Below are 288,358 nucleotides of genomic sequence, written 5' to 3' on the forward strand. Positions count from 1 at the left end.
TAATAATAATAACAGGACACCACAGGCTGCTTCCCTGTATAATAATAATAATAACAGGACACCACAGGCTGCTCCCCCTGTATAACAATAATAACAGGACACCACAGGCTGCTCCCCCTGTATAACAATAATAACAGGACACCACAGGCTGCTCCCCCTGTATAATAATAATAACAGGGCACCACAGGCTGCTCCCCCTGTATAACAATAATAACAGGACACCACAGGCTGCTCCCCCTGTATAATAATAATAACAGGACACCACAGGCTGCTTCCCTGTATAATAATAATAACAGGACACCACAGGCTGCTCCCCCTGTATAATAATAATAACAAGACACCACAGGCTGCTTCCCTGTATAATAATAATAACAGGACACCACAGGCTGCTCCCCCTGTATAGTAAGACGCCATTACCTGATCTCCACGGACGGTAGATGCTAGAATCAAGTGGGCTAAGGGACCTTTTCCGTAAGGGGGAGGAGTTACGACGCAAGGGGGAGGAGCTAGGCCAGCGGGATAGTTCCTCTACTATCCACGCCACCAACTATTACCTTTAGTAATTAGGTGGTGAGCGAAGCGGAGCGGAGCGAGCCACCGTGCCCGAAGCGTGGCGAGGGTTTTTTTCGGGTACCCTGTTCGCCCGTAGCTCCTCCCCCTGGTGACGTAGCCCCTCCCCTCAATACGTCACAAGGTCCCTTCAGCCCCTTCGATATAGAACCAACCCTCCACGGACACTGTGAAGCTGCAGAAGGCGATGAAAACTCACTTCCTGTATGTGGAACGCACAGTACGGAAGTATGTTGGAACGCACAGGCCGGAAGTAGGGTATGATTGGCAACGGCTGTTACCTGGTTACTGGCCCCTCCCTCCTCCACCCCGCTCACAGCCCTGCCCTCTGTAATAATTAATACCATACATGTCCTCAGTGCAGGAGGCCGGCGGCCATTTTCTTGTAGACCAGTCCGGCATCAGCAATAGCTTCTCTGACCGTTTAGTGACGTCATGAGCGGCGGCCATTTTCCCCTGGTCTGAGCTCCGCCTTCCTTCTATCATTCCCACAAGGCAGCAGGAGCAGAGAGCAGCCATTGCTGTGTCTGGCAGCAGGTAATGATATTATTATTATTATTATTATTCTATAGGCTAAGCAGCTCTGGTGTCAGGTTCTGTACTACAGGGGGAGCAGCCTCTGGTGCCTTGTTATAGTGCAGCTGGAGCAGCCTCTGGTGCTGCATTATCCCTGTACAGGTGGCTGACACTCTAGTGTCCTATTACTGTAATACAGGTGGCGCAGACCCCGCCGTTACCGTAATACATGTGGCGCAGACCCCGCCGTTACCGTAATACAGGTAGGCAGACCCCGCCGTTACCGTAATACAGGTGGCGCAGACCCCGCCATTACCGCAATACAGGTAGCGCAGACCCCGTCGTTAACATAATACAGGAGGCGCAGAGCCCGCCGTTACCGTAATACAGGTGGCGCAGACCCCGCTGTTACCGTAATACAGGTGGCGCAGACCCCGACGTTACCGTAATACAGGTGGCACAAGACCACACTGTTACCGTAAAACAAGTGGCGCAGACCCCGTAGTTACCGTAATACAAGTGGCGCAGACCCTGTAGTTACCGTAATACAGGTGGCGCAGACCCCGCCGTTACCGTAATACAGGTGGCGCAGACCCCGCTGTTACCGTAATACAGGTGGCGCAGACCCCGCCGTTACCGTAATACAGGTGGCGCAGACCCCGCCATTACCGCAATACAGGTAGCGCAGACCCCGTCGTTAACATAATACAGGAGGCGCAGAGCCCGCCGTTACCGTAATACAGGTGGCGCAGACCCCGCTGTTACCGTAATACAAGTGGCGCAGACCCCGTAGTTACCGTAATACAAGTGGCGCAGACCCTGTAGTTACCGTAATACAGGTGGCGCAGACCCCGCCGTTACCGTAATACAGGTGACGTAGACCCCGCCGTTACCGTAATACAGGTGGCGCAGACCCCGTCGTTACCGTAATACAGGTGGCACAAGACCACACTGTTACCGTAATACAGGTGGTACAGACCCCGCCGTTACCGTAATACAGGTGGTACAGACCCCGCTGTTACCGTAATTTTATACACGGAACATTACAGGTGTTGTGTCCTGTGGCATTGTGCTGTACAGGGGGAGCGGCCTGTGTTGTCATAATATACGGGGGTAGCATCCTGTGCTGTCATAGTATACAGGGGTAGCGGCCTGTGTTGTCATAATATACAGGGGGAGCATCCTGTGTTGTCATAATATACAGGGGTAGCATCCTGTGTTGTCATAATATACAGGGATAACATCTTGTCTTGTCATAGTATACAGGAGGAGCAGCCTGTGTTGCAATAATATACAGGGGTAGCATTCTGTGTTGTCATAATGGACAGGAGGAACAGCCTGTGGCATCCTACTCTGCAGGGGGAGCAGCCTATGGTGTCCTGTTGTTGTTGTTGTTATTATTATTATTATACAGGAGGAGCAGCTTGTGGTATCCTGTTATTATTGTACAGAGGGAGCGGCCTTTGGTGTACAGGTATTATTATTATACAGGGGCAGCAGCCTGTTCTGTCCTATTATTATTATTATTATACAGGGAGAGCAGCATGTGGTGTCCTGTTATTATACAGGAGGAGCAGCCTGTGGTGTGCATTTATTGTTACTATAATTATTATACAGGAGGAGCAGCCTTTGTTGTCATATTATTAATATTATAAAGAAGGAGTAGCTAGTCGTGTCCACTTATTATTATACAGAGGCAGCAGCCTGTGGTGTTTTGTCATTATTATTATTATTATTATTATTATACAGAAGGGAGCGGCCTGTTGTGTCCTATTATTATTATTTTTTTGCAGATGGAGCAGCCTGTGGTGTCATTTTATTATTACTTTAAAGGAAGAGTAGAATGGGGGTTTTCTGTTGTTATTAGTATAATACAGGTTTTTGTGTACTGTTATTATTATACAGGGACAGCAGCTTGTGGTGTCCTGGTATTATTATTATTATTATTATTATTATTATTATAATACATTGGGAGTAGTGGTGATATCACAGTGACATCACTTATATCTCTAGTAATAATACAGGGCATGACTGGGGGGTGAGGGAGATCTGGGAGCGTCACAGGGACATTACTTATATCTCTACTAATAATACAGGGACGTGACTGGAGAGGTGAGGGGATCTGGGAGCGTCACAGTGACATCACTTATATCTATTATAATAATAATAATAATACAGGGACATGACTGGGGGGTCAAGGGATCTGGGAGCATCACAGTGACTTTACTTATATCTATAGTAATAATACAGGGACATGACTGGGGAGGTGAGGGGATCTGGGAGCATCACAGTGAGATCACTTATATCTATAGTACCGTAATAATACAGGAACATGACTGGGAAGGTGAGGGGATCTGGGAGCGTCACAGTGACATCACATATATCTATAGTAATAATACAGGTACATGACTGGGAGGTGAGGGGATCTGGGAGCGTCACAGTGACATCACTTATTTCTATAATAATAATAATAATAGTAATACAGGGACATGACTGCGGGGTCAAGGGATCTGGGAGCATCACAGTGACATTACTTATATCTATAGTAATAATACAGGGACATGACTGGGGAGGTTAGGGGATCTGGGAGCATCACAGTGACGTCACTTATATCTATAGTAATAATACAGGAACATGACTGGGGAGGTGAGGGGATCTGGGAGCGTCACAGTGACATCACATATATCTATAGTAATAATACAGGGACATGACTGGGGAGGTGAGGGTATCTGGGAGTCTCATAGCGACATCACTAATATCTATGGTAATAATACAGGGACATGACTGTGGAGGTGAGGGGATCTGGGAGTGTCACAGTGACGTCACTTATATCTGTAGTAATAATACAGAGACATGACTGGGTAGGTGAGGGGGATCTCGGAGCGTCACAGTAACATCACTTACATCTATAGTAATAATTCAGGGATGTGAGTGGGAGGTGAGAGGATCTGGGAGCGTCACAGTGACATTACTTATATCTATAGAAATACAGGGACATGACTGGGGAGGTTAGGGGATCTGGGAGTGTCACAGTGACATCACTTATTTATTTTTCATTCACTAGGGGGCACTGTAGTACTTTTGGGATATGGACGGTGTGTTAGCAGGGATAGGCACATTTAAACATCGGAGCCTCCCCATTACACTGAGGTAATGAGCGGGCGGTCAGCTTATGCCGCCGCCGCTCCATTGGGCCAGTTTGTTGCTGTGATAGTGGGGTAGTCAGCTCTTGCTGCCGCCCCTCCATGTGTGGGGAACGTGTTTTGCATGAGCTGCTTACTAAGGTATAGCTTTACTGGCTCAAACTCCCCCGCTTCCCGGCTCCCACCAGCGGTCAGACACATACTGCCACTGGGCACCTGTGTCGCTCCACACCTGCCTGCTCCCCGGCACCCGACAGCGCAGCCGCTGCCCTCTACAATCTGCCCCTCTAGACAACTGGGAAGCGGCTCCCAGCAGCGGTCAAATAATGCTGCCGCTGGGCACCTGTCAGGCTACATCTCACTGCTCCAGAGAAGCGGCTCCCGGCAGCACGGCTCCCAGCAGCAGACAGATCACACTGCCGCCGCTGGACGCCCATAACATCACACATCTACCCCACTCTCCGGTTTCCACAAGCGCACAGACCATGGTGGGTAGCTGCTGCAGGGCACCGTCACTCAGAGCCGGTGCTTGGTATACAATGCGAGGGGGTATGGGTGGAAGAAGCTAGGTGCGGCTCACTGCTTTAAGCATTGGGGGAGGTCATGGCGGTCCCTAGTTCAACGGTTCCTCTAAATATAAGGGATGGTGGCCAGGGCTATAAGGGACAGAACAGGCTATTAAGCCTAGGTTATGAGTGCTTTTTGGGGTACATAGGTTATAGTCAGATGCACATGCTGGGACGCCATTTTCACACAAAGGTTACACACCTACTTCCTGCTTCTTCCTGCAGCAATATGTCAGTCCTACAACACACGGCCACTGGAGGGGGCAGGGGTGTTTAGTAGGTGGCACAGGGACCATCATAGATTTCCTCTATAACACAGTGCGGTGCACGTGGTATTATAGACACTACAGTTATTTTCACTGAGTTGTGCGGACGTTGTCTCACTGTATTATTGTCTGTCTGCATGACAAAATGAGAAACAGCAGCTTGTCTGTGATAACTGAGAGAATGCCTGATTTGCAGTCAGAGTTGTCCACTGCACGAAAAGACCATGAGGCGGCTGAGTCTGATTCACGGATAATACCGTGTGAGCTGCCAATGTGGGCTCAGGATGTTTCTAGAACTTTGCTGGGTTACAAAGTCCATGTATAGTTCAATTTCTAAGACTGGTCATCGTTTGTCTCATAATTACATTCTGATGATTCAATGCCACATCTGATATCTCAGCATTGGGTCAGGGGTCAGATAGTGAGGTCACTAATAGCCCGAGCTATGATGATCTCATTAGAGCGGTACGCCAGCTGCTAGGTTGCACTGAAACATATGAGGTTTTATTGCTAGCAGACTATTGGCGACTGTGTGTTTTTCTTATTCATATCTCTTAATAAGCATTTAATAGAAGCATGGCTAAATCCAGTTAAACACTTTTCTGGGACAACGCGATTTCTGTCTAAATATCTTTTCCCACAGGCTATGACAACTAAATCACCATCGGTGGAGTCTTCAGTTTCTAAACTTTCACTAAAATGGACTATTCCAGTCCCAGGAGCAGCTACGCTTAAAGACCCCTCGGAGAGTAAGCTGGAGGTCATGCTAAAGTCCATGCATACAGCAACAGGGGTGATGCTTACACCTGTTTGAGTTGGAGTTTGCGTTAACAAGGCTGTAGTTGAATGGGTGAAACAGCTCAGGTTAGGCCTACAACAGGGTTTTTCCTCAGACCAGCTTATATTTCTTACCGATCACATTTGTGAATTGGTTGAGTATTTAGTTACGGCTTCGTTGGATGTCGGACAAGTTTATTCTTGGCTTGCGGCCCAACAGCCACTGTGGTTTCGTTCTTGACAGGCCGAGGTAGAGTCAAAACGAGGAATAGAGTATTTGTCACAACAAATACTTCATAAACATGTCTTTCTGTTGTACAGTGTACTAGTTCAGTACGGATGGATTGTCAACTTTAAAAAAAATAATAAATCAAGTCGTGTCACGTGTCAAAGAATTAAATTTTATGAATGATTCTGATTGCGGTGGATCAACGCATTTACCTGCCACAACAGAAAGTACATGCTATTCATCATCTAGTACTGCCAGTGCTCAAACCACGGACAGTCTCGGTGCATTTGTGCATTTCGACTGGTAAGACAGATGGGGGCATCTTTCATCACACTCCAGTTCGGAAGATTTCACTCAGGTCCCTTTCAGCTGGATCTTCTCACATAGTGATCCGGCTCTTGTCTACAAATTCATCAGATGGTGCGCTTGTCTCCAGGGCCAGAGTATCACTGCTCTTGTGGCTCCACATACACAATCTCACTGCGGGAAAAAGGTTCGGAGTCTGGAATTGGATAATTCTGATGACGGACGCAAGTCTCAAAGGTTGGGGTGCAGTGGTCCAACATTGTCATTTTCAGGGTCTATGTTCAGACCGAGAAAGATTACTGTCAATCAGTGTCCTGGAACTCAGGGCAAATTACAACGCTCTGCGTCAGGCAGTTCACTTGCTCCTGTTTCAGACTGTTCAGGTTCAGTCGGACAACGCAACAGAAGTCGCATACATCAACAAACCAGGAGGGACTCGAAGTCGCATGGCCATGCGAGAAGTTGCTCAAATCCTCAATTGGGCCGAACATCACCACGTGATATTGTTGGCTGTCTTCATTCCAGGACTGCACAACTGGATAGCAGATTATCTCAGTAGTCAGGATTTTCCTCCAGCTGATTCCGCTATGTCCAGACCTACTACAGCAGGGGTCATTCCTTTACCCCAATTTAGCGTGGCTGCGTTTTACGGGGTGGCTGTTGAGACCACTCTCAAGATGAGAGAGCATTCCACAGTTGGTTATACCAACCATATTACGTGCTAGGAAGCCAGTTTCAGCAGCTCATTATCACAGGATTTGGCTAGCTTATATAGGTTGGTGTGAAGCTAGGATGTTTCCGAATATTTTGCTCTTTTACAGACGTGGTTAGATGGAGAACTGCGTTTAGCGACACTAACGGTGCAGGTCTCTGCCTTGTCAGTTTTCTTTCAAAGGCGTTTGGCACTTTTGCCAACAGTTCACAATTTCCTGCAAGGTGTCCTTAGAGTTCAACCTCCATTCATTCCACCTACAGCTCCATGGGACTTGAATCTAGTTTTGTATGTTTTTTCAGTCAAGTTTTGAACCCTTGCAAAACGTGCATGTTAAGTTTATAACTTGGAAAACCGTGTTTCTCTTAGGTCCTAGAGGATGCTGGTGTCCACATGAGTACCATGGGGTATAGACAGGTCCACTAGGAGCCATTGGCACTTTAAGAATTTAATAGTGTGGGCTGGCTCCTCCCTCTATGCCCCTCCTACCAGACTCAGTTTAGAAAATGTGCCCGGAGGAGCCGGTCACAGCTAGGGGAGATCTGAGAGCTTCTTTAATTTTATTGTTTTCTTGAAGTAATGTAGGCACAGGGAGGCTGCTGGCAACAGCCTCCCTGCTTCGTGGGACTTAGGGGGCAAGTAGTGTCCGCCCTGCGGGGTCTGAGCCACTATCTCCGATGATAGGACACTGAGCTCCTGAGGGTGATGATCGTTAGCTGCCCCAGGCGACCGCACTCTCCCGCAGTATGCCGCCACCCCCTAACAGAGCCAGAATTCCGGTGGTGAGTCAGTCACCGCCTCCCCAGACGCAGCGCTGAACGCAGGAAGATTTGACAGTGGAGAGGCGGTCCGGGGCGGATACTCACGGTTGGATGCCATTTTCTGGGAGTGGTCATCCGAACACAGGTGTTTCCAGGCAAACGGAGGGCGGATGTCTGACGTCAAAGCCGGGAGAAACATCGCTGGATCTGTCGCACAAGCTACTTGAGAGGCTTGCCTACACTCGCCTTACACACTTTCTTAACTCGCACAACTTATTGGACCCACTTCAGTCAGGTTTTCATGCCCAACACTCCAGAGAGACGGCACTGACCAAAGTAGTGAATGATGTAGTCCATTGTTTCCCAACCACGGTCCTCAAGGCACACCAACAGTGCAGGTTTTAGCGATATCCAGGCTTTAGCACAGGTGACTTAATTAGTAGCTCAGTTATTTTGATTTAACCATCTGTGCTGAAGCCTGGATGTCACTAAAACCTACACTGTTGGTGTGCCTTGAGGACCGCGGTTGGGAATGCCTGATCTAGTCACTGCTAGATCTAAAGCCCATTACACACTACTCATTCTTCTAGATCTCTCTGCTGCTTTTGACACTGTTGACCACTCTCTGCTCAAACAAATACTACAATCTCTAGGTCTTCAGGATACAGCCCTCTCCTGGTTCTCATCCTACCTATCAAATCGCTCTTTCAGTGTTCACTTCTCTGATTCTACCTCCTCTTCTCTACCTCTATCAGTTGGAGTACCGCAAGGCTCAGTCTTAGGTCCTCTGCTTTTCTCAATCTTTACCTCTTCTCTTGGTAAACTAATCAGCTCCTTTGGATTTCAGTATCATTTGTACGCTGATGACACTCAAATCTACCTATCCTCCCCAGATTTGTCACCATCTGTATTGGGCCGTGTCACTGGATGCCTGTCTGCCATTTCATCTTGGATGTCATCTCGCCACCTCAAACTCAACATTTCCAATACCGAATTAATTATTTTCACACCAGCTAAGAGTAGTTACCAACCTGATATCTCTATAACTGTTGACAATTTAACTATCCACCCCACCACACAAGCTCGTTGCCTAGGTGTCACCCTTGACTCTGAACTGTCCTTTGTTCCACACATTCAATCTGTCTCTAAATCATGTTACATTCACCTTAAAAACATCCAAAATATGCCCTTATCTTACTCAAGATACTGCAAAAACTCTAATCCATGCACTCATCATCTCCCGCATCGATTATTGTAATAGTCTCCTTACTGGTCTTCCCATACATAGACTATCACCACTTTAATCCATTTTAAATGCAGCTGCGAGGCTAATCTTCCTCGCCAGATGTCTTCATCTGCAGATCCGCTCTGTCAGTCCCTCCATTGGTTACCTGTTTTCTACTGTATCAAATATAAAATACTTTTACTTACATACAAGGCTATTAACCAAACTGCACCATCATACATCTCCTCACTCATCTCAAAATATCTCCCTACCAGACCTCTCCGCTCTGCACAAGATCTACGTCTCTTATCCACATGTATTACCTGTTCCCACTCAAAATTACAGGACTTTACCCCGGCTTCACCCACTCTGTGGAATGCACTCCCACGCTCAATAAGACTCTCCTCTAGTCTCCAAACCTTTAAACGTTCTCTGAAAACTCATCTCTTCAGACAAGCCTACCAAATTTCAGACCCACACACATAACCTTCAATGCTTCCCTATCCAGTTACATCCCCTCTGTACAGTCCACATAAATCCCCTCTGTACAGTCCACATAACCTGACATTTTGTCTTCCAACATTGCTGGGTGATCATATCATATACAACCCATTAAGAACCTAGCAACCTGGGGAACCATTATGTAACAGGTAACATCTATCCTTGTGTATCAATGCCTATTTCCCTATAGGTTGTAAGCTTGCAAGCAGGGCCTTCCTACCTCTGTCTGTCTTTGCCCAGTTTTGTTCTATAATTGATGTTCTAATTATAAAGCGCAATGGAATATGCTGCGCTATATAAGAAACTGCTAATAAATAATAAATAAGTAGATCCAGCCTTACTCCTTGGTTGCTGGAAACTTTTTTTAGCTTAGCAGGGGGGCACAAGTGAATGCAGCCCTGCTAAGCTAAAATACACTCCCCCATAGGCGTGGATTAGTTCATCGCACCAGCAGCAAAAAATTGCTGGCTGCAATCAACTCGGAATAACCCCCATTGTCTCTACCTAGGGAAGCACTGTGTGTGTGCTGGTTCCAAGCTCTGTGCTTCTCTGAAGGATTTTGGGGGAAAACTATGTCTGACATTTTCCTGTGTCAGTGTGGGTTTATGTTTCTCACATAACCATGCTGTGTCTTATGCTACAGAGGACGCTTCTTCTCCAGAAGAGTCCATTTCCTGTACCCAGGAATGTAATGTTTTGTCTCAGATTCCTTTCGGGCCACTAAGACTAAAAAGTCCAAACCTCCTACCACCTTCTTTAGAGGAGGTCGTGCAAAATCCAAAAAACCTACACCTGCAGGTTTCCATGAGCAGAAGCCGGCTTCTGGTACATCAAAATCTTCAGCATGACGGTGGACCGCGCAGCCTGGAGGATGGACGGGTGGGAGCGAGACTCATCTGGGTGTCGTCCAGCCTGGATCCCAGGGTGCAGAATATTGTGTCCCAGGGGTACAAGCTGGAATTTCAAGATCTCCCACCTCACCGATTCTTCAAATCAGGCTTGCCAGCTTTACTGACAGACAGGGCTATTCTACAGGAAGCCGTCTAAAAATTGGAAAAGTCAGAGGTTATTGTTCCAGTTCCACCTCATCAGCAAAACAAGGGTTACTATTCGAACCTTTTCGTGGTACCGAAACCGGATGGTTCGGTCAGGCCAATTTTGAACTTGAACTTCAAAATGGAGTCTCTGAGGGCAGTGACCTCAGGTCTGGAGGAGGGGGAGTTTCTGGTGTCCATAGATATCAAGGATGCGTACCATCACATTCCCATTTGGCCGCCGCATCAGGCTTATCTCAGGTTTGCACTGTTAGACAATCACTATCAGTTCCAGGCACTGCCATTCGGTCTCTCCACTGCATGAGGGTCTTCACCAAGGTGATGGCAGAGATGATGGTTCTCCGAGAGACAGGGAGTGAACATAATTCCATATCTGGATGATCTGCTGATAAAGGCATCGTCCAGGGAGAAGTTGTTACAGTCCATTGCTCTCATGAGTCATCTGGTCAGGGAGCACGGTTGGATCCTGAACCTTCTAAAGTCCCATTTGGAGCCGACAAGGAGATTGTCTTTCCTGGGGATGATCCTCGACACGGAGGTGCAAAGGGTGTTTCTACCGGTGGAGAAGGCGTTGGTGATACAGTCCATGGTCTGGGATGTCTTGAAGCCTGCCCGGATATCGGTCCATCAGTGCATTCGCCTTCTGGGGAAAATGGTTGCCTCTTACGAGGCTCTACAGTACGGAAAATGTCATGCTCGGTCATTCCAACTGGATCTCCTAGACCAGTGATTGGGATCTCACCTACTCATGCACCAGAGGATACTTCTGTCGCCGAAAGCAAGGATTTCACTCCTCTGGTGGCTGCAACTGCCTCACCTTCTGGAGGGCCGCAAGTTTGGGGTTCAGAACTGGATCTTCTAACCACTGATGCAAGTCTCAGAGGTTGCAGAGCAGTCACCCAAGGGGAAACTGTCCAAGGAAGGTGGTCAAGTCAGGAATCCCATTGTCACAACTGAGGGCCTGAGCTGACGGGAGGCAGCCTCAGTTGTAGGGGCTGAGATGTACCGGAACCTGGGAGGTTGTATCAGACCCCTGGACATGTAAGTAACATGAATAATAACTGCCCGAAGGCGTGACCACGACAACTTAGATAAAAGTCAATGATGTTTATTATGACAACTCCGCATCACAGCAGCAATAAAAGAAAACGTAAAAGTCAGCAAAGAATAAATACAGTTCCTGAGTACTACAGCATGGCAGGAGCCACAGGGCACTGGTAGTGTGAGATAGTTCTTATGATCTTCTAGATGGAAAGTCCTTACCAGGCCCGGCTGTAGCAATGGAGATAACCCAGGATTGTACCAGCTGGTGTTCCAGGGAGAGCTGGGTTGCTGAAGGTAAAACAGCTGCTGTGGATACTGGCTGGAACCAGACTGTTGTTAGCACGGAGTGGATACTGGCTGGAACCAGTTAAATAATAAATGAACTTTGGGAGCGATGAAATGTGAACTGAAATGTAGAACTTGAGAGCGGAGAAATAATAATTCCGGTGGAGAGTGGTAAAGTGTAGAAAGGACACCGGCCCTTTAAGGGAAGCTGTACTCTGCTGGAAGCTGAGGCTGGAAGCAGGTAGTGTTGTAGCTGGAAACAGATGAATCCACAATGGATTGGAGAGTCAGGCTACACCGCAGGTGGAATGCTGGTGCGGGTCTCTATGGTGGAAGTCTTGAGACAGGAGCTGGAACCTGGAAGACAATCATAGAAGAGAGACAAACAGGAACTAGGTTTGACAACCAAAGCACTGACGTCTTCCTTGCTCAGGTACAGCTTACTTATACCTGCAGCAAGGAAGGGGTTGGCTAGGCAATTATGCAAATCAACAACACAGCAGATTGGTGGAAATGATCAGATGACAGAATCCAAGATGGCTGCGCCCATGCAGACACTTGGAGGGAAGTTTGGTTTGTAATCCATGTGGTCTGGGAAACAGTAATGGCGGCGCCGGCCACCGGAGACAGGAGACGCCAGGCTGATAGATGCACATTTAACCACGCGGGCACAGCGGAGGCCGCGGCTGATGAAAAGACCACTCTGCATGTGGAAACTCAGGAACAGCGGAATCCGGTCCTGGAACGCTGAGCCCGCCTTAGGAGGCATCTGAAGGGTAAGTAATGGCGTCCAGATACCCGGATCGTGACAGCACCCCCCCCTTTAGGAGTGGCCCCAGGACACTTCTTAGGCTTTAAAGGAAACTTTGCGTGGAAATTTCGGACCAAGGCAGGAGCATGGACGTCAGAGGCATTGGTCCAAGAGCGTTCTTCAGGACCATAGCCCTTCCAGTCAATGAGATACTGAAGTTGACCGTAACGGTGACGTGAGTCCAGGATCTTGGCCACTTCATACTCAACGCCTCGTTGAGTTTGGACTTTCGGAGTTGGTGGAAGTGAGGAATGAAACCGATTCAAGATTAGCGGTTTCAACAGGGAAACATGGAATGTCCTGGGTATTTTTAAGAAGGGAGGTAACTGGAGTCTGTAAGCAACAGGATTGATGACTTGATCAATTTTAAAAGGACCGATGTAGCGAGGTGCAAACTTCATACTGGGAACTCTTAACCTCAAATTCTTCGTGGATAACCATACCCGATCACCCACCTTGAGAGCAGGAACTGCTCGACGCTTCTTATCCGCAAACTTCTTGTACCTGAACGATGCCTTGAGCAGAGCTGATCGTACGCTCTTCCAGATATTGGCAAACTGATGCAAGGTGATATCCACTGCGGGAACAGAAGTTGCTGGAAGCGGTTGGAACTCAGGGACTTTAGGGTGGAATCCAAAGTTGGTGAAGAATGGTGTTGAAGAAGATGAAGAATGATACTGGTTGTTATGACAGAACTCGGCCCAGGGAAGTAATTGAACCCAGTCATCTTGAGAGGAGGACACATAGATGCGGAGGAAGGCCTCCAAGTCCTGATTCACCCTCTCAGTTTGACCATTGGTCTGAGGATGGTAAGCCGTGGAAAACTTTAACTTGACTTGGAGGACTTGACATAAACTTCGCCAGAATTTGGCTGTGAATTGAACTCCTCGATCTGAGATAATTTCTTCTGGAAGACCGTGGAGTCGGAAGATCTCTTGTATGAATACTTGAGCCAACTTGGAAGCTGACGGAAGACCGGTGAGAGGAATGAAGTGTGCCATCTTGGTGAACCGGTCAACTACCACCCAGATGGTATTGAACTTGTTGCACATGGGCAAATCTGTAATAAAATCCATCGACAAATGGGTCCATGGTCGACGGGGAACAGATAGTGGAACCAGTTGCCCCGCAGGCGACTGGCGGGATACTTTATGTTGAGCACACTTTGGGCAAGATGCAATAAACTCCAAAACGTCCTTTTTCAGAGTTGGCCACCAATAGGACCTAGAGATAAACTCCAGGGTTTTTTGGATACCTGTATGTCCGGCAAAACGGGAAGCATGGGCCCAATGCATGAGCTTCTTCCTTAGTGTCGGCTTCACAAAACTTTTCCCTGATGGGGGCGTAGAGTCCATCCCTACCGTGGAGAATGCCAACGGATTTATAATAGGATGCTTGTCTGAAGACTCTGACTCATTTTCTTGCTCCCATGAGCGGGAAAGGGCATCGGCCTTGCGATTCTGAGAGCCCGGACAGAACTGGAGTTTAAAGTCGAACCTGGAAAAGAAAAGTGCCCATCTGGCCTGACGAGGGTTGAGACATTGTGCGCCTTTTAGATATAGAAGGTTCTTGTGGTCTGTAAGGATGGTGATTGAATGAGAAGCTCCCTCCAACAGATATCTCCACTCCTCTAGAGCGAGCTTGATGGCTAGCAACTCCTGGTCGCCAATGGCATAGTTGCGCTCCGCTGGGGAGAACTTCCGTGAGAAGAAACTGCAAGGATGTAAATTACCATCTTTAGCCCTCTGAGATAACACCGCTCCTACTCCAACGGAGGAGGCATCCACCTCTAAGATGAAAGGAGAGTCGATGTCAGGCTGTTTCAGGACAGGTGCAGAGATGAACCTCTGTTTTAAAAGATGAAAAGCTTGCATGGCTTCTTCAGACCACTTGGACGGGTTAGCACCCTTCTTGGTGAAAGCAGTAATAGGCGCCACAATGGTGGAAAAGTCTCGTATAAACTTTCGGTAATAATTGGCGAACCCTAAGAACCTCTGGACCCCTTTAAGGGTTAAGGGTACCGGCCAATTCTGGATTGCTTGTAGTTTCTCAGGATCCATCTCTAGTCCGGAACCGGACACAATGTACCCTAGAAACGGAATGGACTTGACTTCAAAGACGCATTTCTCTAATTTGCAGTAGAGATGATTGACACGGAGACGGGACAGAACCTCCTTTACCCAGAAACGATGTTCCTCTAAATCGTTGGCAAAAATGAGGATATCATCTAGATAGACCACGACATGACGGTATAGAATGTCTCTGAAGATTTCATTGACGAAATGCTGGAAGACAGCTGGAGCATTGCTCAATCCGAAGGGCATGATGAGGTACTCATAATGTCCGTCACGGGTGTTAAATGCGGTCTTCCACTCGTCACCCTCACGGATCCGGATGAGATTGTATGCACCTCTCAGGTCCAGCTTTGTAAAGATGGTAGCTCCGCTAACTCTGTCAAAGAGCTCAGTAATCAGGGGTAAAGGATAGCGGTTCTTGATGGTAATGTCGTTCAAACCTCTGTAGTCGATGCACGGCCGCAGACCACCATCTTTCTTCTTTACAAAAAAGAAGCCTGCGCCGGCTGGAGAAGAAGAAGGTCGAATGAACCCCTTTGCTAGGTTCTCTTTAATGTATTCCTCCATAGAATGTGTCTCGGGGAGAGACAACGGATAAGTTCGGCCTCGAGGTGGAACCTTCCCTGGAACGAGATCAATCGGGCAGTCCCATTCTCTATGAGGAGGAAGGATATCAGCAGAAGCTTTACTGAACACATCCGTGAAATCTTGATATGGAGGAGGTGGAACATCAGACGACCTGGGGGAGGAAGAACAGACAGGCAACACTTTAAACAAACATGTCTTAGTACAGGAGGAACCCCATGCCAGGATTTGCGTAGTCGTCCAATCAATTGTAGGATTGTGAAGACGGAGCCATGGAAGGCCCAGGACCACAGGATGTGTGGCTCTTGGAATCACTAAAAATGAAATAAGTTCGGAATGAAGAACTCCCACTCTCAGACGAACTGGTAGAGTCCTTAGAGAAATAACTGTATCAAAAATTTTACTGCCATCCACAGCAGTTAAGGAAAAGGACGAAGGAAGTCTCTCGGTGGGTAGGGACCACCGTTTAACATAGGCTTCAGTAATAAAGTTCCCAGCTGCTCCGGAATCCAGGAGGGCAATGACGTTCTGATAACGTTGAGCAACTTGAAGCGAGACTGGGAGGTTACAATCTTGAGGAGATGGAGAGGAGATCATTACTCCTAGCCGGCCCTCTCCTTGGCGAGCTAGGATTTGGAGTTTCCCGGACGTTTGGGACAGGCATTAATGGTGTGAGACGGAGCTGCACAATACAGACAGAGAAACTCGGAGAGACGTCTTCGGCGCTCAGCAGGAGTTAAACGGGAACGGCCAATTTGCATGGGTTCATCTGTAGTTGGTGACAGTTGGCGAGGAGGAGGAGTAGAAGATTTTGGAGCAGATGATCTTCCACGCTCAGTTGCTCTCTCTCTGAAACGTAAGTCAACTTTCGTACAAAGTGAGATTAGCTCATCTAACTTGGAGGGTAAGTCTCTGGTAGCTAACTCATCTTTAATACGCTCGGATAAACCATGCCAGAATGCAGCATACAGGGCCTCGTCGTTCCATGCCAGTTCGGATGCCAGGATCTGGAACTGTATAAGATATTGTCCTACAGTACGTGATTCCTGGCGTAAACGGAGAATCTCAGACGAAGCTGAAGTTACCCGGCCTGGCTCGTCGAAGATGCGCCTGAATGTTGACACAAATGCAGTGTAAGAAGATAGCAGGGTGTCGGACCTCTCCCATAACGGTGATGCCCAATCAAGGGCTGAGCCACTGAGAAGAGAAATAATGTAGGCAATTTTTGTACGGTCACTGGGAAAATTGCCAGGTTGTAGCTCAAACTGAATCTCACACTGGTTGAGAAATCCCCTGCAGAATCTTGGAGATCCGTCAAATTTTGCTGGTGTTGGAAGATGAAGACGTGGAGCAGAAATGGGTAAGGTGGGTGGGGTTATAGCTGGAGTCACTGTGGTTGACGCACCAGACGCGCCTGATCCACGGAGAGTTGTCTGAATCCCATCCAGCCGAGTAGAGAGATCCTGGAGACAGCGGATGATGTGGCCCTGTGCAGCCTCCTGATGTTCTAGTCGGGCTGCCAGTTCTTGCATCGGCCTGGCCGCTTGATCCTGGTCTCCGGCTGGATTCATTAGGTCAGTGCTTACTGTCACAACTGAGGGCCTGAGCTGACGGGAGGCAGCCTCAGTTGTAGGGGCTGAGATGTACCGGAACCTGGGAGGTTGTATCAGACCCCTGGACATGTAAGTAACATGAATAATAACTGCCCGAAGGCGTGACCACGACAACTTAGATAAAAGTCAATGATGTTTATTATGACAACTCCGCATCACAGCAGCAATAAAAGAAAACGTAAAAGTCAGCAAAGAATAAATACAGTTCCTGAGTACTACAGCATGGCAGGAGCCACAGGGCACTGGTAGTGTGAGATAGTTCTTATGATCTTCTAGATGGAAAGTCCTTACCAGGCCCGGCTGTAGCAATGGAGATAACCCAGGATTGTACCAGCTGGTGTTCCAGGGAGAGCTGGGTTGCTGAAGGTAAAACAGCTGCTGTGGATACTGGCTGGAACCAGACTGTTGTTAGCACGGAGTGGATACTGGCTGGAACCAGTTAAATAATAAATGAACTTTGGGAGCGATGAAATGTGAACTGAAATGTAGAACTTGAGAGCGGAGAAATAATAATTCCGGTGGAGAGTGGTAAAGTGTAGAAAGGACACCGGCCCTTTAAGGGAAGCTGTACTCTGCTGGAAGCTGAGGCTGGAAGCAGGTAGTGTTGTAGCTGGAAACAGATGAATCCACAATGGATTGGAGAGTCAGGCTACACCGCAGGTGGAATGCTGGTGCGGGTCTCTATGGTGGAAGTCTTGAGACAGGAGCTGGAACCTGGAAGACAATCATAGAAGAGAGACAAACAGGAACTAGGTTTGACAACCAAAGCACTGACGTCTTCCTTGCTCAGGTACAGCTTACTTATACCTGCAGCAAGGAAGGGGTTGGCTAGGCAATTATGCAAATCAACAACACAGACAGCAGATTGGTGGAAATGATCAGATGACAGAATCCAAGATGGCTGCGCCCATGCAGACACTTGGAGGGAAGTTTGGTTTGTAATCCATGTGGTCTGGGAAACAGTAATGGCGGCGCCGGCCACCGGAGACAGGAGACGCCAGGCTGATAGATGCACATTTAACCACGCGGGCACAGCGGAGGCCGCGGCTGATGAAAAGACCACTCTGCATGTGGAAACTCAGGAACAGCGGAATCCGGTCCTGGAACGCTGAGCCCGCCTTAGGAGGCATCTGAAGGGTAAGTAATGGCGTCCAGATACCCGGATCGTGACACCCATCTTCCAATAAACATCCTGGAGCTAAGAGGCGTGTTCTACAAGCAGCACAGCTTCTGCAAGATCAGACCTTTCAAATGCAGTCGGACAATGTAACGACGATGTTCTACTTAAACCGGCAGGGCGGAACGAAGAGCAGAGCTGCAATGTCAGAAGTGACAAAAATCCTCCTCTGGGCAGAAAGGCATGCAGTAGCGCTGTCAGCAATCTTCATTCCGGGAGTGGACAACTGGGAAGCGGATTAACTCAGCAGACACGATCTCCATCCAGGAAAGTGGCGCCTCCACCCGTAGGTGTTCGAGGAGGTAAGAATTCGTTGGGGTGTACCTCAAATAGACATGATGGCCTCCTGCCTCAACAAGAAGCTTCAGAGGTACTGTTCCAGGTACAGTACTTGTACAGTACAGAGAGACCGACAAGCAGTGGCAGTGGATGCCCTGGTAACGCCGTGGGTGTTCAAGTCAGTGTATGTGTTCCCTCCACTTCCACTCATTCCAAGAATTCTAAAGCTTGTAAAAAGAACAAGGGTTCAGGCGATCCTCATTGCTCCAGACTGGCCAAGGATGGATTGGCACGCGGATCTGCTGGAAGATCCAAGGCCTCTTCCTCTTCGGGAGGATCTTCTGCAACATGTGCCGTTTGCTTATCAAGACTTACCCTGGCTACATTTGACGGCATGGAGGTTGAATGCCAGCTCTTAGCTCGGAAGGGTATTCCGAGCGTGGTTATTCCTATCCTGATAAAGGCTAGGAAGGGAGTAACGTCTAAACATTACCATCGAATTTGGAAAAAGTATGTGTCTTGGTGTAAATCCAATAAATTTCCTGTGGTGGAGTTTCAACATGGACGGTTTCTCCTTTTCCTGCAAGCAGGTGTGGATATGGTCCTGAGGTTGGGATCCCTAAAGGTTCAGAGTTCGATTTTATCCATTTTCTTCCAGAAACAATTGGCTGTCCTCCCTGAGCTTCAGACCTTTTTTTAAAGGGGTTCTGCACATCCAGCCTCCCTTTGTGGCGCTGACGGCACACTGGAATCTTGACGTGGTGTTGCATTTCCTGCAGTCGGATTGATTTGAGCCTTTACAGGAGGTTGAGGTCAAGTTTCTCACGTGGAAGGCTGTCACGTTGTTGGCCTTGGCTCCTGCACAACGTGTGTCGGAATTGGGGGCTTTGTCCTGTAAAAGCCCCTATTTGGTCTTCCATGAAGATAGGGCGGAACTCAGGACGCGTCAACAGTTCCTTCCCAAGGTTGTGTCGGCTTTTCATATCAACCAACCTATTGTGGTGCCAGTGGCTACTAACTCCTAAATTGCTTCAAAGTCCTTGTATGTTGTGAGGGCTTTGAAGATCTATGTGACGAGGACTGCTCATCACAGAAAATCGGAACTATGTGTTTGTCCTGCATGATCCCAAGAAAATTGGGTGTCCTGCTTCTAAGTAGACAATTTCTCGCTGTATCAGGTTCACTATCCAGCATGCTTATTCTATGGCAGGCTTGCCGTGCCCAAAATCTGTTAAAGCCCACTCTACTCGTAGGGTGGGTACTTTCTGACCGGCTGCCCGGGGTGTCTCGGCTTTGCAGCTTTGCTGAGCAGTTACTTGGTCTGGGTCGAACACGTTTGCCAAGTTCTACAAGTTCGATACTTTGGCCTCTGAGGACCTCAAGTTTGGTCAAGCAGTTCTGCAGGAGCCTGCACGTTCTCCCTCCCATTCTGGGAGCTTTGGTACATCCCCATGGTTCTAATGTAGACCCCAGCATCCTCTAGGATGTAAGAGAAAATAGGATTTTAATTACCTACCAGTAAATTATTTTCTCGTAGTCCGTAGAGGATGCTGGGCACCCGCCCAGCGCTTTGTTATCCTGCAGTGGTTCTTTGGTTCAGTACTGCTTTGTTCTTAGGTAAGTACTTTGTTTCTTTACTGATTTCAGTAATGTTTTAGCTGTTACTGAGTTTTCAGGCTTGTTTGCCTTGTATGTGTGAGCTGGTGTGAATCTCGCCACTATCTGTGTAACATCCTTCTCTCGAAGTTGTCTGTCTCCTCGGGCACAGTTTCTAGACTGAGTCTGGTAGAAGGGGCATAGAGGGAGGAGCCAGCCCACACTGTTAAACTCTTAAAGTGCCAATGGCTCCTAGTGGACCCGTCTATACCCCATGGTACTAATGTGGACCCCAGCATCCTCTATGGACTATGAGAAAAGGATTTACCGCTAGGTAATTAAATTCCTATTTTCTCCTAGCCTTAGCTTCGGCAAGGCGTGTTGCACAATTAGGTTCCTTGTCATGCAAGACACCATATCTGGTACTTCATACTGACAGAGCGGAACTTTGGACAAATCCCGCTTTTCTACCACAGGTAGTATCTTCTTTCACATCAAGCAACCAATCGTAGTCTCTGTTTTTCAGAAGATTCAGGTACTCCAGCTACTTTGGATGTGGTACGCGCACTCCGCGTTTATGTAGCCCGAACATCAACAGTACATAAAACGGATACTTTGTTTGTTCTCTATGATACAGTCAAGATAGGTTGTCCAGCTTCCAATCAGTTCTTGGCCAGATAGATTAATTTGACCATTCGTCAGGTGCACTTTCATGCTAGTCTAACACCACCTGCATCTGTTTCAGCACATTCCATGTGTTCTGTGGGAATGTCATGGGCAGCAGGTCGTGGAGCTTCTATGACGCAACCTTGCTGTACGGCTACATGGTCATCAGTGCACACATTTGTGCGTTTTTACAAGTTTGAGAATTCTGCGGCATCAGCTTCTAGCTTTGGCCGTCTACTGTTACAGGTACTAAACAGTTCTCCCGCCCAAGGGGGAAACTTTGGTACGTCCCAAGAGTACTCCAGTGACCCCTAGTGGATGAAAAAGAAAACAGGATTTTGGTACTTGCCAGATAAATTATTTTCTTTGCATCCACAGGGGGCACTGCACACCCACCCAGAGCAGTTTCACCTGTCTGGTAGTAAGTTCAATAGTTCACATTTTCACCGACTTGAAATGTTAAAGTGATTGTTATCTATTGTCGTATCAACTTCTAGTTGTCCGTTATGTTATAATGTTATATGTAATTCTCCGTTGTTCATCCTCTCTGTCGCTCCTATTTGGCTAGGCAAAAAACACTAAGGCATTTTGGGAATATGGAGGGGGAAGGAGGGTTAAACATTAAAAATTTTAAATGTGCCTATCCCTGCTATCGCACCGTCCATATCCCAAGAGTACTCCAGTGCCCCCTAGTGGATTCAAAGAAAGGTATTTATCTGGTAAGTACCAAAATCCTATTATCTATAGTAATAATACAGGGACTTCACTGGAGGTGAGGGGATGTGGGCGTATTTACAGTGATATTTATGTCGTCTCCATTTCAAAGAGGTGTGAAGAAGACATCTGGTGAGCGTGAGACAACCAGCAGCCATCCTTGTGTATCAGGAGGATTGAGCAGGTCCCAGAGAACCATCACGGTGCCTCCACCTCACTCACTGGTACATGAGAGACACAGTGACCAGAAGATCCTGGAACTCAGCAACAAGACCATTCAGCTGCTGACTGGATAGTTGACTTCTGGGAATGGGACATTATATAGTAACACCAGGGGACGTGTCTGGGTGATGACTGGAGAGGTGACTGCTGGGAATGGAACATTATACAGTAACACCAGGGGACGTGTCTGGGTGATGACTGGAGAGGTGACTGCTGGGAATGGGACATTATACAGTAACACCAGGGGACGTGTCTGGGTGATGACTGGAGAGGTGACTGCTGGTAATTGGACATTATACAGTAACACCAGGGGATGTGTCTGGGTGATGACTGAAGATGTGACTGCTGGGAATGGGGAATTATACAGTAACACCAGGGGATGTGTATGGGTGATGGCTGGAGAGGTGACTGCTGGGAATGGGACATTATACAGTAACACCAGGGGGTGTGTATGGGTGATGACTGGAGAGGTGACTGCCGGGAATGGGACATTATACAGTAACACCAGGGGATGTGTCTGGGTGATGACTGTATCACTGTGTGTGTCAGGTTCCTATAAGGTGTCAGGATGTCACTGTCTATGTCTCCATGCAGGAGGGGGAGTATATAGAGGAACACAGGGGTCTGTACAAGGACGTGATGATGGAGAATCACCGGCCCCTCACATCACTGGGTAAGAGGAGACTGTCATGTATTGTACAGGGGAGAGCAGGTATGGGGACCCCCTATATACACACATCATCTGATAATCACATATATACACTGTACTCAGTCACTGTGTGTCTCCTACAGATGGACCCAGTAACAGAGATACCCCAGAGAGATGTCTCCGTCCTCTGTATTCCCAGGATTGTACAGAGGAGAATCACAGGATCCCACAGGAGGATCAGGTAGGTGGGATTTAGGGTCTCGCCCATATACCAAAGTGACTGTCACTATATAATGTGTAGAGCAGCTGTGTGTGTCTTATACACTATTATACTATTAATATACTATTATTAATGTATATTGTTTTGTGGGCTATTTAGGATGAATGTCTCACTGACATTAAGATAGAAGATACAGAGGAAGAAAAAGAGACGTATGTGACGGATATAAAGGCAGAAGATTTAGAGGGAGAAGAAGAGACGTATGTGACTGATATAAAGGCAGAAGATATAGAGGGAGAAGAAGAGACGTATGTGACTGATATAAAGGCAGAAAATATAGAGGGAGAAGAAGAGACGTATGTGACTGATATAAAGGCAGAAGATATAGAGGGAGAAGGAGAGACGTATGTGACTGATATAAAGGCAGAAGATATAGAGGGAGAAGAAGAGACGTATGTGACTGATATAAAGGCAGAAGATATAGAGGGAGAAGAAGAGACGTATGTGACTGATATAAAGGCAGAAGATATAGAGGGAGAAGAAGAGACGTATGTGAGGGGTGATCAGCAGTCTAAGAAGGAGGACATCCCTACAGATATCAGCACAGGTGAGTAATAAACACTAATTACAGAAAAGAGTCACAGTTTCTCCTTGCTCAGTCACTACAGCAATCTCTTATCCTACACCCTCCTCTGTCGGTACAAACTAATGAGGAATATATATTTTCCCAGTGAGGGAGTCAAGAGCCATCACCCCTATTATACTCCTGCTCTCCCCTCACATCATGTCACTGTGTGTTACCAGCCCAGATATCTGACCAGTCTCCTACCCACACTCTCTGGTGTATCTCATACATCAGGAGCCATCACCCCTATTATACTCCTGCTCTCCCCTCACATCATGTCACTGTGTGTTACCAGCCCAGATATCTGACCAGTCTCCTCCCAACACTCTCTGGTGTATCTCATACATCAGGAGCCTTCAGCCCATATTATACTCCTACTCCTCCTCACATCATGTCACTGTGTGTCACCAGCCCAGAGCTCTGACCAGTCTCCCCACACTCTCTGGTATATCTCATACATCAGGAGCCATCAGCCCCTATTATACTCCTGGTCTCCTCACATCATGTCCCTGTGTGTTACCAGCCCAGAGATCTGACCAGTCTCCTCCCCACACTCTATGGTGTATCTCATACATCAGGAGCCATCAGCCCCTATCATACACCTGCTCTCCTCCTCACATCATGTCACTGTGTGTTACCAGCCCAGAGATCTGACCAGTCTCCTCCCCAGACTCTCTGGTGTATCTTATACATCAGGAGCCATCAACCCCTATTATACTCCTGCTCTCCCCCCTCATTCAGAATCCTGCACATTCCCTGCTGATTACCTGTCCCCTGGCACTTGGATGACGGCCTTCTCTCTCTAAGTAATCGGGGCTGTCTGGCATTAGGGGCATAGAGAGAAGTGAGGGTGACATATTTATAATTAATTTTCCCAACTAGAATCTAAAATCTACCATTGCAATCCACCCACTTGCTGCCCAGGTGAAAGGGGCAGGATCTATGGGAAAGGATGTCTACACCACAGGAGATAGAGCATGTTGGGTAGTTATTGGTAAACTGAGGGGGAAAGTGCAATGGAATATGTGATTCCTGAGTGGCTACCACCGCCGCCTTTTGGCCAGCGTCACAGGAGAAATATCTGGAAATATCTGCAGATTATCCAGGCACTCAGCTGTGGATGAGGAATACAAAGCAGCCTGTAGAATGTGTTCTTTAATATGAAAAAAAGTGGACCCTGGGCAGAGTGTCCCTCAGAGCTTGGATTGGGGCCTGTTTGGACTTTGGGAGTCTATGGAACCGATCAATAAGAAGGTCCACGGCAGAAGCCTTCGGTGGAAGTTTCTAAAAAGAGAACCGTGGCATAATCCTAAAGCTCAGCATTTATAAGAGATTCTGGAACGCCATTATTCTGATATTATTTCTCCGAGACCTGTCTTCTAAATCAGTGATTTTATCACGAATAGAGACCATGGGATAAATTTACTAAGATGGGAGTTCTATTTAAGATGGGATGTTGCCCATAGCAACCAATCAGAATCTAGTTCTCATTTATCTAGCACCTTCTAGAACATAATACTTGGAATCTGATTGGTTGCTATGGCAACATCACATCTTAAATAGAACTCCCATCTTAGTAGATTTACCCCCATGTCTTCCTGAAGGGTGTCATGTGCTGAAATCAGATCTTTGTGAGACGCAACAATCTCTTTCATCTTAGTCTGTACGAGTGCCAATCTCACTGATATCGGACCTCAAAGCTTGAATATTAGAGTTAAGTTCTGAGGTTATTTCAGTCCTTAAATGTAGATACCATAGAATGTATAGAGCGTAGAGTAACAGAACTATCTAGAGTGTCTTAAGACGTCTTCAGCCATTACAGCTGGGCTGTGCATCTGACAAGTAGAAGCAGATGATGTTGTAGCGGTCTCTGAAGGACCACCTGAATTTGAGGTACCAAAGAGATAGACAGGTGGGGCTGATGTACCTTTTAACCTTTTTTGGAGGCATGGTAAGCTGACTACAAAGAGACTGACCTCTCAGAGATAGGAAAATACAAACAATCTATAAATAAAAGGAGCAGTAGTACGCTGTCAGGAGGTTACATCAAGATGACTCGGTTCAAAATGAAGTCGGGGTGACGGGGGTATCCGAGCCAAAATTTCAAGTAAACATGATGTAATGCAACTCAAATAACACAGTAATGACCAATAAATTCCACTAGATGTCAGCGTGATCACAGATGTAAAGTACTCAGCACAGAGAGACACAAATGGCAAAATATATTCAGTGGATAAATCCACAAAATAATATACTGTGAGGTCGTAATCAGAGTGTAATGAGCTGTGCTCAGACGATACTTGATACTGGGATCTGCATGTAGACTGAGAGGAAGTAGATTATAGTGGTACCATATAAATAGAAGGTAGTTTCACCTCCAGGCAAATGCTTCAGTTTAGTGTAGTAACCCCGGTCTAGCCGTCAGGACAATTATTTAGCAGCTTATAACAATTTTACACCTTATTGAAGGCAAAGCATGCGATGGCCGGGCACCAGGATCCAAAATAGCAGCCATGTCACTTCCCAATATCACTCCCAGGCTCCGGTGACTGTGGGCAGCCCGTTCTGGCCCCAGCAGTAGTGAGCGGGAGAGCAAGCGCTCCCACCTGAGTCAAAAGCGACTCCAAGTCAGGTGGCCAGAGCATGTGGGAAAGACTGGGCGCACTTAGCTCCAAAATTTAGCATGTGGCTTCAGCGGCGGCGCTAGGCTGCAGCAGTGAACAGTGCCCGGAGTGAGCAGAGTGTGCGGCTTTAGGGCAGGAGGAGTGAAGGACTTAATAGATTGGGTCTTGGTCCCAGCAGCGGCTGAGAGCTATCAGGTAGATAAGAAGCCACTTAGTGAGGAGAACTCCAGAAAGTACGCCTGGATGGACTCAGGCCACGCCCCTTTTATTTATTTTATATACTAACAGGGGTGACAGGTGTGGTACATTCCTACAAAGGCAGATCCAATCTCTTTCTCATCAGACTCTGCTGTCTTCCCTGCACTCTCACTCAGATGTTCACTGCTGCCAGTAGCACATGTATGAGAAGCAGAAGTATGGCAGCAGCTGTATAGATCCTGATATGTAATTCTCTATATCATACTTACCGTACACACATCATCCTTATTACTATTGAGAGAATAGAGGTAAGACACTGATGATGGGTGTGTAAGAGTGGATTATAACCTAGCAGATGATGATTGCAGTGTATTATCTGGTGTATTGCATGTAAAGTACCTTGTGCCACACCTACTCTGCTGTAGCAATATACCTTATATAAGGGTGAGTAACACATGTACAGGCTTACCAGCGTATGAGCACACACATAAAGGAATACTGCCTTACCAATGCTTCCAGGAGTAACGTTAGGAGACATTTCTCTGATCCATCAGCTCATATGACTGATATTATTGTTCATCTAGAATCTCCAATTCATACGATATGTTCCCCATCCATTGTTTTACATTGGTGCTGACATAGGACTTGGCGAGTGACTACATTTCCATTTATACTTCATGGTTAGTTACCAGTACAAGATAGAGATATATCTAAGTCTTATTATAATATTACATTTGTTATTGTTAGTGTTCTCAGGAGGGTGGACACAATGATAGTCTGAGACACAATATTATAAAGCCTTCAGTAAAAGTTATGTTTTATTATACACACACATTTACAATTAAGTGCCCCAGAGAGTCGTCTTCTCCTATTGTTTACAAGATTAATATTGTTACAGAAAATGTCACATTTCCATAATGTGTTTTATTTCCAGCAGATGGACACACAAGCAGGAATATCTCAGAAGGACATCTAATGTTATCCCCGGATTGTGACATAAAAGATAATGACAGTAGACAGGATTCTCCAGGAGATAACCCCATTACCCCAATTATACATCCAGCTCTATCAGCTGGTCCCTCTGATCCTGGGAAATGTTCTCCTGATCACTCTGATATTGGTGCATCTGTTCCAGCTCTGACAGTAGATACAGTGTTTCCCTGTTCTATAGATGCCAAATGTTTTACACAGAACACAAAGCTTATTACCCATCAGACAGGTAAGGCAGGTGAGAGGCCATTTCCATGCTCTGAGTGTGGGAAATATTTTACCTGGAAATCACAACTTGTTACACATCAGCGAAGTCACACAGGTGAGAAGTCATTTCCATGTTCTGAGTGTGGTAAATGTTTTGCACACAAATCTGATCTTATTAGACATAACAGAAGTCACACAGGTGAGAAGCCATTTTCTTGCTCTGAGTGCGGGAAATGTTTTATCCGGAAATCACAACTTGTTGCACATCAGCGAAGTCACACAGGTGAGAGGCCATTTCCATGTTCTGAGTGTGGAAAATATTTTACCTGGAAATCACAACTAGTTACACATCAGCGAAGTCACACAGGTGAGAAGTCATTTCCATGTTCTAAGTGTGGGAAATGTTTTGCACACAAATCAGATCTTATTAGACATAACATAAGTCACACAGGTGAGAAGCCATTTTCTTGCTCTGAGTGCAGGAAATGTTTTATCCGGAAATCCCAACTTGTTACACATCAGAGAAGGCATACAGGTGAGAGGCCATTTCCATGTTCTGAGTGTGGGAAATGTTTTGCATGCAAATCAGACCTTGTTATACATCACAGAAGTCACACAGGTGAGAAGCCATTTTCTTGCTCTGAGTGCGGGAAATGTTTTATCCGGAAATCAAAACTTGTTACACATCAGAGAAGGCATACAGGTGAGAGGCCATTTCCATGTTCTGAGTGTGGGAAATGTTTTATATGCAAATCAGATCTTGTTATACATCAGAGAAGTCACACAGGTGAGAAGCCATTTTCTTGCACTGAATGTGGGAAATGTTTTACACAGAAATCACAACTTGTTACACATCAGCGAAGTCATACAGGTCAGAGGCCATTTCCATGTTCTGAGTGTGAGAAATGTTTTGCACACAAATCAGTTCTTGTTAAACATCAGAGAAGTCACACAGGTGAGAAAGCATTTCCATGTTCTGAGTGTGAGAAATGTTTTGCACACAATTCAGCTCTTGTTTTACACCACAGAAGTCACACAGGTGAGAAACCATTTTCTTGCTCTGAGTGTGGAAAATGTTTTACACAAAAATCACAACTTGTTACACATCAGCGAAGTCACACAGGTGAGAAGCCATTTCCATGTTCTGAGAAATAAATCCGCTCTTGTTACACGCAATAAACATCACTGAGGTGAGGAACCATTTTAGTCTTCTGCAGTATACTACTTATTGCTATGCATTGTTCTTAAAGGTTCTTATCCTATCTCCTATGCTTTTTGCAATGTACATGCTATCACTGGGTATAATAATCAGATGTCATGTCCTCATCTGCCACTGCTATACAGATGACCTGTCTTTTGCTCCGGGTACTGAGAACCCAGTACCAATCCTAAATGGTTGTCTAGCTGAGCTCCAGGTATGGGTGATGCCAGTTGGCTGTGACTCAGTCCTGGCGAAACAGATTCATATGATAGAAGCTCACCAACAAGGGACAGGACTACAGCTCAGCTTTGTTACCAACCAGACATACGCTTGTGGGTTCAGAGTTACAAAATGCTGATCATGTGCGGAATCTTGGTGTCCTGGATGGTGGAGTGACACGGAGACATCAGGTATCAGCCACAATCAGATCCTCATTTGAGGAACATAGCCAGACTCCAGCACTTATTTCCCTCAGAAGATCTACCTACAGTCTTACATGCACTTGTATCATCACGCAAAGACTACTGCAATGTCCTCTACCTGGGTCTCCCAGCAAAAGAATTGCACCGCTTGTAGCTTGTACAAAATGCAGCAGCCAGGCTGTTACCTAACCAGCCCGTTCCTGCCACATAACACCCATTCTCTGCTCCCTTCACCGGCTGCCTGTAAGATGGTGATCTGTTACATAATCTTACTGACTCTCCCAGCCCTACATGACCAGGGTCCATGTACCAGAAGCAGCTTCTGCCTCCTTACCGCCCTGGTTACTTCCACCTGTTGATGAAGGACTGTTAGTAGTACCATAAATCCCCAACTAGTGATTGGATGTCGGATGACAGGTGGGTGTCAGTGGGGAGAGTCAGGGCGGTGGCAGTAGTAGGGGAGAGATGGTGGGTTGCAGTGGAGGGGAGGCAGGGCGGGTGGCAATAATGGAGGGAGATAGAGCAAGTGGCAATAGTGGGGGGGAGACAGGGCAGTGGCAGTAATGGAGGGTGCCGGGGCGGGTGGCAGTAATGGAGGCAGATGGGGTGGATGGCAGTAGGGTGGAGACAAGGTGGGTGGCAGTAGTGGGGGAGAGACAGGGTGGGTGGCAGTAGTGAGGGGAGACAGGGCAGATGGCAGTAGTGGGGGAAGACAGGGTGAGTGGCAGTAGTGGGGGGAGACGGTGGTGGCAGTAGTGGAAGGAGACGGGGCGGGTGGCAGTAGTGGAAGGAGACGGGGCGGTGGCAGTAGTGGAAGGAGACGGGCGGTGGCAGTAGTGGGGGGAGACGGGGTGGGTGGCAGTAGAGGGAGACGGGCGGATGGCAGTAGTGGGGGGAGACGGGGCGGTGGCAGTAGAGGGAGACGGGCGGATGGCAGTAGTAGGGGGACAGGGCGGTGGCAGTAGAGGGGGAAGACAGGGTGGATGACCACAGTGCAGTATCAGGGGCTGCCTTTATGTGTGTTCTGTGTAATAATCCTGAAAGTAGTGCTGCTACCGATCTCATATCATTTGTAGTAACTTGGAAAAGATGAGATATGAGGTGCACTCTGGAAGCTTATAGGGGGTTAATCAGAGATGAACGCAGATGTGACATCACACAGCCCACCGGAGAATGGTCCCGGCCCACTCGCTTTCGCCCCTCAGGCATGTGACCGCAATGTGTGTCCACGCGGCCGCTGCGCATGTGCATTTTGCCACCACCAGCAACTGCTGAGTGAAGTATTTTTAAGTTTAAAATATAGATAGACAAAAATAAGTGAATTAAAGATATGAATTAAAGTAGTTTGAAATCAAAAGATTTCCGGTGTGATTTTGGCTGTGTTCGATTTTGACAAATAATTTGAATAGTGGGATGATATTACGGGGGGGGGGGTCTCTCTGTGTAAAGAAATAGTTTTATTTGTTGGTTTTAAATAATTTATGTCTGTTCAAATGTTTTTTACTTGTAAGTAAATTAGGGTTGTTGTATTTGAAAAAAAACAACTTACCTGACCCTTGCCTGGAAATGTCCATGTATGAAGGTATGGGAGATATCTGCTGCAGTCTCTTCTACTTACATTTGGGAGGTCCGGTTGTTTTGGGGGAATTAGTAGCAAATATCAAATGATACATTGGCTCCATAACGTCTCTCTGACCCTCTGATTCTTATAAACATTTGTCACACAAAATGACATTTGCATTAACAACTATTAATTAAACAAGAAATTTTTATTTTTCAAAAAAAACTTTATATATATAAAAAAATAGAAGAAAATCACCAATTCTGGTCTGGATTCAGTGACTCTATCATGAGAACAAGAGACTTTTTAGCAAGGACTATGCCAACAGTAACCAGTAGAGGAATCAGGCGTATCCCACAGAATATCAGTGCTGCCACCATACATTGGGGGGAGAAGATAAAGTGCAGATTTCTGAACAGTGCTTTTAGAAGGAACATAAGTGCATAGATCACAATGATCAGAAGTCCGGGACAATGAGGTCAAGAAACGAACACTGTAGTACTAATGACATATTTACATATTCATCACAGATAACGAAATACATACTAACACGTTCAACAAACCAGTGGACGTCCATAGCTTCATGCTAACCTCCAGCTGCCACCACCCAAACTGGTTGAACAGTATCCCAGTAGGACAATTCAAAATACTCAGGAGGAACTGCTCCCGAGTCAGCGATTATGAGACACAAGGACAAGAACGAAGTTTAAAATTTAGAGAGAAACAGTACGATACAGAAAAGGTACAGACAGCATATACCATGGGTAAGGGAAATGATAGACCTCCCCTCCTACAATACAAAAAGAGACCAGAACAGAAAATAGAAGAAGAGATCCTTTTCATAACACAATACATAAAACAAGCAAATCATATTAAAAAGATAAACACTTGCCGATACTTCAAGATGACACTAGCAGATATCATACCTCCAAAAGTAGTGTTCCTGAAAGCACCAGACATTAAGAAGAAGCCGGTACACAGCCGCGTACCACCAAAAACAAAACACAAACTACTATAGACGGAACACATAAAAAGGGGTCTTCTACCACTATGGGAACTGCATGGGAGCAAGACAACAAAAGCTAGAAGCACCACACCTACCCAAACAGTAATGTCTGTTTCTCTTTCATCCACTAGGGGACACTGGAACAGCATTATACAGTAGCGTGTGAAGCTTGCAACCGGAGGTGTGGCACAATCTAAAAATTAGCATTGTCTGCACATCTGGCTCCTCCCCCTTCACGCCCCACATCCCGCAGAAAAATTGTGCTAGGAGGAAAGAAGCACAGAAGGGAGCTGCTGCTCCATAAAGATTTTTATTTTTTTAAGATTGCCCCAATCCCACCTACATAAAAGGAGGGTGCAGGTTTTTCTGAGGGAAGACAGGACCAATCCCTCCTAAATCATAGGCTGGTGCAGTCTATACTGAGGGAAGACAGGACCAATCCCTCCTAAATCATAGGCTGGTGCAGGCTTTACTGAGGGAAGACAGGACCAATCCCTCCTAAATCATAGGCTGGTGCAGGCTATACTGAGGGAAGACAGGACCAATCCCTCCTAAATCATAGGCTGGTGCAGGCTTTACCGAGGGAAGACGGGACCAATCCCTCCTAAATCATAGGCTGGTGCAGGCTATACTGAGGGAAGACGGGACCAATCCCTCCTAAATCAGAGGCTGGTGCAGGCTTTACCGAGGGAAGACAGGACCAATCCCTCCTAAATCATAGGCTGGTGCAGTCTATACTGAGGGAAGACAGGACCAATCCCTCCTAAATCAGAGGCTGGTGCAGGCTTTACCGAGGGAAGACGGGACCAATCCCTCCTAAATCAGAGGCGGGTGCAGGCTTTACTGAGGGAAGACAGGACCAATCCCTCCTAAATCATAGGCTGGTGCAGGCTATACTGAGGGAAGACAGGACCAATCCCTCCTAAATCATAGGCTGGTGCAGTCTATACTGAGGGAAGACAGGACCAATCCCTCCTAAATCAGAGGCGGGTGCAGGTTTTTCTGAGGGAAGACAGGACCAATCCCTCCTAAATCATAGGCTGGTGCAGGCTTTACCGAGGGAAGACGGGACCAATCCCTCCTAAATCAGAGGCTGGTGCAGGCTATACTGAGGGAAGACAGGACCAATCCCTCCTAAATCATAGGCTGGTGCAGGCTATACTGAGGGAAGACAGGACCAATCCCTCCTAAATCATAGGCTGGTGCAGTCTATACTGAGGGAAGACAGGACCAATCCCTCCTAAATCATAGGCTGGTGCAGGCTATACTGAGGGAAGACAGGACCAATCCCTCCTAAATCATAGGCTGGTGCAGGCTATACTGAGGGAAGACAGGACCAATCCCTCCTAAATCAGAGGCGGGTGCAGGTTTTTCTGAGGGAAGACAGGACCAATCCCTCCTAAATCATAGGCTGGTGCAGGCTTTACCGAGGGAAGACGGGACCAATCCCTCCTAAATCAGAGGCTGGTGCAGGCTTTACCGAGGGAAGACAGGACCAATCCCTCCTAAATCAGAGGCTGGTGCAGGCTATACTGAGGGAAGACAGGACCAATCCCTCCTAAATCATAGGCTGGTGCAGGCTATACTGAGGGAAGACAGGACCAATCCCTCCTAAATCATAGGCTGGTGTAGTCTATACTGAGGGAAGACAGGACCAATCCCTCCTAAATCATAGGCTGGTGCAGGCTATACTGAGGGAAGACAGGACCAATCCATCCTAAATCAGAGGCTGGTGCAGGCTTTACCGAGGGAAGACAGGACCAATCCCTCCTAAATCATAGGCTGGTGCAGTCTATACTGAGGGAAGACAGGACCAATCCCTCCTAAATCAGAGGCTGGTGCAGGCTTTACTGAGGAGGGAAGACAGGACCAATCCCTCCTAAATCAGAGGCGGGTGCAGTCTATACCGAGGGAAGACGGGACCAATCCCTCCTAAATCAGAGGAGGGTGCAGGCTTTACTGAGGGAAGACAGGACCAATCCCTCCTAAATCATAGGCTGGTGCAGGCTATACTGAGGGAAGACAGGACCAATCCCTCCTAAATCATAGGCTGGTGCAGGCTATACTGAGGGAAGACAGGACCAATCCCTCCTAAATCATAGGCTGGTGCAGGCTTTACCGAGGGAAGACGGGACCAATCCCTCCTAAATCAGAGGCTGGTGCAGGCTTTACCGAGGGAAGACAGGACCAATCCCTCCTAAATCAGAGGCTGGTGCAGGCTATACTGAGGGAAGACAGGACCAATCCCTCCTAAATCATAGGCTGGTGCAGTCTATACTGAGTGAAGACAGGACCAATCCCTCCTAAATCAGAGGCGGGTGCAGGTTTTTCTGAGGGAAGACAGGACCAATCCCTCCTAAATCATAGGCTGGTGCAGGCTATACTGAGGGAAGACAGGACCAATCCCTCCTAAATCAGAGGCGGGTGCAGGTTTTACTGAGGGAAGACAGGACCAATCCCTCCTAAATCATAGGCTGGTGCAGTCTATACTGAGGGAAGACAGGACCAATCCCTCCTAAATCAGAGGCGGGTGCAGGTTTTACTGAGGGAAGACAGGACCAATCCCTCCTAAATCAGAGGCGGGTGCAGGTTTTACTGAGGGAAGACAGGACCAATCCCTCCTAAATCAGAGGCGGATGCAAGTTTTTCTGAGGGAAGACAGGACCAATCCCTCCTAAATCAGAGGCTGGTGCAGGCTATACTGAGGGAAGACAGGACCAATCCCTCCTAAATCATAGGCTGGTGCAGGCTATACTGAGGGAAGACAGGACCAATCCCTCCTAAATCATAGGCTGGTGCAGGCTATACTGAGGGAAGACAGGACCAATCCCTCCTAAATCATAGGCTGGCGCAGTCTATACTGAGGGAAGACAGGACCAATCCCTCCTAAATCAGAGGCGGGTGCAGGTTTTTCTGAGGGAAGACAGGACCAATCCCTCCTAAATCAGAGGCGGGTGCAGTCTATACTGAGGGAAGACAGGACCAATCCCTCCTAAATCATAGGCTGGTGCAGGCTATACTGAGGGAAGACAGGACCAATCCCTCCTAAATCATAGGCTGGCGCAGTCTATACTGAGGGAAGACAGGACCAATCCCTCCTAAATCAGAGGCGGGTGCAGGTTTTTCTGAGGGAAGACAGGACCAATCCCTCCTAAATCATAGGCTGGTGCAGGCTTTACTGAGGGAAGACAGGACCAATCCCTCCTAAATCATAGGCTGGTGCAGGCTATACTGAGGGAAGACAGGACCAATCCCTCCTAAATCATAGGCTGGTGCAGGCTATACTGAGGGAAGACAGGACCAATCCCTCCTAAATCAGAGGCTGGTGCAGTCTATACTGAGGGAAGACCGGACCAATCCCTCCTAAATCATAGGCTGGTGCAGGCTATACTGAGGGAAGACAGGACCAATCCCTCCTAAATCATAGGCTGGTGCAGGCTATACTGAGGGAAGACAGGACCAATCCCTCCTAAATCATAGGCTGGTGCAGGCTATACTGAGGGAAGACAGGACCAATCCCTCCTAAATCAGAGGCTGGTGCAGTCTATACTGAGGGAAGACCGGACCAATCCCTCCTAAATCATAGGCTGGTGCAGGCTTTACTGAGGGAAGACAGGACCAATCCCTCCTAAATCAGAGGCGGGTGCAGTCTATACTGAGGGAAGACAGGACCAATCCCTCATAAATCATAGGCTGGTGCAGGCTATACTGAGGGAAGACAGGACCAATCCCTCCTAAATCATAGGCTGGTGCAGTCTATACTGAGGGAAGACAGGACCAATCCCTCCTAAATCAGAGGCTGGTGCAGGCTATACTGAGGGAAGACAGGACCAATCCCTCCTAAATCATAGGCTGGTGCAGGCTATACTGAGGGAAGACCGGACCAATCCCTCCTAAATCATAGGCTGGTGCAGGCTTTACCGAGGGAAGACAGGACCAATCCCTCATAAATCATAGGCTGGTGCAGTCTATACTGAGGGAAGACAGGACCAATCCCTCCTAAATCAGAGGCGGGTGCAGTCTATACTGAGGGAAGACAGGACCAATCCCTCCTAAATCAGAGGCGGGTGCAGTCTATACTGAGGGAAGACAGGACCAATCCCTCCTAAATCATAGGCTGGTGCAGGCTATACTGAGGGAAGACAGGACCAATCTCTCCTAAATCAGAGGCTGGTGCAGTCTATACTGAGGGAAGACAGGACCAATCTCTCCTAAATCAGAGGCTGGTGCAGTCTATACTGAGGGAAGACAGGACCAATCTCTCCTAAATCATAGGCTGGTGCAGGCTATACTGAGGGAAGACAGGACCAATCTCTCCTAAATCATAGGCTGGTGCAGGCTTTACTGAGGGAAGACAGGACCAATCCCTCCTAAATCAGAGGCTGGTGCAGGCTATACTGAGGGAAGACAGGACCAATCTCTCCTAAATCATAGGCGGGTGCAGGCTATACTGAGGGAAGACCGGACCAATCCCTCCTAAATCAGAGGCGGGTGCAGGCTATACTGAGGGAAGACAGGACCAATCCCTCCTAAATCATAGGCTGGTGCAGGCTATACTGAGGGAAGACAGGACCAATCTCTCCTAAATCATAGGCGGGTGCAGGCTATACTGAGGGAAGACAGGACCAATCCCTCCTAAATCATAGGCTGGTGCAGGCTATACTGAGGGAAGACAGGACCAATCTCTCCTAAATCATAGGCGGGTGCAGGCTATACTGAGGGAAGACCGGACCAATCCCTCCTAAATCATAGGCTGGTGCAGGCTTTACTGAGGGAAGACAGGACCAATCCCTCCTAAATCAGAGGCGGGTGCAGTCTATACTGAGGGAAGACAGGACCAATCTCTCCTAAATCAGAGGCTGGTGCAGTCTATACTGAGGGAAGACCGGACCAATCCCTCCTAAATCAGAGGCTGGTGCAGGCTATACTGAGGGAAGACAGGACCAATCCCTCCTAAATCATAGGCTGGTGCAGGCTATACTGAGGGAAGACAGGACCAATCCCTCCTAAATCATAGGCTGGTGCAGGCTATACTGAGGGAAGACAGGACCAATCCCTCCTAAATCAGAGGCGGGTGCAGTCTATACTGAGGGAAGACCGGACCAATCCCTCCTAAATCATAGGCTGGTGCAGGCTTTACTGAGGGAAGACAGGACCAATCCCTCCTAAATCAGAGGCGGGTGCAGTCTATACTGAGGGAAGACAGGACCAATCCCTCATAAATCATAGGCTGGTGCAGGCTATACTGAGGGAAGACAGGACCAATCCCTCCTAAATCATAGGCTGGTGCAGTCTATACTGAGGGAAGACAGGACCAATCCCTCCTAAATCAGAGGCTGGTGCAGGCTATACTGAGGGAAGACAGGACCAATCCCTCCTAAATCATAGGCTGGTGCAGGCTATACTGAGGGAAGACCGGACCAATCCCTCCTAAATCATAGGCTGGTGCAGGCTTTACCGAGGGAAGACAGGACCAATCCCTCATAAATCATAGGCTGGTGCAGTCTATACTGAGGGAAGACAGGACCAATCCCTCCTAAATCAGAGGCGGGTGCAGTCTATACTGGGGGAAGACAGGACCAATCCCTCCTAAATCATAGGCTGGTGCAGGCTATACTGAGGGAAGACAGGACCAATCTCTCCTAAATCAGAGGCTGGTGCAGTCTATACTGAGGGAAGACAGGACCAATCTCTCCTAAATCAGAGGCTGGTGCAGTCTATACTGAGGGAAGACAGGACCAATCTCTCCTAAATCATAGGCTGGTGCAGGCTATACTGAGGGAAGACAGGACCAATCTCTCCTAAATCATAGGCTGGTGCAGGCTTTACTGAGGGAAGACAGGACCAATCCCTCCTAAATCAGAGGCTGGTGCAGGCTATACTGAGGGAAGACAGGACCAATCTCTCCTAAATCATAGGCGGGTGCAGGCTATACTGAGGGAAGACCGGACCAATCCCTCCTAAATCAGAGGCGGGTGCAGGCTATACTGAGGGAAGACAGGACCAATCCCTCCTAAATCATAGGCTGGTGCAGGCTATACTGAGGGAAGACAGGACCAATCTCTCCTAAATCATAGGCGGGTGCAGGCTATACTGAGGGAAGACAGGACCAATCCCTCCTAAATCATAGGCTGGTGCAGGCTATACTGAGGGAAGACAGGACCAATCTCTCCTAAATCATAGGCGGGTGCAGGCTATACTGAGGGAAGACCGGACCAATCCCTCCTAAATCAGAGGCGGGTGCAGGCTATACTGAGGGAAGACAGGACCAATCCCTCCTAAATCATAGGCTGGTGCAGGCTATACTGAGGGAAGACAGGACCAATCCCTCCTAAATCATAGGCTGGTGCAGGCTTTACTGAGGGAAGACCGGACCAATCCCTCCTAAATCATAGGCTGGTGCAGGCTATACTGAGGGAAGACAGGACCAATCCCTCCTAAATCATAGGCTGGTGCAGGCTATACTGAGGGAAGACAGGACCAATCCCTCCTAAATCATAGGCTGGTGCAGGCTATACTGAGGGAAGACAGGACCAATCCCTCCTAAATCATAGGCTGGTGCAGGCTATACTGAGGGAAGACCGGACCAATCCCTCCTAAATCAGAGGCGGGTGCAGTCTATACTGAGGGAAGACAGGACCAATCCCTCCTAAATCATAGGCTGGTGCAGGCTATACTGAGGGAAGACAGGACCAATCCCTCCTAAATCATAGGCTGGTGCAGGCTTTACCGAGGGAAGACAGGACCAATCTCTCCTAAATCATAGGCGGGTGCAGGCTATACTGAGGGAAGACAGGACCAATCCCTCCTAAATCATAGGCTGGTGCAGGCTATACTGAGGGAAGACAGGACCAATCCCTCCTAAATCAGAGGCTGGTGCAGGCTATACTGAGGGAAGACCGGACCAATCCCTCCTAAATCATAGGCTGGTGCAGGCTATACTGAGGGAAGACAGGACCAATCCCTCCTAAATCATAGGCTGGTGCAGGCTTTACTGAGGGAAGACAGGACCAATCCCTCCTAAATCATAGGCTGGTGCAGGCTATACTGAGGGAAGACAGGACCAATCCCTCCTAAATCATAGGCTGGTGCAGGCTATACTGAGGGAAGACAGGACCAATCCCTCCTAAATCAGAGGCTGGTGCAGGCTATACTGAGGGAAGACCGGACCAATCCCTCCTAAATCATAGGCTGGTGCAGGCTATACTGAGGGAAGACAGGACCAATCCCTCCTAAATCAGAGGCGGGTGCAGTCTATACTGAGGGAAGACAGGACCAATCCCTCCTAATTCATAGGCTGGTGCAGGCTTTACTGAGGGAAGACAGGACCAATCCCTCCTAAATCATAGGCTGGTGCAGGCTATACTGAGGGAAGACAGGACCAATCCCTCCTAAATCATAGGCTGGTGCAGGCTATACTGAGGGAAGACAGGACCAATCCCTCCTAAATCAGAGGCTGGTGCAGGCTATACTGAGGGAAGACAGGACCAATCCCTCCTAAATCATAGGCTGGTGCAGGCTTTACTGAGGGAAGACAGGACCAATCCCTCCTAAATCAGAGGCTGGTGCAGGCTTTACCGAGGGAACACGGGACCAATCCCTCCTAAATCATAGGCTGGTGCAGGCTATACTGAGGGAAGACAGGACCAATCCCTCCTAAATCATAGGCTGGTGCAGGCTATACTGAGGGAAGACAGGACCAATCCCTCCTAAATCAGAGGCTGGTGCAGGCTATACTGAGGGAAGACAGGACCAATCCCTCCTAAATCATAGGCTGGTGCAGGCTATACTGAGGGAAGACAGGACCAATCTCTCCTAAATCAGAGGCTGGTGCAGTCTATACTGAGGGAAGACAGGACCAATCTCTCCTAAATCAGAGGCTGGTGCAGTCTATACTGAGGGAAGACAGGACCAATCTCTCCTAAATCATAGGCTGGTGCAGGCTATACTGAGGGAAGACAGGACCAATCTCTCCTAAATCATAGGCTGGTGCAGGCTTTACTGAGGGAAGACAGGACCAATCCCTCCTAAATCAGAGGCTGGTGCAGGCTATACTGAGGGAAGACAGGACCAATCTCTCCTAAATCATAGGCGGGTGCAGGCTATACTGAGGGAAGACCGGACCAATCCCTCCTAAATCAGAGGCGGGTGCAGGCTATACTGAGGGAAGACAGGACCAATCCCTCCTAAATCATAGGCTGGTGCAGGCTATACTGAGGGAAGACAGGACCAATCTCTCCTAAATCATAGGCGGGTGCAGGCTATACTGAGGGAAGACAGGACCAATCCCTCCTAAATCATAGGCTGGTGCAGGCTATACTGAGGGAAGACAGGACCAATCTCTCCTAAATCATAGGCGGGTGCAGGCTATACTGAGGGAAGACCGGACCAATCCCTCCTAAATCAGAGGCGGGTGCAGGCTATACTGAGGGAAGACAGGACCAATCCCTCCTAAATCATAGGCTGGTGCAGGCTATACTGAGGGAAGACAGGACCAATCCCTCCTAAATCATAGGCTGGTGCAGGCTTTACTGAGGGAAGACCGGACCAATCCCTCCTAAATCATAGGCTGGTGCAGGCTATACTGAGGGAAGACAGGACCAATCCCTCCTAAATCATAGGCTGGTGCAGGCTATACTGAGGGAAGACAGGACCAATCCCTCCTAAATCATAGGCTGGTGCAGGCTATACTGAGGGAAGACAGGACCAATCCCTCCTAAATCATAGGCTGGTGCAGGCTATACTGAGGGAAGACCGGACCAATCCCTCCTAAATCAGAGGCGGGTGCAGTCTATACTGAGGGAAGACAGGACCAATCCCTCCTAAATCATAGGCTGGTGCAGGCTATACTGAGGGAAGACAGGACCAATCCCTCCTAAATCATAGGCTGGTGCAGGCTTTACCGAGGGAAGACAGGACCAATCTCTCCTAAATCATAGGCGGGTGCAGGCTATACTGAGGGAAGACAGGACCAATCCCTCCTAAATCATAGGCTGGTGCAGGCTATACTGAGGGAAGACAGGACCAATCCCTCCTAAATCAGAGGCTGGTGCAGGCTATACTGAGGGAAGACCGGACCAATCCCTCCTAAATCATAGGCTGGTGCAGGCTATACTGAGGGAAGACAGGACCAATCCCTCCTAAATCATAGGCTGGTGCAGGCTTTACTGAGGGAAGACAGGACCAATCCCTCCTAAATCATAGGCTGGTGCAGGCTATACTGAGGGAAGACAGGACCAATCCCTCCTAAATCATAGGCTGGTGCAGGCTATACTGAGGGTAGACAGGACCAATCCCTCCTAAATCAGAGGCTGGTGCAGGCTATACTGAGGGAAGACCGGACCAATCCCTCCTAAATCATAGGCTGGTGCAGGCTATACTGAGGGAAGACAGGACCAATCCCTCCTAAATCAGAGGCGGGTGCAGTCTATACTGAGGGAAGACAGGACCAATCCCTCCTAATTCATAGGCTGGTGCAGGCTTTACTGAGGGAAGACAGGACCAATCCCTCCTAAATCATAGGCTGGTGCAGGCTATACTGAGGGAAGACAGGACCAATCCCTCCTAAATCATAGGCTGGTGCAGGCTATACTGAGGGAAGACAGGACCAATCCCTCCTAAATCATAGGCTGGTGCAGGCTTTACTGAGGGAAGACAGGACCAATCCCTCCTAAATCATAGGCTGGTGCAGGCTATACTGAGGGAAGACAGGACCAATCCCTCCTAAATCATAGGCTGGTGCAGGCTATACTGAGGGAAGACAGGACCAATCCCTCCTAAATCAGAGGCTGGTGCAGGCTATACTGAGGGAAGACCGGACCAATCCCTCCTAAATCATAGGCTGGTGCAGGCTATACTGAGGGAAGACAGGACCAATCCCTCCTAAATCAGAGGCGGGTGCAGGTTTTTCTGAGGGAAGACAGGACCAATCCCTCCTAAATCATAGGCTGGTGCAGGCTTTACCGAGGGAAGACGGGACCAATCCCTCCTAAATCAGAGGCTGGTGCAGGCTATACTGAGGGAAGACAGGACCAATCCCTCCTAAATCATAGGCTGGTGCAGGCTATACTGAGGGAAGACAGGACCAATCCCTCCTAAATCATAGGCTGGTGCAGTCTATACTGAGGGAAGACAGGACCAATCCCTCCTAAATCATAGGCTGGTGCAGGCTATACTGAGGGAAGACAGGACCAATCCCTCCTAAATCATAGGCTGGTGCAGGCTATACTGAGGGAAGACAGGACCAATCCCTCCTAAATCAGAGGCGGGTGCAGGTTTTTCTGAGGGAAGACAGGACCAATCCCTCCTAAATCATAGGCTGGTGCAGGCTTTACCGAGGGAAGACGGGACCAATCCCTCCTAAATCAGAGGCTGGTGCAGGCTTTACCGAGGGAAGACAGGACCAATCCCTCCTAAATCAGAGGCTGGTGCAGGCTATACTGAGGGAAGACAGGACCAATCCCTCCTAAATCATAGGCTGGTGCAGGCTATACTGAGGGAAGACAGGACCAATCCCTCCTAAATCATAGGCTGGTGTAGTCTATACTGAGGGAAGACAGGACCAATCCCTCCTAAATCATAGGCTGGTGCAGGCTATACTGAGGGAAGACAGGACCAATCCATCCTAAATCAGAGGCTGGTGCAGGCTTTACCGAGGGAAGACAGGACCAATCCCTCCTAAATCATAGGCTGGTGCAGTCTATACTGAGGGAAGACAGGACCAATCCCTCCTAAATCAGAGGCTGGTGCAGGCTTTACTGAGGAGGGAAGACAGGACCAATCCCTCCTAAATCAGAGGCGGGTGCAGTCTATACCGAGGGAAGACGGGACCAATCCCTCCTAAATCAGAGGAGGGTGCAGGCTTTACTGAGGGAAGACAGGACCAATCCCTCCTAAATCATAGGCTGGTGCAGGCTATACTGAGGGAAGACAGGACCAATCCCTCCTAAATCATAGGCTGGTGCAGGCTATACTGAGGGAAGACAGGACCAATCCCTCCTAAATCATAGGCTGGTGCAGGCTTTACCGAGGGAAGACGGGACCAATCCCTCCTAAATCAGAGGCTGGTGCAGGCTTTACCGAGGGAAGACAGGACCAATCCCTCCTAAATCAGAGGCTGGTGCAGGCTATACTGAGGGAAGACAGGACCAATCCCTCCTAAATCATAGGCTGGTGCAGTCTATACTGAGTGAAGACAGGACCAATCCCTCCTAAATCAGAGGCGGGTGCAGGTTTTTCTGAGGGAAGACAGGACCAATCCCTCCTAAATCATAGGCTGGTGCAGGCTATACTGAGGGAAGACAGGACCAATCCCTCCTAAATCAGAGGCGGGTGCAGGTTTTACTGAGGGAAGACAGGACCAATCCCTCCTAAATCATAGGCTGGTGCAGTCTATACTGAGGGAAGACAGGACCAATCCCTCCTAAATCAGAGGCGGGTGCAGGTTTTACTGAGGGAAGACAGGACCAATCCCTCCTAAATCAGAGGCGGGTGCAGGTTTTACTGAGGGAAGACAGGACCAATCCCTCCTAAATCAGAGGCGGATGCAAGTTTTTCTGAGGGAAGACAGGACCAATCCCTCCTAAATCAGAGGCTGGTGCAGGCTATACTGAGGGAAGACAGGACCAATCCCTCCTAAATCATAGGCTGGTGCAGGCTATACTGAGGGAAGACAGGACCAATCCCTCCTAAATCATAGGCTGGTGCAGGCTATACTGAGGGAAGACAGGACCAATCCCTCCTAAATCATAGGCTGGCGCAGTCTATACTGAGGGAAGACAGGACCAATCCCTCCTAAATCAGAGGCGGGTGCAGGTTTTTCTGAGGGAAGACAGGACCAATCCCTCCTAAATCAGAGGCGGGTGCAGTCTATACTGAGGGAAGACAGGACCAATCCCTCCTAAATCATAGGCTGGTGCAGGCTATACTGAGGGAAGACAGGACCAATCCCTCCTAAATCATAGGCTGGCGCAGTCTATACTGAGGGAAGACAGGACCAATCCCTCCTAAATCAGAGGCGGGTGCAGGTTTTTCTGAGGGAAGACAGGACCAATCCCTCCTAAATCAGAGGCTGGTGCAGGCTATACTGAGGGAAGACAGGACCAATCCCTCCTAAATCATAGGCTGGTGCAGGCTATACTGAGGGAAGACAGGACCAATCCCTCCTAAATCATAGGCTGGTGCAGTCTATACTGAGGGAAGACAGGACCAATCCCTCCTAAATCATAGGCTGGTGCAGGCTATACTGAGGGAAGACAGGACCAATCCCTCCTAAATCAGAGGCTGGTGCAGGCTATACTGAGGGAAGACAGGACCAATCCCTCCTAAATCATAGGCTGGTGCAGGCTTTACTGAGGGAAGACAGGACCAATCCCTCCTAAATCATAGGCTGGTGCAGGCTATACTGAGGGAAGACAGGACCAATCCCTCCTAAATCATAGGCTGGTGCAGGCTATACTGAGGGAAGACAGGACCAATCCCTCCTAAATCAGAGGCTGGTGCAGTCTATACTGAGGGAAGACCGGACCAATCCCTCCTAAATCATAGGCTGGTGCAGGCTATACTGAGGGAAGACAGGACCAATCCCTCCTAAATCATAGGCTGGTGCAGGCTATACTGAGGGAAGACAGGACCAATCCCTCCTAAATCATAGGCTGGTGCAGGCTATACTGAGGGAAGACAGGACCAATCCCTCCTAAATCAGAGGCTGGTGCAGTCTATACTGAGGGAAGACCGGACCAATCCCTCCTAAATCATAGGCTGGTGCAGGCTTTACTGAGGGAAGACAGGACCAATCCCTCCTAAATCAGAGGCGGGTGCAGTCTATACTGAGGGAAGACAGGACCAATCCCTCATAAATCATAGGCTGGTGCAGGCTATACTGAGGGAAGACAGGACCAATCCCTCCTAAATCATAGGCTGGTGCAGTCTATACTGAGGGAAGACAGGACCAATCCCTCCTAAATCAGAGGCTGGTGCAGGCTATACTGAGGGAAGACAGGACCAATCCCTCCTAAATCATAGGCTGGTGCAGGCTATACTGAGGGAAGACCGGACCAATCCCTCCTAAATCATAGGCTGGTGCAGGCTTTACCGAGGGAAGACAGGACCAATCCCTCATAAATCATAGGCTGGTGCAGTCTATACTGAGGGAAGACAGGACCAATCCCTCCTAAATCAGAGGCGGGTGCAGTCTATACTGAGGGAAGACAGGACCAATCCCTCCTAAATCAGAGGCGGGTGCAGTCTATACTGAGGGAAGACAGGACCAATCCCTCCTAAATCATAGGCTGGTGCAGGCTATACTGAGGGAAGACAGGACCAATCTCTCCTAAATCAGAGGCTGGTGCAGTCTATACTGAGGGAAGACAGGACCAATCTCTCCTAAATCAGAGGCTGGTGCAGTCTATACTGAGGGAAGACAGGACCAATCTCTCCTAAATCATAGGCTGGTGCAGGCTATACTGAGGGAAGACAGGACCAATCTCTCCTAAATCATAGGCTGGTGCAGGCTTTACTGAGGGAAGACAGGACCAATCCCTCCTAAATCAGAGGCTGGTGCAGGCTATACTGAGGGAAGACAGGACCAATCTCTCCTAAATCATAGGCGGGTGCAGGCTATACTGAGGGAAGACCGGACCAATCCCTCCTAAATCAGAGGCAGGTGCAGGCTATACTGAGGGAAGACAGGACCAATCCCTCCTAAATCATAGGCTGGTGCAGGCTATACTGAGGGAAGACAGGACCAATCTCTCCTAAATCATAGGCGGGTGCAGGCTATACTGAGGGAAGACAGGACCAATCCCTCCTAAATCATAGGCTGGTGCAGGCTATACTGAGGGAAGACAGGACCAATCTCTCCTAAATCATAGGCGGGTGCAGGCTATACTGAGGGAAGACCGGACCAATCCCTCCTAAATCATAGGCTGGTGCAGGCTTTACTGAGGGAAGACAGGACCAATCCCTCCTAAATCAGAGGCGGGTGCAGTCTATACTGAGGGAAGACAGGACCAATCTCTCCTAAATCAGAGGCTGGTGCAGTCTATACTGAGGGAAGACCGGACCAATCCCTCCTAAATCAGAGGCTGGTGCAGGCTATACTGAGGGAAGACAGGACCAATCCCTCCTAAATCATAGGCTGGTGCAGGCTATACTGAGGGAAGACAGGACCAATCCCTCCTAAATCATAGGCTGGTGCAGGCTATACTGAGGGAAGACAGGACCAATCCCTCCTAAATCAGAGGCGGGTGCAGTCTATACTGAGGGAAGACCGGACCAATCCCTCCTAAATCATAGGCTGGTGCAGGCTTTACTGAGGGAAGACAGGACCAATCCCTCCTAAATCAGAGGCGGGTGCAGTCTATACTGAGGGAAGACAGGACCAATCCCTCATAAATCATAGGCTGGTGCAGGCTATACTGAGGGAAGACAGGACCAATCCCTCCTAAATCATAGGCTGGTGCAGTCTATACTGAGGGAAGACAGGACCAATCCCTCCTAAATCAGAGGCTGGTGCAGGCTATACTGAGGGAAGACAGGACCAATCCCTCCTAAATCATAGGCTGGTGCAGGCTATACTGAGGGAAGACCGGACCAATCCCTCCTAAATCATAGGCTGGTGCAGGCTTTACCGAGGGAAGACAGGACCAATCCCTCATAAATCATAGGCTGGTGCAGTCTATACTGAGGGAAGACAGGACCAATCCCTCCTAAATCAGAGGCGGGTGCAGTCTAAACTGAGGGAAGACAGGACCAATCCCTCCTAAATCAGAGGCGGGTGCAGTCTATACTGGGGGAAGACAGGACCAATCCCTCCTAAATCATAGGCTGGTGCAGGCTATACTGAGGGAAGACAGGACCAATCTCTCCTAAATCAGAGGCTGGTGCAGTCTATACTGAGGGAAGACAGGACCAATCTCTCCTAAATCAGAGGCTGGTGCAGTCTATACTGAGGGAAGACAGGACCAATCTCTCCTAAATCATAGGCTGGTGCAGGCTATACTGAGGGAAGACAGGACCAATCTCTCCTAAATCATAGGCTGGTGCAGGCTTTACTGAGGGAAGACAGGACCAATCCCTCCTAAATCAGAGGCTGGTGCAGGCTATACTGAGGGAAGACAGGACCAATCTCTCCTAAATCATAGGCGGGTGCAGGCTATACTGAGGGAAGACCGGACCAATCCCTCCTAAATCAGAGGCGGGTGCAGGCTATACTGAGGGAAGACAGGACCAATCCCTCCTAAATCATAGGCTGGTGCAGGCTATACTGAGGGAAGACAGGACCAATCTCTCCTAAATCATAGGCGGGTGCAGGCTATACTGAGGGAAGACAGGACCAATCCCTCCTAAATCATAGGCTGGTGCAGGCTATACTGAGGGAAGACAGGACCAATCTCTCCTAAATCATAGGCGGGTGCAGGCTATACTGAGGGAAGACCGGACCAATCCCTCCTAAATCAGAGGCGGGTGCAGGCTATACTGAGGGAAGACAGGACCAATCCCTCCTAAATCATAGGCTGGTGCAGGCTATACTGAGGGAAGACAGGACCAATCCCTCCTAAATCATAGGCTGGTGCAGGCTTTACTGAGGGAAGACCGGACCAATCCCTCCTAAATCATAGGCTGGTGCAGGCTATACTGAGGGAAGACAGGACCAATCCCTCCTAAATCATAGGCTGGTGCAGGCTATACTGAGGGAAGACAGGACCAATCCCTCCTAAATCATAGGCTGGTGCAGGCTATACTGAGGGAAGACAGGACCAATCCCTCCTAAATCATAGGCTGGTGCAGGCTATACTGAGGGAAGACCGGACCAATCCCTCCTAAATCAGAGGCGGGTGCAGTCTATACTGAGGGAAGACAGGACCAATCCCTCCTAAATCATAGGCTGGTGCAGGCTATACTGAGGGAAGACAGGACCAATCCCTCCTAAATCATAGGCTGGTGCAGGCTTTACCGAGGGAAGACAGGACCAATCTCTCCTAAATCATAGGCGGGTGCAGGCTATACTGAGGGAAGACAGGACCAATCCCTCCTAAATCATAGGCTGGTGCAGGCTATACTGAGGGAAGACAGGACCAATCCCTCCTAAATCAGAGGCTGGTGCAGGCTATACTGAGGGAAGACCGGACCAATCCCTCCTAAATCATAGGCTGGTGCAGGCTATACTGAGGGAAGACAGGACCAATCCCTCCTAAATCATAGGCTGGTGCAGGCTTTACTGAGGGAAGACAGGACCAATCCCTCCTAAATCATAGGCTGGTGCAGGCTATACTGAGGGAAGACAGGACCAATCCCTCCTAAATCATAGGCTGGTGCAGGCTATACTGAGGGAAGACAGGACCAATCCCTCCTAAATCAGAGGCTGGTGCAGGCTATACTGAGGGAAGACCGGACCAATCCCTCCTAAATCATAGGCTGGTGCAGGCTATACTGAGGGAAGACAGGACCAATCCCTCCTAAATCAGAGGCGGGTGCAGTCTATACTGAGGGAAGACAGGACCAATCCCTCCTAATTCATAGGCTGGTGCAGGCTTTACTGAGGGAAGACAGGACCAATCCCTCCTAAATCATAGGCTGGTGCAGGCTATACTGAGGGAAGACAGGACCAATCCCTCCTAAATCATAGGCTGGTGCAGGCTATACTGAGGGAAGACAGGACCAATCCCTCCTAAATCAGAGGCTGGTGCAGGCTATACTGAGGGAAGACAGGACCAATCCCTCCTAAATCATAGGCTGGTGCAGGCTTTACTGAGGGAAGACAGGACCAATCCCTCCTAAATCAGAGGCTGGTGCAGGCTTTACCGAGGGAACACGGGACCAATCCCTCCTAAATCATAGGCTGGTGCAGGCTATACTGAGGGAAGACAGGACCAATCCCTCCTAAATCATAGGCTGGTGCAGGCTATACTGAGGGAAGACAGGACCAATCCCTCCTAAATCAGAGGCTGGTGCAGGCTATACTGAGGGAAGACAGGACCAATCCCTCCTAAATCATAGGCTGGTGCAGGCTATACTGAGGGAAGACAGGACCAATCTCTCCTAAATCAGAGGCTGGTGCAGTCTATACTGAGGGAAGACAGGACCAATCTCTCCTAAATCAGAGGCTGGTGCAGTCTATACTGAGGGAAGACAGGACCAATCTCTCCTAAATCATAGGCTGGTGCAGGCTATACTGAGGGAAGACAGGACCAATCTCTCCTAAATCATAGGCTGGTGCAGGCTTTACTGAGGGAAGACAGGACCAATCCCTCCTAAATCAGAGGCTGGTGCAGGCTATACTGAGGGAAGACAGGACCAATCTCTCCTAAATCATAGGCGGGTGCAGGCTATACTGAGGGAAGACCGGACCAATCCCTCCTAAATCAGAGGCGGGTGCAGGCTATACTGAGGGAAGACAGGACCAATCCCTCCTAAATCATAGGCTGGTGCAGGCTATACTGAGGGAAGACAGGACCAATCTCTCCTAAATCATAGGCGGGTGCAGGCTATACTGAGGGAAGACAGGACCAATCCCTCCTAAATCATAGGCTGGTGCAGGCTATACTGAGGGAAGACAGGACCAATCTCTCCTAAATCATAGGCGGGTGCAGGCTATACTGAGGGAAGACCGGACCAATCCCTCCTAAATCAGAGGCGGGTGCAGGCTATACTGAGGGAAGACAGGACCAATCCCTCCTAAATCATAGGCTGGTGCAGGCTATACTGAGGGAAGACAGGACCAATCCCTCCTAAATCATAGGCTGGTGCAGGCTTTACTGAGGGAAGACCGGACCAATCCCTCCTAAATCATAGGCTGGTGCAGGCTATACTGAGGGAAGACAGGACCAATCCCTCCTAAATCATAGGCTGGTGCAGGCTATACTGAGGGAAGACAGGACCAATCCCTCCTAAATCATAGGCTGGTGCAGGCTATACTGAGGGAAGACAGGACCAATCCCTCCTAAATCATAGGCTGGTGCAGGCTATACTGAGGGAAGACCGGACCAATCCCTCCTAAATCAGAGGCGGGTGCAGTCTATACTGAGGGAAGACAGGACCAATCCCTCCTAAATCATAGGCTGGTGCAGGCTATACTGAGGGAAGACAGGACCAATCCCTCCTAAATCATAGGCTGGTGCAGGCTTTACCGAGGGAAGACAGGACCAATCTCTCCTAAATCATAGGCGGGTGCAGGCTATACTGAGGGAAGACAGGACCAATCCCTCCTAAATCATAGGCTGGTGCAGGCTATACTGAGGGAAGACAGGACCAATCCCTCCTAAATCAGAGGCTGGTGCAGGCTATACTGAGGGAAGACCGGACCAATCCCTCCTAAATCATAGGCTGGTGCAGGCTATACTGAGGGAAGACAGGACCAATCCCTCCTAAATCATAGGCTGGTGCAGGCTTTACTGAGGGAAGACAGGACCAATCCCTCCTAAATCATAGGCTGGTGCAGGCTATACTGAGGGAAGACAGGACCAATCCCTCCTAAATCATAGGCTGGTGCAGGCTATACTGAGGGAAGACAGGACCAATCCCTCCTAAATCAGAGGCTGGTGCAGGCTATACTGAGGGAAGACCGGACCAATCCCTCCTAAATCATAGGCTGGTGCAGGCTATACTGAGGGAAGACAGGACCAATCCCTCCTAAATCAGAGGCGGGTGCAGTCTATACTGAGGGAAGACAGGACCAATCCCTCCTAATTCATAGGCTGGTGCAGGCTTTACTGAGGGAAGACAGGACCAATCCCTCCTAAATCATAGGCTGGTGCAGGCTATACTGAGGGAAGACAGGACCAATCCCTCCTAAATCATAGGCTGGTGCAGGCTATACTGAGGGAAGACAGGACCAATCCCTCCTAAATCATAGGCTGGTGCAGGCTTTACTGAGGGAAGACAGGACCAATCCCTCCTAAATCATAGGCTGGTGCAGGCTATACTGAGGGAAGACAGGACCAATCCCTCCTAAATCATAGGCTGGTGCAGGCTATACTGAGGGAAGACAGGACCAATCCCTCCTAAATCAGAGGCTGGTGCAGGCTATACTGAGGGAAGACCGGACCAATCCCTCCTAAATCATAGGCTGGTGCAGGCTATACTGAGGGAAGACAGGACCAATCCCTCCTAAATCAGAGGCGGGTGCAGTCTATACTGAGGGAAGACGGGACCAATCCCTCCTAATTCATAGGCTGGTGCAGGCTATACTGAGGGAAGACAGGACCAATCCCTCCTAATTCATAGGCTGGTGCAGGCTATACTGAGGGAAGACAGGACCAATCCCTCCTAAATCAGAGGCTGGTGCAGGCTATACTGAGGGAAGACAGGACCAATCCCTCCTAAATCAGAGGCGGGTGCAGGCTTTACTGAGGGAAGACAGGACCAATCCCTCCTAAATCATAGGCTGGTGCAGGCTATACTGAGGGAAGACAGGACCAATCCCTCCTAAATCAGAGGCTGGTGCAGGCTATACTGAGGGAAGACAGGACCAATCCCTCCTAAATCATAGGCTGGTGCAGGCTTTACTGAGGGAAGACAGGACCAATCCCTCCTAAATCAGAGGCTGGTGCAGGATATACTGAGGGAAGACAGGACCAATCCCTCCTAAATCATAGGCTGGTGCAGGATATACTGAGGGAAGACAGGACCAATCCCTCCTAAATCAGAGGCGGGTGCAGGCTATACTGAGGGAAGACAGGACCAATCCCTCCTAAATCATAGGCTGGTGCAGGATATACTGAGGGAAGACAGGACCAATCCCTCCTAAATCAGAGGCGGGTGCAGGCTATACTGAGGGAAGACAGGACCAATCCCTCCTAAATCATAGGCTGGTGCAGGATATACTGAGGGAAGACAGGACCAATCCCTCCTAAATCAGAGGCTGGTGCAGGCTATACTGAGGGAAGACAGGACCAATCCCTCCTAAATCATAGGCTGGTGCAGGCTATACTGAGGGAAGACAGGACCAATCCCTCATAAATCATAGGCTGGTGCAGGCTATACTGAGGGAAGACAGGACCAATCCCTCCTAAATCAGAGGCTGGTGCAGGCTATACTGAGGGAAGACAGGACCAATCCCTCCTAAATCAGAGGCGGGTGCAGGCTTTACTGAGGGAAGACAGGACCAATCCCTCCTAAATCATAGGCTGGTGCAGGCTATACTGAGGGAAGACAGGACCAATCCCTCCTAAATCAGAGGCTGGTGCAGGCTATACTGAGGGAAGACAGGACCAATCCCTCCTAAATCATAGGCTGGTGCAGGCTTTACTGAGGGAAGACAGGACCAATCCCTCCTAAATCAGAGGCTGGTGCAGGCTTTACCGAGGGAACACGGGACCAATCCCTCCTAAATCATAGGCTGGTGCAGGCTATACTGAGGGAAGACAGGACCAATCCCTCCTAAATCATAGGCTGGTGCAGGCTATACTGAGGGAAGACAGGACCAATCCCTCCTAAATCAGAGGCTGGTGCAGGCTATACTGAGGGAAGACAGGACCAATCCCTCCTAAATCATAGGCTGGTGCAGGCTTTACTGAGGGAAGACAGGACCAATCCCTCCTAAATCATAGGCTGGTGCAGGCTATACTGAGGGAAGACAGGACCAATCCCTCCTAAATCAGAGGCTGGTGCAGTCTATACTGAGGGAAGACAGGACCAATCCCTCCTAAATCAGAGGCGGGTGCAGTCTATACTGAGGGAAGACAGGACCAATCCCTCCTAAATCAGAGGCTGGTGCAGGCTATACTGAGGGAAGACAGGACCAATCCCTCCTAAATCATAGGCTGGTGCAGGCTATACTGAGGGAAGACAGGACCAATCCCTCCTAAATCATAGGCTGGTGCAGGCTATACTGAGGGAAGACAGGACCAATCCCTCCTAAATCATAGGCTGGTGCAGGCTATACTGAGGGAAGACAGGACCAATCCCTCCTAAATCATAGGCTGGTGCAGGATATACTGAGGGAAGACAGGACCAATCCCTCCTAAATCATAGGCTGGTGCAGGCTATACTGAGGGAAGACAGGACCAATCCCTCATAAATCATAGGCTGGTGCAGTCTATACTGAGGGAAGACAGGACCAATCTCTCCTAAATCATAGGCTGGTGCAGGCTATACTGAGGGAAGACAGGACCAATCTCTCCTAAATCAGAGGCTGGTGCAGTCTATACTGAGGGAAGACAGGACCAATCCCTCCTAAATCATAGGCTGGTGCAGTCTATACTGAGGGAAGACAGGACCAATCTCTCCTAAATCAGAGGCTGGTGCAGGCTATACTGAGGGAAGACAGGACCAATCTCTCCTAAATCAGAGGCTGGTGCAGGCTATACTGAGGGAAGACAGGACCAATCTCTCCTAAATCATAGGCTGGTGCAGGCTATACTGAGGGAAGACAGGACCAATCCCTCCTAAATCATAGGCTGGTGCAGTCTATACCGAGGGAAGACAGGACCAATCCCTCCTAAATCATAGGCTGGTGCAGTCTATACTGAGGGAAGACAGGACCAATCCCTCCTAAATCATAGGCTGGTGCAGGCTATACTGAGGGAAGACAGGACCAATCCCTCCTAAATCAGAGGCGGGTGCAGGCTTCCCCAGAAGAAGAAAGACCGGCTGCGTCCACCTAACAAAAGAGGGACAAGAGTCTTAAGTATAGAGAGACAAGGATCCCTGCTAAAGGGATCTATCTCCACAGGAAGAATCCGACGCATTATTACTATGAGTAGATAGTTTGTATATCTGAAGGAAACGTTATATGACTCTTAACTTTTTATAGCCAGGCAGACTAGCAGCGCAGCATCCACCACTACCCCTCCCTCCTCCGGATCCGGACAGGCTAGCATGGCGGCATCCCCCACTCCTACTCTCCACCCTCCGGCTCTGTGTCAGACTGGTATAGGTATGCTGCGGCTGCCAGCTGCAGCACCTACAGTTTCTTGCTAAGCCGCTTGAACAGTGCATGGCTGGATCTCTTCACAGCGCTGCTTACTTCCACCGGCAGTCACGTGGAGGGTCCGGGAAGACGTGGTGGGGAACCCGGCTTGAGGGGCAATACGCGGTTGGGAGCGGAGAGCCTGAGTGCTGACAGGTATGCTCAGTGGCTCAAGTGTAGTTTGACTGCATATAGGGACAAGGGTGTGTGTCTCCAGTGCTCCAATTTTATTTAAGGAGTCTGGGGCCAGGACAGGAGGCGCTGGGGGTTAAATGTAATGATCTGTATGTAATATTTCAGTGGTCGCAATCTTTTAAAAAAGCTAAGAGGCGCCAAGATGCAAAACAGGGGAAGCTATGCGCCCCCCATAGTGGAGCCATATTTCTTGACCAGTTAGAGCAGGGGGAGGGGTCAGTATAGAAATACACTCCCTCTAATGGTTGCTTGTAGATAGGCGTCTGATGCAGAGGATTCCATGTCATTTTAAATCAAGCATGTTTCTGCTTTATATATTTTCAAAGGACTTCTAACACAAAGATCCTGGGAAAATACAGGGAACGGCTGGATATCAGCCCCGACCTCAGACCTGAATCACATCTGGGCGTGCGGGGGTTTCAATGAGGTTGTTGTTTAACATAACTGTTTTTGGTTTTCTCTCTTTCTTGCTATCTCTCAGGGAATCCAACCAGATGAATCCACTGGACGTTTGTTCCCGTCATCTACTACGGTATTCCGTTGCCTATTATAAAGATGACAGGCAAGGTATTTGGTGGAAGATGCATTTTCAGCATCCAATGCACAAACCAAGAACGCTAAGACTTACTACCAGCAGGGTAACTCCAGTTACCTTTGTGTCCATCTAATTATATGTTCGTGTATGTGTACATATATATATGTATTTATGTGTGTGTGGGTGTATATGTATAATACCTCCAATGGACACTGATGACAGGTCTGGAGGAGAAGGGAGCGTTTGATATTGTCACCCAGTACAACTCTATCTGTACAACAGTTGGCGGTCTTGTGGGTGACAGTTGAATGAGTATTTATATTAATGATTTATTTTATACCAGAAATAAAAGAAGATTTCTCGCTGTTTGAAAATATTGTTCAAAGCTCCAAATATTTCTACAGTCTTTCTTCGCCTTTTCTAATAGGTGAAAGTTCGGCTGAGCGATTTGTATATGTTTATTTAAGGTAAATAAGACCGCAAGGATTGCTTTGGTTGCTTAAATAAATTAGCACTAAACTTAACAGCCATGGGGTGCGTGACAGTTCACTATGGACGCACAACCGGGGGCAGTGACACGTCAGGGTTAGGAAAACAAGACCTGACATGTATTTCAACAAAGCAAGGAGGAATTCATAGTAAAAATGACTCCATCACTCGGGTATAGCAAAATGGCAGAAACCTATAATAACACCCCTTCCTACCCTAGAGTAGGAGTGGAAGAAGGGGCTGGCTCTCATACCGAAGAGGGTACCGATACTAGCGTACATAAATACAGTCAGTAAATGCTTCCAAAATACAGATTTTGCCTAGCACAGCATATCAGAGTTATCTAACAGAATTTTGGATTCCACAGAAGGGGAAAGGATCCCATAATGAGGGTGGCCTCACCCCTGCCTAGTCTGTTCACGGGACTTTCTTAAATTATTGCAGTCCCACTGAAAAAGAAGGGTCGTATGTAGGTTGGAATTGACATGAGAATCCAACTTCTGTTTGCAAGGCCTTCTCACATGGACCTAGGTAGTTTGTGTTTCGGTACAGAGGCTATAGTTACCGGGTTGGAAGGCGATTTCCCTGGGAGGAGAAGCTTTCCTTGGTCAAATGAAATTCAGAAGAATCAGATCTTCTGCCAACCAAGTATCATAGAACTATACCAACAGTGGAAGTTACTCTGGTCCATGATTCTACTAGTCTGACGCTCAGTCTTATGCTGGAGGAGTCTCGGATAACAACGACTGTTCCCAACAGCCAGTAATCTGGTCTCTACACATTTCACCTTGGACCTCCTATGGGGGGTAAGGGTTGGAACGATTTAGGGAGACCGGGTCCGAGACTTGAAAAGAGAATTTTGTATCAACAGGGTTTGTTTCCCTAGATTCAAAGTAGATCTTGACAACGCACAAGCGGTCATTCCATTCACACGAAAAGGCATTGCTGACAGTAAATTCAGTCATTGTTACACACATCCCTACTCTCAAGGGAGTAACAGACTAATACTCAATTTTACATTTTTATTTTTTAACCAGTTTCTAACAGCCTACAGATCCAAGGTGGAATCAATCCAATCGGTCATTGTAGGCCTAGACCCGGAGGAGTTCAGAGTGTCTATGGACATAAGGGATGCATTCACTTTTATCCTGATTTGGACTCCTCACCAAGCTAACTTACCATTCATACTGGTGAAAGGTCATTACCAGTTGGGGCCTCACCATTCCATGCATCATAAGTCCCGATAATTTTTTACAAAGATCAGAGTGATAACGGTTGCAAGTTTAAGACTGTTAGGAGTCACGATCATACCTTATCTAGACGATATGCTGATCTAGGCCACCTCTCAAACATCACTCCCGACCATTCCAGATGACTCTCATTGCTCAAGGAGCAGGTTTGCACTGGTTTCTATATCGCAGTTGACAAAGGATGCTGACACGACTCATACATTTTTCACTCAGCATAGGTGGATTGTAAATTTCAATAAATCCGACCTAATGCGAACTCAAAGGATTAAATTTCTAGGCCTCATCTTGAACACAGTAGCAAGATCCAGTACATACACAGATTGGTGTCTGGGTTACTACAGACACAGAAGGTTTCCTACACTGCTGTGTACAACTTCTCCGGAGAATGGTGCTGTCTTTGGAGGCTCTACAGTGCAGCAGACCCTAATAGTGGTGGTCATTGTAGATGAATTTCGCAGCGGGTAACGGATTTGGCAATTGGGAATGGAAGATCCTCACAATGGATGCCAGTCTCAGAGATGGGGGTGCTGTCCTAGAGGAACATCAGTTTCAGGACAAGATGAAAGTCACAAGAGCAATCTACCCATAGACTTTCTCAAGCTGAGTGCAGTTACAATACAAGTTCTCTTAGCCGAAGACCTAGTGATGGGCTGTCACTTGAAGATGCATTCAGACAATTTCACAATGACAGCGTACATAAGTCGTCAAGATGGAACAATGAGCAAGATGGCATTAGAAGTAACCACAACAATCTCATTATAGGTAGAAAGGCACATCATTGTTGTAAAAGTCGAAAAACATTGCGGTACACACATCACGTACAAACTACACACAGATGGCCTCCGTGCGTGTATTTGTTCTGCCGCGCATGCGCATATTCGCAATTTGCATATGGTCGCTCCCACGGTCCTGTGCATTAGCGCGTGGTATAAGTATTTATGGTAGGGTTTGTGGACGCATGGAAAAGCCATCAAAACACATTACATATTTAATCCAAATAGTGCACAATGTACACATAGTCTCCCTGCATCACACCAGCAAGTTACAACAGTTTAAATTAGCGATGAGCGGATTCGGTTTTACTCGGTTCTCAAAACGGCATCTTATTGGCTATCCAAAACACGTGACATCCGTGAGCCAATAAGATGCCGTTTTGAGAACCGAGTAAAACCAAATCCGCTCATCACTAGTTTAAATGGTATCAGAACAAAGGGATTCACCTTTACAGGATAGGAGGGGACAGAACAAGGTTATAAGGTGGTGTTTGGTATCCAGCTGTAGGGTATTTTAAGGGTAATATTCCGGTGTTGGTTTGCAGAAGATCGCACGTTCCTGGGAATAGTTATGTGCAGGAGCAGAATATAGTTATAAACTGTATTTACTGTACATTAGGTATGCGGCAGGAACCCAGAGGAGACCACCCACAAGTGCATCGTGAACAGACATCGCCCACCTATTCAAACCAACCTATGACCACTCCTGTACTGTAAATGTCAATCCCTGTGTCCAATGGACAAATATTACAGTATCCATTGTGTTAAGTTTTGGAAGATTGTATAAAAGGAGCCAGCTGCAGGCCTGGTCTCTCTCTCAAGACTCACAAATGTATCTATCTAGATGACCGAGGACCAGACTGGGTAGCGCTGCGAAATTAAAACAAGTATGTACCATTGACTGTAGCCATTATTCTTTTATATTGTATTGCTTTGTGATTGTAACCCCCTTTCAGTAATAATATGCTGTGGTGTCGGAACCCAGCTGTTTAAATACAAATCTGGTGTCGTGTTTTCCTTTCCCTGCTAAGGTTTAAAGTGTATTACTATCGCATGCATAGCTGTTAAGGGTTCACTGTGTAACTTTGGGTGTGTATACTTTGTACAGCCAGCGCGGCGTGTGTACGCAAAGTCCGTACACGGTACGGGGCTCTGTACGCTAATGGTGTAATAAGTACGTAGGTTGTGGCTTAAGTATAGCGGCCGCAGCGGCTTCATTTAAAGTGTATGAAATGTCTTTTTAAAGTGTTGCTTTTAGTCCTGTATGTAAATCAGTGTTTACATCGTCCTTTCAATCTAGTTCCTTTCAGGAATGGAGGACTGGGAAGCAGTTTATCTCAGTCGCCAGGACATGCATCCAGAAATCAAGAAGGCGGTAGGGAGATAGGGCCTGACTCAGGTAGACCTACTGGCCTCTCAAAATAATCCATCAGCTGCACAGGTATGTGGCCAGCACGAGAGATCCAGCAGCAGAAGGAGTGGATGCTTTGAGACTTCCTTGGTGTTGCAGAAGGGTTTACATTTTTCCAACTTCCCCGCTCATACCCAGAGTTCTAGTAAGGGTGAAATGGGAAAGAGAGTTGGGAAATTCTAATAGCACCAGATTGGCCCCGCAGGAGTTTGTACTCGGACTTGCGGGGGCTATGAGCGAAAGACTCCAGGAGGTTACCTCAGAGAGAAGGCTGCGTTTAACGACAGGACTCTTAAGGGGTGGCATTCTGTATGCCGGCGGTCGGGCTCCCGGCGCTCAGTATACCGGCGCCGGGAGCCCGACCGCCGGCATACCGACACTTATTTTCCCTCGTGGGGGTCCACGCCCCCCATAGAGGGAGAATAAAATAGTGTGGCGCGCGTAGCGCGCCACTGTGCCCGTAGCGTGGCGAGCGCAGCGAGCCCGCAAGGGGCTCATTTGCGCTCGCCACACTGTCGGTCAGCCAGCGGTCGGGCTCCCGGCGCCGGTATGCTGGGCGCCGGGAGCCCGACCGCCGGCCAGCCGTAGTGAACCCCTCTTAAGACCCGGATCTTAAACACAGGGATATAAAGAGCAGCCATTCCTACGATTATAGCCACTCGGTAGATAGTCACGGCCATGCACTACTGCAGAATATGGAGGAGATACATGGACTGGTGATAGGATCGTGGTGGGATTCGAAAGAATTCCACTTATCCAGACTTCTAAGTTTCCTCCAAACCGGTTTTAGATGGAGGGCTAAAATTAGGTTCTTTACAGAAGCAGTTTTCGTCTCTCTCCATCCTCTTTCAACAGCGTTTAGCATCCTTACAGGACGTTCAAACTTTCTTGCAAGGGGTTCTGAGGATACAGCCTCTTTTCCGTCCTCCCACTACACGTGGGACCTAAACTTAGTGTTGGGATATTTAAAATCAACAACCTTTGAGGCTTTGGAGAGAGCAGAGATGAAATATCTCTCTTGGAGGGTCACGTTATTACTTGCCCTAGCTTCGGCCAGTAGGGTCCCTGAGTTGGGAGCCTTATCATGTAAGAGGCCTTTTTCTCATTTTCCATGAAGATATGGGGCGGAAATCCGAACAAAGGGTTGAGTTCCTTCTTAAGGTCGTTTTGGGATTTTCATGTGAACCAGCCAATTGCGGTCCCATCTTTTCAAGGAGTTGCAGATAGGGACATGTCTTTGGCCTTTATAAGAGCTCTACGAAAGTCGGACCATTTGTTTGCTTAAAAAAGTGGGATGGTGACAGAGAATCTGGTGCGCTTAGGTTCTATCAGAAATGAGTGCGTGCATGCAACACCTTTGATGTGGGGTTGATACTTATCTTGGAAACTGGATTTATGATGAGGATAGATATTCCAAGTGGGTATACTTCTTATACGTCAAATATCATGTAAATAGATAATAACAATATATATAGTGTAATGTTGTTTCCAATATATCCCATATGAAAATAATAGAAGACTCAATATTCTATATCTGTCTCCAACATTGAATAAATTAGAGGCTTTCCAGTCATTAATTAGTGTGTAGGTCTTCACTTATTATTCCCAGCGGTATGTTCTCAATTGAATATGTGGGAACAAGAAATTAAACAAACTCCACATAGCGTGATACCGTTTTTACAATTTATTTGAACAAACATACAATACTGTTAAAAAGATAAGGATTGGAGGCATTTACCAGATTGAGAATCGAATTTGAGCGTGTAGATCTTAATTGGAAGTACCAGATTCCGGATACAGGACTCCCTCACTCAAATTAGATTCCGGCTGTAACACTCTGTCCAAACCTGAAGATGATCCTTCTGTCACAGGCCAACGCGTATCGAGCAGATGCTCTTTGTCAGGGCAATGTGACAGTAGGATAATGAAACTGCAACTAAATAGTATGGAGGTAAATTACTTCCGGGTGAATGGCACTTCCGGGTCATGAGATGTTGTAATTCCATATAAACAACAATTAAACACTATATACTTAAAATCTTCAATATAATTATAATCTGTAAAAAAGTGACAATAAAACAATGTGGTATTAAAACGATCTCTGGATTCATAATATGAACCGTGGAACGCATCCTGGAACGTATAACCGGAAGTACGCCTGCTTCTGGTCGCCGTGGCCAGAAATATTCCCTGTGTTGAGAAAACATTGTATTTTAAGCTACACCCCGAGGAGGACAGACCAGGACGGCCATCCACACCTTGAGGGTCTCAGGGTGGCCTCCAAAAACAACCAAGTCTGACCGTCTATGGTGCCGACCATTTGTTTGGTCTTTATGATGGTCCAAAGAAGGGTTGGCCAGCATTTAAGCAGACCCTGGCCAAATGGATTAGTCTTACCATTAGGCAGGCTTATGTATCCTTTGGTGAAAGAGTTCTGGTTTAGGTTGGTGCCCATACCACCAAATCTGTGGGTGTCTCATGGGCGGCTGCCAGAGGCGCCTCTACTACTAAGCTTTGCATAAAGGTAACGTGGTTATCAGCACACACATTTACATGATTCTACAAGTTCAAGATGTTTGCGTCCAGAGATTCTAAGTTGGACGCTTAGTTTTGCAGGCCACTGACAGCAATCCCACCCATGGGAGTAACTTAGGACGTCCCCTACTGTATAATGCTGTTCCAGTGTCCCCTAGTGGATGAAAGAGAAAAGAGGATTTTGGTACTTACCAATAAATCCATTTCTCTGAATCCACTCGGGGACACTGGAACAGCATTATACAGTAGGTCCTGTCAACCTGCTGTGTTCAAGGTTCTTGTTAAACAGTTTGTGCAAACAGCGTTGGTTTCTGTTAAGAGTTCTTGGATGCTGTTTTATTTGTTGTACAGTAGGCTCCTCGCCATTGGTTTGTAGTCTCATGTCCTATTCTGTCCGTCATATTTTCCAAACTGAGGGATGTGGAGCTTGAAGGGGGAGGAACCGGCTGTGCTGATTTTTAGATTGTGCCAAACCTCCGCTTGCAAGCTTCACACCCCTACTGTATAAGCTGTTCCAGTGTCCCCGAGTGGTTTCAGAGAAATGGATTTATCGGTAAGTACCAAAATCCTCTTTTCACATTCCACAACATGTAACACACAGGACAACTTACCATGCCACAGCAAGGGCATCATATATATGTTAGAATGTCCCTGCCCGCAACAATACATAGGAAGGACTATACGAGCACTCAAAATGAGAATAAATGAACACATACGGAATATAAAAAAAGGTTCGGAAGAACATCCACTTTCCTTACATTACAAAGAACATCATGAATCAGATCCCACACTACTCAAGGTCACAGGGCTGAAGGAGGTTAAGAAAACCTGGAGAGAGGGTGACTACATACACACCATCAACAGGGAGGAACTGCGTATGATAATCCACATGGTGACCCGAACACCCAAAGGCCTCAACCAGGACAATGAAGTACGATCCATAATTTGTTTTCTGAAGATAATATCTTTATATCCTGGGATCAAACACTCTCTCTAAGCCCACTAGTATCCAGGTAACTATATATATAACACCCAGGTAACACCTTTCTGATAGGAATAATACATTTATACAGAATACAAGCACAAGATGAGACTATTTTATTCAATTCACACTTATTGGAGGAACATAATATAGTCTTCTGTTACATAGTCACATGCAATGTTCAACCCAGACTGCAAGAACACCGGGGATTTATGTATAACATGTGACATCTAGTAGCAAACAGTTTAAATCACTTACTTGTATCAAGAAATCTACAACACTAAACAGTAACTGTACTGTGTGGGGTTTTTTGGAGTCTGCACTGGACCAGATTGTACATTACTTGATACAACATTATAATACCAATGAAATAACAAATAAGAATTTTGACCAACATAAAGCTGCCAATTTTGCCTATAAAAGCTTTTGAAGCAGAACAAGGTTTGCGGTGCTCTCGGACATGATTTCAGAAGAAACTGTTGAAGGTTGTTTTGCAAAGAAGCAAAAGAAAGGCTGTTTGGTATGTCTCTCTGGGGCACACTTTATTTACATTAACTGAATAATGAAGTTATGAAAAATGTATATGAAGCATTAAAACTTAACTTTTAATATGTTCTACAGACGGAAAAAAATCATAAAAGGAAAAAATTAGGAAAAAATTAATTAATTAGCCATATGAGAAAAAACATCGCTGCATAAATCCGCACAATAAAACAAGTATTAAATAGCATGTGTAGATGACGATGTATTGATATGTCACTCGCTTATTTAAAAGTGGGTGACAGAAAGTTTGTCTATGCATCCACTGGATTTTAAGCGAGTATTACTGTTAGACGTTTGTCCAATGCGAAAATAGAAATTCTTGTTATCTATATCACTCTATGATTGGATATACACATGTATATTTCATATGAGAGATACAAGAAAAGACCGGCTTTTATATTACCGGACTCCTATTAGAGTGGTCAGCTAGAATGCGGATTCTGCAACGTTAGCTTGCAAATGAATTTTGCTAATCAATGAAAGGCATGTACCTTAATGGGACTACAGTACCCAGTATTCCCAGAAGGTCACCCTTTCTGGTACTGACCGGGCCCAGCGCTGCTTGGCTTCCAAGATCAGACGAGATCGGGCAGATCCAGCATGGTATGACTGTAGAAGATATGGTAAATACCTCTCAGCATAGAAAAAGGCTGCTACTTTTAGCGAATTATGGTTCTGTAAACAGAAATGTTGAATAAACAATAGCCAATTAATGGTCTTCAGGAGAGACCCCCGTGGTTTTCAGGGGGGCCAAAATATGGAGAGATTATTCACTGATGAAATCCTCCACGGTAGAATTATGGTAAGGAACAATGCAAGAATCACCTCAAATAAATTAAGGTGAGACAAGTATAGTAATGGTATGTCAAAAATGTATTAATATGATACAATTAAAATAGACAATCTTGCGGAATACCATATGCTGAATAAAGATTGACATAAATTGTTGTATAAAGCTGTCTAAGCAGCACCCTATCTCATTGTAACGAGATGCAGCGATTGTAAGTAGTTTCCACAAAGAACGGTTGCTAAATATAATGTGAAGGGAAAAAAACTGTGTTCCCTAATGCACACCGAGTGAATAATATTACTACATAATAATAGTCAGATGATACGGAGATCTTAGTTGCGTATATCTGCAGATATAGGGTTAAGCCCCCAGGCCGATCGACAAGGCTTCTCCGTCACTGGGGGTCCATAATACTAGGTATGGGCCGGGGGTGCAGGACCCCACGATGTCGGCATAGGTCGGCCACCCCAGGTCAGCACACAGGTGAGAATTAATAGGGGTTAATAAGAAGCATAGAAGTGCTATGTAAGTGGTGTGATTAAAATAATATATACAAAGTGATAGGAAAAATAATAAGTGTTAATAAAGTGTTAGGGTGTGCCGACCTGAAACAGCCCACCCATACCGACACAGGGGCCACCGCACCCCACACCCACCCCATAAAAAATTACAAATATATCTGGGTTGAACTCCCAGTGTAAGGCCACATGGTAATGGCACCTACAGCATCTGAGAGCCAGCTTACCTGGGGATACCCCTGGCTTCCCCTATGGCACTTCTGGAGTCAGCAATCCCTCCTAATGCTGACCCATTTATGCCTCTCTATATACAATACACAAAGTGGAAAGCTGCTCAATCAGATTGTAATGTCACTCAGGTGCTAAAAGGGGAGGGGTAATTCTGTGTAGGAAAAAAAACTGTGTTCCCTAATGCACACCGAGTGAATAATATTTCTACATAATAATAGTCAGATAATACGGAGATCTTAGTTGCGTATATCTGCAGATATAGGGTTAAGCCCCCAGGCCGATCAACTTTCTTCCCTGCGGTTGACCTAAAGTGACGTCACCGCTGAGCAGAAAGTTCCCACCATTGGTTACAATGTAGCGCATAGGCGCTACATTGTAACACTGCCGTGTGCCGCCTGTCAGTCAGTACAGGAGCACACAGCCGATCAGGAGAGTGCTACAACGTGGCGCTCCCTGATTGGCTGAAGAAACCCACTTAGAAGTCAGTGGGTTTCTGGCATTCGGGGAAAGGAGTCCTATGTGAAAACATGGGGCCCCTTTCAGTTCGTGGCTCGTGTGTCCGTTTTTTTATTTTAATCAAGTACCTGGATTACAAAAGGATTCCCCGAGGAGCCTGGATCTGGTGAGTAGAATTTATTCAACAGGTACCCCTTGGATTCTACTGGAGAAGAGGACCGACCTGCGTGTGAACATAAGGTAAGTATGTATGTATATTTGTGTGCATGTTTGTAATAAATCTTTACTTTCAAGGTGTGTGTGTCTTGTCTTTTTTGGGGTATTTTTTTAGTAGTAGTACTACAGGTACCAGCGGGCCCGTTTTTCCGCCGCATGCTGGTACTTGTGGTTCTCCAAGTACCAGCATGCGGGGGAGGCTTGCTGGGCCTTGTAGTACTGCTACTAAAAACAATATCTTTTCATTATCACAAAAGGCTATCAGCCCCCCCATCCGCAGCCCATTGGATGGGGGGGGGACAGCCTCGGGCTTCACCCCTGGCCCTTGGGTGGCTGGGGGGGGACCCCTTTATTGAAGGGGTCCCCACTCCCCCAGGGTACCCCGTTCAGGGGTGACTAGTTGGATTTTTGATGCCACGGCCGCAGGGCACTATATAAAAGTGACCCCCGGCTGTGGCATTATCTGTCCAGCTAGTGGAGCCCGGTGCTGGTTTTAAAAATACGGGGGACCCCTACTCTTTTTGTCCCCCGTATTTTTGGAACCAGGACCAGGCGCAGAGCCCGATTCTGGTTGCTTAAATATGGGGGAACCCCTGTCATTTTTTTACCCATATTTTTGCAACCAGGATCGGCTCAAAGAGCCCGAGGCTGGTTATGCTTATGAGGGGGGACCCCACACATTTTTTTTTTATTTTACATTACATAGATCCGGCCGAGATTCATTTTTAAAAAGTCGGCAGTGTTTTGCTAATCACTGCCGTGAAAAAAAGAAAAAAAACACGAATGACATCGACATCGGAACAAAAGAAAAATCCGAATACGACAGCTTAGTAAATTAGTCGTAATCAATTCAAAAAGTTGCAGTTTTACACTTTCGATGTCATTCGTGATTGAACTTTGACCTTTTTCCGAAAAATACGAATCTTAGTAAATGTACCCCTTTGTGTAAATGATGCACTATATAAATAGAATATTGAATATGTCTTTGTGGCTTTTCTGTGCGAATGCGTATGCTACCGTATATACTCATGTCAATACGTGAACCAGTGTACGTAGCGTGCGTGGATGCGTACGCATGGTGACTACGCACACGCAGAGGCCACTCGGTTTGGTGTTTGCATGTTGTGTGTATGTAATATTTTTGACTTCGACAATACAACAACCCTAATTCACCTACAAGTAAAAAAACAAAAACTGAACCTTTGAACAGACATCATTTATTTTTTTTAAAAGATATCTATATACACCCCACTATTCACATGAGCTGTCACACTAAGACATAGCCACAATCACAAGTACATACAGTCACTATTGGTGGTTCTGGGCTCCGGCCAGTTCAAGGGAAATCGCACAGTCACAACGGCAGCGTGTGTACCCACCTTTATATACCAGACGGGGTATTTATACACAGCAACACTGATATTATGTGGACACAAAAGTAACAATACAAGTGACACATTAACAGGAAATTGTTTCTGTCACCATAGCGACAATTATCTGGAAATAAGATAATACACAGACACATAAAAAGACCCAACGGAAATCTTTTGTTTTTAAACAACTTTATTTCATATCTTTAATACACAGATTTTTCTCTATATTTTAAACTTTACTCTGCACAACAGCCTATGGGGGTCATTCAGACACAGCCGCAATAGCGGCCCACAGCAGTTTGCTGGTGGTGGCAATATATACATGTGCAGCGGCCGTGCGGACACACACATTGCGGTCGCATCCCTGAGTGTTGAATGCGGGTGGGCCAGGACCATTTTCCGGGGGGCTGCGTGATGTCACCTCTGCGTTCATCTCTGATTAACCCCCTATAAGCTTCCAGGGTGCACCTCATATCTCATCTTTTCCAAGTTACTACAAATGATATGAGATCGGTAGCAGCACTACTTTCAGGATTATTACACAGAACACACATAAAGGCTGACACAGCAAATAACAGTAACACATACAAGGGATTCATTAGAAATAAGGAAGCATAATCATCATTAAGTCTAATTATCAACTGGTTCTGTGCGGGACCCATACACCTCTTTACTGCCTCCAGCAGCCCCTGGTACTGCACTGTGACCATCTGCCCTGTCTCCCACTACTTTCATCCGCCACGTCTCCCCCCACTACTGCCACCCACCCTGTCTCCTTCCACTACTGCCACCCACCCTGTCTCCTCCAAGTACTGACACCACCCTGTCTCCACCGACTACTGCCACTGCCGTCTCCCCCACTACTGCCACCTGCCCTGTCTCCCCCCACTATGGCCACCCGCCCTGTCTCCCTCCCACTACTGCCACCCACCATGTCTCCCCCCACTACTGCCACCGCCATGTCTCCCCCCACTACTGCCATCCGCCAAATGTCTCCCCCCACTACTGCCACCTGCCCTGTCTCCTCCCAGTACTGACACCACCTTGTCTCCCCCCACTACTGCCACCCACCCTGGCTCCCCCCACTACTGCCATTCACCATCGACCCCCACTACTGCCACCTGCTCTGTCTCCCTCCACTACTGCCACCCACCCTGTCTCCACCCACTACTGCCACTGCCCAGTCTCCCCCCACTACTGCCACCACCGTCTCCCCCCACTGCCCCCAGCCATCTCCTTCCACTACTGCCACACACCCTGTATCCATGCACTACTGCCACACGCTGTCTCTTTACACTACTGCCACCCACCATCTCTCCCCCACTACTGCCACTGCCCTGACTCTCCCCACTGCCACCCACCTCTCTCCCCTTGACATCTATGCACTAGTTGGGGATTTATGGTACTACTAACAGCCCTTTATCAACAGATGGAAGTAACCAGGGCAGTAAGGAGGCAGAAGCTGCTTCTGGTACATGGACCCTGGTCATGTAGGGCTGGGAGAGTCAGTAAGATTCTGTAATAGAGGCCTACAGTAAGTCAGTAAGGAGGCAGAAGCTGCTTCTGGTTCATGGACCCTGGTCATGTAGGGCTGGCAGTCAGTAAGATTATGTAATAGGTGACTACAGTAAGTCAGTAAGGAGGCAGAAGCTGCTTCTGGTACATGGACCCTGGTCATGTAGGGCTGGGAGAGTCAGTAAGATTATGTAATAGGGTGCCTACAGTAAGTCAGTAAGGAGGCAGAAGCTGCTTCTGGTACATGGACCCTGGTCATGTAGGGCTGGGAGAGTCAGTAAGATTATGTAATAGGGGCCTACAGTAAGTCAGTAAGGAGGCAGAAGCTGCTTCTGGTACATGGACCCTGGTCATGTAGGGCTGGGAGAGTCAGTAAGATTATGTAATAGGGGCCTACAGTAAGTCAGTAAGGAGGCAGAAGCTGCTTCTGGTACATGGACCCTGGTCATGTAGGGCTGGGAGAGTCAGTAAGATTGTGTAATAGGGTGCATACAGTAAGTCAGTAAGGAGGCAGAAGCTTCTTCTGGTACATGGACCCTGGTCATGTAGGGCTGGGAGAGTCAGTAAGATTGTGTAATAGGGAACTACAGTAAGTCAGTAAGGAGGCAGAAGCTGCTTCTGGTACATGGACCCTGGTCATGTAGGGCTGGGAGAGTCAGTAAGATTATGTAATAGGGGCCTACAGTAAGTCAGTAAGGATAGCAGAAGCTGCTTCTGGTACATGGACCCTGGTCATGTAGGGCTGGGAGAGACAGTAAGATTGTGTAATAGGGGACTACAGTAAGTCAGTAAGGAGGCAGAAGCTGCTTCTGGTACATGGGCCCTGGTCATGTAGGGCTGGGAGAGTCAGTAAGATTATGTAATAGGGGCCTACAGTAAGTCAGTAAGGAGGCAGAAGCTGCTTCTGGTACATGGACCCTGGTCATGTAGGGCTGGGAGAGTCAGTAAGATGTAATAGTCACCATCTTACAGGCAGCCGGTGAAGGGAGTAGAGAATGGGTGTTATGTGGAAGGAACGGGCTGGTTAGGTAACAGACTGGCTGCTGCATTCTGTGCAAGCTACAAGCGGTGCAATTCTTTTGCTGGGAGACCCAGGTAGAGGACATTGCAGTAGTCTATGTGTGATGATACAAGTGCATGTATGACTGTAGGTAGATCTTCGGAGGGAAATAAGTGCTGGAGTCTGGCTATGTTCCTCAGATGAGGATCTGATTGTGGCTGATACCTGATGTCTAAGTGTCACTCCACCATCCAAGACACCAAGATTCCGCACATGATCAGGATTTTGTAACTCTGAACCCCCAAGCGTAAGTCTCGTTGGTAACAAAGCTGAGTTGTAGCCCTGCCCTTTGTTGGTGAGCTTCTACCATAAGGATCTGTTTCACCAGGACTGAGTCACAGCCAACTGGCATCACCCACACCTGGACCTCAGCTAGACATTTAGGATTGGTACTGGGATCTCAGTACCTGGAGCAAGACAGGTCATCGACATAGCAGTGGTAGCATGTATATTGCAAAAAGCATAGGAGATAGGATAAGAACCTTGAAGAACAATGCATGACACTAAGTAGTATACTCCAGAATACTGAAATGGTTCCTCACCTGAGTGGTCTATTGCATGCAACAAGAGATGATTTATTTCTCAGAACATGGAAATGGCTTCTCACCTGTGTGACTTTGCTGATGTGTAACAAGTTGTGATTTTCGGATAAAACATTTACGGCACTCAGAGCAAGAAAATGGCCTCTCACCTGTGTGACTTCGCTGATGTGTAACAAGTTGTGATTTGTGTGCAAAACATTTCTCACATTCAGTGCAAGAAAATGGTTTCTCACCCGTGTGACTTCTGTGATGTATAACAAGATCTGATTTGCATGCAAAACATTTCCCACACTCAGAACACGGAAATGGCCTTTCACCTGTGTGACTTCTCTGATGTATAACAAGATATGATTTCCGGATAAAACATTTCCTACATTCAGAGCAAGAATATGGCTTTTCACCTGTGTGAATTCTGTTATGTCTAACGAGATCTGATTTGAGTGCAAAACATTTCCCACACTCAGAACATGGAAATGGCCTCTCACCTGTGTGACTTCGCTGATGTGTAACAAGATCTGATTTGAGTGCAAAACATTTCCCACACTCAAAACATGGAAATGGCCTCTCACCTGTGTGACTTCGCTGATGTGTAACAAGTTGTGATTTCCAGGTAAAACATTTTCCACACTCAGAACATGGAAATGGCCTCTCACCTGTGTGACTTTGCTGATGTGTAATAAGTTGTGATTTCCGGATAAAACATTTCCCGCACTCAGGGCAAGAAAATGGCTTCTCACCTGTGTGACGTCTGTTATGTCTAACAAGACCTGATTTGAGTGCAAAACATTTCCCACACTCAAAACATGGAAATGGCCTCTCACCTGTGTGACTTCGCTGATGTGTAACAAGGTGTGATTTCCATGCAAAACATTTTCCACACTCAGAACATGGAAATGGCCTCTCACCTGTGTGACTTCGCTGATGTGTAATAAGATCTGATTTCTGTGAAAAACATTTCCCACACTCAGAACATGGAAATGGCCTCTCACCTGCCTTAGCTGGCTGATTGGTAATACACTTTGTGTTCTGTGTAAAACATTTGGCATATATAGAACAGGGAAACACTGTATCTACTCTCAGAGCTGTAACAGATGCACCAATATCAGAGTGATCAGGAGAACATTCCCCAGGATCAGAGGGAGCAGCTGATAGAGCTGGATGTATAATTGGGGTAATGGGGTTATCTCCTGGAGAATCCTGTCTACTGTCATTATCTTTTATGTCACAATCCGGGGATGACATTAGATGTCCTTCTGAGATATTCCTGCTTGTGTGTCCATCTGCTGGAAATAAAATACATTACGGAAATGTGACATTTTCTGTAACAATATTAATCTTGTAAACAATAGGAGAAGACGACTCTCTGGGACACTTAATTGTAAATGTGTGTGTATAATAAAATATAACATTTCATGAAGGCTTTATAATATTGTGTCAGACTATCATTGTGTCCACCCTCCTGAGAACACTCACAATAACAAATGTAATATTATAATAAGACTTAGATATATCTCTCTCTTGTACTGGTAACTAACCATGAAGTATAAATGGAGATGTAGTCACTCGCCAAGTCCTATGTCAGCACCAATGTAAAACAATGGATGGGGAACATATCGTATGAATTGGAGATTCTAGATGAACAATAATTTCTCTTATGTCCTAGAGGATGCTGGGGTCCACAGTACCATGGGGTATAGACGGGTCCACTAGGAGCCATTTTCACTTTAAGAGCTTTACAGTGTGGGCTGGCTCCTCCCTCTATACCCCTCCTACCAGACTCAGGTTAGAAAATGTGCCCGGAGGAGCCGGTCATGGCTAGGGGAGCTCCAAGAGCTTCTTTAGTTTTATTGTTTTTTAAGAGTAAGTTAGGCACAGGGAGTCTACTGGCAACAGCTTCCCTGCTTCGTGGGACTTAGGGGGCGAGTAGTGTCCGCCCTGCGGGGTCTGAGCCACTATCTCCGATGATAGGACACTGAGCTCCTGAGGGTGATGATTGTTAGCCACCCTAGGCGGCCGCTCACTCCAGCAGCATGCCGCCACCCCCTAACAGAGCCAGAAGAATTCCGGTGGCGAGTGAGTCACCGGCACCCCTGACAAGCGCAGAGCTGATGTGAAGATGGTGGAAGCAGGGTGGTAGCTCCGGAGGCTCAGCGGTACATTGTGCGGCGCTGTGAGGGGCGCCCTGAGCCAGCACCTATGCCCTACACTGGTCACTCTTGCTGTCAGGGACCTCGGTAACGCTGCCAGCACCATTCCGCAGGCCAGTATAAAGAAGGAAAGTGCGGGAAGCAGCGCCATGATCTAGGGGCGGAGCTTCTCCTCAGAGCGGACCCAGCAGCTCACCAGCGCCATTTTCCTGCCTGCAGATCCACTACAGTGACGCTGACAGGGAGAGCTGTCCCTCCACGCAACTCCAGCTATCCTGTGCGGTACCAGGGGGTTGTAGGGGGGGGGGTGAGGCAGTGAAATTACTGTGGAAATAAATAAACCAGGCGTACGCTTGACCATACACAATAAAAATATTACAAGTTTAATAAACATATAACACTACGCAGACATAAATTAAAACATACTGCACACATTAAAAATAAATCGTATTCAGCCTGAAACACCTAGTATTGTATTGGCGTGGCTGATATATTCACTATATAAATAAGAAGGCCTCTAGAGTGCATAAAAATTTCAATGACTGGGTATAATTACCGATATAACATACACCAAGCGGAGACTCTCAGTATAGTTCAGTCAGTCTCAATGCTTGGATCCGTTTGTAAGTGATAAAAAATATTAAGTCAGTCAAATTGTCACAGTTCCACAGACCGGAGCCACACTCCGCTGCTTATATCAGTGGGAATCTTACCCAATGGTGAAAGGCGCTGTAAGAGCCGCTGGCCAGCAGATGGTGAGTGCGATCTCACTACTTAATGCTGCATGTAGCTGCTGGATCCAGTCCCCTGGTCAGTCAGATGGGTGAATCTACCCGCAGATGGTAAGCGGCGGGTGACCGTGCAAGCTGCCGCTATTTCGGCTGCTGATGTCCTGGGACTGATCCGATGTTAGTGCAATTACTCGGTGCAGGATATCTGTGTTTTATGCTGCAGAGGATGCTTCTTCTCCAGAAGAGTCCATTTCCTGTACCCAGGAATGTAATGTTTTGTCTCAGATTCCTGTTACTGAGCCAGAATGGCTAGCTTCTATTAAGGTACTGCTCTCTGAGATCTCTACCAGGGTAGACCATACTGAGACTGAAACTCAGGTTTTAAAGCAGATGGCAGGGTGGTCCGGTTCCATTCCTATCCCTTAGAAAACCCCTAGCGTGTACCCTCAGAAACGTGTACTTGCCCAGATTACACAGGATAACACGGATACCAACTCTGACACGGCGGACGGTGATGGGGATGTGCTGAGGGGGGCGGCATCCCTTGCAAAGGGTGTGCAGCTGATGATTGAAGCCATTAGTGATGTGTTACACATTACTGAGACACCACCTGTGCAGGTTGAGGAGGCTTACTTCACAGACAATAAGAAAGCCTCGCTAACCTTCCCGGCGTCCAAAGAATTAAACGCTATATTTGTTAAATCCTGGGAAGACCCGGAGAAAAAATTCCAGATTCCCAAAAGTATTCTAGTTGCTTTTCCCTTCCCTGAAGAGGATAAGTTAAGTTAGGAGACCCCGCCCACAGTTGACTCGTCTGTCTCCAGGCTGTCAAAAAAGGTGATTTTACCGGTCCCGGGTTCTACTGCATTAAAAGAACCAGCTGATCATAAGATTGACACTACGCTCAAATCCATATACACTGCTTCTGTGGTGGCATTGAGGCCTACTATTGCCTGTGCATGGATATCTAAAGCTATAGTAAAGTGGTCAAACGTGGTACTAGAGGGCTTAGATACACTGGATAGAAGTGATATTTAACTGTTTTTACGCAACATACAAGATTCTGCGGGGTTCATGGATTCCATGAAGGATCTGGGTACGCTGAATGCAAGAATATCTTCCATGTCTGTCTCAGCTCGCAGGGGACTCTGGCTATGCCAATGGTCTGCCGACGCGGAATCCAGGAGGAGTGTGGAGAACCTACCCTACACAGGTCAGGCTCTGTTTGAGGAAGTGTACAAAGAGGAAAAGTAGCAGGTGCACAATCTCACACTAGCTCTACCTGTAGTAACCAGAGGCATTTAGCATATTCCTGGCCAGGGCTATGAGCTTACCCACCGCATCAAGGTAGCCTCTCATTGGGTAAGTCCCTAACACTAACTATGGGGGTTCAGGTCCGGGGAGCAGGACACCCCAGAGCCACCCAGCCAGATAACCCCAGGGCATCGCAGGAGTGATAAAATTATAGGGTTAAAGTGATAGGAGCAGCTGTTGCTGCATGTGTGAATAATGTGAGCAGTAAAAGAAAATTATGTGAAGGTGTTACATATATATAAAACAAACTAAGTGCCATGGAGTAATGAAATAATGTTAAATTGCGATGCCCCAGGGACACCCAGCTACGGCAGGCACAGGGAGCCCCGCACCCCAGAGAATCCCCCCCATTATAATCCCCCCCATTATTATGGTTAGTGTTAGGGACTTACCCAATGAGAGGCTACCTTGATGCGATGGGTAAGCTCATAGCCCTGGCCAGGAATATGCTAAATGCCTCTGGTTACTACAGGTAGAGCTAGTGTGAGATTGTGCACCTGCTACTTTTCCTCTTTGTACACTTTACTAAGTCTCAAGCAGAGTAGCACCTCACTACCTAATTAAGGTGTGCAAATTAGGGCCCTTTTCCCTCTGTTTGAGGAAGCTCTAGATGCATGGATTTCCACAGCAACCATGGGTAAGTCACATTTTATTCCCTCAGCTCAACCTTCTACGAAGAATACCCTTTTCTTCATCTGCTTCAAAGTCCTTACGGGCTGCTAAGACAAAGAAGTCCAAGCCTTCTACCACCCTCTTCAGGGGACGTCGTGCACAATCCAAAAAACCTGCACCTGCAGGTTCCCAGGACCAGAAGCCTGCTTCTGGTACCTCAAAATCCTCAGCATGACGGTGGACCGCACAGACTTGAGGACGGTCAGGTGGGAGCAAAACTCAGATGTTTCAGCCACGTCTGGGTGTTGTCCAGCCTAGATCCCTGGGTACAGGATATTGTGTCCCAGGGGTACAGACTGGAGTTTCATAATCTCCCGCCTCACCGAGTCTTCAAATCAGGCTTGCCAGCTTTACTGACAGACAAGAGCTATCCTACAGGAAGCCATCCAAAAATTGGAAACGTCAGAGGTCATTGTTCCAGTTCCACCTTTTCAACAAAACAAGGGTTACTAGTCGAACCTTTTTGTGGTACCGAAGCCGGATGGTTCGGTCAGGCCAATTTTGAACTTGAAATCGTTAAACCCTTATCTAAGGGAGTTCAAATTCAAAATGGAGTCTCTGAGGGCGGTGATCTCAGGTCTGGAGGAGAGGGAGTTTCTGGTGTCCCTGGATATCAAGGATGCGTACCTCCACATTCTTATTTGGTCGCCACATCAGGCTTATCTCTGGTTTGCACTGTTAGATAATCACTATCAGTTTCAAGCACTGCCATTCGTTCTCTCCACGGCACCGAGGGTCTTCACCAAGGTGATGGCAGACATGATGGTTCTCGTCCGCAGACAGGGGGTGAACATAATTCCATATCTGGACGATCTGCTGATAAAGGCATCATCCAGGGAGTTGTAACAGTCGATTGCTCTCACGACTCATCCGCTCAGGGAGCACGGTTGGATCCTGAACCTTCCAAAGTCACATTTGGAGCCGACAAGGAGACTGTCTTTCTTGGAGATGATCCTCGACACGGAGGTGCAGAGGGTGTTTCTGCCAGTGGAGAAAGCATTGGTGATACAGACAATTGTCTGGGATGTCTTGAAGCCTGCCCTGGTATCGGTTCATCAGTGCATTCACCTTCTGGGGAAGATGGTTGCCTCACGAGGCTCTGCAGTATGGAAGATTTCATGCTCAGTCTTTTCAGCTGGATCTACTAGACCAGTGGTCAGGATCTCACCTACACATGCACCAGAGGATACATCTGTCGCGGAAAGCAAGGATTTCACTCCTCTGGTGGCTGCAACTGCCTCACCTTATGGAGGGCTTTGGGATTCAGAACTGGATCCTTGTAACCACGGATGCAAGTCTCAGAGGTTGAAGAGCAGTCACCAAGGGGAAACTTTCCAAGGAAGGTAGTCAAGTCAGGAATCCCTTCTTCTAATAAACATCCTGGAGCTAAGAGCCATGTACAACGGTCTTCTTCAAGCAGCACACCTTCTGCAAGATCAGGCCATTTAGGTGCAGTTGGAAAATGTAACGACAGTGGCCTTACATCAACCGAGAGGGCAGAACGAAGAGCGGAGTGGCAATGTCAGAGGTGACAAAAATCCTCCTCTGGGCAGAAAGGCACGCAGTGGCAATGTCAGCAATCTTCATTCCGGGTGTGGACAACTGGGAAGCGGGCTTCCTCAACAGGCACGATCTTCATCCAGGAGAATGGGCGCTGTTAGGCGCCGGGGTCCGGCGCCTAGCAACCAGGGACGCCGTGCGCGTACAGCCGCCGGCTCCCTGGCAACGCTAGACGCCGGGCGCACGGAGCCGCACGGACCCTAGCAACGGGGACGCCACTGACGGACCGCGTTCCCCGTTGCTGGGTCCATTTAAATTAATAGGGCACCTGTTTCCTGGCCATGCAGCTTGACAGCTGTATGGCATCTAGTCCAATCAGTCTCTAATCAGCTGATTGGAGGACTCCCTGTTAAATACACTTCCTGGGCTTCTCACAGACGCCGGTAATAGCTTCCTGTTTGCTGTATCTGTTTGCAGAGAGTGTTCCAGTCCTGCTGTATCCGGTCGTTCCTGTCCTCAGTTGTCCTGTACTCGGAAGTTGTCATCTGTTCCTGGAGTCCTGACCGAGCACCTTTTAACATCCTGTGGTGTTCGTGAGTCGCGGCGTAGCCGTGTGTTGCGGCTTGACCGCTTACTATTTATTATTTGTTATTTGTGTTTCGGAGCTTTTGTGGAGGATTCCGCTCCCACAGATCCACTCTGGTATCCAGCGGTGCTGGGTAGGAGTAACGGACTAGTGGATTTTGGTTGTTCTTTTCCCTGGCGGTTTGTCCGCACATACTTCTGGTTTTGTTAGTTAGCTTGTAGCCCCTGGCCTGGTTGTTTAGTCATAGGGCCCCTTGTTATCACCCTGTCTCGGATTTCCCTTTGTCTCCCATTAAGACCTGAGGGGGCATCGGAGTTGGGCAGACATAATCCGCCCTTCAAACGCGGCTGCCATGGGCTCAAGCAACCATAGTCTCGCAGGGGATTTCTGACAACACGGGCGAGACAACGGAGTTAGGGCGCCAGGGGCTACTAGGCTTTCCTGCTCCCGTAACCAGCATTCCCCTCCAGTACTCTGACCATTGTCATGAGATCTCCTCCAGTCAGGAGTACTGGAATCATAACATTATTACCGGCCACACCAAAACCTAAAATTAAACTGGGTTTAATTTTTTCCTTATTCAGTTTTGTAAGAGTTATCGGCCTCATGAATCCCGCAGGTTTAGAGCCAAATCCTGGTCAGCTCCTAGTCAGCCAGCTTCAAGAATTTACTCAGATGTTTCAGGATCTTTCCCTTCGGGTGAAGTCGCAGGAAGATCTTTTACGAACTTCCCCGAAGGTAGTCCCTGAACCAAAAATGCACTTGCCTGACCGTTTTTCTGGTGATAGGAAGGAGTTTTTTAATTTTAAAGAATCCTGTAAACTTTATTTTCAGTTAAGACCGATCTCCTCAGGTACTGAATCTCAGCGGGTCGGAATTATTATTTCTTTGCTCCAGCGAGATCCTCAGACCTGGGCATTCGGTTTAAAAGTAGAGGATCCGGCGTTGTCATCAGTAGACGCCTTTTTTGGGTCTTTAGGGCTTTTGTATGATGACCCTGATAGAGAGGCATCCGCTGAGAGTCAGTTACGCACTCTCAGACAGGGTAGTAATCCTGCAGAAATTTTTTATACTGAGTTTCGCCGTTGGTCGAACGACTGTGGCTGGAATGACCCAGCCCTGCGCAGTCAGTTTCGCCTCGGCTTATCAGAGTCTATAAAAGACAGTCTCCTTCAGTATCCCGCTCCTGAGACGCTCAATAAACTCATGGAGCTTTCTATTAAGATTGATCGTCGTCTCAGAGAGCGGAGGGCTGAGAAAGGAGCACCTGTCAGGTCTACTCCATGTGTATTTTCCATTCCTGAGGACGTATAGAAGCCCATGCAGATGGGTCTCTCCCGGCTGTCTCCAGAAGAAAGAGCCAGAAGGCAAAACTCTGGTCTTTGTTTGTACTGAGGGGGTAAGGGACATTTTGCCCGTAATTGTCCGATCAAGTTAGGAAAACGCCTCGACCAAGTATCTCCTCGAAGAACTCCCTTTTAGTCCCAGCTAAAGTTTCCTTTGGCAGCCTCTGTTCCTAGGTGTCGGCTTTTGTTGACAGTGGAGCTGCAGGGAACTTTATGGACTTAACGTGGGCCAAGGCCTTAGGTATTCCTCAGTTAGCCTTGGGTAGGTGTATCACCATGCATGGTTTAGATGGAAGTCCCTTGTCCAATGGGGTTATTTCCCTCTGTACACCCCCTGTACTACTAACGGTAGGAGCTCTTCATTCCGAAAAGATTGAGTTTTTCCTTACCCATTGCCCAGCAGTTCCAGTGGTTCTGGGTCACCCTTGGCTGGCCTTTCATAATCCCATCATTGATTGGCAGTCGGGGGAGATCTCACAATGGGCTACCATATGTAATAAGGAATGTATTACGTTTCCCGTCAGAATAGCTGCTGCCATTCCCGAACCCATTCCCGTGGAATACCAGGACTTTGTTGATGTGTTTTCCAAGGGCAATGCAGACATTCTGCCTCCCCATCGGCCTTATGATTGTGCTATTGAGCTAATTCCTGGTGCCACATTACCAAAGGGAAGGTTATATGCATTATCCGGGCCAGAAACTGCGGCCATGAATGAGTATGTTAAGGAGAGCCTAGGGAAAGGATTTATCAGGCCATCTAAATCCCCTTTAAGTGCAGGCTTCTTCTTTGTGGAGAAAAAAGACGGATCACTCAGACCTTGCATTGACTTTAGAGCCCTGAATAAGATCTCAGTTAAAAATACTTACCCTCTGCCGCTGATTTCTGTCCTCTTTGATCAGCTGCGTTCGGCTGTGATTTTTTCTAAGATTGACCTGAGAGGAGCGTATAACCTCATCCGAATCAAGTCGGGAGATGAGTGGAAGACGGCTTTCAGTACTCAGTCGGGTCACTACGAGTATCTGGTGATGCCGTTCGGCTTGTCCAACGCTCCGGCAGTATTCCAGGATCTCATTAACGATGTGCTCCGTGATTTTCTAGGAAGATTCGTGGTCGTTTACTTAGATGACATCCTGATTTATTCTGAATCAATTGAGCAACATGTTACCCAGGTGCGTCAGGTTCTTCAAAAATTACGTGAAAATCATCTGTATGCCAAGCTGGAGAAGTGTGAGTTTCATGTCACGGAGGTATCCTTTTTAGGGTACATTATTTCCCCTCGGGGATTCTGCATGGAACCTAAGAAGCTCCAAGCCATCCTTAGTTGGGCGCAACCCACCAACTTAAAAGCAATTCAGCGCTTTTTAGGGTTTGCAAATTATTATAGAAGATTTACTCATTCTTTTTCCGACCTGGCTGCTCCCATTGTTGCACTAACTAAGAAGGGAGCGGATCCTACCAACTGGTCACATGAAGCCGAGTTATCCTTTCAGGCTTTGAAACAAGCTTTTGTCTCAGCTCCAGTCCTCAGACATCCCAACCCAGAATTGCCCTTCATTGTTGAGGTTGATGCCTCGGAGGTTGGAGTGGGGGCTATCCTATCTCAGAAGGATCCGGACTCTCTAGAACTACATCCTTGTGCCTTTATGTCCAGGAAATTCTCATCCGCTGAATCCAACTACGATGTTGGTAACCGGGAGCTGCTGGCTATTAAATGGGCTTTCGAGGAGTGGAGGCATTGGCTTGAGGGAGCAGCACATACCATTTCAGTATTGACTGACCACAAAAATCTTCAGTACATCGAATCAGCTAAGCGGCTGAATGCCCGGCAGGCTCGTTGGGCTTTATTTTTTACTCGTTTCAAGTTTATTATCACCTTTAGGCCAGGTTCCAAGAATACCAAGGCGGATGCCCTGTCACGCAGTTTTCTTCCAGTTCATAATAACAGTCCTGTTACTCCCATACTTCCGTCTTCAGTCATTTGGGCAGGCCTCACACAAGATTTATTTACCCAGTTAAAGCAGCTTCAACATCAAGCTCCTGGAAATACTCCTGCTGGTCGTCTTTACGTCCCTGAGTTTTTGAGAGCTACTGTTTTGACTGAGTTTCATGATAGCAAAGTTGCCGGGCATCCGGGGATCGCTAAGACTTTTGAATTAGTCTCCCGCTCAGTATGGTGGCCTGGTCTTTCTAAAGACATTAAAGAGTTTGTTTTTTCTTGTCAGGTCTGTGCACAGCATAAGATTCCCCGTTCCTTGCCTATCGGGCAACTTATGCCCTTAAATGTTCCTCTCAGGCCATGGTCTCATATTTCCATGGATTTTGTGGTAGACCTCCCTCTGTCAGCCGGATTCCGAGTCATATGGGTGGTAGTGGACCGTTTTAGCAAGATGGCCCATTTCATTGCCCTTCCCCGACTGCCATCTGCCCAGGGATTGGCAGTTTTGTTTCTCCGCCATGTTTTCAGACTTCATGGGTTGCCCACTGATATTGTTTCTGATCGGGGTCCACAATTCATTGCACAATTTTGGAAGTCTTTTTGTGCCTCATTAAAGATGAAGTTGTCTTTAACATCCGGCTACCATCCCCAATCCAACGGGCAGACCGAGCGAGTTAATCAATCATTAAAACAGTATTTGCATTTGTACTCAGCCAAACTCCAGAATGATTGGTCCGAGTTTCTTCCTTTGGCGGAGTTTGCTTACAACAATTCTTGTCATTCCTCCACTAATGTGTCTCCATTCTTTTCAGTTTTTGGTTTTCACCCCAGAGCTAATTCTTTTTTTCAACACGCCTCTGTTTCCTCGCTAACCTTAACCTCTCATCTCAGAGTCATTTGGAGAAAAGTGCACCTTGCTCTCAGAAAAGCGGCATTTCGAGAGAAAAAAAATTCTGACAGGCTCCGGCGTCCTTGCACTTTTAAGGTGGGAGATAGGGTATGGTTGTCGACACGTAACATTAAAACTTCGACAAACCTCGGCTAGATTGGGCCCCAAATTTATTGGACCATTTCATATTATTAAAAAAATCAATCCAGTTGCCTTCCGGTTACGTTTACCAAGAGCTCTCCGGATCGGAAATACGTTCCCTTGCTCCCTGTTGAAACCATACGTTTCTTCCAGTAGATTTCCTCGGAAGATCTCTCAAGGGAAATCACCAGTAGATGTACAGGGTCATCAGGAGTTCTTGGTGGAGAAGGTTCTCGATTCCAAATTGTCCCGGGGTCGGCTTTATTTTCTGGTGCACTGGAGAGGCTATGGTCCAGAGGAAAGGTCTTGGGTCCTGGATAAGGATCTCTATGCCCCGAGGCTCAAGAGGGCATTTTTTCGGGAATTTCCTCGAAAACCTGGCTTTAGGGGTTCCTTGACCCCTCCTCAAGGGGGGGGTACTGTTAGGCGCCGGGGTCCGGCGCCTAGCAACCAGGAACGCCGTGCGCGTACAGCCGCCGGCTCCCTGGCAACGCTAGACGCCGGGCGCACGGAGCCGCACGGACCCTAGCAACGGGGACGCCACTGACGGACCGCGTTCCCCGTTGCTGGGTCCATTTAAATTAATAGGGCACCTGTTTCCTGGCCATGCAGCTTGACAGCTGTATGGCATCTAGTCCAATCAGTCTCTAATCAGCTGATTGGAGGACTCCCTGTTAAATACACTTCCTGGGCTTCTCACAGACGCCGGTAATAGCTTCCTGTTTGCTGTATCTGTTTGCAGAGAGTGTTCCAGTCCTGCTGTATCCGGTCGTTCCTGTCCTCAGTTGTCCTGTACTTGGAAGTTGTCATCTGTTCCTGGAGTCCTGACCGAGCACCTTTTAACATCCTGTGGTGTTCGTGAGTCGCGGCGTAGCCGTGTGTTGCGGCTTGACCGCTTACTATTTATTATTTGTTATTTGTGTTTCGGAGCTTTTGCGGAGGATTCCGCTCCCACAGATCCACTCTGGTATCCAGCGGTGCTGGGTAGGAGTAACGGACTAGTGGATTTTGGTTGTTCTTTTCCCTGGCGGTTTGTCCGCACATACTTCTGGTTTTGTTAGTTAGCTTGTAGCCCCTGGCCTGGTTGTTTAGTCAGAGGGCCCCTTGTTATCACCCTGTCTCGGATTTCCCTTTGTCTCCCATTAAGACCTGAGGGGGCATCGGAGTTGGGCAGACATAATCCGCCCTTCAAACGCGGCTGCCATGGGCTCAAGCAACCATAGTCTCGCAGGGGATTTCTGACAACACGGGCGAGACAACGGAGTTAGGGCGCCAGGGGCTACTAGGCTTTCCTGCTCCCGTAACCAGCATTCCCCTCCAGTACTCTGACCATTGTCATGAGATCTCCTCCAGTCAGGAGTACTGGAATCATAACAGGCGCAACACCCAGAGGTGTTCGCAGAAGTGACAAGTCTTTGGGGTGTACCTCAAATAGACATGATGGCCTCCTGCCTCAACAAGAAGCTTCGGAGGTACTGTTCCAGGTCGAGAGACCCACAAGCAGTGGCGGTGGATGCCTTGGTAACAATGTGGGTGTTCAAGTCAGTGTATGTGTTCCCTCCACTTCCACTTATTCCAAGAATTCTAAAACTTGTAAAAAGAACCAGACTGGCCACAGAGGGCTTGGTATGCAGATCTGCTGTATCTACTACTGGAAGATCCAAGGCCTCTTCTGTTACGTTCTCTGTACTAGGAACCCAGGAGATAGGGTGGCAGCAGAAGAGTTCCAAGTACAGATGCGTGAAGCTGCAACAGAACTGGGGTACGCAGAAATACCTAACAGGAAACCCTGACTCCATTGTTCCTCCCTAGTGGTCGGTTAACGCCTGCGAGACTATGGTTTCTTGGGCCCACGGCAGCCCAAACTCCGATGCCCCCGGTCTTAGTTGGTGACAAGGCGTTAACCAAGACACAGAGAGAACAAGGGGAAAACTAACTAAGACAGACACAAAAGCGAAAGGGGAAACCACAGAAAATAATAAACTAATTTACGTGCGGCTGCCAAGAAAAAACTGTAACCAAAGTAACGATGCCCAAATGCCAAATACGAATCTGTCGTAGTTCGGCAAGGACAACAGTGGCAGAACCTCCGCAGAAAACACAATGGCAAGATGATTAGAATAATACGGTTTCAACCTTAAGGTGTGGCAGAGCCGCTACTCACGACACCACGGAAGGTGCGCGCAGAAAATGACCAGAACCCCAGAGCTTCGGAAACCAGACCCCTGCCGTGGCTCATAACAGTACCCCTCCCTTGAGGAGGGGTCAAAGGACCCGAAAATTCAGGTTTTCCAAAAAAAGGGATACATAAAAAAAAAACCTGACACACTGGTATAAACAGTCAATGGCAAGAAAACAGAAACAAGCTGTGGCAACAGCTTGTAACAGTGCCCCCCCCCCCCTTCCCGACAGTGGCCACTGGACACAAGACAATAAGTCAAGAGTCAGCAATTATTTATTTTTCTTCTTTTTTCTACATGGTTCTTGAGGTCTGACCAAGGTAACTCCCCAAACATTGTCTGACTGATGGTACCTTCCAGCAAAGCTGGGTTCAGTCCCGAGATTGGTTTTCTAACCTTGGGGGCTGAACTTTCAGAAGAAGTACTGCTAGAAGCAGAAAGAAAAGCACATTCCGCAGTCAAAACAATAGGCTGAGATTTTTGTGCCGCGTTTATAGTATTCGGTGGACTCTCAGCAGATAAGACCGGTGAGTTAGAGGAACCTGAACCAATTTCTTTGGAACCATATTTCTTAATAACTGCATCACTAAATGCCCGGGCATCCTGAATAATGGGATCTTCAGTTTTAATTAAGTTGGACGCCCATTCAAAAGGCTCCCCTCTAAAGGAATATATCAGAGCACAAAGTTCTCTGCAGTGATGCCCAAAAATGGTCTAGACAGCATAATGGTGAAGTAGTGTTTGGTGAGTGCAAGAAATTGGACTAAGTCCCCATCAAAGACTATAGATGTTGAGATATCAAAAGAGTCAGGATCCGCTTCATTTCCATCTGACTGACTGGAGTACATTGCTGGGACCAGGTTACTACCGACCTTACTCAAGGCTGTTGCCTTCGGGACCCTCTTTGGGGCAGTGGCCTTCAGGACCCCCTCTGGGGCAGTGGCCTTCGGGACCCCCCCTGGGGTCAGCACCTCGGTCTTTCTTGCTGAGACCGGACCATCGGACTCCCTCTCTGGGACCGGACCATCGGACTCCCTCTCTGGGACCGGACCATCGGACTCCCTCTCTGTGTCAATAATTATCGAGACTTCTCCGGGACTTTTGCTGAAGCAATGACCTTCAGAACCTCCACTAAAGCTATGCCTCTTGAGTCCTTTCCTGGGGAAGCGACCTCTAGAGCCCCTCCTGAAGCTGTGCCTCTGGAGACTCCACCTGGGGACATTGCTTTAAAGATCCCTTCTGGGGTTGTGCTTCTCGAGTTCCTGTTAGGCGCCGGGGTCCGCTCGTCAGAAGTAGTCATCTTGTTCCTGGAGTCCTGACTGATCACCGTTTAACATCCAGTGGTGTTCGTGAGTCGCGGCCTTGCCGTGTGTTGCGGCTTGACCACTTTACCATTTATTATTTTGTGTTTTGGAGCATTTTGCGGAGGGTTCCGCTTCCACAGGTCCACTCTGGTATCCGGCGGTGCTGGGTAGGAGTATTGGACAAGTGGATTTTGGTTGTCCTTTTCACTGGCAGTTTTTCCGCACATACTTCTGTTTTTTTAGTTAGCTTGTTGCCCCTGGCCTGTTGTCAGTCAGAGGTCCTCTTGTTATCATCCTGCCTCGGATTTCCCTTTGTCTCTCATTAAGACCGGGGGGCACCGGAGTTGGGCAGACATAATCCGCCTTTCAAACGTGGCTGCCAGGGGCTCAAGAAACCATAGTCTCGCAAGGGATTTCCGATAGCACGGGTGAGACAATAGAGTTAGGGCGCCAGGGGCAACTAGTCTTTCCTGCTCCCGTTACCTGCATTCCATTCCAGCGCTCTGATCATTGTCATAAGATCTCCCCTGGTCAGGAGTGCTAACATTATTACCGGCCCTACCAAAACTTAAAATTAAACGGAGTTTAATTTTTTCATTTAGTTTTGTAAGAATTTGTCGGCCTCATGAATCCAACAGGTTTAGGACCAAATCCTGGTCAGCTCTTAGTCAGCCAGATTCAAGAACTTACTCAGATGGTTCAGGATCTTTCCCTTCGGGTGAAGTCGCAGGAAGATCCTTTACGAACTTCCCCGAGGGTAGTCCCTGAACCAAAAATGCATTTGCCTGACCGTTTTTCTGGTGATAGGAAAGAGTTTTTTAATTTTAAAGAATCCTGTAAACTTTATTTTCGTTTAAGACCGATCTCCTCGGGTACTGAATCTCAGCTGGTCGGGATTATTATTTCTTTGCTCCAGGGGGATCCCCAGACCTGGGCATTTGGTTTAAAAGCAGAGGATCCGGTGTTATTGTCAGTAGACGCTTTTTTTTTATCTTTAGGGCTATTGTATGATGACCCTGATAGAGAGGCATCCACTGAAGGTCAATTGCGCGCTCTCAGACAGGGTAGGAATCCTGCAGAGGTCTATTGTACGGAGTTTCGCCGTTGGTCGAACGACTGTGGCTGGAATGACCCAGCCCTGCGCAGACAGTTTCGCCTCGGCTTATCTGAGTCTATTAAAGACAGTCTCCTTCAGTATCCCGCTCCTGAGACTCTCGATAAACTCATGGAGCTTTCTATTAAGATTGATCGTCGTCTCAGAGAGCAGAGGGCTGAAAAAGGAGCATGTGTCAGGTCATCTCCATGTGTATATTCCATCCCTGAGGACATAGAGGAGCCCATGCAGATGGGTCTCTCCCGGTTGTCTCCTGAAGAAAGAGCCAGAAGGCAAAACTCTGGTCTTTGTTTGTACTGTGGGGGTAAGGGACATTTTGCTCGTAATTGTCCGAATAAGTCGGGAAACGCCTCGACCAGGTGAATTGTGAGGGGGTTCACATAGGTCTGCAGCTTATCTCCTCGAATAACTCCCTTTTAGTCCCAGCTAAGGTTTCCTTTGGCAGCCTCAGTTCTTCGGTGTCGGCTTTTGTCGACAGTGGAGCTACAGGAAACTTTATGGATTTAACTTGGGCTAAGGCCTTATGCATGGCTTAGATGGGAGTCCACTGTCCAATGGGGTTATTTCCCTCTGTACACCCCCTGTACTACTTACGGTAGGAGCTCTTCATTCTGAAAAAATCGAGTTCTTCCTTACCCATTGCCCAGCAGTTCCAGTGGTTCTGGGTCACCCTTGGCTGGCCTTTCACAATCCCACCATTGATTGGCGGTCGGGGGAGATTTCACAATGGGGTACCTTCTGTGATAAGGAATGTATTACGTTTCCAGTCAGAATAGCAGCTGTCATTCCTGAACTCATTCCCGTGGAATACCAGGAGAATGCAGACATTCTGCCTCCCCATCGGCCTTATGATTGCGCCATTGAGCTAATTCCTGGTGCCGCATTGCCAAAGGGAAGGTTATATGCTTTATCCGCGCCAGAAACTGCGGCCATGAATGATTATGTTAAGGAGAGCCTAGGGAAAGGATTTATTAGGCCATCAAAATCTCCTTTAAGTGCAGGCTTCTTCTTTGTGCAGAAAAAGGATGGCTCGCTTAGACCTTGCATTGACTGTAGAGCCCTGAATAAAATCTCAGTTAAAAATACTTATCCTCTGCCGCTGATTTCTGTCCTCTTTGACCAGCTGCGTTCGGCTGTGATTTTTTCCAAAATTGACCTAAGAGGAGCGTATAATCTCATCCGAATCAGGTCTGGAGATGAGTGGAAGACGGCCTTCAGTACTCAGTCGGGTCACTACGAGTACCTAGTGATGCCGTTCGGCTTGTCTAACGCTCCAGCAGTTTTCCAGGACCTCATTAACGATGTGCTCCGTGACTTCCTAGGGAAATTCGTTGTCGTTTACTTAGACGACATCCTGATTTATTCTGACTCAATTGAACAACATGTTACCCAGGTGCGTCAGGTTCTTCAAAAGTTACGTGAGAATCAGCTATATGCCAAACTGGAGAAGTGTGAGTTTCATGTCACGGAGGTATCTTTTTTAGGGTACATTATTTCCCCTCGGGGATTTTTTATGGAACCTAAGAAGCTCCAGGCCATCCTTAGTTGGGCGCAACCCACCAATTTAAAAGCAATTCAGCGCTTTTTAGGGTTTGCGAATTATTATAGGAGGTTCATTCATTCTTTTTCCGACCTGGTTGCTCCCATTGTGGCTCTGACAAAGAAAGGAGTGGATCCTACCAACTGGTCGCGTGAAGCGAAGTTGTCCTTTCGGGCCTTGAAACAAGCTTTTGTCTCGGCTCCAGTCCTCAGACATCCCAATCCAGGATTGCCCTTCGTTGTGGAGGTTGATGCCTCGGAGGTTGGAGTGGGGGCTATACTATCTCAAAAGGATCCGGAGTCTCTGGAACTACATCCTTGTGCCTTTATGTCCAGGAAATTCTCCTCCGCTGAATCCAACTATGACGTTGGTAACCGGGAGTTACTGGCAATAAAATGGGCTTTCGAGGAGTGGAGGCATTGGCTGGAGGGAGCAACACATACTATTTCAGTATTGACTGACCATAAAAACCTGCAATACATCGAATCAGCTAAGCGGCTGAATGCCCGGCAGGCTCGTTGGGCTTTTTTCTTTACTCGCTTCAAATTTATTAGAACTTTCAGGCCAGGTTCCAAGAATACCAAGGCAGATGCTCTGTCACGCAGTTTTCTTCCGGTTCACAATAACAGTCCTGTTACTTCCATACTTCCATCTTCAGTCATTTGGGCAGGCCTCACACAAGATTTATTTACCCAGTTAAAACAGCTTCAACACTAAGCTCCTGGAAATACTCCTGCTGGTCATCTTTACGTCCCTGAGTTCTTGAGAGCTACTGTTTTGACTGAGTTCCCTGATAACAAAGTTTCCGGGCATCCGGGGATCTCTAAGACGTTGGAGTTAGTCTCCCGCTCAGTATGGTGGCCTGGTCTTTCTAAAGACGTTAAGGAGTTTGTTTTTTCATGTCAGGTTTGTGCACAGCATAAGGTTCCCCGTTCCTTGCCTATCGGGCAACTTATGCCCTTAAATGTTCCTCTCAGGCCATGGTCTCATATTTCCATGGATTTTGTGGTAGACCTTCCCCTTTCAGCCGGATGCAGAGTTATTTGGGTGGTAGTGGACCGTTTTAGCAAGATGGCTCATTTCATTGCTCTTCCCCGCTTGCCATCTGCCCAAGGATTGGCAGTTTTGTTTCTCCGCCATGTTTTCAGACTTCATGGGTTGCCCACTGATATTGTTTCTGATCGGGGTCCACAATTCATTGCACAATTCTGGAAGTGTTTTTGTGCTTCATTAAAGATGAGATTATCATTAACATCCGGTTACCACCCACAATCCAACGGGCAAACCGAGCGAGTTAACCAATCATTGAAACAGTATTTGCGTTTGTACTCAGCCAAACTCCAGAATGATTGGTCCGAGTTTCTTCCATTGGCGGAGTTTGCTTACAATAATTCTTGTCATTCCTCCACCAACGTGTCTCCATTCTTTTCAGTTTTTGGTTTTCACCCCAGAGCTAATTCTTTTTTTCAACATTCCTCAGTTTCCCCGCTAACCTTAACCTCCCATCTCAGAGCCATTTGGAAAAAAGTGCACCTTGCTCTCAGAAAAGCGGCCTTTCGAGAGAAAAAATTTTCTGACCGGCTCCGACGTCCTTGCAATTTTAAGGTGGGAGATAGGGTATAGTTGTCGACTCGTAACATTAGACTTCGACAATCCTCGGCTAGGTTGGGACCCAAATTTATTGAACCATTTCATATTATTAAAAAAGTCAACCCAGTTGCTTTCCGGTTACGTTTACCAAGATCTCTCCGGATTGGAAATACTTTTCATTGCTCCCTGTTGAAACCATACATTTCTTCCAGTAAATTTCCTCGGAAGATCTCTCAGGGAAGATCTCCAATGGACGTACAGGGACAACAGGAGTTCCTGGTGGAGAAGGTTCTCGATTCCAAATTGTCCCGGGGCCGGCTTTATTTTCTGGTTCACTGGAGAGGCTATGGTCCAGAGGAAAGGTCTTGGGTCCTGGATAAGGATCTTCATGCCCCAAGGCTCAAGAGGGCACTTTTTCGGGAATTTCCTTGGAAGCCTGGCTTTAGGGGTTCCTTGATCCCTCCTCAAGGGGGGGGTACTGTTAGGCGCCAGGGTCCGCTCGTCGGTGCGGCCCGGCGCCTAGCAACCAGGGACGCCGTACACGGACAGCCGCCGGCTCCCTGGCAACGCTGGACGCCGTGCGCACTGAGCCGCACGGACCCTAGCAACGGGGACGCCACTGGCGGACCGCGTTTCCTGTTGCTGGGTCCAGGTTTTAATGAAGGTGCACCTGTTTCCTGGCCGTGCAGCAAGGCAGCTGCACGGCATTTAGGTAATTAGCCCCGTCAGCACCTGACTGGAGGACTCCTGTTCATATGCACTCTCAGGGCTTCTCACAGACGCCGGTAATAGCTTCCTGCATGCTGTCTCTGTTTGCTGAGAGTCTATTTCCAGTCTTGCTGTATCCGGTCGTTCCAGTCTTCAGAAGTCCTGTACTCGGAAGTAGTCATCTTGTTCCTGGAGTCCTGACTGATCACCGTTTAACATCCAGTGGTGTTCGTGAGTCGCGGCCTTGCCGTGTGTTGCGGCTTGACCGCTTTACCATTTATTATTTTGTGTTTTGGAGCATTTTGCGGAGGGTTCCGCTTCCACAGGTCCACTCTGGCATCCGGCTGTGCTGGGTAGGAGTATTGGACAAGTGGATTTTGGTTGTCCTTTTCACTGGCAGTTTTTCCGCACATACTTCTGGTTTTTTAGTTAGCTTGTTGCCCCTGGCCTGTTGTCAGTCAGAGGTCCTCTTGTTATCATCCTGCCTCGGATTTCCCTTTGTCTCTCATTAAGACCGGGGGGCACCGGAGTTGGGCAGACATAATCCGCCGTTCAAACGTGGCTGCCAGGGGCTCAAGAAACCATAGTCTCGCAAGGGATTTCCGATAGCACGGGTGAGACAATAGAGTTAGGGCGCCAGGGGCAACTAGTCTTTCCTGCTCCCGTTACCTACATTCCATTCCAGCGCTCTGATCGTTGTCATAAGATCTCCCCTGGTCAGGAGTGCTGGAATCATAACAGTTCCATTCTGGAGCTATGGCTTTAGATACCCTTTCTGGGGTTGTGCCTTTCAAGTCCCTACCTGGGGTAACAGCTTCTGAGACCCCTTCTAGGATTGACACTAGAACAGTTATATCCGATGCCCCTCTTGGACCCTGAGCATCAGGCACTGCTCCAGGATCCTGAGCATCGGGCACCGCACCAGGATCCTGAGATTCCACTACTGGGGTTTGCAACTCTGATTTAACAGGAAAGTCCAGAGATGAGAGAAACGTTCTCCTTTGATTCCTGAATCTATAATGAGGCTCCCTAGCCCAAGGACCCCAATTATAGGACGGAGTGTTTTTTAGTGTGGGTTTCGTGACAAGTACCTCTGCCACAGTAGATACAGGAGTAGGTCTTGAATTGTGACTCAACTTGGCCAAAGGGCAGGACATATTGCCACATTTTGGCTTGCACAACTCGCAAGGCTGCAGATAGTGGCCTAAACCCTCACAATATAGGCATACATTCAAGTTTGTGTGACAGTGATGCTCCTCCTCCGAGAGCCTGGGCCGCCGGAAACTTTTAAACCTATTCTCTACAACCAAATCTGAGGATTCTCTTGTCACAATATTGTGAGCAAGAGTCTCTTTAGAGATAATAGGATTTTGGTACTTACCAGGTAAATCCTTTTCTTTGAATCCATAGGGGGCACTGGAGTACTCTAGGGATATGGACGATTCCACAGGAACTAGGCACAGAATAAGTTAAAATTTGAGACTACTTCTCCCCTCCATATCCCAGAGTACCTCAGTGTTTTTTTACTGAGCCGAACAGGAGCTATAGAGGTTAATGGAGAATTACATATAACAAACGGACAACAATAAAGTTGACACATAACGTAACTGACAACTATCAGTTGACACCAACCCAATAAACTTGCTAATTTGAACCAGTTGGTGAGAGTGTGTTACCATAAGATCCACTGAACTTACCACAAGCCAGGCAAACTGCTCTGGGTGGGTGTCCAGTGCCCCCTATGGATTCAAAGGAAAGGATTTACCTGGTAAGTACCAAAATCCTATTTTCTTTTTCATCCACTAGGGGTCACTGGAGTACTCTAGGGACGTACCAAAGTTTCCCCCCTGGGCGGGAGAGCTGTTTGGCACCTGTAACACTAGACGGCCAAAGCTAGATGCTGATGCCGCAAAAGTATCAAACTTGTAAAAAGCGCACAAACATGTGCACTGAAGACCATGTAGCCGCACTGCAAAAGCAACTGCAACTCCATGTGCACTGAAGACCATGTAGCCGCACTGCAAAAGCAACTGCAACTCCACGACCAGCTGCCCATGACATTCCCGGAGAACATGTGGAATGAGCTGTTACTGATGTAGGCGGCTGTAACCTAGCATGAAGGTAAGCCTGACGTATGGTCAGTATTATCCATCTGGATAAGGTCTGCTTAGAAGGTGGCCAGCCCATCTTGGCCGCATCATAGAGGATAACAACGTATCCGTCTTAGGAACTGTAGACGTTCGGAATACATAAACGCGTAATGCGCGTACCCCAACCAAAATTCCAGAATCTCCTGTTAACACAGGAACTACTATTGGATGATTGATGTGAAAAGAGGACCCTACTTTTGGTAGGAAAGCGGGATTCGTCCAAAGTTCCGCTCTGTCATTATGAAACACTAAATACAGTGGCTTGCATGACAAGGCACCCAAATCTGAAACACGCCTTGCCGAAGCCAAGGCTAGGAGAAAAATAATTTTCCAAGTGAGAAACTTAATATCCACTTGTTGTAAGGGTTCGAAATAAAAAGACTATAAGCAATCTAAAACCAGATTCAAGTCCCATGGCGCAGTAAGTGGAGTGAAATGGAGGCTCTACTTTGAGGACACCCTGCATAAAGGTGTGTACCGACAGCAATAGAGCCAATCTTCGTTGAAAATAAATTGACAACGCCGATATCTGCACCTTTAGTGTGGATAAACGCCGACCTCCATCTAACCCCATCTGTAGACATAACAAAAAAGACGGGATAACTTGAAAGATGATGTCGGAACCTTCCGAACTTCACACCAACCTATATAGGCATGCCAAATTCTGTAATAATGAGCTACCGTAACTGGCTTACTAGCATGTAACATGGTTGGTATAACCTATTTTGGAATGCCCTCTCTTTTTAAGATGGCGGTCTCAACAGCCACCCCGTCAACACCACCGCACTAAATCGGAGAAAAGAACGGACCCTGTTGTAACAGGTCCGGACGCAGTGGGAGCGGCCAAGGAACGTCCGCGAAGATCCGAAACCAAGCTCCCCGAGGCCAATGTGGCGCCACTAGTATGACTGTGGCGGACTCTCTTTTGATCCATTTTAGCAACAGAGGGAGCAGCGGAAAACGATGGAACAGATACACGAGACTGTACGGCTACGTGATTGTGAGAGCATCCACCGCCCCTGCCTTTGGATCTCTCGTTCTGGACGCGTACTGGGGCGTTTGATAATTGTGGCGAGATGCCATCCGGTCCACTTGCGGGTAACCCCACCTCTGGACCAACATGTGAAACACTTCTGGATTTAATGCACATCCTGGATAAAAAATCCCGACAGCTGAGATAATCCGCCTCCCAGTTGTCCACTCCCGGAATGAACACTGCCGACAAAATCACCTCGGCCCAATTGAGGATTCGAGCTACTTCCTGCATGGCCATGCAGCTTTTCATTCCTCCTTGTTTGTTGATGTATGCGACCGCCGTTGCGTTGTCTGACTGCACCTGAATAGCCTGAGCTTGTCGTAGTGCATTGTAAATTGCCCGGAGTTCCAGGACATTTATAGACAGCAATCTTTCGTGATCCGCCCAGAGACCCTGGAGCTGAAAATTTTGAACTACAGCTCCCCAACCTCTGAGACTCGCGTCCGCCGTAAGAATTATCCAATTCCAGGCGCCGAACCGTTTCCCTGCGGTTAGATTCTGTACTTTGGGCCACCAGAGTAGAGACACTCTTGCCTTTGGAGACAACCTCACCCTGCGGTGAATCTTCAGAAGCGAGCCCGACCATTGTGCGAGCACATCCAGTTAAAAATTACGTGAGTGAAATCTCCCGAACTGAAGCGCTTCGAAAGCCGCCACCATTGTGTCTAATAAGCGAATGCACAAATGAACCGAGACTGTGCGTGGCTTAAGCACTAATTGGACCAGATGACGAATGACCTGTACTTCTGTTCGGGTAGGTAAATTCCTTGATTTACCGTATCGAGAATCATACCTAGGAATTGAAGTCGATGAGACGGAATCATCAATCAGGAATTCGCATAGACAATGGTAGGAAAACAGATTTCTTCTCGTCTGGAACGTAGCCAAAGTGGACGTTGTGTACCACTAGCGAAGCTGAAACGCAAGAACCAACTGCCAATGTCACAAAAGCTGTAGGCAGTAAGAAGTGTAAGGTGGTCTTTATTTAGGGCAAACCTGAACTGGAGTGCCCTGCCACTACAGCCTTGTTACCTCAAACCCTTACCAAAGCAGGGCGAAGCAACAGCCGTACTGCTGTGTAGGGTACACTCCGATAGGTAGTTAAACGTCCAATTATTGCAATTGTCTCTCATTGGAAATTGTTCAGCCTTCGCTGAGAACCTAACATACTGGCCTGGTGCTATGAGGGCTGGCGGCGAATCGACCGCAACAATCTAGCTGAAACAGTAATTTTTTTTTTCCCTCAGGCAGTACATGCGCCCGCATTTCCCCTCAAAGAGGGCCAGTAAGGGTCTGTCTGTGCAGTCGTATTTGTCCGACACACTGTGTGACCGACTCTGCAGCAAAGCTGCTTGTTTGATTATGCATTAGACTTAGTGATCATTTACCCCTACCAGTAAGTACACCACGGAAGTAACGTGTGTATAAACCTGCATTACCATGCATGTGGTTACCAGCAATAGTGAATCTTCCTGTAGAGACATGGGAGTATATTTACTAAGGTCCCGATTTTGACCGAGATGCCGTTTTTTCTTCAAAGTGTCATCTCGGTAATTTACTAAGCAAACATCACGGCAGTGATGAGGGCATTCGTAATATTTTGGAAGTCCTAGGAAAAAATCACGAATCAATACACCATCGGTCAAATACGCCTGCAATTTGGTAGAAATAGGGAATTACTAAAAAGTGCAAAACACAAACACTGCCGACAATAGCCAAACACTGCCGTGATGAAATACAAATCGTGAAAAAGTGCAAAAAAAAACAGACCTGCTTTTTTATCCCGTGTTTGTATAGGCATGCACGGATCCATGAGATCCGTGCATGTTTTTCAGTGGGAAGGGGTGGGAAATGTTTGAAAGTTTAAAAAAAAAATTGCGTGGGGTCCCCCCTCCTAAGGCAAACCAGCCTCGGGCTCTTTGAGCCGATCCTGGTGGCAGAAATATGGGTAAAAAATGGACAGGGGTTCCCCCATATTTAAACAACCAGCATCGGGCTCTGCGCCTGGTCCTGGTTCCAAAAATACGGGGGACAAAAAGCGTAGGGGTCCCCCGTATTTTTGAAACCAGCACCGGGCTCCACTAGCTGGACAGATAATGCCACAGCCGGGGTCACTTTTATACAGTGCCTTGCGGCCGTGGCATCAAATATCCAACTAGTCACCCCTGGCCGGGGTACCCTGGGGGAGTGGGGACCCCTTCAATCAAGGGGTCCCCCCCCCAGCCACCCAAGGGCCAGGGGTGAAGCCCGAGGCTGTCCCCCCCATCCAATGGGCTGCGGATGGGGGGGCTGATAGCCTTTGTTCAAAGTGAATGATATTGTTTTTAGTAGCAGTACTACAAGGCCCAGCAAGCCACCCCCGCAAGCTGGTACTTGGAGAACCACAAGTACCAGCATGCGGCGGAAAAAAGGGCCCGCTGGTACCTGTAGTACTACTACTAAAAAAATACCCCAATAAAGACAACACATACACACCTTGAAAGTATAACTTTAATACATTCATCCACACCTCCATACACACATACTTACCTTATGTTCCCACGCAGGTCGGTCCTCTTCTCCAGTAGAATCCATGGTGTACCTGTAGAAAAAATTATACTCACATAATCCAGTGTTTTAGGCTCCTCGGCTTGTAATCCTTTTGTAATCCACGTACTTGTAAAAATAAAAAAACGGATACCCGACCTCGCACTGAAAGGGGCCCCATGTTTTCACATGGGACCCCTTTCCCCGAATGCCTGGAACCCCCTCTGACTTAAATCCAAGAAGGTTCCATCAGCCAATCAGGGAGCGCCACGTTGTGGCACCCTCCTGATCAGCTGTGTGCTCCTGTACTGACTGACAGGCGGCACGCGGCAGTGTTACAATGTAGCGCCTATGCGCTCCATTGTAACCAATGGTGGGAACTTTCTGGTCAGCGGTTGACCGAAAGTGACCTCACCGAATAACAGAATAATAGTCTTTGCTGGTGTCTTACTCATTATACCGATAGACAATACAAAATACAACTTGTGCGACTCAGTAAATAGCACTAAGGTGTCTTTACAAATATATATCTGGCCAAGTGCAGTACACGTCAGCAATATGCCTGGTTCCAAATTCCCCTTAACACCCCTGCGCCTTCAATGGAGGAGAGATGTAATACAGGAAATTCTGGAAAAACAGGAAAAATGGTTAAATATGCAGACTTATAATTATGTAAGCAGATTTAATAAACATACTATGTTGCATTCAAACCTGCACATATATGAGCAGCATGTATCCTGTTTAACAAAGACTTTATAGCCTATTGTAATACATATGCAGCGCTGCTGTATCCTAGTAAACATACTTTCTTTTATCAACAAGAGTTGAATCATGAGATTTTATCCAGTGACCCTGACATTTCTGTGTTCCCTCATCACTGTGGCATCAAAGTTACTCACTAGGCTATGGAGCCTGCCTTTTACAAAAACTCTCCTTTGTGTGCCCCCCCCCCCCCCCCCCGATGCTCCGTGTACCGTTCCCTATACACGGAGCCGGGCTATGGTGGAGAGGGAGCCGGAAGCGGCATTGAGGGCCGGGGATCGTGCTGCATAGAGCCGTGGAGCGGCCTATGCATAAATCAACCTGGCCGGCGGGGGACACAGCATAAACAGCGGCGCTGGAAGCGGCCGGCTGAAGGCAGCGGCCGGCGGCCACACACACACACACACACAGTATCCCACACAGTGGTGCGGCAGCGTGAGCTGACCGCCCCATTCAACATACCTGGACCCTGTGGTGAGGGCTATGACGGGGCCTCTCTGTAAGTTCCGTCCAGCCTTTACTGTAGGTTTTAGTGAGGGAGCTCTTTTTAGAGAGGTCCGACACCCACAGCTGCTTCAGCAGCTTCCACTATCCCGAACCCTCGCCTTTCTGGAAGGAAGGAAGGGATGTGGAACATTGAAAAATCAAAAATGAATCCAATAACTCTGGAGAAACTCCACAGGCCTAGTTGCTCGGTGAGCACCGAAAAAACACTGAGGTACTCTGGGATATGGAGGGGAGAAGTAGTCTCAAGTTTTAACTTATTCAGTGCCTAGTTCCTGTGGAACCGTCCATATCCCTAGAGTACTACAGTGACCCCTAGTGGATGAAAAAGAAAATATATTAATACAATACACCCATACCAGTACGGGCTAAATTACACGTCCAATCACATTGTGGCAAGTTTTCCTCCAGCTGTAATCACGATGTAACATCATACTATAAACTCTTTATGGGGGGGGGGGATTTAGCAGATCACAAAAACTCCCTATCCAATTATCTGCGAAAAGTTATTGGTGAGAACTCTCCATAAATTTGACAGCAAATTTTCGATGCAAATGTTTGCGCAGTTGTGCGGTGTTAGAAGGAACTAATTTGAAAGGGCTTTTATATTGTTTCCTCCTGTTTTACTGACCTATAGTTTCTTACTGTATTGTCTTACTGACCTATAGTTTTACTGTATTGTCTTACTGACCTATAGCTACTTCTGTATTGTCTTACTGACCTATAGTTTCCTACTGTATTGTCTTACTGACCTATAGTTTTACTGTATTGTCTTACTGACCTATAGCTACTTCTGTATTGTCTTACTGACCTATAGTTTCCTACTGTATTGTCTTACTGACCTATAGTTTCCTTCTGTATTGTCTTACTGTCCTATAGTTTCCGACTGTATTGTCTTACTGACCTATAGTTACCTACTGTATTGTCTTACTGACCTATAGTTTCCTTCTGTATCGTCTTACTGACCTATAGTTTCTTACTGTATTGTCTTACTGACCTATAGTTATCGACTGTATTGTCTTACTGACCTATAGTTTCCGACTGTATTGTCTTAATGACCTATATTTTCTTACTTACTTACTGACCTATAGTTTACGATTGTATTGTCTTACTGACCTGTAGTTTCTTACTGTATTGTCTTACTGACCTATAGTTTTACTGTATTGTCTTACTGACCTATAGTTTCTTACTGTATTGTCTTACTGACCTATAGATTCTTACTGTATTGTCTTACTGACCTATAGTTTCCGACTGTATTGTCTTACTGACCTATAGTTTCCAACTGTATTGTCTTACTGACCTATATTTTCTTACTGTATTGTCTTACTGACCTATAATTTCCGACTGTATTGTCTTACTGACCTATAGGTATTTAAGTGCACTTTGCGGTTGTATGCATTTGTATCCTGACGATGAGATTAAAATCTCTAAACCTTGATCATTCCTTTGCTGTTTTAGATTGATTTATTTGAGTGACGCCATCCTCATGCTATATATATATATATATATATAGAAAGTCCCAATGGAGGGGAAGGCACTCTCCAAACAATGAGGTAAGTCCAATTTTGGTACAATACTGTTTTAATGTTCAATATGATAGCTCCACATGTCGACGTTTCGATTCTGACACAGAATCTTTTTCAAGACGAGCAATATACAGCAGCATCCAAAGTTACATATAAACACTATGTGAAAGAAAGAAAAAGACAAAAGACAAAAAACATCTGATATTAAAAACAATGAACAATGCCTCACGGGCCCACATGTGGACCAAGATGAATCACCCCCGGGTGTACCGTGTATATGTATATCTAGATCATATATCCGTGCAACAAAAGCCACACCCCAACAGGGAATACCAAAATAAGCACACACCAGAAGAGATATTACCAAACAACCATGTGCATAAGTACATCCGACCATATAAGTGTCACCACTGTGTATACAGATGAGGCAAATAACTCACTCAATGATTAATTCATAGTCCATGTTAGGGAGATAGATCAAAGAGATACCTGAGTATAAAATCAATGTCAATTAGATATGATCTACAGTGGTAATCAAACTGTCCAGTATCACTAATAAGTCTTTCAGTAAACTCACAATGTATAAAAAGAGGAATAGACATCCATCATGAAACTGTTCATTCAAAGACAAAGCAGCATATCTGCAGCAAAGATATCCATCATAGGAGGTATAGAACTCTCCACACTAGCTGTAATGGAATAAATGTATCTGGATTACTACACCCAACAATCATAATTAAATATACCAAACCAATACAGTTAAAAGGTACTTACAGCAATCCAAACGACAGCAGAGACATACACGAGCATCAGGACATGGCTGCGTGTAGCTCCACTGCCCCATGCTCCAATTATACAGGGGAAACCGGAAGTGATGTCATCTCATGCATAAATCGAATTATCCGTAAATTAGTGCTAAAACCATACTTCTATAATACTAAATTCGAGCCACAGGCAGTGTACCAATAAGTTAAACCGCTCCCAAGTACATAGATATATAAATAACAACCGAAACGATATAATCCAATGTAAAGCCGCGGCCGGAAGTGGATTGCGTTCCACCCGCCGTGGGCGGAAGTACATGCGTTCCACATGTACATATCGGCTCACTATAATAACACGATCACCGTTGCTTAGAAACAGCTGGGGGCGGAAGCATATGTGCGTTCCAGCCTTACCAAGGCGGAAGCGCCTGCGTTCCACACACGAATACCTTCAATGTAAGCCACCGAGTAGAATGCAAGGGAGGAAAAAAGAGGATATTCAATATATGTATTCGTCCACAAGGGGCCCATGAGACTAAGCAAGATACACAATTGCTTAATGGTCATTATTCAAAAAATATATATAAAAAAAATATATATAAAAAATATTATTATATATGCATACAGAAATATATATTTACATAAAAAAGAAAAACATAAACGAAAAACATAAAAGAGAGGCAAGCATGCTCATGCAAATATTCAAAAAAGAGATAAATAGAGCTGAAATGTACTAGCAGCTCTAAATTCGTGCTACTAGAAATTAACCACTAAATAACATACATTATAGAATTTGTACACAAGGTATTGGGGATCATTTAGATACAAGTTCTTTTTAGAAAGAAATGTATATACACACATTCTTCTTAGAGAGTTTCATATCAATTGCCAAATACCGTCAAAGTCCAGGATCTTGTACATCATTAGAGAAAAATATTGAGGCTGTTATGTTCATTCAGACCTCGAGGGGCTACAGTGTCCAAAGTTGAAATCCAGTAGCTTTCACGCTGTTTCAGTAATAGAAGACGATCACCCCCTAGATCTAATGGGGGAATCCAGTCAATTAACATGCATTTTAAGTTTGCAACTTGATGCCCATTAAGCATATAGTGTCTTGCTACAGGTTTATCTGTTTTCAATGTCTGAAGCGCAGCTCGGATGGTGGTTCTGTGGTTTGCCATTCTATCTCGGAAACAACGTGAAGTTAACCCTACATAATAAAGTCCACATGGACATGTGAGCAAATATATGACATAATCCATTTTACAATGGAGATGATATTTGATCTTAATATGCTTGCCAGAATGTGGGTGGGGAAAAGATTTTCCAACCAACATTGATCTACAAGTGGTGCAGCTTCCACAAGAGTAGCTGCCCGGTTTGCTGCTCATAATCCGTGTCAGATTAGGACGTCCTTCTGGTACCATGGTGGGGCGCATCAATAGCTGCTTAAGGTTTGCCCCCCTACTATAAGCCATCATCGGTGATGGCATATATGTGAAGGGCAATGATGAATCAGAAGAGAGAATCGGCCAATGTTTCTTTAGAGCATACTGAGTAAAATGTGAATACTGATCAAATTTTGTAGAGAATATCATTCTTTGTTCACTGGGAATTTTGGTACGACTCCTCCCTTGATGAATATTACGGGCCTTTTGTAAACATTTAGACAAAATCTTAGGTTGATACCCTCGGTCACGGAATCTAGATGTCAATTCCGCAAGTTGTTGTTCTCTAACAAATAAATCTGTATTAATACGCAAGACTCTCAAGTATTGCGAGACTGGTAAGTTGTCCTTGAGGCTTGGCGGATGAAAGCTACTGGCCAGGAGCGTGGTGTTACGGTCAGTCGGTTTTCTGTATAGGGATGTAACGACCTGACCGTTAGTAATACATACTGTTACATCAAGGAAATTCACACTTTCTGATGACACCTCATACGTAAATTTAATTGGAGTATTAAGTGAGTTAATTTTCTGAACCATGTTGACGAAAGCTTCCTTGGTACCATTCCATACCAAAAAGACATCGTCAATAAAACGCTTGTAGAAGATAATTTGATCACCAAATTCCGGTAGAATATGTGAGTTTTCAAAACGAGTCATGTATAGGTTGGCATATGCCGGTGCTAAGTTGGACCCCATGGCAGTCCCGGACTGTTGTATATAATATGCCTCTTTGTATTTAAAATGATTTTGACTCAATACCAAATGCACAAGTTCTAGAGTATATTCAGTAGGCATCACTGGACTGGGATCTGCTGATAATAATTCTCTAAGGGTGGCAATGCCATCAATATGTGGAATAACCGTGTACAATGAATGTACATCCATTGTTGCTAATAACGGAAAATTCTGTAGACCTGTGCATTGGTTTAATTGATGTAAAAAATCATCTGTATCACGGATGTAGCTGGAGCTTTTCGTGACGTATGGTTGAAGAATGTAATCTACTAATTTAGCAAGAGGCTGTAACAGTGATCCTTCTGCCGCAATGATTGGTCTACCTGGAGGTTTGACCAGGGATTTGTGTACTTTCGGGAGTGTATAAATAATAGGACATTTTGGATTGTCCACCGTAAGAAATTCATAAAGTGCCTGATCTATCCACGTATGATCAAGACCCATCTTAAGGCTTGCATCAACTTTTCTTTTTATAGCTGGAATAGGGTTCATGCCTACACATTTATATGTGTCATGGTCAGCAAGTTGACGACAGATCTCAATGTCGTAGTCCGTCCAGTCTTGTATTACAACTGCCCCGCCTTTATCTGCCGGGCGTATTACCAGTGTGGTATCTCCCTTAAGTCTATTCAGAGCTGCCCGTTCGTCACTGGTCAAGTTATCAAAAAAAGGCGGTGGGGTGTACGTTCGCAGGTCCTTCTGTACCATTCGTAGGAATGTTTTGATACTAGCGTTGTGAGATGGTGGATCAAATTTAGATGATTTCTTAAATGGGACTATGCGATCAGATTGGTCCAATTTACCAGAAAAAAATTCTTTTAAACGAAGTTTACGTCCAAATTTATATTGGTCTATGTTGGATTTAAATGACTGGTGACGAAAAGTTGGAACAAAGGATAAACCCCTTTCAAGGAGTTTTAACTCCGCCTGAGGCGGAGTTAAAACTCCTTGAAAGGGGTTTATCCTTTGTTCCAACTTTTCGTCACCAGTCATTTAAATCCAACATAGACCAATATAAATTTGGACGTAAACTTCGTTTAAAAGAATTTTTTTCTGGTAAATTGGACCAATCTGATCGCATAGTCCCATTTAAGAAATCATCTAAATTTGATCCACCATCTCACAACGCTAGTATCAAAACATTCCTACGAATGGTACAGAAGGACCTGCGAACGTACACCCCACCGCCTTTTTTTGATAACTTGACCAGTGACGAACGGGCAGCTCTGAATAGACTTAAGGGAGATACCACACTGGTAATACGCCCGGCAGATAAAGGCGGGGCAGTTGTAATACAAGACTGGACGGACTACGACATTGAGATCTGTCGTCAACTTGCTGACCATGACACATATAAATGTGTAGGCATGAACCCTATTCCAGCTATAAAAAGAAAAGTTGATGCAAGCCTTAAGATGGGTCTTGATCATACGTGGATAGATCAGGCACTTTATGAATTTCTTACGGTGGACAATCCAAAATGTCCTATTATTTATACACTCCCGAAAGTACACAAATCCCTGGTCAAACCTCCAGGTAGACCAATCATTGCGGCAGAAGGATCACTGTTACAGCCTCTTGCTAAATTAGTAGATTACATTCTTCAACCATACGTCACGAAAAGCTCCAGCTACATCCGTGATACAGATGATTTTTTACATCAATTAAACCAATGCACAGGTCTACAGAATTTTCCGTTATTAGCAACAATGGATGTACATTCATTGTACACGGTTATTCCACATATTGATGGCATTGCCACCCTTAGAGAATTATTATCAGCAGATCCCAGTCCAGTGATGCCTACTGAATATACTCTAGAACTTGTGCATTTGGTATTGAGTCAAAATCATTTTAAATACAAAGAGGCATATTATATACAACAGTCCGGGACTGCCATGGGGTCCAACTTAGCACCGGCATATGCCAACCTATACATGACTCGTTTTGAAAACTCACATATTCTACCGGAATTTGGTGATCAAATTATCTTCTACAAGCGTTTTATTGACGATGTCTTTTTGGTATGGAATGGTACCAAGGAAGCTTTCGTCAACATGGTTCAGAAAATTAACTCACTTAATACTCCAATTAAATTTACGTATGAGGTGTCATCAGAAAGTGTGAATTTCCTTGATGTAACAGTATGTATTACTAACGGTCAGGTCGTTACATCCCTATACAGAAAACCGACTGACCGTAACACCACGCTCCTGGCCAGTAGCTTTCATCCGCCAAGCCTCAAGGACAACTTACCAGTCTCGCAATACTTGAGAGTCTTGCGTATTAATACAGATTTATTTGTTAGAGAACAACAACTTGCGGAATTGACATCTAGATTCCGTGACCGAGGGTATCAACCTAAGATTTTGTCTAAATGTTTACAAAAGGCCCGTAATATTCATCAAGGGAGGAGTCGTACCAAAATTCCCAGTGAACAAAGAATGATATTCTCTACAAAATTTGATCAGTATTCACATTTTACTCAGTATGCTCTAAAGAAACATTGGCCGATTCTCTCTTCTGATTCATCATTGCCCTTCACATATATGCCATCACCGATGATGGCTTATAGTAGGGGGGCAAACCTTAAGCAGCTATTGATGCGCCCCACCATGGTACCAGAAGGACGTCCTAATCTGACACGGATTATGAGCAGCAAACCGGGCAGCTACTCTTGTGGAAGCTGCACCACTTGTAGATCAATGTTGGTTGGAAAATCTTTTCCCCACCCACATTCTGGCAAGCATATTAAGATCAAATATCATCTCCATTGTAAAATGGATTATGTCATATATTTGCTCACATGTCCATGTGGACTTTATTATGTAGGGTTAACTTCACGTTGTTTCCGAGATAGAATGGCAAACCACAGAACCACCATCCGAGCTGCGCTTCAGACATTGAAAACAGATAAACCTGTAGCAAGACACTATATGCTTAATGGGCATCAAGTTGCAAACTTAAAATGCATGTTAATTGACTGGATTCCCCCATTAGATCTAGGGGGTGATCGTCTTCTATTACTGAAACAGCGTGAAAGCTACTGGATTTCAACTTTGGACACTGTAGCCCCTCGAGGTCTGAATGAACATAACAGCCTCAATATTTTTCTCTAATGATGTACAAGATCCTGGACTTTGACGGTATTTGGCAATTGATATGAAACTCTCTAAGAAGAATGTGTGTATATACATTTCTTTCTAAAAAGAACTTGTATCTAAATGATCCCCAATACCTTGTGTACAAATTCTATAATGTATGTTATTTAGTGGTTAATTTCTAGTAGCACGAATTTAGAGCTGCTAGTACATTTCAGCTCTATTTATCTCTTTTTTGAATATTTGCATGAGCATGCTTGCCTCTCTTTTATGTTTTTCGTTTATGTTTTTCTTTTTTATGTAAATATATATTTCTGTATGCATATATAATAATATTTTTTATATATATTTTTTTTATATATATTTTTTGAATAATGACCATTAAGCAATTGTGTATCTTGCTTAGTCTCATGGGCCCCTTGTGGACGAATACATATATTGAATATCCTCTTTTTTCCTCCCTTGCATTCTACTCGGTGGCTTACATTGAAGGTATTCGTGTGTGGAACGCAGGCGCTTCCGCCTTGGTAAGGCTGGAACGCACATATGCTTCCGCCCCCAGCTGTTTCTAAGCAACGGTGATCGTGTTATTATAGTGAGCCGATATGTACATGTGGAACGCATGTACTTCCGCCCACGGCGGGTGGAACGCAATCCACTTCCGGCCGCGGCTTTACATTGGATTATATCGTTTCGGTTGTTATTTATATATCTATGTACTTGGGAGCGGTTTAACTTATTGGTACACTGCCTGTGGCTCGAATTTAGTATTATAGAAGTATGGTTTTAGCACTAATTTACGGATAATTCGATTTATGCATGAGATGACATCACTTCCGGTTTCCCCTGTATAATTGGAGCATGGGGCAGTGGAGCTACACGCAGCCATGTCCTGATGCTCGTGTATGTCTCTGCTGTCGTTTGGATTGCTGTAAGTACCTTTTAACTGTATTGGTTTGGTATATTTAATTATGATTGTTGGGTGTAGTAATCCAGATACATTTATTCCATTACAGCTAGTGTGGAGAGTTCTATACCTCCTATGATGGATATCTTTGCTGCAGATATGCTGCTTTGTCTTTGAATGAACAGTTTCATGATGGATGTCTATTCCTCTTTTTATACATTGTGAGTTTACTGAAAGACTTATTAGTGATACTGGACAGTTTGATTACCACTGTAGATCATATCTAATTGACATTGATTTTATACTCAGGTATCTCTTTGATCTATCTCCCTAACATGGACTATGAATTAATCATTGAGTGAGTTATTTGCCTCATCTGTATACACAGTGGTGACACTTATATGGTCGGATGTACTTATGCACATGGTTGTTTGGTAATATCTCTTCTGGTGTGTGCTTATTTTGGTATTCCCTGTTGGGGTGTGGCTTTTGTTGCACGGATATATGATCTAGATATACATATACACGGTACACCCGGGGGTGATTCATCTTGGTCCACATGTGGGCCCGTGAGGCATTGTTCATTGTTTTTAATATCAGATGTTTTTTGTCTTTTGTCTTTTTCTTTCTTTCACATAGTGTTTATATGTAACTTTGGATGCTGCTGTATATTGCTCGTCTTGAAAAAGATTCTGTGTCAGAATCGAAACGTCGACATGTGGAGCTATCATATTGAACATTAAAACAGTATTGTACCAAAATTGGACTTACCTCATTGTTTGGAGAGTGCCTTCCCCTCCATTGGGACTTTCTATATATTTGTGGTCTCACTGTTGCAGTGTAGCCACTGAGTGCACCCCATTGATGTTATTGATGTTGATGAGAGTGCAGGCTTAAGTACATATATATATATATATATATATATATATATATATATATACAGACGAAGAAAATGGGAGCACTCACCAGTCTTCATTAAAGCAGAAGTTTTATTGTGAATTCATACCAGACAGAGCATCGACGTTTCGGTCCTCACTTGGACCTTTGTCAGGATTAATATACAATGGAACGGACAGACATATATACCCAGTGTATGCCCACCCACCAATTAATAAAAGCCAATCACAGTGAAATTCATTTTAACCATTTAAAAGTCACATTAGTGGGTGATCGATATTTAGCAGTTAGCATATAACAAACAAACATGTAAACCCACCTCTAGCTGTGGCTGTCCTCCCTGTGTCCATCTGATCCCATGCTGGGCGGCGTGCGTTCCACCGCCGCCATCAGCTCACAGTAGAGACCTGGACGACTGGAAATTCAGCCCACGGCTGCGTCTCCCCCCGCCGTCATCACTTCCTGCCCGTGGAACGCATATCCGCTCCCGGTCCCGGAAGTGTATGCGGGGGTGATTCAGAGTTGTTAGCTCGTTAGTTGTTTTAGCTACGGAGCGATTAGTCGCAAACTGCGCATGCGCAATGTTCGCAGTGCGCCTGCGCCAAGTAAATTAGCACAAAAGTTTGGTATTTTACTCACGGCGTAACAAAGATTTTTCATCCTTCTGGTGATTGTGGTGTGATTGACAGGAAGTGTGTGTTTCTGGGCGGAAACTGCCCGTTTTATGGGTGTGTGCGAAAAAACGCTGGCGTTTCTGGGAAAAACGCGGGAGTGTCTGAAGAAACGGGGGAGTGTCTGGGTGAACGCTGGGTGTGTTTGTGACGTCAAACCAGGAACGAAACTAACTGAACTGATCGCAGTGTAGGAGTAAGTCTCGAGCTACTCAGAAACTGCTAAGAAATTTCTATTCGCAATTCTGCTAATCTTTCGTTCGTAATTCTGCTATGCTAAGATACACTCCCAGAGGGCGGCGGCTTAGCATGTGCAATGCTGCTAAAAGCAGCTAACGAGCGAACAACTCGGAATGAGGGCCTTGATCCGAGGCACCAACAGGCTAAAGCTTTGACTGTTCCCAGGATGCATTGCACCGCCTCCTCTATAGCCCCGCCTACAGGCACTGGAGCTTAGGTTTGTTAACCAGTCCAATGCAGTAACAGGTTTTAGAGATGACAACAGTTAGTAGCCACAGACAACCACATTCTCACAACAGGAGAAGGTACCAGGGCTAATGCCACACAAACCCAAAGAAGCTAAGTGCGTCAGGGTGGGCGCCCTGTGGAATCCAGTGTATCTCGCAGAAAGAGATTTAACAATGGTAAGTTCTTACCATAAATCTACTTTTCTGCAGCGGTGTACACAGGTATTCCACAGGAAATAACATGAGGGATGTCCTAAAGCAGTTCCTCATGGGAGGGGATGCACTGTAGCGGGTACAAGAACCCGACGTCCAAAGGAAGCATCCTGGGAGAGGGAAGTATCTAAAGCATAGAACCTAATCCAACAGACCGAGTACAATGGGCCTTAATAGCAGTAGGAGCTGGAAGTCCAGCCTGTGTATAAACTTGTGCAGTCACCATTCTAATCTATCTGGCCAAAGTCTGCTTATTTGCAGGCCAGCCACATTTGTGAAAACCGAAAAGTACAAACAAGGTATCTGACCTCCTTATAGAGGCAGTTCTGTCTACATAGATACAGAGAGCCCGTACCACATCCAAAGACTTTTCATTGGAGGACAAACCAGAAGAGTTGAAGGCCGGAACCACAATCTCTTGGTTAAGGTGGAAAGATGGGTGGTCTTCAGTATGCCGAATGTCGGGATCCCGGCACACAGTATACCGGCGCCGGAATCCCGACACCCGGCATACCGGCAGGCATTCTCCCTCGTGGGGGTCCACGACCCCCCTGGTGGGAGAATAAATAGTGTGGCGCGCGTAGCGTGCCCATAGCGTGGCGGGTGAAGCGAGCCCGCAAGGGGCTTGTTTGCGCTCGCCACGCTGTCGGTGTGCCGGCGGTTGGGATCCCGGTGCCGGTATGCTGGTCGCCGGGAGCCCGGCCGCCGGCATACCATACTACATCCGGAAAGATGACACCTCCTTGGGTAGGTAACCCGGTCATGATGAAATATCAGAAAAGGTGAATGACAGGACAATGCTCCTAAGTTCGAAACCCTTCTAGCAGAGGCAATAGCTAATTAGAACAGGACCTTGGCTGTGAGCCATTTAAGGTCCACTGTCTCAATAGGTTCAAATGGAGACTCTTGTAGGGCATTCAGACAAATCCCATGGAGCCACAGAGGGAACATACGTAGACTGAATCCGTAACACACCCTTAGTGAATGTATGAACGTCAGGTAGAGATGCAATTTTTCTCTGAAACCACACCGACAACGCAGATATGTGAACCTTAAGGGAGGCCAGACGTAGTCCTAACTCCAGACCTTGCTGCAAAAATGCTAAAAGTCTGGGAGTACTAAACTTGCATGCATCATAATTCTTAGCAGCACACCAGGTGAAGTAAGAATTCCAGACCCTATAATAAATCAGTGCAGAAGATGGTTTGTGGGCCTTTAGCATAGCTTGGATAACCGCCTCAGAGAAACCTTTGGCCCTCAGGAGTGAAGCTTCAAGAGCCATGCCTTCAAAGCCAATCTGGCCAGGTCCAGATCGACACAAGGGCCCTGAATGAGGAGGTCTGGGCACTGAGGAAGTAGAAGACGGTGCTCTATCGATAGACCCTGCTGGTCCGAGAACCAATGCCGTCTGGGCCACACAGGAGCGACTAGGAGTATTATTTGTCTTTCTTGCTTGTATTCAGTAGTACTCTGGGCAGGAGTGACACTGGAGGGAACACGTATGGCAGCCGAAAGTTCCATGGAATTGCAAGTGCGTCCACGAACGCTGCTTGAAGATCCCTTGTCCTTGATCCGAAGACCGGAACCTTGTGATTGAGGTCCACATCTGGTAGGCCCCACTTGTGTACTAGGAGTTGAAAGACCTCCGGATGAAGACTCCACTCTCCGGCATGAACGTTCTGACTGAGGAAATCCGCTTCCCAGTTGAGGACTCCGGGAATGAACACTACCAATATTGCTGGCAGGTGGCGTTACGCCCAGTGGAGGATTTTTGATACTTCCAGCATGGCCATGTGGCTTCGAGTGCCACCTTGAGGATTTATGTACGCCACCGTGGTGGCGTTGTCCGACTGTAACTGAACAGGCCTGTTCTATATCAGAGGCAGGGCAAGTGTTAACGGATTGAACACTGCCATTATTTCCAGAATGTTTATCGGGAGGAGAGAGTGTTGCTCCAACACAGCACCCCAACCTCTCAGACTGTCAGTAGGACCCAGTTGGATATCCAGAAGGGGCGACTCCGACTCAGTTGTCGGTCCTGGAGCCACTAGCTCAGTGACAGATGGACCTCCGGAGTCAAGGAGATCATTTGAGACCTGATCCGCAGAGGCCGGCCCACCTGGAGAAGATTAACCTCTGAGGGGACGTGAGTGAAATTGAGCGTACTCCACCATGTTGAAAGCCGACACCATGAGGCCTAGTACTTGCATCGTCGAGTGTATCGACACTCTAAGGCAAAATAGGAAGTATCTGATTTTGTCCTGTAGTTTTAGGACCTTCTCCGGAGACAGGAACAATCTCTGATTGTGTGTGTCCAGGAGAGCTCCCAGGTGCACGATGCTCCGAGCAGGGACCAGGGAGGACTTTATCTAGTTGATAAGCCACCCGTGGGCTTGTAGGAATTGGACCGTCAGGTCCAGATGACTGAGTAGAACATCTTGGGAGTTCACCAGGATCAGCAGATCTTCCAGATACGGTAGAATCCTGATTCCATGACGGCGGAGATGAGCCGTCATCTCGGCCATTACCTTGGTGAAGATCCAAGGAGCTGTGGTCAGTCCAAATGGTGGAGCCTGGAATTGGTAATGTAGGTTGCCAATAGTAAACCACAGATATTGCTGATACGATATGGCAATAGGTATGTGCAGATAAGCATCGTGTATGCCCAAGGATACCATATAGTCTTCAGGTTCAATGGCCAGAACAATAGAGCGCAACGTTTCCATCCGGAATTTGGATACTCTCACAAAGTTGTTCAATGGTTTGAGGTTGAGTATAGGCCGGAAGGACCCATTTGGCTTCGGAACTAGAAACAGGGTCGGATAGTATCCCTTGCATCTCTGAGGCAGAGGTACCGGTACTACCACTCCTGTATCAAGGAGGGATTGCACAACAAAGTGTAGAGCTTGCTCTTTCAGCGGATCCGAAGGGATAACCAATGCGTACCCGTGAGAGACAACTTCCCGCACCTAGGTGTCCAAAGTGGTCTTTAACCAGACCTGGCTGAACTGCAGAAGTCGGCCTCCCACTCTGGGGTCCCCATCATGCAGCAGGCTTGTCTTGATTGGAAGCAGGCTGATGGGTGGCCCAGGATTGTTTAGGTTTGGGCTTAGTGCTCTTGGAAGCACGAGTCTGTCTCATATACGTATGACCCTTAGCTTTCCCTGTAATTCGAACTGAACGACAAATGGTTCTCTTAGCCTTCAGAGCAGAAGGATTAGTACTGGGGAGACACGCAGTCTTAGCAGATGCCAATTCAGTGACAATCTTGTTTTAGATCCTCCCCAAATAGGATGTCCCCTTTAAAATAGGATTTTAATTACCTACCAGTAATTATTTCCTCGTAGTCCGTAGAGGATTCGGGGGTTCCATTTAGTACCATGGGGTATAGGCGGGTCCCTTGGGAGCAATGGGCACTTTAAGAGTTTAATAGTGTGGGCTGGCTCCTCCCTCTATGCCCCTCCTACCAGACTCAGTCTAGAAACTGTGCCCAAAGAGACGGACTTACTTCGAGAGAAGGAAATACACAGATAGTGGTGAGATTCACACCAGCTCACACAGAACAAAAGGAAAGCCAAACTAACCAACTTGAAACAATTCAGCAACGGCTGAACCAAAGTACTTAACCAAGTAACAATGCAGTAATACGAAGCAAAGGGCGGGCGCCCAGCATCTTCTAAGTACTACGAGAAAAGGATTTACCGGTAGGTAATTAAAATCCTATTTTCTCTTACGTCCTAGAAGATGCTGGGGTCCATTTAGTACCAAGGGGATGTACCAAAGCTCCCAGTACAGGTGGGAGAGCGCAGAGGCTCCTGCAGAACAGACTGACCAAACTTGAGGTCCTCAGAGGCTAAAGTATCGAACTTGTAGAACTTAGCAAAGTGTTCGACCCTGACCAAGTAGCTGCCCGGCAAAGCTGCAAAGCCAAGACACCCCGGGCAGCTGCCCAGGAAGAACCCACTTTACGTGTAGAGTGGGCCTTAACCGAATTTGCACATGGCAGGCCTGCCGTAGAATAAGCATGCTGCATAGTAAACCTGATCCAGTGAGAAATCGTCTGCTTAGAAGCAGGACACCCAACCATGTTGGGAGCATAAAGGACAAACAGAATATGATTTCCTGTGACAAGCAGTTCTCTTCACGTAAATCTTCAAAGCCCTGACAACATCCAAGGACTTTGAGGTAATTGAGGAGTCAGTAGCCACTGGCACCACAATAGGTTGGTTGATATGAAAAGCTGACACAACCTTTGGAAGAAATTGCTGACATTTTCTGAACTCAGCTCTATCTTCATGAAAAATCAAGTAGGTGCTCTTGTAGGACAATGCACCCAATTCTGACACATACCTTGCAGATGCCAATGCCAACAGTGTGACAGCCTAAGAAACTTGAGTTCTACCTTCTGTAAAGGCTCAAACCAATCCGATTGCAGGAACTGCAGCACGACATTAAGATCCCATGGTGTCGTAGGCGGCACAAACGGTGGCTGGACGTGCAAAACCCCTTTCAAGAAAGTCCGAATCTCAGGGAGAGCAGCCAATTGTTTCTGGAAGAAAATGGACAAGGCCGAAATCTGGACTTTTATGGAGATCAAGTGTGGGCCCACATCCATACCTGCTTGCAGAAAGGGGAGAAACCGTCCAGTTGAAACTCCACCATAGGAAACTTCTTGGATTCACACAAAGACACATACTTTTTCCGAATCAGATGGTAATGTTTAGACATTACTCCCTTCCTAGCCTGTATCAGGGTAAAAAATAAGAATTTACTCACCGGTAATTCTATTTCTCGTAGTCCGTAGTGGATGCTGGGTACTCCGTAAGGACCATGGGGTATAGACGGGCTCCGCAGGAGACTGGGCACTCTTAAAAGAAAGATTAGGTACTATATCTGGTGTGCACTGGCTCCTCCCTCTATGCCCCTCCTCCAGACCTCAGTTAGGGAAACTGTGCCCGGAAGAGCTGACATTACTAGGAAAGGATTTGGAATCCAGGGTAAGACTCATACCAGCCACACCAATCACACCATTCAACTCGTGATAACTATACCCAGTTAACAGTATGAACAATAACTGAGCCTCTCTCAACAGATGGCTCATACAATAACCCTTTAGTTAAGCAATAACTATATACTATATGTATTGCAGAGAGTCCGCACTTGGGATGGGCTCCCAGCATCCACTACGGACTACGAGAAATAGAATTACCGGTGAGTAAATTCTTATTTTCTGTGACGTCCTAGTGGATGCTGGGTACTCCGTAAGGACCATGGGGATTATACCAAAGCTCCCAAACGGGCGGGAGAGTGCGGATGACTCTGCAGCACCGAATGAGCAAACTCAAGGTCCTCCTCAGCCAGGGTTTCAAACTTGTAGAATTTTGCAAAAGTGTTTGAACCCGACCAAGTAGCAGCTCTGCAAAGTTGTAAAGCCGAGACCCCTCGGGCAGACGCCCAAGAAGAGCCCACCTTCCTTGTGGAATGGGATTTTACTGATTTAGGATGCGGCAGTCCAGCCGCAGAATGTGCAAGCTGAATTGTGCTATAGATTCAGCGAGCAATAGTCTGCTTTGAAGCAGGAGCACCCAGCTTGTTGGGTACATGCAGGATAAATAGCGAGTCAGTTTTTCTGACTCTAGCCGTCCTGGAAATATAAAGTTTCAGGGCCCGGACTACGTCCAGCAACTTGGAATCCTCCAAGTCCCTAGTAGCCGCAGGCACCACCATAGGTTGGTTCAAATGAAACGATGATCCCACCTTAGGGAGAAATTGGGGACGAGTCCTCCATTCTGCCCTTTCCATATGGAAGATCAGATATGGGCTTTTACATGACAAAGCCGCCAATTCTGACACACGCCTAGTCCAAGCTAAGGCCAAAAGCATGACCACTTTCCACGCGAGATATTTTAGCTCCACGGTCTTAAGTGGCTCAAACCAGTGGGATTTTAGGAATCCAACACACGTTAAGATTCCAAGGTGCCACTGGAGGCACAAAAGGGGCTGAATATGCAGCACCCCTGTAACAACGTCCGAACTTCAGGCAGTGAAGCCAGTTCTTTTTTGAGAGAAAAAGTGATAGGGCCGAAATCTTGACCTTTATGGATCCTAATTTTAGGCCCATAGTCACTCCTGACTGTAGGAAGTGCAGGAATCGACCCCGCTGGAATTCCTCTGTAGGGCCTTCCCGGCCACACACCAAGCAACCTATTTTTGCCATATACAGTGAAAAAGTCTTGCTGTCCCGTCTTTCCTTGCCTTTATCAGCGTAGGAATAACTGCATCCGGAATGCCCTTTTCCGCTAGGTTCCGGCGTTCAACCGCCATGCCGTCCAACGCAGCCGCGGTAAGTCTTGGATCAGACAGGGTCCCTGTTGCAACATGTCCTGACTGAGAGGCAGAGGCCATGGGTCCTCTGAGAGCATTTCCTGCAGTTCCGGGTACCAAGTCCTTCTTGGCCAATCCGGAGCAAAGAATATTGTTCACACTCCTCCGTTTATTACAATTCTCAGCCCTTGGGTCTGAGAGGAAGAGGAGGGAATATATAGACCGACTGGAACACCCACGGTGTTACTAGTGCGACCATAGCTATCGCCTGAGAGTCCCTTGACCCAGCGTAAAACCTTTTTTTTATCTTTCCCAGGACTCGAGTGCAGTGATGCACTGACACCTGTTTTGGTTTTCAATAGATTTCCTGACCAGTGTCATGAGCTCCTGAGCTCTCTCTATCAGGAGATAAACCCTTTTCTGGTCTGTGTCTAGGATCATGCCTAGGCGAGGCAGATGAGCTGTAGGAACCAACTGCGACTTCGGAATATATAGAATCCAGTCGTGTTGCCGTTTCACTTCCAGAGAAGGTGATACGCTGTCCAGCAACTGCTCTCTTGATCTCGCTTTTATGAGGAGATCATCCAAGTATGTGATAATAGTGACACCTTGCTTCCGCAGGAGCACCAGCATATCCGCCATTACCTTGGTGAAATTGGTAATGACAATCCCGTACCGCAATTCTAAGATACGCCTGATAAGGTGGATAAATGGGGACACGAAGGTATGCATCCCTTATGCCCCGATTCATTTCAGGCTTGCAATGACCGCTCTTAGCGATTCCATCTTGAACCTGAACCTTTTCAGGTATATGTTCAGGGATTTTAATTCAATAGGGGTCTAACCGAACCGTCTGGTTTCGGGATTATAACATGGTCGAATAATAACACCCTCTTATTGAAGGAGGGGACCCTTGACCACCACCTGTTGAAGATACAATTTACGAATTGCAGTTAACACTGGCTCCCTCTCTTGGGGGGAAGCCCGCCGGGTCCTCGGTGAGGGGGCATCTTCTCACAGTCCAGCCTGTATCCCTGCGATACAATTTTTATTGCCCAGGGATCTAACAGGGAGTGAACCCACTTGTGGCTGAAGTTACGAAGGCGTGTCCCCACCGGGCCTAGCTCCGCCTGTGGAGCCCCAGCGACATGCGGTGGATTTTTGTAGAGGCCGGGGAGGACTTCTGTTCCTGGGGACTAGCTGTGTTGTACAGCTTCTTTCCTCTGCCCCCGGCTCTGACAAGAAAGGACGCACCTCAGACTTTCTTGTTTCTTTATTCGAAAAGCTGCATTTAATGTCGTGCTTTCCTAGGCTGTGCAGGAATATAAGGCAAAATATCAGAATTACCAGCAATAGCTGTGGAGACCAGGCCCGAGAACCTTTCTCCACACAATCCTCAGCCTTCCATATGCCTCTTAAGTCGGCATCATCTGTCCAATGTATATTCTACAGGACACGTCAAGCAGAAATCGACATAGCTTTTGTCTCTAGGACCCAGTATACTCATGTCCCTTGGGGCATGCTTTATAATTATATATCTATCACTTAAGACAGCATTTTTAAATATTTATATGCATACTAGGGTCTCAATCTCTGCTGATAAGGTACCTGTCCACGCTGCCACAGCGCTATAAACCCATGCCGACACAATCGCCGGTCTGGGTAGTATAATAGAATGTGCACACTATCTGCAGGATCCCTGAGAATAGCTAGTGCAAACAGGACACCCAAGGGGAAGATTCTCAACACATCCTGGCCCTAGTGGGGAAAGGATACACCCTGAGAATTCTCTTGTGGGAAGCTGCCGTCTCTTGTCTGGAGATTCCCACTCTTTTTCCTCATGAGAGGAGGGAAATTTACCTCAGCATTCTTCCCCTTAACATGTGTACTCTTGTGTCAGGGACAGATGAGTCATCAGTGATATGCAAATCATCTTTTATTCCAATAATCATATATTGAATATCTTTTAGCCCTCTTGGCTGTAATTTTGCATTATCGTAGTTGACAGTGGAGTTAAACTCCGTGTCGATACTTTGTTATTTTGGATAGTGAACATAGAGAGACTCTGAAGGACTCTGTGACATAGGGACAGACCAGGGTAGATTTCCTTTCTGTTCCCTAACCTTTTGTGCAATCATTTTACCTCAGCACTTACACATATCCAAACAGATGTCGGCGTTGTTGACGGAGACACCCTCCCACACACTTATCCGCTCTATCACCTCCTTAGAGGAGCCTTTTACCTCAGACATGTCGACACACGCATACCGACACACCACACACACAGGGGATGCTCTATTTGAAGACAGTTCCTCCACCAGGCCCTTTGGAGAGACAGAGAGAGAGTATGCCAGCACACACCACAGCGCTATATAATACAGAGATGTACACTATACTGAGTGATTTTTCCCCTATAGCAGCTTATATACACAGTTTTGCGCCTATAGCAGCTTATATACACAGTTTTGCGCCTAAATTTATGTGTCCCCCCTCTCTTTTTTACCCTTTGTGTACCAGGATACTGCAGGGGAGAGCCTAGGAAGCTTCCTTCCAGCTGAGCTGTGAAGAGAAAATGGCGCCGGTGTGCTGAGGAAGAAGGCCTGGCCCCCTCAGCGGAGGGCTTCTGTCCTTTTATGTACTTTAATGGTGGGGGTTAATGCACATATACAGTTTATCAGACTGTATTATGTGCTTTTCGCCAAGTAAGGTAATCTAATTGCTGCCCAGGGCGCCCCCCCCCCCCCCCAGCGCCCTGCACCCATCAGTGACCGGAGTGTGTGGTGTGCTAAGGGAGCAATGGCGCACAGCTGCAGTGCTGTGCGCTACCTTAATGAAGACCGGAGTCTTCAGCCGCCGATTTTTAACTTCTCTTCGTTCTTCTGGCTCTGCAAGGGGGACGGTGGCGCGGCTCCGGGACCGGACGACTGAGGACTGGGCCTGTGTTCGATCCCTCTGGAGCTAATGGTGTCCAGTAGCCTTAGAAGCCCAAGCTAGCTGCAAGCAGGTAGGTTCGCTTCTCTCTCCTCAGTCCCACGTAGCAGTGAGTCTGTTGCCAGCAGATCTCACTGAAAATAAAAAACCTAACAAATACTTTCTTTTCTAGGAAGCTCAGGAGAGCCCCTAGGGTGCATCCAGCTCTGGCCGGGCACAGATACTAACTGAGGTCTGGAGGAGGGGCATAGAGGGAGGAGCCAGTGCACACCAGATATAGTAACTAATCTTTCTTTTAAGAGTGCCCAGTCTCCTGCGGAGCCCGTCTATACCCCATGGTCCTTACGGAGTACCCAGCATCCACTAGGACGTCAGAGAAATTACCTTTTTCGGAATACCCTTCCGAGCTAAAATCAGGCGTTCAACCTCCATGCCATCAAACATATCCACGGCAAGTCTTGATAAGCAAACGGCCCCTGTTGCAGAAGGTCCTCGCGAAGAGGAAGAGGCCGTGGATCCCCCAGCAGAAATTCCAGAAGATCTGCGGACCAAGCCAATCTTGGCCAGTACAGAGCAATTTACCCCAAAATAGCCCCTCGGTGAATCTGGTTATTACACTATTTTTAATTCATTTTTAATTTTTTGCAATATATGTGTGTATTTTATTTTATTTACATTATTAAATAATTTTGGTACCTTCCTATTTTCAGTCCATTCATCTCCATATGTTCAAACTAATTGTTTTGATTTGTTCACATCCAAATTGTTGATTGTTTAGTGCTACTATTTTGTTCGATACATGTTGTTCCAGGTATACAGGATTGACTAGACCTGTTTGTTTTAGCAGCTGCTTAAAATTAGCACAGCAGCCCTTCATGCGCCTGATTTAACCTTGGTTAAACCCCCCTTTTTGCTGGAACACATACACTGACTGGAACACCCACGGATTTACCAGGGCATCCACCGCCACTGCCTGTGGATCTCTCGACCTGGAACAGTACCTCCGAAGCTTCTTGTTGAGGTGGGAGGCCATCATGTCTATTTGAGGTACAAAGACTTGTGACCTCCTTGAACACCTCCGGATGGAGGCTTCATTCTCCTGGATGAAGATTGTGTCTGCTGAGAAAGTCCGCTTCCCAGTTGTCCACTCCCGGAATGAAGATTGCTGACAGTGACATTGCGTGCTCTTCTGCCCAGAGGAGGATTCTTATAACCTCTGACATTGCGGCTCTGCTCTTCGTTCCGCCCTGTCGGTTTATGTACGACACCATCGTTACATTGTCCGACTGAACCTGAATGGCCTGATCTTGTAGAAGATGTGCTGCTTGTAGAAGGCCGTTGTACACGGCTCTTAGTTCCAGAATGTTTATCGGAAGGATGGATTCCAGACTTGACCACTTTCCTTGGAAAATTTTCCCTTGGGTGACTGCTCACCAACCTCTGAGACTTGCATCCGTGGTTAGAAGAATCCAATTCTGAATCCTGAACCTTCTGCCCTCGAGAAGGTGAGAAGTTTGCAGCCACCAGAGGAGTGAAATTCTGGCTTTCGGTGACAGGCGTATCCGCTGCTGCATGTGAAAATGAGATCCCAACCATTTGTCCGGGAGATCCAGTTGGAAGGACCGTGCATGAAATCTTCCATACTGTAGGAGGCAACCATCTTCTCCAGAAGGCGAATGCATTGATGAACCGATACCCGTGCAGGCTTCAGGACATCGCGGACCATCGATTGGATCACCAACACTTTTTCCACCGGTAGAAACACCCTCTGTACTTCCTTATCAAGAATCATCCCCAGGAAGGACAGTCTCCTTGTCAGTTCCAAATGTGACTTTGGAAGGTTCAGGATCCACGTGATCCTGGAGTAGTTGAGTTGAGAGAGTAATGCTCTGTAACAGCTTCTCCCTTGCAGACGCCTTTATCAGCAGATCGTCCAGATATGGAATAATGGCCCTCATTCCGAGTAGATCACTCGCTATGGATTTTCACAGCGCACCGATTATGGCTGAACGGGGCTAATCTGCGCATGCATGTGCACCGCAACGTGCAGGCGCGTTGTACGAGTACAAAGAGCTTTGTAGTTTTGCACAGGTTTTAGCGACGCTTGCATTCGCACAGCCGAACGCAAGGAGATTGACAGGAAGTGGGAGTTTCTGGCTGGCAACTGATCGTTTTCTAGGAGTGTTTGGAAAAACGCAGGCATGGCCGGGCGTTTGCAGGGTGGGTTTCTGATGTAATTACCGGAATCTTTGTCGCAGCAATCATCATACAAATAATTAACTACAGGGCTGGTATTGTTCTGCACAAAATGTGTTCGCTGCCTCGCGGCTGCACAGGCGTTCGCACTCCTGCAAAGTAACAAATACATTCCCCCGTGGGCGGCGACTATGCATTTGCACGGCTGCTAGTAGCTAGCGAGTGATCAACTCGGAATGAGGGCCAATGTTCAGGAGTAGTATCATCTCTGCCATGACCTTGATGAACACCCTCAGTGCTTTGGAGAGGCCAGAAGGCAGCACCTGGAACTGATAGTGACAGTCTAGCAGTGTAAATCTCAGATAGGCATGGTGAGGCGGCCAGATTCGAACGTGAAGGTACACATCCTTGATATCCAGGAATACCAGGAATTCCCCCTCCTCCAGACCGGAGATCACCGCTCTCAGAAACTCCATCTTGAATTTGAATTCCCTCAAGTAGGGGTTCAATGACTTTAGGTTTAATATCGGCCTTACCGAACCATCCAGTTTCGGTACCACAAACAGGTTTGAGTAATAACTCTTTTGGTGTAGGTGAGGTGGAACTGGAACAATTACATTTGTTTGTACCAATTTTTGAATGGCTTCCTGTAGGATAGCACTTTCTGTCAGAGAGAATCTATCTTTCTGATGGCACTGGTACGATCCACGTAGATCCTTAATGCCCGTACTACGTCCAGCGACGCCTCTCCTGCAAAAAGTCCCGATAACTGAAAAGCCGGGACTACAATTTCTTCATTAATGTGGAATTTAGACACCACCTCGGAAGATACCCAGACCTAGTTCTGAGAACTGCTTTATCTGGATAAAAAGTCAGAAAAGGAGAACGACTAGACAGCGCTCCTAAATCTGACACTCTTCTAGCTGATGCCATAGTCAGTAGAAAGAGAAGTTTAGCTGTCAACCATTTAAGATCCGCTTTATTAAGTGGTTCAAATGGAGCAACTTGAAGGGCTTTCAGGACTAAATTTAATTCCCAAGGCACTGTAGGAGGAACAAAGGGAGGTTGAATGTGCAGCATTCCCTTGAAGAAAGTACGCACGTCCTGTAAATTGGCAACTTTTCTTTTGGAACCCTACAGTCAACGCTGATACTTGTACTCTCAAGGAAGCCACCTTCAAACCCTTATCCATTCCCGCCTGAAGTAATGCTAAGACCCTGGAAACTTGGAAAGATTACGGGTCCATATTTCTTTTACTGCACCAATGAATATAGGCCTGCCATATTCGGTAATAAATGCGAGGTGAGGAGGATTTCCTTGCCCTGAGCAATATTTGAATTTACCTGTAGCGAGAATCCTTTTGACTTCAGGATAGAGGTTTCAAGAGCCACGCTGTCAACGATAGTCAATCCAGATGCCTGTGGTAACAAGGATCCTGCATTAGTAGATATGGACGTTGTGAGAGTAGTCGTGGAGCATCCATCAACATTCTCTGTAGATCTGTGTACCAATGTCTTCTGGGCCAAGCCGGAGCTATTAGAATCCCAGCACCCTTTGCTTCTTTTATCTTCCTCACCACCCTGGTAGCAGGATGATCGGAGGAAACAGATACGCCAGATGAAACTCCCATTTCACTGACAGGGCGTCCACAAAGATCGCTCCGGGATCCTTTGTTCTTGACCCGTACACGGGCACTTTGTTGTTCAGACGGGACGCTATGAGCTCTATCTCTGGCAAACCCCACTTGTCTGCCAGAGTCTGAAAGAGTTCCGGGTGTAGAGCCCATTCGCTTGCTTGAATGGGGTGTCGACTGAGAAAGTCTGCTTCCCAGTTTAGGACTTCCGGAACTAATACTGCGGACAATGCTGGAAGATGGAGTTCTGCCCACTTTAGTATGTGACTTACCTCCTTCATTAAAATATAAAAAGTACTAAATTGCGCTATAAACTGGATTTTTTAGCAGCTTAATTCAAGGTTCTCATATAGTGTGAAAGTAAAAAAGCGCTTGATATGTGTAAATATGTGTATGCGCAAAACCTGTGGAAAAAGAAAGATTAGTAAAAGTGTTTACAGCCCTTTTTGGACTATTTGGGATTGGATTGCAGTTCAGCTAAAAAAGATCAGGATAACTATCTACCCATATCTAAATAATTATCAGTCCGTAAGTTGTTAATAACTGATATTTGTATAAGGAGTATCTTACCCCTGTTCGTTCTTGCTTTTTAGCAGCGGTCCCGGCACCCGTAGCACACGGTGCTGTTGTCAGGTAGGAGGCTGATGTCTGGCCGCTCTTTGATCAGCGGCTGAGTGGCTGGCGGCCGGCTGGCGGCTTTGATTGGCAGCTAGCTGGCTGCTAGTTCTCCGTCCAAGTGGCTGGCGGCCGGCTGACGGCTTTAATTAGTGGCTGGCTGGCTGCTAGTTCCCCGTCCGTGTTGCACAGTCTGATTTTGCAAATTCAGTGCACAGTAGGGGTTCCTTAGTGTTAAACCCAACGTGTTTCAGGCGTAAGCCCTTCATCTAGGATGAAGGGCTTACGCCTGAAACGCGTTGGAATACACAGCCACTCAGCCGCTGATCAAAGAGCGGCCAGACATCAGCCTCCTACCTAACAACAGCACCATGTGCTACGGGTGCCGGGACCGCTGCTAAAAAGCAAGAACAAACAGGGGTAAGATACTCCTTATACAAATATCAGTTATTAACAACTTACGGACTGATAATTATTTAGATAGGGGTAGATAAATATCCTGATCTTTTTTGGCTGAACTGCAATCCAATCCCAAATAGTCCAAAAAGGGCTGTAAACACTTTTACTAATCTTTCTTTTTCCACAGGTTTTGAACATACACATATTTACACATATCAAGCGCTTTTTTACTTTCACATTACCTCCTTCATTGCTGTTTGACTGCGTGTTCTTCCCTGATGGTTGAGGTATGCTACCGCCATTACATTGTCCGAGCGGATCTGGACTGGTCTTCCTTGAAGAATGTCCTTTGCCTGAATCAGTGCCATGTATATGGCCCGAAGTTCTATCAGATTTATTGGCAGGCAACTTTCTTCTGCGGTCCATTGGTCCTGGAACCATAATCTTCCAGACACTGCTCCCCAGCTCTGAAGACTGGCATCTGTTGTCAGCATCTCCCAATCTGATATCCAAAAGGGTCTTTCCTTGTCCAGATGGGATGTCTGTAGCCACCAGGCTAAAGACCTTTTTACCTTTACTGGAAGTACCATCATTTGTTTCTTTATTGTCTGATGTATTCCATTCCATCTGGCCAGAATCAGCTGCTGCCGAGGTCTTGAGTGGAATTGTGAATACTCCACCATGTTGAATGTTGACACCATCAAACCCATCAGTTGCATCACTGTGTGGATTGATATTGTTTTACTGTGTAACAACTCCTGACTCATTAACTGCATCTTGGATATCTTGTCCCGAGGTAAAAATATTTTCTGCAGACATGAATCCAATACAGCCCCCAAGTAATTCATCCTTTGTGACGGAACTAGAGACAATTTTGCCCAATTTCTGAGCCATCCGTGCCTCTGCAGACATGTTATTGTCTGTTGGAGATGGTCCAGGAGCATTTCCTGTGATTGTGCTAGAATTAACAGGTCGTCGAGGTATGGAAAAATCCTTATCCCCTGCTTGCGAAAATAAGTTGCCATAACCACCATGCTCTTGGTAAACACTCTGGGTGCCGTGGCTAACCCAAAAGGTAAAGCTTGGAACTGAAAATGCCGCTGGAGGATAGCGAACCTGAGACAGCACTGATGAGACAGTGCTATAGGATCATGTAGGTAAGCATCCTGAATATCCAGGGATACCATATAATCCCCTGGTTCCATGGCTAAAGCTATGGAGCGTAGCGTCTCCATGTGAAACCGTGGGACCCAAATATACTTGTTCAGCATTTTGAGATTGAGAACAGGCCGGTATGACCCATTTGGCTTCTGAACCAAAAACAGGTTGGAGGAAAACCCCTGTCCCCGTTGTGCAGGGGGTACTGGAATGATTACTCCTGACTGAAGCAATTTCTGAACAGCTTCTTGCAAAGCCCTGGCCTTCGTCTCTACCCGAGATGGGCTGGTGCAGAAGAACCTTCGAGGAGGATGCTTCTTGAAGGAAAAATATAACCCAGTGATACCACTTCTTGCACACAGGCATCTGTTGTAAACTGCTGCCATATCTGTGCAAACTGAAGAACTCTGCCCCCTACCATAGGGTTCCCCAGGAGGAGGCCCGCATCATCAAACTGATGGTTAATTCTCTGGTTTTGAGGCTGGCATTCTGAGAGCCCATTGCTTTTACGCCTTACCAAATTTATTGTATTGGGACTGCTTGCGATCACTTTTTTCTCTTTCTTTTCCTTGTAACCCAAAGGGCCAAAAAGTAGGACCCCTACGTTTGGGGTTATATGTGGAAGGAAATTTTACCTTTTTGGAGTCTGCTTCTGACTCCAGAATATCTGTCAATTCTTTTACCAAACAGAATGCTTCCAGTAAAAGGCAAAGATTCCAGAACCTTCTTCTGAATCAGCTTTCCATGTACATAACCAAAGTGCTCTGCGAGCAGCTATTGTTGAAGCTGATGCCCTGGAGGTGATAGAACCCATATCTAATGCTGCTTCTTCCAGGAACATTGCAGCCTGTTTTATGTGAGCTATATAGGATTCTTGCTCCCTTGAAGGCACTGAAAGACCGTCTTCCAGCACCTCTATCCAGGCAGCAACTGCTTTTGCCATCCAAGCTGAAGCCATGGCTGGCTTTAGGACTGCCCCTGAAACCCATCCACTCTTCAATCCGTGACATCATCAAATGAAGTTGATGGCAAAGGCAATATAGAATTTCGCTGGTGAGGGAAATGATATACCGTAAGTAGGGAGCTGCATGTATGGGTTATTAGTGTACCCCATTCCTGGTAGTGAAGCTGTAGGAATTACCCATTCAGCTATACTGGACAAGGTCTGTGCAAACATCGCCCAAGGTGGATCTATCTGTACCTGACCTTGAACAGGGATTTGCCTTGTAATTTGCTGAAACGCAAAACAATTTACACATAAACCATCCTGTACCAGATCCTGAGAGGATAATACAAATTTGCAAGACAAACATGATATGAGTGTTGGTGTTGCTATGAGTTTACCCTCGTGACTTTCGCCGCTCATAGACATGATAAATAATCAGCACTTTCACAGTGTCCTACATAATTTGTGACTGTAACCAATTTAACCTTCTAAAGTGATATCAATCTGACCCTACCCATGCACCAGCATTGAGGATCAGAAGACACAACTGACAAACATATATAAAGTCAGCAATCCCACTGTCAGTCACATGTTATATATTAGTCATATGAGCACATAATCAACTACAAACACATTTTAAAGTATGTAGGAGTACATATTACTGAATTCTGTTTTATACAGATCTTAAAGTATTCAGATGCATTGCGAAGAAAACCACAGTATTGTACACAGACTCATATGCAATAGGCCAGTGGTTTCCAAACTTTTTTGAATCACGGCGCCCTAGAATATCAGAATTTTTTTCACGGCACCCCTTGGCCAAACATTTCTTATTGAGAAATTTAGAAACAAATATTATATTAAGTAGATTGCGTTTATATGTCATCCTTAGGGTCAGTTGTGTGGTGAGGGACAAGATTTGCTTCTGTTTGACCACATATTTTTTGACTGGCAGCCACCAGCACTGGTTTTGCCTATTATATTGAACATGAATAATTTGAATTAGTCCCAGACCACCAACCCAGGGCACCCCTGCAAGTGTCCCGAGGCACCCCAGGGAGCTACGGCACACAGTTTGGGAACCTCTGCAATAGGCACTTAAATGTAACTATTCATACTGACAAAAGTAATGAATTGGCCAATGCACGGAAGCCTGCAAACCGTTCGTCAAGGTACCCCACCTTCTTGCAGGTCCTACACTATCACAGAGTCTTAAAAATTAAAACCTGGCAACTGTATCACACATAATATAACTGCAAATATGCCCACTAGGTTTAATGTGTACCTGCCATATACCGTACGGCTGATAAATTACTAAAGAACAGCTGACACAGGTTTAGAACAATTGAGCTTACATAGGGGAGCATGAAATAGCTTGTGGCCACAGTTAATAAGAGTTAACCAAAGATTAACCCTGCAATATAGAAACAAATATAAAACCACAGCACTCGCCACCCCAGAAGCGGGGTGCAGTGTCTGCACTCACCACTCATAGGGTGGGGTGCATGTAGCCGAAAGCCACCAACCCAAATACATACAAACAGGAAATTCAGCACTCACCATAGCCAGCTCAGTTTTTATTGCAGGGTTAATCTTTGGTTAACTCTTATTAACTGAGGCCACAAGCTATTTCATGCTCCCCTATGTAAGCTCAATTGTTCTAAACCTGTGTCAGCTGTTCTTTAGTAATTTATCAGCCAGTGTCAGGTGACTAGTGTACCTTTAAAAGCCATAAGGTGTGTGGCAGGTGCACATTAAACCTAGTGGGCATGTTTGCAGTTATATTATGTGTGATACAGTTGCCAGGTTTTAGTTTTTTAGACTTTGTGATAGTGTAGGACCTGCAAGAAGGTGGGGTACCTTGGCGAGCGGTTGGCAGGATTCCGTGCATTGGCCAATTCACTAACTAAACCCCCATCATTTATTTATTGATGTTGTGAGGATAAGTGAGCTTGCTATGGTGAGTGCTGAATTTTCTGTTTGTAAATATATATTGTATATATTATGCAGAAAGAAATCGGCGGCACTCCAGAATTTAGTCAAACAAAACTTGTGTATTAAAGCATCACAAGATACAATATGTAACCGACGTTTCGGGGCCCGTAGCCCCTTCTTCAAGGTGTATGTGATGTGTGTCTAAAGCTTACCTTATAGCCCGTGGATTACCCGCCAAACGAACGTGAAGACGGACGCCTCCGGCCACTCTGTCCCCGCCGCGCTCCCTGGACTTCCGGGGTCCGCTACAGATGACGTCACGCGTCCATGCGTCGGGTTGCTATGGTAGCAGCCGGCGCATAGGATCGCGCTGGCCGGGGCTGTCAAAACACAAATAAGTGATAAAAAAATTTAAATGTGGAGCCCCCATGCATAACATGCCTGTATGCAGTACAAATTAAGGGATATTCCCTGGAGCATAGACATAGAGATGGAAAAATTAATGGGGTGGTGATATATGTAAAGTGGAAAACCTCCTATAATCAGGAGCCGTAGTGGCCTGAAAGGAAATGGTGCTGATGGCCGTGAAGCTAAATTGTGGTCACACTCCCCAGATATCAGCTGGTTGGAACCCCATTGTGAAGTCACCATGTGTGCAGGGTGTCTATTAGCCTTAGTTGTGACCCCAACATCTGTGACAAGTAAACGAACAATGACATTCTTTAGATTCCCCCTATTTGGTTCTGTGTGAAGAACACTCTAAAGTCCATTATGCTACATCCATCATGTATTCAGTACCACTTAGTGCAGGGAATTCCATGCTATGTTCTCATTTAAGCCCATAGGACTTATAGTGTTGAGTTTGAAAATCCATCTTGCTTCCAACATGAGGAGTTTTCCCCCTCTATCTCCTCCTCGGATGGTATCTGGTACTTGATCTATAAGTATATGCTTGAGTGAGTTCAGTGGGTGTTTCATCTCAGCAAAGTGCCTGGCTATAGGTTGATCGATTTTCTTCCCAGACAGTGCTTGGCTGATGGCAGATCTGTGTAAAGCCATACGTTCTCTTGCTGTCCTGATGGTCTTCCCCACATAGCCTTTGCCACATGGGCATGTTATAAGATAGACTATATATTTGGAAGTGCAAGTTAGGACTTGCCTTATTTGTCCCACCTTCTCAGACAGGGGAAACTTGAAGGAAGATCCTGTCAGCATATGTGTACACGTGGTACAACCTAGGCACCTATAGCATCCAGGTTTTTTGGTTAGAAAGTTGGAAGGGGAAATATCACTAAACCCTGTTATGTCTGGGTGGACTATACTGTCCTTGATATTTTTTCCCCTCAGGAAACAAGCCATGGGTCTCTTAGATCTAAAACATTTGAGATTTTCATCTGTCGCCACTATGGGCCAGAGAGCTCTCACTACTCTCTGGACCACTGGGCTGGTGGTAGTATATGTTGTTTTCCATGGAATTACCTGTTGGATTGATTCTGTGGGCTCGGCAGATGGTGTAAATTGGCTTTCCATTGATAGAATCTCCTCCTTCTGCTGTATTAATAAGGACCTGTTGTATCCTCTTTGAACAAATTTATGAATTAAGGAGTCAAGTTGAGTTGTCAACGTCGTTCTGTCACTGTTGATCCTAGCTAATCTCAACATTTGAGATTTAGGTAGACCTTTGATTAAAGGTCTCGGGTGGTGGCTGTTGGCCCTCAAGAGATTATTCTTGTCTGTTGGTTTAGTGTAAACTGACGTAGACACGACTTGATTTAGACACGTGACATGGACATCCAGATAATCTGCCTCTGTGGTACTGAATTTAAAGGTGAACTTGATGGCTGCTAAGGTTTAAAGTATAAGCATATCCTTACATGGTTTCATTAATAAGGTTTACAGTATTTCACTCTGGGTGCGTCCACGCCGCATGTACGTTGTACCCACGGCACAGCGTCTGATATGCTAAGTGCGTATCAATACGGTACTCAGTACGCAAATAGCGTACTTAGTAAGTAGCGTGAATCCATGTGCATACGTGCCGCGTGTGTTGTGCCCACGGCACAGCGTCTGATACGCTAAGTGCGTATCAATGCGGTACTCAGTACGCAAATAGCGTACTTAGTACATGGTGTGTGTAATTAGTCTAGTGGCCATAGCCGCTCCACGGTAATAGCAAACCTAGTGATATAGCTTTGTGTTTTAAGATAATAATTGACATTATCAATAGGGACCCCCATACCTGCTCTCCCCTGTACAATACATGACAGTCTACTCTTACCCAGTGATGTGAGGGGCCGGTGATTCTCCATCATCACGTCCTTGTACAGACCCCTGTGTTCCTCTATATACTCCCCCTCCTGCATGGAGACATAGACCGTGACATCCTGACACCTTATAGGAACCTGACACACACAGTGATACAGTCATCACTGAGACACATCCCCTGGTGTTACTGTATAATGTCCCATTCCCAGCAGTCACCTCTCCAGTCATCACCCAGACACATCCCCTGGTGTTACTGTATAATGTCCCATTCCCAGCAGTCACCTCTCCAGTCATCACCCAGACACATCCCCTGGTGTTACTGTATAATGTACCATTCCCAGCAGTCACCTCTCCAGTCATCACCCAGACACATCCCCTGGTGTTACTGTATAATGTCCCATTCTCCAGCAGTCACCTCTCCAGTCATCACCCAGACACATCCCCTGGTGTTACTGTATAATGTCCCATTCTCCAGCAGTCACCTCTCCAGTCATCACCCAGACACATCCCCTGGTGTTACTGTATAATGCCCCATTCCCAGCAGTCACCTCTCCAGTCATCACCCAGACACATCCCCTGGTGTTACTGTATAATGTCCCATTCTCCAGCAGTCACCTCTCCAGTCATCACCCAGACACATCCCCTGGTGTTACTGTATAATGCCCCATTCCCAGCAGTCACCTCTCCAGTCATCACCCAGACACATCCCCTGGTGTTACTGTATAATGTCCCATTCCCAGCAGTCACCTCTCCAGTCATCACCCAGACACATCCCCCGGTGTTACTGTATAATGCACCATTCCCAGCAGTCACCTTTCCAGTCATCACCCAGACACGTCCCCTGGTGTTACTGTATAATGCACCATTCCCAGCAGTCACCTCTCCAGTCATCACCCAAACACATTCCCCGGTGTTACTGTATAATGCACCATTCCCAGCAGTCACCTCTCCAGTCATCACCCAGACACGTCCCCCGGTGTTACTGTATAATCTCCCATTCCCAGTAATCACCTCTCCAGTCAGCAGCTGAATGATCTTGTTGGTGAGTTCCAGGATCTTCTGGTCACTGTGTCTCTCCTTTGTCAGTGAGTGAGGTGTAGGCACCGCGATGGGGCTTTGGATCCTGTACAGTCCTCCTAACACACGGGTACGGCTGCTGGGTGTCTCACACTCATTGGATGTCTTCTTCACTACAGTGTAATCCTGTGTATTGTGGGAGGCATCAAATATCAACGTATACACTCTCACATCCCCTCACCTCCCCAGTCATGCCCCCATATTATTACTATAGATATAAATGATGTCACTGTGACGCTCCCAGATCCCCTCACCTCCCCAGTCAGTATTATTACTATAGATATAAGTGATGTCACTGTGATACTCCCACATCCTCACCTCCCCAGTCCTGTCCCTGTATTATTATTATAGATAAAAGTGATGTCACTGTGACACTCCCAGATCCTCTTACCTCCCCTGTCATGTTCCAGTATTATTACTATAGATATAAGGTCACAGTGATGCTCTCAGATCCCCTCACCTCCCCAGTCATGTCCCTGTATTTTTATTACTATAGATATAAGGTTACAGTGATGCTCCCAGATCCCCTCACCTCCCCAGTCATGTCCCTGTATTAGTATTATTATTATAGATATAAGTGATGTCACTGTGACACTCCCAAGTCCCCCTCACCTCCCCAGTCATGTTCCTGTATTATTACTATAGATATAAGGTCACTGTGACTCTCCCAGATACTCTAACCTCCCCAGTCATGTCCCTATATTATTAATATAAATATAAGTAATTTCACTGTGACACTCCCAGACCCCCTCACCTCCCCAGTCATGTCTCTGTATTATTACTATAGATATAAGTGATGTCACTGTGATGCTCCCAGATAACCTCACCTCTCCAGTCATGTCTCTGTATTATTACTATAGATATAAGTGATATCAAAGTGACACTTCCAGACCCCCTCACCTCCCCAGTCATGTCCCTGTATTACTATAGATATAAGTGATGTCACTGTGACGCTCCCAGATCCCCTCACCTGCCCAGTCATGTCCCTGTATTATTTCTATATATATAAGTGACATCAGAGTGACTATCCCAGACCCCCTCACCTCCCCAGTCATGTCCCTGTATTATTACTATAGATATAAGTGATTTCACAGTGACAGGTGTGTGATATACAATTGCTTCATACTGAGCAATATTTTCAATCCCCACAATTACATATAATAAAATTAATAATAATAATAATAATAGCAAGATCCTCTCACCTCCCCAGTCATGTTCCTGTATTATTACTATAGATATAAGTGATGTCCCTGTAGTGCTCCCAGAATCCCTCACCTCCCCAGTCATGTCCCTGAGTTATTACTATAGATATAATGTCACAGTGATGTTCCCATATCCTATCACCTCCCCATTCATGTCCCGGTATTAATACTATAGATATTAGTGAGGTCACTGTGACACTCCCAGATCCCCTCAGCTCCCCAGTCATGTCCCTGTATTATTACTATAGTTATAAGTGATGTCACTGTGACTCGCCCAGAACCTCTCACCTCCCCAGCAGTCATGTCCCTGTATTATTACTATAGATATAAGGTCACTGTGATGCTCCCAGATCCCCTCACCTCCCCAGTCTTGTCCCTGTATTATTACTATAGATATTAGTTATGTCACTGTGACACTCCCAGGTCACCCTCACCTCCCCAGTAATGTCCCTGTATTATTACTATAGATATTAGTGATGTCACTGTGACTCTCCCAGATCCTCTCACCTCCCCAGTCATGTCCCTGTATTATTACTATAGATATATGGTCACTGTGACTCTCCCAGATCCTCTCACCTCCTCAGTCATGTCCCTGTATTATTACTATAGATATAAGGTCACTGTGACGCTCCCAGATCCCCTCACCTCCCCAGTCATGTCCCTGTATTATTAATATAGATATAAGGTCACTGTGACACTCAAAGATCCACTCACCTCCCCAGTCAGCAGGTAGATGATCTCCAGGGTGATATTTATTATCCTCTCAGTCCTGTGACTCCTGTCCTTGTCCATCCTCGGTGAATCAAAGAGAATACAGAATGTGTGATATGTAATAAAGACTCCGTTCCTCACAGCTGGAGTTCCTTGGAATAAATATAACACATAAAACATATTGCACATGTAACATAGTAAAAGTGGAATAGAGTGGTCATTAAGTCTCCTATTTCCCCACAGCCATAGAGTCCTGGTCAGTGTCTCCAAGGTTCCTGTGACCCAGCCCCATAAGGCTGTACTGCATAGTGGGCCTGATCTAGAGTGTAGCACTATTGTGGGTGGAGTCACAATGAGCTGATGTTCGGTACACCGCTCATGTGCACGACCCGTACGGAACATGTGACACTCCTAGATCCCCCTCACCTCCCCGGTCATGTCCCTGTATTATTACTATAGATATATGTGATGTCACTGTGACACTCCCAGGTCCCCCTCACCTCCCCAGTCATGTCCCTGTTTTATTACTATAGATATTAGTGATGTCACTGTGACACTCCCAGATTCCATCACCTCTCCAGTCATGTCCTTGTATTATTACTATAGATATGTGATTTCACTGTGACACTCCCAGATACCCTCACCTCCCCAGTCATGTTCCTGTATTATGTATTATTACTAGAGATATAAGTGATGTCACTGTGACATTCCCAGATACCCTCACCTCCCCAGTCATGTCCCTGTATTATTTCTATATATATGTGACATCAGAGTGACTATCCCAGACCCCCTCACCTCCCCAGTCATGCCCCTGTATTATTACTATAGATATAAGTGATGTCACAGTGACAGTCCCAGAAGTGTGATATACATTTGCTTTATACTGCTCCAATTATCATCTGTTACACATACCACTGCACCTGTGTATAATGCCCACGTGTGTATACCTCTGCACCTGTGTATAATGCCCACGTGTGTATGCCTCTGCACCTGTGTATAATGCCCACGTGTGTATACTACTGCACCTGTGTCTAATGCCCACGTGTGTATACCTCTGCACCTGTGTATAATGCCCACGTGTATATACCTCTGCACCTGTGTCTAATGCCCACGTGTGTATACCTCTGCACCTGTGTATAATGCCCACGTGTATATACCTCTGCACCTGTGTCTAATGCCCACGTGTGTATACCTCTCCACCTGTGTATAATGCCCACGTGTATATACCTCTGCACCTGTGTCTAATGCCCACGTGTGTATACCTCTGCACCTGTGTATAATGCCCACGTGTGTATACCACTGCACCTGTGTCTAATGCCCACGTGTGTATACCTCTGCACCTGCGTATAATGCCCACGTGTGTATACCTCTGCACCTGTGTATAATGCCCACGTGTATATACCACTGCACCTGTGTCTAATGCCCAAATGTGTATATACCTCTGCACCTGTGTATAGTGTCCACATGTATATACCACTGCACCTGTGTCTAATGCCCACGTGTATATACCTCTGCACCTGTGTCTAATGCCCACGTGTGTATACCACTGCACCTGTGTATCATGCCCACGTGTGTATACCTCTGCACCTGCGTATAATGCCCACGTGTGTATACCTCTGCACCTGTGTATAATGCCCACGTGTATATACCACTGCACCTGTGTCTAATGCCCACGTGTATATACCTCTGCACCTGTGTCTAATGCCCACGTGTATATACTACTGCACCTGTGTATAATGCCCACGTGTATATACTACTGCACCTGTGTATAATGCCCACGTGTATATACTACTGCACCTGTGTATAATGACCACGTGTATATACCTCTGCACCTGTGTATAATGCCCACGTGTGTATACCTCTGCACCTGTGTATAATGCCCACGTGTGTATACCTCTGCACCTGCGTATAATGCCCACGTGTATATACCTCTGCACCTGTGTATAATGCCCACGTGTATATACCTCTGCACCTGTGTATAATGCCCACGTGTATATACTACTGCACCTGTGTCTAATGCCCACGTGTATATACTACAGCACCTGTGTATAATGCCCACGTGTATATACCACTGCACCTGTGTATAATGCCCACGTGTATATACCACTGCACCTGTGTATAATGCCCACGTGTATATACTACTGCACCTGTGTATAATGCCCACGTGTATATACCTCTGCACCTGTGTATCATGCCCACGTGTGTATACTGCTGCACCTGTGTCTAATGCCCACGTGTATATACCTCTGCACCTGTGTATATAGCCCACGTGTATATACCACTGCACCTGTGTATAATGCTCACGTGTGTATACCTCTGCACCTGTGTATAATGCCCACGTGTGTATACCTCTGCACCTGTGTCTAATGCCCACGTGTGTATACCTCTGCACCTGTGTATAATGCCCACGTGTGTATACCTCTGCACCTGTGTCTAATGCCCACGTGTGTATACCTCTGCACCTGTGTATAATGCCCACGTGTATATACCTCTGCACCTGTGTCTAATGCCCACGTGTGTATACCTCTGCACCTGTGTATAATGCCCACGTGTATATACCTCTGCACCTGTGTATAATGCCCACGTGTGTATACCTCTGCACCTGTGTATAATGGCCACGTGTGTATACCTCTGCACCTGTGTATAATGCCCACGTGTGTATACCTCTGCACCTGTGTACAATGCCCACGTGTATATACCACTGCACCTGTGTATCATGCCCACGTGTGTATACCTCTGCACCTGCGTATAATGCCCACGTGTGTATACCTCTGCACCTGTGTCTAATGCCCACGTGTGTATACCTCTGCACCTGTGTCTAATGCCCACGTGTATATACTACTGCACCTGTGTCTAATGCCCACGTGTGTATACCTCTGCACCTGTGTATAGTGCCCACGTGTATATACCTCTGCACCTGTGTATAATGCCCACGTGTGTATACCTCTGCACCTGTGTATAATGCCCACGTGTGTATACCTCTGCACCTGTGTATAATGCCCACGTGTGTATACCTCTGCACCTGTGTCTAATGCCCACGTGTGTATACCTCTGCACCTGTGTATAATGCCCACGTGTGTATACCTCTGCACCTGTGTATAATGCCCACGTGTATATACCTCTGCACCTGTGTATAATGCCCACGTGTGTATACCTCTGCACCTGTGTCTAATGCCCACGTGTATATACTACTGCACCTGTGTCTAATGCCCACGTGTGTATACCTCTGCACCTGTGTATAGTGCCCACGTGTATATACCTCTGCACCTGTGTATAATGCCCACGTGTGTATACCTCTGCACCTGTGTATAATGCCCACGTGTGTATACCTCTGCACCTGTGTCTAATGCCCACGTGTGTATACCTCTGCACCTGCGTATAATGCCCACGTGTATATACTACTGCACCTGTGTCTAATGCCCACGTGTATATACCTCTGCACCTGTGTCTAATGCCCACGTGTATATACCACTGCACCTGTGTCTAATGCCCACGTGTATATACCTCTGCACCTGTGTATAATGCCCACGTGTGTATACCTCTGCACCTGTGTCTAATGCCCACGTGTGTATACCTCTGCACCTGTGTATCATGCCCACGTGTGTATACCTCTGCACCTGTGTATCATGCCCACGTGTATATACCTCTGCACCTGTGTATAATGCCCACGTGTGTATACCTCTGCACCAGTGTATAATGCCCACGTGTATATACCTCTGCACCTGTGTATAGTGCCCACGTGTGTATACCTCTGCACCTGTGTATAATGCCCATGTGTGTATACCTCTGCACCTGTGTATAATGCCCACGTGTATATACCTCTGCACCTGTGTATAATGCCCACGTGTGTATACCTCTGCACCTGTGTATAATGCCCACGTGTATATACCACTGCACCTGTGTATAATGCCCACGTGTGTATACCTCTGCACCTGTGTATAATGCCCACGTGTGTATACCTCTGCACCTGTGTATAATGCCCACGTGTGTATACCTCTGCACCTGTGTATAATGCCCACGTGTGTATACCTCTGCACCTGTGTCTAATGCCCACGTGTGTATACCTCTGCACCTGTGTATAATGCCCACGTGTGTATACCTCTGCACCTGTGTATAATGCCCACGTGTATATACCTCTGCACCTGTGTATAATGCCCACGTGTGTATACCTCTGCACCTGTGTCTAATGCCCACGTGTATATACTACTGCACCTGTGTCTAATGCCCACGTGTGTATACCTCTGCAACTGTGTATAGTGCCCACGTGTATATACCTCTGCACCTGTGTATAATGCCCACGTGTGTATACCTCTGCACCTGTGTATAATGCCCACGTGTGTATACCTCTGCACCTGTGTCTAATGCCCACGTGTGTATACCTCTGCACCTGCGTATAATGCCCACGTGTATATACTACTGCACCTGTGTCTAATGCCCACGTGTATATACCTTTGCACCTGTGTCTAATGCCCACGTGTATATACCACTGCACCTGTGTCTAATGCCCACGTGTATATACCTCTGCACCTGTGTATAATGCCCACGTGTGTATACCTCTGCACCTGTGTCTAATGCCCACGTGTGTATACCTCTGCACCTGTGTATCATGCCCACGTGTGTATACCTCTGCACCTGTGTATCATGCCCACGTGTATATACCTCTGCACCTGTGTATAATGCCCACGTGTGTATACCTCTGCACCAGTGTATAATGCCCACGTGTATATACCTCTGCACCTGTGTATAGTGCCCACGTGTGTATACCTCTGCACCTGTGTATAATGCCCATGTGTGTATACCTCTGCACCTGTGTATAATGCCCACGTGTATATACCTCTGCACCTGTGTATAATGCCCACGTGTGTATACCTCTGCACCTGTGTATAATGCCCACGTGTATATACCACTGCACCTGTGTATAATGCCCACGTGTGTATACCTCTGCACCTGTGTATAATGCCCACGTGTATATACCTCTGCACCTGCGTATAATGCTCACGTGTGTATACCTCTGCACCTGTGTATCATGCCCACGTGTGTATACCTCTGCACCAGTGTATAATGCCCACGTGTATATACCTCTGCACCTGTGTATAGTGCCCACGTGTGTATACCTCTGCACCTGTGTATAATGTCCACATGTATATACCACTGCACCTGTGTCTAATGCCCACGTGTGTATACCTCTGCACCTGTGTATAATGCCCACGTGTGTATACCTCTGCACCTGTGTCTAATGCCCACGTGTATATACCTCTGCACCTGTGTCTAATGCCCACGTGTGTATACCTCTGCACCTGTGTCTAATGCCCACGTGTGTATACCTCTGCACCTGTGTATAATGCCCACGTGTATATACCTCTGCACCTGTGTATAGTGCCCACGTGTGTATACCTCTGCACCTGTGTATAATGTCCACATGTATATACCACTGCACCTGTGTCTAATGCCCACGTGTATATACCTCTGCACCTGTGTCTAATGCCCACGTGTATATACCTCTGCACCTGTGTCTAATGCCCACGTGTGTATACCTCTGCACCTGTGTCTAATGCCCACGTGTGTATACCTCTGCACCTGTGTCTAATGCCCACGTGTATATACCTCTGAACCTGTGTCTAATGCCCACGTGTGTATACCTCTGCACCTGTGTCTAATGCCCACGTGTGTATACCTCTGCACCTGTGTATCATGCCCACGTGTGCATACCTCTGCACCTGCGTATAATGCCCACGTGTATATACTACTGCACCTGTGTCTAATGCCCACGTGTATATACTACTGCACCTGTGTATAATGCCCACGTGTATATACCTCTGCACCTGTGTATAATGCCCACGTGTATATACCACTGCACCTGTGTCTAATGCCCACGTGTATATACTACTGCACCTGTGTATAATGCCCACGTGTATATACCTCTGCACCTGTGTATAATGCCCACGTGTATATACCACTGCACCTGTGTATAATGCCCACGTGTATATACCTCTGCACCTGTGTATAATGCCCACGTGTGTATACCTCTGCACCTGTGTATAATGCCCACATGTGTATACCTCTGCACCTGTGTCTAATGCCCACGTGTGTATACCTCTGCACCTGTGTATAATGCCCACGTGTGTATACCTCTGCACCTGTGTATAATGCCCACGTGTGTATACCTCTGCACCTGTGTCTAATGCTCACGTGTGTATACCACTGCACCTGTGTATAATGCCCACGTGTGTATACCACTGCACCTGTGTATCATGCCCACGTGTGTATACCTCTGCACCTGTGTCTAATGCCCACGTGTGTATACCTCTGCACCTGTGTCTAATGCCCACGTGTATATACCTCTGCACCTGTGTCTAATGCCCACGTGTGTATACCTCTGCACCTGTGTATAATGCCCACGTGTGTATACCTCTGCACCTGTGTCTAATGCCCACGTGTGTATACCTCTGCACCTGTGTATAATGCCCACGTGTATATACCTCTGCACCTGTGTATAATGCCCACGTGTGTATACCTCTGCACCTGTGTATAATGCCCACGTGTGTATACCTCTGCACCTGTGTATAAAATGCCCACGTGTATATACCTCTGCACCTGTGTATAATGCCCACGTGTATATACCTCTGCACCTGTGTATATAGCCCACGTGTATATACCTCTGCACCTGTGTCTAATGCCCACGTGTATATACCTCTGCACCTGTGTATAATGCCCACGTGTATATACCTCTGCACCTGTGTATAATGCCCACGTGTGTATACCTCTGCACCTGTGTATCATGCCCACGTGTGTATACCTCTGCACCTGTGTATAATGCCCACGTGTATATACTACTGCACCTGTGTCTAATGCCCACGTGTATATACTACTGCACCTGTGTCTAATGCCCACGTGTATTTACTACTGCACATGTGTCTAATGCCCACGTGTATATACCTCTGCACCTGTGTATAATGCCCACGTGTATATACCTCTGCACCTGTGTATAATGCCCACGTGTGTATACCTCTGCACCTGTGTATCATGCCCACGTGTGTATACCTCTGCACCTGTGTATAATGCCCACGTGTATATACTACTGCACATGTGTCTAATGCCCACGTGTATATACTACTGCACCTGTGTCTAATGCCCACGTGTATATACTACTGCACCTGTGTATAATGCTCACGTGTATATACTACTGCACCTGTGTCTAATGCCCACGTGTATATACTACTGCACCTGTGTATAATGCTCACGTGTATATACTACTGCACCTGTGTCTAATGCCCACGTGTATATACTACTGCACCTGTGTATAATGCCCACGTGTATATACCTCTGCACCTGTGTATAATGCTCACGTGTATATACTACTGCACCTGTGTCTAATGCCCACGTGTGTATACCTCTGCACCTGCGTATAATGCCCACGTGTGTATACCTCTGCACCTGTGTATAGTGTCCACATGTATATACCACTGCACCTGTGTCTAATGCCCACGTGTATATACCTCTGCACCTGTGTATAATGCCCACGTGTATATACCTCTGCACCTGTGTATAATGCCCACGTGTATATACCTCTGCACCTGTGTCTAATGCCCACGTGTGTATACCTCTGCACCTGTGTATAATGCCCACGTGTGTATACCTCTGCACCTGCGTATAATGCCCACGTGTGTATACCACTGCACCTGTGTCTAATGACCACGTGTATATACCTCTGCACCTGTGTCTAATGCCCACGTGTGTATACCTCTGCACCTGTGTCTAATGCCCACGTGTATATACCTCTGCACCTGTGTCTAATGCCCACGTGTATATACCTCTGCACCTGTGTATAATGCCCACGTGTATATACTACTGCACCTGTGTATCATGCCCACGTGTGTATACCACTGCACCTGTGTATCATGCCCACGTGTGTATACCACTGCACCTGTGTATCATGCCCACGTGTGTATACCTCTGCACCTGCGTATAATGCCCACGTGTATATACCTCTGCACCTGTGTCTAATGCCCACGTGTATAATGCCCACGTGTGTATACCTCTGCACCTGTGTATAATGCCCACGTGTGTATACCTCTGCACCTGTGTCTAATGCCCACGTGTGTATACCTCTGCACCTGTGTATAATGCCCACGTGTGTATACCTCTGCACCTGTGTATAATGCCCACGTGTATATACCTCTGCACCTGTGTCTAATGCCCACGTGTATATACCTCTGCACCTGTGTATAATGCCCACGTGTGTATACCTCTGCACCTGTGTATAATGCCCACGTGTATATACCTCTGCACCTGTGTCTAATGCCCACGTGTATATACCTCTGCACCTGTGTATAATGCCCACGTGTGTATACCTCTGCACCTGTGTATAATGCCCACGTGTATATACCTCTGCACCTGTGTCTAATGCCCACGTGTATATACCTCTGCACCTGTGTATAATGCCCACGTGTGTATACCTCTGCACCTGTGTATAATGCCCACGTGTGTATACCTCTGCACCTGTGTATAATGCCCACGTGTATATACCTCTGCACCTGTGTCTAATGCCCACGTGTATATACCTCTGCACCTGTGTCTAATGCCCACGTGTATATACCTCTGCACCTGTGTATAATGCCCACGTGTATATACTACTGCACCTGTGTATCATGCCCACGTGTGTATACCTCTGCACCTGTGTATCATGCCCACGTGTATATACCTCTGCACCTGTGTATAATGCCCACGTGTATATACCTCTGCACCTGTGTCTAATGCCCACGTGTATATACCTCTGCACCTGTGTATAATGCCCACGTGTATATACTACTGCACCTGTGTATCATGCCCACGTGTGTATACCTCTGCACCTGTGTCTAATGCCCACGTGTATATACCTCTGCACCTGTGTATCATGCCCACGTGTATTCACCTCTGCACCTGTGTCTAATGCTCACGTGTATATACCACTGCACCTGTGTATCATGCCCACGTGTGTATACCACTGCACCTGTGTATCATGCCCACGTGTGTATACCTCTGCACCTGTGTCTAATGCCCACGTGTATATACCTCTGCACCTGTGTCTAATGCCCACGTGTATATACCTCTGCACCTGCGTATAATGCCCACGTGTGTATACCTCTGCACCTGTGTATAATGCCCACGTGTGTATACCTCTGCACCTGTGTATAATGCCCACGTGTGTATACCTCTGCACCTGTGTATAATGCCCACGTGTATATACCACTGCACCTGTGTATCATGCCCACGTGTGTATACCTCTGCACCTGTGTATAATGCCCACGTGTATATACCACTGCACCTGTGTATCATGCCCACGTGTGTATACCTCTGCACCTGCGTATAATGCCCACGTGTGTATACCTCTGCACCTGTGTCTAATGCCCACGTGTATATACCTCTGCACATGTGTCTAATGCCCACGTGTATATACCTCTGCACCTGCGTATAATGCCCACGTGTGTATACCTCTGCACCTGTGTATAATGCCCACGTGTATATACCTCTGCACCTGTGTATAATGCCCACGTGTATATACCTCTGCACCTGTGTCTAATGCCCACGTGTGTATACCTCTGCACCTGTGTCTAATGCCCACGTGTGTGTACCTCTGCACCTGTGTCTAATGCCCACGTGTGTATACCTCTGCACCTGTGTATAATGCCCACGTGTATATACCTCTGCACCTGTGTCTAATGCCCACGTGTATATACCTCTGCACCTGTGTATAATGCCCACGTGTATATACCACTGCACCTGTGTATCATGCCCACGTGTGTATACCTCTGCACCTGTGTCTAATGCCCACGTGTATATACCTCTGCACATGTGTCTAATGCCCACGTGTATATACCTCTGCACCTGCGTATAATGCCCACGTGTGTATACCTCTGCACCTGTGTATAATGCCCACGTGTATATACCTCTGCACCTGTGTCTAATGCCCACGTGTGTATACCTCTGCACCTGTGTCTAATGCCCACGTGTGTGTACCTCTGCACCTGTGTCTAATGCCCACGTGTGTATACCTCTGCACCTGTGTATAATGCCCACGTGTGTATACCTCTGCACCTGTGTATAATGCCCACGTGTGTATACCACTGCACCTGTGTCTAATGCTCACGTGTATATACCTCTGCACCTGTGTCTAATGCCCACGTGTGTATACCTCTGCACCTGTGTCTAATGCTCACGTGTGTATACCTCTGCACCTGTGTATAGTGCCCACGTGTATATACCTCTGCACCTGTGTATAATGCCCACGTGTGTATACCTCTGCACCTGTGTATAATGCCCACGTGTGTATACCTCTGCACCTGTGTATAATGCCCACGTGTGTATACCACTGCACCTGTGTCTAATGCTCACGTGTATATACCTCTGCACCTGTGTCTAATGCCCACGTGTGTATACCTCTGCACCTGTGTCTAATGCTCACGTGTGTATACCTCTGCACCTGTGTCTAATGTCCACGTGTATATACCTCTGCACCTGTGTATAATGCTCACGTGTGTATACCTCTGCACCTGTGTCTAATGCCCACGTGTATATACTACTGCACCTGTGTCTAATGCCCACGTGTATATACCTCTGCACCTGTGTCTAATGCCCACGTGTGTATACCTCTGCACCTGTGTCTAATGCCCACGTGTGTATACCTCTGCACCTGTGTATAATGCTCACGTGTGTATACCTCTGCACCTGTGTATAATGCCCACGTGTATATACCTCTGCACCAGTGTATAATGCCCACGTGTGTATACCACTGCACCTGTGTATAATGCTCACGTGTGTATACCTCTGCACCTGTGTATAATGCCCACGTGTGTATACCTCTGCACCAGTGTATAATGCCCACGTGTGTATACCACTGCACCTGTGTATAATGCCCACGTGTGTATACCTCTGCACCTGTGTATAATGCCCACGTGTGTATACCTCTGCACCTGTGTATAATGCCCACGTGTATATACCTCTGCACCTGTGTATCATGCCCACGTGTATATACCTCTGCACCTGTGTATAATGCCCACGTGTATATACCTCTGCACCTGTGTCTAATGCCCACGTGTATATACCTCTGCACCTGTGTATAATGCCCACGTGTATATACTACTGCACCTGTGTATCATGCCCACGTGTGTATACCTCTGCACCTGTGTCTAATGCCCACGTGTATATACCTCTGCACCTGTGTATCATGCCCACGTGTATATACCTCTGCACCTGTGTCTAATGCTCACGTGTATATACCACTGCACCTGTGTATCATGCCCACGTGTGTATACCACTGCACCTGTGTATCATGCCCACGTGTGTATACCTCTGCACCTGTGTCTAATGCCCACGTGTATATACCTCTGCACCTGTGTCTAATGCCCACGTGTATATACCTCTGCACCTGCGTATAATGCCCACGTGTGTATACCTCTGCACCTGTGTATAATGCCCACGTGTGTATACCTCTGCACCTGTGTATAATGCCCACGTGTGTATACCTCTGCACCTGTGTATAATGCCCACGTGTATATACCACTGCACCTGTGTATCATGCCCACGTGTGTATACCTCTGCACCTGTGTATAATGCCCACGTGTATATACCACTGCACCTGTGTATCATGCCCACGTGTGTATACCTCTGCACCTGCGTATAATGCCCACGTGTGTATACCTCTGCACCTGTGTCTAATGCCCACGTGTATATACCTCTGCACATGTGTCTAATGCCCACGTGTATATACCTCTGCACCTGCGTATAATGCCCACGTGTGTATACCTCTGCACCTGTGTATAATGCCCACGTGTATATACCTCTGCACCTGTGTATAATGCCCACGTGTATATACCTCTGCACCTGTGTCTAATGCCCACGTGTGTATACCTCTGCACCTGTGTCTAATGCCCACGTGTGTGTACCTCTGCACCTGTGTCTAATGCCCACGTGTGTATACCTCTGCACCTGTGTATAATGCCCACGTGTATATACCTCTGCACCTGTGTCTAATGCCCACGTGTATATACCTCTGCACCTGTGTATAATGCCCACGTGTATATACCACTGCACCTGTGTATCATGCCCACGTGTGTATACCTCTGCACCTGCGTATAATGCCCACGTGTGTATACCTCTGCACCTGTGTCTAATGCCCACGTGTATATACCTCTGCACATGTGTCTAATGCCCACGTGTATATACCTCTGCACCTGCGTATAATACCCACGTGTGTATACCTCTGCACCTGTGTATAATGCCCACGTGTATATACCTCTGCACCTGTGTCTAATGCCCACGTGTGTATACCTCTGCACCTGTGTCTAATGCCCACGTGTGTGTACCTCTGCACCTGTGTCTAATGCCCACGTGTGTATACCTCTGCACCTGTGTCTAATGCTCACGTGTGTATACCACTGCACCTGTGTATAGTGCCCACGTGTGTATACCGCTGCACCTGTGTATAATGCCCACGTGTGTATACCTCTGCACCTGTGTACAATGCCCACGTGTGTATACCTCTGCACCTGTGTATAATGCCCACGTGTGTATACCACTGCCCCTGTGTATAATGCCCACGTGTGTATACCTCTGCACCTGTGTATAATGCCCACGTGTGTATACCACTGCCCCTGTGTATAATGCCCACGTGTGTATACCTCTGCACCTGTGTATAGTGCCCACGTGTGTATACCTCTGCACCTGTGTCTAATGTCCACGTGTGTATACCTCTGCACCTGTGTCTAATGCCCACGTGTGTATACCTGTGCACCTGTGTCTAATGCCCACGTGTGTATACCTCTGCACCTGTGTATAATGCTCACGTGTGTATACCTCTGCACCTGTGTCTAATGCCCACGTGTGTATACCTCTGCACCTGTGTCTAATGTCCACGTGTGTATACCTCTGCACCTGTGTATAATGCCCACGTGTGTATACCTCTGCACCTGTGTATAATGCCCACGTGTGTATACCTCTGCACCTGTGTATAATGCTCACGTGTGTATACCTCTGCACCTGTGTCTAATGCCCACGTGTATATACTACTGCACCTGTGTCTAATGCCCACGTGTATATACCTCTGCACCTGTGTCTAATGCCCACGTGTATATACCTCTGCACCTGTGTATAATGCTCACGTGTGTATACCTCTGCACCTGTGTATAATGCCCACGTGTATATACCTCTGCACCAGTGTATAATGCCCACGTGTGTATACCACTGCACCTGTGTATAATGCTCACGTGTGTATACCTCTGCACCTGTGTATAATGCCCACGTGTGTATACCTCTGCACCTGTGTATAATGCCCACGTGTATATACCTCTGCACCTGTGTATAATGCCCACGTGTATATACCTCTGCACCTGTGTCTAATGCCCACGTGTATATACCTCTGCACCTGTGTATAATGCCCACGTGTGTATACCACTGCACCTGTGTATAATGCCCACGTGTGTATACCGCTGCACCTGTGTATAATGCCCACGTGTGTATACCTCTGCACCTGTGTATAATGCCCACGTGTGTATACCTCTGCACCTGTGTATAATGCCCACGTGTATATACCTCTGCACCTGTGTCTAATGCCCACGTGTATATACCTCTGCACCTGTGTCTAATGCCCACGTGTATATACCACTGCACCTGTGTATAATGCCCACGTGTGTATACCTCTGCACCTGTGTATATAGCCCACGTGTGTATACCTCTGCACCTGTGTATAATGCCCACGTGTATATACCTCTGCACCTGTGTATAATGCCCATGTGTGTATACCTCTGCACCTGTGTATAATGCCCACGTGTATATACCTCTGCACCTGTGTCTAATGCCCACGTGTATATACCTCTGCACCTGTGTCTAATGCCCACGTGTATATACTACTGCACCTGTGTCTAATGCCCACGTGTATACCTCTGCACCTGTGTATATAGCCCACGTGTGTATACCTCTGCACCTGTGTATATAGCCCACGTCTGTATACCTCTGCACCTGTGTATAATGCCCACGTGTGTATACCTCTGCACCTGTGTATAATGCCCACGTGTGTATACCTCTGCACCTGTGTATACCTCTGCACCTGTGTATAGTGCCCACGTGTGTATACCACTGCACCTGTGTATAATGCCCACGTGTGTATACCACTGCACCTGTGTATCATGCCCACCTGTGTATACCTCTGCACCTGTGTATAGTGCCCACGTGTGTATACCGCTGCACCTGTGTCTAATGCCCACGTGTGTATACCGCTGCACCTGTGTATAATGCCCACGTGTGTATACCTCTGCACCTGTGTATAATGCCCACGTGTGTATACCTCTGCACCTGTGTCTAATGCCCACGTGTGTATACCTCTGCACCTGTGTATAATGCCCACGTGTATATACCTCTGCACCTGTGTCTAATGCCCACGTGTATATACCTCTGCACCTGTGTATAATGCCCACGTGTATATACCTCTGCACCTGTGTCTAATGCCCACGTGTATATACCTCTGCACCTGTGTCTAATGCCCACGTGTATACCTCTGCACCTGTGTATATAGCCCACGTGTGTATACCTCTGCACCTGTGTATATAGCCCACGTGTGTATACCTCTGCACCTGTGTATAATGCCCACGTGTGTATACCTCTGCACCTGTGTATAATGCCCACGTGTGTATACCTCTGCACCTGTGTCTAATGCCCACGTGTGTATACCTCTGCACCTGTGTATAATGCCCACGTGTGTATACCTCTGCACCTGTGTCTAATGCCCACGTGTGTATACCTCTGCACCTGTGTATAATGCCCACGTGTATATACCACTGCACCTGTGTATCATGTCCACGTGTATATACCTCTGCACCTGTGTCTAATGCCCACGTGTATATACCTCTGCACCTGTGTATAATGCCCACGTGTATATACCTCTGCACCTGTGTATAATGCCCACGTGTATATACCTCTGCACCTGTGTATCATGCCCACGTGTATATACCTCTGCACCTGTGTCTAATGCCCACGTGTGTATACCTCTGCACCTGTGTATAATGCCCACGTGTGTATACCTCTGCACCTGTGTCTAATGCCCACGTGTATATACCTCTGCACCTGTGTATCATGCCCACGTGTATATACCTCTGCACCTGTGTCTAATGCTCACGTGTATATACCACTGCACCTGTGTATCATGCCCACGTGTGTATACCACTGCACCTGTGTATCATGCCCAAGTGTGTATACCTCTGCACCTGTGTCTAATGCCCACGTGTATATACCTCTGCACCTGTGTCTAATGCCCACGTGTATATACCTCTGCACCTGCGTATAATGCCCACGTGTGTATACCTCTGCACCTGTGTATAATGCCCACGTGTGTATACCTCTGCACCTGTGTATAATGCCCACGTGTGTATACCTCTGCACCTGTGTATAATGCCCACGTGTATATACCACTGCACCTGTGTATCATGCCCACGTGTGTATACCACTGCACCTGTGTATCATGCCCACGTGTGTATACCTCTGCACCTGTGTCTAATGCCCACGTGTATATACCTCTGCACCTGTGTCTAATGCCCACGTGTATATACCTCTGCACCTGCGTATAATGCCCACGTGTGTATACCTCTGCACCTGTGTATAATGCCCACGTGTGTATACCTCTGCACCTGTGTATAATGCCCACGTGTGTATACCTCTGCACCTGTGTATAATGCCCACGTGTATATACCACTGCACCTGTGTATCATGCCCACGTGTGTATACCTCTGCACCTGTGTATAATGCCCACGTGTATATACCTCTGCACCTGTGTATAATGCCCACATGTATATACCTCTGCACCTGTGTATAATGCCCATGTGTGTATACCTCTGCACCTGTGTATAATGCCCACGTGTATATACCTCTGCACCTGTGTATAATGCCCACGTGTATATACCTCTGCAGCTGTGTATAATGCCCACGTGTATATACCTCTGCACCTGTGTCTAATGCCCACGTGTGTATACCACTGCACCTGTGTCTAATGCTCACGTGTATATACCTCTGCACCTGTGTATAATGCCCACGTGTATATACCTCTGCACCTGTGTCTAATGCCCACGTGTGTATACCTCTGCACCTGTGTATCATGCCCACGTGTGTATACCTCTGCACCTGTGTATCATGCCCACGTGTATATACCACTGCACCTGTGTATCATGCCCACGTGTGTATACCTCTGCACCTGTGTCTAATGCCCACGTGTATATACCTCTGCACCTGTGTCTAATGCCCACGTGTATATACCTCTGCACCTGTGTATAATGCCCACGTGTGTATACCTCTGCACCTGTGTATAATGCCCACGTGTGTATACCACTGCACCTGTGTATCATGCCCACGTGTGTATACCTCTGCACCTGTGTCTAATGCCCACGTGTATATACCTCTGCACCTGTGTATCATGCCCACGTGTATATACCTCTGCACCTGTGTCTAATGCTCACGTGTATATACCACTGCACCTGTGTATCATGCCCACGTGTGTATACCACTGCACCTGTGTATCATGCCCACGTGTGTATACCTCTGCACCTGTGTCTAATGCCCACGTGTATATACCTCTGCACCTGTGTCTAATGCCCACGTGTATATACCTCTGCACCTGCGTATAATGCCCACGTGTGTATACCTCTGCACCTGTGTATAATGCCCACGTGTGTATACCTCTGCACCTGTGTATAATGCCCACGTGTGTATACCTCTGCACCTGTGTATAATGCCCACGTGTATATACCTCTGCACCTGTGTCTAATGCCCACGTGTGTATACCTCTGCACCTGTGTCTAATGCCCACGTGTGTATACCTCTGCACCTGTGTATAAAGCCCACGTGTATATACCACTGCACCTGTGTATCATGCCCACGTGTGTATACCTCTGCACCTGTGTATAATGCCCACGTGTATATACCACTGCACCTGTATATAATGCCCACATGTATATACCTCTGCACCTGTGTATAATGCCCACGTGTGTATACCTCTGCACCTGTGTATAATGCCCACGTGTGTATACCTCTGCACCTGTGTATAATGCCCACGTGTATATACCACTGCACCTGTGTATCATGCCCACGTGTGTATACCTCTGCACCTGTGTATAATGCCCACGTGTATATACCACTGCACCTGTGTATAATGCCCACATGTATATACCTCTGCACCTGTGTATAATGCCCACGTGTGTATACCTCTGCACCTGTGTATCATGCCCACGTGTGTATACCTCTGCACCTGTGTATAATGCCCACGTGTGTATACCTCTGCACCTGTGTATAATGCCCACGTGTATATACCACTGCACCTGTGTCTAATGCTCACGTGTATATACCTCTGCACCTGTGTCTAATGCCCACGTGTGTATACCTCTGCACCTGTGTATCATGCCCACGTGTGTATACCTCTGCACCTGTGTATAATGCCCACGTGTATATACCACTGCACCTGTGTATAATGCCCACGTGTATATACCTCTGCACCTGTGTATAATGCCCACGTGTATATACCTCTGCACCTGTGTCTAATGCCCACGTGTGTATACCACTGCACCTGTGTCTAATGCTCACGTGTATATACCTCTGCACCTGTGTCTAATGCCCACGTGTGTATACCTCTGCACCTGTGTATCATGCCCACGTGTGTATACCTCTGCACCTGTGTATAATGCCCACGTGTATATACCACTGCACCTGTGTATCATGCCCACGTGTGTATACCTCTGCACCTGTGTCTAATGCCCACGTGTATATACCTCTGCACCTGTGTCTAATGCCCACGTGTGTATACCTCTGCACCTGTGTATAATGCCCACGTGTATATACCTCTGCACCTGTGTATAATGCCCATGTGTGTATACCTCTGCACCTGTGTATAATGCCCACGTGTGTATACCTCTGCACCTGTGTCTAATGCCCACGTGTATATACCTCTGCACCTGTGTCTAATGCCCACGTGTGTATACCTCTGCACCTGTGTATCATGCCCACGTGTGTATACCTCTGCACCTGTGTATAATGCCCACGTGTGTATACCACTGCACCTGTGTATCATGCCCACGTGTGTATACCTCTGCACCTGTGTCTAATGCCCACGTGTATATACCACTGCACCTGTGTATCATGCCCACGTGTGTATACCACTGCACCTGTGTCTAATGCTCACGTGTATATACCTCTGCACCTGTGTCTAATGCCCACGTGTGTATACCTCTGCACCTGTGTATCATGCCCACGTGTGTATACCTCTGCACCTGTGTATAATGCCCACGTGTATATACCACTGCACCTGTGTATCATGCCCACGTGTGTATACCTCTGCACCTGTGTCTAATGGCCACGTGTATATACCTCTGCACCTGTGTATCATGCCCACGTGTATATACTACTGCACCTGTGTATAATGCCCACGTTTATATACCTCTGCACCTGTGTCTAATGCCCACGTGTATATACTACTGCACCTGTGTCTAATGCCCACGTGTATATACCACTGCACCTGTGTATAATGCCCACGTGTGTATACCTCTGCACCTGTGTCTAATGCTCACGTGTATATACCACTGCACCTGTGTATAATGCCCACGTGTGTATACCTCTGCACCTGTGTATAATGCCCACGTGTGTATACCTCTGCACCTGTGTCTAATGCCCACGTGTGTATACCTCTGCACCTGTGTCTAATGCCCACGTGTGTATACCTCTGCACCTGTGTCTAATGCCCACGTGTGTATACCACTGCACCTGTGTATCATGCCCACGTGTGTATACCTCTGCACCTGCGTATAATGCCCAAATGTGTATACCTCTGCACCTGTGTATAGTGTCCACATGTATATACCTCTGCACCTGTGTATAATGCCCACGTGTATATACCTCTGCACCTGTGTATAATGCCCACGTGTATATACTACTGCACCTGTGTCTAATGCCCACGTGTATATACCTCTGCACCTGTGTCTAATGCCCACGTGTATATACTACTGCACCTGTGTCTAATGCCCACGTGTATATACTACTGCACCTGTGTATAATGCCCACGTGTATATACCACTGCACCTGTGTATAATGCCCACGTGTATATACTACTGCACCTGTGTATAATGCCCACGTGTATATACCTCTGCACCTGTGTCTAATGCCCACGTGTATATACCACTGCACCTGTGTCTAATGCCCACGTGTATATACCTCTGCACCTGTGTCTAATGCCCACGTGTATATACCACTGCACCTGCGTATAATGCCCACGTGTGTATACCTCTGCACCTGCGTATAATGCCCACGTGTGTATACCTCTGCACCTGTGTCTAATGACCACGTGTATATACCTCTGCACCTGTGTATAATGCCCACGTGTGTATTGACAATTCTAAATTCTTTTGTCGTATAAACAACCCTTAATGAAGTCTAAGACCACTGTACGCTGTTTACTTAAGAAGTACCGTAAGGGTACGCTGGTTGCGTAACGATCGCTCAGCCGTAGGCGAGACGCTCAAGCGTCACGTTCGCTCACGGCCCAGAGGTCACAGGACAGCACGTTATTGGCTATGACTAGAGTAATGATTCGCTATGGCGTAGCGGACGCTCGAGACCACGAGGAGATCACCAGCGGCGCAGACGCTCACAACGCTATACCTTTTATCAATGAAATACACAGAATACCTTAATGTGAATACAGGGTGTAAGTGCAACCTTGTGTAACCTGATTAACTACAAAGCTGCTTGAGCGTCTCCGACGCTCAAGTGAACACTTAAAACTATAGGAAATACACAGATACTGGTTTAGGGTCCAAAGCCTATTAACTGTATTATATCTAATATACTTGTAAAAGAGAATAACAGTACAAATGATACACTACAATATAACAGATACTTCCTAACCAAAATAGAATACTATCTAATACAATATAATACTAGTCTAGTGGAGATGTGAGAGAAAAGAGAAGGGAGAGAGAGAGAGAAATGGAGAGAGATGAGAGAAATTGGCTCACAGTAAGACAATGATTACGGAGAGAAACTTACGCACAAAGGGTATGATCGCATGCGCCTCGATATCCAGCTCCCGATTATCAGCAAGAAAACCGTTGATGAGAGTGAAGTTGGATATGGTCGGCCTGCCTATTTATGCCCCACACACAATGCAATCTCATAGTCCCTACAATCCCATTGTCCATTGGACGAAGGAATTCGGCCCTGCATCATAACAAAAGGTCATAGGTTGATTCATACAGGTGGGCTGTGACGATTTCCAACAGCTCAGGTGGGTGGGAAACTGGGTTTCCCGCCGCATACCTGAGTATGAGTAAATAATAGAAATGGACATAAACTTCTTATGTCCATAACTATCCGCACGAGCGATTAATACGCTCCAAACCAACACCGGAATATTGTTAATTAAATACTCTTCCGATGGGTACCAAACACTGCTGTATGACTCCTGTTAGACCCTTTGTACAATACAAAGAGGGATTCCTCCGTTCAGGGACATTCTATATTAACCAAACTTTCAGAAACTATCAAAGGGATCATGATCTATAAACTACATTAATTATGAAAATGTGTAACGAATGAGTCGCACGCTACGACTACATAAACTCTACCGTAAATACGCATACCGTGCGCCCGCGGGTGCACGCTATTGCGGGTATGCGCCTTCACGGGAGAGCGTACGCATGCGCAGCACGGACCAGTGTGCGGTGCAAATATGGCAACGTGCATAGGGATATTTTTCCGACTTTGACAGTCCACCCTTTGGCAGTCAATAATAACTGCCACCTTCTAAAACATTTCAAAAGGAGAAAAATGTAAGTCAGGGGTTAATTGATTTCCATGGTGGGGTAAGGAAGAAGAGTGGAGTAGGTGTGAAGAGGGTATGACCTAGTGAGAAAGCAGAAGCATGTGTGTATGAGTCCATGTTTGGAGGGTCATGTATCATCGTGCCGTACGTGTGGTAAATCAAGCTTCGAGGTATTGCGAAGTATACATTTGGATTCCTTCTTATCCCGTACTAAGGGTCTGTGGATGGGCTGTCAAACTCTACCGAGCTCATTTCGGCTGTGGTTGTAACAAAACGGGGATGCACATTTTAGTTGATGATACATGAATGGGGGAGGTATGTGGTTGCTGATATCTGTGCCTGTATTCCCTATCGTCTATGTGTGTCATTACCTGAGGGTTGTAGAGATGAAGATAAAGAACACTTATGGAAAATGCAATGATATTCTATGTCAGGGAAATGTACATCTGTTGTTGAAGTTTTGTTCGGTATCTGTTGAGAGTCGTCTTCTTTGCGCTGTATTGCTCCTTGGGCATGAGCAAATAGCTTTGTCAGTGCCATCAGATTTACAAAAATGTTGGGCTAGCGTGAGTTTAAAAATACTAGGGAAACTGGGGATCCATGGCAAAGTTCATCAAGTGTCCATATCATAGGTTGTCAAAACTTCATCTTTGGTGCTTGTCTGTTGTCTGTATAGCATCCCGTCAACTTCCTCGTCCAAGGGGGTCTTTGTATCTTGGAGAAAAGCAGAAAAACAGGTGAAAGAAACGGACCTTATAATCGCATTCTCATCACATCATGGTTTCTATCATTGGGTCATAAATCAAATCCAGGTTAATTACGGTTTCCTCACTCCTCAAGCTCATCACTTTTGTACTTTGTTTGCACCTCATTAAAGCCTGCCCGCATCTAAATATCAATCCAATAGATATAACAACACCTAAGATACATAGGAGAAACTTTCCAACATCCATTATGACTCCTTGAGCCCAGTCTCCCAAACCGGAGAACCAATTTTGCGGGTTCAACCATGACACCCAACCAGTCAGCTCATTACCTACAGCAGCAAGGGTGAGATTGTGTTTTCGACGAAATTCCCATTTTAATTGGAGAATATCGTCCATCTTTTGGTCTATGACCTCTACCGGATCCTCGGTGCTATTTGTGATATACGTGCAACACTTTATGCCGTACTGTGTTGCCAATGTAACACAATATCCGCCTGTTACTGCTGTAAGATAATTAAGAACCATCCTATGCTGAACTAGTTCTGTTTTGTAGGCTTGAAGTTCTCTTCCAGTGTATCTAAACGTGTCATCATACATTTCGGTGATATTATCTAACAAATTGGCGAGTGCGGAAATGTATCTATAATTCATCATTCCTCGAGCGGTACGAGTGAAATCTAACGCTACCAGAACCTGAATCCCGGTAGATTCATGGATAAGATCAGAGGCCGGATGCTCTAACCTTTCTGACAGTTGTCTTTTAACTCGGTGCTCGTAATGAGTGTGAGTATAAGGAGCTTGGGCACCACGGTGTATGTCCTTCATTTTGTCATGTGTAACAGTCATCACTTCAGGCAATACTTTTCCAATATAACACAATCCTTCAGAGTTTGGGGCAAGCCACTTGTACGCCTTTCTCCCGCATATGAAATATGCGTCATCGGGGAGAACATATGGGACGGAGAAGGACATGACCATGTTACAAACCTTCCAGGTGAAATCTCCTGACCCTAATTCTTCCATCTGCTTAATGCACGTATCAGTTTGTACGATATGTGCACAGTATCCTGGTGATACTTCTCCAACTCTAGTAATCTTATTTCCTAAGGTATATCGATACCGGAAAGATTTTCCTCTACTGGCTATGTGGCGTACAAGCTCTGTATCTGTAGGCATTCTATCTGCTCTGTGTGAGAAGGTCATGGTAAGGTTGCTCCATGACACTTCCCAATTTCCCGGCTTACGGGGATTGGAGATATTAAAACATAAGAGGGACCTATCCACATGGTATTGGTGGAGCTTCAAACTAGGAGGGCTGGAGATGTTAAACCTCCGGTCCACCGGTCTCCCACCACTTAGCTCAAGTACCTCCCCTAACGTTAAAGGAAATGGTACTAGCCCTGATTTGCTATGACCCTGAGGTACTTGAGAGCATACCCAACAATCTGTTTGGTTTAATACGTTACCCACTAAGGAGTGATAGTCACTCAATGGATGCCGGTCCATATGGATATTAAAACTGGATTGGCATTTCTTTATGCACCCATCCTCAATCAAATTGTCACAGAGCCTACAGATACAGTTTTCTTCAGCTAACAATCCATCACAATTTCTTCTATCGGATCGTTTTCTGATACTCGCCTTTACTTGTTGGTTTGGTTGATCTTGGAAAACTATGCCTCCATCATCATAATCGGAACCCATTCCAGAACCTCTCTCGACCTCCATGGTACTCTCGCCGGAACAGACTGCTCTGGTCAACATCATAGTTAACATCAAAATCCGGATCACAGTCTCTTGGGGCAAGTCCATCTTTGAGGAGGAAATGGAGAGAAATGAGAAGGGGGAAAAAGAAATTTCAAGGAAGAGGGGATGGGAAGTGGAGAAAAACAATAAAAGGGAGAAGGGAGTCTACAGCTGCTTTCGATCTTCAAGGCTCAGGTGCCGCCTCATTCCTCCTGGAACAGACACTCCAGTGATACAACCTCTACCGTCTGTTCCTTATCACGGGACTTCTCTGGATCAGCAACCTTCTTGCAGTGGGATGAATGGACCCAAGTCTCTCTCTCAGCAACCTTCAATGCTGTGGTGCTAGTCAGTAAGACCTGGTATGGTCCTTTCCATCTATCAATAAGACAACCTGAGCGTAGAAAATTTCGTATCATTACATAATCCCCAGGTTCAATGTCATGACAATTACTATCTGGTAAATCAGGAATCACCAACTTCAGATTATCATTTTGATTCCTCAACTGCTTACTCATGTTAATCAAGTATTTTACAGTTACTTCATTGTTACATTTCAAATCATCCTGAGGGTTAATCATGACATGCGGTTGTCGACCAAACAGAATTTCAAAAGGGGACAGGTTAAGAGGGGACCTGGGAGTGGTTCTGATGCTATACAAAACAATGGGTAAAGCTTCTGGCCATGTCAATCCTGTCTCTGCCATTACTTTACTCAATTTATTTTTAATAGTGCTGTTCACTCTTTCGACCTTCGCACTCGCCTGTGGACGGTACGGAGTGTGCAGCTTGCTATCAATACCCATTAATTTACACATTCCTTGAAAGACATCACCTGTAAAATGGGTACCCCTATCACTTTCGATTATCCTAGGGATACCATATCTACATACAAATTCCTGTACAATTTTCTTAGCTGTAAACATAGCGGTATTTGTAGCTGCTGGAAATGCTTCGACCCAATTCGAGAAAACATCTATACAGACAAGTACATATTTCAAATTTCGACATGGGGGTAATTGAATAAAGTCAATTTGTATTACCTGGAAAGGGCCGCCGGCAGGTGGGATATGGGATGGTTCTGTAGGTATTGCTTTTCCAATATTCTTTCTCAGACAGGTAAGGCATGACATTGCTCTTTTACCCGCATGAGAGGAGAATCCTGGGGCGCACCAGTATGCTCTTACCAATTTGCACATTCCCTCCTTGCCTAGATGAGTCAACCCATGAGCTGCTTCAGCCAGGCATGGAAGATATGCTCTGGGGGCCACTGGTTTACCATGTCCATCCGTCCAGAGCCCTGAGGACTCCTGGCCATATCCCTTTGCCTTCCAGACTGCTCTTTCCTGTGTGGAACACAAATTCTGCATCTCACACAACTTCTGTGTGTTGATGGTATTAAATACCATCAATTGTGTGGTGTCTGTCTGTATGGGGGTAGCAGCTGCAAGCTTTGCGGCTTCGTCTGCTCGGCTGTTACCAAGTGATACTGGGTCTTGGCTATATGTATGTGCTTTACATTTGATAACAGCCACTCTGTCGGGTTCCTGTATCGCTGTTAGAAGCCTTTTTATATAAGCTGCATGCGCTATCGGTGTACCAGCTGCCGTCATGAAATTTCTGAGGCGCCATAGGGCTCCGAAATCATGTACTACCCCGAAGGCGTATCTAGAATCGGTGTAGATATTGGCTGACTTACCCTTAGCCAATTCACATGCTCTGGTTAGGGCGACCAGTTCAGCAACCTGGGCTGAGTGAGGTGGGCCTAGCGGTTCCGCTTCTATGGTGTCTTGGTCATTTACGACTGCGTATCCAGTACACAAGTCTCCCGAGTCTGACTGTCTATGACAACTACCGTCAGTGTAGAACGTGAGTTCTGCATCTTCCAGTGGATTGTCACTAATGTCAGGCCTTGCGGTAAAATTTTGGGTCAAATATTCCATACAATCATGTGTATCTTCCTTTGTATTAAATCCTCCTTCCCCATCACTCTCACCTTCCACCCTTTGTGTCTGACCAGGCACACCTGGGAGAAATGTTGCAGGATTTAATGCACTGCATCTCCTTATGGTGATGTTTACTGGGGCCATTAATGCCAATTCCCATCTTGTAAACCTTGCTGATGAGACGTGTCTGGTTTGGGCAGAATTCAATAAGGCAGATACCGCATGTGGTGTATGGATTGTGAGGTTGTGGCCTAGCACGACATCTTCGCTTTTTGTCACTAGCAATGCTATCGCCGCAACGCTACGCAAGCATGTGGGGAGGGATCGCGCTACCGTGTCTAGCTGAGCGCTGTAGTATGCAACTGGCCTGCTGGCGTCACCGTGCTTTTGGGTTAGTACACCTGCTGCGCACCCAGCACTTTCTGTTCCGTATAGTTCAAAGGGTTTCCCATAGTCTGGCATACCTAGTGCTGGTGCCTGCGTTAGGCATTGCTTAAGTCTCTCAAATGCTGTTTCGGATTCGTCTGTATGCGAAATCCGATCAGGTTTGTTTGAAGAGACCATTTCCTGCAAAGGTAACGCCAATATGGAAAACCCTGGGATCCAATTACGGCAATACCCACACATTCCTAAAAACGTCCTGATCTGTTGCTGGGTTTGTGGCAGTGTCATGTCTCTAATGGCTTGGATTCTATCAGCGGTCAGGTGTCTCAGTCCTTGTGTTAGACAGTGTCCCAAATATTTTACCTTAGTTTGGCATAATTGCAACTTGTCTTTGGAAACCTTATGTCCTGTGTCTGAAAGATGAAACAGGAGCTGTTTCGTATCCTTCAGGGAAGCTTCCAGCGAATCTGAACACAGCAGTAAATCATCCACATACTGTATCAATACTGATCCACTCTCCGGTTGGAAAGACTGTAAACAATCATGCAAAGCCTGAGAAAATATACTTGGACTATCTATGAAACCTTGGGGTAATCGAGTCCACGTGTATTGGACTCCTCTGTATGTAAATGCAAACAAATATTGGCTGTCAGGGTGCAGAGGTACCGAAAAGAATGCGGAGCAGAGGTCAATAACAGTGAAAAATTTGGCAGTGGGAGGAATTTGCATTAGGATGACAGCTGGATTAGGCACTACGGGGAACTGACTCTCAACTATTTTGTTAATCCCCCTTAGATCCTGCACTAGCCTGTAACCCCTCCCCCCACTCTTTTTAACAGGGAAGATGGGACTATTTGCTGTGCTGGACGTTCTTACTAGAATGCCCTGTTGTAGCAAGCGCTCTATTACTGGGAAAACTCCTAACTCCACCTCTGGCTTCAGAGGATACTGTGGGATTTTTGGAGCTATCCTACCATCTTTTACTTGTACAACTACTGGAGCTACGTTTGCCATTAATCCAGTGTCCTGTCCATCTTTTGTCCAAAGTGACTCTGGTATCTGAGATGTCATCTCTTCTATTTGGGATGGATTCCTATTTGTCATAATGGTGTGTGACATTAATTTTGATGGGGAGTCTAACATGTCTCGCACTTCCTGAGCGTGATTCTCGGGTATATCCAAGAATACACCTTCAGAAGTACAATAAATGACGCACCCCATTTTACATAGTAGGTCTCTACCCAGGAGATTGGTTGGTGCAGATGCAGCCAGCAAAAAGGAATGCTTGGTATGCAAAGGCCCTATTGTAATCTCGGCTGGTTTGCTAACAGGGTAGTGCTGGACTACTCCTGTTACTCCCATGGCTGGAACCGTCCTACCAGTGGTTCTCATGCCCACTGTCGAATTTATCACTGACTTGGCCGCCCCTGTGTCTACAAGAAAATTTAAAGTTTTACCAGCTACGTTGATTGCAATCTCTGGTTCACTTCCAAGACTGGCAATCAATTTAACTGGCTGCAGATTACAGGTATGGCCACACCCCTATTGGGTATGCTGACCTCCCTGAATCCCGCTGGCAGCAACTACTTGTGAGGGAGTTAGCTGGGAACTACCAGAGGCATGCCAATCTCTGTTCGGGGGGTATCTTTTTGTTTCTCCTGTATGTGGCTCAAAACTCCGCCTCTGTGGACCCTGCTCCCAATGTCGTGTGTCGTGTCGTTGTCTAGGGGGTTGAAAAGATCTTTGTACACTCTTTGTTCTACAGTCTCGTGCATAGTGTCCCTGTTTGTTACAAGAAAAACATGTTATTACACTTGACTTACCCACAGGATTCGGTGGTACATACGCAGGCTGCCTTGTGGTCAGCGCCTGTATACTTACTGACATCAACTTATCACTTTGCGACTCCCTGTGTCTAGTGATGTTTCTGTCGTGATCAATAGCAGCCTCTCTCAATGTGGACACCGACAGACCTCGCCAACATGGTTGCGTGGTCTGAACCCTAGTCTTTAATGTTTCCTTTAAACCATCCATCAGTACAGATACTGCTACGTCTTGATGGTTTGGGTTGGTCCTAATGTCTTCTATTCCAGTGTACTTTGCCATTTCTAATAGTGCCCGGTGGAAATATTCTGCTGCCGTTTCGGACTCTTTTTGTCTAATGGAGAATATCTTGTTCCATTTAACGACGGCTGGGAAATACTCCTTTAGCTGTAAATTTATCCTTTTTACATTATCCTTGTTGTACACGTCTGTAAGCGGTACATCTTTATCCAATGCACAGTCAACTAAGAATTGAGCTGAGTCGACATTGGAAGGTAAACAAGCTCTTAGCAGTATCTGCCAATCCTTGTTGTTAGGTTCTACAGTGTTACCTAGATCCCTGATGTATTTTTGGCTAGCAACTAAGTCTTTCCTGGGGTCAGGAAATTCGGACACTATTGTTCTTAATTCCATTCGGGAAAATGGAGTGTACATGGCAATGTTCCTTATGGGAGTGGCTCCAGACACATCTGTTTTTCCATTGGGAACTGCTATTACCCTTACAGGAGCAATTCTAACAGCCTCTTCCTGTGTAGATTCTACAGCTTGTTGTGGTACAATTGTTTCAGTGTAGTGCATGGTGCCGTACTTACCCGTTGACACGACCTCACCTATCCCTCCGCTAGGGGCCTTCGCTAATCTCGTGGGTGTTGCTGTGCCTACTGTGGTCTCTGCTATGGTGGCTGCGAGAGAGAGAGCTGAAATTGTTGCTGAATCGTCTTCTTGATCACACTCCTGAGGAAAGTTCAAGACAGGGTACAACTTGTACGGGTTAATACTTGCATGAGTTACTTGGTTAACATCATTAACATTTACAGGGTTACTAAGTGTTTGTGTTTTACAACCCAGTGCGTTTCTCTCCGCAATCAACTTCTCTCCTGCTATGTATGGTGGTGGCGGGGCTGTGGCAATCAATTTTCTGTTAGGGCCAGCCCCCGCCGCCAGAGCCAAACCTCTCTGTATCTCACCCTCCTGGTGCCATAACTGTAAATAATCATGATGCTGAATTCGTCTCTTTGTTGATTTTATGAGACATAACCTCCTCCTTAAATTTTGTAACACTTCTGGACTGAAGCTACCTATTCTTGGGAATTTCTCCCTGTCTTGTTCAGTCATTCTCTCCCATTCATCACATAAAACCTCTGTGTGACTTCCGTATTTTTCACACATGATGTACCTTGCCGACCCGACTGGTCGGTTCTCTGAATCAACCCGAACCGAGGTTGATCGCCCCCTACCTGAACAATTGGCCCCCATAATCTGCAGGTGTTGCTTACTACTCCTTTGATCTTTATATCACGGTCTTCAGCGAACCCTTACAGCAAACCAAATTATTCAAAATAGGCCGGCGGTGGCGGTTTACCGAGTACCCCACTCACTCGCCCACCTCGACCAATACGACCTGATCACACCGATATGGTGCTGGCGTACTCGATACAGGGCCCTACCAAAAAAAACCTTCTGTTTACTGGAACGTATGAGGGTTACCCGAAGGACACTTACTCTTTCCAGTAAAGGTGGGGTTGTTAGATAGTTCCTGAGTGACCAGCGAACTTCCCTTCAAAAAATAAAAAATTACACAAATCACGTCAGAATGTACAAATAGCGTTTGTGACCACTTTACTCTAATGGTATTAGGTCAAATTACTAACTACTGCACACAATTACGTGCGGTACAATCGCTCAGTACACAAGCACTACCTGTTATGTACTGAGAGATTAATGGAATCGACAATTGCGGCTGCGAATTCCTTCAGCCAGAGCTTCCAATGGCCTATATGGGTTTTAGCACCAACCCCCGGGGTTGTGCTTCTTGTACCTTTATAGCGGACCTTCTTGTCCCTTATGACCTCCTGGTCTTGTTTGTGACCTCCTGGTCTTGTTACCTTGTGGTCCGCTATACTCTAATGCTCAAATATTATTTAACCAAGGATGCCTCCCTAGCCACCGTATATGTCACTTACACGTATGTCCTTTACGAGTACCCGATTTCTTTTTGGTTCAACCTCTAAGTTATATAAACTTATGTGATAAAAACACACTCACTCAACACATGTACACTTTCGTTTCTATATCTATTTCTGCGCAGAAATTTTTCTTTAGCCCAGCTGTGTTACCAATTAGGAGCAGGATCTGTTAAACTAAATTTCAGATTTTCCAAAAATAGATTTGCGTTATTTACCGCGTCGCGTTATCTACCGCTGTGCGTTACTTATCGCCTTATCACAACTTGAGCTACGTGGGCGTAACCGGACGCTACGTTGCGTAATGTACGCTGCGTGCGTCTGCCTTTGGATTGCGTACGCTAGTCTTTGTTAGAGACACGTGTACGCAAAACAAAGATCCACCGTAACACAATTTCTACTTTTATCAATGTAGATGATCCCTGATCATCTACCGCACACCACACTGACTGCCTTATCTCCCAGACAAGCCGTGTGTTGGTCTATACTTTAACTATTACCTCTACTATGAAACAACAGCAAATCTCCTTTAGCACTTTCTATCAACTAAAAAACTGGCAAACAGGATAGTGATATACGAAAAATAAAATACACAGATGGAAAAGAAATGCAGATATATATGTATATGTATGCGTGCGTATATACGCAAGACAGAAGAAAAATAAACAGTTTTAAAAGACCCAAGCGTTTTGTTCTTACTTCCGGTTCCCGGATTCCTTCAGCACTCTTTATCTAAGCGAAGCAGACGCTTATCCCGTCAGCACTGCGAGACAACCTCCCACCCTTTGCTGGGGGATAATGTCTGCTGATCTACCTAGTGCAGATATGAGAAGGACAGGACGAGCCCCCAATTGACAATGCTAAATTCTTTTGTCGTATAAACAACCCTTAATGAAGTCTAAGAACACTGTACGCTGTTTACTTAAGAAGTACCGTAAGGGTACGCTAGTTGCGTAACGATCGCTCAGCTGTGGGCGAGACGCTCAAGCGTCACGTTCGCTCACGGCCCAGTGATCACAGGACAGCACGTTATTGGCTATGACTAGAGTAATGATTCGCTATGGCGTAGCGGACGCTCGAGACCACGAGGAGATCACCAGCGGCGCAGACGCTCACAACGCTATACCTTTTATCAATGAAATACACAGAATACCTTAATGTGAATACAGGGTGTAAGTGCAACCTTGTGTAACCTGATTAACTACAAAGCTGCTTGAGCGTCTCCGACGCTCATGTGAACACTTAAAACTATAGGAAATACACAGATACTGGTTTAGGGTCCAAAGCCTATTAACTGTATTATATCTAATATACTTGTAAAAGAGAATAACAGTACAAATGATACACTACAATATAACAGATACTTCCTAACCAAAATACAATACTATCTAATACAATATAATACTAGTCTAGTGGAGATGTGAGAGAAAAGAGAAGGGAGAGAGAGAGAGAAATGGAGAGAGATGAGAGAAATTGGCTCACAGTAAGACAATGATTACGGAGAGAAACTTACGCACAAAGGGTATGATCGCATGCGCCTCGATATCCAGCTCCCGATTATCAGCAAGAAAACCGTTGATGAGAGTGAAGTTGGATATGGTCGGCCTGCCTATTTATGCCCCACACACAATGCAATCTCATAGTCCCTACAATCCCATTGTCCATTGGACGAAGGAATTCGGCCCTGCATCATAACAAAAGGTCATAGGTTGATTCATACAGGTGGGCTGTGACGATTTCCAACAGCTCAGGTGGGTGGGAAACTGGGTTTCCCGCCGCATACCTGAGTATGAGTAAATAATAGAAATGGACATAAACTTCTTATGTCCATAACTATCCGCACGAGCGATTAATACGCTCCAAACCAACACCGGAATATTGTTAATTGAATACTCTTCCGATGGGTACCAAACACTGCTGTATGACTCCTGTTAGACCCTTCGTACAATACAAAGAGGGATTCCTCCGTTCAGGGACATTCTATATTAACCAAACTTTCAGAAACTATCAAAGGGATCATGATCTATAAACTACATTAATTATGAAAATGTGTAACGAATGAGTCGCACGCTATGACTACATACCCCTTACCGCAAATACGCATACCGAGTGCGAGCGAGTGCACACAGTAGCGGGTATGCGCCTTCACGGGAAAGCGCACGCATGCGCAGCGCGTACCAAGGTGAGGTGCAAATATGGCAATGTGTATAGAAACATTTTTCTGACTTTGACAATATATTTATACATTATTAATTGTTAATTATTTTTAGGCTAGTTCATGCACTGTACTTTTATGTGGTTGATATAACCATATTTTAATAAAAAATACTTATTGGATTCATCCTGCGCTCCCATTTTTTCTTTTTTCACATTCATTTTGATCCATTGTTGGGGCAGCCCGCCCACAACTGGTGAGCAGCCGTCTGAATCCAACTAGATATAGTGTGTGTACTGTAGAGCGCCAATCTTTTGTATTCAATTTTGGGCTCCGCAGGAGACTGGGCACTCTAAAGAAAGATTTAGTACTATCTGGTGTGCACTGGCTCCTTCCTCTATGCCCCTCCTCCAGACCTCAGTTAAGGAAACTGTGCCCGGAAGAGCAAACATTATAAGGAAAGGATTTTGGAATCCCGGGTAAGACTCATACCAGCCACACCAATCACACCGTATAACTTGTGATATCCAGTCAACAGTATGAACAACAACAGGGCATCAAACAATGGATGCCAACATAACATAACCCTTTATTAAGCAATAACTATATACACGTATTGCAGAAAGTTTGCACTAGGGACGGGCGCCCAGCATCCACTACGGACTACGAGAAATAGATTTACCGGTAAGTAAAATCTTATTTTCTCTGACGTCCTAGTGGATGCTGGGGACTCCGTAAGGACCATGGGGATTATACCAAAGCTCCCAAACGGGCGGGAGAGTGCGGATGACTCTGCAGGACCGAATGGGCAAACACAAGGTCCTCCTCAGCAAGGGTATCAAACTTGTAGAATTTTGCAAATGTGTTTGAACCCGACCAAGTAGCAGCTCGGCAAAGCTGTAATGCCAAGACCCCTCGGGCAGCCGCCGGAGAAGAGCCCACCTTCCTTGTGGAATGGGCTTTCACTGATTGTGGATGCGGCAATCCAGCCGCAGAATGAGCCTGCTGAATCGTGTTACAAATCCAGCGGGCAATGGTTTGCTTTGAAGCAGGAGCACCCAGCTTGTTGGGGGCATACAGGATAAACAGCGAGTCAGTTTTTCTGACACCAGCCGTCCTGGCTACATAAATCTTCAAAGCCCTGACTACGTCAAGCAACTTGGAATCCTCCAAGTCACTAGCAGTCGCAGGCACCACTATAGGTTGGTTCAAATGATAAGATGACACCACCTTTGGCAGAAATTGTGGATGAGTCCGTAATTCTGCCCTATCCATATGGAAAACCAGACTGGGGCTTTTACACGACAAAGCCGCCAATTCTGACACACGCCTAGTCGAAGCTAAGGCCAATAGCATGACCACTTTCCACGTGAGATACTTCAGCTCCACGGTCTTAAGTGGCTCAAACCAGTGGGATTTAAGGAAACCCAACACCACGTTGAGATCCCAAGGTGCCACTGGTGGCACAAAAGGGGGCTGAATATGCAGCACTCCCTTAACAAACGTCTGAACTTCAGGAAGAGAAGCCAGTTCCTTTTGAAAGAAAATAGATAGGGCCGAAATCTGGACCTTTATGGATCCCAACTTCAAGCCCATAGTCACTCCAGACTGTAGAAAGTGCAGAAACCTGCCCAGCTGGAATTACTCTGTAGGGGCCTTCCTGGCCTCACACCAAGCAACATATTTTCGCCATATGCGGTGATAATGCTTTGCTGTCACGTCCTTCCTAGCCTTTATCAGCGTAGGAATAACTTCATCCGGAATGCCTTTTTCCGCTAGGATCCGGTGTTCAACCGCCATGCTGTCAAACGCAGCCGCGGTAAGTCTTGGAACAGCCAGGGTCCCTACTGCAACAGGTCCTGTCTGAGAGGCAGAGGCCATGGATCCTCTGTGAGCATTTCTTGCAGTTCCGGGTACCAAGTCCTTCTTGGCCAATCCGGAACAATGAGTATTGTCCTCACTCCTCTTCTTCTTACGATTCTCAGCACCTTGGGTATGAGAGGAAGAGGAGGTAACACATAGACCGACTGGAACACCCATGGTGTTACCAGTGCGTCTACAGCTATCGCCTGAGGGTCTCTTGACCTGGCGCACTATCTTTGTAGTTTTTTGTTGAGGCGGGATGCCATCATGTCTACCTGTGGCAGTTCCCACCGACCTACAATCTGCGCAAAGACTTCTTGATGAAGTCCCCACTCTCCGGGTGGAGGTCGTGCCTGCTGAGGAAGTCTGCCTGCCAGTTGTCCACTCCCGGAATGAACACTGCTGACAGTGCTTGCACGTGATTCTCCGCCCACCGGAGAATCCTTGTAGCTTCCGCCATCGCGACTCTGCTTCTTGTGCCGCCCTGGCAGTTTACATGAGCCACCGCGGTGATGTTGTCTGACTGAATCAGCACCGGTTGGTTGCAAAGCAGGGGCTCCGCTTGACTCAGGGCATTGTATATGGCCCTTAGTTCCAGGATATTTATGTGCAGACAAGCCTCCTGACTTGACCACAACCCTTAGAAGTTTTTTCCTTGAGTGACTGCCCCCCAACTTCGGAGGCTCGCCTCCGTGGTCACCAGGACCCAGTCCTGTATGCCGATCCTGCGGCCCTTGAGAAGGTGAGCACTCTGTAGCCACCACAGAAGAGACACCTTGGCCCTGGGGGACAGGGTGATCAGCCGATGCATCTGAAGATGCGATCCGGACCATTTGTCCAACAGATCCCATTAAAAGATCCTCGCGTGGAACCTGCCGAAGGGAATGGCTTCGTACGATGCCACCATCTTTCCCAGGACTCGCGTGCAGTGATGCACCGACACCTGTTTCGGATTAAAGAGGCCTCTGATTAGAGTTACCAGCTCTTGAGCCTTCTCCACCGGGAGAAACACCTTCTTCTGGGCTGTGTCCAGAATCATGCCCAGAAAGGGCAGACGCGTCGTAGGAATCAGCTGCGACTTTGGGATATTCAGAATCCAGCCGTGCTGTCGCAACACTTCCTGAGTGCGCTCTACGCTGATCAGCAACTGCTCTCTGGACCTCGCCTTTATGAGATGGTCCAAGTATGGGATAACTGTGACTCCTTGCTTTCTCAGGATCACCATCATTTCTGCCATTACCTTGGTAAATATTCTCTGTGCCGTGGAGAGCCCAAGCGGCAACGTCTGGGATTGGTAATGACAGTACTGTACCACAAATCTGAGGTACTCCTGATGAAGCGGATAAATGGGGACATGCAAGTAAGCAATCCCCCTCTTCCAGGCTTGCAATGACTGCTCTGAGCGATTCCATTTTGAACTTGAATCTTTTCAGATAAATGTTCACGGACTTTAAATTTAATATGGGTCTAACCGAACCGTCCGGTTTCGGTACCACAAACATTGTGGAATAGTATCCCTTCCCCTGTTGAAGAAGGGGAACCTTTACCACCACCTGCTGGAGAAACAGCTTGTGAATTGCCGCTACCACTACTTCCCTTTCTATGGGGGAAGTTGGCAGGGCCGATTTGAGGTAACGGTGAGGAGGCAACACTTCTAATTCCAGCTTTTATCCCTGAGACACAATCTGTATAGCCCAGGGATCCACCTGTGAGCGAACTCACTGGTGGCTGAAATGTCGGAGACGCGCCCCCTCCGCTCCTGGCTCCACCTGTGGAGCCCCAGCATCATGCAGTGGATTTAGTGGAAGCCGGGTAGGACTTCTGTTCCTGGGAACTAGCTGTAAGGTGCAGATTTTTTCCTCTACCCCTGCCTCTGGCAAAAAAGGAAGCACCTTCTTGCTTCTTTGCGAGCGAAAGGACTGCATTTGGTAATACGGTGCTTTCTTAGGTTGTGAGGGAATATATGGCAAAAAGTTTGACTTCCCAGCAGTAGTTGTGGAAACCATGTCCGAGAGACCGTCCCCAAACAATTCCTCACCCTTGTAAGGTAACACCTCCATGTGTTTTTTGGAGTCGGCATCACCTGTCCATTGCAGAGTCCACAGGACCCTCCTGGCAGCAATTGACATTGCATTAATTCTAGAGCCCAGTAGGCAAATGTCCCTCTGGGCATCCCTCATATATAGGACAGTGTCTTTTATATGCCCCAGGGTCAGTAAAATGGTATCCTTGTCTAAGGTATCCAGCTCCTCAGACAGATTATCTGTCCATGCTGCAACAGCACTACACATCCAGACTTCAGGATACCTTCCTGCTTTCTATCCACAGGATCCTTTAGGGCAGCCGTATCCTGTGACGGCAGGGCCACCTTCTTAGATAAGCGTGTCAGAGTTTTATCTACCCTAGGGGAGGATTCCCAGCGCACCCTGTCCGCTGGCGGGAAAGGATACGCCATAAGTAACCTTTTGGAAATCAGGACTTTTTTAACAGGGGAATTCCACGCTCTTTCACATAATTCATTCAACTCACGTGAAGGGGGAAAAGTCACTTCTTGCTTTTTCTCCCCATACATATAAACCCTCTTGACAGGGACAGGGTTTTCCTCTGAAATGTGTAAAACATCCTTCATTCCTATAATCATGTAGCGGATGGCTTTAGTAATTTTAGGCTGCAATTTTGCATCATTGTCATCGACACTGGAGTCAGAATCCGTGTCGATATCTGTGTCAACCATTTTGGATAGTGGGCGCTTCTGAGACCCTGAGGGCCTCTGCGCTGTAGGATCAGGCATGGTCTGAGACCCTGACTGTCCCAAAGCATCAGCTTTATCCAACCTTTTATGTAAGGAGTTTACATTATCATTTAACACCTTCCACATATCCATCCAATCAGGTGTCGGCCCCGTCGGGGGCGACACCACATTTGTTTGCACTTGTTCTGCCTCCACGTATCCTTCCTCATCAAATATGTCGACACAGGCGTACCGACACACCGCACACATACAGGGAACGCTCTGACTGAGGACAGGACCCCACAAAGGCTTTTGGGGAGACAGAGAGAGAGTATGCCAGCACACACCCCAGCGCTATATAACCCAGGAACTTAGTGTTTACCCAGTAGCTGCTGTATTATGATTAATGCGCCTAAATTTATGTGGCCCCCCCCCCCCCCCCCCCCTCTCTTTTTTACCCTTCTACCGTGATTCTGCAGGGGAGAGCCTGGGGAGCTTCCTCTCAGCGGAGCTGTGGAAGGAAAATGGCGCTGGTGAGTGCTGAGGAAGAAGCCCCCCCCCCCCCTCAGCGGCGGGTTTCTGTCCCGCGATTTTGTGTAAAAATACTGGCGGGGGCTCATGCATATATACAGTGCCCAGCTGTGTATATGCAGCTTTTGCCAGGAGGTATCAATTGCTGCCCAGGGCGCCCGCCCCTGCGCCCTACAGTGACCGGAGTGTGTGGGTTAGTATGGGCGCAATGGCGCATAGCTGCAGTGCTGTGCGCTACCTCATATGAAGACAGGAGTCTTCTGCCGCCGATTTTGACGTCTTCTTGCTTCACCCGCTGGCTTCCGTCTTCTGGCTCTGCGAGGGGGACGGCGGCGCGGCTCCGGAAACGGACGACAAGGTCAGGTCCTGTGTTCGATCCCTCGGGAGCTAATGGTGTCCAGTAGCCTAAGAAGCGCAACCTAGCCGCAGTTAGTATGTTTGCTTCTCTCCCCTCAGTCCCACGTAGCAGAGAGTCTGTTGCCAGCAGAAGCTCTCTGAAAAGAAAAAATCTAACTAAAATACTTTCTTATTAGCAAGCTCAGGAGAGCTCACTAAAAGCACCCAGCTCTGTCCGGGCACATATTCTAACTGGAGGAGGGGCATAGAGGGAGGAGCCAGTGCACACCAGATAGTACTAAATCTTTCTTTAGAGTGCCCAGTCTCCTGCGGAGCCCGTCTATTCCCCATGGTCCTTACGGAGTCCCCAGCATCCACTAGGACGTCAGAGAAAATTTATATAAACTACTAAATAAGTGTCCTGACGGGGGGGGCGTGGCCTGGCTAGCAAGCCGAGAAGAGGTGAAGTGTGTGTGCTCCTGTAGGTTTGGGCCTTCTATCACCTATAAAATATACTTCACAGGTCACCACACACCTCTAAATGAGTATACCGGCTCCCTGTTCCAGCTAGTACCAGAGGGTGTCGGTTGCGGAGCCGGGGAGCCCTTGTCAGGGCTCCTGCAGGTTGCGGCCTTCCCCTCCATAAGAAGCCGGGGTCTGTGGTGCGGCCTCCCACCCCACCGGAAGTGAGGCTGATCGGGACTGCCGTCCGGGAAGACCGGGAAGACGAGCCCATACGCCGGACCGACGGAAAGCGATATCCTCAGCAGCCATCGGGACCGTGTGACCTGCATGATCCCTGCAGCAGCCATCGGGATCGTGTGCGGAGGCGGCTCAGTACGGTGGGTGAGTCCCCCCCTTACCGGTGCACACCAGCGCAGCATCGGGGCTCTTCCCTCCCTCTCCCCGCAGCCCGTGCCTATACCGCTTCACCTGCTGTAACCTGCTCCGTGCCGCGGACCCGAGAAGCGGTCCCCGGAGCTCCCGCGAGACACGGCCTAGCGGTGGGCCTCAGACCGGGACCTCGATTGCGGGGCCGGATCCGCGGATAGATTTTGCGGCCTCTGACACCGCTCCTGATTGCTCGGCTGGCGGCTACATACCTAGAAGAGGCCCTATTACCTCTACCTCTTCATCGCACCGAACACAAAATAGTGCCACACGGCAAGAGTGCGTGAAGCCCGGCGGCCATCTTGAAAACGCCGCTGGGGGATTGGGTTCCCAGCACCCCTCAGAACCCCCGCCTAGACCCCCGTGCCCAGTACCTCGGCACTGCTGCTCACTACGCCAAATTGTGAGGGGGGAAAACCTGATGTGCAGCGACCACTTCACCCTGCAATTGCCCTCTCTCCTTTAATATACCCTACCAAGGCTAAATTGTGCTCCCACGGGCTGGTGCTACCTCGGAGGGGCTATAATACCCTACAAGACGAGACCTCTCAAAGCCCACCGCGGGAGCCCTCCCTTTCCCCCTCACATATAACAGCTACGGGGCCTTGGGTGACCCTAACGGACATCTCGGCCTCCAGAGGATTCCAACTTTTCCGTGGGCCGGGAGCATACACCCACTGCGTTGGGGCCTGATTAACACCTACACATCATAGTGCACCCGACTGAACCTTCCTGATCACCATCTGTGAAACGTCTATCATGTGATCTCGATACGTTATGCACCCGATCCCGTGTGTGACTCTAATGCTATAGGAGCTACCCCGCCCAGGTGTGGACTACCATATTACCTCACGTCTTTCTGCCACTATGCCTAAAGGGGGTAAAAAATCGAACACCCACAACCTGGTGGGCTACTTCAAGAATTCTGCTCCACCGTCCACCAGGAAAACTTCCTCGACTCCTCCTGCTTCAGCGACGTCTGATCGAGACTCAGATGAAGACTCTTCCTCCACCCCCGCTACAAAAGCGGACGTCGCCCTTCTCCTGTCCGAAATGCGCAATATTAAAAAATCAATACGTGCGGAGGTACAGGAGGCTATCTCAGGTCTGAAAACAGATGTGGACAGTCTGGGCTCCAGGGTCGATGCTATCGAACGGAAACAAGAGGAGCTTATCGCTTTCCAACAAGAATCAGAACAGGAGATAACCCAAATGCGTACAGACGTTATGCTATTAGCGGATAAACAAGAAGATTTGGACAACAGAGGGCGTCGGAACAATCTTAGAATCCGTAACGTCCCCGAGACGGTGGAACAAAACCACCTCACGGACTATCTACTCCGCCTCTTCCGCTCACTTGCTCCCTCCATCCCGGATGACATGCTACTCCTTGACAGGGCTCACAGGGCCCTACGTCCTAGATCCCAAGATGCTAAAATACCGAGAGACGTAATCCTGCGTTTTCACTACTTTGTGGTCAAAGACCAAGTTTACGCGAAAGCCCGGAGGTCCTCGACTATCCATTTTGAAGGCTCTGATCTCGCGATCTTCCAGGACCTGTCGCCAGTCACGTTAAATAGAAGGAGGGAGCTAAAGGACATAACCAAAACCCTGAGAGACAACAACATCAGATATAGGTGGGGCTTCCCTTTTGCCCTCCAAGTCAAGGCAGATGGCAAATTCCTCTCCGCCAGATCCCCCGACGAGGCCCTTCAGCTTCTCCACCGACTGAACATCTCCGGCCCCCAGACCACTCCTCAAAGCTCTCTACCAGTCAACACCTCCCCTTCCCTCACAGCCCCATCCCCAAATTGGACCACCGTCGGATCTACTTCTCATGCCTCTCTAGATACATGATCCAACATTAGTGGTTCTTCCTACAAGGACTTGACGATTGTATTAGCCTTCTAAAGGTCCTTAGGGTATCTCTTTGAGCCATGTTGAGATCCCCGAAGGGCGTGGGGCCCTCGGGCTAGTTACGGTTAACCGTTTATTGCCTTACTAAGTTTACCGTGTGGGGGCCGGGTCGGGCCCTCGGGGCCGGGGCTCTATGCGGGCGGCCGCGTGGGCTCAGGTCCCGGGTGACCCGACTGATTCGGGCCCTCTCTATCTATTTCAATTAACTGGTGTATAGTACAATACAAATAAGGAAGAATTCACTGTGATTGGATATTTATGGCTTTGATACTTTCTTGCCATATAATTGTCATATCCAATCTGCACTTTTTGAGCCTGCCGTCTAAATGTGTGTCTGTCCCCCTTTTTCATTTTTCTTGTTGAAAATATGAACGATTTCATTTCTAATACAAAGTGACACATGTAAGGGCTAGCTTAAGAAATTGCGGACATACCCCACTGGAGATGCCCAATCTCTTCCGATCTTGGAAGTTAAGCAGTGGAGGGCCGGACCAGTACTCTGATGGGAGACCACCTTGGAACATCCTTGTACTGAAAATAAATTTTGCTGCCCAAGTCTAAGTCACAGATGGGTACTCGGATTCATATGACCCATGATTTAATTCCCTGCAACTACTTTTTCCATTTGGGATTTTTGCAGTATGAATGATGGTCATATATTATATTCATATATATTAATCTGACAGACACCATTGAGACTAGTAGGTGTCCCACCCTTTTTTTGTGAATTCTAAAGTTTGTCCGGCTTACATTATATTATAAGCAATTTTCGCTAATTATCCATTAAATTGACATAGATATTTTTGCACATAGTCTTGAATCACACAGAACTAGTTTTGAACTCCGATAATTCTATATTTTAATAGTAATTCAATAAAATCATGATTTTACCAGCCTAAGACATGTACACAACTTAGTTCCTCTGAGTTAGAGTGCTTCCAAACAAGAGTCTACTTCTTTTTCCATTTCTTTTTTGGTATTTTTCTCAATATATTTTTTGACTCATGGGAGCACCACTGAATGGTAACTATATTTAGTGCACCTTAGAAGATATACCATCTTATATGCACAGTTACCTTAATCTGAAGCAATTCTATAACATAAAATTCAGTTTCTCAGAGGACATTACTCAGATTACTTTTCGTACAAAAATTGTTGCTAGACCGGTGCGGCTCCCACAAACCCCCTTTTTTTGACCGTTGGAGATGTCCAAAGGGTCTGACTGCACTCCATTCACGGAAACCCTGGCGGAGGGATTCGTGTACAAGGCCTGAATCCCTGCAAGAAATTCCCCCTGAAAGCCAAAGTGAGCAAGGGTTTCGAACATGAAGGGCCACCCTATCCTGTCAAATGCTTTCTCCGCGTCCAGAGAGACCAAGAGAGCAGGAGTACGTGTTAGGTTGATGTAGTGAGCCAGACTAACAACACGTCTCGTGTTGTCTCGGGCTTGGCGGCCAGGGATAAATCCCACCTGGTCATTATGGACCAGGTGGGGTAAGACATTCAGTCGGAGGGCTAAGATTTTTGCGTAGATCTTGATATCCGTATTAAGTAGCGAGATAGGTCTGTAGTTCGCACAGTTGGATGTGTCTTTGCCATCTTTGGGAATAACTATAATCTTAGCCTCCAGAGCCGATTTGGAAAAAGAGGCTCCCTGTAAGACGGCATTGAAGAGGGTTGAGAGGTGGGGCGCCAGTTGGGGGAGAAAAGATTTGTAATAGGCGGCCGTGAAGCCGTCTGGACCAGGGGCCTTGTTAAGTTTTAGGGATTTGACAACGGTGGCAATTTCTTTGTCGGATATCTTTGAGTTCAGTTAGGCGGAGACCGATGAGCTCAGAGTAGGCAGGTGGCAGTGAGACAGGAAGGTGCGAATGGCCCCAAGAAAGTCCGGGCTTGACTGAGTGGTCCCATGGGCATTATACAACTTCTCGTAGAAGCGGGAAAAAGTGTCAGTGATATGTTTGGGGTCATTTGTTTTCTTACCAGAGGATGACTGGATAGACATTACGTTGTTCCTTGCGAGTTTAGCCCGAAGCCTAGAGGCTAAGAGCCGATCTGCCTTATCCCCTTTTTCATAAAAGAATTGATTGAGCCATTTTAAGCTGGTTTCCACCTTTGCCATCAGTAACATATTCAGTTCACCCCTGGCCGCAGACAGGGAAGAAAGGTCTGCTTCGGACCCTGTTTGTTTGTGTGTCAGTGAGAGGGAAGTTACCAGGTCCGAAAGCTCCCGAATGCGTCCGGATCTGGCCTTCTTATTATAAGATGAGGCATTGATCAGGCAACCCCGTATTACCGCCTTGTGAGCATCCCATAATAACATCGGGTTAACCGACGGAGATATGTTTGTCTCAAAATAATGGGAGATTTCGGTGGCTAAATGGGCTTTCGTTTGGGGGTTAAGAAGGAGTCTATCGTTTAACCTCCACACATGGTAGCGGCCGGGAGGATGCGGACCTGGGACATCCACAGTGACCGGTCCGTGGTCCGACCACGTGTTAGGATGAATGGAGGTGTCAAGGATACATTGAGCGGGCTCTGAGCTCAGAAAAATCATGTCCAATCTTGTGTAAACATCATATATGGGGGAATAGTATGTGTAGTCCTTAGCATTCGGTTCCTTCACTCTCCATGCGTCGAAAAGAAGGTGATGTGATAGTAGAAGGTTCAGAGCAGCTGCGTTACGCGTGTGAGAGGGGCGCATAGATCTGGGCAGGGGTTTCGATCTGTCTAGGGCACTGTCCAGAGTCACATTAAAGTCCCCCCCCAGTACCACGTTACCCCGTCTGTGCAGGGCTAAGAGGTTATTTAGGGAGTGGAAGAAAGGGGCCTGAAGTTGGTTTGGGGCATAAATATTTAAGAATGTGTAGGGGGACCCATTTAACAGCCCCACTAGAAGCAGGTATCTACCTTCAGGGTCCCTCAGTATTTCAGAGGGGATGAAATCCAAGTGTCTAGCAAAGAGTACTGAGACCCCCTTCTTCTTGCGTATGGGGTCGCAAGCATGGAAAGTGTTTGGGAAGGATTTTGACCTAAGTTCTGGATGTGACTTACCGGTAAAGTGGGTCTCCTGTAGAAATACGATGTCGCCTCTCAGTTGTTTAAGGGATTGAAATAAAAGAGAACGCTTACGTGGGCTATTCAAACCTTTCGTGTTCAGAGTAACTATTCTAAGAACCATGGTATAGGAGCGGAGCTCTCTTCACGTGGCAGCGCATCAGCGGAACCCTGAAAGAGACTGAGGAAAGAGAGGGGGAGAAGGACAGAAAAAGATGGGGAGAAAGAGTAGGAGAACAGATGAGGAACAGGCATGAATTAGTACCAATAACTAGAAGACAAATCAAATCCATTCTCGCTGGTCGGACCCAAGGAGGAAATAGACCCGCAGGTCCAGTTCGTCCGACGTCGACCCTGAGGGTCGAGCGGGGGGTGGATGGACCTAGCAGCTCAGAGAGGGGACCGGGTCCCGTGTGTGAACAAACTCGGTTAAAATTTACACATTGCCATTAGTATGCTAAGGGAGCTATAGGGGGGGGGGGGGGGAGGGGAGCAGAGGCGATGGGGTAAGGGTAAAACTTGGCATGGTAATCACATAACAACTGTAGTAACAGTAAAACTCGGTTGAAATAGATAGAGAGGGCCCGAATCAGTCGGGTCACCCGGGACCGGAGCCCACGCGGCCGCCCGCATAGAGCCCCGGCCCCGAGGGCCCGACCCGGCCCCCACACGGTAAACTTAGTAAGGCAATAAACGGTTAACCGTAACTAGCCCGAGGGCCCCACGCCCTTCGGGGATCTCAACATGGCTCAAAGAGATACCCTAAGGACCTTTAGAAGGCTAATACAATCGTCAAGTCCTTGTAGGAAGAACCACTAATGTTGGATCATGTATCTAGAGAGGCATGAGAAGTAGTTCCGACGGTGGTCCAATTTGGGGATGGGGCTGTGAGGGAAGGGGAGGTGTTGACTGGTAGAGAGCTTTGAGGAGTGGTCTGGGGGCCGGAGATGTTCAGTCGGTGGAGAAGCTGAAGGGCCTCGTCGGGGGATCTGGCGGAGAGGAATTTGCCATCTGCCTTGACTTGGAGGGCAAAAGGGAAGCCCCACCTATATCTGATGTTGTTGTCTCTCAGGGTTTTGGTTATGTCCTTTAGCTCCCTCCTTCTATTTAACGTGACTGGCGACAGGTCCTGGAAGATCGCGAGATCAGAGCCTTCAAAATGGATAGTCGAGGACCTCCGGGCTTTCGCGTAAACTTGGTCTTTGACCACAAAGTAGTGAAAACGCAGGATTACGTCTCTCGGTATTTTAGCATCTTGGGATCTAGGACGTAGGGCCCTGTGAGCCCTGTCAAGGAGTAGCATGTCATCCGGGATGGAGGGAGCAAGTGAGCGGAAGAGGCGGAGTAGATAGTCCGTGAGGTGGTTTTGTTCCACCGTCTCGGGGACGTTACGGATTCTAAGATTGTTCCGACGCCCTCTGTTGTCCAAATCTTCTTGTTTATCCGCTAATAGCATAACGTCTGTACGCATTTGGGTTATCTCCTGTTCTGATTCTTGTTGGAAAGCGATAAGCTCCTCTTGTTTCCGTTCGATAGCATCGACCCTGGAGCCCAGACTGTCCACGTCTGTTTTCAGACCTGAGATAGCCTCCTGTACCTCCGCACGTATTGATTTTTTAATATTGCGCATTTCGGACAGGAGAAGGGCGACGTCCGCTTTTGTAGCGGGGGTGGAGGAAGAGTCTTCATCTGAGTCTCGATCAGACGTCGCTGAAGCAGGAGGAGTCAAGGAAGTTTTCCTGGTGGACGGTGGAGCAGAATTCTTGAAGTAGCCCACCAGGTTGTGGGTGTTCGATTTTTTACCCCCTTTAGGCATAGTGGCAGAAAGACGTGAGGTAATATGGTAGTCAACACCTGGGCGGGGTAGCTCCTATAGCATTAGAGTCACACACGGGATCGGGTGCATAACGTATCGAGATCACATGATAGACGTTTCACAGATGGTGATCAGGAAGGTTCAGTCCGGTGCACTATGATGTGTAGGTGTTAATCAGGCCCCAACGCAGTGGGTGTATGCTCCCGGCCCACAGAAAAGTTGGAATCCTCTGGAGGCCGAGATGTCCGTTAGGGTCACCCAAGGCCCCGTAGCTGTTATATGTGAGGGGGAAAGGGAGGGCTCCCGCGGTGGGCTTTGAGAGGTCTCGTCTTGTAGGGTATTATAGCCCCTCCGAGGTAGCACCAGCCCGTGGGAGCACAATTTAGCCTTGGTAGGGTATATTAAAGGAGAGAGGGCAATTGCAGGGTGAAGTGGTCGCTGCACATCAGGTTTTCCCCCCTCACAATTTGGCGTAGTGAGCAGCAGTGCCGAGGTACTGGGCACGGGGGTCTAGGCGGGGGTTCTGAGGGGTGCTGGGAACCCAATCCCCCAGCGGCGTTTTCAAGATGGCCGCCGGGCTTCACGCACTCTTGCCGTGCGGCACTATTTTGTGTTCGGTGCGATGAAGAGGTAGAGGTAATAGGGCCTCTTCTAGGTATGTAGCCGCCAGCCGAGCAATCAGGAGCGGTGTCAGAGGCCGCAAAATCTATCCGCGGGTCCGGCCCCGCAATCGAGGTCCCGGTCTGAGGCCCGCCGCTAGGCCGTGTCTCGCGGGAGCTCCGGGGACCGCTTCTCGGGTCCGCGGCACGGAGCAGGTTACAGCAGGTGAAGCGGTATAGGCACGGGCTGCGGGGAGAGGGAGGGAAGAGCCCCGATGCTGCGCTGGTGTGCACCGGTAAGGGGGGGACTCACCCACCGTACTGAGCCGCCTCCGCACACGATCCCGATGGCTGCTGCAGGGATCATGCAGGTCACACGGTCCCGATGGCTGCTGAGGATATCGCTTTCCGTCGGTCCGGCGTATGGGCTCGTCTTCCCGGTCTTCCCGGACGGCAGTCCCGATCAGCCTCACTTCCGGTGGGGTGGGAGGCCGCACCACAGACCCCGGCTTCTTATGGAGGGGAAGGCCGCAACCTGCAGGAGCCCTGACAAGGGCTCCCCGGCTCCGCAACCGACACCCTCTGGTACTAGCTGGAACAGGGAGCCGGTATACTCGTTTAGAGGTGTGTGGTGACCTGTGAAGTATATTTTATAGGTGATAGAAGGCCCAAACCTACAGAAGCACACACACTTCACCTCTTCTCGGCTTGCTAGCCAGGCCACGCCCCCCCGTCAGGACACTTATTTAGTAGTTTATATAAATTTTCTCTGACGTCCTAGTGGATGCTGGGGACTCCGTAAGGACCATGGGGAATAGACGGGCTCCGCAGGAGACTGGGCACTCTAAAGAAAGATTTAGTACTATCTGGTGTGCACTGGCTCCTCCCTCTATGCCCCTCCTCCAGTTAGAATATGTGCCCGGACAGAGCTGGGTGCTTTTAGTGAGCTCTCCTGAGCTTGCTAATAAGAAAGTATTTTAGTTAGATTTTTTCTTTTCAGAGAGCTTCTGCTGGCAACAGACTCTCTGCTACGTGGGACTGAGGGGAGAGAAGCAAACATACTAACTGCGGCTAGGTTGCGCTTCTTAGGCTACTGGACACCATTAGCTCCCGAGGGATCGAACACAGGACCTGACCTTGTCGTCCGTTTCCGGAGCCGCGCCGCCGTCCCCCTCGCAGAGCCAGAAGACGGAAGCCAGCGGGTGAAGCAAGAAGACGTCAAAATCGGCGGCAGAAGACTCCTGTCTTCATATGAGGTAGCGCACAGCACTGCAGCTGTGCGCCATTGCGCCCACACTAACCCACACACTCCGGTCACTGTAGGGCGCAGGGGCGGGCGCCCTGGGCAGCAATTGATACCTCCTGGCAAAAGCTGCATATACACAGCTGGGCACTGTATATATGCATGAGCCCCCGCCAGTATTTTTACACAAAATCGCGGGACAGAAACCCGCCGCTGAGGGGGCAGGGCCTTCTTCCTCAGCACTCACCAGCGCCATTTTCCTTCCACAGCTCCGCTGAGAGGAAGCTCCCCAGGCTCTCCCCTGCAGAATCACGGTAGAAGGGTAAAAAAGAGAGGGGGGGGGGGCACATAAATTTAGGCGCATTAATCATAATACAGCAGCTACTGGGTAAACACTAAGTTCCTGGGTTATATAGCGCTGGGGTGTGTGCTGGCATACTCTCTCTCTGTCTCCCCAAAAGCCTTTGTGGGGTCCTGTCCTCAGTCAGAGCGTTCCCTGTATGTGTGCGGTGTGTCGGTACACCTATGTCGACATATTTGATGAGGAAGGATACGTGGAGGCAGAACAAGTGCAAACAAATGTGGTGTCGCCCCCGACGGGGCCGACACCTGATTGGATGGATATGTGGAAGGTGTTAAATGATAATGTAAACTCCTTACATAAAAGGTTGGATAAAGCTGATGCTTTGGGACAGTCAGGGTCTCAGACCATGCCTGATCCTACAGCGCAGAGGCCCTCAGGGTCTCAGAAGCGCCCACTATCCAAAATGGTTGACACAGATATCGACACGGATTCTGACTCCAGTGTCGATGACAATGATGCAAAATTGCAGCCTAAAATTACTAAAGCCATCCGCTACATGATTATAGGAATGAAGGATGTTTTACACATTTCAGAGGAAAACCCTGTCCCTGTCAAGAGGGTTTATATGTATGGGGAGAAAAAGCAAGAAGTGACTTTTCCCCCTTCACGTGAGTTGAATGAATTATGTGAAAGAGCGTGGAATTCCCCTGTTAAAAAAGTCCTGATTTCCAAAAGGTTACTTATGGCGTATCCTTTCCCGCCAGCGGACAGGGTGCGCTGGGAATCCTCCCCTAGGGTAGATAAAACTCTGACACGCTTATCTAAGAAGGTGGCCCTGCCGTCACAGGATACGGCTGCCCTAAAGGATCCTGTGGATAGAAAGCAGGAAGGTATCCTGAAGTCTGGATGTGTAGTGCTGTAGCAGCATGGACAGATAATCTGTCTGAGGAGCTGGATACCTTAGACAAGGATACCATTTTACTGACCCTGGGGCATATAAAAGACACTGTCCTATATATGAGGGATGCCCAGAGGGACATTTGCCTACTGGGCTCTAGAATTAATGCAATGTCAATTGCTGCCAGGAGGGTCCTGTGGACTCTGCAATGGACAGGTGATGCCGACTCCAAAAAACACATGGAGGTGTTACCTTACAAGGGTGAGGAATTGTTTGGGGACGGTCTCTCGGACATGGTTTCCACAACTACTGCTGGGAAGTCAAACTTTTTGCCATATATTCCCTCACAACCTAAGAAAGCACCGTATTACCAAATGCAGTCCTTTCGCTCGCAAAGAAGCAAGAAGGTGCTTCCTTTTTTGCCAGAGGCAGGGGTAGAGGAAAAAATCTGCACCTTACAGCTAGTTCCCAGGAACAGAAGTCCTACCCGGCTTCCACTAAATCCACTTCATGATGCTGGGGCTCCACGGGTGGAGCCAGGAGCGGTGGGGGCGTGTCTCCGACATTTCAGCCACCAGTGGGTTCGCTCACGGGTGGATCCCTGGGCTATACAGATTGTGTCTCAGGGATAAAAGCTGGAATTAGAAGTGATGCCTCCTCACCGTTACCTCAAATCGGCCCTGCCAACTTCCCCCATAGAAAGGGAAGTAGTGGTAGCGGCAATTCACAAGCTGTTTCTCCAGCAGGTGGTGGTAAAGGTTCCCCTTCTTCAACAGGGGAAGGGATACTATTCCACAATGTTTGTGGTACCGAAACCGGACGGTTCGGTTAGACCCATATTAAATTTAAAGTCCGTGAACATTTATCTGAAAAGATTCAAGTTCAAAATGGAATCGCTCAGAGCAGTCATTGCAAGCCTGGAAGAGGGGGATTGCTTACTTGCATGTCCCCATTTATCCGCTTCATCAGGAGTACCTCAGATTTGTGGTACAGGACTGTCATTACCAATCCCAGACGTTGCCGCTTGGGCTCTCCACGGCACAGAGAATATTTACCAAGGTAATGGCAGAAATGATGGTGATCCTGAGAAAGCAAGGAGTCACAGTTATCCCATACTTGGACCATCTCATAAAGGCGAGGTCCAGAGAGCAGTTGCTGATCAGCGTAGAGCGCACTCAGGAAGTGTTGCAACAGCATGGCTGGATTCTGAATATCCCAAAGTCGCAGCTGATTCCTACGACGCGTCTGCCCTTTCTGGGCATGATTCTGGACACAGCCCAGAAGAAGGTGTTTCTCCCGGTGGAGAAGGCTCAAGAGCTGGTAACTCTAATCAGAGACCTCTTTAATCCGAAACAGGTGTCGGTGCATCACTGCACGCGAGTCCTGGGAAAGATGGTGGCATCGTACGAAGCCATTCCCTTCGGCAGGTTCCATGCGAGGATCTTTTAATGGGATCTGTTGGACAAATGGTCCGGATCGCATCTTCAGATGCATCGGCTGATCACCCTGTCCCCCAGGGCCAAGGTGTCTCTTCTGTGGTGGCTACAGAGTGCTCACCTTCTCAAGGGCCGCAGGATCGGCATACAGGACTGGGTCCTGGTGACCACGGAGGCGAGCCTCCGAAGTTGGGGGGCAGTCACTCAAGGAAAAAACTTCCAAGGGTTGTGGTCAAGTCAGGAGGCCTGTCTGCACATAAATATCCTGGAACTAAGGGCCATATACAATGCCCTGAGTCAAGCGGAGCCCCTGCTTTGCAACCAACCGGTGCTGATTCAGTCAGACAACATCACCGCGGTGGCTCATGTAAACTGCGATGGCGGAAACTACAAGGATTCTCCGGTGGGCGGAGAATCACGTGCAAGCACTGTCAGCAGTGTTCATTCCGGGAGTGGACAACTGGCAGGCAGACTTCCTCAGCAGGCACGACCTCCACCCGGGAGAGTGGGGACTTCATCAAGAAGTCTTTGCGCAGATTGTAGGTCGGTGGGAACTGCCACAGGTAGACATGATGGCATCCCGCCTCAACAAAAAACTACAAAGATAGTGCGCCAGGTCAAGAGACCCTCAGGCGATAGCTGTAGACGCACTGGTAACACCATGGGTGTTCCAGTCGGTCTATGTGTTACCTCCTCTTCCTCTCATACCCAAGGTGCTGAGAATCGTAAGAAGAAGAGGAGTGAGGACAATACTCATTGTTCCGGATTGGCCAAGAAGGACTTGGTACCCGGAACTGCAAGAAATGCTCACAGAGGATCCATGGCCTCTGCCTCTCAGACAGGACCTGTTGCAGTAGGGACCCTGGCTGTTCCAAGACTTACCGCGGCTGCGTTTGACAGCATGGCGGTTGAACACCGGATCCTAGCGGAAAAAGGCATTCCGGATGAAGTTATTCCTACGCTGATAAAGGCTAGGAAGGACGTGACAGCAAAGCATTATCACCGCATATGGCGAAAATATGTTGCTTGGTGTGAGGCCAGGAAGGCCCCTACAGAGTAATTCCAGCTGGGCAGGTTTCTGCACTTTCTACAGTCTGGAGTGACTATGGGCTTGAAGTTGGGATCCATAAAGGTCCAGATTTCGGCCCTATCTATTTTCTTTCAAAAGGAACTGGCTTCTCTTCCTGAAGTTCAGACGTTTGTTAAGGGAGTGCTGCATATTCAGCCCCCTTTTGTGCCACCAGTGGCACCTTGGGATCTCAACGTGGTGTTGGGTTTCCTTAAATCCCACTGGTTTGAGCCACTTAAGACCGTGGAGCTGAAGTATCTCACGTGGAAAGTGGTCATGCTATTGGCCTTAGCTTCGACTAGGCGTGTGTCAGAATTGGCGGCTTTGTCGTGTAAAAGCCCCAGTCTGGTTTTCCATATGGATAGGGCAGAATTACGGACTCATCCACAATTTCTGCCAAAGGTGGTGTCATCTTATCATTTGAACCAACCTATAGTGGTGCCTGCGACTGCTAGTGACTTGGAGGATTCCAAGTTGCTTGACGTAGTCAGGGCTTTGAAGATTTATGTAGCCAGGACGGCTGGTGTCAGAAAAACTGACTCGCTGTTTATCCTGTATGCCCCCAACAAGCTGGGTGATCCTGCTTCAAAGCAAACCATTGCCCGCTGGATTTGTAACACGATTCAGCAGGCTCATTCTGCGGCTGGATTGCCGCATCCACAATCAGTGAAAGCCCATTCCACAAGGAAGGTGGGCTCTTCTCCGGCGGCTGCCCGAGGGGTCTTGGCATTACAGCTTTGCCGAGCTGCTACTTGGTCGGGTTCAAACACATTTGCAAAATTCTACAAGTTTGATACCCTTGCTGAGGAGGACCTTGTGTTTGCCCATTCGGTCCTGCCGAGTCATCCGCACTCTCCCGCCCGTTTGGGAGCTTTGGTATAATCCCCATGGTCCTTACGGAGTCCCCAGCATCCACTAGGACGTCAGAGAAAATAAGATTTTACTTACCGGTAAATCTATTTCTCGTAGTCCGTAGTGGATGCTGGGCGCCCGTCCCTAGTGCAAACTTTCTGCAATACGTGTATATAGTTATTGCTTAATAAAGGGTTATGTTATGTTGGCATCCATTGTTTGATGCCCTGTTGTTGTTCATACTGTTGACTGGATATCACAAGTTATACGGTGTGATTGGTGTGGCTGGTATGAGTCTTACCCGGGATTCCAAAATCCTTTCCTTATAATGTTTGCTCTTCCGGGCACAGTTTCCTTAACTGAGGTCTGGAGGAGGGGCATAGAGGAAGGAGCCAGTGCACACCAGATAGTACTAAATCTTTCTTTAGAGTGCCCAGTCTCCTGCGGAGCCCAAAATTGAATACAAAAGATTGGCGCTCTACAGTACACACACTATATCTAGTTGGATTCAGACGGCTGCTCACCAGTTGTGGGCGGGCTGCCCCAACAATGGATCAAAATGAATGTGAAAAAAGAAAAAATGGGAGCGCAGGATGAATCCAATAAGTATTTTTTATTAAAATATGGTTATATCAACCACATAAAAGTACAGTGCATGAACTAGCCTAAAAATAATGAACAATTAATAATGTATAAATATATACAAGACTGCCGTATCTCCTGAACCAATATGAATAAGAAAACCTTTAATAAACCCTAATTAAGGGCTGCATTGATGCTTCATGAAAATCAGCCGTGCGTCCACGGGCTGAAGTATTTGTAAGAAGGAGACTGATGAAAAGTGCCTCTGTTATAAATCACTGTTAAAGTGTACACTCTCTTCTCCTTGTACACAAAAGAACCTCATTGGCAAAGTGTATCCCAGTATTGAACTTGCGGACAACCGTGCTGTATTATTAAATGGCAAATCGACAGTGATGATAAAAGCTTTTTATTCATTTCCTTCTGATGAAACGGCCAGCGTTGTAGGCCGAGAAACGCGTTAAGGTACTCCATTGAAGGACTTAATTTGACTGCTGCATTCTCCTGATACTCTGTGAGCCGCATATATCGAGTGGACCGTAGCCGCAATTATAACGGACTTTCCACCAGCGGCTGGGGACTCTGCTGCTTCAATCTTTCTGCACTGCTGCACGTTTAAATTGGTACAGTACCCTTCAGCGGAGAAAAACAACCGTGTTCATCTGGATGGTTCACTGGTGATGTGATCAGCTGTACTTTCACTGCATAGAGCCGCTGCAAACCCGGCTCAGTACAGCGCCTTTGACGGAGAGGCTCTCACATCCAGTGACATACTACAAAGTGAATTTGACCATCACTGTCTATCTGCTACTTAATAATACAGCACGGTTGTCCGCAAGTTCAATACTGGGATACTCTTTGCTAATGAGGTTCTTTTGTGTACAAGGAGAAGAGAGTGTACACTCTAACAGTGACTTATAACAGAGGCACTTTTCATCAGTCTCCTTTTTACAAATACTTCAGCCCGTGGACGCACGGCTGATTTTCATGAAGCATCAATGCAGCCCTTAATTAGGGTTTATTAAAGGTTTTCTTATTCATATTGGTTCAGGAGATACGGCAGTCTTGTATATATTTAAATATTATTAATTGTTCATTATTTTTAGGCTAGTTCATGCACTGTACTTTTATGTGGTTAATATAACAATATTTTAATAAAAAATACTTATTGGATTCATCCTGCGCTCCCATTTTTTCTTTTTTCCTACGGAGCCCGTCTATTCCCCATGGTCCTTACGGAGTCCCCAGCATCCACTACGGACTACGAGAAATAGATTTACCGGTGAGTAAAATCTTATTTTACACCTTATTGAAAGCAGAAGCCAAAGCATGTGATGGCCGGGCGCCATGATCCAAAATGGCAGCCACCTCACTTCCCAATATCACCACCGGGCTCCAGTGACTATGGGCAGCCCGTTCTGTCCCCAGAAGTAGTGGGAGCTGTGCACCTGTGTGATTGGGAGAGCAAGTGCTCCCTCCTGAGCCAAAAGCTCCTCCAAGGTAGGTGTCCGGAGCGTGCAGGAAAGACTGGGCGCACATAGCCCCAGACTACAGCCCGTGACTTCAGCAGCGTCACTAGGCTGCGGCAGTGAACAGTGCCCGGAGTGAGCGGAGCGAGTGGCTTTTGCACAGTAGGAGTGGGGGACTTAATAAATTGGGTCTTGGTCCCAGTGGTGGCTGAGAGCTATCAGGTAGGGTAGATAAGAAGCTACTTAGTGAGGAGAACTCCAGAAAGCACGTCTGGATGGACTCAGGCCCCTCTTATTTATTATTTTATATACTAACGGGTGATAGGTGTGGTACATCCCTACAAAGGCAGATCCAATCTCTTTCTCATCAGACTTTGCAGTCTTTCCTGCAATCTCACTCAGATGTTCACTGCTGCCAGTAGCACACGTATGAAAAGCAGAAGTATGACAGCAGCTGTATAGATTCTGATATGTAATTCTCCTTATCATACTTACCGTACTCACATCATCCTTATTACTATTGAGAGAATAGAGGTAAAACACTGATGATGGGGGTGTAAAAGTGGATTATATCCTAGCAGATGATGATGATTGCAGGGTATTATATGGTGTATTGCATGTAAAATACTTTGTTCCACACCTACTCTGCTGTAGCAATATACCTTATATAAGGGTGAGTAACACATGTACAGGCTTACCAGCGTATGAGCACACACATAAAGGAATGCTACCTTACCAATGCTTCCAGGAGTAACGTTAGGAGACATTTCTCTGATCCATCATCTCATATGACTGATGTTATTGTTCATCTAGAATCTCCAATTCATACGATATGTTCCCCATCCATTGTTTTACATTGGAGCTGACATAGGACTTGGCGAGTGACTACATCTCCATATATATTTCATGGTTAGTTACCAGTACAAGAGAGAGTTATATCTAAGTCTTATTATAATATTACATTTGTTATTGTGAGTGTTCTCAGGAGGGTAGACACAATGATCGTCTGAGACACAATATTATAAAGCCTTCATTAAAAGTTATGTTTTATTATACACACACATTTACAATTAAGTGTCCCAGAGAGTCGTCTTCTCCTATTGTTTACAAGATTAATATTGTTACAGAAAATGTCTCATTTCCATAATGTGTTTTATTTCCAGCAGATGGACACACAAGCAGGAATATCTCAGAAGGACATCTAATGTTATCCCCGGATTGTGACATAAAAGATAATGACAGTAGACAGGAATCTCCCGGAGATAACCCCATTACCCCAATTATACATCCAGCTCTATCAGCTGATCCCTCTGATCCTGGGGAATGTTCTCCTGATCACTCTGATATTGGTGCATCTGTTACAGCTCTGACAGTAGATACAGTGTTTCCCTGTTCTATAGATGCCAAATGTTTTACACAGAACACAAAGCTTATCACCCATCAGGCAGCTAAGGCAGGTGATAAACCATTTCCATGTTCTGAGTGTCGGAAATGTTTTACATACAAATCATATCTTGTTAGACATCAGAAAAGTCACACAGGTGAGAATACATTTCCATGTTCTGAGTGTGGGAAATGTTTTGCACATAAATCATATCTTATTAAACATCAGAGAAGTCACACAGGTGAGAGGCCATTCCCATGTTCTGAGTGTGTAAAATGTTTTGGACACAAAGCAGATCTTATTAAACATCAAAGAAGTCACACAGGTGAGAAGCCATTTTCTTGCTCTGAGTGTGGGAAATGTGTTACACGGAAATCACAACTTGTTGCACATCAGCGAAGACACACAGGTGAGAGGCCATTTCCATGTTCTGAGTGTGGGAAATCTTTTATACAGAAATCACATCTTGTTAAACATCAGCGAAGTCACACAGGTGAGAATACATTTCCATGTTCTGAGTGTGGGAAATGTTTTACACCCAAATCGTATCTTGTTATACATCAGAGAAGTCACACAGGTGAGAGGCCATTTCCATGTTCTGAGTGTGGGAAATGTTTTACACAGAAATCACACCTTTTTAGACATCAGAAAAGTCACACAGGAGAGAATCCATTTTCTTGCTCTGAGTGTGGGAAATGTTTTACACGGAAATCATATCTTGTTATACATCAGAGAAGTCACACAGGTGAGAGGCCATTTCCATGTTCTGAGTGTGGGAAATGTTTTATAAAGAAATCAGCTCTTGTTACACATCAGAGAAGTCACACAGGTGAGAATACATTTCCATGTTCTGAGTGTGGGAAATGTTTTGCACATAAATCATATCTTATTAAACATCAGAGAAGTCACACAGGTGAGAAGCCATTTCTATGTTCTGAGTGTGGGAAATGTTTTACACAGAAATCACATCTTGTTAGACATCAGAAAAGTCACACAGGTGAGAAACCATTTTCTTGCTCGGAGTGTGGGAAATGTTTTACACGGAAATCGCATCTTGTTATACATCAGCGAATTTACACAGGTGAGAATCCATTTCCATGTTCTGAATGTGGAAAATGTTTTGGACACAAATCAGATCTTATTAAACATTATAGAAGTCACACAGGTGAGAAGCCATTTTCTTGCTCTGAGTGTTGGAAATGTTTTGCACATAAATCAGATCTTATTAAACATCAGAGAAGTCACACAGGTGAGAAGCCTTTTTCTTGCTCTGAGTGTGGGAAATGTTTTACACGGAAATCACAACTTGTTACACATCAGCGAAGTCACACAGGTGAGAAGCCATTTCCATGTTCTGAGTGTGGGAAATTTTTTGGACACAAATCAGATCTTATTAAACATTATAGAAGTCACATAGGTGAGAAGCCATTTTCTTGCTCTTAGTGGGAAATGGTGTTTAAGTAAATCACATCTAGTTATACATCAGAGAAGTCACACAAATGAGAAGCCATTTCCATACTCTGAGAAGTAAATCAGCTCTTGTTGCACACAATAGACATCACTCAGGTGAGGGACCATTTTAATATTCTGGAGTATACTCATCATTGCCATGTGGTTCTTATCCTATCTCCTATGCTATTTGCAATATACATGCTACCGCAGGGTGAAATAATCAGATGTCATGCCCTCATCTACCACTGCTATACAGATGACCTGTCTTTTGCTCCGGGTACTGAGAACCCAGTACCATTCCTAAATGGTTGTCTAGCTGAGCTCCAGGTGTGGGTGATGCCAGTTGACTGTGACTCAGTCCTGGTGAAACAGATACACATGATAGAAGCTCACCGTCATAGGGCAGGGCTACAACTCAGCTTTGCAAACCAACGCTTGGGCGTTCAGAGTTACAAAATACTGATCCTGTGTGGAATCTTGGTTTCCTGGATTGTGGAGTGACACTTAGACATCAGGTATCAGCCACAATCAGATCCTCATCTGAGGAACATAGCCAGACTCCAGCACTTATTTCCCTCAGAAGATCTACCTACAGTCATACATGCACTTGTATCATCACGCATAGACTATTTCAATGTCCTCTACCTGGGTCTCCCAGCAAAATAATTGCACCGTTTGTAGCTTGTACAGAATGCAGTAGCCAGGCTGTTACCTAACCAGCCCGTTCCTGCCACATAACACCCATTCTCTGGTCCCTTCACCGGCTGCCTGTAATATGGGGACTCTATTACATAATCTTACTGACTCTCCCAGCCCTACATGACCAGGGTCCATGGTACCAGAAGCAAATTCTGCCTCCTTACTGCCCTGCTTTCTAACTTCCACCTGCAGTGCTGAAATGTCAGGGGGGAGACAGGGTAGGTGGCAGTAGTGGGGAGGGGAGACAGGGCATGCGACAGTTCGCAGCCACCAGGAGAATTAAATTCTGGATTTCTTGACTGGGTGGGTGGCAGTAGTTGGGGGAGATAGGGTGGGTGGCAGTAGTGAGGAGAGACAGGGTGGTAGCAGTAGTGGGGGGAGACAGGGTGGGTGGCAGTAGTGGGGGAGTCAGGGCGGTGTCAAAAGGGGGAGGCAGGTGGATGGCAGTAGTGGGGAGAGACGGTGAGTGGCAGTAGTGGGGGAGAAAGGTTGGTAGTAGTTGGGGGGGAGTCAGGGCAGGTGGCAGTAGTGGGGGCGAAAGGGTGGTGGCAGTAGTGGGGTGAGACACGACGGATGGAAGTAGTAGGGAAGACAGGGCAGATGGCTGCAGTGCAGTACCAGGGGGTGCTGGAGGCAGTAAAGAGGTATATGGGTCCAGTACAGAATCCGTTGATAATAAGGACTTAATGATTATTATGCTTCCTTATGTCTAATCCCTTGTATGTTACTGTTATTTGCAGTGTCAGCCTTTATGTGTGTTCTGTGTAATAATCCTGAAAGTAGTGCTGCTACCGATCTCGTATCATTTGTGGTAACTTGGAAAAGATGAGATATGAGGTGCACTCTGGAAGCTTATAGGGGGTTAATCAGAGATGACCGCAGATGTGACATCACGCAGCCCCCCCGGGAAAATGGTCCTGGCCCGCCCGCATTTACCCCTAGGGATGCGACCACAATGTGTGTCTGAGCAGCCGCTGCGCACATGCATTTTGCCACCACCAGCAGACTGCTGCGTGGTGTTATTGCGGCTTGGTCTGAATGACCCCCATAGGCTTTTGGCTCCTGATATGTATCTGCTTTACTTATCTGCAAAACTGAAACATAACCTGAATTGTTTCTGCTTTAAAGAATATTTCTCTTATGTCATAGAGGTCCACTAGGAGCCATGGGCACTTTAAATGTTTCACAATGTGGGCTGGCTCCTCTCTCTATGCCTCTCCTACCAGACTCAGTTTAGTTAATGTGCCCGGAGGAGCCGGTCACAGCTAGGGGAGCTCCTAGGAGTTTTCTTAGTTTTATTGTTTTCTAGAGTGTTATTTTACAGGAGGCTGTTTGGCACCAGTCTGCCAGCTTTCTGGGACTTGGGGGGGAGAATGGACCAACTTAATACAGAGTTACTGGCTCCATTACTCCGCTGACAGGACACTGAGCTCCTGAGGGAAATGTCCGCAACCCCCACTATGGTGACCGCACACTCCCGCAGCACGCTGACACCCCTACAGAGCCAGAAGAGTGGTGAGTACAGCGCCGGATTCCCGGTTAGTGGGTCGCCGGTGGGTATGGTGGCACAATGGTGGGAGCGCAGCTCTGGTTTCAGGCTGCGCTCCTGGAAGGCTCAACAACATATTAACTGTATGTCAGTGCTATGAGGGGCGTTCTGAGCCAGCAAGACTACCCTACACTGGTCTGACTGGGGCTGTGTCCCGCTGTCACACATAATACCACAAGGCCAGTATAAACAAAAGGGCGGGAAGCCGCGCGCCATTAGAGGGGGGCGGGGCTCCCACTCAGGGCAGACCCAGCAGCTCACCAGCGCCATTTTCTCCCAGCAGATCTCACTACAGGATGCTGACAGAGAAGCGCTGCCCCTCCAGACAACTCCAGCATACCTCTGCGGTACCAGGGGGTTATAGAGGGGGAAGTGTAATGGTACTAGCTACCCTATTAAGGGTAATTAGTCAGCGCCGGGCTTTTATACTATTAGCCAGATAGGGCGCTGTGTGGCTGGTTCCTCATACTCTGTGACTCTTTGAAGGTACTCTGGGGGAAGCTGACATTTTCCTGTGTGTGTGTGCGCATATTTCTCACATTACCATGTCAGGGGACTGTGGGGGTCATTCTGAGCACAGCTATGATCAATCACACTGACATGCGGGGGGACGCACAGGGCTAGTCCGCCCTGCATGTCAGTGCCGGCCCCCCACAGAAGTGCAAAGGCATCGCTCACGGCCAGCACAGCTTTAGCCGAGAGCTTGTCATCGCTCCACAGCTCGCTGCAGCCCACCACCCGTTTGGTACAGCCACGCCTGCGTTGGCCGGACCGCTCCCACAAAACGGCGACCAAATGCCGCCGTTCCGCCCCCTCCCGCCTAGCGACTGCCTCTGCCTGTCAATCAGGCAGAGGCAATTGTATCCCTGATACGGCCTTCAGCTGCCTGGCCGGCGTATGCGTAGTAGGGACCCGTTCGCTCGGCTGTGACAAAAAGCAGCAAGCGAACTGGTCACAATGACCCCTTGTGTGTCTTGTACTGCAGAGTGTTATCTTCTCCAGGGAAGTCCCTGCTGTGTACTCAAAACAGTATACCTTAGGCTTCTGGGTCTGAACCCGTTTGGGTGGACTCCATAAGGGGTATGATATCAAATATCTCTACCAGATTATCCCATACTGCGAGACGCAGTTTTTGAGAAAGTCTGTGGAGGATCTGATGAATAGGGATTCAGCCCCCACAACTGCGCCTCTTACCCCACCCACGTATCCACAAAAGTGTACACTGGCCCAGATAATGCATGCTGACACTGATACCGACGCCTCAGATACAGGGGATGGTGAGGTGGATCTGGGGGGGTGATGCAGCTCCTGCCCGAGGGGTACAAGCTATGATTGCGGGCATTAGGGATATTTTGCAGATAATCGAGAAGGTTCCTGTTCAGGAAGAGGAATCTTATTTTAATACAAAAAAAGAAATCCTCGGTTACCTTCCCTGCATCAAAAGGAGTTAAACTCCCTATATGAAGGAACCTGGGAAAACCCAGAGGAAAAATTCCAAATCCCTAAAAGGCTGCTCATTTCTTTCCCTTTCCCTCAGGAGTATAGGAAGAATTGGGAAAAACCCATCTATTGTGGACGCGTCTGTGTCTAGATTGTCAAAAAAGGTTGTTTTACCTGTCCCTGGTACAGCCTCCTTATAGGATCCGGCTGACCGCAAGATTGAGACTACGCTCAAATCACTATACACTGCTACAGGAGTGGCTCACAGACCCACTATTGCTTGTGCGTGGATTTCTAGGGCCGTAGTAAAGTGGTCAGGCACCTTACTAGATGATTTAGATTCCATGAATAGGACGGACATTGACATCTTTTTACATCACATACAGGATTCTGCAGGCTTCATGGTGGAGGCCATGAAGGAAATTGGCCTGCTTAATGCAAGGGCCACAACTGTGGCAGTTTCGGCATGCAGGGGACTGTGGCTTCACCAATGGACTTGTTAACACAGAATCCAAGAAAAGTGGAGATCCTGCTCTTCACAGGTGAGTCCCTGTTACATGGATATCCAAGGCAGCTGCAGGTAAGTCGACGTATCTTTCTTTCGCAACTACACCGGCTAGGAAATCATATCCTACACCTACACTGCAATCCTTTTGGGCTGCAAAGCTTAAAAAGAAGTCCAAGGGTTCCTCCACATCCTTTAGAGGAGGTTGAGGAAAATCCAGAAAACCTGCAGTGACAGGTTCCCAGGAACAGACCAGGTTCTGCTTCCTCAAAACCTTCGGCATGACGGTGAACCTCACTGCCTGGAGACCAGGCAGGTGGGAGCAAGGTTAAAAGATTTCAGTCACATCTAGGCGACATCATGCCTAGACCCCTGGGTAAAAGCTATTGCCCAGGGATACAGACGGGAGTTTCAATAACTCCCACCTCACAGATTCATGAAATCAGGTTTACCAGCTTCTCAGGAAGACAGTACAATCCTGCAGGAGGCTATTCAAAAATTGGTGCAAACACAAGTCATTGTTCCAGTTCCACCTCAACTACAAAACAGGGGTTATTACTCCAATCTGTTTGTGGTACCGAAACAGGGCGGTTCGGTGAGACCGATATTGAACCTAAAATCCTTGAACCCTTGAGGGTATTCAAATTCAAGATTCAGTCTCTGAGAGCAGTAATCTCAGGTCTGGAGGAAGGGGAATTCCTGGTATTCCTTAATATCAAGGATGCGTACCTTCACATTCCGATCTGGCCGCCTCACCAGGCTTATCTAAGGTTTGCACTACAGGACTGTCACTATCAGTTCCAGGCAGTGCCATTTGGCCTCTACAGCACCGAGGGTGTTCACCAAGGTCATGGCAGAGATGATGCTCCTCCACAAGCAGGGATTGAACATAATTCCATATCTGGACAATTTACTGATAAAAGCATTTTCCAGGGAGAGGTTGTTGCAGAGTACTACTCTCTCAACTCATCTACTTCACGATCATGGATGGATTCTGAACCTTCCAAAATAACATTTAGAGCTGACAAGGAGACTTCCCTTCTTGGGGATGATACTCGACATGGAAGTTCATAGAGTGTTTCTTCCATTGGAAAAAGTGTTGGAGATCCAGTCAATGGTCCTGGATGTCCTGAAGCCAGCCCGGGTATCGGTTCATCAGTGCATTCGCCTTCTGGGGAAGATGGTAGCCTCCTACGAGGCACTGCAGTACGGAAGATTCCATGCAAGATTCTACCAGCTGGATCTCCTGGACAAGTGGTTCAGATCACATTTTCACATGCACCAGCGGATACGCCTGTCGCCAAAAGCCAGAGTTTCACTTCTCTGGTGGCTGCAGACTTCTCACCTGATCGTAGGCCACAGGTTCGGGATTGAAAATTGGATTCTTCTAACCACAAATGCAAACCTTAGAGGTTGTGGAGCAGTCACCCCATGGGGAAAACTTCCAAGGAAAGTGGTCAAGTCAGGAAGCCATCCTTCCAATAAACATTCTGGAACTAAGGGCCGTATACAATGCCCTTCTACAAGCGGCACAGCTTCTAAGAGATAAAGCCATTCAGGTTCAGTCGGACAATGTAACGGCGGTGTCCTACATAAACTGACAGGGCAGAACGAAGAGCAGAGCTGCACTGTCAGAGGTAACAAGAATTATTCTCTGGGCAGAAAGACATGTATTAGCACTGTTGTCAATCTTCATTCCAGAAGTGGAATACTGGGAAGCAGACTTCCTCAGCAGACACAATCTCCATCTAGGAGAGTGGGGCCTCCACATAGAGGTGTTCGAGGAGGTTACAAGCCAGTGGGGAGTACCTCAGATAGACATGATGGCCTCTCGTCTCAACAAGAAGCTTAGGCGGTACTGTTCCAGGTCGAGATACCTGCAAGCAGTGGCCGTAGATGCGCTGATAACTCTGGGTGTTCCAGTCAGTATATGTGTTCCCTCCACTTCCACTCATCCCAAGGATTCTCAGTAGAATCAAAAGAACAAGGCTTCAGGCAATCCTCATTGCTCTGGACTAGCCAAGAAGGGCTTGGTACGTGGATTTTCTAGAATTACTCATAGAAGGTCCGAGGCCTCATCTCTTTGTGAGGACCTGCTGCAACAGGGGCTATTTGTTTATCAAGACTTACCACAGCTATGTTTGATGGCATGGAAGTTGAGCGCCAGATCTTAGCTCGGAAGGGGATTCTGAACAGGGTGATTCCTACTCTGATCCAAGCTAGGAAGGGAGTAACGTCTAAGCATTACCATCGGATTTGGAAAAAAATATGTATCTTGGTGTGAATCCAAGAAGTTTCTTGCAGTAGAGTTTAAAGTGGGGCGTTTCCTCCTCTTTCTGCAAGCTAGTGTGGATGTGGGCCTACACCTAGGCTCCATAACGGTCTAGATTTCGGCCTTGTCAGACATTCTTGAAAGGGGTTCTGCACATCCAACCGCCCTATGGCACCTTGGGATCTTAATGTGTTGTTACAGTTCTTGCAATCGTATTTTCTTGAGCCTTTACAGGAGCTAGATGTAAAGTGTCTTACATGGAAGGCTGTCATACTGTTGGCCTTGGCATCAGCAAGACGTGTGTCAGAATTCGGGGCATTGTCACACAAGAGCCCCTACTTGGTTTTTCATGAGGATAGAGCTGAGATCAGAATGCGCCATCAGTTTCTTCCTAAGGTTGTGTCTACATTTTATATCGACCAACCTATTGTGGTGCCAGTGGCTACTGACACCTCGGCTTCTTCAAAGTCCTTGGACGTTGTGAGAGCTTTGAAGATATATGTGAAGCGGACAGCTAGTCACAGGAAATCGGATGCGCTGTTTGTCCTTTATGATCCCAATAAGATTGGGTGTCCTGCTTCTAAGCAGACAATTGCTCGCTGGATCAGGCTTACTATCCAGCATGCTTATTCCATGGCAGGATTGCCGGTTCCAAGATCTGTACAGGCCCACTGTACTCGTTCATTGGGTTCTTCCTTGGTGGCTGCCCGGGGTATCTCGGCTCTACAGCTTTGCCGAGCAGCTACTTGGTCAGATTCAAACACATTTGCAAAGTTCTACAAGTTCGATACTTTGGCCTCTGAGGACCTCAAGTTTGGTCACTCAGTTCTGCAGGAACCTCAGCACTCTCCAGTATCCACTAGGACATAAAAGAAAATAGGATTTTAATTACCTACCGGTAAATCCTTTTCTCGTAGTCCGTAGAGGATGCTGGGCGCCCGCCCTGTGCTTCGTATTCCTGCATAGTTAGCTGTTGCTGTTCATGTTTCATGATTTGTTGGCATGGTTTTCCTTTGATTATGTGAGTGCTGGTTCAAATCTCACTACTGTCTGTGTATTTCCTTCTCTTGGAGTATGTCCGTCTCCTTGGGCACAATTTCTAGACTGAGTCTGGTAGGAGGGGCATAGAGGGAGGAGCCAGCCCACACTATTAAACTCTTAAAGTGCCCATGGCTCCTAGTGGACCCGTCTATACACCATGGTACTAAATAGAACCCCAGTATTCTCTACGGACTACGACTATTTTTATCCATGTTGTTCATAGTAAAGTATTTAAATATAGAGAAAAATCTGTGTATTAAAGATATGAAATAAAGTTTAAAAACAAAAGATTTCCGTTGAGTCTTTTTATTTGTGTATTATCTTATTTTCAGATGTTTTTGTACTTTTGCAGTGGGGGGGGTCGGGCCTGACATGCGGGGTGGACTAGCCCTGTGTTGGGCGTCCCCTGCATGTCAGTGTGCCTGATCGTAGTCCTGTGCTGAGCATCCCCCCACATGTCAGTGTGCCTGATCGTAGCCCTGTGCTGAGCATCCCCCCACATGTCAGTGTGCCTGATCGTAGCCCTGTGCTGAGCATCCCCCCCACATGTCAGTGTGCCTGATCGTAGCCCTGTGCTGAGCATCCCCCCACATGTCAGTGTGTCTGATCGTAGCTCAGTGTAGCCCTGTGCTGAGCATCCCCCCCGCATGTCAGTGTGTATCCCCCCCACATGTCAGTGTGCCTGATCATAGCCCTGTGCTGAGCATCCCCCCCGCATGTCAGTGTGCCTGATCGTTGTCCTGTGCTGAGCATCCCCCCCACATGTCAGTGTGCCTGATCATAGCCCTGTGCTGAGCGTCCCCCACATGTCAGTGTGCCTGATCGTAGCCTTGTGCTGAGCATCCCCCCCACATGTCAGTGTGCCTGATCGTAGCCCTGTGCTGAGCATCCCCCCACATGTCAGTGTGCCTGATAGTAGCTCAGTGTAGCCCTGTGCTGAGCATCCCCCCCGCATGTCAGTGTGTATCCCCCCACATGTCAGTGTGCCTGATCATAGCCCTGTGCTGAGCATCCCCCCCCCCGCATGTCAGTGTGCCTGATCGTAGCCCTGTGCTGAGCATCCCCCCACATGTCAGTGTGCCTGATCGTAGCCCTGTGCTGAGCATCCCCCCCCACATGTCAGTGTGCCTGATCGTAGTCCTGTGCTGAGCATCCCCCCCGCATGTCAGTGTGCCTGATCGTAGCCCTGTGCTGAGCATCCCCCCCGCATGTCAGTGTGCCTGATCGTAGCCCTGTGCTGAGCATCCCCCCCACATGTCAGTGTGCCTGATCGTAGCCCTGTGCTGAGCATCCCCCCACATGCCAGTGTGCCTGATCGTAGCCCTGTGCTGAGCATCCCCCCCACATGTCAGTGTGCCTGATCGTAGCCCTGTGCTGAGCATCCCCCCACATGTCAGTGTGCCTGATCATAGCCCTGTGCTGAGCATCCCCCCCACATGTCAGTGTGCCTGATCGTAGCCCTGTGCTGAGCATCCCCCCCGCATGTCAGTGTGCCTGATCGTAGCCCTGTGCTGAGCATCCCCCCCGCATGTCAGTGTGCCTGATCGTAGCCCTGTGCTGAGCATCCCCCCCACATGTCAGTGTGCCTGATCGTAGCCCTGTGCTGAGCATCCCCCCCGCATGTCAGTGTGCCTGATCGTAGCCCTGTGCTGAGCATCCCCCCCACATGTCAGTGTGCCTGATCGTAGCCCTGTGCTGAGCATCCCCCCCACATGTCAGTGTGCCTGATCGTAGTCCTGTGCTGAGCATCCCCCCTACATGTCAGTGTGCCTGATCGTAGCCCTGTGCTGAGCGTCCCCCCCCCCCCACATGTCAGTGTGCCTGATCGTAGCCCTGTGCTGAGCATCCCCCCACATGTCAGTGTGCCTGATCGTAGCCCTGTGCTGAGCATCCCCCCCCACATGTCAGTGTGCCTGATCGTAGTCCTGTGCTGAGCATCCCCCCCACATGTCAGTGTGCCTGATCGTAGCCCTGTGCTGAGCGTCCCCCCCCCCCACATGTCAGTGTGCCTGATCGTAGTCCTGTGCTGAGCATCCCCCCCACATGTCAGTGTGCCTGATCGTAGCCCTGTGCTGAGCATCCCCCCACATGTCAGTGTGCCTGATCGTAGCCCTGTGCTGAGCATCCCCCCGCATGTCAGTGTGCCTGATCGTAGCCCTGTGCTGAGCATCCCCCCCACATGTCAGTGTGCCTGATCGTAGCCCTGTGCTGAGCATCCCCCCACATGTCAGTGTGCCTGATCATAGCCCTGTGCTGAGCATCCCCCCCACATGTCAGTGTACCTGATCGTAGCCCTGTGCTGAGCATCCCCCCCACATGTCAGTGTGCCTGATCGTAGCCCTGTGCTGAGCATCCCCCCGCATGTCAGTGTGCCTGATCGTAGCCCTGTGCTGAGCGTCCCCCCCCCCACATGTCAGTGTGCCTGATCGTAGTCCTGTGCTGAGCATCCCCCCCACATGTCAGTGTGCCTGATCGTAGCCCTGTGCTGAGCATCCCCCCACATGTCAGTGTGCCTGATCGTAGCCCTGTGCTGAGCATCCCCCCCCCACATGTCAGTGTGCCTGATCGTAGTCCTGTGCTGAGCATCCCCCCCACATGTCAGTGTGCCTGATCGTAGCCCTGTGTTGAGCGTCCCCCACATGTCAGTGTGCCTGATCGTAGCCCTGTGCTGAGCACCCCCCCCCACATGTCAGTGTGCCTGATCGTAACCCTGTGCTGAGCATCCCCCCCACATGTCAGTGTGCCTGATCGTATCCCTGTGCTGAGCATCCCCCCCACATGTCAGTGTGCCTGATCGTAGCCCTGTGCTGAGCATCCCCCCCACATGTCAGTGTGCCTGATCGTAGCCCTGTGCTGAGCATTCCCCCCGCATGTCAGTGTGCCTGATCGTAGCCCTGTGCTGAGCATCCCCCCCACATGTCAGTGTGCCTGATCGTAGCCCTGTGCTGAGCATCCCCCCACATGTCAGTGTGCCTGATCGTAGTCCTGTGCTGAGCATCCCCCCCACATGTCAGTGTGCCTGATCGTAGCCCTGTGCTGAGCATCCCCCCACATGTCAGTGTGCCTGATCGTAGCCCTGTGCTGAGCACCCCCCCCCCCCCACATGTCAGTGTGCCTGATCATAGCCCTGTGCTGAGCATCCCCCCACATGTCAGTGTGCCTGATCGTAGCCCTGTGCTGAGCATCCCCCCACATGTCAGTGTGCCTGATCGTAGCCCTGTGCTGAGCATCCCCCCCCCCCACATGTCAGTGTGCCTGATCGTAGCCCTGTGTTGAGCGTCCCCCACATGTCAGTGTGCCTGATCGTAGCCCTGTGCTGAGCATCCCCCCCACATGTCAGTGTGCCTGATCGTAGCCCTGTGCTGAGCATCCCCCCCGCATGTCAGTGTGCCTGATCGTAGCCCTGTGCTGAGCATCCCCCCCACATGTCAGTGTGCCTGATCGTAGTCCTGTGCTGAGCATCCCCCCCACATGTCAGTGTGCTTGATCGTAGCCCTGTGCTGAGCATCCCCCCACATGTCAGTGTGCCTGATCGTAGCCCTGTGCTGAGCATCCCCCCCACATGTCAGTGTGCCTGATCGTAGCCCTGTGCTGAGCATCCCCCCACATGTCAGTGTGTCTGATCGTAGCTCAGTGTAGCCCTGTGCTGAGCATCCCCCCCGCATGTCAGTGTGTATCCCCCCCACATGTCAGTGTGCCTGATCATAGCCCTGTGCTGAGCATCCCCCCCGCATGTCAGTGTGCCTGATCGTAGTCCTGTGCTGAGCATCCCCCCCACATGTCAGTGTGCCTGATCATAGCCCTGTGCTGAGCGTCCCCCACATGTCAGTGTGCCTGATCGTAGCCTTGTGCTGAGCATCCCCCCCACATGTCAGTGTGCCTGATCGTAGCCCTGTGCTGAGCATCCCCCCACATGTCAGTGTGCCTGATAGTAGCTCAGTGTAGCCCTGTGCTGAGCATCCCCCCCACATGTCAGTGTGTATCCCCCCACATGTCAGTGTGCCTGATCATAGCCCTGTGCTGAGCATCCCCCCCCCCCGCATGTCAGTGTGCCTGATCGTAGTCCTGTGCTGAGCATCCCCCCCACATGTCAGTGTGCCTGATCGTAGTCCTGTGCTGAGCATCCCCCCACATGTCAGTGTGCCTGATCGTAGCCCTGTGCTGAGCATCCCCCCACATGTCAGTGTGCCTGATCGTAGCCCTGTGCTGAGCATCCCCCCACATGTCAGTGTGCCTGATCGTAGCCCTGTGCTGAGCATCCCCCCCACATGTCAGTGTGCCTGATCGTAGCCCTGTGCTGAGCATCCCCCCACATGTCAGTGTGCCTGATCGTAGCCCTGTGCTGAGCATCCCCCCCACATGTCAGTGTGCCTGATCGTAGCCCTGTGCTGAGCATCCCCCCCCACATGTCAGTGTGCCTGATCGTAGTCCTGTGCTGAGCATCCCCCCACATGTCAGTGTGCCTGATCGTAGCCCTGTGCTGAGCATCCCCCCACATGTCAGTGTGCCTGATCGTAGCCCTGTGCTGAGCATCCCCCCACATGTCAGTGTGCCTGATCGTAGCCCTGTGCTGAGCATCCCCCCCACATGTCAGTGTGCCTGATCGTAGCCCTGTGCTGAGCATCCCCCCACATGTCAGTGTGCCTGATCGTAGCCCTGTGTTGAGCGTCCCCCACATGTCAGTGTGCCTGATCGTAGCCCTGTGCTGAGCATCCCCCCCCCACGTCAGTGTGCCTGATCGTAACCCTGTGCTGAGCATCCCCCCCACATGTCAGTGTGCCTGATCGTATCCCTGTGCTGAGCATCCCCCCCACATGTCAGTGTGCCTGATCGTAGCCCTGTGCTGAGCATCCCCCCCACATGTCAGTGTGCCTGATCGTAGCCCTGTGCTGAGCATTCCCCCCGCATGTCAGTGTGCCTGATCGTAGCCCTGTGCTGAGCATCCCCCCCACATGTCAGTGTGCCTGATCATATCCCTGTGCTGAGCATCCCCCCCACATGTCAGTGTGCCTGATCATAGCCCTGTGCTGAGCATCCCCCCCCACATGTCAGTGTGCCTGATCGTAGCCCTGTGCTGAGCATCCCCCCCGCATGTCAGTGTGCCTGATCGTAGCCCTGTGCTGAGCATCCCCCCCACATGTCAGTGTGCCTGATCGTAGCCCTGTGCTGAGCATCCCCCCACATGTCAGTGTGCCTGATCGTAGTCCTGTGCTGAGCATCCCCCCCACATGTCAGTGTGCCTGATCGTAGCCCTGTGCTGAGCATCCCCCCACATGTCAGTGTGCCTGATCGTAGCCCTGTGCTGAGCATCCCCCCCCCACATGTCAGTGTGCCTGATCATAGCCCTGTGCTGAGCATCCCCCCACATGTCAGTGTGCCTGATCGTAGCCCTGTGCTGAGCATCCCCCCACATGTCAGTGTGCCTGATCGTAGCCCTGTGCTGAGCATCCCCCCCCCCACATGTCAGTGTGCCTGATCGTAGCCCTGTGTTGAGCGTCCCCCACATGTCAGTGTGCCTGATCGTAGCCCTGTGCTGAGCATCCCCCCCACATGTCAGTGTGCCTGATCGTAGCCCTGTGCTGAGCATCCCCCCCCCGCATGTCAGTGTGCCTGATCGTAGCCCTGTGCTGAGCATCCCCCCCACATGTCAGTGTGCCTGATCGTAGTCCTGTGCTGAGCATCCCCCCCACATGTCAGTGTGCCTGATCGTAGCCCTGTGCTGAGCATCCCCCCACATGTCAGTGTGCCTGATCGTAGCCCTGTGCTGAGCATCCCCCCCACATGTCAGTGTGCCTGATCGTAGCCCTGTGCTGAGCATCCCCCCACATGTCAGTGTGTCTGATCGTAGCTCAGTGTAGCCCTGTGCTGAGCATCCCCCCCGCATGTCAGTGTGTATCCCCCCCACATGTCAGTGTGCCTGATCATAGCCCTGTGCTGAGCATCCCCCCCGCATGTCAGTGTGCCTGATCGTAGTCCTGTGCTGAGCATCCCCCCCACATGTCAGTGTGCCTGATCATAGCCCTGTGCTGAGCGTCCCCCACATGTCAGTGTGCCTGATCGTAGCCTTGTGCTGAGCATGCCCCCCACATGTCAGTGTGCCTGATCGTAGCCCTGTGCTGAGCATCCCCCCACATGTCAGTGTGCCTGATAGTAGCTCAGTGTAGCCCTGTGCTGAGCATCCCCCCCACATGTCAGTGTGTATCCCCCCACATGTCAGTGTGCCTGATCATAGCCCTGTGCTGAGCATCCCCCCCCCCGCATGTCAGTGTGCCTGATCGTAGTCCTGTGCTGAGCATCCCCCCCACATATCAGTGTGCCTGATCGTAGTCCTGTGCTGAGCATCCCCCCACATGTCAGTGTGCCTGATCGTAGCCCTGTGCTGAGCATCCCCCCACATGTCAGTGTGCCTGATCGTAGCCCTGTGCTGAGCATCCCCCCACATGTCAGTGTGCCTGATCGTAGCCCTGTGCTGAGCATCCCCCCCACATGTCAGTGTGCCTGATCGTAGCCCTGTGCTGAGCATCCCCCCACATGTCAGTGTGCCTGATCGTAGCCCTGTGCTGAGCATCCCCCCCACATGTCAGTGTGCCTGATCGTAGCCCTGTGCTGAGCATCCCCCCCCACATGTCAGTGTGCCTGATCGTAGTCCTGTGCTGAGCATCCCCCCCGCATGTCAGTGTGCCTGATCGTAGCCCTGTGCTGAGCATCCCCCCCACATGTCAGTGTGCCTGATCGTAGCCCTGTGCTAAGCATCCCCCCACATGTCAGTGTGCCTGATCGTAGCCCTGTGCTGAGCATCCCCCCCACATGTCAGTGTGCCTGATCGTAGCCCTGTGCTGAGCATCCCCCCACATGTCAGTGTGCCTGATCGTAGCCCTGTGCTGAGCATCCCCCAACATGTCAGTGTGCCTGATCGTAGCCCTGTGCTGAGCATCCCCCCACATGTCAGTGTGCCTGATCGTAGCCCTGTGCTGAGCATCCCCCCACATGTCAGTGTGCCTGATCATAGCCCTGTGCTGAGCATCCCCCCCACATGTCAGTGTGCCTGATCGTAGCCCTGTGCTGAGCATCCCCCCCGCATGTCAGTGTGCCTGATCGTAGCCCTGTGCTGAGCATCCCCCCACATGTCAGTGTGCCTGATAGTAGCTCAGTGTAGCCCTGTGCTGAGCATCCCCCCCGCATGTCAGTGTGCCTGATCGTAGCCCTGTGCTGAGCATCCCCCCACATGTCAGTGTGCCTGATCGTAGCCCTGTGCTGAGCATCCCCCCCGCATGTCAGTGTGCCTGATCGTAGAGATGAGCGCCTGAAATTTTTCGGGTTTTGTGTTTTGGTTTTGGGTTCGGTTCCGCGGCCGTGTTTTGGGTTCGAACGCGTTTTGGCAAAACCTCACCGAATTTTTTTTGTCGGATTCGGGTGTGTTTTGGATTCGGGTGTTTTTTTCAAAAAACACTAAAAAACAGCTTAAATCATAGAATTTGGGGGTCATTTTGATCCCAAAGTATTATTAACCTCAAAAACCATAATTTACACTCATTTTCAGTCTATTCTGAATACCTCACACCTCACAATATTATTTTTAGTCCTAAAATTTGCACCGAGGTCGCTGTGTGAGTAAGATAAGCGACCCTAGTGGCCGACACAAACACCGGGCCCATCTAGGAGTGGCACTGCAGTGTCACGCAGGATGTCCCTTCCAAAAAACCCTCCCCAAACAGCACATGACGCAAAGAAAAAAAGAGGCGCAATGAGGTAGCTGTGTGAGTAAGATTAGCGACCCTAGTGGCCGACACAAACACCGGGCCCATCTAGGAGTGGCACTGCAGTGTCACGCAGGATGGCCCTTCCAAAAAACCCTCCCCAAACAGCACATGACGCAAAGAAAAAAAGAGGCGCAATGAGGTAGCTGACTGTGTGAGTAAGATTAGCGACCCTAGTGGCCGACACAAACACCGGGCACATCTAGGAGTGGCACTGCAGTGTCACGCAGGATGTCCCTTCCAAAAAACCCTCCCCAAACAGCACATGACGCAAAGAAAAAAAGAGGCGCAATGAGGTAGCTGTGTGAGTAAGATTAGCGACCCTAGTGGCCGACACAAACACCGGGCCCATCTAGGAGTGGCACTGCAGTGTCACGCAGGGTGTCCCTTCCAAAAAACCCACCCCAATCAGCACATGATGCAAAGAAAAAGAAAAGAAAAAAGAGGTGCAAGATGGAATTATCCTTGGGCCCTCCCACCCACCCTTATGTTGTATAAACAAAACAGGACATGCACACTTTAACCAACCCATCATTTCAGTGACAGGGTCTGCCACACGACTGTGACTGATATGACGGGTTGGTTTGGACCCCCCCCAAAAAAGAAGCAATTAATCTCTCCTTGCACAAACTGGCTCTACAGAGGCAAGATGTCCACCTCATCTTCACCCTCCGATATATCACCGTGTACATCCCCCTCCTCACAGATTATCAATTCGTCCCCACTGGAATCCACCATCTCAGCTCCCTGTGTACTTTGTGGAGGCAATTGCTGCTGGTCAATGTCTCCGCGGAGGAATTGATTATAATTCATTTTAATGAACATCATCTTCTCCACATTTTCTGGATGTAACCTCGTACGCCGATTGCTGACAAGGTGAGCGGCGGCACTAAACACTCTTTCGGAGTACACACTTGTGGGAGGGCAACTTAGGTAGAATAAAGCCAGTTTGTGCAAGGGCCTCCAAATTGCCTCTTTTTCCTGCCAGTATAAGTACGGACTGTGTGACGTGCCTACTTGGATGCGGTCACTCATATAATCCTCCACCATTCTATCAATGTTGAGAGAATCATATGCAGTGACAGTAGACGACATGTCCGTAATCGTTGTCAGGTCCTTCAGTCCGGACCAGATGTCAGCATCAGCAGTCGCTCCAGACTGCCCTGCATCACCGCCAGCGGGTGGGCTCGGAATTCTGAGCCTTTTCCTCGCACCCCCAGTTGCGGGAGAATGTGAAGGAGGAGATGTTGACAGGTCGCGTTCCGCTTGACTTGACAATTTTGTCACCAGCAGGTCTTTCAACCCCAGCAGACCTGTGTCTGCCGGAAAGAGAGATCCAAGGTAGGCTTTAAATCTAGGATCGAGCACGGTGGCCAAAATGTAGTGCTCTGATTTCAACAGATTGACCACCCGTGAATCCTTGTTAAGCGAATTAAGGGCTGCATCCACAAGTCCCACATGCCTAGCGGAATCGCTCCGTGTTAGCTCCTCCTTCAATGCCTCCAGCTTCTTCTGCAAAAGCCTGATGAGGGGAATGACCTGACTCAGGCTGGCAGTGTCTGAACTGACTTCACGTGTGGCAAGTTCAAAGGGCATCAGAACCTTGCACAACGTTGAAATCATTCTCCACTGCACTTGAGACAGGTGCATTCCACCTACTATATCGTGCTCAATTGTATAGGCTTGAATGGCCTTTTGCTGCTCCTCCAACCTCTGAAGCATATAGAGGGTTGAATTCCACCTCGTTACCACTTCTTGCTTCAGATGATGGCAGGGCAGGTTCAGTAGTTTTTGGTGGTGCTCCAGTTTTCTGTACGTGGTGCCTGTACGCCGAAAGTGTCCCGCAATTCTTCTGGCCACCGACAGCATCTCTTGCACGGCCCTGTCGTTTTTTAAAAAATTCTGCACCACCAAATTCAAGGTATGTGCAAAACATGGGACGTGCTGGAATTGGCCCAGATTTAATGCACACACAATATTGCTGGCGTTGTCCGATGCCACAAATCCACAGGAGAGTCCAATTGGGGTAAGCCATTCCGCGATGATCTTCCTCAGTTGCCGTAAGAGGTTTTCAGCTGTGTGCGTATTCTGGAAAGCGGTGATACAAAGCGTAGCCTGCCTAGGAAAGAGTTGGCGTTTGCGAGATGCTGCTACTGGTGCCGCCGCTGCTGTTCTTGCGGCGGGAGTCCATACATCTACCCAGTGGGCTGTCACAGTCATATAGTCCTGACCCTGCCCTGCTCCACTTGTCCACATGTCCGTGGTTAAGTGGACATTGGGTACAGCTGCATTTTTTAGGACACTGGTGACTCTTTTTCTGAGGTCTGTGTACATTTTCGGTATCGCCTGCCTAGAGAAATGGAACCTAGATGGTATTTGGTACCGGGGACACAGTACCTCCAACAAGTCTCTAGTTGGCTCTGCAGTAATGATGGATACCGGAACCACGTTTCTCACCACCCAGGATGCCAAGGCCTCAGTTATCCGCTTTGCAGTAGGATGACTGCTGTGATATTTCATCTTCCTCGCAAAGGACTGTTGAACAGTCAATTGCTTACTGGAAGTAGTACAAGTGGGCTTACGACTTCCCCTCTGGGATGACCATCGACTCCCAGCGGCAACAACAGCAGCGCCAGCAGCAGTAGGCGTTACACGCAAGGATGCATCGGAGGAATCCCAGGCAGGAGAGGACTCGTCAGACTTGCCAGTGACATGGCCTGCAGGACTATTGGCATTCCTGGGGAAGGAGGAAATTGACACTGAGGGAGTTGGTGGGGTGGTTTGCGTGAGCTTGGTTACAAGAGGAAGGGATTTACTGGTCAGTGGACTGCTTCCGCTGTCACCCAAAGTTTTTGAACTTGTCACTGACTTATTATGAATGCGCTGCAGGTGACGTATAAGGGAGGATGTTCCGAGGTGGTTAACGTCCTTACCCCTACTTATTACAGCTTGACAAAGGGAACACACGGCTTGACACCTGTTGTCCGCATTTGTGGTGAAATACCTCCACACCGAAGAGCTGATTTTTTTGGTATTTTCACCTGGCATGTCAACGGCCATATTCCTCCCACGGACAACAGGTGTCTCCCCGGGTGCCTGACTTAAACAAACCACCTCACCATCAGAATCCTCCTTGTCAATTTCCTCCCCAGCGCCAGCAACACCCATATCCTCCTCATCCTGGTGGACTTCAACACTGACATCTTCAATCTGACTATCAGGAACTGGACTGCGGGTGCTCCTTCCAGCACTTGCAGGGGGCATGCAAATAGTGGAAGGCGCATGCTCTTCACGTCCAGTGTTGGGAAGGTCAGGCATCGCAAACGACACAATTGGACTCTCCTTGTGGATTTGGGATTTCAAAGAACGCACAGTTCTTTGCGGTGCTTTTGCCAGCTTGAGTCTTTTCAGTTTTCTAGCGAGAGGCTGAGTGCTTCCATCCTCATGTGAAGCTGAACCACTAGCCATGAACATAGGCCAGGGCCTCAGCCGTTCCTTGCCACTCCGTGTGGTAAATGGCATATTGGCAAGTTTACGCTTCTCCTCCGACAATTTTATTTTAGGTTTTGGAGTCCTTTTTTTTCTGATATTTGGTGTTTTGGATTTGACATGCTCTGTACTATGACATTGGGCATCGGCCTTGGCAGACGACGTTGCTGGCATTTCATCGTCTCGGCCATGACTAGTGGCAGCAGCTTCAGCACGAGGTGGAAGTGGATCTTGATCTTTCCCTAATTTTGGAACCTCAACTTTTTTGTTCTCCATATTTTATAGGCAGAACTAAAAGGCACCTCAGGTAAACAATGGAGATGGATGGATTGGATACTAGTATACAATTATGGACGGACTGCCACGGTTAGGTGGTATAAAAAAACCACGGTTAGGTGGTATATATTATAATAATAATACAATTATGGATGGACGGACTGCCTGCCGACTGCCGACACAGAGGTAGCCACAGCCGTGAACTACCGCACTGTACACTGGTTGATAAAGAGATAGTAGTATACTCGTAACAATTAGGATGACACAATGACGGTATAAAGAATGAAAAAAAAACCACGGTTAGGTGGTAGGTATATAATAATAAATAATACAATTCTGGTCGGACGGACTGCCTGCCGTGTGCCGACACAGAGGTAGCCACAGCCGTGAACTACCGCACTGTACACTGGTTGATAAAGAGATAGTAGTATACTCGTAACAATTAGGATGACACTATGACGGTATAAAGAATGAAAAAAAAACCACGGTTAGGTGGTAGGTATATAATAATAAATAATACAATTCTGGTCGGACGGACTGCCTGCCGTGTGCCGACACAGAGGTAGCCACAGCCGTGAACTACCGCACTGTACACTGGTTGATAAAGAGATAGTAGTATACTCGTAACAATTAGGATGACACTATGACGGTATAAAGAATGAAAAAAAAAACCACGGTTAGGTGGTAGGTATATAATAATAAATAATACAATTCTGGTCGGACGGACTGCCTGCCGTGTGCCGACACAGAGGTAGCCACAGCCGTGAACTACCGCACTGTACACTGGTTGATAAAGAGATAGTAGTATACTCGTAACAATTAGGATGACACTATGACGGTATAAAGAATGAAAAAAAAACCACGGTTAGGTGGTAGGTATATAATAATAAATAATACAATTCTGGTCGGACGGACTGCCTGCCGTGTGCCGACACAGAGGTAGCCACAGCCGTGAACTACCGCACTGTACACTGGTTGATAAAGAGATAGTAGTATACTCGTAACAATTAGGATGACACTATGACGGTATAAAGAATGAAAAAAAAACCACGGTTAGGTGGTAGGTATATAATAATAAATAATACAATTCTGGTCGGACGGACTGCCTGCCGTGTGCCGACACAGAGGTAGCCACAGCCGTGAACTACCGCACTGTACACTGGTTGATAAAGAGATAGTAGTATACTCGTAACAATTAGGATGACACTATGACGGTATAAAGAATGAAAAAAAAAACCACGGTTAGGTGGTAGGTATATAATAATAAATAATACAATTCTGGTCGGACGGACTGCCTGCCGTGTGCCGACACAGAGGTAGCCACAGCCGTGAACTACCGCACTGTACACTGGTTGATAAAGAGATAGTAGTATACTCGTAACAATTAGGATGACACTATGACGGTATAAAGAATGAAAAAAAAAACCACGGTTAGGTGGTAGGTATATAATAATAAATAATACAATTCTGGTCGGACGGACTGCCTGCCGTGTGCCGACACAGAGGTAGCCACAGCCGTGAACTACCGCACTGTACACTGGTTGATAAAGAGATAGTAGTATACTCGTAACAATTAGGATGACACTATGACGGTATAAAGAATGAAAAAAAAACCACGGTTAGGTGGTAGGTATATAATAATAAATAATACAATTCTGGTCGGACGGACTGCCTGCCGTGTGCCGACACAGAGGTAGCCACAGCCGTGAACTACCGCACTGTACACTGGTTGATAAAGAGATAGTAGTATACTCGTAACAACTAGTATGACACTATGACGACGGTATAAAGAATGGAAAAAAAAACACGGTTAGGTGGTATATATTATAATAATAATACAATTATGGATGGACGGACTGCCTGCCGACTGCCGACACAGAGGTAGCCACAGCCGTGAACTACCGCACTGTACACTGGTTGATAAAGAGATAGTAGTATACTCGTAACAACTAGTATGACACTATGACGACGGTATAAAGAATGGAAAAAAAAACCACGGTTAGGTGGTATATATTATAATAATAATACAATTATGGATGGACGGACTGCCTGCCGACTGCCGACACAGAGGTAGCCACAGCCGTGAACTACCGCACTGTACACTGGTTGATAAAGAGATAGTAGTATACTCGTAACAACTAGTATGACACTATGACAACGGTATAAAGAATGGAAAAAAAACCACGGTTAGGTGGTATATATTATAATAATAATACAATTATGGATGGACGGACTGCCTGCCGACTGCCGACACAGAGGTAGCCACAGCCGTGAACTACCGCACTGTACACTGGTTGATAAAGAGATAGTAGTATACTCGTAACAACTAGTATGACACTATGACGACGGTATAAAGAATGAAAAAAAAACCACGGTTAGGTGGTATATATTATAATAATAATACAATTATGGATGGACGGACTGCCTGCCGACTGCCGACACAGAGGTAGCCACAGCCGTGAACTACCGCACTGTACACTGGTTGATAAAGAGATAGTAGTATACTCGTAACAATTAGGATGACACTATGACGGTATAAAGAATGAAAAAAAAACCACGGTTAGGTGGTAGGTATATAATAATAAATAATACAATTCTGGTCGGACGGACTGCCTGCCGTGTGCCGACACAGAGGTAGCCACAGCCGTGAACTACCGCACTGTACACTGGTTGATAAAGAGATAGTAGTATACTCGTAACAATTAGGATGACACTATGACGGTATAAAGAATGAAAAAAAAAACCACGGTTAGGTGGTAGGTATATAATAATAAATAATACAATTCTGGTCGGACGGACTGCCTGCCGTGTGCCGACACAGAGGTAGCCACAGCCGTGAACTACCGCACTGTACTGTGTCTGCTGCTAATATAGACTGGTTGATATTTAAAGAGATATTAGTAGTATACAACAATACTATACTGGTGGTCAGGCACTGGTCACCACTCCTGCAGCAAAAGTGTGCACTGTTAATTAATATAATTGTACTCCTGGCTCCTGCTAACAACCTGCAGTGCTCCCCAGTCTCCCCCACAATTAATTATAAGCTTTTAATTTATACATTGATGACTGTGCAGCACACTGGGCTGAGCTGAGTGCACACAGACTGAGTCACACTGTGTGACTGACTGTGCTGTGTATCGTTTTTTTTTTCAGGCAGAGAACGGATATAGCAGAGAGAAGTGAACGGATATATTATATTAAATAAAAGTTAACTAGCAACTGCACTGGTCACTGACTGTGGTAAACTAACTCTGTCTGCGACTCTGCACAATCTCTCTCTCTCTATCTAATCTATCTCTATTCTAATGGAGAGGACGCCAGACACGTCCTCTCCTTATCAATCTCAATGCACGAGTGAAAATGGCGGCGACGCGCGGCTCCTTATATAGAATCCGAGTCTCGCGATAGAATCCGAGCCTCGCGAGAATCCGACAGCGTCATGATGACGTTCGGGCGCGCTCGGGTTAACCGAGCAAGGCGGGAAGATCCGAGTCGCTCGGACCCGTGAAAAAAAACATGAAGTTCGGGCGGGTTCGGATTCCGAGGAACCGAACCCGCTCATCTCTACCTGATCGTAGCCCTGTGCTGAGCATCCCCCCGCATGTCAGTGTGCCTGATCGTAGCCCTGTGCTGAGCATCCCCCCACATGTCAGTGTGCCTGATCGTAGCCCTGTGCTGAGCATCCCCTCCACATGTCAGTGTGCCTGATCGTAGCCCTGTGCTGAGCATCCCCCCCCACATGTCAGTGTGCCTGATCGTAGTCCTGTGCTGAGCATCCCCCCCGCATGTCAGTGTGCCTGATCGTAGCCCTGTGCTGAGCATCCCCCCCGCATGTCAGTGTGCCTGATCGTAGCCCTGTGCTGAGCATCCCCCCCACATGTCAGTGTGCCTGATCGTAGCCCTGTGCTGAGCATCCCCCCACATGTCAGTGTGCCTGATCGTAGCCCTGTGCTGAGCATCCCCCCCACATGTCAGTGTGCCTGATCGTAGCCCTGTGCTGAGCATCCCCCCACATGTCAGTGTGCCTGATCGTAGCCCTGTGCTGAGCATCCCCCCACATGTCAGTGTGCCTGATCGTAGCCCTGTGCTGAGCATCCCCCCTGCATGTCAGTGTACCTGATCGTAGCCCTGTGCTGAGCATCCCCCCCGCATGTCAGTGTGCCTGATCGTAGCCCTGTGCTGAGCATCCCCCCCGCATGTCAGTGTGCCTGATCGTAGCCCTGTGCTGAGCATCCCCCCCACATGTCAGTGTGCCTGATCGTATTCCTGTGCTGAGCATCCCCCCCACATGTCAGTGTGCCTGATCGTAGCCCTGTGCTGAGCATCCCCCCACATGTCAGTGTGCCTGATCGTAGCCCTGTGCTGAGCGTGTCCCCCCCCCACATGTCAGTGTGCCTGATCGTAGCCCTGTGCTGAGCATCCCCCCCCACATGTCAGTGTGCCTGATCGTAGCCCTGTGCTGAGCATCCCCCCCACATGTCAGTGTGCCTGATCGTAGCCCTGTGCTGAGCATCCCCCCCACATGTCAGTGTACCTGATCGTAGCCCTGTGCTGAGCATCCCCCCCACATGTCAGTGTGCCTGATCGTAGCCCTGTGCTGAGCATCCCCCCGCATGTCAGTGTGCCTGATCGTAGCCCTGTGCTGAGCGTCCCCCCCCCCCACATGTCAGTGTGCCTGATCGTAGTCCTGTGCTGAGCATCCCCCCCACATGTCAGTGTGCCTGATCGTAGCCCTGTGCTGAGCATCCCCCCACATGTCAGTGTGCCTGATCGTAGCCCTGTGCTGAGCATCCCCCCCCCACATGTCAGTGTGCCTGATCGTAGTCCTGTGCTGAGCATCCCCCCCACATGTCAGTGTGCCTGATCGTAGCCCTGTGTTGAGCGTCCCCCACATGTCAGTGTGCCTGATCGTAACCCTGTGCTGAGCATCCCCCCCACATGTCAGTGTGCCTGATCGTAGCCCTGTGCTGAGCATCCCCCCCACATGTCAGTGTGCCTGATCGTAGCCCTGTGCTGAGCATCCCCCCCACATGTCAGTGTGCCTGATCGTAGCCCTGTGCTGAGCATCCCCCCCGCATGTCAGTGTGCCTGATCGTAGCCCTGTGCTGAGCATCCCCCCCACATGTCAGTGTGCCTGATCGTAGCCCTGTGCTGAGCATCCCCCCCACATGTCAGTGTGCCTGATCATATCCCTGTGCTGAGCATCCCCCCCGCATGTCAGTGTGCCTGATCGTAGTCCTGTGCTGAGCATCCCCCCCGCATGTCAGTGTGCCTGATCGTAGCCCTGTGCTGAGCATCCCCCCCGCATGTCAGTGTGCCTGATCGTAGCCCTGTGCTGAGCATCCCCCCCACATGTCAGTGTGCCTGATCGTAGCCCTGTGCTGAGCATCCCCCCACATGTCAGTGTGCCTGATCGTAGCCCTGTGCTGAGCATCCCCCCCACATGTCAGTGTGCCTGATCGTAGCCCTGTGCTGAGCATCCCCCCACATGTCAGTGTGCCTGATCGTAGCCCTGTGCTGAGCATCCCCCCACATGTCAGTGTGCCTGATCGTAGCCCTGTGCTGAGCATCCCCCCCGCATGTCAGTGTAACTGATCGTAGCCCTGTGCTGAGCATCCCCCCCGCATGTCAGTGTGCCTGATCGTAGCCCTGTGCTGAGCATCCCCCCCGCATGTCAGTGTGCCTGATCGTAGCCCTGTGCTGAGCATCCCCCCCACATGTCAGTGTGCCTGATCGTATTCCTGTGCTGAGCATCCCCCCCACATGTCAGTGTGCCTGATCGTAGCCCTGTGCTGAGCATCCCCCCACATGTCAGTGTGCCTGATCGTAGCCCTGTGCTGAGCGTGTCCCCCCCCCACATGTCAGTGTGCCTGATCGTAGCCCTGTGCTGAGCATCCCCCCCCACATGTCAGTGTGCCTGATCGTAGCCCTGTGCTGAGCATCCCCCCCACATGTCAGTGTGCCTGATCGTAGCCCTGTGCTGAGCATCCCCCCCACATGTCAGTGTACCTGATCGTAGCCCTGTGCTGAGCATCCCCCCCACATGTCAGTGTGCCTGATCGTAGCCCTGTGCTGAGCATCCCCCCGCATGTCAGTGTGCCTGATCGTAGCCCTGTGCTGAGCGTCCCCCCCCCCCCACATGTCAGTGTGCCTGATCGTAGTCCTGTGCTGAGCATCCCCCCCACATGTCAGTGTGCCTGATCGTAGCCCTGTGCTGAGCATCCCCCCACATGTCAGTGTGCCTGATCGTAGCCCTGTGCTGAGCATCCCCCCCCCCACATGTCAGTGTGCCTGATCGTAGTCCTGTGCTGAGCATCCCCCCCACATGTCAGTGTGCCTGATCGTAGCCCTGTGTTGAGCGTCCCCCACATGTCAGTGTGCCTGATCGTAACCCTGTGCTGAGCATCCCCCCCACATGTCAGTGTGCCTGATCGTAGCCCTGTGCTGAGCATCCCCCCCACATGTCAGTGTGCCTGATCGTAGCCCTGTGCTGAGCATCCCCCCCACATGTCAGTGTGCCTGATCGTAGCCCTGTGCTGAGCATCCCCCCCGCATGTCAGTGTGCCTGATCGTAGCCCTGTGCTGAGCATCCCCCCCACATGTCAGTGTGCCTGATCGTAGCCCTGTGCTGAGCATCCCCCCCACATGTCAGTGTGCCTGATCATATCCCTGTGCTGAGCATCCCCCCCGCATGTCAGTGTGCCTGATCGTAGTCCTGTGCTGAGCATCCCCCCCGCATGTCAGTGTGCCTGATCGTAGCCCTGTGCTGAGCATCCCCCCCGCATGTCAGTGTGCCTGATCGTAGCCCTGTGCTGAGCATCCCCCCCACATGTCAGTGTGCCTGATCGTAGCCCTGTGCTGAGCATCCCCCCACATGTCAGTGTGCCTGATCGTAGCCCTGTGCTGAGCATCCCCCCCACATGTCAGTGTGCCTGATCGTAGCCCTGTGCTGAGCATCCCCCCACATGTCAGTGTGCCTGATCGTAGCCCTGTGCTGAGCATTCCCCCACATGTCAGTGTGCCTGATCGTAGCCCTGTGCTGAGCATCCCCCCACATGTCAGTGTGCCTGATCGTAGCCCTGTGCTGAGCATCCCCCCCGCATGTCAGTGTGCCTGATCGTAGCCCTGTGCTGAGCATCCCCCCCGCATGTCAGTGTGCCTGATCGTAGCCCTGTGCTGAGCATCCCCCCCGCATGTCAGTGTGCCTGATCGTAGCCCTGTGCTGAGCATCCCCCCCACATGTCAGTGTGCCTGATCATAGCCCTGTGCTGAGCATCCCCCCACATGTCAGTGTGCCTGATCGTAGCCCTGTGCTGAGCATCCCCCCCACATGTCAGTGTACCTGATCGTAGCCCTGTGCTGAGCATCCCCCCCACATGTCAGTGTGCCTGATCGTAGCCCTGTGCTGAGCATCCCCCCGCATGTCAGTGTGCCTGATCGTAGCCCTGTGCTGAGCGTCCCCCCCCCCACATGTCAGTGTGCCTGATCGTAGTCCTGTGCTGAGCATCCCCCCCACATGTCAGTGTGCCTGATCGTAGCCCTGTGCTGAGCATCCCCCCACATGTCAGTGTGCCTGATCGTAGCCCTGTGCTGAGCATCCCCCCCCCACATGTCAGTGTGCCTGATCGTAGTCCTGTGCTGAGCATCCCCCCCACATGTCAGTGTGCCTGATCGTAGCCCTGTGTTGAGCGTCCCCCACATGTCAGTGTGCCTGATCGTAACCCTGTGCTGAGCATCCCCCCCACATGTCAGTGTGCCTGATCGTAGCCCTGTGCTGAGCATCCCCCCCACATGTCAGTGTGCCTGATCGTAGCCCTGTGCTGAGCATCCCCCCCACATGTCAGTGTGCCTGATCGTAGCCCTGTGCTGAGCATTCCCCCCGCATGTCAGTGTGCCTGATCGTAGCCCTGTGCTGAGCATCCCCCCCACATGTCAGTGTGCCTGATCATATCCCTGTGCTGAGCATCCCCCCCACATGTCAGTGTGCCTGATCGTAGTCCTGTGCTGAGCATCCCCCCCGCATGTCAGTGTGCCTGATCGTAGCCCTGTGCTGAGCATCCCCCCCACATGTCAGTGTGCCTGATCGTAGCCCTGTGCTAAGCATCCCCCCACATGTCAGTGTGCCTGATCGTAGCCCTGTGCTGAGCATCCCCCCCACATGTCAGTGTGCCTGATCGTAGCCCTGTGCTGAGCATCCCCCCACATGTCAGTGTGCCTGATCGTAGCCCTGTGCTGAGCATCCCCCAACATGTCAGTGTGCCTGATCGTAGCCCTGTGCTGAGCATCCCCCCACATGTCAGTGTGCCTGATCGTAGCCCTGTGCTGAGCATCCCCCCACATGTCAGTGTGCCTGATCATAGCCCTGTGCTGAGCATCCCCCCCACATGTCAGTGTGCCTGATCGTAGCCCTGTGCTGAGCATCCCCCCCGCATGTCAGTGTGCCTGATCGTAGCCCTGTGCTGAGCATCCCCCCACATGTCAGTGTGCCTGATAGTAGCTCAGTGTAGCCCTGTGCTGAGCATCCCCCCCGCATGTCAGTGTGCCTGATCGTAGCCCTGTGCTGAGCATCCCCCCACATGTCAGTGTGCCTGATCGTAGCCCTGTGCTGAGCATCCCCCCCGCATGTCAGTGTGCCTGATCGTAGCCCTGTGCTGAGCATCCCCCCGCATGTCAGTGTGCCTGATCGTAGCCCTGTGCTGAGCATCCCCCCACATGTCAGTGTGCCTGATCGTAGCCCTGTGCTGAGCATCCCCTCCACATGTCAGTGTGCCTGATCGTAGCCCTGTGCTGAGCATCCCCCCCACATGTCAGTGTGCCTGATCGTAGTCCTGTGCTGAGCATCCCCCCCGCATGTCAGTGTGCCTGATCGTAGCCCTGTGCTGAGCATCCCCCCCGCATGTCAGTGTGCCTGATCGTAGCCCTGTGCTGAGCATCCCCCCCACATGTCAGTGTGCCTGATCGTAGCCCTGTGCTGAGCATCCCCCCACATGTCAGTGTGCCTGATCGTAGCCCTGTGCTGAGCATCCCCCCCACATGTCAGTGTGCCTGATCGTAGCCCTGTGCTGAGCATCCCCCCACATGTCAGTGTGCCTGATCGTAGCCCTGTGCTGAGCATCCCCCCACATGTCAGTGTGCCTGATCGTAGCCCTGTGCTGAGCATCCCCCCCGCATGTCAGTGTACCTGATCGTAGCCCTGTGCTGAGCATCCCCCCCGCATGTCAGTGTGCCTGATCGTAGCCCTGTGCTGAGCATCCCCCCCGCATGTCAGTGTGCCTGATCGTAGCCCTGTGCTGAGCATCCCCCCCACATGTCAGTGTGCCTGATCGTATTCCTGTGCTGAGCATCCCCCCCACATGTCAGTGTGCCTGATCGTAGCCCTGTGCTGAGCATCCCCCCACATGTCAGTGTGCCTGATCGTAGCCCTGTGCTGAGCGTGTCCCCCCCCACATGTCAGTGTGCCTGATCGTAGCCCTGTGCTGAGCATCCCCCCCCACATGTCAGTGTGCCTGATCGTAGCCCTGTGCTGAGCATCCCCCCCACATGTCAGTGTGCCTGATCGTAGCCCTGTGCTGAGCATCCCCCCCACATGTCAGTGTACCTGATCGTAGCCCTGTGCTGAGCATCCCCCCCACATGTCAGTGTGCCTGATCGTAGCCCTGTGCTGAGCATCCCCCCGCATGTCAGTGTGCCTGATCGTAGCCCTGTGCTGAGCTTCCCCCCCCCCCACATGTCAGTGTGCCTGATCGTAGTCCTGTGCTGAGCATCCCCCCCACATGTCAGTGTGCCTGATCGTAGCCCTGTGCTGAGCATCCCCCCACATGTCAGTGTGCCTGATCGTAGCCCTGTGCTGAGCATCCCCCCCCCCACATGTCAGTGTGCCTGATCGTAGTCCTGTGCTGAGCATCCCCCCCACATGTCAGTGTGCCTGATCGTAGCCCTGTGTTGAGCGTCCCCCACATGTCAGTGTGCCTGATCGTAACCCTGTGCTGAGCATCCCCCCCACATGTCAGTGTGCCTGATCGTAGCCCTGTGCTGAGCATCCCCCCCACATGTCAGTGTGCCTGATCGTAGCCCTGTGCTGAGCATCCCCCCCACATGTCAGTGTGCCTGATCGTAGCCCTGTGCTGAGCATCCCCCCCGCATGTCAGTGTGCCTGATCGTAGCCCTGTGCTGAGCATCCCCCCCACATGTCAGTGTGCCTGATCGTAGCCCTGTGCTGAGCATCCCCCCCACATGTCAGTGTGCCTGATCATATCCCTGTGCTGAGCATCCCCCCCGCATGTCAGTGTGCCTGATCGTAGTCCTGTGCTGAGCATCCCCCCCGCATGTCAGTGTGCCTGATCGTAGCCCTGTGCTGAGCATCCCCCCCGCATGTCAGTGTGCCTGATCGTAGCCCTGTGCTGAGCATCCCCCCCACATGTCAGTGTGCCTGATCGTAGCCCTGTGCTGAGCATCCCCCCACATGTCAGTGTGCCTGATCGTAGCCCTGTGCTGATCATCCCCCCCACATGTCAGTGTGCCTGATCGTAGCCCTGTGCTGAGCATCCCCCCCACATGTCAGTGTGCCTGATCGTAGCCCTGTGCTGAGCATTCCCCCACATGTCAGTGTGCCTGATCGTAGCCCTGTGCTGAGCATCCCCCCACATGTCAGTGTGCCTGATCGTAGCCCTGTGCTGAGCATCCCCCCCGCATGTCAGTGTGCCTGATCGTAGCCCTGTGCTGAGCATCCCCCCCGCATGTCAGTGTGCCTGATCGTAGCCCTGTGCTGAGCATCCCCCCCGCATGTCAGTGTGCCTGATCGTAGCCCTGTGCTGAGCATCCCCCCCACATGTCAGTGTGCCTGATCATAGCCCTGTGCTGAGCATCCCCCCACATGTCAGTGTGCCTGATCGTAGCCCTGTGCTGAGCATCCCCCCCACATGTCAGTGTACCTGATCGTAGCCCTGTGCTGAGCATCCCCCCCACATGTCAGTGTGCCTGATCGTAGCCCTGTGCTGAGCATCCCCCCGCATGTCAGTGTGCCTGATCGTAGCCCTGTGCTGAGCGTCCCCCCCCCCCACATGTCAGTGTGCCTGATCGTAGTCCTGTGCTGAGCATCCCCCCCACATGTCAGTGTGCCTGATCGTAGCCCTGTGCTGAGCATCCCCCCACATGTCAGTGTGCCTGATCGTAGCCCTGTGCTGAGCATCCCCCCCCCACACGTCAGTGTGCCTGATCGTAGTCCTGTGCTGAGCATCCCCCCCACATGTCAGTGTGCCTGATCGTAGCCCTGTGTTGAGCGTCCCCCACATGTCAGTGTGCCTGATCGTAACCCTGTGCTGAGCATCCCCCCCACATGTCAGTGTGCCTGATCGTAGCCCTGTGCTGAGCATCCCCCCCACATGTCAGTGTGCCTGATCGTAGCCCTGTGCTGAGCATCCCCCCACATGTCAGTGTGCCTGATCGTAGCCCTGTGCTGAGCATTCCCCCACATGTCAGTGTGCCTGATCGTAGCCCTGTGCTGAGCATCCCCCCACATGTCAGTGTGCCTGATCGTAGCCCTGTGCTGAGCATCCCCCCCGCATGTCAGTGTGCCTGATCGTAGCCCTGTGCTGAGCATCCCCCCCGCATGTCAGTGTGCCTGATCGTAGCCCTGTGCTGAGCATCCCCCCCGCATGTCAGTGTGCCTGATCGTAGCCCTGTGCTGAGCATCCCCCCCACATGTCAGTGTGCCTGATCATAGCCCTGTGCTGAGCATCCCCCCACATGTCAGTGTGCCTGATCGTAGCCCTGTGCTGAGCATCCCCCCCACATGTCAGTGTACCTGATCGTAGCCCTGTGCTGAGCATCCCCCCCACATGTCAGTGTGCCTGATCGTAGCCCTGTGCTGAGCATCCCCCCGCATGTCAGTGTGCCTGATCGTAGCCCTGTGCTGAGCGTCCCCCCCCCCCACATGTCAGTGTGCCTGATCGTAGTCCTGTGCTGAGCATCCCCCCACATGTCAGTGTGCCTGATCGTAGCCCTGTGCTGAGCATCCCCCCACATGTCAGTGTGCCTGATCGTAGCCCTGTGCTGAGCATCCCCCCCCCACATGTCAGTGTGCCTGATCGTAGTCCTGTGCTGAGCATCCCCCCCACATGTCAGTGTGCCTGATCGTAGCCCTGTGTTGAGCGTCCCCCACATGTCAGTGTGCCTGATCGTAACCCTGTGCTGAGCATCCCCCCCACATGTCAGTGTGCCTGATCGTAGCCCTGTGCTGAGCATCCCCCCCACATGTCAGTGTGCCTGATCGTAGCCCTGTGCTGAGCATCCCCCCCACATGTCAGTGTGCCTGATCGTAGCCCTGTGCTGAGCATTCCCCCCGCATGTCAGTGTGCCTGATCGTAGCCCTGTGCTGAGCATCCCCCCCACATGTCAGTGTGCCTGATCATATCCCTGTGCTGAGCATCCCCCCCACATGTCAGTGTGCCTGATCGTAGTCCTGTGCTGAGCATCCCCCCCACATGTCAGTGTGCCTGATCGTAGCCCTGTGCTGAGCATCCCCCCGCATGTCAGTGTGCCTGATCGTAGCCCTGTGCTGAGCATCCCCCCCACATGTCAGTGTGCCTGATCGTAGCTCTGTGCTGAGCATCCCCCCCACATGTCAGTGTGCCTGATCGTAGCCCTGTGCTGAGCATCCCCCCACATGTCAGTGTGTCTGATCGTAGCTCAGTGTAGCCCTGTGCTGAGCATCCCCCCCGCATGTCAGTGTGTATCCCCCCCACATGTCAGTGTGCCTGATCATAGCCCTGTGCTGAGCATCCCCCCCGCATGTCAGTGTGCCTGATCGTAGTCCTGAGCTGAGCATCCCCCCCACATGTCAGTGTGCCTGATCATAGCCCTGTGCTGAGCGTCCCCCACATGTCAGTGTGCCTGATCGTAGCCTTGTGCTGAGCATCCCCCCCACATGTCAGTGTGCCTGATCGTAGCCCTGTGCTGAGCATCCCCCCACATGTCAGTGTGCCTGATAGTAGCTCAGTGTAGCCCTGTGCTGAGCATCCCCCCCGCATGTCAGTGTGTATCCCCCCACATGTCAGTGTGCCTGATCATAGCCCTGTGCTGAGCATCCCCCCCCCCGCATGTCAGTGTGCCTGATCGTAGCCCTGTGCTGAGCATCCCCCCCGCATGTCAGTGTGCCTGATCGTAGCCCTGTGCTGAGCATCCCCCCCACATGTCAGTGTGCCTGATCGTAGCCCTGTGCTGAGCATCCCCCCCACATGTCAGTGTGCCTGATTGTAGCCCTGTGCTGAGCATCCCCCCCACATGTCAGTGTGCCTGATCATAGCCCTGTGCTGAGCATCCCCCCCCGCATGTCAGTGTGCCTGATCGTAGCCCTGTGCTGAGCATCCCCCCACATGTCAGTGTGCCTGATCGTAGCCCTGTGCTGAGCATCCCCCCCCACATGTCAGTGTGCCTGATCGTAGTCCTGTGCTGAGCATCCCCCCCGCATGTCAGTGTGCCTGATCGTAGCCCTGTGCTGAGCATCCCCCCCGCATGTCAGTGTGCCTGATCGTAGCCCTGTGCTGAGCATCCCCCCCACATGTCAGTGTGCCTGATCGTAGCCCTGTGCTGAGCATCCCCCCACATGTCAGTGTGCCTGATCGTAGCCCTGTGCTGAGCATCCCCCCCACATGTCAGTGTGCCTGATCGTAGCCCTGTGCTGAGCATCCCCCCACATGTCAGTGTGCCTGATCATAGCCCTGTGCTGAGCATCCCCCCCACATGTCAGTGTGCCTGATCGTAGCCCTGTGCTGAGCATCCCCCCCGCATGTCAGTGTGCCTGATCGTAGCCCTGTGCTGAGCATCCCCCCCGCATGTCAGTGTGCCTGATCGTAGCCCTGTGCTGAGCATCCCCCCCACATGTCAGTGTGCCTGATCGTAGCCCTGTGCTGAGCATCCCCCCACATGTCAGTGTGCCTGATCGTAGCCCTGTGCTGAGCATCCCCCCCACATGTCAGTGTACCTGATCGTAGCCCTGTGCTGAGCATCCCCCCCACATGTCAGTGTGCCTGATCGTAGCCCTGTGCTGAGCATCCCCCCGCATGTCAGTGTGCCTGATCGTAGCCCTGTGCTGAGCGTCCCCCCCCCCACATGTCAGTGTGCCTGATCGTAGTCCTGTGCTGAGCATCCCCCCCACATGTCAGTGTGCCTGATCGTAGCCCTGTGCTGAGCATCCCCCCACATGTCAGTGTGCCTGATCGTAGCCCTGTGCTGAGCATCCCCCCCCCACATGTCAGTGTGCCTGATCGTAGCCCTGTGCTGAGCATCCCCCCCACATGTCAGTGTGCCTGATCGTAGCCCTGTGCTGAGCATCCCCCCCACATGTCAGTGTGCCTGATCGTAGCCCTGTGCTGAGCATCCCCCCCACATGTCAGTGTGCCTGATCGTAGTCCTGTGCTGAGCATCCCCCCCACATGTCAGTGTGCCTGATCGTAGCCCTGTGTTGAGCGTCCCCCACATGTCAGTGTGCCTGATCGTAACCCTGTGCTGAGCATCCCCCCCACATGTCAGTGTGCCTGATCGTAGCCCTGTGCTGAGCATCCCCCCCACATGTCAGTGTGCCTGATCGTAGCCCTGTGCTGAGCATCCCCCCCACATGTCAGTGTGCCTGATCGTAGCCCTGTGCTGAGCATTCCCCCCGCATGTCAGTGTGCCTGATCGTAGCCCTGTGCTGAGCATCCCCCCCACATGTCAGTGTGCCTGATCATATCCCTGTGCTGAGCATCCCCCCCGCATGTCAGTGTGCCTGATCGTAGCCCTGTGCTGAGCATCCCCCCGCATGTCAGTGTGCCTGATCGTAGCCCTGTGCTGAGCATCCCCCCCACATGTCAGTGTGCCTGATCGTAGTCCTGTGCTGAGCATCCCCCCACATGTCAGTGTGCCTGATCGTAGCCCTGTGCTGAGCATCCCCCCCACATGTCAGTGTGCCTGATCGTAGTCCTGTGCTGAGCGTCCCCCCCACATGTCAGTGTGCCTGATCGTAACCCTGTGCTAAGCATCCCCCCCACATGTCAGTGTGCCTGATCGTAGCCCTGTGCTGAGCATCCCCCCCACATGTCAGTGTGCCTGATCATATCCCTGTGCTGAGCATCCCCCCCCCCACATGTCAGTGTGCCTGATCGTAGCCCTGTGCTGAGCATCCCCCCCACATGTCAGTGTGCCTGATCGTAGTCCTGTGCTGAGCATCCCCCCCACATGTCAGTGTGCCTGATCGTAGCCCTGTGCTGAGCATCCCCCCACATGTCAGTGTGCCTGATCGTAGCCCTGTGCTGAGCATCCCCCCCCACATGTCAGTGTGCCTGATCGTAGCCCTGTGCTGAGCATCCCCCCCGCATGTCAGTGTGCCTGATCGTAGCCCTGTGCTGAGCATCCCCCCCACATGTCAGTGTGCCTGATCGTAGCCCTGTGCTGAGCATCCCCCCCACATGTCAGTATGCCTGATCATAGCCCTGTGCTGAGCATCCCCCCCGCATGTCAGTGTGCCTGATCGTAGTCCTGTGCTGAGCATCCCCCCCACATGTCAGTGTGCCTGATCGTAGCCCTGTGCTGAGCATCCCCCCCGCATGTCAGTGTGCCTGATCGTAGCCCTGTGCTGAGCATCCCCCCACATGTCAGTGTGCCTGATCGTAGCCCTGTGCTGAGCATCCCCCCCACATGTCAGTGTGCCTGATCGTAGCCCTGTGCTGAGCATCCCCCCCACATGTCAGTGTGCCTGATCGTAGCCCTGTGCTGAGCATCCCCCCACATGTCAGTGTGCCTGATCGTAGCCCTGTGCTGAGCATCCCCCCCACATGTCAGTGTGCCTGATCGTAGCCCTGTGCTGAGCATCCCCCCACATGTCAGTGTGCCTGATCGTAGCCCTGTGCTGAGCATCCCCCCCCACATGTCAGTGTGCCTGATCGTAGCCCTGTGCTGAGCATCCCCCCCGCATGTCAGTGTGCCTGATCGTAGCCCTGTGCTGAGCATCCCCCCCACATGTCAGTGTGCCTGATCGTAGCCCTGTGCTGAGCATCCCCCCCACATGTCAGTATGCCTGATCATAGCCCTGTGCTGAGCATCCCCCCCGCATGTCAGTGTGCCTGATCGTAGTCCTGTGCTGAGCATCCCCCCCACATGTCAGTGTGCCTGATCGTAGCCCTGTGCTGAGCATCCCCCCCGCATGTCAGTGTGCCTGATCGTAGCCCTGTGCTGAGCATCCCCCCACATGTCAGTGTGCCTGATCGTAGCCCTGTGCTGAGCATCCCCCCCACATGTCAGTGTGCCTGATCGTAGCCCTGTGCTGAGCATCCCCCCCACATGTCAGTGTGCCTGATCGTAGCCCTGTGCTGAGCATCCCCCCACATGTCAGTGTGCCTGATCGTAGCCCTGTGCTGAGCATCCCCCCCACATGTCAGTGTGCCTGATCGTAGCCCTGTGCTGAGCATCCCCCCACATGTCAGTGTGCCTGATCGTAGCCCTGTGCTGAGCATCCCCCCCACATGTCAGTGTGCCTGGTCGTAGCCCTGTGCTGAGCATCCCCCCACATGTCAGTGTATCTGATCGTAGTCCTGTGCTGAGCATCCCCCCACATGTCAGTGTATCTGATCGTAGCCCTGTGCTGAGCATCCCCCCCGCATGTCAGTGTGCCTGATCGTAGCCCTGTGCTGAGCATCCCCCCGCATGTCAGTGTGCCTGATCGTAGCCCTGTGCTGAGCATCCCCCCCACATGTCAGTGTGCCTGATCGTAGCCCTGTGCTGAGCATCCCCCCACATGTCAGTGTGCCTGATCGTAGCCCTGTGCTGAGCATCCCCCCACATGTCAGTGTGCCTGATCGTAGCCCTGTGCTGAGCATCCCCCCACATGTCAGTGTGCCTGATCGTAGCCCTGTGCTGAGCATCCCCCCCTCATGTCAGTGTGCCTGATCGTATCCCTGTGCTGAGCATCCCCCCCACATGTCAGTGTGCCTGATCGTAGCCCTGTGCTGAGCATCCCCCCCACATGTCAGTGTGCCTGATCGTAGCCCTGTGCTGAGCATCCCCCCTACATGTCAGTGTGCCTGATCATAGCCCTGTGCTGAACATCCCCCCGCATGTCAGTGTGCCTGATCGTAGCCCTGTGCTGAGCATCCCCCCCACATGTCAGTGTGCCTGATCGTAGCCCTGTGCTGAGCATCCCCCCGCATGTCAGTGTGCCTGATCGTAGCCCTGTGCTGAGCATCCCCCCCACATGTCAGTGTACCTGATCGTAGCCCTGTGCTGAGCATCCCCCCCACATGTCAGTGTGCCTGATCGTAGCCCTGTGCTGAGCATCCCCCCACATGTCAGTGTGCCTGATCGTAGCCCTGTGCTGAGCATCCCCCCCACATGTCAGTGTGCCTGATCGTAGCCCTGTGCTGAGCATCCCCCCACATGTCAGTGTGCCTGATCGTAGCCCTGTGCTGAGCATCCCCCCCACATGTCAGTGTGCCTGGTCGTAGCCCTGTGCTGAGCATCCCCCCCACATGTCAGTGTATCTGATCGTAGTCCTGTGCTGAGCATCCCCCCACATGTCAGTGTATCTGATCGTAGCCCTGTGCTGAGCATCCCCCCCACATGTCAGTGTGCCTGATCGTAGTCCTGTGCTGAGCATCCCCCCCACATGTCAGTGTGCCTGATCGTAGCCCTGTGCTGAGCATCCCCCCCACATGTCAGTGTGCCTGATCGTAGCCCTGTGCTGAGCATCCCCCCCGCATGTCAGTGTGCCTAATCGTAGCCCTGTGCTGAGCATCCCCCCGCATGTCAGTGTGCCTGATCGTAGCCCTGTGCTGAGCATCCCCCCCACATGTCAGTGTGCCTGATCGTAGCCCTGTGCTGAGCATCCCCCCACATGTCAGTGTGCCTGATCGTAGCCCTGTGCTGAGCATCCCCCCCACATGTCAGTGTGCCTGATCGTAGCCCTGTGCTGAGCATCCCCCCACATGTCAGTGTGCCTGATCGTAGCCCTGTGCTGAGCATCCCCCCCACATGTCAGTGTGCCTGATCGTAGCCCTGTGCTGAGCATTCCCCCCCCACATGTCAGTGTGCCTGATCGTAGCCCTGTGCTGAGCATCCCCCCCACATGTCAGTGTGCCTGATCGTAGCCCTGTGCTGAGCATCCCCCCCACATGTCAGTGTGCCTGATCGTATCCCTGTGCTGAGCATCCCCCCCGCATGTCAGTGTGCCTGATCTTAGCCCTGTGCTGAGCATTCCCCCCCCACATGTCAGTGTGCCTGATCGTAGCCCTGTGCTGAGCATCCCCCCACATGTCAGTGTGCCTGATAGTAGCTCAGTGTAGCCCTGTGCTGAGCATCCCCCCCCGCATGTCAGTGTACCTGATCGTAGTCCTGTGCTGAGCATCCCCCCACATGTCAGTGTGCCTGATCGTAGCCCTGTGCTGAGTATCCCCCCCACATGTCAGTGTGCCTGATCGTAGCCCTGTGCTGAGCATCCCCCCCCACTTGTCAGTGTGCCTGATCGTAGCCCTGTGCTGAGCATCCCCCCACATGTCAGTGTGCCTGATCGTAGCCCTGTGCTGAGCATCCCCCCACATGTCAGTGTGCCTGATCGTAGCCCTGTGCTGAGCATCCCCCCCACATGTCAGTGTGCCTGATCGTAGCCCTGTGCTGAGCATCCCCCCCACATGTCAGTGTACCTGATCGTAGCCCTGTGCTGAGCATCCCCCCACATGTCAGTGTGCCTGATCGTAGTCCTGTGCTGAGCATCCCCCCGCATGTCAGTGTGCCTGATCGTAGCCCTGTGCTGAGCACCCCCCCACATGTCAGTGTGCCTGATCGTAGCCCTGTGCTGAGCATCCCCCCACATGTCAGTGTGCCTGATCGTAGCCCTGTGCTGAGCCCCCCCCACACATGTCAGTGTGCCTGATCGTAGCCCTGTGCTGAGCATCCCCCCCGCATGTCAGTGTGCCTGATCGTAGCCCTGTGCTGAGCATCCCCCCCGCATGTCAGTGTGCCTGATCGTAGCCCTGTGCTGAGCATCCCCCCCACATGTCAGTGTGCCTGATCGTAGCCCTGTGCTGTGCATCCCCCCACATGTCAGTGTGCCTGATCGTATCCCTGTGCTGAGCATCCCCCCCACATGTCAGTGTGCCTGATCGTAGCCCTGTGCTGAGCTTCCCCCCCACATGTCAGTGTGCCTGATCATATCCCTGTGCTGAGCATCCCCCCCACATGTCAGTGTGCCTGATCGTAGCCCTGTGCTGTGCATCCCCCCACATGTCAGTGTGCCTGATCGTAGTCCTGTGCTGAGCATCCCCCCCGCATGTCAGTGTGCCTGATCGTAGCCCTGTGCTGAGCATCCCCCCCACATGTCAGTGTGCCTGATCGTAGCCCTGTGCTGAGCACCCCCCACATGTCAGTGTGCCTGATCGTAGCCCTGTGCTGAGCATCCCCCCCACATGTCAGTGTGCCTGATCGTAGCCCTGTGCTGAGCATCCCCCCACATGTCAGTGTGCCTGATCGTATCCCTGTGCTGAGCATCCCCCCCACATGTCAGTGTGCCTGATCGTAGCCCTGTGCTGAGCATCCCCCCGCATGTCAGTGTGCCTGATAGTAGCCCTGTGCTGAGCATCCCCCCACATGTCAGTGTGCCTGATCGTAGCCCTGTGCTGAGCATCCCCCCCACATGTCAGTGTGCCTGATAGTAGCCCTGTGCTGAGCATCCCCCCACATGTCAGTGTGCCTGATCGTAGCCCTGTGCTGAGCATCCCCCCACATGTCAGTGTGCCTGATCGTAGTCCTGTGCTGAGCATCCCCCCCACATGTCAGTGTGCCTGATCGTAGCCCTGTGTTGAGCGTCCCCCACATGTCAGTGTGCCTGATCGTAGCCCTGTGCTGAGCATCCCCCCCCACATGTCAGTGTGCCTGATCGTAGCCCTGTGCTGAGCATCCCCCCCACATGTCAGTGTGCCTGATCGTAGCCCTGTGCTGAGCATCCCCCCACATGTCAGTGTGCCTGATCGTAGCCCTGTGCTGAGCATCCCCCCACATGTCAGTGTGCCTGATCGTAGCCCTGTGCTGAGCATCCCCCCCACATGTCAGTGTGCCTGATCGTAGCCCTGTGCTGAGCATCCCCCCCCCCCGCTTGTCAGTGTGCCTGATCGTAGCCCTGTGCTGAACATCCTCCCCACATGTCAGTGTGCCTGATCGTAGCCCTGTGCTGAGCACCCCCCCCACATGTCAGTGTGCCTGATCGTAGCCCTGTGCTGAGCATCCCCCCGCATGTCAGTGTGCCTGATCGTAGCCCTGTGCTGAGCATCCCCCCCGCATGTCAGTGTGCCTGATCCTAGCCCTGTGCTGAGCATCCCCCCCACATGTCAGTGTGCCTGATCCTAGCCCTGTGCTGAGCATCCCCCACACATGTCAGTGTGCCTGATCGTAGTCCTGTGCTGAGCATCCCCCCACATGTCAGTGTGCCTGATCGTAGCCCTGTGCTGAGCATCCCCCCACATGTCAGTGTGCCTGATCGTAGCCCTGTGCTGAGCATCCCCCCCACATGTCAGTGTGCCTGATCGTAGCCCTGTGCTGAGCATCCCCCCCACATGTCAGTGTGCCTGATCGTAACCCTGTGCTGAGCATCCCCCCCGCATGTCAGTGTGCCTGATCGTAGCCCTGTGCTGAGCATCCCCCCACATGTCAGTGTGCCTGATCGTAGCCCTGTGCTGAGCATCCCCCCCGCATGTCAGTGTGCCTGATCGTAGCCCTGTGCTGAGCATCCCCCCCACATGTCAGTGTGCCTGATCGTAGCCCTGTGCTGAGCATCCCCCCACATGTCAGTGTGCCTGATCGTAGTCCTGTGCTGAGCATCCCCCCACATGTCAGTGTGCCTGATCGTAGCCCTGTGCTGAGCGTCCCCCCCACATGTCAGTGTGCCTGATCATAGTCCTGTGCTGAGCATCCCCCCCGCATGTCAGTGTGCCTGATCATAGTCCTGTGCTGAGCATCCCCCCCGCATGTCAGTGTGCCTGATCGTAGCCCTGTGCTGAACATCCCCCCCACATGTCAGTGTGCCTGATCGTAGCCCTGTGCTGAGCATCCCCCCCACATGTCAGTGTGCCTGATCGTAGCCGTGCTGATCACCCCCCCCACATGTCAGTGTGCCTGATCGTAGCCCTGTGCTGAGCATCCCCCCGCATGTCAGTGTGCCTGATCGTAGCCCTGTGCTGAGCATCCCCCCCACATGTCAGTGTGCCTGATCGGAGCCCTGTGCTGAGCATCCCCCCCACATGACAGTGTGCCTGATCGTAGCCCTGTGCTGAGCATCCCCCCCGCATGTCAGTGTGCCTGATCGTAGCCCTGTGCTGAGCATCCCCCCACATGTCAGTGTGCCTGATCGTAGCCCTGTGCTGAGCATCCCCCCCACATGTCAGTGTGCCTGATCGTAGCCCTGTGCTGAGCATCCCCCCACATGTCAGTGTGCTTGATCATAGTCCTGTGCTGAGCGTCCCCCCACATGTCAGTGTGCCTGATCGTAGCCCTGTGCTGAGCATCCCCCCCACATGTCAGTGTGCCTGATCGTAGCCCTGTGCTGAGCATCCCCCCACATGTCAGTGTGCCTGATCGTAGCCCTGTGCTGAGCATCCCCCCCCACATGTCAGTGTGCCTGATCGTAGTCCTGTGCTGAGCATCCCCCCCGCATGTCAGTGTGCCTGATCGTAGCCCTGTGCTGAGCATCCCCCCCGCATGTCAGTGTGCCTGATCGTAGCCCTGTGCTGAGCATCCCCCCCACATGTCAGTGTGCCTGATCGTAGCCCTGTGCTGAGCATCCCCCCACATGTCAGTGTGCCTGATCGTAGCCCTGTGCTGAGCATCCCCCCCACATGTCAGTGTGCCTGATCGTAGCCCTGTGCTGAGCATCCCCCCACATGTCAGTGTGCCTGATCGTAGCCCTGTGCTGAGCATCCCCCCACATGTCAGTGTGCCTGATCGTAGCCATGTGCTGAGCATCCCCCCACATGTCAGTGTGCCTGATCATAGCCCTGTGCTGAGCATCCCCCCCACATGTCAGTGTGCCTGATCGTAGCCCTGTGCTGAGCATCCCCCCCCACATGTCAGTGTGCCTGATCGTAGTCCTGTGCTGAGCATCCCCCCCGCATGTCAGTGTGCCTGATCGTAGCCCTGTGCTGAGCATCCCCCCACATGTCAGTGTGCCTGATCGTAGCCCTGTGCTGAGCATCCCCCCCACATGTCAGTGTGCCTGATCGTAGCCCTGTGCTGAGCATCCCCCCACATGTCAGTGTGCTTGATCATAGTCCTGTGCTGAGCGTCCCCCCACATGTCAGTGTGCCTGATCGTAGCCCTGTGCTGAGCATACCCCCCACATGTCAGTGTGCCTGATCGTAGCCCTGTGCTGAGCATCCCCCCCACATGTCAGTGTGCCTGATCGTAGCCCTGTGCTGAGCATCCCCCCCCCACATGTCAGTGTGCCTGATCGTAGTCCCTGTGCTGAGCATCCCCCCCGCATGTCAGTGTGCCTGATCGTAGCCCTGTGCTGAGCATCCCCCCCGCATGTCAGTGTGCCTGATCGTAGCCCTGTGCTGAGCATCCCCCCCACATGTCAGTGTGCCTGATCGTAGCCCTGTGCTGAGCATCCCCCCACATGTCAGTGTGCCTGATCGTAGCCCTGTGCTGAGCATCCCCCCCACATGTCAGTGTGCCTGATCGTAGCCCTGTGCTGAGCATCCCCCCACATGTCAGTGTGCCTGATCGTAGCCCTGTGCTGAGCATCCCCCCACATGTCAGTGTGCCTGATCGTAGCCCTGTGCTGAGCATCCCCCCACATGTCAGTGTGCCTGATCGTAGCCCTGTGCTGAGCATCCCCCCCACATGTCAGTGTGCCTGATCGTAGCCCTGTGCTGAGCATCCCCCCCGCATGTCAGTGTGCCTGATCGTAGCCCTGTGCTGAGCATCCCCCCCGCATGTCAGTGTGCCTGATCGTAGCCCTGTGCTGAGCATCCCCCCACATGTCAGTGTGCCTGATCGTAGCCCTCTGCTGAGCATCCCCCCCACATGTCAGTGTGCCTGATCGTAGCCCTGTGCTGAGCATCCCCCCACATGTCAGTGTGCCTGATCGTAGCCCTGTGCTGAGCATCCCCCCCACATGTCAGTGTGCCTGATCGTAGCCCTGTGCTGAGCATCCCCCCACATGTCAGTGTGCCTGATCGTAGCCCTGTGCTGAGCATCCCGCCCACATGTCAGTGTACCTGATCGTAGCCCTGTGCTGAGCATCCCCCCCACATGTCAGTGTGCCTGATCGTAGCCCTGTGCTGAGCATCCCCCCGCATGTCAGTGTGCCTGATCGTAGCCCTGTGCTGAGCGTCCCCCCCCCCACATGTCAGTGTGCCTGATCGTAGTCCTGTGCTGAGCATCCCCCCCACATGTCAGTGTGCCTGATCGTAGCCCTGTGCTGAGCATCCCCCCACATGTCAGTGTGCCTGATCGTAGCCCTGTGCTGAGCATCCCCCCCACATGTCAGTGTGCCTGATCGTAGCCCTGTGCTGAGCATCCCCCCACATGTCAGTGTGCCTGATCGTAGTCCTGTGCTGAGCATCCCCCCCACATGTCAGTGTGCCTGATCGTAGCCCTGTGTTGAGCGTCCCCCACATGTCAGTGTGCCTGATCGTAACCCTGTGCTGAGCATCCCCCCCACATGTCAGTGTGCCTGATCGTAGCCCTGTGCTGAGCATCCCCCCCACATGTCAGTGTGCCTGATCGTAGCCCTGTGCTGAGCATCCCCCCCACATGTCAGTGTGCCTGATCGTAGCCCTGTGCTGAGCATTCCCCCCGCATGTCAGTGTGCCTGATCGTAGCCCTGTGCTGAGCATCCCCCCCACATGTCAGTGTGCCTGATCATATCCCTGTGCTGAGCATCCCCCCCACATGTCAGTGTGCCTGATCGTAGTCCTGTGCTGAGCATCCCCCCCACATGTCAGTGTGCCTGATCGTAGCCCTGTGCTGAGCATCCCCCCGCATGTCAGTGTGCCTGATCGTAGCCCTGTGCTGAGCATCCCCCCCACATGTCAGTGTGCCTGATCGTAGCTCTGTGCTGAGCATCCCCCCCACATGTCAGTGTGCCTGATCGTAGCCCTGTGCTGAGCATCCCCCCACATGTCAGTGTGTCTGATCGTAGCTCAGTGTAGCCCTGTGCTGAGCATCCCCCCCGCATGTCAGTGTGTATCCACCCCACATGTCAGTGTGCCTGATCATAGCCCTGTGCTGAGCGTCCCCCACATGTCAGTGTGCCTGATCATAGCCCTGTGCTGAGCATCCCCCCCCCCGCATGTCAGTGTGCCTGATCGTAGCCCTGTGCTGAGCATCCCCCCCCGCATGTCAGTGTGCCTGATCGTAGCCCTGTGCTGAGCATCCCCCCCACATGTCAGTGTGCCTGATCGTAGCCCTGTGCTGAGCATCCCCCCCACATGTCAGTGTGCCTGATCATAGCCCTGTGCTGAGCATCCCCCCCCGCATGTCAGTGTGCCTGATCGTAGCCCTGTGCTGAGCATCCCCCCCACATGTCAGTGTGCCTGATCGTAGCCCTGTGCTGAGCATCCCCCCCACATGTCAGTGTGCCTGATCGTAGTCCTGTGCTGAGCATCCCCCCCGCATGTCAGTGTGCCTGATCGTAGCCCTGTGCTGAGCATCCCCCCCGCATGTCAGTGTGCCTGATCGTAGCCCTGTGCTGAGCATCCCCCCCACATGTCAGTGTGCCTGATCGTAGCCCTGTGCTGAGCATCCCCCCACATGTCAGTGTGCCTGATCGTAGCCCTGTGCTGAGCATCCCCCCCACATGTCAGTGTGCCTGATCGTAGCCCTGTGCTGAGCATCCCCCCACATGTCAGTGTGCCTGATCATAGCCCTGTGCTGAGCATCCCCCCCACATGTCAGTGTGCCTGATCGTAGCCCTGTGCTGAGCATCCCCCCCGCATGTCAGTGTGCCTGATCGTAGCCCTGTGCTGAGCATCCCCCCCGCATGTCAGTGTGCCTGATCGTAGCCCTGTGCTGAGCATCCCCCCCACATGTCAGTGTGCCTGATCGTAGCCCTGTGCTGAGCATCCCCCCACATGTCAGTGTGCCTGATCGTAGCCCTGTGCTGAGCATCCCCCCCACATGTCAGTGTACCTGATCGTAGCCCTGTGCTGAGCATCCCCCCCACATGTCAGTGTGCCTGATCGTAGCCCTGTGCTGAGCATCCCCCCGCATGTCAGTGTGCCTGATCTTAGCCCTGTGCTGAGCGTCCCCCCCCCCCACATGTCAGTGTGCCTGATCGTAGTCCTGTGCTGAGCATCCCCCCCACATGTCAGTGTGCCTGATCGTGGCCCTGTGCTGAGCATCCCCCCACATGTCAGTGTGCCTGATCGTATCCCTGTGCTGAGCATCCCCCCCACATGTCAGTGTGCCTGATCATAGCCCTGTGCTGAGCATCCCCCCCCCCACATGTCAGTGTGCCTGATCGTAGTCCTGTGCTGAGCATCCCCCCCACATGTCAGTGTGCCTTATCGTAGCCCTGTATTGAGCGTCCCCCACATGTCAGTGTGCCTGATCGTAACCCTGTGCTGAGCATCCCCCCCACATGTCAGTGTGCCTGATCGTAGCCCTGTGCTGAGCATCCCCCCCACATGTCAGTGTGCCTGATCGTAGTCCTGTGCTGAGCATCCCCCCCACATGTCAGTGTGCCTGATCGTAGCCCTGTGCTGAGCATCCCCCCCCGCATGTCAGTGTGCCTGATCGTAGCCCTGTGCTGAGCATCCCCCCCACATGTCAGTGTGCCTGATAGTAGCCCTGTGCTGAGCATCCCCCCACATGTCAGTGTGCCTGATCGTAGCCCTGTGCTGAGCATCCCCCCCACATGTCAGTGTGCCTGATCGTAGCCCTGTGCTGAGCGTCCCCCCCACATGTCAGTGTGCCTGATCGTAGCCCTGTGCTGAGCATCCCCCCCGCATGTCAGTGTGCCTGATCGTAGCCCTGTGCTGAGCATCCCCCCCACATGTCAGTGTGCCTGATAGTAGCCCTGTGCTGAGCATCCCCCCACATGTCAGTGTGCCTGATCGTAGCCCTGTGCTGAGCATCCCCCCCACATGTCAGTGTGCCTGATCGTAGCCCTGTGCTGAGCATCCCCCCACATGTCAGTGTGCCTGATCGTAGCCCTGTGCTGAGCATCCCCCCACATGTCAGTGTGCCTGATCGTAGTCCTGTGCTGAGCATCCCCCCCACATGTCAGTGTGCCTGATCGTAGCCCTGTGCTGAGCATCCCCCCCACATGTCAGTGTGCCTGATCGTAGCCCTGTGCTGAGCACCCCCCCACATGTCAGTGTGCCTGATCGTAGCCTTGTGCTGAGCATCCCCGCACATGTCAGTGTGCCTGATCGTAGCCCTGTGCTGAGCATCCCCCCGCATGTCAGTGTGCCTGATCGTAGTCCTGTGCTGAGCATCCCCCCCACATGTCAGTGTGTCTGATCGTAGCCCTGTGCTGAGCATCCCCCCCACATGTCAGTGTGCCTGATCGTAGCCCTGTGCTGAGCATCCCCCCCACATGTCAGTGTGCCTGATCGTAGCCCTGTGCTGAGCATCCCCCCCACATGTCAGTGTGCCTGATCATATCCCTGTGCTGAGCATCCCCCCCACATGTCAGTGTACCTGATCGTAGTCCTGTGCTGAGCATCCCCCCGCATGTCAGTGTGCCTGATCGTAGCCCTGTGCTGAGCATCCCCCCCACATGTCAGTGTGCCTGATCGTAGCCCTGTGCTGAGCATCCCCCCCACATGTCAGTGTACCTGATCGTAGTCCTGTGCTGAGCATCCCCCCCACATGTCAGTGTACCTGATCGTAGTCCTGTGCTGAGCATCCCCCCGCATGTCAGTGTGCCTGATCGTAGCCCTGTGCTGAGCATCCCCCCCACATGTCAGTGTGCCTGATCGTAGCCCTGTGCTGAGCATCCCCCCCACATGTCAGTGTGCCTGATCGTAGCCCTGTGCTGAGCATCCCCCCACATGTCAGTGTGTCTGATCGTAGTCCTGTGCTGAGCATCACCCCCACATGTCAGTGTGCCTGATCGTAGTCCTGTGCTGAGCATCCCCCCCGCATGTCAGTGTGCCTGATCGTAGCCCTGTGCTGAGCATCCCCCCCACATGTCAGTGTGCCTGATCGTAGCCCTGTGCTGAGCATCCCCCCCACATGTCAGTGTGCCTGATCGTAGCCCTGTGCTGAGCATCCCCCCCACATGTCAGTGTGCCTGATCGTAGCCCTGTGCTGAGCATCCCCCCACATGTCAGTGTGCCTGATCGTAGCCATGTGCTGAGCATCCCCCCACATGTCAGTGTGCCTGATCATAGCCCTGTGCTGAGCATCCCCCCCACATGTCAGTGTGCCTGATCGTAGCCCTGTGCTGAGCATCCCCCCCCACATGTCAGTGTGCCTGATCGTAGTCCTGTGCTGAGCATCCCCCCCGCATGTCAGTGTGCCTGATCGTAGCCCTGTGCTGAGCATCCCCCCACATGTCAGTGTGCCTGATCGTAGCCCTGTGCTGAGCATCCCCCCCACATGTCAGTGTGCCTGATCGTAGCCCTGTGCTGAGCATCCCCCCACATGTCAGTGTGCTTGATCATAGTCCTGTGCTGAGCGTCCCCCCACATGTCAGTGTGCCTGATCGTAGCCCTGTGCTGAGCATCCCCCCCACATGTCAGTGTGCCTGATCGTAGCCCTGTGCTGAGCATCCCCCCACATGTCAGTGTGCCTGATCGTAGCCCTGTGCTGAGCATCCCCCCCCACATGTCAGTGTGCCTGATCGTAGTCCTGTGCTGAGCATCCCCCCCGCATGTCAGTGTGCCTGATCGTAGCCCTGTGCTGAGCATCCCCCCCGCATGTCAGTGTGCCTGATCGTAGCCCTGTGCTGAGCATCCCCCCCACATGTCAGTGTGCCTGATCGTAGCCCTGTGCTGAGCATCCCCCCACATGTCAGTGTGCCTGATCGTAGCCCTGTGCTGAGCATCCCCCCCACATGTCAGTGTGCCTGATCGTAGCCCTGTGCTGAGCATCCCCCCACATGTCAGTGTGCCTGATCGTAGCCCTGTGCTGAGCATCCCCCCACATGTCAGTGTGCCTGATCGTAGCCCTGTGCTGAGCATCCCCCCACATGTCAGTGTGCCTGATCGTAGCCCTGTGCTGAGCATCCCCCCCACATGTCAGTGTGCCTGATCGTAGCCCTGTGCTGAGCATCCCCCCCGCATGTCAGTGTGCCTGATCGTAGCCCTGTGCTGAGCATCCCCCCCGCATGTCAGTGTGCCTGATCGTAGCCCTGTGCTGAGCATCCCCCCCGCATGTCAGTGTGCCTGATCGTAGCCCTCTGCTGAGCATCCCCCCCACATGTCAGTGTGCCTGATCGTAGCCCTGTGCTGACCATCCCCCCACATGTCAGTGTGCCTGATCGTAGCCCTGTGCTGAGCATCCCCCCCACATGTCAGTGTGCCTGATCGTAGCCCTGTGCTGAGCATCCCCCCACATGTCAGTGTGCCTGATCATAGCCCTGTGCTGAGCATCCCCCCCACATGTCAGTGTACCTGATCGTAGCCCTGTGCTGAGCATCCCCCCCACATGTCAGTGTGCCTGATCGTAGCCCTGTGCTGAGCATCCCCCCGCATGTCAGTGTGCCTGATCGTAGCCCTGTGCTGAGCGTCCCCCCCCCCCACATGTCAGTGTGCCTGATCGTAGTCCTGTGCTGAGCATCCCCCCCACATGTCAGTGTGCCTGATCGTAGCCCTGTGCTGAGCATCCCCCCACATGTCAGTGTGCCTGATCGTAGCCCTGTGCTGAGCATCCCCCCCACATGTCAGTGTGCCTGATCGTAGCCCTGTGCTGAGCATCCCCCCACATGTCAGTGTGCCTGATCGTAGTCCTGTGCTGAGCATCCCCCCCACATGTCAGTGTGCCTGATCGTAGCCCTGTGTTGAGCGTCCCCCACATGTCAGTGTGCCTGATCGTAACCCTGTGCTGAGCATCCCCCCCACATGTCAGTGTGCCTGATCGTAGCCCTGTGCTGAGCATCCCCCCCACATGTCAGTGTGCCTGATCGTAGCCCTGTGCTGAGCATCCCCCCCACATGTCAGTGTGCCTGATCGTAGCCCTGTGCTGAGCATTCCCCCCGCATGTCAGTGTGCCTGATCGTAGCCCTGTGCTGAGCATCCCCCCCACATGTCAGTGTGCCTGATCATATCCCTGTGCTGAGCATCCCCCCCACATGTCAGTGTGCCTGATCGTAGTCCTGTGCTGAGCATCCCCCCCACATGTCAGTGTGCCTGATCGTAGCCCTGTGCTGAGCATCCCCCCGCATGTCAGTGTGCCTGATCGTAGCCCTGTGCTGAGCATCCCCCCCACATGTCAGTGTGCCTGATCGTAGCTCTGTGCTGAGCATCCCCCCCACATGTCAGTGTGCCTGATCGTAGCCCTGTGCTGAGCATCCCCCCACATGTCAGTGTGTCTGATCGTAGCTCAGTGTAGCCCTGTGCTGAGCATCCCCCCCGCATGTCAGTGTGTATCCACCCCACATGTCAGTGTGCCTGATCATAGCCCTGTGCTGAGCGTCCCCCACATGTCAGTGTGCCTGATCATAGCCCTGTGCTGAGCATCCCCCCCCCCGCATGTCAGTGTGCCTGATCGTAGCCCTGTGCTGAGCATCCCCCCCCGCATGTCAGTGTGCCTGATCGTAGCCCTGTGCTGAGCATCCCCCCCACATGTCAGTGTGCCTGATCGTAGCCCTGTGCTGAGCATCCCCCCCACATGTCAGTGTGCCTGATCATAGCCCTGTGCTGAGCATCCCCCCCCGCATGTCAGTGTGCCTGATCGTAGCCCTGTGCTGAGCATCCCCCCACATGTCAGTGTGCCTGATCGTAGCCCTGTGCTGAGCATCCCCCCCCACATGTCAGTGTGCCTGATCGTAGTCCTGTGCTGAGCATCCCCCCCGCATGTCAGTGTGCCTGATCGTAGCCCTGTGCTGAGCATCCCCCCCGCATGTCAGTGTGCCTGATCGTAGCCCTGTGCTGAGCATCCCCCCCACATGTCAGTGTGCCTGATCGTAGCCCTGTGCTGAGCATCCCCCCACATGTCAGTGTGCCTGATCGTAGCCCTGTGCTGAGCATCCCCCCCACATGTCAGTGTGCCTGATCGTAGCCCTGTGCTGAGCATCCCCCCACATGTCAGTGTGCCTGATCATAGCCCTGTGCTGAGCATCCCCCCCACATGTCAGTGTGCCTGATCGTAGCCCTGTGCTGAGCATCCCCCCCGCATGTCAGTGTGCCTGATCGTAGCCCTGTGCTGAGCATCCCCCCCGCATGTCAGTGTGCCTGATCGTAGCCCTGTGCTGAGCATCCCCCCCACATGTCAGTGTGCCTGATCGTAGCCCTGTGCTGAGCATCCCCCCACATGTCAGTGTGCCTGATCGTAGCCCTGTGCTGAGCATCCCCCCCACATGTCAGTGTACCTGATCGTAGCCCTGTGCTGAGCATCCCCCCCACATGTCAGTGTGCCTGATCGTAGCCCTGTGCTGAGCATCCCCCCGCATGTCAGTGTGCCTGATCGTAGCCCTGTGCTGAGCGTCCCCCCCCCCACATGTCAGTGTGCCTGATCGTAGTCCTGTGCTGAGCATCCCCCCCACATGTCAGTGTGCCTGATCGTGGCCCTGTGCTGAGCATCCCCCCACATGTCAGTGTGCCTGATCGTATCCCTGTGCTGAGCATCCCCCCCACATGTCAGTGTGCCTGATCATAGCCCTGTGCTGAGCATCCCCCCCCCACATGTCAGTGTGCCTGATCGTAGTCCTGTGCTGAGCATCCCCCCCACATGTCAGTGTGCCTGATCGTAGCCCTGTGTTGAGCGTCCCCCACATGTCAGTGTGCCTGATCGTAACCTTGTGCTGAGCATCCCCCCCACATGTCAGTGTGCCTGATCGTAGCCCTGTGCTGAGCATCCCCCCCACATGTCAGTGTGCCTGATCGTAGTCCTGTGCTGAGCATCCCCCCCACATGTCAGTGTGCCTGATCGTAGCCCTGTGCTGAGCATCCCCCCCGCATGTCAGTGTGCCTGATCGTAGCCCTGTGCTGAGCATCCCCCCCACATGTCAGTGTGCCTGATAGTAGCCCTGTGCTGAGCATCCCCCCACATGTCAGTGTGCCTGATCGTAGCCCTGTGCTGAGCATCCCCCCCACATGTCAGTGTGCCTGATCGTAGCCCTGTGCTGAGCGTCCCCCCCACATGTCAGTGTGCCTGATCGTAGCCCTGTGCTGAGCATCCCCCCCGCATGTCAGTGTGCCTGATCGTAGCCCTGTGCTGAGCATCCCCCCCACATGTCAGTGTGCCTGATCGTAGCCCTGTGCTGAGCATCCCCCCACATGTCAGTGTGCCTGATCGTAGTCCTGTGCTGAGCATCCCCCCCACATGTCAGTGTGCCTGATCGTAGCCCTGTGCTGAGCATCCCCCCCACATGTCAGTGTGCCTGATCGTAGCCCTGTGCTGAGCATCCCCCCCACATGTCAGTGTGCCTGATCGTAGCCCTGTGCTGAGCATCCCCGCACATGTCAGTGTGCCTGATCGTAGCCCTGTGCTGAGCATCCCCCCGCATGTCAGTGTGTCTGATCGTAGTCCTGTGCTGAGCATCCCCCCACATGTCAGTGTGCCTGATCGTAGCCCTGTGCTGGGCGTCCCCTGCATGTCAGTGTGTCTGATCGTAGCCCTGTGCTGAGCATCCCCCCCCACATGTCAGTGTGCCTGATCGTAGTCCTGTGCTGAGCATCCCCCCCACATGTCAGTGTGCCTGATCGTAGCCCTGTGCTGAGCATCCCCCCCACATGTCAGTGTGCCTGATCGTAGTCCTGTGCTGAGCATCCCCCCCACATGTCAGTGTGCCTGATCATATCCCTGTGCTGAGCATCCCCCCCACATGTCAGTGTGCCTGATCGTAGTCCTGTGCTGAGCATCCCCCCACATGTCAGTGTGCCTGATCGTAGCCCTGTGCTGGGCGTCCCCTGCATGTCAGTGTGTCTGATCGTAGCCCTGTGCTGAGCATCCCCCCCCACATGTCAGTGTGCCTGATCGTAGTCCTGTGCTGAGCATCCCCCCCACATGTCAGTGTGCCTGATCGTAGCCCTGTGCTGAACATCCCCCCCACATGTCAGTGTACCTGATCGTAGCCCTGTGCTGAGCATCCCCCCACATGTCAGTGTGCCTGATCGTAGCCCTGTGCTGAGCATCCCCCCGCATGTCAGTGTGCCTGATCGTAGCCCTGTGCTGAGCATCCCCCCCGCATGTCAGTGTGCCTGATCGTAGCCCTGTGCTGAGCATCCCCCCCACATGTCAGTGTGCCTGATCGTAGCCCTGTGCTGAGCGTCCCCCCCACATGTCAGCGTGCCTGATCGTAGCCCTGTGCTGAGCATCCCCCCCACATGTCAGTGTGCCTGATCGTATCCCTGTGCTGAGCATCCCCCCACATGTCAGTGTGCCTGATCGTAGCCCTGTGCTGAGCATCCCCCCACATGTCAGTGTGCCTGATCGTAGTCCTGTGCTGAGCGTCCCCCCACATGTCAGTGTGCCTGATCGTAGCCCTGTGCTGAGCATCCCCCCCGCATGTCAGTGTGCCTGATCGTAGCCCTGTGCTGAGCATCCCCTCCACATGTCAGTGTGCCTGATCGTAGCTCTGTGCTGAGCATCCCCCCCGCATGTCAGTGTGCCTGATCGTAGTCCTGTGCTGAGCATCCCCCCCACATGTCAGTGTGCCTGATCGTAGCCCTGTGCTGAGCATCCCCCCGCATGTCAGTGTGCCTGATCGTAGTCCTGTGCTGAGCATCCCCCCCACATGTCAGTGTGCCTGATCGTAGTCCTGTGCTGAGCATCCCCCCCGCATGTCAGTGTGCCTGATCGTAGCCCTGTGCTGAGCATCCCCCCACATGTCAGTGTGCCTGATCGTAGCCCTGTGCTGAGCATCCCCCCCACATGTCAGTGTGCCTGATCGTATCCCTGTGCTGAGCATCCCCCCCACATGTCAGTGTGCCTGATCGTAGTCCTGTGCTGAGCATCCCCCCACATGTCAGTGTGCCTGATCGTAGTCCTGTGCTGAGCATCCCCCCACATGTCAGTGTGCCTGATCGTAGCCCTGTGCTGAGCATCCCCCCCACATGTCAGTGTGCCTGATCGTAGCCCTGTGCTGAGCATCCCCCCGCATGTCAGTGTGCCTGATCGTAGCCCTGTGCTGAGCATCCCCCCGCATGTCAGTGTGCCTGATCGTAGCCCTGTGCTGAACATCCCCCCCACATGTCAGTGTGCCTGATCGTAGCCCTGTGCTGAGCATCCCCCCCACATGTCAGTGTGTCTGATCGTAGCCCTGTGCTGAGCATCCCCCCCACATGTCAGTGTGCCTGATCGTAGCCCTGTGCTGAGCATCCCCCCACATGTCAGTGTGCCTGATCGTAGTCCTGTGCTGAGCATCCCCCCACATGTCAGTGTGTCTGATCGTAGTCCTGTGCTGAGCATCCCCCCCCACATGTCAGTGTGTCTGATCGTAGCCCTGTGCTGAGCATCCCCCCCACATGTCAGAGTGCCTGATCGTAGTCCTGTGCTGAGCATCCCCCCCACATGTCAGTGTGCCTGATCGTAGTCCTGTGCTGAGCATCCCCCCACATGTCAGTGTGCCTGATCGTAGTCCTGTGCTGAGCATCCCCCCCACATGTCAGTGTGCCTGATCGTAGCCCTGTGCTGAGCATCCCCCCACATGTCAGTGTGCCTGATCGTAGCCCTGTGCTGAGCGTCCCCCCCACATGTCAGTGTGCCTGATCGTAGCACTGTGCTGAGCATCCTCCCCACATGTCAGTGTGCCTGATCATATCCCTGTGCTGAGCATCCCCCCCACATGTCAGTGTGCAGGGCTACGATCAGGTCCAAGGCCCTCATTCCGAGTTGATCGCTCGCAAGGCGAATGTAGCAGAGTTACACGCGCTAAGCCGCCGCCTACTGGGAGTGTATCTTAGCATCTTAAAAGTGCGACCGATGTATTCGCAATATTGCGATCACAAACCTCGTAGCAGTTTCTGAGTAGCTTCAGACTTACTCTGCCTGTGCGATCAGTTCAGTGCTTGTCGTTCCTGGTTGACGTCACAAACACACCCAGCGTTCACCCAGGCACTCCCACCGTTTCCCCGGCCACTCCTGCGTTTTTTCCGGAAACGGTAGCGTTTTCCCACACACACCCATAAAACGCTGTGTTTCCGCCTAGTAACACCCATTTCCTGTCAATCACACTACGATCGCCGGAGCGAAGAAAAAGCCGTGAGTAAAAATACTTTCTTCATAGCAAATTTACTTGGCGCAGTCGCAGTGCGAACATTGCGCATGGGTACTACGCGGATTTTCACTGCGATGCGATGAAAAAGAACGAGCGTACAACTCGGAATGAGGGCCTGAATTAGGCCCAAAGGGCAGATTTCTGAACAGTGCTCTTAGAAGGAACACAAGAAGTGCATAGATCACAATGATCAGAAGTCCGGTACAATGAGGTCAAGAAACCAACACTGTGGTACTAATGACCTCAATACAGATCACTTGGAGCAAGAGACTGGGGTAAGGCCAACAACAATTTTTGTGCTGCGGGGTACACTGGGCTCCAGAAGGAATAGACAATGGGGTGTAGAGTAGGACCTTGATCCGAGGCACCAACAGGCTCAAAGCTTTAACTGTTCCCAGAATGCATAGCGCCGCCTCCTATATCACCCCACCTCTCTGCACAAGATCTCAGTTTTGTAGTTGGTGCTGCAGGAGCAGGAACATAACAGGGGGGCTGCTCCAGGGAGCCCTAAGAAGAGATTTTTTTTCTGAGGAAAAAAGTGAAGACTTCAAGGGCAGCAGCGGTGTTACATGTCAGTGGACATTCACAGCTGCAGCTCCGGCTCTCCCCAGCAGCGCTGTACACTCCCGAGCCCTGGTTGCCGGGTAACTACAGCATGAGGCTCCGGTTTTCTTCTTGTCAGGCACACACAACGGGAGCTCTCCGGGATTGCGTGGACACGCTTTGGGAGGTGGTAAGTGGGTCCCGCTTGCGGGACCCGGTCTTTATCGCGATCCGGCGTGGTCAGTGGGAGGTGGGCTGCGCGATGGCGGTGGACACTGTGGCAGTACAGGAGATCCCACTAGTTCACCAGGGCATGGGTGCAGGTCAGATTTCCTCTATAAACCATTTTATTAGAGCCCACAGTACCCGGTGGTTTTGCCAGCAGGGGGATATAGTTTGGACCTGAAGCCCCTCCCCCAGCCCCAGTGCGCCATTTCCCGCAAATGTTCCCACCCTTGAGCTGCATCTCTGTCTTTTCCTCACTCCCTGGCAGTATCTGCGGCGCCATTACTCCTCAGCTCACTGTTCCTGGGACTGCTTGGGTAAATCCTCCTATGTAAAGCCGCCTGGTTGTCAGCGCTGTGACTTTACATGACACTTAAGTATTCTACATGTCTTTTAGACAGAGATAGTTAAGAAAAAGTGCATTTAGTCAGGGTTTTCTAGTACAATTACCCTGTGATATACATCCAGTTCTTACTGTGTAGTGTTATATCTATTGTTATATAGCTGTGTAAGCTAGTCCAGTGCAGTATTATTGCCAGTAATAACCTCTGCATTGTACAGACTGTGACTTTCTGTGTGTGCATTTGATAGCTGAGTGGTGTCCATTTCGTGTCTTTCACTCAACCTGCTATCCCTATATTCCATAACCTGAGGGGGCTTGGTGCGTCAGGTTTTATCTAATATAGGGTTTTCACAAAGATATACTGTTTTACGTATTTTTCTCTGTGATTTAGTCACCATATCTCTCCTTTATCTCTGCTGGTGCTGACTACACTGCGCAGGGGTTTGGGCTAGAGGTATAGTGCTGCTGATAATTGTACTGTGTTACCTGATACTGCAAGTTATATCATGTCTGCTTCTGAGGGTAACGGTTCTGGGGCTGAACACACTGCTGGTGTTGCTGAAGCCGCAGATACCTATGAGGAGAATATAGCAGCTGTGGGTTCTGGTTCTGGGGGATCCTTGCCCCCCAGTGGCACGGTGGCAACGGGGGCAAATAATGACCCGCCGTGGGCCGCTTTTTCCATGCTTCTGCATACGCTAGTTCATAAACTAACTCCCCCTATGGGACCCCCAATGGCGGTGCAACCGTTTGTGGTCCCTGCAGCTAACCCGCCGTGGGCGGACGATTTATCTGATCAAATAAAGAAGTTGAACCAGTCCCTGACTACTAAAAAGTCTGACCGTCACTCGCCTACGTCCAAGAGGTCCTCTAAGCGAGCGCTTGTCTCCTCACAATCCACTTGTCATGACTAAGGTTTTGTGAACCCGGTGTTAGTGAAGTCTGTGCGGGCGACTGGAGGATTATATGAATACTATCACTGACCTGGTAGTGTTGTGAACTCGGGGTTTCTTCCGGTGACTGGGAAGAGGAACCGCAGCAGAGATGGCCGAATCTACGTTCTCCTCATGCAGGATTAGGGCGGCAGACGGGAGGCATGTGTGGACGCTGAAGGTCTCCTGAAAGACAGAGCTGGAAAGGCACTGATGAATCAGTGAAGAATACCAGGTATAATTGTGCTAAAGAGCACGGGGTGCTTGGAGACACTGAGGTGCTTGGAGACACTAAGGTGCTTGGAGACACTGAGGTGCTTGGGGACACTGAGGTGCTTGGAGACACTGCGGTACTTGGAAACAATAAGGTGCGTGGAGGCACTGGGGTGCGTAGAGACACTGGGGTGCTGAGGTACGGAGGTGCTGGAAGCACGGAGGTACGGAGGTACTGAGGCACGGAGGTGCTGTGGCACGGAGGTACTGAGGCACGGATGTGCTGGAAGCACAGAGGTACTGAGGCACGGAGGTGCTGAGGCACGGAGGTGCTGAGGCACTGAGGTGCTGAGGCACGGAGATGCTGAGGCACTGAGGCACGGAGGTGCTGGAAGCACGGAGGTGCTGAGGCACTGAGGCACAGAGATGCTGAGTCACGGAGGTACTGAGGCATGGAGGTACTGAGGCACGGAGGTGCTGAGGCACAGAGGTACTGAGTCACGGAGGTGCTGAGGCACTGAGGTACTGAGGCACGGAGGTGCTGGAAGCACGGAGGTGCTGAGGCACTGAGGCACGGAGATGCTGAGTCACGGAGGTACTGAGGCACGGAGGTGCTGAGGCACATAGGTGCTGAGACACTGAGGTGCTGAGGCACGAGGTGCTGGAAGCACGGAGATGACGGAAGCACGGAGGTGCTGAGGCACGAGGTGCTGGAAGCACGGAGATGACGGAAGCACGGAGGTGCTGAGGCACTGAGGTGCTGAGGCACGGAGATGCTGAGGCACTGAGGCACGGAGGTGCTGGAAGCACGGAGGTGCTGAGGCACTGAGGCACAGAGATGCTGAGTCACGGAGGTACTGAGGCATGGAGGTACTGAGGCACGGAGGTGCTGAGGCACAGAGGTACTGAGTCACGGAGGTGCTGAGGCACTGAGGTACTGAGGCACGGAGGTGCTGGAAGCACGGAGGTGCTGAGGCACGGAGATGCTGAGTGACGGAAGCACGGAGGTGCTGAGGCACGAGGTGCTGGAAGCACGGAGATGATGGAAGCACGGAAGTACTGAGGCACGGAGGTACTGAGCTCTGGAGATCCCAACTACAACAGTAGTAAAACTGAAACACGACAGCTGTGGTTTTCAGTGGAGAACACGAAATTCAGTACTGTGCCTTTAAGACGAAACATTGCAGCTGTGCCTTTACATTGAGACTCAGGGAAATGGTGAAATCAAATGGCAACACACAAGTAAACCAAACGGTAACAAGGGAACAGAGTTTCCACAGGAACTTAGGTACAAAGGTTACCTTAAGGGAGCTCAGCATAAAGACTCACACAAAGCTGTATGTGACACGAGGAACTGGCACAGTTTCCAACTCAGTCCCCTGATTTATACTTCCTGGTCCTTGGTGATTGGTGAGCAGGATGCTGGCTTTTAGACCTAAAGTTCAGATTACTGAATTCAGCCTCACACAGGAGATCACCACAGGTGGAGCTAATTAACTATTACCTCTCAGGCAGAGAACTCAGGAAAACTCAGTGCTGACAAGCTGTTTAACTCCGTGAGTGAAAAGACACAGGATCCAGGACAGATGGCAGGGGTAAGTCACCAAATATAAACCTACAGTCAGGATTGTGACACCACTGCTGTCACTGACACCTCGTCGGATGAAGACGGCACTTACACTGACCCCACAGGTTCTGACTCAGATACGGCTGATGGGGAGGGTGGTTCACATGTGGATGTTCCTGGTCTTTTGGAGGCTATTAAGTTAATTTGACAGATTCCAGATGATCCCGAGTCATCCGTTCCTCCTAAGAAACCAGTTAGGTTCAAGCTTCAGAAGGTGATTAAACAACTTTTACCTCACTCTGACCACCTAATTGATATACGTCTGAAAACCCGGGTACGAAGTTTGTACCTCAAAAGAAGACGCTGGCTCGCTATCACCTCATGCCGAAGCTAAGAATTTGAAAACGCCTCCTCCAGTGGACTCACATGTAGCTAGGATGGTGGTTTCCTAAGCTCTACCAGTCACCACCGTCACGTCTCTAAAAGAGCCTACGGATAAATGTGTGGAGGGTTGTCTGAAAGCGATTTACACCCTCACGGGTGCTGCACAAAGGCCCACTATTGCAGCTACTTGGGCTGCTGAGGCTATAGAAGCATGGGCCTTAGAGTTAGATGCTGAAATCTCCTCTGACCATGCTAGACAATGCTTGTCTTATATTGTCACAGCTTCTTGTTATATTAAAGAGGCGGCTTCTGATGCCGGTATCCTGCCAGCCAAGGCCTCTACTACGTCAGTCCTGGCTCGCCGGATATTGTGGCCTCAGATCCTGGTCTGTGGATCTGGACTCTAGAAAAACCCTGGAGGTACTCCCTTTCAAGTGAGATATTCTGTTTGGGGAGGATTTAAATAGGATTGTGGTTGACTTGGCTACTGCCAAAACTGCCTGTATACCAAGTACTGCTCCTTCTGTGTTGAAGGCTAAAGGTACTTCCTTTCGCCCCTTTCGTCCTTCAGGTAAAGCAAAAGGTCAGGTGTACAACAAGCAGGCCCGCACTTCCAAACCTGGTAAGCCTAAGCCCAAAAGAGCCTGGGCGGCCCGTCAGCCAGCTTCCAAGACAGATAAGCCTGCCACATGACGGGTTGGGCCTCCCACTGGGGGATCCCAGGGTGGGGGGCCAGCTTCTAGGGTATACCCAGGAATGGTTGAAGACCACTTCAGATGCCTGGGTATGGGAAGTCGTCACTCGAGGTTACGCCATAGCCTTCAAAAACCGACCCCCTCATCGATTTTGCCAGACAGATGTCCCGTTGGACAAGACAAAGGCAAACACTCTACATTCGGTGGTACAAACCCTCCTGGATACAGGAGTTGTAGTACAGGTGCCACAGAGGGGCCGGGGGTACTATTCTCCGCTGTTTCTAGTCCCAAAACCAAATTGGTCCTCCCGGGCCCATTTTCAACCTCAAGGCATTGAACAGGTTTGTGAAGGTTTCCAAGTTCCGGATGGAAACCCTTCGCTCTATAGTTCTGGCCTTGGAACCTGGGGACTTCATGGTCTCCCTGGATATACAGGATGCTTACCTGCATATTCCTATAGCAGTGTCTCATCAGCAATACCTGAGATTTGTGATTGGCAACTGCCATTACCAGTTTCAGGCGTTACCTTTTGGTTTAACAACGGCTTTGCGAGTCTTTACAAAAGTCATGGCGGTGGTGACGGTGGTACTTCACCGTCAAGAGGTCAGGATACTGCCGTATTTGGACGACTTGTTAATCCTGGCAAATTCCCCAGAACTTCTACTGTGTCATCTAGATGTGACGGTCCGGTTTCTGCAAGCCCACGGGTGGCTCATCAACTGGAAGAAGTCATCCCTGATCCCTGCTCAGAGCATGCTACATCTGGGAGCACTATTGGACACTCACAACCAGCGGTTGTTCCTGTCTCAGGAGAAAGTCCTGAAACTTCAGGACAGGATTTGTTGCTTCATATCTCATCCGCAAGTGTCGATACATTCGGCGATGCAGGTGCTGGGCCTCATGGTGTCAGCATTCGACATGGTGGAGTACGCTCAATTTCACTCTTGCCCTCTCCAGAGGCTGATTCTAGCCAAATGGGGTGGCCTGCCTCACCGGATCAGGTCTCAAATGGTCTCATTGACTCCGGAGGTCCACCTGTCGCTGCTCTGGTGGCTCCGGGACCAACAACTGTGCAGAGGCCATCCGTTCTAGATATCCGACTGGGTCCTGTTGACAACAGATGCCAGTCTAAGAGGTTGGGGTGTGGTGCTGGAGCAACACTCCCTTCAGGGGCAGTGGACCAAGGAGGAGTCCCTCCTCTCGATCAATATTCTGGAGTTGCAAGCGGTCTTCAATGCCTTGAACCTAGCCCAGCATTTAATTCAGAACCGTCCTGTTCAAGTACAGTCGGACAACACCACCACAGTGGCTTACATAAATCATCAAGGAGGCACTCGAAGCCGCCTAGCAATGAAGGAAGTCTCACAGATTCTACAGTGGGCAGAACGCCATCTACCAGCCATATCGGCAATATTAATTCCGGGAGTCCTGAATTGGGAAGTGGACTTTCTCAGTCGTCAGGACGTGCATGCAGGCGAGTGGGGCCTCCATCCAGAAGTGTTTCAACTCATAGCGGAAAGGTGTGGCCTTCCAGACGTAGATCTCATGGCGTCTCGACACAATCACAAGGTTCCGGGCTTTGGAGCAAGGACAAGGGATCCTCAAGCAGCTTTCGTAGAAGCACTGGCGGTACAGTGGAGGTTTCGAATGCCATATGTGTTCTCTCTGGTGTCACTCCTGCCCAGGGTAATTTGGAAGTTCAAGCAAAAAGAGGAATTCTGCTTCTCATAGCTCCATCGTGGCCCAGACGGCACTGGTTTTCAGACCTGCAGTGCCTATCGTCGGAGCGTCTAATTCTGCTTCCACAACGCCCAGACCTACTCGTTCAGGGCCCCTGTGTCTACCAGGACCTAGCCCAGCTGTCTTTGACGGCATTGCTCTTGAAGCTTCCGTCTTAAGGGCTAAAGGGTTTTCTGAGGCAGTCATTAAAACTATGTTGTGGGCCCGGAAACCGGCTTCTGCTCGGATTTACTATAGGGTCTGGCATTCTTACTTTGTTTGATGCGTACCTGGGCCCTCATTCCGAGTCGTTCGCTCTGTAAATTTCATCGCATCGCAGCGATTTTCCGCTTAGTGCGCATGCGCAATGTCCGCACTGCGACTGCGCCAAGTAATTTTGCTATGAAGTTAGGATTTTTACTCACGGCTTTTTCATCGCTCCGGCGATCGTAATGTGATTGACAGGAAATGGGTGTTTCTGGGCGGAAACAGGCCGTTTTATGGGCGTGTGGGAAAAAACGCTACCGTTTCCGGGAAAAACGCAGGAGTTGCTGGAGAAACGGGGGAGTGTCTGGGCGAACGCTGGGTGTGTTTGTGACGTCATACCAGGAACGACAAGCACTGAACTGATCGCAGATGCCGAGTAAGTATGAAGCTACTCAGAAACTGCTAAGAAGTTTGTAATCGCAATATTGCGAATACATCAGTCGCAATTTTAAGATGCTAAGATTCACTCCCAGTAGGCGGCGGCTTAGCGTGAGCAACTCTGCTAAAATCGCCTTGCGAGCGAACAACTCGGAATGAGGGCCCTAATGATTATGATGCTTCCAAGTTTAGTATAGCCAAGTTGTTGGCTTTTCTTCAGCAGGGCCTGGACTTAGGCCTGCCTCAAGGTTTAAATATCTGCCTTGTTGGTGTGGTTTCAGTGAAAAATTGCAACCTTACCTGATGTGCATACCTTTACTCAGGGCGTGTTGCGTATCCAACCTCCCTATGTCCCGCCTGTGGCTCCTTGGGACTTGTCGGTGGTTTTGGAGACGTTACATGAGTCTCCGTTTGAACCTCTTGGTTCAGCTGACATTAAGTGGCTTTCCCTTAAGGTGGTGTTTCTGCTGGCTATTGCTTCAGCTAGAAGAGTGTCGGATTTGGGTGCCTTGTTCTGTAGTTCCCCATATCTGATATTTCACTGTGACCGGGCAGTTCTTAGGACTCGTCCCAGCTATCTACCTAAGGTGGTTTCTTCGTTCCACCTTAATCAGGAGATTGTGGTTCCGGCCTTTGTCTCTCCTGATCTGTCTCCCAAAGAGCGGTCTTTGGATGTGGTACGGGCTCTCCGTTTCTATGTGAAGAGAACTGCTCCTATTAGGAAATCTGATTCTCTTTTTGTTCTGTTTGGGTTTCACAAACGGGGCTGACCTGCTCACAAGCAAACTTTGGCCAGATGGATTAGAATGGTGATTGCACATGCTTATGTGAAGGCTGGTCTCTCTGCTCCTGATCACATTAAGGCTAATTCTACTCGGTCTGTTGGACCTTCTTGGGCGGCCCAACGTGGTGTGACCATTGAACAATTGTGCAAGGCGGCTACGTGGCCCTCTGTGAACACGTTCATAAGGTTCTATGCCTTCGATACTGCCGCTTCCCAGGATGCTTCCTTTGGACGCCGGGTTCTTGTGCCCGCGACAGTGCATCCCCTCCCATAAGGAACTGCTTTAAGACATCCCCATTGTCCATTCCTTGTGGAGCCCAGTGTACCCCGCAGCAGAAAATTAGTTTTATGGTAAGAATTTACCTTTGTTAAAACTCTTTCTGCGAGGTACACTGGGCTCCACAAGGCGCCCACCCTAACGCACTTAGCTTCTTTGGGTTGGTATGGCATTAGCCGCTGACACTTCTCCTGTCGTGAGAATGCAGTGTTGTGGCTACTAACTGTTGTCGTCTCTTTTCCTGCTACTGCATTAGACTGGTTAACTAAAAACTGAGATCCTGTGCAGGGAGGTGGGGTAATATAGGAGGCGGCGCTATGCATTCTGGGAACTGTCAAAGCTTTGAGCCTGCACTACACCCCATTGTCCATTCCTTGTGGAGCCCAGTGTTCCTCGCATAAAGAATTTTAACAAAGGTAAGTTCTTACTATAAAACTCGTTTTCAAACACAAATAAAAAACTGGTTTGAAAAAACTAATTATAAATTAAAAAAACGAGAATCGTCCAGTACAGACGACTGTGTACTGAGCATGTCTGAGTACTGACACTGGATGACGCGCTGGAATGGAAGGAGGGGCTAGGCTGTATGGGTCCCAGCAGAAAACAGCTCATGTGTTGAGGAGGATTCCCTGGCACATAATGCATGGGTCTATTTCACTTGCTTATATTAATTATTGCTCTACCCATATATAGGTAGTGCTGGTATATAAATTATTTTATATCTTTAATTTTTTGTCTTTCCAGGCTGACAATCAATTGCCTTATGTCATGCCTATTGAAAAATCTATCTTAAATAAAAATAATAAATGTTGTGTTTTAATTTATTAATGACATAAAGAAAAGAGTGCGCCACACATTAAGGCTTCTTTATATATAAGCCTACTAGTGTTTTTTCTAAACCCCCTAACCAGTCATTGCAATTTGCTTAATGGCGCACCTCCATCCAGATTAGCTAAACTTTGGTATTAACACTTTTGGATTATTCCCTCTATCGGTTGGTTCATACATAGAAGGATCATAAAACAATTATCATTTGGGCCTGTGCATAGTCCCTCAGACCTAACATCTTCCCTGGAAATACTTGTGGATGGAGCCCTTCATTCGCTTTGCCAGGATTCAAGGGTGGTCAGTCTGTTGAAATTAGAGCACTACATTTTGGCCACCGTGCTCGGTCCTAGGTTTAAAGCCTACGTTGTATCTCTCTTTCCGGACACAAGTCTGCAGAGGTGGAAAGACCTGCTGGGGAGAAAATTGTCAGCTCAAGCGGAACGTGACCCGTCACCAGCTCCTCCTTCATTTTCTCCAGCAACTGGGGCTGCGGGGAAAAGGATAACATTTCCGAGCCAACCCGCTGGACACAAAAGTAACACTACAAGTGACACATTAACAGGAAATGGTTTCTGTCACCATAGCGACAATTATCTGGAAATAAGATAATACACAGACACATAAAAAGACTCAACGGAAATCTTTTGTTTTTAAACAACTTTATTTCATATCTTTAATACACAGATTTTTCTCTATAAAAATACTTTACTCTGCACAACATGGATAAAATATCCTTTAAATCACAGAAACAATTCAAGTTACATTATAGTATTGCAGGTAAGTAAAACAGATACATATCAGGAGAGCCGAAAGCCTATGGGGGTCATTCAGACCCAGCCGCAATAGCGGCCCATAGCAGTTTGCTGGTGGTGACAAAATGCAAGTGCGCAGCGGCCGCAGACACACACATTGTGGCCGCATCCCTAAGGTGTGAACGCAGGTGGGCCAGGACCATTTTCCAGGGGCTGCGTGATGTCACATCTGCGTTCATCTCTGATTAACCCCCTATAAGCTTCCAGAGTGCACCTCATATCTCATCTTTTCCAAGTTACTACAAATGATATGAGATCGGTAGCAGCACTACTTTCAGGATTATTACACAGAACACACATAAAGGCTGACACAGCAAATAACAGTAACACATACAAGGGATTAATTAGAAATAAGGAAGCATAATCATCATTAAGTCTAATAATAAACTGATTCTGTGCGGGACCGATACACCTCTTTACTGCTTCCAGCAGCCACTGGTATTGCACTGTGGCCATACGCCCTGTCTCCTCCCCACTACTGCCACCCGCCCTGTCTCCCCCCACTACTGCCACCCGCCCTGTCTCCCCCCCTACTGCCACCCACCCTGTCTTCCCCACTACTGTCACCCACCCTGTCTCCCCCCACTACTGCCACCCCGCCTTCCCCACTACTGCCACCGCCCAGTCTCCCTCAATACTGCTAACTTCCATGTCCCTCCCCAAAACAGCATCTGCCTGTCTCCCCCCACTACTGCAACCACCCACCCTGCCTCCACCCACTACTGCCCTGTCTCCCCTCTGACACCTTAGCGCTGCTTGGGGACAATATTACCCACAGACAGTGCCTGTGCCACCACCCTGTCTGCCCCCCTGACATCTCAGTACTGCTTGGGGATTCTTGGTACTGCTTGTAACAGTCCTTCATCTGCAGGTGGAAGTAAGAAAGCAGGACAGTAAGGAGGCAGAAGCTGCTTCTGGTACCATGGACCCTGGTCATGTAGGGCTGGGAGAGTCAGTAAGATTATGTAATACAGTCACCATCTTACAGGCAGCCGGTGAAGAGATGTTATGTGGCAGGAACGGGCTGGTTAGGTAACAGCCTGGCTGCTGCATTCTGTATAAGCTACAACCGATGCAATTCTATTGCTGGGAGACCCAGGTAGAGGACATTGCAGTAGTCTATGCGTGATGATACAAGTACATGTATGACTGTAGGAAGATCTTCTGAGGGAAATAAGTGCTGGAGTCTGGCTATGTTCCTCAGATGAGGATCTGATTGTGGCTGATACCTAATGTCTAAGTGTCACTCCACCATCCAGGACACCAAGATTTCGCACAGGATCAGCATTTTGTTACTCTGAACCCCCAAGCACAAGTCTGGTTGGTTTGCAAAGCAGAGCTGTAGCCCTGCCCTTTGTTGGTGAGCTTTTACCATATAGACCTGTTTCACCAGGACTGAGTCACAGCCAACTGGCATCACCCACACCTGGAGCTCAGCTAGACAACCATTTAGGATTTGTACTAGGTTCTCAGTACCCGGAGCAAGAGACAAGTCATCTGCATAGCAGTGCTAAATAAGAGCATGACATCTGATTATTTCACTCAGTGGTAACATGTATATTGCAAAAAGCATAGGAGATAGGATAGGAACCTTGAAGAACAACGCATGGCAATGATGAGAATACTCCAGAAGATTAAAATGGTTCCTCACCTGAGTGATGTCTATTGTGTGCAACAAGAGCTGATTTATTTCTCAGAGTATAGAAATAGCCTCTTACCTGTGTGAGTTCGCTGATGTCTAACAAGATGTGAGTTTTGTGTAAAACATTTTCCACACTCAGAACATGGAAATGGTTTCTCACCTGTGTGAGTTCTATTATGTCTAACAAGATGTAATTTGTGTGCAAAACATTTCCCACACTCAGAACATGGAAATGGCTTCTCACCTGTGTGACTTCTGTGATGTTTAACAAGATCTGATTTCCGTGTAAAACATTTCCCGCACTCAGAGCAAGAAAATGGCTTATCACCTGTGTGGCTTCTGTGATGTGTAACAAGATGTGATTTGTGTGCAAAACATTTCCCACACTCAGAACATGGAAATGGCTTCTCACCTGTGTGACTTCTGTGATGTCTAACAAGATCTGATTTCCGTGTAAAACATTTCCCACACTCAGAACATGGAAATGCCTTCTCACCTGTGTGACTTCTGTGATGTCCAACAAGATCTGATTTGTATGTAAAACATTTCCCGCACTCAGAGCAAGAAAATGGCTTCTCACCTGTGTGACTTCTGTGATGTACAACAAGATCTGATTTCCTTGTAAAACATTTCCCGCACTCAGAACATGGAAATGCCTTCTTACCCGTGTGACTTCTGTGATGTCCAACAAGATGTGATTTCCGTGTAAAACATTTCCCGCACTCAGAGCAAGAAAATGGCTTCTCACCTGTGTGACTTCTGTGATGTACAACAAGATCTGATTTCCGTGTAAAACATTTCCCGCACTCAGAACATGGAAATGCCTTCTTACCCGTGTGACTTCTGTGATGTCCAACAAGATCTGATTTCCGTGTAAAACATTTCCCACACTCAGAGCAAGAAAATAGCTTCTCACCTGTGTGACTTCTGTGATGTATAACAAGATCTGATTTGTATGTAAAACATTTCCCACACTCAGAACATAGAAATGGCTTCTCACTTGTGTGACTTCTCTGATGTATAACAAATTGCGATTTGTATGTAAAACATTTCCCACACTCAGAACAGATCAGTGGCCTCTCACCTGCCTTACCTGTGTGTGGGTTAATAGGCTTTGTGTTCGGTGTAAAACATTTGGCATCTATAGAACACGGAAACACTGTATCTACTCTCAGAGCTGTAACAGATGCTCCAATATCAGAGTGATCAGGAGAACATTCCCCAGGATCAGAGGGAACAGCTGGTAGAGCTGGATGTATAATTGGGGTATTGGGATTATCTCCTGGAGAATCCTGTATACTGTCATTATCTTTTATTTCACAATCCGGGGATAACATTAGATGTCCTCCTGAGATATTCCTGCTTGTGTGTCCATCTGATGGAAGTAAAATACATTATGGAAATGTGACATTTTCTGTGACAATATTAATCTTGTAAACAATAGGAGAAGACGACTCTCTGGGACACTTAATTGTAAATGTGTGTGTATAATAAAACATAACTTTTAATGAAGGCTTTATAATATTGTGTCTCAGATGATCATTGTGTCCACCCTCCTGAGAACACTCACAATAACAAATGTAATATTATAATAAGACTTAGATATATCTTTCTCTTGTACTGGTAACTAACCATGAAGTATAAATGGAGATGTAGTCACTCGCCAAGTCCTATGTCAGCACCAATGTAAAACAATGGATGGGGAACATATCGTATGAATTGGAGATTCTAGATGAACAATAACATCAGTCATATGAGCTGATGGATCAGAGAAATGTCTCCTAATATTACTCCTGGAAGCATTGGTAAGGTAGCATTCCTTTATGAGTGTGCTCATACGCTGGTAAGCCTGTACACGTGTTACTCACCCTTATATAAGGTATATTGCTACAGCAGAGTAGGTGTGGAACAAGGTACTTTACATGCAATACACTATATGATATCCTGTAATCATCATCATCTGCTAGGTTATAATCTACTTTCTCTTACGTCCTAGAGGATGCTGGGGTCCATTTAGTACCATGGGGTAAAGACGGGTCATTTGGGAGCTACTGGCACTTTAAGAGTTTAATAGTGTGGGCTGCCCCTCCCTCTATGCCCCTCCTACACAAGCAGAACACCTTGGGAGAGAAAAGTACTCCTGCAGCATTGTTTGAAAGCCGGCCGGCCCACATTCACTTTAACACCCCAGTGCTAAGGGGGAACAGAACGGACTCCACACAGAAGCCTTGGAGCACAGGTAAGGCTTCAAGGGAGAGGAGTAGCTGCGAGAGGTAACTGGTGCTTTGCATGGTGCACCTAAAAGAACTGCTACACACCAACCACCAGTTAAATTGGTGCATGGCTTAAATGTGCTGGAAAGATCTGCTTTCTACTAACACGCTATAACATCTTGCTATTGCTTTGTCATGCTTACAGGACTGCCTAATACCATTTGAATTGATTGGTACACTTGCATATTGTACCTAAAAGTACTGTGCTGGAAATAATTACAGTGGGATTCTAACCTGCACATTATACCTGTAAATTTGTCTCCATAGAGGATAGATGAATATTAATGCAAGTTAGAACTATAGCTGTATTGTAGCCAATAGAGAATTGAGATTGGCAGTTCCGTAAAATATTAAGTGGTATTGGTTGTTTTAGATTGTGTAATATAAAAACATAATTGTTTTTTAAATAATACTGGCCGGTATTCATATGTGATATTATTGTGTTTTATATATATATATATATATATATATATATATATATATATATATATATATATATATATAAAAAAAATCTTTCAAAGTAAGAAGCGCTGTCTCATTTTTTCTTTTTTTTCCTACCAGACTCAGTTTAGAAAATGTGCCCGGAGGAGCCGGTCACAGCTAGGGGAGTTTCTAGAAGTTTTCTTAGTTTTTTATTTTCTAGAGTTAGTTAGGTTACAGGAAGGCTGCTGGCAACAGTCTCCTTGCTTCATGGGACTTAGGGGGGGTCGGGAATAGGAACCTACTTCCTGAAGAGTTAATGGTTCTCTACTCCGCTGACAGGACACTGAGCTCCTGAGGGTGCTGATCGCAAGCACATAAGGCGACTGCTCACTCCTGCAACACGGCCGCCACCCCCTTACAAAGCCAGAAGAAAGAAAAGTGGTGAGTACAGCGCCGGTGTCCCGGTTAGCGGGTCGCCGGCGGGTATGGTGGCACAAGGGTGGGAGCGCAGCTCTGACAGGCTGCGCTCCAGGAAGGCTCAGCAACACACAGTGTAGGCACTTTGAGGGGCGTCCTGAGCCAGAGCGGATAAACTCTACACTGGTCACACAGCTAACAGGGGCTAATTCCCCTGTTATCACTAAAATCTTTGTCACGGCTGGCAAGGTTTGAGGATCCAGCAGCTGAGACTTGCCCAAGGAGGTAGCTGTCTGTGGGTGAACAAAACGTGGGGGTTGGATATAGTTCCTTCTCATAGGACAAGGGGCAATGAAGAGCGTAGGCGGGGATAAGAGTCAGTGGGTTGTAGTTCTTGTGGACAGGGCTGAGGTTGAGAACTGTGGCTGGTGAACGATGACTTAAAGACGTAGTTGTAGACAAGGAACTGCGGGTTGTGGCTTGAAAGACGAGGTTGTAATTAATGAACTGCGGAACTGTGAATGGTGGTTAAAGACATGGCTGGAAACAAAGAACTGTGGACTGTGACTTGAAACACGAGGCTGTAGATAATGAACTGTGGAACTGTGAATGGTGGGTGGAGACGTGGCTGGAGACAAGGAACGGTGGACTGTGGTTTGGAAGACGAGGCTGGAGATAATGGACTGTGGACAGTGGATGGTGGTTTCGAAGACGTGGCTGGAGACAAAGATCTGCGGACTGTGGCTTGAAAGACGAGGCAGGAGACCCGAGGCCGACCGTGCCCAAAGTGTCTTACTGGACCGGGTTTTCCAGGAGCGTTTCCACAGGCAGCAGCGGGTTAGGCACGGCAGGGCTGCAGCAGCAACTGAGAACCGACTAAGCAGGATTAGGAGTAACCAGAATACGGCAATAATCCTGGGAGCACAGGGCTAAAGCACCTACAACAGGATTGTAACTTGAAGCACTGGCGTCCCTGTCCTAAACCAGCCCCCTTTTATAGGAAGTTTCCCTGGATTGGCTGGAAGGAACAGGAAGCAAGAATTATGCCTCAAACTTGGTCTCCAACATGGCGGCGCCCAGTACTGCAGACCTTTTACATAGCCACACAACTCACTGCCCCTGGTTTCCTAGCAACAGCTCAGCAAGAGAGACCCACTGCAGCGGCGTCCCACCGCCATGAGCAGACTCCCTCACCGCCGCTACTGCTGCCCTTGGATCCGGCGCAACAGCCCACCTCTGCCGCTTCCCAGCTACCACCTGTGAAGCCCGCCCCACGGCCCCAGCGTGCCGGTAAGACCACAGATGCTGACAGTATCCCCCCTTTTGCGGGTGGACTATGGACACCTATAAGGTTTAGCTGGAAACTTGGTATGAAATGTCCGAAGAAGTCTTGAAGCATGGACATCTTCTGCTTCTACCCAAGACCTTTCCTCTGGTCCATATCCCTTCCAATCAACAAGAAACTGGAAGCGACCATATCGTCTGCGGGAGTCGAGGATCTTGTGAATCTCAAATTCATCACCTTGTGCTGATCGGATCTTGGGTGATTTAGGCAGAGCAGCTCTGAATCGATTAAGTACCAATGGTTTTAAGAGAGATATATGGAAAGCATTAGGAATTCTTAAATGCGGAGGCAACTTTACCTTGTAAGCGACAGGATTTAGTACTATTTCGATTGGGTAGGGCCCAATAAATCTGGGAGCAAACTTTTTAGTAGGGACTTTCAACCTTAGATTACGTGTGGAAACCCAAACCCGATCTCCCACCTTAAGGCTTGGTACAGCTCTTCGCTTCAGATCTGCATAGGTCTTATACCTCTTAGATGTCTTAAGCAAGGTCTTGTGAACTTGTCTCCAGGTTTTGGTAAATTGTTGAAGTGCTGATTCTGCGGCAGGAACCTCGAGGGTAGGTAGAAGCTGGAAGTCAGGAACTTTTGGATGATAACCATAATTAAAGAAAAACGGAGAAGATTTTGTGGCAGAGTGATAGAGATTGTTATGGGCAAATTCTGCAAATGGGAGGAAGTCCAGCCAGTCGTCCTGAGAGGAGGACATGAATAAACGAAATGTCTCTTAGTCCTAGTTCACTCTCTCTGTTTGACCATCCATTTAGGGATAACATCCTGAGGAGAAATTCAATTTTATACCGAGAGCAGAACATAAGGACCTCCAAAACTTGGCCTCAAACTGAGGACCTCTATCAGACACGATCTCCTGTGGTAGACCATGGAGTCAGAAGCTATGAATAATTTTGCCAACTGGGATGCCGATGGAAGACTAGCCAGTGGAACGAAGTGTGCCATTTTAGAGAACCGATCAACTATGACCCACACAGTATTTTGTCCACCAGATGCAGGTAAATCGGTAATAAAGTCCATAGATATATGCGTCCATGGTCTTTGTGGCACAGGTAACGGATGAAGTATACTAGTAAATTCAGTGTGGATCCGCACTAGTCTTAGCAATCTAAACAAAATATAGAGATGGCATCAAAAATAGAAAAACCAATATGTATGCAGTTGAAAAAAAGAGATTTTAAACTGCTGGTGATTGGCGGTGCTCCCAGGAATTTTGTAGACTATACTACAATTGAAAAGGAGAGAAAAGACAAAAAACCCTTGTTTGGGAGCACTCGTTTGTAATGATTAATATAATGTAAAGTGAAATGAATAATGAGATGAGATAAAACTTAACCTTTAATTGTTTCTTGAATAAAAGAAAAATAAATGTGAAATAATTTTGAGACTCGTGTTTGATGTTGAGAGTAAGAACCTTGTTTAACCTTTTTAACAAATGAGGTACAAGGTAATGAAGGAAGGTGAAAATATCAGAAAAAATGTGTTAAATGGATACCATGGATTTCTGATGAAGTGAGGGTATCCAGAAAAGTCACTGTACATGCCTTATGATGAAGATTTTGATTATAACGTGATATGGTAGCAAAGTTGGGTTAAGATAAAGAGAGATGACAAAAAAGAATGATGGCAAAAAAGAAAAGAATATATGGGGGGGGGGGGAGCCCACTGCACCTGGTATTCTCAGGAGGTTTCCCTTCCTGATACTGACCAGGCCACACCTGCTTAGCTTCCGAGATCGGACAAGATCGGGCGTATTCAGGGTAGTATGGCCGTGGGCCTGTTGTTAGAAATGTGAGAAAAAAGATAAGGGGAAAAATCGACTCCTATTATCTGTACTGTACACAAGTCAAAACCATGGACAGTCTGGGAGGGTTTTTCCAGAAGCAGGGATGTGTAAAGTGTCGGATGGGATTTTCCTTTTTAAAAGGCCCACTGCACCTGGTATTCTCAGGAGGTTCACCTTCCTAGTACTGACCAGGCCATGCCTGCTTAGCTTCCGAAATTGGACAGGATCGGGCGTATTCAGGGTAGTATGGCCGTTGGCCAGTGTAGAGGAAATATATGAGATGGGAGAATATACACACTCTGCTTTCTGTACTTCACACTCAACCGAGGCTATAGACAGTCTCAAAATGGTATTTCCAGACAAAAGTGTGTCAGGATAATTCTGAGTGTCTAGGATTTATTGGAGTACAGGATGAATTAGCGGTGTAGTGGGTAGAATTTATTGCAGATAATGAGCTCTCATAGAGATGCTGAATAAAGATATATACTGTGTATGTGTGTATCTCAAAAAAACACAAATGTTGATAAATGGTGCTCACAACTCAAAAATGGCTTATAAATGACAAACAAATTGTTGTAATTGTTAGTCCCCTAAGGGGAAACAGGTAAGTGGTAATATGCTGGCAAAGAGCTCAAGGCTGGCTTACAAATGAAACCTATAGCCCTTGTAGTGAGAGTGAGAGTGAACGATACCAATTGTTGAAGAACAGAGTTCAGAACTGACTCAAAAATGGTTAGGTAACAAATAGCATTGTAGTTACCGATCTCCTGGAGGGAGGTCAGATGAGTGCTTATATGTTGATACAGAGGTCTAGTATCTGTTACCACTCACATTAGGTAAGCTGTCAACTCTTTACACACTGATAGTGAGTATAAGCATGAATTTGAACCCTGGTGGTCTAATGAGATTCACCTCGGTATAAGTATAAATGACAGCAAGGAAAAAACGCAACAGCACAAAACGGGTATATAGTCAGTGTTAGGCAGGGGATAAATTCCCGTAGTGTCCTGAAGATCTAATGCTTTTTGTCGTAGTACGCTTAAAACCCTGGTGATCTAGTGTTAGTTACCACAGCCGCAAGGTATGCGGCGGATGCTGTACTGGTTTCCTCTGTCCGAAGTCCCGCTGCAGTGACGAGCGCGGCCGCCTGCATCCGGACTGGGCGTAGCCGCCATGACGTCACTATGGACGTTCTCGACGTACGTTTCACCTATTCAGGCTTGGTCACGAGAGCCTCCCTCTATTGCTCTCAAGTGGCCAGTACTTAAGTGTTAGAACGACCAATAAAAATATCACTTTGATTTGACAGACTGATAGTCGGACCTATCAGATCTCAGGTGGGTTGACCAGTGAGCAAATTATTAAGAAAGGGGAGAGGGGAGGGAAAACATGGATAGATGAAAAGGAAAACAATGTATAGTGATAGAAGAGTGTGATGATAGGAAGTGAAAGAAGATGAAGATGAAAAGAAAATGGATATGATGTGGAAATAAATAAATAAAATAAAAATAATAATGATAATAGTAATGATAAAATAAAATAATGAAAATAAATAAAATATAAAAATAAATAAATAAAAAAAATATAAAAATAATAATAAATATAAATAATAATAATAAATATAAAAATAAAAAAATTAAAAAAAAATATAAAAAAAATATAAAAATAATACAAAATAAATATAAAAATAAAATAAAAATAAATATAAATTTAAAATGTAATATGAAGGGAGACTGAAGGTGTGCAAAAAAGGTGGAGGAGGATGAGACTGATAGATGGTGAAAAGAGGAAGGGGTTTTGACTGGGTGTGACAATTGTAGTGTGGAAAGAAAGGAAAAGGGGGGTGACGTGTAAGAGGAGTGAAGAGTGGAAAAAAGGAGAGGGATGCTAAGAATGTAGGTGTGTTGATGGGAAAGTGAGTGAGTGTTATGTGGTGTGCTGTGTGGAAGGTGAAGTGTGAGCAAGAGGGAATGGGAGAGGGGTTTAGGTGGGGCTGGAGAAGCATGGAAGAGATATGGAAAAAGTGGGGAGGTGGAGTGAGGAAGCAAACTGGGGAAGAGGTGAAAGTAGGAGAGTAAGTGAAAAATTGAACAAGAGTGTGAATATGAAGATGTGATTGACTCGGGTGGTGGTGAAAAGAAATGGGAGGGGGTTAGATGAGGAAAGGAAGGAAGAAAAGAGAGAGAGAGAGAGAGAGGGGGGGGAGAAAAGAGTGGGTTTGTGGTTGTGGAAAGTGATGGGGAGGTATAGAAAAAAAGGGGGGGGAAAGGGAGGGGGGAAAGAGGAGGGAGGGAAAATACGGAATGAGTAACAGAGAGAAAGAGAGAGAAAGGGGAAAAGAAAAAAGAAGAAAGAAAAGAGAAAAAAAGGGGGGGAAACGAAGAAAAATGGGAAAAGGTGATGATAGAGTATGGAAGAAAGGGCGGGGGGGCGGGGAATGAGATGGAATGGTGAGGCGGGAAAGGAGCAGGATCAATGGATATTGGGATTATGTGAGTAGAAAAATGCTGTAGTTGATGTATTCATTTAAACCCTTGGGCATAAGGGTGTCCAATTTGAAGATCCATTCAGATTCCTTTTTCTGGAGTGCCATGTTGTAATCTCCTCCTCTTAATCCCATTTTTACATGTTCTAGACCTGAAAAATGTAAATCTTCTATTGGACTGTCATGAAAACGTAAAAAATGTCTGGCGACTGTAGTGAGCTTCTTGAACTGGGCTAAGTCTGATTTGGCATTCCTCACTGTGCTGATATGTTCAAGTGCCCTGACTTTAAACATACAAGATGTCATGCCCACATACCTTAGGTTACAGGTACATGAGATGCAATAGATCACATTCTCTGTCCTACAGTTGAAGAAATCTTGTACTGTGATCTGCTGATTGAATCCGTCAGTGATTGACGTAAGGTTGGTAACGTGTGGGCACAATTTACATTTACCGCAGGGATAGCTACCTTTGAGAGGTCTTGGCTTTGAGGGCTGCGAAAAATAACTTCTTACCAGTTTATCTTTTAGGTTTGGTGCCCTCCTCCAGCTCATGTTGATGTTCTGGCCAATATGGTCCGAGATGTCCTCGTCCATTTTCAAGATGTGCCAATGGGTTTGCAGGATTTTTCTGCCATCTTTCCAATTCTTACAGAAGTCACCGATAAAACGTAAGGTGTTTTTATCTTCCTTAATTTTTGTAGTAGGGAAGACCAAAGAGTCCCGTTCTACTTTCTGTACTTCAGATTTGGCTTTTTTGATAAGTCTGTTGCTATATCCACGCTCTTTCAATCTTGCAGCCAAATCAATACTTTTAGTTTGAAAAGTGGAGTCTTCAGTGCAATTCCTTTTAAGCCTAAGGAATTCTCCCTTAGGAATGTTTTTAATAGTTGATGGAAAATGGCTGCTAGTTGAATGAAGTAAGCTGTTGGTTGATGTCTCTTTCCTGAAAATTTCGGTGGCTATTGTGTTGGTCTCATCTCGATATATCCTGAGGTCAAGGAATGGGATGGAGGATTTGCTGCTGGTGTATGTAAATTTCATATTGATCTGATTGGCATTGAGAGAAAGGATATATTAATCCAATTTGTCTTGGGTGCCATCCCAGATCATGAAAATGTCATCGATGTAGCGTATCCAAATCAGGATATGGTTGGTATATTCCTCTTGATCATCATTAAATACCATTTCCCGTTCTCACCAGCCTAAAAAGAGGTTTACATATGTGGGGGCACATGCCGCCCCCATAGCGGTGCCTCTGGTCTGTATATAGAAACGATTGTTGAAAAGAAATTAGTTGTGATTCAACACAAAGTGGAGTAGTTCCAAAGGGAAATCCTGAAAGTCACCAGTGCCACACATAGACAGAAAATATTTGACAGCGTTGATGCCCAAATCGTGTTTGATGGATGTATATAGAGATTCAACGTCTAATCCAACCATTATATGGGAATCTTCCAATCGTATACCTTGGATTTTCTTTGACATACGAGGGAAGGGTGAGGACATGTTGGCGCAAATGGACATCGAGGAAGCAGCTGGCTTTCTCCAGAAGGCCCCCATTACCTGATATAATGGGTCGTCCAGGTGGGTTGTCCACATTTTTGTGGACTTTTGGTAGCAGACAGAGTGTCGGAGTCCTTGGGTGTGGGGTATTCAAATAGTCCCATTCTGTTTTTGTGATGGTACCTTGTTGTAGGTATTTGTTGATGATCCGAGAATATAAATTTGAAAAATTCTGTGTGGGATCAAACAAGGTCGTCTTATAACAAGAGGTATCTTTTAATTGTCTATTGGCCTCTCTAAGGTATAGTGTAGTAGGCCATATCACAATGTTGCCTCCTTTGTCTGACATTTTGATCTGTACGTCGTCCCATTCTTGCATCTCTTTAATGGCTGTTTTCTGCTGTCTGGATAAGTTGCCAGTTGTCTTGAAGGATTTCTGGCACCGGTAAAGTATGTCAAAGTCACGTGACACCAGATCCAAAAACACCTTTATCTCAGGACTTTGGTTATCCTGAGGATAAAATGTTGACTTGTTTTTACAGATAGGGCGAGTGGAAATGGAGGGTTGTTCATCCGATAGTTCCTCTAGAATGGCTAGAGTATCTTGTTCCTGTTGAGACCAGACGGCTGGGTCATTGTTTGGCGAGAGAGTGGCCTTATCTTTCTTAGAAAAGTGTTTTTTGAGTAAAAGTTTGCGGCCAAAATGTCGTAGATTTATTTCCCACTTAAAACGGTTAAATGATTGGTCGGTGAGAATGAGAGACCTTTCTCAAGGACACTAGTTTGATCTTGCGTGAGAACATGTGTGGATAGATTGATTATCCTTAGTTTGGTGAGGCCCTCACTGGTTACTTCTGTTTCCTGGAGGGGTACCGTCTTTGCTGCGGTGACCGCCATCTTTGTCTTGATGTTCTTCCTTCCCCCCCGCCTGGTTTTTGTTTTGCAGGGTATCCACGGGTCTTGCCCCTGCCTACCTCTAAAAAAGAGGCAGATGTAGAAGTAGAGTGGTGACTGGAATCCCTCCTGCGATCGAAAGGATCTCTTGAATCTGAGTTGGAATCTGGGTGATCTTCTGTATCTGATAGTTCGACTTCAGAGGATGATGGTGTATAATCCCGTCTGGTTGTTTCCCTTCTGCGAGTTTGTTGTGTCCATTTAAAAATGTGTCCAGAAGTGAAGTCGCGTTTGTCCCTTGCGAACTTAGATTTCTTCCTTTCAATGATGTTATCCTCATATGACTCAAGTTCTTTTTTCATTTTGCCGAAGAAATCTTGAAAGGAAGGATTATCTTCCCATTGTTCCAATTTTAGGCCCAAGGTATCAATCTCTTTAGTACATTCTTCCATGATTAGGTGATTGTGTTTTATTAGAATGCCCATTAAGTCCTGGGAGCATTTTAAGAGACATTGTTCCCAATCTTTACATAGATTATCTGTGGAGAATGCAAATGAAGGAAAAAGTTTAGGCCGTAGACCTCTTGGAGATATTTTTTGTCTGCAATAGTGTTCCAGACTGGTTAAATCCCAATCGACTCTGATGCGTCTTTGGAGAGTTCTCTTCAAATGGGAGAGATCCTCTTCCCAATTGGTCTCTGTGATGGGATCAGGGATCTTGATAGGAAAGATAGTATCTAGGTCTTCTATAGATCTTTTGTTCTTTAATTCAGTTTTTAAACTGAAGGTGCTCATATTAGTACTGGTCGTTGGCGGTAAGAGAGAGGCATCTGAAATTCTTGAAACAGGGGATTAAAGGGAAAGGTACAAAAGTAAATCGTAAATATAGAAACAATTTCTAATTGTGGCTTGAAAATCTGCCTGGATAACTGTGCTGGGTCCGAGAGCTGAGGAAAAGACCTCAGTTCCAAGAATTGTATACAAGTAAATTCAGTGTGGAACCGCACTAGTCTTAGCAATCTAAACGAAATATAGAGATGGCATCAAAAATAGAAAAACCAATATGTATATGTAAGTCAAAACCATGGATAGTCTGGGAGAGTTTTTCCAGAAGCAGGGATGTGTAAAGTGTCGGATGGGATTTTCCTTTTTAAAAGGCCCACTACACCTGGTATTCTCAGGAGGTTCACCTTCCTAGTACTGACCAGGCCATGCCTGCTTAGCTTCCGAAATTGGACAGGATCGGGTGTATTCAGGGTAGTATAGCCGTGGGCCAGTGTAGAGGAAATATATATGAGATGGGAGAATATACACGCTCTGCTTTCTGTACTTCACACTCAACCAAGGCTACAGACAGTCTCAAAATGGTATTTCCAGACAAAAGTGTGTCAGGATAATTCTGAGTGTCTAGGATTTATTGGAGTACAGGATGAATTAGCGGTATAGTGTAGTGGGTAGAATTTATTGCAGATAATGAGCTCACATAGAGATGCTGAATGAAGATATATACTGTGTATGTGTGTATCTAAAAAAAAACACAAATGTTGATAAATGGGGCTCACAACTCAAAAACGGCTTATAAATGACAAACAAATTGTTGTAATTGTTAGTCCCCTAAGGGGAAACAGGTAAGTGGTAATATGCTGGCAAAGAGCTCAAGGCTGGCTTACAAATGAAACATATAGCCTTTGTAGTGAGAGTGAGAGTGAACGATACCAATTGAATGGTTAGGTAACAAATAGCATTGTAGTTACCGATCTCCTGGAGGGAGGTCAGATGAGTGCTTATATGTTGATACAGAGCTCAAGGCTGGCTCACAAATGGTACAATAGTATGAGTAAGATTAATTAATACTAAATAATTGAAAATAAATGCAGATAAATAAAAATTGCTACCATAAATAAAGTTATAAGAAAATCAGGGTAATGTATCAAAATAGTACAAAAACCATAGAGGCGCGGGCGGGGAATAAGTGCAAATAAACCACAATTCTGAGACAGAGGAGAGTGTGGTGGTATACAGAGGTCTAGTATCTGTTACCACTCACATTAGGTAAGCTGTCAACTCTTTACACACTGATAGTGAGTCTAAGCATGAATTTGAACCCTGGTGGTCTAATGAGATCACCTCGGTATAAGTATAAATGACAGCAAGGAAAAAACGCGACAGCACAAAACGGGTATATAGTGTTAGGGTCTCCTGGTCATGGCAACCGGAAGACAAGTGCTAGCGGAGTAACCCGAGCGCAGCTGATACTCCGGTTCGGGTCTTTTGCTGTGCAGTGGTTACAGGCAGGGGATCCGGTGCTGGTTTTTGTGCTCACAGTCTGTGAGGTCTGAGGGGGGCGTGGACAGCACCTGCTTTATAAGGCCTCTTCTCAGGTTAAGCAGATGCTGCTGAATCTTTGTTGGTTAGTCAGTTCCTGAAAGTTAGCCAGTACTGTGTAGCTTTGTATTTGTTGTTGCTTACTGCAAATAGGCCTGGGAATTTGGTACTACACTCTGCCAATCCAGACCTAGCAGTAAGACTGGAGTCAGTCGTTTAGCCTGCTGAGGTTCTTTTGCTATTCTGTGAACCCAGCAGGTTTGTGGCTGTACTTTCAGACCTGCCTGCTTAATCCTCTCTCACTGTGCAGGGCGTCCATGTGTCAGTTTAGTGGCAGTAAGCTGAACCTGGGCCCTGCAAGTGAGAATAAGGATTGTGGAGACTCTCCTTGTGTCTATTATTCCATCTCTGACCAAGGAGCTTACTGCCACACCCGTTGGTAACCCTTTAGGGTTTTGCTGTTGCCCTTAGCAACAGCATTTCGGGTTCTCTACGTATTAAAACACAACATCTTGCTTTTCCCATCTGAGCATTTCTAATACTAGGGAGACACCCAGTTTCTTAGCCTCTGGGCTTCTCTGTTCACTCTGTGTTGGTTTTGTTACCCTATCACCTTCTGTGTACGTTATGTCATATTTCCCAGTCTGTCTGTGAGTTCATTTGTTTTGCATCCCTCTCTGTTCAGACACCAGTACATTCCTGCAGGCACTGGTGTGCATAACAGTTCAAACACCAGTACATTCCTGCAGGCACTGGAGTGCATAACAGTTCTGACACCAGTACATTCCTGCAGGCACTGGTGTGCATAACATATTCAGCAGCCTAATACTCCTGTTGAAATTTTGTGGGAATATGGAGCATACCCCTCAAAATACGTTGCAACAGGTGGTCGATCAGGTGCAGGTCCTGACTCGACAATTTAATGATTTGTCCATTAAAATGCACACCTCCCAGGCCGCTGGCGGAGCTCCCGCAGCAGCAGCACCTTCAGGGGTTAAGGAGCCGAAAGTAAATCTCCCGGATCGTTTTTCTGGAGATCGCTCGCAGTTCTTTTGTTTTAAGGAGAGCTGCAAGCTATACTTTCGGCTTAGGCCTCAGTCTTCTGGGTCGGAGATTCAGCGGGTGGGCATAGTGATTTCCTTGCTACAAGGAGACCCACAGGTCTGGGCATATGGGTTGCAGCCTGACTGTCTGTCGCTTAAAAGTGTTGATGCTTTTTTTACGGCACTGGGCATGTTGTATGATGACCCTGACAAGACGGCCTCAGCCGAGGCTCAGATTTCGATCCTTAAGCAAGGGCGAAGGTCAGTTGAGGTTTACTGTACGGAGTTTCGGAGGTTGGCCCATGATACCCAGTGGAATGACCCAGCCCTGAGACACCAGTACCGAAGAGGTCTTTCTAACCAGATAAAGGACCAACTGGTACAATATCCCTTGCCTGATAGCTTGGATCAGCTCATGCAGTTATCCATCCGGGTGGATAGACGGCTGAGAGAGCGTAGGCTTGAAAGGGAGACTGAGATTTCCTTCTTTCCCAAGGGAACCTCAGACTCTGAGGAATTTTCCGAGGAGCCTATGCAGATTGGGGCTACCCGCCTCTCCTCGCGTGAGAAGACGCGGAGGAGACAGCAGGGGTTGTGTTTGTACTGTGGGAAAAAAGGTCATGTGGTAGTATTATGCCCAGAAAAGCCGGAAAACTTCAGGGCCTGAGGGTGATGGGAAATATCCTGTCAGGCCAGAAGTCAGAATTTCCCAAAAAGACTTTTATCATTCCGGTGACCTTGAAGATCCTCGGTCAAACTGTCAAGACTGAGGCCTTTGTGGACAGTGGGGCCGACTGGGTTTTTATGGACCGCCAATTCGCCCTGAAACACTCTGTTCCCTTAGTACCCTTGGCATCGGAAATTGAGATTTGTGGGTTAAACGGGGAACCATTATCCCAAGGTAAAATTACCTCTTGCACTAGCCAGATTTCTTTGTTTATTGGAGCCACACACTCTGAAAAATTGTCCTTTTATGTGACTGTCTGTACTTTTGCCCCATTGGTGTTGGGGTTACCCTGGTTAAGGGCCCACAATCCTCAATTTGACTGGGTCTCTGGGGAGATTCTTAGTTGGGGTACTGATTGTTTCAGGAGTTGCTTGAGCCTTCCAGTCAGGCTCTCGCAGCTAAGTTTGCCAGGATTGCCAGGGTGTTATGCAGATTTTGCGGACGTGTTCTTCAAAAGAGTTGCAGAGGTACTACCTCCCCATCGCCCCATTGACTGTGCCATTGATTTGTTGCCAAATGCTAAGCTTCCCAAGAGCAGGTTGTACTCCCTGTCACGTCCTGAGACTCAGGCTATGGCAGAGTACATTCAGGAGAACTTGGCTAAGGGATTTATCAGATCTTCACAGTCTCCAGTTGGGTCGGGGTTCTTCTTCGTGGGTAAAAAGGACGGTTTGTTGCGACCCTGCATCGACTTCAGGGAATTGAACCGTATCACGATTAAAAACTCATACCCACTGCCTCTCATTTCGGTCTTGTTTGACCAGCTTCGTACTGCCACTATTTTTTCTAAGATTGACCTACGCGGTGCGTACAATCTAATCCGAATAAGAGAGGGGGATGAATGGAAGACTGCCTTTAATACCCACTCAGGGCATTATGAATATTTGGTGATGCCTTTTGGGCTCTGTAATGTCCCGGCAGTCTTCCAGGATTTCATGAATGATGTGCTCAGGGAATATTTGGATAGGTTCTTAGTTGTATACTTAGATGACATCCTAATCTTCTCCCATTCCCTGGAGGAACATCGGAAGCATGTACGCTTAGTCCTCCAGAAACTCAGAGACCACCGGCTTGGGGCGAAGCTGGAGAAGTGCGAATTTGAAGTTCAGCAAATCGCATTTCTAGGATATATAATCTCCCCAGAAGGTTTCCAAATGGAGGGTTCCAAGGTACAGGCAGTCCTGGATTGGGTGCAGCCCACTAGTTTGAAGGCGTTTCAGCATTTCCTGGGCTTTGCAAATTTTTATAGACGATTTATCGCTGGATTTTCGTCTATAGTGGCGCCCTTGGTGGCACTCACTAAGAAAGGGGCGGATGTTGCTCACTGGTCTTGTGAGGCTAAAGCGGCTTTTGCCCGTCTCAAAAGGGCATTTGTATCGGCCAAGGTGCTGCGACACCCAGATCCAGAGCGTCCTTTTGTGGTGGAGGTGGATGCCTCTGAGATGGGTATTGGGGCAGTGCTTTCTCAGATGGGAGTGTCTGATAATCGCCTTCATCCCTGTGCTTACTTTTCCCGTAAATTTTCGCCTGCCGAGATGAATTATGACGTGGGTAACCGGGAATTGTTGGCTATTAAGGATGCACTCGAGGAGTGGAGACACTGGCTTGAGGGGGCTAAGTTTGTGGTCTCAATTCTCACCGACCATAAGAATCTGGCATATTTAGAGTCAGCGAAGCGTCTCAATGCCAGGCAGGCACGATGGGCTTTGTTTTTTGCTCGCTTTAATTTTTTGATAACATATCGCCCTGGGTCAAAAAACATCAAGGCTGATGCGCTCTCGCGGAGTTTTGCTCCAATCCAGGAGACCACCGAGGAGCTGTTGCCCATTGTGTCCCCATCATGTATTAAAGTGGGCATTACCCAGGACCTCTTATCATTAGTCCTTAGAGCACAGGAGCAGGCTCCTCCAGACCTTCCGGTAGGTCTTTTGTTTGTGCCTCCTAGATTAAGACAGCGAGTGTTCCTGGAATTCCATGCCAAGAAGTCGGCAGGTCACCCGGGTATTGCCAGAACTCGGGAGTTGCTATCTAGGGCGGTGTGGTGGCCCTCGGTGGCTAAGGATGTGGATCAGTGGGTTCGGGCATGTGACATCTGTGCCCGAAATAAGACTCCTAGAGGGGTTCCTGTTGGCCCATTACATCCACTCTCTATTCCATCTAAGCCATGGACCCACATTTCAATGGATTTTGTTGTGGACTTGCCCAAATCCTCGGGGATGACAGCCATCTGGGTTGTCGTTGACAGGTTTTCGAAGATGGCGCACTTCGTTCCACTGGTTGGGCTGCCATCGGCCAGATGCCTGTCTTCATTATTTATGCTACATGTTGTGCGTCTCCACGGGTTGCCACTTGATGTGGTCTCTGACCGCGGATCCCAGTTTGTGGCCAAATTCTGGAGGGCATTTTGTTCCGATCTCCAGATTTCTGTCAGCTTGTCGTCAGGCTACCATCCGCAGTCTAATGGGCAGACTGAAAGGGTGAACCAGTCCTTGGAGCAGTTCCTCAGGTGTTATGTCTCCAAGTGTCAGACTGACTGGGTTGCTCATCTGTCCATGGCGGAGTTTGCCTATAACAACGCGGCTCACTCTGCTACAGGGATCTCTCCCTTCCTTTGTGTGTATGGGCATCATCCTAAGGCAAATTCTTTTGACCCCCTGGACTCCACGCCTGGTGGTTCCTCTGTCGTTTCGGTCCTTAGAGGTATTTGGAGGAAAGTGAAGAAAGCCCTTGTGTCTGTGTCATTAGTGACCAAAAGGGTTTTTGATAAGCGGAAAAGACCCTGCAGCTTCAAATTAGGAGACTTCGTCTGGTTGTCTACCAAGAATTTGAAGTTGAGACAGCCATCTCATAAGTTAGGCCCCCGGTTCATCGGCCCTTATAAGATCACCAGGGTTATCAATCCGGTGGCATTTCAGTTAGATCTGCCCCGTTCTTTGGGTATCAATAAAACATTTCATTGTTCCATTTTAAAACGGGCGATTAGTAATCCTTCTTCCAGAGGAAGACCTTCCCCTCTTCTGATACGTGGCCAGAGGGAGTTTGTTGTTGAAAGGATTCTTGACTCCAAGATGGTTCGGGGTCGGCTGTCATTTTTGGTGCACTGGATGGGGTATGGCCCGGAGGAGCGGTCGTGCGTGCGCAGTTGTGATCTTCATGCCCCCAGACTGATACGCTCTTTCTTCTCGCAGTTCCCCGATAAACCCGGTGGTAGGGGTTCTTTGACCCCTCGTCAGAGGGGGGGTACTGTTAGGGTCTCCTGCCCTGTGCTGCCACGTCATCATGGCAACCGGGAGACAAGTGCTAGCGGAGTAACCTGAGCGCAGCTGATACTCCGGTTCGGGTCTTTTGCTGTGCAGTGGTTACAGGCAGGGGATCCGGTGCTGGTTTTTGTGCTCACAGTCTGTGAGGTCTGAGGGGGGCGTGGACAGCACCTGCTTTATAAGGCCTCTTCTCAGGTTAAGCAGATGCTGCTGAATCTTTGTTGGTTAGTCAGTTCCTGAAAGATAGCCAGTACTGTGTAGCTTTGTATTTGTTGTTGCTTACTGCAAATAGGCCTGGGAATTTGGTACTACACTCTGCCAATCCAAACCTAGCAGTAAGACTGGAGTCAGTCGTTTAGCCTGCTGAGGCTCTTTTGCTATTCTGTGAACCCAGCAGGTTTGTGGCTGTACTTTCAGACCTGCCTGCTTAATCCTCTCTCACTGTGCAAGGCGTCCATGTGTCAGTTTAGTGGCAGTAAGCTGAACCTGGGCCCTGCAAGTGAGAATAAGGATTGTGGAGACTCTCCTTGTGTCTATTATTCCATCTCTGACCAAGGAGCTTACTGCCACACCCGTTGGTAACCCTTTAGGGTTTTGCTGTTGCCCTTAGCAACAGCATTTCGGGTTCTCTACGTATTAAAACACAACATCTTGCTTTTCCCATCTGAGCATTTCTAATACTAGGGAGACACCCAGTTTCTTAGCCTCTGGGCTTCTCTGTTCACTCTGTGTTGGTTTTGTTACCCTATCACCTTCTGTGTACGTTATGTCATATTTCCCAGTCTGTCTGTGAGTTCATTTGTTTTGCATCCCTCTCTGTTCAGACACCAGTACATTCCTGCAGGCACTGGTGTGCATAACAGTTCAAACACCAGTACATTCCTGCAGGCACTGGAGTGTATAACAGTTCTGACACTAGTACATTCCTGCAGGCACTGGTGTGCATAACATATAGTCAGTGTTAGGCAGGAGATAAATTCCCGTAGTGCCCTGAAGATCTAATGCTTTTTGTCATAGTACGCTTAAAACCCTGGTGGTCTAGTGTTAGTTACCACGGCCGCAAGGTATGCGGCGGATGCTGTACTGGTTTCCTCTGTTCCTTGGTCACGAGAGCCTCCCTCTATTGCTCTCAAGTGGCCAGTACTTAAGTGTTAGGACGACCAATAAAAATATCACTTTGATTTGACAGACTGATAGTCGGACCTATCAGATCTCAGGTGGGTTGACCAGTGAGCAAATTATTAAGAAAGGGGAGAGGGGAGGGAAAACATGGATAGATGAAAAGGAAAACAATGTATAGTGATAGAAGAGTGTGATGATAGGAAGTGAAAGAAGATGAAGATGAAAAGAAAATGGATATGATGTGGAAATAAATAAATAAAATAAAAATAATAATGATAATAGTAATGATAAAATAAAATAATGAAAATAAATAAAATATAAAAATAAATAAAAATAAATATAAAAATAATAATAAATATAAATAATAATAATAATAATAATAATAAATAAAAAAATAAAAAAAATAAAAACGGATGAAGTAGCCCGGCTGGAGGGCCCTTGGGACTTTTATGCTGGGCACACTTCGGACAAGCAGCCACGAATTCCTGAACGTCAACCCTGAGGTGAGGCCACCAGTAGGAGCGCTGAATGAATTTCAACGTTTTATGACCACTCGCATGGCCCATGAAGGTGGAGTGAGCCCATGTAAGAAGTTTCTTGCATAGATTTGGTGCAACAAAAATTTTTCCTGGAGCAGGAAGTGGAGCAGTATTAGTTGCCAAGAAAGAGGTGGACTCCAAGATGAATAGTTCTTTTGAACCGTCAGAGAGTTCTTCAGTACTCAAGGAACGGGATAATGCATCTGCTTTTTTGTTGAGGGAACCTGGTCGGTAACTAAGTTTAAAGTTAAAACGAGTAAAGAAGAGTACCCATCTTGCTTGGCATGGGTTCAGACATCGGGCTGACTGTAGATATAGGAGGTTCTTGTGTTCTGTGGTTACCGAGATGGGATGCTGGGCTCCCTCCAACATATACCTCCACTCCTCAAAGGCAAATTTGATTGCCAGTAATTCTTGTTTCCCAATGGCGTAATTTTGTTCAGCAGGAGAAAATCTTCGCCAGAAGAACGCACAGGGATGGACCTTCTTGTCCTCGAAGAGCTGGGACAACACTGCTCCTACTCCGACAGTGGAGGCATCAACCTCCACCAGGAACAGACGGCTGAGATCAGGTTGTCGAAGGACAGGGGCGATCATGAAGGCCTCCTTTAAAGATGAAAAGGCTTCCAAAGCTTCCGGAGACCACTTAGCAGGATCTGCTCCTTTCCTAGTTAAAGAGGTTATGGGGGCTATGACAGAGGAATAATTCTGAATAAATCTTCGGTAGAAGTTAGCGAATCCCAGGAAACGTTGAACCCCCTTAAGGGTAGCTGGAAGCGACCAATCCTGGATCGCCTGGACTTAAGCGGGATCCATCTGCAACTTCTACCCCGAGAGGATGTAACCGAGGAATGGAATAGTGGGTACTTCGAAGGTGCACTTCTCTAACTTACAGAATAACTGATTCCTCTGTAAACGAGTAAGAACCTCTTTGACTTGATCTCGATCGGTCTTCAGATCCCTAGAAAAGATGAGGATGTCATCCAAATACACCACCAGGCAGTCATAAAGGAGGTCTCTAAAAATTTTGTTAACGAATGCTTGAAAGACAGCTGGGGCGTTACACAGGCCGAAAGGCATTACCAGGTATTCGTAATGCCCGTCGCAGGTATTAAATGCCGTCTTCCATTTGTCACCTGGGCGAATACGTATAAGATTGTAGGCCCCTCGTAAGTACAATTTGGAGAACACAGTAGCTCCTTTAACACGGTCGAACAGTTCTGGGATTAAGGGCAACAGATATCTGTTCTTAATTGTTATATTGTTGAGCCCTCTATAATCAAACAGGGCCGCAGACCCCCATCCTTCTTTTTGACAAAGAAAAACCCCGCCCCGGCCGGAGAAGTGGAAGAACCTGATGAACCCTTTATCCAAATTTTCCAGGATATACTCCGACATGGCCTGTGTCTCAGGGAGTAAGAGAGGGTAGATTCAGCCTCGGGGAGGAGTCTTGCCTGGTACCAGATCAATGGGACAGTCCCAAGTGCAATGAGGAGGCAAGGTGTCCGCCCCATGCTTACTGAAAACATCTTGAAAGGCCTGGTATTCCACAGGAAGGCTGGAAGCACAGAGGGGTCTTACTGAGGGCAAACATTTCTGAAAGCAGTTTAGTCCCCAAGAGAGAACATCCATGGTTCGACAGTCTATGTGGGGATTGTGTTTGATTAACCACGGAAATCCTAGGATCAGTTCGTGAGAGGCTTTAGGAATTACTAGAAAGGAGATGTCTTCCGAATGAAGAACTCCGACCTTCATCTTGAGAGGAACAGTACGAAAGGATATAATTCCCTCAGGAACATGACTTCCATCTACCGCAGTAATTGAAATGTTTCGATCCAAACGGACCGTTTGTATTCCAGATCGTTTAACCAGAGCTGATGTAATGAAGCTTTCGGCGGCTCCGGAGTTGAGTAGTGCAGGGATAAGAAGAGAAGAAGAAGGGAGCTCCAGGTGAGTTAACAAGACAGACTCTTTCTTGGCAAATAATTCTGAGAAATCTCCTAGCTTGACCTCTCCGGCACAAGCTAGGAGCGGGCGTTTCCCGGCCGTAGGCTGCAGGATTTAACAAAATGGTCAGATGCCCCACAATACATGCAAAGGTTCCCTTGTCGCCGTCTCTGACCCACAGCATTGCTTTGGATTCCCATCGAACTTACTGGGAGAAGGCAAATGCAACCACGGAAGTGGTACTGGTAAAGGAGGAAGCGGAACCGGGGGTGCTAATGTGGGAGCAGCCATAGATACTTGAGGAGCCGTCATGGCAACACACAGAGAATCGAGACATTCGCACATATTCTGCATGAACTGCACTATTTAGGATTGGGTGGCCTCCTGCTTACTCAAGCGAGACCAGATATCTGCAGTTGAATCACCTCCTGAAGCCTGATCACCCGTCAAATCCATTGGGCCAGTGCTTACTGTCACGGCTGGCAAGGTTTGAGGATCCGGCAGCTGAGACTTGCCCAAGGAGGTAGCTGGTTTTGGGTGAACAAGACGTGGGGGTTGGATATAGTTCCTTCTCATAGGACAAGGGGCAATGAAGAGCATAGGCGGGGATAAGAGTCAGTGGGTTGTAGTTCTTGTGGACAGGGCTGAGGTTGAGAACTGTGGCTGGTGAACGATGACTTAAAGACGAAGTTGTAGACATGGAACTGCGGGTTGAGGCTTGAAAGACGAGGTTGTAATTAATGAACTGCGGAACTGTGAATGGTGGTTAAAGACATGGCTGGAAACAAAGAACTGTGGACTGTGACTTGAAAGACGAGGCTGTAGATAATGAACTGTGGAACTGTGAATGGTGGGTGGAGACGTGGCTGGAGACAAGGAACGGTGGACTGTGGTTTGGAAGACGAGGCTGGAGATAATGGACTGTGGACAGTGGATGGTGGTTTCGAAGACGTGGCTGGAGACAAAGATCTGCGGACTGTGGCTTGAAAGACAAGGCAGGAGACCCGAGGCCGACCGTGCCCAAAGGGTCTTACTGGACCGGGTTTTCCAGGCAGCAGCGGGTTAAGCACGGCAGGGCTGCAGCAGCAACTGAGACCCGAGTAAGCAGGATTGGGAGTAACCAGAATACGGCAAGAATCCTGGGAGCACAGGGTTAAAGCACCTGTCCTAAACCAGCCCCCTTTTATAGGAAGAAGTTTCCCTGGATTGGCTGGAAGGAACAGGAAGCAAGAACTATGCCTCAAACTTGGTCTCCAACATGGTGGCGCCCAGTACTGCAGACCTTTTACATAGCCACACAGCTTACTGCCACTGGTTTCCTAGCAACAGCTCAGCAAGAGAGACCCACTGCAGCGGTGTACCCTCACCACCACTACTGCTGCCCTCGGACTCGGCGCAAAAGCCCACCTCCGCCGCTGCCCAGCCGCCGACTGTGAAGTACTCCACGTGGCCCCAGCGTGCCTGTAAGACCCCAGACGCTGACAATCCTCAGGCCAGTATAAACAATTAGTGCAGGAAGCCACACGCCATTACAAGGGGCAGGGCTTCCTCTCAGAGCGGATCCAGCACTCACCAGCGCCATTTTCTCCCTGCAGATCATAGGAACTAGGACACTGACAGGGAGCGCTGCCTTCCCTATTAAGGTTAGTCCGTCAGCGCCAGGCTTTTATCATAATAACTGTCTACCGGGGCGCTGTGTGGCTGCTCCTTATACTCTGTGACTCTCTGAAGGTACTCTGGGGAAACTGTGTCTGACATTTTCCTGTGTGTGTATATCCACATTACCATGTCTAAGGACTCTGTGTCCTGTGCTGCAGAGTGTGTATCTTCTCCTGAGGAGTCTATTCCATGTACTCAGAACTGCAATGTGCTGTCTCAGCCTTCTGAAGCCGAACCCCCATCGGTGGATACTTTAAGGGGAATGATATCCCAGATTTCAACAAGGATGTCACATACTGAGAAAGAGACAGAGTTTTGGAGACAATCTGTAGTGGGTTTGAAGTATTCAGCTCCCACTACTTCATCTAAAACCCCACCTACATACCCCCAAAAAACTTACACTTGCCCAGATAATGCAAGCTGACACTGATACCGACTCTGATACAGGGGACGGTGATGGGGATATGCAGGGGGGGGGTGCATCCCTTGCTAAAGGGGTGCAGCTAATGATTGAAGCCATTAGGGATGTTTTGCTTATTTCTGAGAAGGTTCCGGAACAAGTAGAGGAATCTTATATTACAGTAAATAAGAAGTCCTCGCTTACCTTCCCTGCTTCTAAGGAGTTAAACTCCTTGTTTGAAAAATCCTGGGAAAACCCAGAGAAAAAATTCCAGATCCCTAAAAATTCTCATTGCTTTCCCTTTCCCCTGAAGAGGATAGAAAGAAAACCCACCTACAGTAGACGCTTCTGTATCTAGGATGTCTAAAAAGGTGGTTTTACCTGTCCCTGGTTCAACCGCCTTAAAGGAGCCGGCTAACCGCAAGATTGAGACTACGCTCAAATCACTACACACTGCTACAGGCGTGGCTTTAAGGCCCACTATTGCTTGTACATGGATTTCTAAAGACATAGTAAAGTGGTCAGGCACCTTACTAGAGGACTTAGACAACAGGATTTTAATACCTACCGGTAAATCCTTTTCTCCTAGCCTGTAGAGGATGCTGGGGTCCACTTATTGACCATGGGGTATAGATGGTTCCGCAGGAGCCATGGGCACTCTTAAGACTTTTTAATGGGTGTGAACTGGCTCCTCCCTCTATGCCCCTGCTCCAAACCTCAGTTATAGGAACTGTGCCGAGGGAGACGGACATTTCGAGGAAAGGATTTACTTTAATACTAGTGGTGAGATATCTACCAGCTCACACCTCAACCATGCCACACACATGGCAATCAACATAATACACGCAAACAGGCATGAACCAATAGCAGCAACAAGCTGAAACTAACATAACACAGCTTGTGTATAACTAAACTGCAGGTAAAGTACGCACTGGGACGGGCGCACAGCATCCTCTACGGACTAGGAGAAAAGGATTTACCGCTAGGTATTAAACTCCTGTTTTCTCATACATCCTAGAGGATGCTGGGGTCCACTTATTGACCATGTGGTTTATACCAAAGCTCCAGTACGGGCGGGAGAGTGCGGATGACCCTGCAGCACCGATTGACCGAACTTGAGGTCTTCATCAGCCAAGGTATCAAACTTGTTGAATTTTGCAAACGTGTTTGACCCTGACCAAGTAGCTGCTCGGTAAAGTTGTAATGCCGAGACACCCCGGGCCGCCGCCCAGGATGAGCCCACCTTCCTAGTGGAATGGGCCTTCACTGACTTCGGCAACGGCAATCCAGACGAAGTATGAGCTTGCTGAATCATACCTCTGATCCAATGCGCAATATTCTGCTTGGAAGCAGGACATCCAATCTTGTTGGGAGCGTACAGGACAAACAAGGACTCTGTTTTCAGAATTCGAGCTTTTCTAGCGACATAAATCTTCAAAGCTCTAACCACATCTAGAGACTTTGACTCAGTGAACGTGTCAGTAACCACTGGCACCACAATAGGTTGGTTTATGTGGAAAGAAGAAACCACCTTTGGAAGAAAATGTTGTCGAGTTCGCAACTCTGCCCTGTCTTCATGGAAAATCAGATAAGGGCTCTTGTGAGACAAGGCCCCCAATTCAGACACCCGCCTTGCGGATGCCATTGCCAAAAGCATCACCACTTTCCAAGTGAGAAACTTCAACTATATCTCTCGTAGAGGCTCAAACCAATCCGACTGAAGAAACTGCAATACCACATTAAGGTCACATGGTGCCACTGGAGGCACAAACGGAGGCTGGATGTGCAGAACCCCTTTCACGAAGGTCTGAACCTCTGGAAGAGAGGCCAATTGTTTTTGAAAGAACACTGACAAGGCCGAAATCTAGACCTTGATTGACCCCAAATGGAGGCCCGCCTCCACACCAGCCTGCAGAAAATAGAGAAAACGTCCCAAGGAGCCTTCTTGGATTCACACCAAGACGCATATTTTCTCCCAATACGGTTGCAATGTTTCAACGTTACTCCTTTCCTGTCCTGAATAAGTGTTGGAATGACTTCTTTCGGAATACCCTTTCGGGCTAGGATCCGGCACTCAACAGCCATGCCGTCAAACGTAGTCGCGGTAAGTCCTGATACACGCACGGCCCCTGCTGCAGCAGGTCCTCGTGAATAGGAAGAGGCCGAGGATCTTCTATGAGCAACTCCTGAAGATCTGGGTACCAAGCCCTCCTTGGCCAGTCTGGGGCAAAGAAGATTGCTCGAACCCTTGTTCTTCTTATGATCCTGAGAACTATTGGGATCAGCGGAAGTGGAGTGAAGACATACACTGACCGGAATACCCACTGGGTTACTAGAGCATCAACCGCTATTGCTTGAGGGTCTCTCGACCTGGAACAATATTTCTGAAGCTTCTTTTTGAGACGAGATGCCATCATGTCTAGTTGAGGAACCCCCCAAAGACTTGTCACCTCTGCAAAGACTTCTTGGTGGAGGCCCCACTCTCCTGGATGGAGATCGTGTCTGCTGAGGAAGTCTGTTTCCCAGTTGTCCACTCCCGGAATGAAAAATGCTGACAGAGCTTTTGCATGCCTTTCTGCCCAGAGGAGGATCTTTGTCACCTCTGCTATTGCTGCTCTGCTTTTCGTTCCGCTCTGCCGGATTATATACGCGACTGCTGTTACATTGTCCGACTGGATCTGTACGGGATGATCTTGAAGAAGATGTACCGCTTGTCGAAGGCCATTGTAAATGGCTTTCAATTCCAGCACATTTATGTGAAGGCAGGCTTCCTGACTTGACCATATTCCTTGGAAGCTTTCCCCCTCAGTGACAGCTCCCCAGCCTCTGAGACTTGCATCCATGGTTACCAGGACCCAGTCCTGAATCCCGAATCTGCGTCCCTCTAATAGGTGCGGACTGTGTAGCCACCACAGGAGTGATATCCTGGCTTTTGACGACAGGACTATCTTCCGGTGCATGTGAAGGTGGGATCCTGACCACTTGTCCAGCAGGTCCCACTGGAATACTCTGGCATGGAACCTGCCAAACTGTATGGCCTCGTAGGCCACCACCATCTTCCCCAACAACCGAATGCACTGATGGATCAACACACTGGATGGTTTCAATACCTGTTTTACCATTTTCTGGATTTCCAGAGCCTTTTCCCCTGGAAAAAATACTCTCTGAACTTCCGTGTCCAGAATCATCCCGAGAAAAGACAATCTTGATGTCAGTTCCAATTGTGACTTTGGATAATTTATGATCCAACCGTGTTGTTGGGAGTATCGACAGGGAGAGCGTGATGTTTTGTAACAACTGCTCCCTGGATCTCGCTTTTATCTGGAGATCGTCCAGATAAGGAATTATATTGACTCCTTTTTGACGAAGGAGGACCATCATCTCCGCCATCACCTTGGTGAATACCCTCGGCACCGTGGAGACCGAAAGGTAACGTCTGGAACTGGTAATGGCAATCCTGCACCGCAAATCTCAGATAGGGCTGGTGAGGAGGATAAATGGGAACATGCAGGTAAGCATCCTTGATGTCTACTGACACAATGTAGTCCCCCTCCTCCAGACTGGAAATCACTGCCCGGAGTGATTTCATCTTGAACTTGAACCGTTTCAAGTAGAGATTCAAGTTTTTTAGGTTCAGGATCGGTATGACCGAGCCGTCCGGCTTCATAACTACAAAGAGGCTTGAATAAAACCCCTCCCCTATTGCGACAAAGGCACCAGGACTACGACCTGGTCCTGACATAATTTTTGGATTGCCGCTGATACTGCTTCTCTTTCTTGAAGAGAAACTGGCAAGGTTGATTTGAAAAATCGGCATGGGGGAACGTCTTGAAACTCCAGCTTGTATCCCTGGGATACTATTTGCAATACCCAGGGATCCAGGCCAGACAGAATCCAACCTTGGCTGAACAGTTTGAGACGTGCCCCCAACCGAGCAGACTCCTGCAAGGGAGTTCAAGCGTCATGCTGAAGATTTGGCAGAAGTAGGGGTAGACTTCTGCTCCTGGGAACCTGGAGCCGCTGTGGGCTTCTTTCCCCTTCCCCTACCTGCAAAGAAGGAGGAACCTCTCGCTCTTTTGTATTTATTGGGCTGAAAGGACTGCATGTGTGTGTGATAGGTCTTTTTTGCCGGTGCAGGCGCAGAGGGCAAAAACATTGACTTACCTGCGGTAGCCGCCGAGACTAACGCATCCAGACCATCGCCAAATAAAGTCTCACCGTTATATGGGAGAGCCTCCATGTTTCTTTTGGAATCCGCATTCGCGTTCCACTGGCGAATCCACAATGCCCGCCTAGCTGATACTGCCATGGTAGCGGCTTGTGAACTCAAGAGTCCAATATCTTTCATTGCTTCCAGGATGTAGACGGCAGCGTCTTTGATATTCCCTAACTTAAGGAGTATCTCATCTTTATCAACTGTGTCAATTTCTGATGACACGCTGTCTGACCATTTTTCAATAGCGCGACTGACCCACGCGCAGGCAATAGTGGGCCTGAGCAGCGTACCATTGGCAACATAAATAGATTTCAATGTAGTTTCCATCTTACGGTCTGCCGGCTCTTTTAGTGAAGCCATTCCAGGTGCAGGGAGAATTACCTTCTTTGTCAACCTGGATAGTGCGCTGTCTAACACAGGAGGCGATTCCCATTTTTCCCTGTCTTCTGCTGGGAAAGGGTAAGCTATCTAAATCCGCTTAGGAATATTACATTTTTTCTCAGGATTCACCCACATCCCTGCAAAGAGAGCGTTTAGCTCGTGGGAAGGAGGGAACGTGACTTTGGATTTCTTTTCTTTACATAAATAAGCCTTGTCCTGAGGTACAGACGTGGCTTTTGTAATTTCCAACACATCACAATCCACAATCATATATTGTATATTGTTTGCCAATTTATGATCTATTTCTCTAGAGTCACTACTGTCGACACAAGAATCAGAGTCCGTGTCGGTATCAGTATTCACAAATGGTCTCGTATGTGACCCAGAGGGGCCGCCTGCAGAAGGAAGAACGGAGTCCTGAAAGATCACATCTTCCACAGATTTTCTCCAGCTTTCAGCCTGAGATTCAGACTTATCTTTTCTCCTATTGATATGATGCATACTATCACGCATTTCTTTCACCCATGCAGGCTCTTGGTGTGCCGGCAGCGCCACCACATTACAACTCTGTGTCCCTAAAATGCCTTCCTCCGAGGAGGAACTCCCTGCCTCAAACATGCCTTACACGTGTACAACACACACTCACAGAAACACTGGGACAGACCCACAGCAAAATCTGTCAGAGGGACGCAGTATAGGAGCAGCCAGTTCACAACCCCAGCGCCAGTATGTAGTGTCTGTGAACACACAATGCCCACAGACAACAGCGCTTTTACACAGTAATTCACACTTGTAATGCACCACCAAATGCTTTGTGCCCCCCTTATTTGTACCCTGTACTTGTTGTCAGAAGTGGAGGAAAGGACCAGCGTTGTCTCTGCAGCCTGAGGAGAGAGAGGAAATGGCGCTGAGCAGTGTGCTGGATACCTGAGGAAGAAGCTCCGCCCCTGCAAATGGCGCTTTTTTCACTCGGCAATGTTTTTTAATATTTATACTGGCGGGGCTAGGGCTGTGCCAGCGGCATCTTATGGCCCCTTTGCGCCAGTTTAAGGTATTAATTGCTGCCCGGGGTGCCCCATCCCCGCGCCCTGCAGTGCTCTGTGTGTGTGGGCAGCAATGGCGCGCTGCGCTCCCGCCAGCCGCGCCGTACCTCAGCCGTCACTTTAGTTGCTAGAAGATCTATCTTCTCATACTCACCTGTCTTCTGACTTCTGGCTCTGCGAGGGGGGTGACGGCGTGCTGTGGGAGTGAGCATCTAGGCACAGCTAGCGTTCAGTTCCCTTCAGGAGCTAATGGTGTCCTGTCAGCCAGAAGCAGAGCCATGAAACTCTTCAGGAAGTTGGTTCTACTTCTGCCCCCTCAGTCCCATGAAGCAGGTAGTCTGTTGCCAGCAGTTCTTCCTGAAAATAAAAAACCTAACATAAGTCTTTTTCAGAGAAACTCAGTAGAGCTCCTCAGAGTGCATCCAGTCTCCTGGGCACATTTCTAAAACTGAAGTCTGGAGGAGGGGCATAGAGGGAGGAGCCAGTCCACACCCATTAAAAAGTCTTAAGAGTGCCATTGGCTCCTGCGAAACCGTCTATACCCCACGGTCAATAAGTGGACCACAGCATCCTCTAGGACGTATGAGAAACTATGGATAGGAGTGACATTGACTTGTTTTTACGTCACATAAAGGATTCTGCAGGTTTCATGGTGGAGGCCATGAAGGACATTGGCCTGCTACTTCCATGGCTGTCTCGGCACGCAGGATACGCCAATGAACTGCGGATGCAGAATCCAAGAAAAGTGTGGAGAACCTGCCATTTACAGGTCAGGCACTATTTGGGGACGCATTGGATGCGTGGATTTCCCCGGTGACTGCGGGTAAGTCAACATTTCTTCCATCCGCAGCAGCCCCAGCTAGGAAATCTAATCCTACACCTACACTGCAGTCCATTTGGACCTCAAAATGTAAAAAATCTAAACCCCCCCCACCTTCTTTAGAGGAGGTCAGGGAAGAGCCAAAAAACCTGCACCAACAGGTTCCCAGGAACAGAAACCAGGTTCTACTTCCTACAAATATTCAGCATGACGGTGGACCTTTCAGCCTGGAGATCAGGCAGGTGGGAGCGAGACTAAAAGATTTCAGTCACGTCTGGGCGTCATCATGCCTAGACCCCTGGGTGAAGGATATTGTTACCCAGGGGTACAGACTGGAGTTTCAGGAACTCCCACCTCACAGATTCTTCAAATCAGGCATACCAGTTTCGCTGACAGAAAGTGCTATCCTAAAGGAAACCATTCAAAAATTGGTACGACCAAATGTCATTGTTCCAGTTCCACCTCACCCAAAAACCAAGGGTTATTACTCAAACCTGTTTGTGGTACCAAAACCGGACGGTTCGGTAAGGCCTATATTGAACCTACTTGAGGGTTTTCCAATTCAAGATGGAGTCTCTGAGAGCGGTGATCTCAGGTCTGGAGGAGAGGAAATTCCTAGTATCCCTGGATATCAAGGATGCGTACCTTCACATTCTGATCTGGCCAACTCACCAGGCCTATCTACGGTGTGCACTACAGGACTGTCACTATCAGTTCCAGATGTTGCCATTTGGCCTCTCCACAGAAACGAGGGTGTTCACCAAGGTCATGGCGGAGATGATGCTCCTCCTACGCAAACAGGGAGTGAACATAATTTCATATCTGGATGATCTGCTGATTGCAACAGCTTCTCCTTGGAAGATGCTTCTGAATATTGCGCTCTCAACTCAACTACTCTGGGATCATGGGTGAATCCTGAACCTTCCAAAGTTATATTTGGAACAGACAAGGAGACTGCCCTTCCTGGGGATGGTACTCAACACGGAAGTTCAGAGGGTGTTTCTACCAGTGGAGAAAGCGTTGGTGATCCAAGCAATGGTCTGGGATGTCTTGAAACCTCCCCGGGTATCGGTTCATCGGTGCATTCGCCTTCTGGGGAAGATGGTAGCCTCCTACGAGGCTCTACAATACAGAAGATTCCATGCACGGTTTTTCCAGCTGGTTCTCCTAGACAAGTGGTCGGGATGACATCTTCACATGCACCAGCAGATATGCCTGTCGCGAATAGCCAGAATTTCACTACTCTGGTGGTTGCAAACTTCTCACCTGCTCGAGGGTTGCAGGTTCGGGATTCAGAATTGGATTCTTCTAACCACGGATGCAAGCCTCAAAGGTTGGGGAGTAGTCAACCAGGGGGAAAATTTCCAAGGAAAGTGGTCAAGCCAGGAATCGGCCCTTCCAATAAACATTCTGGAACTAAGGGCCATATACAATGGCCTTCTACAAGTGGCTCATCTTCTGCAAGATCGAGCCATTCAGGTTTAGTCGGACGTCACAGCGGTGTCCTACATAAACAGGCAGGGTGGAACGAAGAGCAGGGCTGCAATGTCAGAGGTATCAAGAATCCTCCTCTGGGCAGAAAGACACGCGCTGGCGGCGATCTTCATTCCGGGAGTGGACAACTGGGAAGCGGACTTCCTCAGCAGACACAATCTCTATCCAAGAGAATGGGGCCTCCATCCGGAGGTATTCACAGAAGTAACACACCGATGAGGTGTACCTCAGATAGACATGATGGCCTCTCGCCTCAACAAGAAGCTTCGGAGGCACTGTTCCAGGTCACGAGACCCACAGGCAGTGGAGTGGTGACTCCGTGGGTGTTCCAGTCAGTGTATGTGTTCCCTCCACTTCCACTCATCCCAAGGATTCTCAAACTAATAAAAAGATCAAGAGTTCTGGCGATCCTCATTGCTCTGGACTGGCCAAGGTAGGCTTGGTACTCGGATCTTTTGGCATTACTGCTGGAGTATCAGAGGTCTCTTCCTCTTCACGAGGACCTTCTACTGCAGGGGCCGTTTGCCTATCAAGACGTACCGCGGCTACGTTTGATGGCATGGAGGTTGAACGCCAGATCTTAGCTTGGAAGGGCATTCCGAATAAGGTTATTCCTACTCTGATCCAAGCAGATTTGGAAAAAGTATGTGTCTTGGTGTAAATCCGAAAAGTTTCCTACAGTGGAGTTTCAACTGGGACATTTTCTCCTCTTTCTGCAAGCAGGTGTGGATGTTGGCCTACGCTTGGGCTCCATCACGGTCCAGATTTCAGCATTGTCTATTTTCTTCCAGAAACAATTGTCTGCTATCCCTGAGGTTCAGACTTTCTTTAAAGGAGTTCTGCACATCCAGCCACCCTTTGTACCTCCTATGGCACCTTGGGATCTTAATGTGCTGCTGCAGTTCCTGCAATTGGATTGGTTCGAACCTTTACAGGAGGTGGACGTAAAGTTTCTTACTTGGAATGCGGTCACGTTGTTGGCATTGGCATCTGCTAGACGTCTGTCAGAATTGGGGGCATTGTCGCACAAGAGCCCCTACTTGATTTTCCATGAGGATAGAGCTGAGCTCAGAACGTGTCAGCAATTTCTCCCTAAGGTTGTGTCGGCTTTTCATATCAACCAACCTATTGTGGTGCCAGTGGCTACTGACACCTCAATTACCTCAAAGTCCTTGTATGTCGTGCGGGCTTTGTAAATCTATGTGAAGAGAACTACTCATCACAAGAAGTCGGATGCACTATTTGTACTTTATGATACCAACAAGATTGGGTGTCCTGCTTCTAAGAAGACAATTTCACGCTGGATCAGGCTTACTATCCAGCATGCTTATTCCAGGATTGCCAATTCCAAAATCTGTTCAGGCCCACTCTACCCGTAAAGTGGGTTCTTCCTGGGCAGCTGCCTGGGGTGTCTCGGCTATTCAGCTTTGCTGAGCAGCTACTTGGTCAGGGTCGAACGCGTTTGTTAAGTTTTACAAGTTCTATATTTTGGCCTCTGAGGACTTCAAGTTTGGTCAATCAGTTCTGCAGGAACCTCAGCACTCTCCCGCCTGTACTGGGAGCTTTGGTACATCCCCATGGTACTAAATGGACCCCAGCATCCAGGGCCGGTGCTAGGGTGTTTGGCGCCCTCCTGCAAATACAGATGTGGCTCTCTGATCCTAGCCACGCGCAGTCGCATCACGCTTGCGACTACCTGTGGAAATCTGGGTCCGAGACGTGGTTTACCAGGGATTCTGTTTCACCTGCCTCAGGCAGGCGAAACCAAATCCCAGGGAACAACCCCGTAGCAACACAGCGCATCAGCAAGGTACAGCAGCAGAGTATTATGTTACCCAGAGCAAATTTTAAAAAAGCGCCCCTTAAATTGTCATTTCAAATTCTGGCTGAATTTTCATAGTCTATAAGTACTGAAATAAACATACATTGCAATACAGTGCTCCCTCCTTGTTATCTCTTCATAGTTCCTCCCTAGTCTGTACTCTTGTCATACTGTAGTTCCCCCTTGTCCGAACTTTCCTCATAATGTCCCCACTTGTCTGTTCTCACCTCCTAGTACCTCTCTTGTCTGTACTCATCTCACTATACAGGGGTTCATTATGACACTACACAGGGGTCCATTATATCAGTGCTGTAAATAGACATTTTAGCGCTGTGTGCAAGAAACGGCATTAGCGCCCCCCGCCCTTTATGTAAAATAGGGGCAGTGCGCGCTGCAGGCGCTTGCGAAAATATAGGGGCGTGGCTTCATGGGGAAGGGGTGTGGCCATAAAATAATTGCAATTCATATTACAGTGCACATTAGTCTGCATTATTCAGATTATGCCGCACAGTAGCGCCACTACACCAGGTAGAGCCCCTTTTACACTTTACGGCAGATTCCCCTTTTTACACATTACGGCAGCCAGTCCCCCATTTTACACATTACTGCAGCCAATCCCCTTTTTACACATTACAGCAGACATAGTCCCCCTTTTTACACATTACGGCAGACAGTCCCCCTTTTTACACATTACTGCAGATTCCCCGTTTTACACATTACTGCAGCCAGTCCCCCTTTTTACACATTACAGCAGACATAGTCCCCCTTTTTACACATTACGACAGACATAGTCCCCCTTTTTACACATTACTGCAGCCAGTCCCCCTTTTACACATTACAGCAGACATAGTCCCCCTTTTTACACATTACGGCAGACAGAGTCCCCTTTTTACACATTACAGCAGACATAGTCCCCCTTTTTACACATTACGGCAGACAGAGTCCCCTTTTTACACATTACAGCAGACATAGTCCCCCTTTTTACACATTACGGCAGACAGCGTCCCCTTTTTACACATTACGGCAGACAGCGTCCCCATTTTACACATTACGGCAGACAGCGTCCCCATTTTACACATTACGGCAGACTGCGTTCCCTTTTTACAGATTAAGGCAGACAGCGTCCCCTTTTTTACACATTAAGGCAGACTGCGTCCCTTTTATACATATTACGGCAGTATCCCCCTTTTTACACATTACGGCAGACAGCGTCCCCTTATTACACATTACGGCAGACAGAATAGATAGATAGACGGACAGATAGATACTTACCATCTCTCTGCGGGCTCAGGCAGGCTCCTCAGTGTTGGCAGCTCTGGAGGCAGGGAAGGAGGAGGGAGGGGGAGGAGGGAGCTGCAGCAAGGCAGTGTAATTGCTGGCGCCACCACATGCAACTGTCCCTCTCCTTCCGCATTGGCTGACAACTGCCGCTGTGAATGCTGGGATGAGGAAAGCGCATCCCAGCATTCACAGCAGCGCCGACCAGTCAATGTGGAAGGAGAGGGACAGCTGCAGCGGCGCCACTACCAATTACATAGCGCTGCAGCGGCTCCGGAGTCCCCCACACTCCTTCTCCTCCTCTGCTCTCTGAGGTGCTCCTCTACTCCTCCGGCGCACATAGCACAGGCGGCTTGTAGTGAGTCAATTTGACTCACTACAAGCAGCTGACTTGGAATTCGGGCAGTTGTGCCCTCAGGGCGACTGCGCTGTGTGAGTTATGGCTCTGCATTATATACACACTGACACCACACAGGGGTCCATTATATACACACTGACACCACACAGGGGTCCATTATATACACACTGACACCACACAGGGGTCCATTATATACACACTGACACTACACAGGGGTCCATTATATACACACTGACACTACACAGGGGTCCATTATATACACACTGACACTACACAGGGGTCCATTATATAAACACTGACACCACACAGGGGTCCATTATATACACACTGACACTACACAGGGGTCCATTATATACACACTGACACTACACAGGGGTCCATTATATACACACTGACACTACACAGGGGTCCATTATATACACACTGACACCACACAGGGGTCCATTATATACACACTGACACCACACAGGGGTCCATTATATACACACTGACACCACACAGGGGTCCATTATATACACACTGACACCACACAGGGGTCCATTATATACACACTGACACCACACAGGGGTCCATTATATACACACTGACACTACACAGGGGTCCATTATATACACACTGACACCACACAGGGGTCCATATATACACACTGACACTACACAGGGGTCCATTATATACACACTGACACCACACAGGGGTCCATTATATACACAATGACACTACAAAGGGGTCCATTATATACACACTGACACTACACAGGGGTCCATTATATACACACTGACACTACACAGGGGTCCATTATATACACACTGACACCACACAGGGGTCCATTATATACACACTGATACCACACAGGGGTCCATTATATACACACTGACACCACACAGGGGTCCATTATATACACACTGACACCACACAGGGGTCCATTATATACACACTGACACTACACAGGGGTCCATTATATACACACTGACAGTACACAGGGGTCCATTATATACACACTGACACCACACAGGGGTCCATTATATACACACTGACACCACACAGGGGTCCATTATATACACACTGACACCACACAGGGGTCCATTATATACACACTGACACCACACAGGGGTCCATTATATACACACTGACACCACACAGGGGTCCATTATATACACACTGACACCACACAGGGGTCCATTATATACACACTGACACCACACAGGGGTCCATTATATACACACTGACACCACACAGGGGTCCATTATATACACACTGACACCACACAGGGGTCCATTATATACACACTGACACTACACAGGGGTCCATTATATACACACTGACACTACACAGGGGTCCATTATATACACAGTGACACTACACAGGGGTCCATTATATACACACTGACACTACACAGGGGTCCATTATATACACACTGACACCACACAGGGGTTAATTATATACACACTGACACTACACAGGGGTCCATTATATACACACTGACACCACACAGGGGTCCATTATATACACACTGACACCACACAGGGGTCCATTATATACACACTGACACCACACAGGGGTCCATTATATACACACTGACACCACACAGGGGTCCATTATATACACACTGACACCACACAGGGGTCCATTATATACACACTGACACCACACAGGGGTCCATTATATACACACTGACAGTACACAGGGGTCCATTATATACACACTGACACCACACAGGGGTCCATTATATACACACTGACACCACACAGGGGTCCATTATATACACACTGACACTACACAGGGGTCCATTATATACACACTGACACTACACAGGGGTCCATTATATACACACTGACACCACACAGGGGTCCATTATATACACACTGACACCACACAGGGGTCCATTATATACACACTGACACTACACAGGGGTCCATTATATACACACTGACACTACACAGGGGTCCATTATATACACACTGACACCACACAGGGGTCCATTATATACACACTGATACCACACAGGGGTCCATTATATACACACTGACACCACACAGGGGTCCATTATATACACACTGACACCACACAGAGGTCCATTA

General features: G+C 48.9%; 2 protein-coding genes and 5 pseudogenes across 2 annotated transcripts; 2 read left to right on the forward strand and 5 right to left on the reverse strand.

The window, feature by feature from the left end:
• The first annotated feature begins 22,500 nt into the window (after window positions 1-22,500).
• LOC134983363 (uncharacterized) lies at window positions 22,501-185,709 on the forward strand. The gene is made up of 9 exons (XM_063949067.1): window positions 22,501-22,584; window positions 22,723-23,170; window positions 26,945-28,360; window positions 30,922-31,133; window positions 167,397-167,591; window positions 168,454-169,461; window positions 173,741-173,856; window positions 174,254-174,356; window positions 184,051-185,709. Exons 3-9 carry the CDS (start codon window positions 26,986-26,988, stop codon window positions 185,707-185,709), a joined length of 4,668 nt encoding a protein of 1,555 aa, XP_063805137.1. The 5' UTR covers window positions 22,501-22,584; window positions 22,723-23,170; window positions 26,945-26,985.
• Window positions 62,519-62,637, reverse strand: LOC134983370 (5S ribosomal RNA; annotated as a pseudogene).
• LOC134983373 (5S ribosomal RNA) lies at window positions 169,978-170,097 on the forward strand (annotated as a pseudogene).
• A 64,083-nt stretch (window positions 185,710-249,792) lies between the features above and the next one.
• On the reverse strand, window positions 249,793-252,072 carry LOC134983347 (oocyte zinc finger protein XlCOF6.1-like). Its single transcript, XM_063949054.1, has one exon. It carries the CDS (start codon window positions 252,041-252,043, stop codon window positions 250,751-250,753), a length of 1,293 nt encoding a protein of 430 aa, XP_063805124.1. The 5' UTR covers window positions 252,044-252,072; the 3' UTR covers window positions 249,793-250,750.
• Window positions 252,073-256,835: 4,763 nt separating this feature from the next.
• On the reverse strand, window positions 256,836-256,953 carry LOC134983371 (5S ribosomal RNA; annotated as a pseudogene).
• A 149-nt stretch (window positions 256,954-257,102) lies between these two features.
• LOC134983367 (5S ribosomal RNA) lies at window positions 257,103-257,220 on the reverse strand (annotated as a pseudogene).
• Window positions 257,221-263,002: 5,782 nt separating this feature from the next.
• Window positions 263,003-263,120, reverse strand: LOC134983372 (5S ribosomal RNA; annotated as a pseudogene).
• Window positions 263,121-288,358: the final 25,238 nt, after the last annotated feature.

Source organism: Pseudophryne corroboree (assembly GCF_028390025.1).
Source record: "Pseudophryne corroboree isolate aPseCor3 chromosome 3 unlocalized genomic scaffold, aPseCor3.hap2 SUPER_3_unloc_13, whole genome shotgun sequence".
NCBI classification, from domain to species: Eukaryota; Metazoa; Chordata; class Amphibia; order Anura; family Myobatrachidae; genus Pseudophryne; species Pseudophryne corroboree.

Coding starts and splice junctions, on each gene's coding strand:
- LOC134983363 (XM_063949067.1), top strand. CDS start 26,986: ATGTTATCCCCGGATTGTGACATAAAAGATAATGACAGTAGACAGGAT. Junction 169,462..173,740: donor CATCCCCAAATTGGACCACC/GTCGGATCTACT, acceptor GACTGGCGACAG/GTCCTGGAAGATCGCGAGAT. Junction 174,357..184,050: donor GAGTCAAGGAAGTTTTCCTG/GTGGACGGTGGA, acceptor TTTCCAGCAGAT/GGACACACAAGCAGGAATAT.
- LOC134983347 (XM_063949054.1), bottom strand. CDS start 252,043: ATGTTATCCCCGGATTGTGAAATAAAAGATAATGACAGTATACAGGAT.